Source organism: Sorex fumeus, unplaced genomic scaffold, assembly GCF_029834395.1.
Source record: "Sorex fumeus unplaced genomic scaffold, SorFum_2.1 ptg000061l, whole genome shotgun sequence".
NCBI classification, from domain to species: domain Eukaryota; kingdom Metazoa; phylum Chordata; class Mammalia; order Eulipotyphla; family Soricidae; genus Sorex; species Sorex fumeus.
Window position 1 is genome coordinate 33,362,999 of NW_026606118.1, and position 288,358 is coordinate 33,651,356.

Below are 288,358 nucleotides of genomic sequence, written 5' to 3' on the forward strand. Positions count from 1 at the left end.
TTTTAATTTAAAGTCAAGATCAATCAAAGATAATACATTATTGCTCTCCCTCCCTAAGCTTTATATTTTTAAATTATCTTGCTACTTCTAATTGTGGTTATTTGACTTTTATAGAGGATACTTTTTTGTTTCTGTATAGTCGAGTAAGAGGCCATGAATGCATTTAATTGTCATTTTTCTTTAAGAAGATATTTTTCACTTCTTTAAGTATTAGTAATAATATCCTGCATAGATTAATCTTGATTAAAGGTTTTATTTGTACTTTGTACATATCATGCCATTTCATTTTGACCTGTACAATTTCAGTTGATAAGTATTCTGGGAGTCTTATGGGAAGGTGGGTTCCATTATAATTGTGTCTTTCATTTTTCTCATTTTGCGTTTCAGAGTCTATCTGTGTCTTTAGCATTTGCCATTTTAGTTATCATGTATCTTGGTATATACTTATTTAAGTTTATTCCATTTAGAACCCATTGATGCTCTTGAATCTGGTTATATGTTTTCTTCCTAAATTTGAGGAAATTATCAGCTATTATTTCTTCAACTAGTAACGCTTCCTTTTTCTATTCCCTCTCTTTCAGGATCCCTCATGATACAAATAGCCAGTGATGAGGATCTGTGTTCAAGCAGACCTGGGCACTATTGGAGGTTCTTATCACAAGTACCAGGCAGTGCATGTGGCTCTAGGTTTCTATGGACTAACTTCTGGGAATCTGTGGGCATGAGGGACTTTAGCTGCTACGACACTGATCACTGATAATGAGTGGGCCTGGACAGTGATAGCCTCAATTCTCCTAGTCAAAGAGATTCTCATTTAATGAATAAATGAAGAAATGAAAATATAATTTACTTAACATTGCAGAAAACATTGACATCACTTTAACTTAGTGATCAAGATTTATGTCACTAGTATCATCTTGATATGATGTACTTCTTGAAATAATGTGATGAGAATGCATCTGTAGCACTGTAGCACTGTCATTCCATTAATCATCGATTTGCTCGAGTGGGTGCCAGTAGCATCTCCACTTGTTCCAGCCCTGAGGTTTTAGCATCGTAAACTTTATGCCCTCTCTCCAAAGATGTGGCACACCAGCTGGATGTCTTTGGGCATAATGGTGATGCATTTGGCGTGTATGGTGCAAAAGTTGGTACCCTCGAAGAGCCGCACCAGGTAGGCCTTGCATGCCTCCTTCAGCACCATGATCTCCGAGCTCTAGGAGCACAGGTCAACCTTGAAGTCCTGTGCAATCTCGCGCACCAGTCGCTGGAACAGCAGCTTGCAGATAAGCAGCTCAGTGGACTTCTGGTAGTGTCGGATCTTGCGCAGCACCAAGGTGTCAGGCCGGTAGTGGTGCGGCTCTTTCATGCCATCTGTGGCTGGCATGCTCTTGTGGGCTACCTTGGTGGCCAGCTGCTTGCTGGGCACCTTCCTGCCCATTGACTTGTGCACCGTTGGCTTAGTACAAGCCCTCTCATTCTTCCCAACTCAGCTAGAGACTCTTTCAGGGTTAGGGAAATGAGACCTATTTTTGCTACTGTTGTTGGCATATTTAGTACATCACAGGTAGCTTGCCAGGCTCTGCCATGCAGGTGAGATAACCCCGGTAGCTTGCCGAGAATGCATCATCTTTGTGATATTCTTTCCAAAAATTTATAACTGAGGCTAATCATCTGAAGACGTTACACAAACGGAACTCTAGATATATTCTGTAATATACCTGACCCATAGTCTTTTTTAAATAAATGTATTTGTTTGCCTTACAATATTTCAAGTGTTGAGCTTTGCAGCTCTATATGTGTATAATTCTCAAAATTTCAAACACCACAATTCTAGTGCCATCCTACCACCAAGATTCTCATTTATTCATTCTTCCCACATTACTTTCTCTTTTACCTTAGGTAACAACCACAGCTTTTACTGAGAGTAAATATTAGTTTTATTGGTATTTTCACTTTGTTTCTTTATCTCATGTTCCCCTTTTGAATAAAACCATCCAATAATTGTCTTTTACTCCCTTTTGCATTTCACTTGGTGTAATTACCTTGGAATCCATTCATTTTACTCCGAAGAATACAATTTCAGCTTTTAATTAGCAGACTAGTATTCCACTGTGTACATATACCACAATTTCTTTATCTTGTCATCTATCTAAGGGCATTTAGGTTGATCCATGTTATGGCTATAAAGAATTATTCTGCTATGAATATAAGCGTGCAAATACATTTCCCAATTATTGCTTTCATATCCAATGAGTAAATTCTTAGGAGAAGTGATGATGGATCAACTAGAATTTCCATTTTTTAATTTAAAACCAGATTTATATTTTTTACACAGTTACAAATGGGTTTGTGATGATTGCGCTTCAGTCATAAAATATTCCAACATCCATTCTTTCACCAGTGTACATTTCCCACCACCAATGTCCCCAGTTTCCCTTTCCCTAATTTTCCTCCTCCTCCTCCTCCTCCTCCTCATCCTCCTCCTCCTCCTCTTCCTCCTCTTTCTCCTCGTCCTCCTCCTCCTCCTTCTTCTTCTTTGTTGCCGTCATCATCATCATCTTCTTCTTCCTTTTCCTTCTCTCTCTCGTTCTGTGTCTTTCCTTTTGGGCCTTGTGCTTTGCAATACAGGTACTGAAAGGTTACCAGGTATATTCTTTTACCTACTTTCAACCCTTAGTTTCTGTCCAAAATGATCATTTTTAGCTATTATTGCCATATTGGTCCCTTCTCTAGCTTAACTGCCCTTCTTCCCTGCCCACACGCTCTAGTGACAAGTTTTCAATCATTGGCCTATCCTTCTGTCCCCCATTTTCCCTGGCCTTGAACACTAGTCTCAAACTATATTTTCTTATATTCCAAGAGTGAATGCAGTCATTCTATATCCATCCCTCTTCTTCTGATTCATTTCACTCAGTATGATACTTTCCATGCCCATCCATTTATAAGCAAAGTTCATGACTTCATTTTTCCTAATGGCTGCATAGTATTCCATTGTGTAGTGGTACCATAATTTTTTTAACCAGTCATCTGTTTTTGGGCACTTGGGTTGTTTCCAGATTCTTTTCTGGCTAATGTGAGTGATGCTGCAATGAACATAGAAATGCAGATGATGTTTCTGTTGTATGTTTTGGGGCCTCCAGCGTATATTCCCAGAAGTGGTATAGCTGGGTCAAATGGAAGTTCAATTTCATTTGAGAAATGTCCATATTGTTTTTCAAAAGGGATGGACAAATCGGCATTCCCACCAACAATGAGTGAGAGTCCCTTTCTCTCCACATCTGCACAGCATTAGTTGTTCTTATTATTTTTGATGTGTGCCAGTCTCTGTGGTGTGAAATGATATCTCATTGTTGTTTTGATCTGTTTCTTCTTGATGATTAATGATGTAGAGCATTTTTCCGTTTGCCTTTTGGCCATCTGAATTACTTCTTTGAGGAAGTTTCTGTTTATTTTTTCTCCCCATTTGTTGATGAGGTTTGATGTTTTTTCCCTTGTAAAGTTTTACCAGTGCCTTATATATCTTGGATATTAATCCCTAATCATATAGGTATTGGGAAAATATTCCATGGACTGACTTTGTAGCTTAGTCACCATTTTTAAGGAATCTCTTTAACATTTGCCTTTAAAATCTCTTGCACCAATTTATAGTTTCATCAAGTGTTCCAGTTTCTTCTTTTTCACATCTTCCCTAATGCTTGTTTTCAGTCTATTTTCACCAACATAAGGTTTATGATTTTGACTTTCATTTTTCTCATGAGTGATGCTGATAATGTTTTTATGTATCTGTGGGCCATTTGTATATTTTTCATGTGTCTGTGTGCCATTTGTATGTTCTTCTTTTGAGAACCCTTTTCAATACTCTTAAACAGTGCTAAGGTCATAACAAAAAAGGAAAAAGAGAAAGACAAAGAATTGCCACAGATTGGAAGAGACAGAAGAAATGTTTCACAAATACAATATGGTATCCTAGATTAGATAGTGGAACAGGTAATGGATATTAGTGGAAAACTGAAATTCAAATAGTAAATTTCTTTATTCCACAATGTTATTTTTTTCGTTTTGACAAAAGATAGCATTATGATTATAGATGATAACTTTGTAGAATTTGGGTGGATTGTATGTGTAAATTAGATAGAATCTTTGTAACTCTATAGTTCATAATTATTACAAAGGGGCCTTAAAATTAAGAGGAAGAAAGAAAATATTGAGTTAAAAAGAACTACAGGAGTAAATCGCAGAAATTGGAACTACCCTCGTATATGATTGGAAAGCTTTTAGGGGAGAGGTAGGAGCAAATAGAAATAAAATTCTTTAATTCAGCAGAGTGCAAGCAGGATCCAAAACACATATACCCTAGCATTTAAAGTGACCATACAAAAATATACTATCTTAACTGGAAAACTTTGAGAATGAAAGTAGGAACTTATCTGGGAAGACACTGATAAATAATGCATCAAGAGGTACTGTCGTGGGGAAAATACATACCATGAGTCTAAAAATATGCCACATTAAGGGACATGGACTTTATTTTGAGTGCAATTATGTTTTCAGTAATGCATATTCCTTTTTATCATTGTTACTCATTTATTTTTAAATATTTATTTATTTATATTGAATCACCATGAGCTATAGTTACAAAACTTTCATGTTTGAGTTTCAGTCACAGAATGATTGAACACCCATCCCTCCACCAGTGTACATTTTCCACCACCAATGTCCCCAGTATCCCTCCACCCCCCCATCTCACCCCTCCCCCTGTCTGTATGGCAGACAATTTTCCTTTTACTCTCTTTCTCTTCTTATGGGCATTATGATTTGCAATACAGATAATGAGAAGCCATTATCTTTAGTCCTTTAGCTACTTTCAGCACACATCTCTCATCCCAAGCGATACTGCCAACCATCATTGACTGAGTGATCCCTTCTCTATCCCAGCTGCCTTCCCCAGCTCATAAGGCAGGCTTCCAACTGTGGAGCAATCTTCCTGGCCCTTGTATAATGCGTATTCTTAAAGTACTTAAAACCATTAAAAATTTTCAAAAGTGGGCTGGAGCGATAGCACAGCGGGTAGGGCGTTCGCCTTACAAGCGGCCAAAATGGCCGACCCGAGTTCGATTCCTCCGCCCCTCTCGGAGAGCCCGGCAAGCTACCGAGAGTATTCTATATGCCAGACACAGTAACAACAAAGTCTCCAATGGAGACGTTACTGGGCCCGCTCGAGCAAATCGACGATCAACGGGAGGGCCTTTACCTTTACCTTTACAGTAAACAACTGATACATTTAACAAATAACTGATGATAGCGAGCAGAATACCTGGCATTACACTTGTTTCCTTATAAAACTACATCTCAGAGTCTTTAATTTACTAAAATGAACCCAATATCTTCAAGAACTTACATAAACATGTTTCACAGTCATTTTCTAATAAATATTCTCTGATTCCTTCCCTTAAACTATATAGTCTCAAAATCTTTCCCAATGAAGTACTTATATTTCGTTTTATATGTATTTATTTTTAAGATTATAATGGGATGCTTGAGACAACTGACAGTGCTCAGTGCTTGGGCTCTTTGCTTGGTTTTCAGGAAACCATGTGGGGCTAGGGATCAAATCTGGGCTTCCCACATGAGCAAGCATAAGCTCTCTCTCTCTCTCTCTCTCTTCATCCCAGCACTTTATTTTTAATGAATATCATCAGTAGAATGCAATAATCACAAGGATGGTATGTAATGATATTTTAAAATTTGTGCTTCAAACACTCAATGGCACATTTGAAAATATAAAGTTGAGTAGAACTAGAGATAGTGAGACTGATGAGGAGACTGTCTAAGCGACAGGGTTTCAGACAATGAGAGAGAGAGAGAGAGAGAGAGAGAGAGAGAGAGAGAGAGAGAGAAGAGGGAACAAATGATTAGCACTGATGAGGGAATATAAAAAAGGATTATACTAATCATCATTTAATAATGATCCATATAAGATTTCTATGGACTGTTGAATTTATTATGTCCATGTTTTAAATCAGAGCAAAATCTGTTCTGTCCTTCTGTACCTATCATTAAAGAAGGTTTTAAAGCTAAATAAGAACAAGCAAATGATTAAGCAGAGACACGGGGCCATGTTTAAATTATAAGACACAATAATAAAAAGTCTTATGATTAGATATTTGCTGAAGCCAACTTTTATTTTTATGGCACATTTTTTAAAACAGTTATGGGTTTCACATCGTATTATAAATCAAAACCAGACTTTTATAACAGCTTGTCTCTCTGATTCCTTGTCTTGTTATGTTTTCATTTGTTTGTCTTTCACTTCTCTAGCTAAACCACATGGTGGTCATTTAAAAATATTTTTAGTTCAAAGACTGTTACATGAAGAGGGAATTACCGCCTAGCCACCAGAATATCTATTCTAAACCCAGGAGAAACAGTAGTGGCGACTTCCCCATTCTGCATGGCAGTGCTTATTAGGTGATATTTATAGCCATCTAGACACAACAAATGATTGTGTGCAAATGATTCCCACTCAAGGGATTCTGATTGGTCATTAAAATTTATGTTTTAAGAAAACCCAAAAATACTAGATTAAAAATTCAAATTACAATTATTGAAATATGAGTCACACCTCCAAGTGTAAAGCACTTGAGAGGGGATGAGTAAAGTGGCTACTTGTTTAACCTGCAGAAATTTTGAGTTCTACTGGTACATGACACCTAGATGAATTTCACTAAGTAGCATGGAGATATAAAATTATGATTTATGAACTCTTGTCTATCAATAAGGTGAAGAAAAGATAATAATTTCTTATTTATTCTAATAAACTAATTTTTTCTGTGCTATCCTAACTATACTTTCCCTCCACCCGTTGGACTGCAAATGGGTGAAATCTGCTCTTAGGTTTTCAAAGATCTAAAAAAAATCAATTTATAAAGTGTTCTAAAACATGAAAATAGGAAAGAGACCAGAAGGAATCAGACAGCTGAGCCTTGGTTCTAGCTTAGTCAGGGAGTTATGGATCACTTTAGAGGCAAACTGACTTGAATTCTGCCACAGCATGTTGTGCTTTTAACTCACCCAAATCCCCTTGCTCTATCAAAGATCACACTAAAATACGCAATCTTTCCTTCCTGAAAATTCCCAGTCTCTTCTACAAAGGTGAGCTCTTCTCAAGACAGTGCTTTAAAGCAGAGGGAGCAGGGAAATGAAGAGTTGAATTAGAGGTGACCCAGGACAGTTTGGTGGTGATGGAGTGCAATAATCTTTTACTCCTTTTCACAGACCTCAATATTATGGTTAATCTAAATATTATTGTTGTAATTCTTATTATTACATTATTGTATCACTTACAATTGGGGTTGGAGCTATAGCACAGCGGATAGGGCGTTTGCCTTGCACGCGGTCAACCCGGGTTCTATTCCTCTGTCTGTCTCTGAGAGTCTGGCAAGCTACCGAGAGTATCCCACCTGCACAGCAAAGCCTGGCAAGCGACCTGTGACTATTCAATATCCCAAAAGCAGTAATAACAAGTCTCATAATGGAGACGTTACTGGTGCCTGCTCGAGCAAAAACAATGGGAGGACAGTGCTACAGTGCTCCTTATAATTATATTATTATATTGTATTTGCTCGAGTTTGTATTTGCTATCAAATGTAGCCTGCCCACACGGCAGAGTCTGGCAAACTCCCCGTGGCGTACCCAATGTGCCAAATACCAGGAACAATGATGGGTCTTATTCTCCTAAAGAGCCTTGAATATAATCTCAGGGCTAGGATGAAGGAGACGTTACTGGGGCCTGCTCGAGGCAATCGACGACTAACAGGATGATTTGTGATTGTGATTGTGATTATATTGTATTAATTTTAATATGCTTATGTTATATTATTGTATTGTATTATTTAATATTATGTAACATAAATATTATTATTGTGACCTAAATATTAACCTTAATATTATTACTACTTAAACAATTATGAAATATAAAATAATAAAAATTTAATGGTATAGAATATCAGTGGGATGGAGCGATAGCACAGTGGTAGGGTGTTTGCCTTGCACGCGGCCAACCTGGCCGACCCGAGTTCGATTCCTCCGTCCCTCTCAGAGAGCCCAGCAAGCTACAGAGAGTATCTCGCTCGCATGGCAAAGCCTGGCAAGCGCTCGTGACATATTCAATATGCCAAATACAGTAACAACAAGTCTCACAATGGATATGTTACTGGGTCCGCTAGAGCAAACTGATGAACAAGGGGATGATATTGCTAGTGCTAGAATATCAACATTTAAATTAATTAACTCTTATGGTCAGGTAGAGTATATTGAATAAATGTGACAGTTTTTCTTAAAATAGTGTTTCTTAAATTTTTTTCTTAAAAGTGTTTTGCATGACTTAAATGTATCTCCTAAATTCACTAGCCACTTCTTCATTCTTAAATTCAATACATACATTTCAGTTCTTAATTTACTTGAACTTTCTGTGACATGTAATATCATCAACAATTTTCTCTTTTTAAAATAATTTCCTGTATTTGTCATTTACCTTTGACATAATTCCTCTTTTTCTGATTATTCCTTTATCAGATTTTCTTTCTCTGATGTTTCCTAAGCAGAAGTATATAACAATTCATTCTTAGAGTTAGTGAGCTTATAACCTCAACTTGAATCCAAGCTTACTTCTAAAAATACCTGTGAGACACTGGACATTTCAAACTGGATATTACTTCCACAGTATTGTAATTAAGCATCCCCAAATCCAAATTTACTGGATGTTGGTGTTTATTTTCTTCTTTTCACCCATTCCTTCCTCAAAGTGCAATGGCTTTATTAGCCATCTTTAGTGTCAGATAGCTAGATCATGTCCAGCTCAGTTTCAAGTACCCTAAAAGTAGAAACCATCTCTTCGTTTTCTTTTTTTGTATCTAATGATTTCAAAATCTTTTCTAGTTATTTCTCTAAGCTGTCCTCACCTTTTCTGTAATGCGTTTGCCTTAGTGCATTTTCAGTATCTCTGATATTGGGGAGTTGCTAGTTTTTTTTTGCTAGTTGCTATAATTGCTAGTTATTATAATTTCAACAGCTTCCTAAATTATGTCTGTCTGTCCCTGTCTGTCTGTCTCTGTCTGTCTGTCTGTCTCTCTCTCTCTCTCTCACTCACTCTCTTTTTCCTCTAGTCTCAGTGTTACTTCCTTTTTAGTTTCCAGCTTTCTCTGAATGTTTTTATATCAAATATTTACAAGGACACTACATCTTTGCTTAAAAGTCTTTACAGGTGGGAAATGGGCACTGGTGGAGGGATAGGTATTTGATCATTGTATAATTGAAACCCAAGCACAAAAATTTGTAAGTCTACAACTGTACCTCATGATGTCTCACTAATAAAAATAAAAAAAGTAAAATAAAATAAAATTGAATTTTCACCAAAAAAAAAGTCTTTACAGGTTTAGCTCTGCTACAGTCATTTACCACAATATACTTTTTTTCCTATTAACTTCATTTGCCTTTCCTATCTCATATTCTTCCTGTCTACCTATAGTTTGCTTAGAATGTCTTTTTAGTCTTTTTAATATTGAGGTATCTTTAAATAGGCATGACTTAGAATTTGCCCTTGATTGTTTTTTTTTAATTGAATCACTGTGAGATACAGTTACAAACTTTCATGTTTGTGTTTCAACCATACAATGATCAAACACCCATCCCTCCACCAGTGCACATTCTCCACCACCAATATCCTCAGTATACCCCCACCTTTCCAACCCTCCCCCCTGCCTCCATGGCAGACAATTTTCCCCATACTCTCTTTCTACTCTTGGGCATTATGGTTTGCAATACAGATATTGTTATCACTTCTTCTTTGGAAGGGTCTCTGACTCCATCTTCAGGCATTTTTCTCTAGGTTCCAATGTGCTGTATACAAATCTACCATAGCTTCATTTACAGTGACCTGTGAAATATTTCACTCCTTGAATTTCTTGAAGAAAATACTATATCTTAGTCATATTGGTATCTGCAGTGACTGGCACAGTACTGGCACATGGAGTACTCTGCTGATTGACTGACAAAAAGTAGAAAGAGTTTGGGTCTCTGAATTAGGTGCTTGGCACTTGTGCTGCTTGTCCGTATGCTTTTGATAATTTGGGGGTTTATTTTCTTTAATCTGTGAAATGGGCAAATAGAAATAGAATTTTGTAAGGCTTTCTCCAACTTTATTATCCCATTATACTTTACAGAGGGACTGAACCAGTTTTGTTTGTTTCCTTTCAGGTCACTTGATCTTAGCCAAAAGGCCGAGAAGTGGGCTAGAGCAATAGCACAGCGGTACAGTGCCTTGCACGCAGCCAACTTGACGACCCAGGTTCGATTCCTCCGCCCCTTTTGGAGAGCCTGGGAAGCTACCGAGAGTACCTTGCCCGCCCGGCAGAAGCCTGGCAAAGCTTGCTACCTGTGACGTATTCTATATGCCTAACACAGTAACAACAAGTCTCACAATGGAGATGAGCAAATCCATGAACAATGGGAGGACAGTGCTACCATGCTTTCAGGTCACACCCTGTAATGCTCAGTGCTTACTCTGCGCTCTGGGATCACTCCTGGCAGTGCTCAGGGATGCTGAGGATTAATTCAGCTTCTGCTGTGCAAGGAAAATGCCTTACCTGCTCTACTATGGTTTCATCTCCCAAGAGACTGAATCAACTTATCTGACTGAAAATATAATATAAAAATCGAACCCCTGGAAAAACCGATTTGACATTTGAATCTGAATTTCCACTATATCTTGATAAAACAGATTAGTGAATGAAATTAGGTTTATATTCCTAAAAGTCTACAATAAGCTCTGGTTGAATCATACTGCCCCTTTCAATGTACCTCCTGCTGGTCAGCAAGACCAACACACCGCCCACCTGCCCCTTTTCAAAGAGGTAGAGTGTAAGATGCTGTTTATCACACTTGAGTAAACATGAGAAATTAAAAGCATGTCGTTTTCTCATTTATCTCTTAAAGTAGAAAGATTAAAAAGGGAGAGAGACCATTGCGTTTCTTCTCCATGGCTCATCTCACTCTCTTATGTACTATGCGTGTATGTACTATGCGTGTCTTATACATGTATGCAAAAATGCCAAACCACGTAGCATTTGCTCAAAATATTCTGTTTCTGCCCCCTCTACTCAAGTCTAAGAGCATTTGGACTTTTGATTTTGATATCATAATGAGCCTTTCAGAAAAATCAGTTTTGCCTTCACATAAGCAAGGTGCAAGCTAATCTTATCTTCTAATTAATTTGCTGAGGTATTTCGCCTGAAGCAATTGATGCTCTTCACTTAACAATTCCATTGTTTGAACTTTAGGATATTCTCTGCCCCCGCCCCCTTAAAAAAAATCTGCCTTTCAAGCACGCTTAGAATGACCGGCTTGTGCTATAAAAATTTACTCCCTAATGGAGCACACGAAGGTGACCCCACTCTCTGCTTTATTGTTCCTCCTAGGACTGCAGATTTGTGATCCCACGTTTTACTGGAGCGATGAATACATTCTATCACCGTTAAGCGTTAGGAAGCAAGAGACAGGCATGAGCTGATGGGGCGGGCTAAAGACACGCATCCGCAGAGTCCCGCCTCACTCGAGAAAAAAGACAGCTGCCCTTCACCTCCTCTTCTTGTTTCTTGCAGGCAGGCAAAGGAATTCACCATCTGCACCTTTAGCTTCCAAGAACAAGTTTGAATTTTGCTCATACGTCGTTCCAGCCCAACGCTCCGAGCCCCCGGCACTCCGCCGCTTTATTATAAGCTCAGGTCCAAGGGGAGGCGGGAGGACAGCGCCTGTCACTCATCTTCCTGGGCCAATAGACGTGCAGCAAGCCACGCCTCCTTTCCGCGGACCGAGTCGCGGGCATGCGCACTGAGCGACCCCACGCCACCGCCCATCAGCTGAGAGTCGTCGCTGGGGCTGTGCGGACGCTGGGAACCGCCGGCCCCGAGCGGACGAGCCGGAGGAGGAGCGCGCCCTGGAGGAGGTCAGGGTAAGAGGATCCTGGGAAGGGGGTTCCCTTGGCTGCGTGTCCCCCGAGCCACGGCGACCCCCGAGCCGCCCGCTCCTCCTTGTTTGGTCCGCATTGTCAGGTGGCCGCGGCTTTGCGGCAGGCGTTGGCTTGGCGGAGGGCGTCGGCTGCGGGACCGTGCGGGGCCGCCGCTGCTCTTGTCCCCCGCCGGGCCGGGCCGGGCCGGGCGCGGGGCGGTGCAGTGCGGTGGAGCCGGTCAGGCGCCCGACGCCCTGGGGACGCCCCGGGGCCTCCCTTCCTCCCCGGGTGCAGCCGGGCGGGCGGGGCCGCAGCCGGCCGGGGCCGGCCAGCAGGAATCCGGCTTCTGCCTGCAGCAGGTCGCGGAGTGAGCTCTTGGGTAACCGCACGGTTCCGACCCGGACACTCCTTGAAAGTGCTCGTCTCAAGAGCACGTTAGAGGACCTGGACCTCGGCGGTGACCGCGGTAAAGGCTGCGCAGACGTTCGCTCGTTGTAGTTGTTTTTTTTTTTTTTTCCGGTTCGGTCTGATGACTGACACACTCGCTTTGATCGCAGTGCGTGTCATTAGTTGGTCTTCATCAAGGCCTCTATGCTGTTTTAAGATGCAGTCACCAATCTTTGATGTTTGTTTCTTTTTTTTTTAGGGTCCTTTAAAAAATTTGGGCAAGACCCCGCCCTCCCCACCCCTGCACTCAACCCAGCATTGCTCTTTCCCATTCAAATGCTTTATTATTTGCTCTCTCTCTCTCTTTTTTTGAACACACACACACACACACACACACACATAATTTGTTTAATTCAGATCAGTGTCTTCTGATTATCGCCAGCAGTAGTTCCAGCTTGCTCAAAATCTGGAAGAAAAGGAAGTGGTTATGAAATGCTGTGCTGTGTAGTAATCTTGGGGGTGGGCATGAGTCTCACCAGCGCCTAACCCCCAGAGCTTTCCTTGTCCTGGTTGTGGACAAACTTCTGCTTTACAGACCACTTTGAGAAGTTTGTCTCAAGGCTTCCAAGTAGTTAAGAATTATGTTCTAGTTTGGAAGTTTGTGTCGAAGTTAGTATGATAATCATATTAATTTGTTAAAGTCTGCATCTTTTTTTTTCCAGCCCCCCTCCCCCCCCCCCCACACACACTACTGCTCCCAATAAGAAATTCAACCGTGATTTGAGTTAGGATTGCAAATGTGGGTGTTTGAAAACTAAATGACACAAAACACCTGTAAGGCAGCTGACTCAACTTTGTCTTGGCTCTACTTAATTTGAAAGTTGAGTGTGTGAAAGAGGGAAAAAAAATCCAAAAGTAAGTTTTGTCACCGGATAGTCACAAAGCTACGGTTTCATAGTATAGTAGTTAATTGGCTGGGGGGGGGGGGCTGAGCTAGAATGCAGATAATATAATTTATTTGAAGAATACTCAGGTCCACATTCACGCTCACATCCCCCTTTAAAGTACCCATGCACCTGCCACTATGGATTCCACAGAATGACAGTGTTCTAATATTTTATTACAGAGGTAGAAATAGGTAATAAGCAACATATTCAGTAGCTCATTTCAAGTAAGGCAGCAAGTTAAGAGAACCCTGCAGAGTGGCATACTTCTCATTAAAGATCCCAGTGGTCGCCGAAAATTTCCCTAGCATGTGATGGGAAGTTGGGGTAAAGAAACCAGTCACATGGAGATCATGGGATAACTTCCAGGGAAATGACATCCAGAAAAGTCCCAGAGGCAGCAATAAGCCTGGAAATTTAGAATCTGAAAAAAAAAAAAAAGCAGAATTTAGTTAACCTCAGACTGGTATGTGTTCCTAGGAAATAAATGCATGCATTATTTATTTTGCAAATATATATTAAACACTCCTTGGAGAAGAGAGCAGTTCACACACACAGTCTTCCCCTCGGGAAACTTACGTTTTGAGACATGACATGGAGAAAGTCTAGAGCTTTATGCTCTTTCTCACAATTTAGAAAATGAAACTATTTTTGCTTCTCTATCCATGCTATATTTATAGAGCAGACGATTTATGCTTATTGATTCTGCAGTGTGTCTAGTAGTAACCCAGGGTGGCATTGGACATTGAAGATTTCATTTTGATCCATCTTTTGTACTCTGAAGATTCACATTTTGAATATCGTACTTTGATCTTGTCTTTGAATATTATTCCATATATTCATTAAAAGGTTATTAGAATGCTTAGGTGAGCACTGTTCAATAGAACTTTCTGTTATGATGGAAATGTTCTAAGCTTCTGATCACATACATATGATTGAGCACTTGGAGGGTGGTGATTGCAACTGAGGAACTGAAATTTTCATCTAATTTCATTTTAATGTGCATAACCCATGAGGATAGTGACTCCATTGTCAGATACTACAGGTATAAGATAATAAGTTGTTATTTTGATTAGTACAACTAGGAATTCTGAACAGGCTTTCAAAAGTATTCACTGAGTATTGTAGCACTCTTTAGCTCTGGACTAGGTGCTGGTGGTTGATGAGGAAAGCAAACTTTGGAATAACATGGTTGACTTAGCCTGTATGCAAAGATAAACTTTTACGTTCTTTTATAGTTAGCTGCCTATAGTACATTTTTATAGTACAGCTAATCATTTTGTCTTTTTATCTTATTTCATCATAAAAGGCATTCATTGTTGCATTTTTTTCTTTCTGATTTTTATTGAGGTACTGTGATAAACTACTATTGTCACTGTCCTCCCATTGTTCATCAGTTTGCTTGAGGAGGCCCAGTAACATTGTGAGACTTGTTACTGTGTTTGGCATATCGAATACGTCACTGGTAGCTTGCCAGGCTTTGCTGTGTGGGTGAGATACTCTCGGTAGCTTGCTGGGCTCTCCGAAAGGGGCGGAAGAAAGAATTGAACTCGTGTCGGCCGTGTCAGCTGTGTGCAAGGCAAACACCCTACCTGCTGTGCTATTGTTCCAGCCCAACTACTAATAGTAGTTAAACTACTATTAACTATACATTTGATGGATTTATCATTGCCACAGCACACTAGCCACCAGAGTGGCTACTTCCTTCCACCCTTTTCCCCTCCCATCAAACTACTCCCTAGATATGCATAGCTAAATAAAGCTAAATTCCTGAAATCCCATGTTAGTATTGTAGCACTGTCCTCCCGTTGTTCATCGATTTGCTCGAGCAGGCCCAGTAACGTCTCCATTGTGAGACTTGTTGTTACTGTGTTTGGTATATCGAATATGTCACAGGTAGCTTGCCAGGCTTTTGCCGTGAGGGCGAGATACTCTCAGTAGCTTGCCAGGCTCTCTGAGAGGGGCGGAGGAATTGAAAATCCCACGTTATATTTTAGATATCACTATGGAGTAACAGAAAACTAACTTATTTAGTTCTGTGACCTTGACCCACTTAGATGAGTCTTTTACCAAGTCTGTTCCTCATCTAAAGATTGGATTTAGTGAAATGTCATATATTTCTATATGACATTCTGCAAAAAAGTGGTAAATCAGTTTTTCTAACTGAACGGTCATGATTTTGTTATACAGGGAAATGTATAACTTTTTTTTGTATAATTTTTTTTTCACATTTTTATATAACTTTTTAGTGTCTAAAATATGGACTTTAATTTTTATCTCTTTTGCTTATATTAAGCAAGTTCTAAGAACCAGTTGAGAAAAGAAATGTAAATGCGCAGAACCAGAGCTAGAGTACAGTGGATAATGCTCTTCCCTTGAACGTGGCTGACTCAGGCTCAATTCCTGGTACCATATATGTTCCTCCTACTCCCCTCAGGAGTGAACCCTGGGCACAGATCCAGGAGTCATCCCTGAGAATTAAGTGTGGCCTCAAAACAATAACAAAAAATATATAAATGTCCTAAACACACTGTGTGTGTGTGTGTGTGTATAGTGAGCTCTGAGTAAATATTAACCATTATTTATCTTGTTGAATTTTATCTCATTATTTGCAAATTGCTTTTCTTTATTTCTAACTGAGATGAGGTGATCACACTGTGCTCCTTCTCTAAGAAAAGTTCAGCGATTCCAACAGTAGCAGCTTTTTGGTTGAATGAAGCCCAGTTTTCTCACCAGTAAAACCTTTCTCAAATTCAGTTGTTTGAGTAAAGAAGTGAGAAAAATTTGGTGGGTTTTGCAGTTTTAATGTTTGCAGTAATGTGGTTGTTTCTTGAGTGAGGGAAGAAGAGGCCTTGAAAAACAGTAGGGTTCAATGCTGTTGGCCAGGCAAACAGAAGCAAAGATAAACCAATCAGACTATATCAAACTAAGCAGCTATGCACTGCAAAGGAAAGATTGACAAGAATAAAAAAGACTTCACAACTGGGACAGAATGTTTGCCCATCACTCATCTGATAAAGGGTTGATATCCAACATACATAAAGCACTGGTAGAACTTTATAAGAAAAAAAAATCGATGAACTCCATCAATAAATGTGGGGCAGAGAAGAGCAGAAACTTCCTCAAAGAATACATACACATCACTAAAAGGTATATAAAAACATGCTCAGTTTTAGTTATTAAAAAATAAAAAAATAAAAAAATAAAATAATGATTATCACCTTGGGCAGGAGTGATAGCACAGCGGTAGGGCGTTTGCCTTACCAGCGGCCAACATGGCCGACCCGAGTTCGAGTCCTCCGCCCCTCTCGGAGAGCCCGGCAAGCTACCGAGAGTATCTCGCCCGCACGGCAGAGCCTGGCAAGCTACCCGTGATGTATTCGATATGCCAAACACAATAACAACACGTCTCATGATAGAGACGTTACTGGGCCCGCTTGAGCAAATCTATGAATAACGGGAGGACCGTGACCGTGATTATCACCTTACACCAGTGAGACTGGCATACGTTACAAAGAACTCGAACAACCAGTGTTGTTGTGGATGTGGGAGAAGAGCAACCATCATTCATTTACTGCTGCTGGGTATGTTGACTGGATCAGTCTTTTTGTCAAACATTACAGACAGTTTTCAAAAAACGAGGAATTGAGTTTACATGTGACTCAGTATTTTCACTTCTTCGCATCTATCCCGAGTACTCAAGAACTATTCAGATAAATCATTTGCACTCCTGTGTTTGTTGCAGCATTATTCATAATAGCCAAAACTCGGAAACAACCCAGGTGTCCAAGAACAGATGACTGGATAAAGGAACTATAGTACATATACACAATGGAATACTCCTTGGCTTTAAGAAAAGATGAGATCATGCAATTTGCACCTATGTGAATGGATCTGCAGAGTATCATGCTGAGCGAAGTTAGAAGAAGAGGACAGACACCGAATGATGTACCATATGATACATGGAAACATATAACATAAAAGGAAATAACAAATGACCGAAGACAAGAAACTGAAAACTGGTCTTCAGTCGGAATCTTACCACAGAGGGCTTACACAGATGGTGGTGGGGAACACTGGAGTAGGGGACAGCGAGAGACAGAGGTCCAGTGTTAGAAGTGGCGACTCTGCTAGGGAGTATGGTGCTAGAGTACTTTATGTTTAAAACCCTATCAACCCTCCCCCCCTTTTTTTCTTTTTTTAAGGAAGAAAACAGTTAAAAGGTTCACAGTAGGTTGTCTGAGTTTTGAGAATGATTGAAACCGCTACAGTCCTTAATTCAAGACATGAATTCAAGGTGACAGGATCAATAATTATCACCTACAGTCTGGCAGTAGAAGGCATTGGGTAATAAAGTGGTTCTGATGCAGGTGCAGTTGCCATGATCCGTTTATGCTAGCCCTGAAAGATGTAAGGGCAGATCATACCTTTCTATGGGTAAATTGGAAAAACTTTTAGTCCCAGATGTGCATTATCTCATTTTAATCCTAGCAGTAATTCTAAGTGCTAAGTGTTTTTGCCTGTGGTAGAGATTTCCAGTTGTTCATCTGGAAGCTAAAAAGATAGTTGGCAGGTCCATTTAGCTTCAGAGATATGACAACCCTGAATAACTCATTGGATTTGTGTAGAGCCACAGAAATAGTCAAAGACTGAGCATATGTATTGCATATCAAGGGTTCCCAAGAACTGCTGGGAGCCCAGAACTGTGAGTAGCCTTTAGTATTAGCCTGCATGGCCCCCAAAACAAAAAGAACATAGTGTTAATGTAGAGTTAAGGGTATGACTTGAAACAGGTATGGTACAATCATATGTGAAGCTTATAGTGATATTATATGAATTGAAGAGGTTCCTCTAAGAGAAGACGTAAGTAAGAAAAAGAAGCAATTCCTTATTTGATGCTTATGGTGACTGGAAGCCAGGTTTTCTTGAGATAACATTGAAAGGACAAAAAGAATATCTTTGAAGTAGGAGAAAATTTCTTTCTGTGCAGTGGAATATTATTTGGAATAGTATAGCAAAAAAAATGACTATCGATACTCATTACACTATGAATAGAACTCAAAAATGCACTGAGAAGTCACAGAACAACACATATTGTATTATCCCATGCACATTAATTGTACGAAACTAGAAAACTAATAGACATGAAATAGAATAGTGATAGTCTATAGGTGGAGAGGTTTGCAAGACATGACTAATGACTGTCTGGGAATGGTGGTTTGTGGTATAATGAGATACTCTAAAATTGATCATGTCTGTCCAACTTTGTGAATATCTTCAAACACCATACGTTTGTACATTTTAGAAAGCTGAATATTATGGTATGTCACAGTAAAGCTTTTTTTTTTCCACTCCTGGCTCTTTCTCAGTGGTCACTCCTGGCAGACTTGGGGGACCATATGGGTGCCAGGAATCGGCCCTCGTCAGATGCATGCAACCTTATCCACTGTTACTATCTGCCTGGTCTCCCAGAAAAAAAACTCTTTTTTGCAGGAAAAATGTAGAATTTAGAGATCTATCTGGTGTTTTGTAGGATTCTTGGAATGGAATTGGTCTCATTGTCTCTAGAATTTCATTCTTGTTCAACATGGTCCCCCGTTCCTTCCATGGCTTCCAGTCTCAAATCCAAGACCACCTGGAAGGATGCTCATTCCTTCTACCCTGCTGTAGTGGTTATGCTGAGTTGAATTTGATCGGTATGGAAAGTATCTGTAAGCTCCCTGAAGTTTGGGGTGACTTGGTACTTGGCATTAGGCACCAGTTTCAAGGTTGGGAACCAATGCTGTTCTGCCTGTCTCAGCAGGTCAGCTGGGGTACTCCCAGCCTAGTTTGACCCTTAGAACAGAGTCCTACATACCATTATAACTTCCCTCTCAGAACCCTCCCGTGACTTCTTACAGTATCGTATTGAAACTAAACCTAGCATCAGGGTTTAAATAGGGAGCACTTCCTTATTTATTATGTTTCTGTTTGGACATTTGTGTGGAAGCACACTAGGGTAGCTTTGGAAAAAAGAATCCTACCACCGCCTCACAGGTGGGTTGCACTGCTTTTTCAGTTACCTAATGTTTATGAGCCGTAGCTCTTCTCTTTAAGATGAGGTTTATGCTGTCACCAACTTGAAAAGGAGAATTTGAAAATTAGATGGCACACGGGTAATGCTTTTCACTTTGCCGCTGCATAATATCTTCCCTCTCTTCCCTTTGCTCTGTTGTATGCTGCTTGGCCCTGCCTTGAGCCATCTGATTCAGGTTTCTCCAGGAACTTCCCTTCCCTTTATATCACCCCAGTGGTAAATGACACACTGCATTTATGCTGTCCTCATATCCTGGGCCTTTTCACACCAGGTTTCTCATCTTTAACCTTGTTTTTTATACCAGCCAAACCCAGGTATCCAATATTGTGTTTGTTCAGTCAATTTTAAGTAAATGTAGTTGTGGTATTTCCTTTTCCTAACTCTTTCTTTCTTTCTTTCTTTCTTTCTTTCTTTCTTTCTTTCCTTCTTTCTTTCTTTCTTTCTTTCTTTCTTTCTTTTTTTTTGCTTTTGTATTTATTTGGTTGCTTCACATTATGGACTTTTTGTTTTCTTAAGTGACACACTGACTTTGAGCAAATATGTTATCTTTGTTTGCTTGCTTGCAGTTTCCAACCATGGCTTCATGCTGACATATAAGGAACTCAGTCTCAGAGAGTTGGCTTACAAAGTTACTGCTTGTAACTTGTCAGTACTCACTGCATAGGAGTGAAAGAGAGGTATATTGTTAGTTGAAATTCTTTGTTATTCCCTGTAGTACTGAATGGAAGGGCATGTCTTTTCATTCTCCATGGTATGGACTGAAAAAAGAACTTCATTTTACCTACCCCTGAACACCCCACCCCCACCCCCAGCCCACACAAACGCCAATACCATAGTACTACTTAGTGCCTGTTGTAAGAGGCTGATTTCTGGGAAAAAAAGTTATTCCTGTTGTGTCAGGAAGTGGTAATGAGCATTTTATAGTGTTCCTTTATTTTGCTTGTCAACTCTTCTTTCTCAAATTTGATCTTCTTTCCCAGTAAAATTGAAGTCCTGGTAGTCTTATGATTCTGAGCTGAGAGTGTATTAAATTATATATAACACAAATTCTGGGAATATTCTGAAATCTGTGTTTGATTTAACAAATAAGTATTCTGTACTAGGAATTATTTTCAATATTGTGGAAAGAAAGGTAGACAGCTTGTGGGCCTTTCCGTATATTTTTTTACATTTACTCCAGGAGAAAGTGCATAAACAATTAAAATTATGTACAGAAAAGGGACTGAATAACTCATCCTCCAAGAGAACAACAATAAAAAAAAAGTTCAGAGAGAATGTGCAATATGAACATTTAATTAATGTGTTACTGCCCTGTCAAATACAATTTTTTTTTTTGCTAAACATGAGAGTTTTACTTGCTGTGCCCCTTAGCTAAACTTCAACTCTGTTATGCTAATCAAGTTAGTAATGTAATATCCCAGATTGATAATTTGGAAAGTGAAAACCAGTGTCTTTAAAAATAAATTATGTGGGGGCTGGAGTGATAGTACAGTGGGTAGGGTGTTTGCCTTGCACACTGTTGACCCGGGTTCCATTCCCAGCATCCTATATAGCACCCTGAGCACCGCCAGGAGTAATTTCTGAGTGCAGAGCCAGAATTAACCCCTGTGCGTTGCTGGGTGTGACCCAAAAAGCCAATAAATAAATAAATTATGTGATTATTTCTTTTTATTATTTAGGTGGCTGCTTTGAAAACAGCACAGTTCACCAGCATCTGATGAAATTATTGACAAAGCAAATCAGCCATGTCTTACACTCCAGGAATTGGTGGTGACCCTGCCCAGCTGGCCCAGCGGATCTCTTCCAACATCCAGAAGATCACACAATGTTGTGAGTTGAGTTATAAATTGATTTTGCTACTAGTTTTCTGTCCATAGTTGAATCTCAGTACAAGTTCATAAAAGACAAGAATTTATATTGAAGGGAGAAAAAGCATTTGTTAGGAAGAGATTTTAGGGCCCAGAAAGAAAGAAAAAGAGTAAGGCACTTGCCTTGCATGGGACTGACTCTATTTCCTGTCCTCCTTATCACATACAGTCCCATTGAGTCCGTTAGTACTGCTCAGGGTCACTCCTGAGCACAGAGCCAGAAATAGCTGCTGAGTACCACTTAATGTACCACTGAGTATCCCCAAACAAAACTAAAAGACAAAATAAAGTTTCAAACAGATTAGAATTCTTTAGAATTCTAGAATATAAAAATTACATATGAAGAGTTAACATGAGACCTTTTTTTTGGTAGGATATCTGACATGTAATCTGTATAATTTCATTCATTAATTAAACATTTCAAAATTATACACTTATATTTGCTTTGAGATATATATATATATATTTATTTTTATTAGTGAAACACCATGAGGTACAGTTGTAACTTATAAATTTTTGTGCTTGGGTTTCAGTTATACAGTGATCGAGTACCCATCCCTCCACCAGTGGCCATCATCCACTACCACGGGTCCCAGCATCCCTCCCATCTCCCCCACCCCCTTCATCCCACCCCACCTCAGTGGCAGAGCATTCCTTTTTGTTCTCTCTTGCCTTTTGGGTGCTGTGGTTTGCAAAAGAGGCATTGAGTGGCAATCATATTCGATCTATAGTCTACTTTCAGCATGCATCTCCCATCCTGGGAGGATCCTCCCAACACCCTTTATTTGGTGTTCTCTTCTCTATCTAAGCTGCCTTTTCCCCTAGCATGTGCGGCTGGTCTCCAAGCCATGGGGTGAACCTCCTGGAACTTATGAGATATTTGGTTTTAGATATTAATGGACTTCCTGATAAAATCTTACAGGTTTAGAATTGAAGATCACTAACAAACACAGAAGGACATTTGTTTATTAAAAATTAAACTTGACTGGATATTATTAGTTCAGTTTTGTAAGGGGAAAATACTTGGTACATTTATAAGAATCAGGACAATCCTGTTTATTCTTTTTGAAGAAGATATGGAGAATAACTCAGGATTTCCTGCAAATTACCCTTTGCTATTTCTGACAAAGACAAAAAGGATAGACTAAGCCAATGTGTATTTATTATGTATACAGAACATGTATATGTATAAGTGTGTGTATACAAATATACAGTATATTTATATATAAGAATGTAAAAAAATTACTGAAGTAGATTTTGAGCTCATGGGTTACTTTGTTATTCCTTTGTCATAACTAATCACATATTGGGTCACTCTTATTATCTTGCTGAACTATTGCAAGTATAATGTAATTTTATTTTTTAACCTGGTTTTGTTACAGCTATTTTCTTTACCAGAATATGTTAACATACTGCTGAAATAAAGAATGTTTTCAGATGACAAAACTGTGTTTTTGTATTTAATCATTAACTTTTTAACAGTTACTTCTCTTCCTTGAATGGTTTCAATGAGTTGTCGGTTTTGAAGGCAAAGAGAATAAGATTAAAGGTAACTCTAAAGTATTGATGTACATAAAATAGCTCTTTTGTGATTCAGGGTAATTTTTTTTTTAACTAATCTTATAGGAGCAAGGAAGTGAGTACTACAGAATTCCCTTGTTATCCACATTAGGAACTTTAGGAATAGGGCATTAGAATTGTTCCACTTTATTCCAGGACACCATCATTGGCTTCACCTATGGAGTCTGATTTCTGCTCGCTCTCTCTTCTCTCTCTCTCCTCTCTCTCTCTCTCTCTCTCTCTCCTCTTTAATTAAAATTACTTAGAAAAATAATCAGACTTGAATGGCTTCTCTTGGAGAGGAAGGTTATGAACATTTCACACTTTTGTTGGCAATGCAAACTTCAGCTTTTTTAAATAGTATAAAAAGATATGGGGAAATTTTTCTACCAAACCCTCTGTTGCATAAAGAAAAAAAATTAACACTGCATAGATCTGTCAGATTAAATGTTTACATACTATCCTGCACATACTCATAAGAAAATCATACAGGCAGCTCCTCTGTATTGATAAAGAGCTGCAGGCTGGAATTCGCTTGCTGCTAACAAGACTCATGCCAAGTGTGCAGGATCCTGTTGCCTGTTTGTGGGGGATAGTGGAGAATTCATGTGGGAATATGGGAACAAGACAAACAGGAGAGACAGAGATAGGAAGAAGAAAAAAGATGAGGTGCTGGAGAGATAGTGTAGTGAGTGGGTAGGGCACTTATCTTGTATATGGCCATGGCCAACCTGAGTTTGGTCCTCAGAACCCCATATAGTCCCCTGAACCCCACCAGGAGTAATTCCTAAGCACAACCAGCAGTAAGCCTTGAGCACCACTGGGTGTGGCCCAAAAACTAAAAAGAGAGAGAGAGAGAGAGAGAGAGAGCAGGGAGGGAAGGAGGGAGGGAGGGAGGGAGGGAGGGAGGGAGGGAGGGATGGTGGGAAGGAAGGAAGGAAGGGATGGTGGGAAGGAAGAATAAAGAAAGAGAAGGAGGAAAGGAGAGGAGAAGCCATGCAAAACTAGGAGGGTGAGGTGCTCCCTTACGGGGCAGCAGAGAGAGAGAGAGAGGAGAGTGTGTATGTGTGTGTGTGTGTGTGTGTGTGTGTGTGTGTGTGTGTGTGTGCGCTCACATGCTCGCAGTCTGTACATATAACTACACTCTGAGCAGTTTTCTTTTTTTTATGGCTCCCTTGTTGCTGGTTAGAAATGTGCTGCCTCAGGCTACTCATGTGACATTTATGGATTAAGATAATCAGTTCTTTTATGCAAGAGAGGTAACAAAGAGAAGAACAGGGCAATTAGGCTCTGTGGGGAAAGCTGAATGGTGTCAGAGATTCTGAGAAGATGAGGAAAGACTGGTGCATTGAGGTTCTCAAGTCAATAAACAACTTTTGGTATAACTGCATAAAATGAAGATTGTATGTGGACTTGAACTAAAGGAAGACAATTTAAAATTCTATGTGCCTTTTAGAAAGAGATCAGTTAATCTAGCCAGATGAGTGGTAAATATTGGGTTAGAGTTGTGTATTCATGGCAGTTTGTCATTGAAGATGATAAACCGGTTTCTGAAAACCAAGGCGTTGATTCATATGGGGCCCATCTTCTAGGCAGAGGTTTTTGAACCCTTCTTTCCTTTTCCTTCTCAGTCTGTCAAAATGGAAATTATCAGGAGGATAGTTTTTCGTATGTATTCACTTACAATTTTCTGAAGTTTACTTTGTCATATGAGTGTAGTATAGGAAATAGTCTCCGTTCAGTGTATTATACAGAAAAGATGTTGATTATGATACCTGTAAGGTTTCTGACAAATTGGGAGTCAGAAGTTATAAGTTATATATAAGTTATATATAAGTATATATAAGTTATATAAGTTATATATAAGTTATATATAAGTTATAAGTTATATATAAGTTATAAGTTATAAGTGAATTGTCAATTGTGGGGCATTATCACCTCTTCATGTGTTGTTCGAGGGTCAGTTGTACATGGCAGTTTGGGGCAGTCTTAGCGAAATCAGGATAGTGATGGGATAAACCACTCGGCCTTGTGAGGAATCCTTAGGAGACTTTTTTCAACCAGGAGAAGGTATAATTATAACTTTCATATATGTGAAGCACTGTGGTTTAAAACACAAGAAACAGAATAATCATGAAGGACTCCACAAATGAGCAGAAGCTGCATTGGTAGGCCTTCAGCTTGAAAAGAAGCAGGACTTGGAATAACCCAGGTTGTTCAGAGCTGGGGAGGTAGCACACAGGGCTGGAGTGGATTTCTTGCATAGGCTCGTCCTTGATTTTGATCCCTTGTACTACATTCCTCCTTCCCATGAGTCCCAGGGTGGACCTGATACCAGTCCCTAGTGACCACCAACATTACTGGATCCAGACAGCTGTGTATTACCATCTGAGCACCTACTATCTGGTGGGCACAATTATGCCATATATCAGTAGGGATGGCCCCTAAACAACAAGAAAGTTGGTTCTGGAGGAATTTGATTTTTGTCACTAAGTAACTATATACTTAAATCAAATATTTCTCACGCTGTTCGTTAAGAGTATAAACTCAGGAATAATGGGTAAAAATAATTATTTAAAAAGTTGATACTGTCTGTATCCATTTATTTAGTAATTGATTCAGTACTTACCACTTGCTTAGTGACTATTTCAGACTTGATGAATCCAGCAGTAAACATATTCCAAAAAGCCTGTTCAGCTGTAATTTACCATATAAGGCGGAGGGGGCGGGGAGAAGTGGTGATTCAGAATATTAAGCACAGAATTCGTATGAGGAGAATAAAATGAGAATATTGTGAGAGCACATGATGACGGAGTTGCTGTGTTAGTTTTCCCAGAGGAGAGGAAACTGCTCCTGGGAGACCCTGGGCTAAGGAGGTGGTAGAAGCCTCAAGTGAACTGGGAAGGCTTTCTGTTGAATCACTTAAAGTGGAATTTCCGGGGGGCTGCTGATTAAAGTTTTTTTTTTTCTTTCTAAAATAGGAGGCAATAAGCCAAATACATTTGGGAATCTCTGACTTGGATAATTCTCTGAGTAAGGACTAGCAGGGTGAGAAAATACTAGGAAAGAGTATATAAGTGGATGCTACATTAACTAAATATTGAATTCAATGAAAAGCTCCAACAGCAGACTTTAAGCTTGTTGAGAGTCAAATTGGCAGGAGATGAAATCAGGGAAGCCTAAGCAGATCTCCTGAACCTCAGAGATCTTTTGGACCATTGTGATTTCCTTCTAGACACTGGGAAATCAAGCGAACTTGCACCTTGGAAAGTCTGCTCTGACAGCAGTTTCGGAAATAGCCTTTGGGGAAGTGGAAGGGTGATGCCAGGGGTAGAATGAGGGAGGAATGAACTTGCAATAGGTAGAGCAGGGCACCATGATAGTTGTACTTTCGCGACAAAGTCATCTGAACTTGCTGATGAACATGGGTAATGTAAGAAGAAAAGACTGACTAAGAATTTTTTGCATTGACCAACCCAGGTAGACGGTAGGGGATATGTCTTCCCAGAAATGGGAAGAACTACAATTCCAAGATTTATCGAGAGTCTTGTTGTAAGCAAGTAAATTTTAATTTTTACATGTAAGTGAAGATAGCAAATATCTAGTTGAGATACATGAATTTGAAGCTCAGAGTACTTCTAGAGAAGAAATGATATTTCAACTATAGACCTAAAATAGTCACAAAAGATTGACCAAAGAGAAAAGAAAAGAAGGATAAATAATTAAACAAAAAACCTGTAAGTCACAGGGGTGAAAGGCAACATAAAAAATAAGAGGAGAGGGTAAGAAAATAAGAATATGAAATTTGTAGAAATAAAAAAGTGTTTCAGGAATAGGTAGGTATCTCAGAAAGATGAAAGTAGAGAATTGGATGTGGGAAATGGGTGACATTGAAACGAATCATATTCCTTGTTCTGAGTGTAGATGAACAAAGAGAGGGAGAAGGACCCATCCCTTCCATTTAAAGAGACTTCCCAGTTCTTATTCACCTGTGATTATGTTAGAGACCAGAAGCTATTTTTGGTTACGTGGCTATACCTATTATTAGAAAGACTAAAAATATCCTTTATCTGGGTTGCAGTATGCTCACTAAAATTAGACATTGATCCATTTTGATAGATAACTTTATAAGAATCAGTGTTTCTTAAGCAGCTAGCGAATTCTACCATGGAAGTTGAAAGAGTGTCAGGGAAAGATTTGACTTTATCCACTACAAAAGGGATAGTCTAAGGGAGAGTTTAATTGTGATTGAAGACGGAAAGGGGAATGGTCGACTAATGTCTAGTTTAGCTTTTATTCACTGTATAGACAGCAAGTATGGTAAGGACAGTACAGTTATTTATTTTTTGTCGGAGGGCCCCATGTGCTGGTCCTAAGGGATTACTCTGGACTCTGTACTAAGGGGTTTCTCTGGATGATACTCTGGGACAGCTTCTGGTGGTACTCGGGCCAGGCGGTGTTGGGGATTGAACTCAGGCCCTAAACATGCAAAGCATGTGCTTAGTTCGTTAAATTATTCCTCTGTTTTAACAGGTCTGTTTCAAATAAGAGGTAGAGGCATAAAATAGGGAATGAGAGGTTGTTGGGAGTTCATGGAAAAAGAGAAAATGTCTGCTTGTACTTTTGAGTACAAAAATACAAGGAGGGGGTGGTAGCCTCCTTGGGGCAAGAGAGAAGAGTTCTGTGCCAGGTTTAGCACTTATTTGATATTGAGGGTCTGAGTTTACTGAAATACACATTACCGTAATTTTTCAGTCTCAGGATTCACTGTCTAAATTATGTAGGTAGGAAAAGTTATGGTTATAAAAATCTCAGCTAGCACCCTGTGCAAGTTACTGCTCAGGGCTCTGTTGTAGTCAGGTGGAAGTGAAAGACAGAAGTGTAAAATTTCAGTTCACTTTTTCCCCATCTGGTAGCGCTAATAATACCTAATGTGACTGAATAAAATGGGGCTTCACACCACATTTTTTAGGTACTTTTTTTTTTATACTAAATTTGCGTCATTTGAATTTGAGTCAGTACAAATGAGCTCTTTGTATAGAAAACAATGTAGGGAAACAACGATTGAAAGTAAACAAGTCCATTGTAGATAGAATATGTATCTGATCAACTGCAGCAGAAGAGTACCCAAGAATTGCACTGGGAAAAATTGTTTTCATAATAGCCTTGAGATCAATGAAAACTTGTAAAACTATTTAGTTCTGTAGCTTAGTTCAGAAGTTTGCAACTGCTGGTCCACAGAACACGGCCTGACCTAGGCATGAGAAGGTTGAAAACCACTGACTTAATGTATACAAAAACAAAAAGAAGGAAATAGCTTCTTATTCTCTTAGGGGCCTGGGGGATATTTCTGGCTCTGTGCTGAGCAGTGATCTCTTGGGTTGCTCCAAAGACCGGGTCAGCTGTATTCCAGGCAAGCAACATAGCTCCTATACTACCTCTCTGGTCCCTTGTATTTAAAAATTATTAATAGTGGAATTAAGGTGGAATTTTATTAGAAATTTCTCTTTGAAGTATTTAAAATAGCTAAGAAGGTTTTTATATGCTCTGAGAGAAAGTTTTCATGGATTCTATAACAGAGGCAGTTAAGGAGTTATTCCTCCAGTGTCCCATCTTTGGTCAGTGACTGGTGCCAATGAGGCATCAAGATTTTCTCAGTACTGTTTTATAGGTAGTCATTCCTAGTAGACTTGAGTTGGTGCAGTTAAAATAATTTGGCTCAGTTCTCAAAGATCATTATGCATCATGGAAATGCTTATTAGTCTTGCTTCTCAAGTTTGGGATTGAGGTGTCCAAAAGTAGCATTTTATTAGCAGGAAATGAGATTTGAACCTATTGGTACATTCTTACCTGTTTGTATTTGCTTTGGGACATTGCTGCCTGTATAAGGGTAAGCAAGCCATTGAGGGTTGAAATGTCTGAGCCTTTTATATAAATTAAATCAGACTATAATATTTTACCAGGGCCGTTCATTGTTGTGCAGACACAAACAATATAGAGAAAAATTTTTATTCAGGAGACACAGAACACAAAAGAACTCATGTCTTTGAAAGAAGCAAAAAAAAAGGTATTGAAATATATTACAGTTGTTTCTTCTAACTTTATATACATATATATATATTTAGAGAGGAATACATAAATTATTAGTGTGCTCAGTACATTTATCTGTTTCAATATCATTCATGTCAAGAAATAGAACATCACAACCCCCGGTAGTCCTTCTGCTTATACCTTTCTAGGTTCTCCAATAATACCCAGTGTTCTGATACATAACTGTAGCACTGTAGCACTGTCCTCCCATTGTTCATCTATTTGCTTGAGCGGGCACCAGTAACGTCTCCATTATGAGAGTTTTCATTACTGGTTTTGGCATACCAAATATGCCATGGGGAGCTTGCCAGCTGATACATAACATCAGCTATTAATATTTTATTTTTATTTTTATTTTTTATTTTTTATTTTTTTGCTTTTTGGGTCACACCTGGCGATGCACAGGGGTTACTCCTGGCTCATACACTCAGGAATTATTCCTGGCGGTGCTCACGGGACCATATGGGATGCTGAGAATCGAACCCGGGTCGGCCACATGCGAGGCAAACGCCCTACCCGCTGTACTATCACTCCACCCCCAATACTCCTATTTTTAAATACTAATAAAATCAAGAAATATGTTTTATGTCAGATTTCTTTCTCTCCTATCTGTACAATTCAACCATGTTGTTGCTGTAGCTCTTGGTAATTTGCTTAATTAGTATAGGTATTTCATATTCAAACACATCATAATGTATTTTACTATGAATTAGTATCTGTAGCACTTTTTGTATTAGAAATAGCACTTCTCTGAACATTCTTGTACATTCTTTTGTTTGATGTAGGCTGGGTTGTTGGGCTATAGGGTATGAGACAAGCTGAACAGTTATGTAAAATAATTCAACGTGTGTTTTTACTCCCACCAGCCAGAGTTCATTTAGCTTTAAATTCTTGCCAACATGTAGAATTTAATCTATAAAATTTTACCCGTATTAACCATATTGTTATCTGTGATTTATATTGCAAGTCAAGTATAAAGTTAGAGTCAGGTTTTTCAAAATGAGTGAGGAAAATTAATGAAGCAGTAGAAAAACATAATGGTATGTGTGTGTGCACATTTCCTGAAATCAAATCAAAAGGCTGTGTGATCTTGAGTAAGCGAATCACTTTCAGGACACAGTTTTCTTATATAGATAGACTTGTGGGCTACATTATAATCTTTTCTAACTTTAATTGACTTTCATTTGAGCGAATTTTTAAAGACTTTTGAAAGCTCTTCTAATACATAGGACTATTCTCTTGGCTATTAAGGGGCCAGTTGCCTTAAATGGATCCATATCAGATGCTTTTACAACACTATGAAAGAAGTGTTTTATACTTTTTCTTATATGTGTTTTATACAAGACAAGCTAGATTATCCAAAGCTATAGCTATTTTGTCTGTATTAATGTGGAAAACTTGTACACATAAGGAACTCTGTTGTGACTAAGTTATGAATTGACTGAAATTGTTGAACAGAAATGCTAATAACTGACCTTGAAACATGTTGGATAAAACGTTCCCATCCATATAGTATTTTAATGATCATTCCTAATGAGAAGTCTGGCATTTGAGTATTATTTTTAAACAAGTAATCGGAAAGAGATAGTGATTATAATTTAACCTTTGAAAATTGAACAAAATAAATCCATTTATAACATCTAATATGCTCATCAGAATTTGTAAATGTATATGTTTCCTTCCAAAAATATGCTTCACATATCACCTGGAATCTTACATGATTTTCTGCAGTGCTGGGAAGGTAAAACCTTTTAGGTAAACAGAAAATGTATGAATTTCTGTTGAATCTTCATTATTTTACATCATTTGTCTTATATGGTTAAAGCTTTTAGTTCAACACATATTCCAAAGTTACTTAGAGTTGAAAAAAATTTTTTGAGTTGTAATTTGCTTCTCATATGCTTGTATTTCTTGTTTATTTAGAAAGAGTCTTAGGACTTGTAATAATGTAAAAGGTTTATATAGAAGTGGAAGAACTTTTTACTTTTCAGTAAAGTAAGGTTCTTTTAATTAGAGTGTAGTGACAGCATACTTGTTTTTGCATTAACACATGACTGCACAAAAGAGAAGCAAACATTAACTAATTTTTTTTACCAGGGCCAGCTTCTTTTTTGTCTAAAAGTTCCGATCCTGAAAGCTAATGAATTTACTGGAACTGTGTATTTATTCAGAAATTGTAGATATTTTGAGGTGAGGGATTTGTTGGTGGATATTGGTGGATGAGAATGCCATTTCTCAAGTTGACTACTTTTGCCTAAGGTGTTGCCCTAGAATAGAGATGGGTCTATAAATTAATGTCTTATTCAAGAATTTCAACAAAGAAGCACCAACATTTTTTTCTCTCCTATGAATTGTCCTGCTTGCTAATGTGAGTGCTAGTTATAAGTAAATGTGAATGCATTTTTTTTGGCGGGGGGGGGGGGCTGTTGTTTATGAATTAAGACCTTAAGATATGACTCAGGGAATTTTCATAGTTACAGCTCCTGTATTTCAACAATCAGTGTATATGCCTCTGCTTTATTTTTTTTTTAAATTTTTAATAGTGAGACATCATGAGGTACAGTTACAGACTTACACATTTTTGTGCTTGGGTTTCAATTATACAATGATCAAATACCCATTCCTTCACCAGTGCCCTTTTCCCACCACCACGGATCCCAGTATCCCTTCCACCTACCCCCATCCCCCCCATCCCACCCTGCCTCTGTGGCAGGGCATTCCCTTTTGTTCTCTCTCTCTTACTGGGTGTTGTGGTTTGCAAAAGAGGCAATGGGTGACTATCATGTTTAGTCTATAGTCTACTTTCAGCAAGCTTCTCCCATCCTGGGAGGATCCTCCCAACACCTTTATTTGGTGTTCCCTTCTCTATCTGAACTCCCTTTTCCCCTAGCATGTGTGGTTGTATGCCTCTGCTTTAAACATTAATTTCCTTACCCTTCGCTCCAACTCCAAACCCAATCTAGTATATTCCAATCTAATTCTACCTTCCAGATTTGTCCATTTTCTCCATCTCTCTTACCACCATTCAGGCACTAGTAGGCACTGTTTCTTTCTTCTTTGAAGGGCTACAGCCTCCCACTAGTTCTCTAATGCTTTCTTTCCTCTCTCTCTCCAATCTGTTCTTCACATGGTAACAAAGGTGAACTTTCAAAACTATAAATCAAACTGTGTCATCCTATAGCTCTGGTCTATAGTGATTTGCTGTGGCACTGTGATCTAATGGAAACCCCTAGCATGGCCCCTAACATCCTTCAGGATCTGAGTCTTGACCTGGCTTGTCATGCTCATCCCCTCCCCCCTCGCAGCTGTAATATTCTGGTCACATTGGCCCTCTTTCTGCTGCTTGGACAATACAGCTCATTCTTACCATGGGGTCTTTGCCTTTGCTCATCTGCTTCAGGCATCTTCGTGTTATTTGCTCTTTTGGTGTCCAGCTCTCCACCCACGAGCGACTTCCTGCCTGCAGTCAGTCTTTTTGGCATTCATCACTTTTGTGTCAATAATCCTTTCACTCACAGGCTAAACTGTACGATTATTGTCTATTCTGTTGTCTGTGTTCTCTACTGAAAATGATCTCCCCGGGAGGAAGAGCTTATACTAAGTCTTGGTCATAACTCTGTTTATACTATAAGAACAATGCCTAGTAATGAATTGGCCATAAATAAAATGCAAGCAAATGACCTTCACTAGGTTACTGAGCATATCTAAATTATGTTTACAGATTTTTAAAAGTGAAGGTGTTAGAAGTAGAAGCCACTGGATACTTGTTTTATTTGTCTTTCCTTTGATCAAATGGCAGCAGTTTCTTCTCTTTGGTAATAAGATGCTAACTTGTGGCTATATTTTGGACTTTCAGTTTTTATGTATTGTTTTTTTTAAGTACTGGCATTTTTCTTGACCTGATACATACACACATACATACACACATACACACACACATACATACTTGTATACATAATATGTATACAGAGGTCAGTAATCTCTTCTGAAGGGGATCACGTTATTATGCATAATTGTATTTCTTGAGGACTTTATAACATGAGGCTTGTAAAGATTTTTTATTTGAATAAACATAGAACTGAAAATTTCAGAAACCAGAATACTGTGATTTCAAGATGTGACCCCAGAAGGAAGGAAGATAGAAAGGTCTCAGATACCCTGGCTGCAAGGTGAAATTATTTTAATAAAGAGAAATAAGGCAATCTTGGAGGAAATGTACATGACCTTCCTGTGAACTTTGTTCTTCAGAGGAACAGTTTACTGAATGTGAATGATGGCAAGAGAGAGGAATGATAAAGATAAAGAAATCATTGTGGTAGTTTTGAAAATACGGGTTACCCTTTACCTTGAGGGGAGCTAGGATTGCTGCTGTAAATAGTTGAAGGATAGTCAGGTTGAAGAAGGTCTTCTTTCTTTGCTTTCTCTTTGTATGATGTTAAGTTCAGTAAACACCAGCAGAAGGAAATTATAGCAAGTATGAGTGGTCCTTCCTGTATGGTTTTGTGAACTGGTTGTTATCTTTTCATGGAGTTGTTTGAGCTTCGTTGAACTTACTTCACAAATATATTAGTTTATTCATTAATACTTTCCTTCATAGTGCAGTCGCATTAGCACTATGAATGTCCCTGTTCGGGACAGAATCGTATTCCCCAGTCATGTACACATGGAAGCCTTCACCCTTTGGTGTGACTATGTGGGCAGATCCTCAAATGCTGCTAGTTTCACTCGTGTTGTTTTATGTAATGATGAGTGGGGAATACTTCATGTGGCATTTGTATATGTCTGCATGGGTTTTCTCCCTCGGTCTTGGGTTCATTCCCATAGCCAAAGATGGATGCACAATTCAGTGATCTGTCAGAATTGTTTCTGTCATATATAGTGAGAGGGGTGTGGGATGGGTGCACGTGGAATACCGGGTGACCTGCCCACAGTTGGCTCCGGCTTTGTACCCTGAGCTCTGAGGAGAGGCTCCAGGCCTCCTGCCATCCTGAACTAGATACTAACACAATGTAATATAAATGAGTATACAGATGGCTATTTGACATTGAAAATGTTTTTAGGTTTTTATTCAGATGTTTTTGTGACCAAACATGCTCCAAACTTTAAGTCTTATTTCTGTCAATTGGCTGATGGTAAAATCGGTTTGGTATAGATTGTTTTTCCTAAATCACAGTTTTCATGAAACTTTAGGGAGCTCCTAGTGAGGGTGTAATATACTTTTTGTTGTTGTTGCTTGTTTTCCTTCTGATATACACCTGGCTTTGGGGATATATAAACTACTTCATAGTGTTAGCTCTCCTTTATTGGACTCTCTGTATATCCAGTATAAGTAAATATCGCTCAAAGTTCATGGGGTCATTTTCTCTCCATTTCACTGTTGAAGCAGTTACAGGTTGGAGAGTTTAAGATACATTTTCGGACCAGAATGTGTGTGGTCAGGCTTAGAGTCAAGCTGTCTGGCTTCCTGTATACTTGTGTTTTGTTATTAAAATCTTCTACTTCTTCCTCAGTACAATTTGGGTACAACTATATCAGAATTTTCAAATAACCTGTCCGAGGGTGGAGGTTTTTAGATGCTTTTTTCCCCCAACAATTGGCTATAATAAGTGACTTATTTGGGGCTGAGCAATAGGGAAATTTTATACTAAAAAGGGAGATATCTCTTCTATTCTCCGTTATTTGAAGACAGTTCATTGAACGCATTCTGTGTGAACCATTAGGGCAAGGTCGGACTGTCCCAGCAGCACGTCCACTCCCAGTGATCAGACAGTGTCTCCTTGTTCCCCAGTGAACTCTGACAGGTTGTAAGAATACATAGCCTACAATGCCAACTGCTGCCCAACCATTTCAGTGCAAATCATCTTTGTTCTGAAGTCTTTTTCTTAAGTTATCCACTAGATGGCAGCAGACCTGAGTCAAACAGAGTGGCTCTTCCTGCTTGAGAGGGAACTGTTTTGATTTGGAGGAAATAATAATGTACCCCCCCCCCTTTTTTTTTTGGATGTGTAGGAACTAGTGTTCTCTTCATGTTGTGAAAGATGTAGCACATCTTTGCAAGTGATATTGGTGCACAGATTCCAAAATTATAGGTAATGCAAGAAACAAAATGTTTGTTGTATTCTTGTTGAAAAACACCTTGGTGAGGAACAATTTTCTGCCGGAAAAGGTTTCTAGTCCTGGAAAGAATATTATCTATTAATGAAAAAATTGAATATGAATATCATATAAAGTTATACCACCTCAGGCTAGATAATGGAATGATACCTAACTTGAGAAAACTAGCTTGGGATGATTGTCAATTTTTCTAGGTGACCGTCCTTCTTGTCACATACCTAAAAACCTCTTTATTGTTTCCCACACTCTAAGTTTGAATGTTGTATAAACTTTTTTGCCACCCATTTTTAAACTTTAAAACCCCACGAACCACTTTTTTCTTTCTTATCTTCCAGAAGTAAAAGCATTAGGCAACAGTGGGGGGATAGACCACTTAACTTGTATGCAGCCAGCACGGATTCAAGCACTTGTACCTCATCTGATCCCCTGAGCCTGCCAGGAATGATTCCTGAGCACAGAGAGCCAGGAGTAAACCCTGAGAATTGCCAGCTGTGGCCCAAAAAATTCCCCTGCCTCCCTCTGCCCCAAATGGGAAGTAATGAAATAATAGCAAGGGAAAAAGAGACAGCAAGTATTCTACAAAACAATGTTTATCAGATACAACGATAAAATAACTGTTATTTCTCAATTGATGTGAGAAGAGCAGCTATTGAAAATACAGCACCACCATCAGTGAGCAGACACTATGTTCTATAGGAAAGTTGTACGAATTCAACTTAGAATACATTTTGGATATTCAGTGGAAAATTTTGCAGCCTGTCAAATATGGTTCCAGAGATAGATATCATTATGTTATGAGTACTTAGTACATTCAAGTAACATGCTGAGTTTGTGAAGATAAAGTTTTAGTAGTTTTTACTAAGGACAGAGATCACTCAGCTTTTTCTATAAAGGGTCAAACAGTAACTATTTTAATCATTGCAAACCACATATGATCTCTTGATTATCTTTTTCTTTGTTTTCCTTCTGCAAGAAACCACCCCAACCCCCACCTTCCTCCTTTGCCTCCCACCCCCCACACACACACACAAACACCACCACCACCACCACACAAACAGGTCATCGTTTCTGTTTCTGCTGGCTTTGTGATAAGAAGATGATGCTAGTCAACTATAAACCAGTGTCTCTGAAAACTTTCAGTAATGCCTAAAGAAAGGACCAGAGTTGATTCATTTCTCAGCACCAGTTTTAGCTGGGTCAAAGGGAAGGTGCTTATGGCACACCGTAGCTATAAACCCACAATTATTGCTTAAAACATCTAAACATCTCAGTAACAGAACTTTAAATTACTCTTCCAACTATCCCACATTTTAGGGAGGGTCTTCCAAAGGGTGCTTGGGAGGCAGTGGGGTCCTGGCCCAAGGAGGCAGTGTTGCTCTTTTCTCTCAGAGCCAGGGATTATCTGGACCACCCTGTGATGCTCAGGGCCTCCAGGACTGTGCCTGATGGTTTTAGGGGATGACCATGTGCTGCTGGGGATCTAACCAGGGTGGACATGCAAAAACGTGCACCTTAAACCCTGTACTCTCTCTGGCCCTGCCTTCCATTTTTTTCCCCCTCATAAAAGTTAGTCAGGTTTCCCTGCTGTACGTTAGTATTTAATCTAGTTATGAAGATTTTTTAAAAGGAAAGAACCCTCTGGATCTGAGATAAGTGGCTTCCTCTATCCTGTCCTGTAGAGACCTGTGTTACCTTTTTTTCCCTTATTGACATTAAAAAAATAAAAGCTTTCAGTTCTTACAAGGCTGTCCAAGAAAGTCTGTTGAGGTCAAGAAGGAAAATATATAAGTAATTGTGATTTTAAAACAGCAAGCAAAACCTCTTTACACAACAGAAGAAAAATCTACTGTAAAAAACCCAAAAACTATTTCTTTGAAACTGTTTAAATGGTTAACAGTTGCTCTATTCTGTATGATTCCTCTCTAGTTCTACAAAATATTTTTCAGTCTTCACTTTAAAGCACTGCTTATTACATCATCCTTAGTGAACAAAAGTGCTCCTGTATTTTGGAATGCAGTCATTCTCATGATCCTATAAATTAACCTCTCATTTTAAATAAAAAGAATGGGTGGGTTAGGTCATTTTTCTCTAGTTCTTGGAAGTACTTTATTTTGAAATGTTCTTTACTTAATTCTTTACATAGATTGGTAGTTCACTCCTACTTGGCATTTCATTTGTGCATGTATGTTCACAAAGTTGTAGGAACTTGTGTGTGCGCTCTTGTGTGTGTGTGTGTGTGTGTGTGTGTGTTTTAATTGCAGTTATTATTGTCTTCTAAATTATGGCTTTACCATAAATTTTAAACCTATACCTTTTCATTTCAAATATTTTCAACCTACAAAAAAGTAAGTGTATTGAAAATTATGTTATATGTACTTTATGTGAATTGACACTTTCATTTAATCTCTCCCTCTTTCCAAGTTTAAATTCAAGTTTCTCCAATTATTTCCACAGTATTTTTAAAAATTCTATTATTTTTTGATTCAGAGCCCAGTCAGAAATTCTACATGACTTTTTGTGGTTTTATTACTCTGGGTGTTCTAGTTCCTTAGTTAAAAAAATCTGGACCAGAGCTGAGTGTAAAATTTGCTTTACACTCAGCTGACCTGAATTGGATTCCCGGTACCCACGTGGTCCCCTGAGCTCGCCAGGAGTGATCCCTGAGTGCAGAGCAGGAGTAAGCCCTGAACACTGAAAGGTGTGGTTCAAAAACCAAGAAACAACAAGGAAAGAAAAATGAAAAGAATATCTCCAAAACCTTCATCTTCACTGTCCCCCTCCATGTAACAGTGACTTTTTTTTTTAAAAAAAGGACACTTGTTCACTTGTTTTATAGATTATGACATAATCTGAATTGTTCTGATTTCTTTCTCACAGATTCATATTAAACATTTTTGAAAGAAAAATTCTGGGTTATGAGGTGCCATTCTTACGGCATTATGTCAGCAGCTTTATAATATAATTTGTTCTTTGGAGGTGCTAAAGTTGATCACTTGTTTTAAACAATGAATTTTTCTGTGACAGATTAATTCATAAATCATACCTCTGTGTGTTAGTAACTTGAGTTTATATGATCATTCTTTGATTTTAGTTTCTTATAATCCTTATATAACAAAGTTATTACATATATTAATTCAAAAATGATTTTTCTCATTCTATTATCTTTATTAAATTATAACCTAGTCACTTTATGTTTCATCAAATTATTGTTTACAATGATTCATACAGTTTTTATGCCAGGAGAAATGAATGAAAGCCCACTTACCATTGTATTAACTGTTATGATGTGATAGGAAAGAAGATATTTTTTAATCATAGCTGCTAACTCATTTACTCATTAATATTAAATGCAGTTTTACTCATTTTACTCTCCATCTACTTTCCTTTTGAAAATGAATGTATTGACACTAGATTTAAATAATATTTTTCTTTTTCTTCAAGTTTTTTTAATCTCTTTTTATAAATGTTAGTTTTTTTTAACCTTGACATTTTTAACATTCATTTACTTATTATTATAGCTGTGGAAATACAGAGGGCTTTGAATCAACTTGGAACACCTCAAGATTCACCTGAACTAAGGCAACAGCTGTAAGTATTTCTTTTTAAAGGAAGGGAGGAAAGAGAGGGAGTAAGGCTATTATTATGTTTCTTTGATAATTTTATTTACTCGAGAAACAGTGGTAGTTTTTTTTTTCCTTCCTTTATTTGAATTACAGTTTCATGTAGATATTTTCTATCAGTGAAGGGAAGCGGCTTCTTAATTTATTTGAAAGATTGGCTTACTTTTTCAAGGTAGTATTTTTTTAGTTGCATTCTTATGTTTTCTAAACAGGGTTGTATTTTTAACGATTTTTAAAAAGTGGTACTTCTTTCTTTGTGGCGTGCTTCTCACTGCTAAAAATCCTTACAACATCCAAGTTCTATTTGGAATATCTCAAATGTCATGCATCCATCCTTAGATTTCTAAAAGCATTAAACTGTATTTTGAAGAAAAAGTTAAATGAAGTTATTAATAATGCATTTTAAGTAATGTTGATTAAAAAATAGTAGTATTTTGTGGTGTAACAGACTTTACAAAGTGTTTTTGCACATTTTATCACCTAAGCTTACAAAATTGGAGTGAGATAAATTGTGGATCAAAGGAACTAGTTCTGTATTTGCTTGGAAATCTGATGATTTGCCCAATATTGTTCCAAACCAGAACCTGAATTACATTCTGTGACATAAATCTTAAATAATACATATTATTTTAACAGGTCTTAAATTTGACCAATACATGTTTAAAATGAGTGCTTAATACATGTTTAAAATGAGTAAAACAATACATGTTTAAAATGAGTTAAAACGGGTCTTAAATTTGACCAATACATGTTTAAATGAGTTTAAAATATGTGAGAGGTACTAATCTTGTAGTTTGTAGATCATCACAATCCAAGCTTGTTTTTTAGTGTCACATTCTTTAACTAGGTATATTACTTTTTTTACATTCTAAGCTAACTAACAAGATAGTTATAGATACCAGTATAATTTATTCCTTTTTTTGTTTGTTTGTTTCCTTTGGAGATATTCTGTTACTCACTAGCAAATTTATCAGTAAAAGTGTACTGTAACTCATTACCTCTCCTCTCTTTTCTTAAAAAATATATAAGATAAAAATGTGTAAGTAGAGAGTAGGACAGACCCAGTGTAACCTCAACCTGAGAACTGGCAATTTATGACAACAGCCCCTCTTTATTTAACTTGTTTCTCAACTGGGTTATGAAAATTAAAGAGCTCTTCAAACTTGCAGACATTAAGCTTCCATATTCTGAAACTCGTTTTAAGTCATCTTCCTTTCTAAATCATTGCAATTTTTATTTCATGGGGATCAGTTACCCTGGTCTGAGTAAAGATTTTTCTATGTATATTTGCTTAATGTTTTTCAAAGGATGGAGTCTAAAACCGTAATTTTCACAAAGCCTATTGATTTTTATAGACGGTTATAAAAAAATATGGTTTTTAAAATAAATTTTTCAAAAGAATTGATTCAAGTGACAGAGCTATAACTTAAAGACATATTAGTTTGTGGACTATAATGTGTATTTTCTCAATTCAGGCAGCAGAAGCAGCAGTATACTAACCAACTCGCCAAAGAAACAGATAAGTACATTAAAGAGTTTGGATCTCTGCCCACCACCCCCAGTGAACAGGTACTGCGCTTTTATGTACATTGTTGATTGTATTGAGTATGAAAGGAATCAAATGCATTGTAGGGTCTTTGAAATCTTATGCTGGAGAGGAAATTAGGGGGAAAAGTTCTATTTGAGTTTTGTTCACAAAACACAAAGCTGCATTTAATTACCCAGGTAGTATCCTGTGGTTTAATAAGGTAAAAATTATTTCTGTGCAGTTTTCTCTGGCCCATAATTAAGTAAGTGCTCACAAAGTGCTCCCTGAGTAATTGTTTCCTGGCCTTACAGGATTGACTCAATGCAGTGTACAGTCATTCAAGGTGTGGCTTTCTGAGGAGTGCACATTTATATCTTTATTTAGTGCAAGTTACTACTTAGAAAGAGTTTATGATGTTACTTCCTTTAAAAAAATTTTTGGAACACAAAGAAATACTTCAAACTTGGAGTTCAGTTTTTAAGATGAAAATTTGACCTGAGAAAATCCAGCATTGTGGGCCTTTGGCCTTAAGGTAAATGCACACAGTATTTGAACATATTATCAAAATGTTACTGAGAATTACTCACCAAGGCCCTATATATAATTAGAGAGGAGTACATGAACATTTGAGAATTAAATAAGGAGCCAGGTAGAGGTGAAACTGCTTTTGCAAATTCCATTGCAATTCACAGCTTGATTCTAGTAGGTTTTCCTTCACTTTTTTTTTTTTTTTTTTTAGCGTCAAAGGAAAATACAGAAGGATCGTTTAGTGGCTGAATTCACAACATCACTGACAAACTTTCAGAAGGTCCAGCGACAAGCTGCTGAGAAAGAGAAAGATTTTGTTGCTCGAGTAAGAGCCAGCTCTAGAGTATCTGTAAGTATTTTTAAAAGCACTATGAAAATAAACACAATCTTAAAAGATCATTAGGGTTCCATAAAAGATGTCATTGGCATTTTTTAAAAAATTATTATTAGTGAAACGCCATGACGTATAGTTGTAGACTTACAAAGTTTTGTGCTTGGGTTTCGATTATACAATGATCAAATACCCATCCCTCCACCAGTGCCCGTATCTTTTAAACTTACTTCGACATGTATTTCCAAATGTTTCTGCTAAGTTTCCTTTTCCTTCCCTTGCTGCGGGTCCGAGTAGGGTGTAGTCAGGATTGCATCTGAATCTATAGTCTCAGCACTGACTCTGGGGGCTTCCTAAGTCTCAGACTATTTTTTTCCCCCTAGGTAGTTAAGATCACTTTCATGTGTGCAGGTTGGCCCAGTATTTTCAGTACCAAGTTTGTGTTTGTACTAGGCAAGAGTGTTAGGCAGTTGAGCCATCCTCTAGGTCCCACAGTTCAATATCTTTTTGTTTTGACTTCAGGCCGCATTCATAGGCTTCAGATGCTGCTTCCCAGCATGGTAGGAGAAGACTCCTATTAGTGCTTCGGAGGTCAGGCTCTGCTGGGTGGGTCAAACCCACGTTTCCCTCATGCAAAGCATGTCTCTGCCTGGGGAGCCATCTCTTGCCTCTCATTTTATAAGAAGGACAGTAGTTATGTATTATTGTTTGCTCTTCATGGATCAAAATAGTGTAATGTTACAGACAATACAAAAACAGGTAGTCAGAAAAGATTAAAGTCATACCCTATTCTAAGTAGTTCCATATTTATTTGAATTAAGGATTGCCATTTTGTATTTGAAGCTGATTTAAAGAGTGGGTACTTTACTCCCAAACCATATGAAGATGGTGGAAATGAAGAGAATAAATATGTCTCATAAATACTGAAAATGAATATACACCCAGAAAACATAAGCAAAAGTATTTTCTTTAAAATGGACTTTTTAGTGATTCCAGTTTTAAATTCCCTTAGAAATCATGTATTTCCTGTTTCTAATTGCAGTGATTCAAAAATTTTGTTACATTTTAATCAAATGACTTTACTAACCATTCTTTGACAATAAAGGGTGTCATTTTATTACCTAAAGCAGTTAGCCCAAACATTTGAATAAGCAAGTCTGCCTTTGTCCACATGCATACACATAAACCAGTTAAAAATTATTACAAGACAAAATGCATGTTGTGTGCTTTTTTCTTTGCCCTATAATAGTTCACTCTCTCGCTAATTTATTTAGGGTGGCTTTCCTGATGACAGTTCAAAAGAGCGGAATCTTGTATCCTGGGAAAGGTAAGAAATGTAAAGAATACTAATTGTAAAATTAATTTTTAAGCATACTTTGTGCATTATAGTTCATAGATCAAAAAGCTTTCAGTATAGGGTATTAATTATGGTGATCCTAAGTTTTTAATTTGAAAAAAATATTTATTATGAAGTATAAGATGCATCATTGTATCACTGTCATCCCGTTGTTCATCAATTACCTTGAGCAGGCACCAGTAACGTCTTCTTCGTCCTAGCCCGAGATTTTAGAAAGTACCACATTCGAGGTTCTTTCAGGGTCAGGAGAATCATTGTTACTGGTTTTTGGCATATTGAATATGCCACAGGGAGTTTGCCAGACTCTGCTGTGTGGACAGGATACTTTTGCTAGCCTGCCAGGTTCACCAGAGTAAGAAGTAGATAATAGATAACATTTGCGGCTGCGTGCTTCCGGGAGCTGGGTTTTATTTCAAGTCAGAATAAATATATATTTCATATATATAAATGCCTTACTATAATTTGGTTGATAAAGATTTTTTACTCATATGAGATTTAAGTCAACTAAGAATTAAATGCCCAGTTGCTCGTGTAGCTTAAAATAATAATGAGACAAAGTAATTTTATTGGTATGAAATGTGAATAAAATTTGATTAATATTTCTTTTATTGGGATTTGAGTAAGTGATTCTCTGAGGAGAAATTACATTCAGTCATTTTCCAATGAGGCGATGGTTTCATTAATACCATATTTTTTTTTCCCTATGTACTTTTTTTGTTAGCCAAACTCAATCTCAAGTGCAGGTGCAAGATGAAGAGATTACAGAAGATGACCTCCGTCTTATTCATGAGAGAGAGTCTTCTATTAGACAGCTTGAAGTAAGCTTTATTTCTTAGAGTTGGAGTATGGCTTTGTCCTTAGAGAATTTGTCCTTAAGATGTTTAGACAGTAAGGGATGAGGGATTAAGAAAAATAAATAAATAAATAAATAAGAAGGAAAAAAATGTTCTTTTCAGTGGCGTGTCTCTGATAAATTGGATTTTTAAGATTTTTCTCTTTAATACTCCACAGAATTAATGTTATGATGAAAGAATATACTGCTGCTTTCTTCTCTATCCTTTTTATTTAGATTTTGTTGTCATCTGACTGAGGCCATTGGTCTAGAGAAATACCTTAAAATCACTTCAGTGGTATGCAGTGCATAGCATACCCCCATAAGTAAGAAAACCCCTTAAAGACCTTAAGAGTATTTTTTTCTTCAGTATGTTTATCACATCAAAGAGGGTTTATTAAGCCTTTGTTTTTTTCTTGCCTATTCCCAGCAGATGGGCTAATGATAATGCTAAGTACAATTTATTGGGCTTCATGTTCACGATACTTTGTGATAAATTCTTTATATTAACTGCCTCATTTTAATTCATATAAAAGTGATATGAAGTGGCTAACTATGCTACTATATAGCAGTTTTACACAGAGGGAACTAAGGCACAGGATAACTATGTAAATTGTCCATTGCCAGCATAATAAACTACTTAAACTTTAACCTTTAGCCAAGTAAAATAATTATCAGCTACCATTGCATGTTCAAATGGATCTGTATGAAACTTTAAAGTTATACCTAATATGTCATTCTTTTGGACCGTAACTTTGTATTAGAATCATACAAGCAGAAAGACAATTTTATACCCTTGTGTGGAAATATGGCTTGTGATAGCAAAAGTATCAGATTGAATGACAAACTCATTAAAAGTTGACCTCTGTTATATAGATCTTCATTTCTGTCCTGCTTTTCCTGATACTTTTAACCTCACACCTCACACCTATAGCCTATTTCGGGAAACTTATCACTGTTAGATTGGGTCTGTATACTCAGGATTGCTTATAACAGATTTTTCTAGTGTTTTCAAAACTTAGATATTAAGTCTACAGGCATGCTCACCTTTATATGAATAATAATTGAGTTTGTTTTCCCCTTTTGTGAAATGGGGACTGGGTTTCTGATTATAACTATATGTTTTTTTTCCTCTTAGGCTGATATTATGGATATTAATGAAATATTTAAAGATTTGGGGATGATGATTCATGAGCAAGGAGATGTGATAGGTAAGTCCTTCTGAGTAGATATCATAAGTGCACTGTACCATTGGTAACTTCTCAATTTAAAGTAATTGCTTCTCTCTCCATCTCTCTTTTTTTTTGTTTTGGCGCTACATATAATCCAAAAAGCTCAATCTCTGCAATATCATCCTTGACCCTCTCTGAAACAGATCTCACTTTGGCTACTAATGGTTGAAATGACTATCTTCTTCTACTTCAAAAGTCCTAATTTTAATCAGGCCATCTGTTACTGAGACCATGAGGTGCCGTATAATATCGCTCTAGTTTATAATTTCCTGACCTCTGGTGTCAGTACTATTCCAACTTAATTTTTATCATGCCAGGAACTTTTTCATGTGTTATCTTGTCTTTAAATTAGAATAAGTAGCCATGTGCATGATCATTCAAGTTTCTTTTTATATGCTGCAAAATTCAGATGCTACAAATTCTTCCCAAAATGATTCTTAAAATATTAGTATTTAAAACTCCCTTTAAATGCAGTAGTTCTTCAGCTAAGAACTGAAAATCAAAAGTGTCTGTGATTTTTCTAATGATATGTTTAATATAGTTTACCTTTTAAGTTTGGTTTCTTTATACTGGTGGAGCGATAGCACAGTGGGTAGGGTGTTTGCCTTGCACACGACTGACCCAGGTTTGATTCCTCCGTCCCTCTCGGAGAGCCCGGCAAGCTATTGAGAGTATCCTGTCAACACAGCAGAGCCTAGCAAGCTCCCTGTGGTATATTCGATATGCCAAAAACAGTAACAACAAAGTTTCACAATGGAGACTGGTGCCCGCTTGAGCAAATCGATGAACGACAGGAGGACAGTGCTGCAGTACTTCTTTATACTAAAGTTCATACTAAAGTTTAGTGTAACTATTACTTGACCATTCATACTTTACTTTTGTAGTCCCAGTAGATAATAGGGTAAAAAGAAATGTTTTTAAAACCTATTGATTTATTCTTCCAACAAATCTTTTTTTGAGTGTCAACTATATCCAGGCACAAATGTAGAGACTGGGGATTCAGTTAAAACTAAACAACATACTAAATACTTTTCTTTATTGAATCTTTGATCTAATCTAATTAGGGAAGAGTGAATTCTTTATTTTTTCATTTTTGTTTCCAACTTTTTGTATTGATTGACATTCTCCAATTTTCACTAATGTTAGTGGTGGCTTCCAGTGCACATAATCACATAATTCCAACAACACACCCTGCACTAGTGCACCTCCCACCCTCCCCTAAGGACTCCCTTTAAATTTCCCACCCCACCCCACCCCCATCAGTTAAGTGGATTAGTTCACCTTGCTGGGAATCTTCAAATCCCGCACATCAGAGAGATCATTCCTATCTATCCCTTTGCTTCTGATTGGCTGCACTTGGAAAATTATTTATGAAGAAAGAAAAGTAACTAGTGATAAAGTACTATGAGGAAAATCAGACCTAAGTAGGAAAAGTGGTACTGTTGGGAATATCTTGCTGCTTTTGTGAAGGTAGGTGAAGCATTCATTACTGAGAGCGCCCATTTTGATGAAGACTTCACGAAAGTAAGGGAGCAAGTTTAAGAGCAGTCAGGCAGAAAGACGAGCCAGAATCCTAAGGCAGAAGCATTCCTGGTGGACAAAGTAAGCAGGAGGAAGAAGAGGAGGATGTTAGACGTCATGGTAGCATCATGATTGAACCTATGCCAGTGAAAGGACTTTCATTACCCTTAATGTGAAACCACAGGACGATTGGAATAGGGTATATCATTATCTCCCTTAGGTCTAATGAGGCTCACTGTGACTGCCAGATTGTAAAGGGCTAACACCAAAAGCAAAGAGATACTGAAAAGGATATCGAAGGAAGGCAATTATGTTGCCTTAACGATCAGAAAGAGAGCAGTGAAGTGGTGAGAAATGGTAAAATTCTGTATAATTTTTTAACATAAGAGCAAAAAAAAATTTAATATAAGAGCCAAAATGCTTATACCGGACCTGGGTGTGAGCAAGTTCGTTCAGGGATGGCTTTGTGATTTAACCCAACTTATGAGTATGACAGTGTTTTCTCTAGTTTTCTGAGATGAGGAAATCTGTAAATGGAGCAGGTTTAAACAGAGATAAATCGATATTTTCTGGATAAGCGTGAGGTGACAGTTGATACCCGGTTGAAAGTCTGATAGACATTAATAAAGAGAATGTAGAATTTGGGGGAGGTGTCTGGACTGGTATACACTGGATTTAAATCCAGTAGACAAATGCACACGGGTGATATTTAAAACTATGCACTAAGGTTAAATTACCTAGGAAACGCAAGAGTGGAGAAGAAAAAGGGATTCATGACTTAACTCTGGATCCTCTAAATATTTAAAGCAGAATTGTCAACCTCATCTATTCATTAAATGTCATCTACAGTAGCCTTTGTGAAACATGCATAATTGAATGTGACAAATCGTATGAACCACAAAGCGTAAGATATGTACAGTTTTCATAGACTATTTACCAAAATTACAAGGTAAAGGTAAAGGCCCTCCCGTTGATCGTCGATTTGCTCGAGCGGGCCCAGTAACGTCTCCATTGGAGACTTTGTTGTTACTGTGTCTGGCATATCGAATACTCTCGGTAGCTTGCCGGGCTCTCCGAGAGGGGCGGAGGAATCGAACTCGGGTCGGCCATGTTGGCCGCTTGTAAGGCAAACGCCCTACCCGCTGTGCTATCGCTCCAGCCCCGAAATTATGTTTACAATTTTTTCTAATTTTATTTTTTAAGTCATATGTATTAGTATTTATTTTCCTAAATTTTATTTCATTAAAGCACTATGATTTACAGAGTTATTCATAGTTGACTGCCAAGCTTAACAGTGATTAGAGCACAAGTGACATCTATGAGAGCTGCGTTAGTGATACGGTGTAAGTGAAAGCATAAGAGAGAAAGGAAGGAATGCATAAGAGGGAAAGGGAGGAAAACAGCTGGAGATAGATAGCCAGTGCAGAGCCCTCTCAAGGAGTCAAATGGGAAAGTGAAACAAAGAATGAGGGCAGAGCTGCCCATAGAGATGGACTATGCGAGAAAGTTTGGGGGCGGTTTTTACCATTGCCACTATAGAGGCTGGAGAGATTGTACAGCAGGTAGGGCTCTTGCCTTGCACCTAGTCGGCATGTGTTTGATTCTTGGCTCTTGCTTGGACCAGAGGCATTTCCTTCCTACAGTTGGAGGGAAGTCAGAGCAGAGATACTACTGGACATGATCGGTGAAAGAGATAAGGGAGAGATGGAATTATCTTTTGGTTGTTACTGTTGTGCCAGTGATCGAGAAATCAAGGTTATAGACTAAGTTTGAAAAAGAAGGGAGAATATATGTTATGTTTTTCAAGACCGAGGAAAATAAGATTAACTTGCTGGGCGATCATAAACTTAAAGTGAAATACTCAGCCTAGGATTTTTTGCGTCTGTGTTCAGCTGCATGAGTACATTGAAGGTTTCCTCGTGTATGCCTAAGGAGCGAGGCAAGCTGACAAAGGGCGAATGCAAGAAATGATGATAAATAACTGCTGCTTAAACTATGCTCGATAAGGAGTGAGTCAAAGGCATGAACTGTGAGAGGGACAGTGAGAAACTGATAGGATCGCGAAATTAGGGTTTTAGGTCAGGGGTTGGATATTCAAATAACCAGCTTTTGAGTTGGAGAAGTGGGGGGGGGGGCGGGGGCGGGTGCGGCGGGTGCTGCGCCAGACCACTCTCTGGCCCGCAGAAGGACCGACTAAATGAACACAAGACACAAGAGACAGAGTGCAGTTTAGAAACAGAGAGAAAAAGGGACAGGCTTTATTGAGGGATCACACAATCACAAATCACAAATCATCCTGTTATTCTTCGATTGCCTTGAGCAGGCCCCAGTAACCCTCTTTCATCCTAGCCCTGAGATTATATTCAAGGCTCTTTAGGAGAATGAGACCCATCATTATTACTGGTATTTGGCATATTGGGTACGCCACGGGGAGTTTGCCAGACTCTGCCATGTGGGCAGGCTACATTCGGTAGCCTGCCAGTTTGTCCAAAGTAGGAATGAGATAATAAGATGTCATAAGTTCCGGGAGCTGGTTTTTATAGTCTCTGAGTCTTGGGGGTTGATGGGATTACACGGCGCCAGGGGCCAGTTGGTGGGTGTGATTACACGGCGCCAGGGGGCCAGTTGAGGGATACAGGCTGTTTATATAGGGTCTGGTATAGCCCAGTCACAAGCAGAAGCAATATAACCATACATGGTAAGGTTAGCAACAAGAGTTTTACATAGCATTCAAGGTAAACATTTGTATATCAAAGGGTGTTATGGTAGATGTATCCTGAGCTTTACATTTGTATATCAAAGGGTCCTATGGCAGTAGATGCATCCTGGAGGTCACTATAGATAAGGCCAGATAAGATAACTGTCAGCCTGATGTTATGTGGCTATAGATCAGCATCCACTGACGTCAGGAAGCCATGGGAGACTGTCACCAATGTCTGTCCCAAGCAGTTCCTAACATGGGAACCACGGCCAGGGTCTGTGAGAGGGCTCTTGGCTTCCCACAGAGAAGCATTGAAAAAAAGTAGCAGTGAATTAAAGGCTAACTTAGTCAATGAAGGAGAAAAAAATGAACATGACATTTTTGATATGCTAAAAGTGAAGGTTGGGCAAAATTGATGACTAAGATGACCTTCAAAATAGAGTTTGCAGGTGCAAGGAAGATTCTTTGATCATGCAATTGACAATTGGCTCATCACTGAGCATAATAGGGTTGGAAGGAAATCTGCCATCACCTGCAGAAAAGGCCCATTTTCAGCACAGAAGTAAATTGATGGCCACATTGTAAACAGTGGTTTTTAGTATTTTCCCTGATAGCAACTGTCAGATGCTTGGTACTGACCTGTTCGTTAGTGCATACAAAACAGATTTCTATTTTACTGTCATTACCAGATAGACCAGAAATTGTATTGTAATGCAGAGGATCAAGTTTATTTTCTTTAAATCTGTAAGTTTTGTTTGGATCACCTGGGAAATAGTGTGGGAAAGAATCTTAGCCCACATAATTTTTTTTTAATTTTTCCCATTTACTATTATAGTGGGCTGGAGTGGTAGCACAGCAGTAGGGCATTTGCCTTGCATGTGGTCAACCTGGCAGACCCGAGTTCGATTCCTCCACCCCTCTCAGAGAGCCCAGCAGGCTTCTGAGAGTATCTTGCCTGCACAGCAAAGCCTGGCAAGCTACCCGTGACATATTCGATACGCCAAAACACAGTAACAACAAGTCTCACAATGGGGACTTGTTACTGGGCCCGCTCAAGCAAATCAGTGAACAACCGGAAGGACAGTGCTACAGTGCTACTATTAACGTTAACCTTTTGAATAGTGAATATGCTTAATCTTACCTTCAAGTGAGGTCTCATTATTTTTACAACTTTATTGCCAGAACACCAATACGTGTTTAATGGTTTTGTGTGTTTATGTTTTATTTTAAAGATAGCATAGAAGCCAATGTTGAAAATGCAGAGGTGCATGTCCAGCAAGCAAACCAGCAGCTGTCAAGAGCAGCAGACTATCAGGTAATGATATTCTGAGTGAATTGCGTTAGAACTTAGACTTTCGACTGTTGATAACAGTTGATGCATAGCTATGTATGATTGATCAGAAATATATCTATATAAAACTGGGCTTTGGCTATTTGTCCTCAGAGTCGAACCATTATTATGGCCCATAGAAATAGAAAGTTACGTGTGAAGAGTCCTGAACTAAGCAATAGATTACTCCAGATTTCTCTGTCGGCTGGCAGTCTCTGATATCACTCTGACATTCCCACCCAGATATCTCTGTGATAGTTTTCCCCTGTTTCTCGTTCTGTGTAGCCTTTCCTGCCTTTTTTTGTGCACCATGATACTCTGGACCAAAAAGGCCTTGTATCCTTGTTGTAAGGAGATCTCTTTAAGTCCTGAAGAAATTAGGATAATTTGGACTAACCTTAGCCATTAGTATTCTGTCAGTATTCATGAAAACCCTTCATTAGAAATGAACTGAGTGAGTCAGATCACTATGGAGCCCATATGTATGTTCAGGTGTAAAATACTATACAAGTATTTTGCACTTTAGAACCATAAATTATTAATATAATTTGACAAGTATTGTGTAACATTATTACAAATTATTAATATAAAACAATATTATTACAATATGTAAACCTTTTCTATTCAACAAAGTCCATGAGGAGTTCCTAAATATCATCAGAGCACTTTATTTTAGTTTTAAAACTTTGAAATTGTCTCTAATTACTTTTCATCCTCTTAACCTTCTGATAAAACATCTACCATAGACCACCATTTTTTCAATGGCTTCTCACTTTTATCTAAAATTAAGAAAGTTCTTAAAAATTTAGAAGAAATATTTAAAAGTGCTTTTAGTTTCAATGTCATTTTTACTAAGCAAATCACTTCATAGTGATATGTGGTAAACAGTGATGCTTCTTAGATTCCTGAGTGACAGTCAGTTGTATTTTGTAATATCATAATTCCACCACTGCACATTATGGATGATGATTTATGCAGCACATATACTGTAGTGGAACCATGATTATTCATACACACATTAACATTTGTATTTGTGGTCACCAAATGAGGTCTGGGAAAATACTGCTATGTCAGTATGAAACTTCAGAGAACTTTTGTTTACTATATAAGAAGTACTACTTTGAAAAATTAAATTAATGTGTAAAACGCTCTGATATATGTGTTATTCAAGGTAATGTCACAGAAGCATATAATTTTGTAAATCTTACAATACTTTTGGTTGACATAGTTAATTTATAATATGTATTTTTTTCACTTTGTAAGAAAGAGGATTCCTGCATGTTGCTGTGATATACTCAAGCCATTTAAGAAATAAATCTGCGCTGGGCCAGGGATGAAGATAGAACAGAAGTCTTAATCTTTATACATTAAATGATGATTATGATTATCATCTTTTGTTTGTTGAGATTTTAAATGCACTTTTTATTAGTATTGAAGAATTTTTAAAAACAAATATTTAGGAAAAATTGATGAGCATTTATACTTGCTGATATTTGTAGAAAACTTACTTTGAAAAGCAGTTTTTTAATAAAATGCAATATATGTGACTTAAACTGACCTTTGTTTTATTTATTTATTTTTTATTAAAGCATCATGGTTTTCGGTTATTTATGTCAGTTATTTAAGTCTGGCCAACCACCCAGAAAAATTACTATCAAAAGTTCATTATACCCCAGGTTACATAGTTCAATAAGAATATTTTCTGTAACACTAGCACCATATGCATTGAAGAGATTTTTGAGAAGCAATAATTAGAGCCAGAAGTTTGAGGGCAATAAACATCTATTAATTTTACTCTACCAATGAATCAAATTTTTTTAAGTTGCTATTGAGATGCTCCATTACATCTGTAAACATGTTTTTGTTTTTGCATCTGCAGCGCAAATCCAGGAAAACCCTGTGCATCATCATTTCTATCCTTGTCATTGGAGTTATAATCGTTGGTCTCATCGTATGGAGTTCATTGAAAAGCTAAAATTATGAAGGAATACACTATTGCACTACATTGTCTAAATTAAGTAGGAAGATTCCTGTAATCATTTTTTTAATTATTATTTTAAAGCTATTGTATAAAGAATGGTTTTCAGGTTTTGTTACTTTTATTTGGGGGTGGGATAGGGAAGTTCCTTTGGATTAAATCTATTTTCTAGTACTAAAAGTCTTCCTAAATATCACTGCTGGAATGGTTTCTGTTCTTTTTTATCTTTTATCTACCAGATTTTTTGCCACGTTGTATATGTCTTTCATTTATAATTTATTTATACTATTGACGTCGTTTTGGGAATGAGTCCATTTAAAGGTATGTCACTGAGCTCTTATCATCTAATCACAATGTAACATATATCCAAATTTTGTTACTTCAATTAAAAATTTCTAATTTGATTTGAGCCAGCAGAGGAAATATCCTTAATAACTTAAAGGAAATTAGTCTGTTTATGTGTAAGTGTGTGTTTTTCTAGCTCCCTCCAACCTAAGTATTCTATTTATCTCTTAAAGTTCTTTTTTCTCTTAAGACCCTTGCTTACACTGAATGAAGTCAGTGAATTCTTTTCTAGTATATTTCATACTCCTGATGTGTACATATTAAAGCATTTGGTGTAGACTGCCTAGTAAAACATTAAGGATAGTCTTTAACTAGACTAGATATGCCTGATATTTACTAGGGAGTGTGTAGTAACTATAAAAGTTGAAAAGTTATTTGGCAAGAGTCTGACCAATCGAATTCTATTGTTTCAGAGTCATAAAAATCCAACTTGTTAATTTTCTGTGTATTTGCACAGCTATTATAGGGCAATTCAAAAATCCCACTTGTTAATTCACTGTGTGTTTGCATAGCTACTATGGGGCAATTCCTGGGCAATTCATCACCTTTCTTTACATCCTACAGAAAAATGGTTACATACACACACACACACACACACACACACACACATATCCTTGGTCAAATTTGCTTTTTGGAAGTATTTTTCTCACAATTTTGTTTTTAAGCATCTAATACTTAAAATGTGGTATTTATCTTTCATACTACTTTGTACTGTCCTTCATCAGAAAAATGAACTGGATGTTTGCCAATTAATGCATTTGCCTTTTAAAATCAATACTTTAATGCACTAATGTGAATACTGTTAAGAGGATGAATTTGGTTGAAATGTATTTTATATTATTCTTATATAGCAGTTTGATAGTGAAGGCAGTGTTTTACATGGCAAATTATGAGATTTCAATAGAGAACAAAAAATATTCAGTCACTGAGAAAATTGTTCAGTATCAAAATAAAGATAATCTTACACATTCTGGATAGCTCTGTTCCATGAGAATTCAGCCTCCTTAGGACAGATGCCTGACACTTACCTCACACTTTTGCCGCTGTACTACCTGACATCTCAGCCAGGGGCTAACAGTCACATGGCAGCGATTTTACATCTATGTGGTTTTCTCAAATTTTTTTTTTTATTTTGACTGTCCTGAGACGTTTTGTCACTAACTGGTAGGAGCTGCTTTGCATGGCAGCAAATTTGTTTTTTCCACAACACAAGACTAGAAAAAAAAATTATGGCCTTAGAAACTTTGAACCAGAATCAGACTGCTTTAGTAATAAACAGGATGGATGGTGCAGGAAGGTGAGCTCATCCGGATACTACCTGATCTGAGGTCAGTACGTGTCCATAATGCCTGCTGGAATACCTTCCCTCCTTTTGAGTACACTGTTTGATTTTATAAGTGAGGGTCATGTGGCTATTAAAGTCTCAAGGACTTGCAGTGTATTCAATATTTTTCATGGTTATATTTGATAAAATAATTATCCTCATACAGGTAAACTTATTTACTTCTATTTATTTTCACAGTGCTTTTCCACTAACAACAAAAGCCCTTAATTTGGAGGGCATGATTTTAGCACTTTCAGTTACTGCCTAATAACATATTATTTAAATGGGGATACAAATAACTGATTTAAAGCAGGAACTTTAGTGCCTTGCATTCTTTTAAGGAAAAATAAAAATATATTTGGAGCACCAAAAGTAGTTGATTAGAAAGAAAATAAAATTAAACACGTGAAATAACTAGAATGTTTTAATTCTTAAAAGTTTCCTTTTAGGTTAGTTTAAGGTCATTTTTAAACATGGAGTTTATACTGCAAAATAAAATCAGAATTGTTTCTTGACTGTCTGCATACTCAGATCTGCTTGAGTCAAATTGCATCTCAAATGGAAAGTAGAGCTTAGAAAGTGATGCAATATTGTTCATGTAAGTGTCCTCCAAAGACATGCTTGAATCATAGAGCTTGAGTTAAACTACCCTCTTACGTTAAATGACAGTATAGCATGAAATACTCAACTATTGGCTTGGTCATTAAATAAGAAAATGCTTTGATTATAAACCATGGTAAATGATTAGAGAATGATCCAACTTGTTTTTAGTGGCCATACGACGAGCTTAAATAAATAGATGGTTATTGGCACAGATGACCCCAGGTTAAGAGAGCAAACTGTAAAAGCACAGCCCCCAGAGTCAGACCCTCAGAACATATGCCCAGCAGCAGACTGACAGTATTGCACCCGAAAGACGCCATCAGTGCTCCAGAGAGACATGTCACATTTTACACACACAAGTTTTTGAATGGGTTTTGAATGCCTAAATTTATAGACAAGTTTGTAATGAACAAAAACATGACTTGAAAGACTTCTTGTCCCACACAGTTGTCAGTAGTTTAACCAGGAACACAGATTTCTAGTTGTAATGTTTGTTTCTTCCTGTAGTAAAAAGAATGTCATAATAAAAGATGAAGCCTATAAAGAAAAATAATGTCCATTTAATGGCAAAGAGTAATGCGCAAAGACAACTTAGCATTTATTTTATTGAAAGACAAAATTGAATCTCTTGTACAAATGACCAGGTTACTACAATAAAAATAAAAATTCAGAACTGGATGAAGAAAGTTGTTTGTGTAAATTATGAATTATATGGCATTTTTGTTTTGGTTTGGTTTTTAGTTTGGGAGCCGCCCCACCAGTGCTCAGAGGTTATTCCTGACTCTGTGCTCAGAAATCATTCCTGATGGGCTTAGGGGATGAAATACAGGATATGGGGAATCACACCCAGGTTGGCCACAAGCAAGGCAAGCACCCTACCCTACTGCACATTCACTCGAGCTCCTTTTTGCCAATTTAAGTTTCATTTAAATTTCACAAAAAGCATTTTCATTTGTAGTGAATAAAGAGCTTCATTAGGCATTCTTTCTGATCTTGGGGGAACGTTGCAAATTTTTATGTTTGGGTTAAAAAGTGAAAACTCTACTGTCAATTTTAAAATTTCTTCACCGTAAGATGTGATGATTCTTGATTCTCTTGATCTCATCCCTTGTTCTCTGGTGTGCTGTTCATTTCTTTTCGGTCTTTCTTCCATTCGTTTTCATCATAGAACTCATTAATTTTTCTTCAGTTGTTACCACTCGCGATTGAGGACTTACATCGAGTTTTCTATTTCATCCACCATACTCTTCAGATTGTAGCTTCTCATATATGCTGTCATGCTTTCTTGTTCTTGTATCGTTCTTTCTTTGAGCGAAGTAAATATCCACATCACAGTGTCCCTAAGGTCTTTAGCTGAGAGATTGTAGAGTGGGTTGGTGCTGGGAGAGTCATCTCAGCTTGGTGGGATTTTATGTAGCTTCCCCTCTGTGCCTGCTGCCTCCACTAAGAGTCTCATCTGTTAGGATGCTCACCTGGGAATTGGCAGTGTTGAAGTTATGGCATGATGAAAAATGGCAGGCAGATGCTGACACCCGGGCTTCTCTGGGGGCAGGGCTGAGCTGGAAGGCTTTCAGTTGGGGTTTTCTCTCCTCGCTCTAGGCTGCCCTTGCTAGAATTCTGGTCCATTTGGAGCACTCCTTATTGTTAGATTTGAGATTCTTGATCTCTCAGCAAGGAAACACACTTAGCCAAATTTTCCCCAAGTCTTGAAAGTATTAAACTGTACCATTTTCTTGACAGGATGCCTAACATCTCTACTTAACAACCATTCACATACTTCCGACACCAATGAAAGTAAACACTTCCACCATATATTCAGGAATTTGTATTCTCAGAACAATGTTACCAGGGATGCAGTAAAGAAATAACCTAGTTGTAAATATTCGCGGTCATCTTTTTTCATTTCCAGCTGAAGCACCTAAGTTAAGAAAACATTAGGAAAATGTGTATTCTCTTAAGGATAAGCTAACATTTTCATCAGAGATTGATCAGGAAAACAGCCACTTGGTGGCGTCGTAAGCCGAAAGGGTTTTAAAGAGGAAAATTGGAAGCTTCCACCAGCCTTGGCTATGCCAATCAGAAAAGCTGCTCCTCAGTACTGCTGCTGAGTGGTACTCAGAAGCCTGTGACTTTGGGAATATGAAGAGGCGTTCCCATTGCCTCCATCCACAGATATGATTCCAGTGAGTCTCAAGTAACCATCGCCAGCTGTCTCAGCTGCTGATAGCTCTGAAGCAGGTGACCGACAAGAGATTTTGAAATTGCTGCAGAACCACAGTGTGGTCTTTTTCCCATGCTGCAAAAATGAACAAAGAAGGGCTGTTGCTTTCCTCTACCTTCCAAATCTCATGGAAATACTCTTCATTGGGTCACTCTGACATTGGATGAAGACTTGAGAGAAATGCTAGCACACCTAATTTCTAACTTCCCCGAAATGAAGAAGGTACTATATGGAAGCAGGATGTATGGCAATAGGACAACCTAGCACTACAGAGAAACACTGATAACACAGGGTTTAAATCACAGCCTCCCATTAGGGATTATTTGATGAAAGAAATTTTAAAGTACCACCTCTAAATGATAACCAATTCAAATTTCCAAACCAGAATTAAATCTGTATATTCTAAGACTCTAGGGCCTCCACCTCACAATTCTCTTCCTGCCACCACATCTGCACAAGAAATATTTACTGATTCAATTTGGTACTTGCTTTGTGCCAGACAGTTTTATAACTGGGCATTTGGAAGAATATATACAATATAGATATAAAGAGTATAAATACAAAGAATATAAATAATAAATATAAAAGAGAACTGGGATAACATGGCTCCTGTCTTTGGGAAGCATACATTTTGGCTTTCAGTTATTTATAAAAGCAATGTGTTAAAAGAAAATAGGAGGGAGTCTTCAAACAAAAAATAGGAATGAGGGTGGATTTGCCATGCCTCAGACCATCTTACAGCTGTATACAGTTAACTCCTGTTTTTCGTATTTGTCCAAATAATTTGATTTCTTTTTTTCTTAAGAGATTATTCAAAAATTGATAGTTTCTGGGGCTGGAGCAATAACACAGCGGGTAGGGCGTTTGCCTTGTACACGGTCGACCTGGGTTTGATTCCCAGCATCCCATATAGTCCCCTAAGCACCGCCAGGAGTAATTCCTGAGTTCAGAGCCAGTAGCAACCCCTGTGCATTGCCGGGTGTGACCCAAAAAAGCAAAAAAAAAAAAAAAGTTTTTTTCTAAGGAGTATCTAATTTAAAACCAATTTAAAAGTTATCTGTAATATCTCCTAAAGGAAGCTGCTTTTGGTGTTTAAATTCATAGGGCACTCTTACTCTCAGCACTGGTTATTTTCAGGACGTTCATTAAATTATTGCCCTAATGAAGAGCAGAACATCGGAAAGAGACAAAGCTAAGATTTGAAATCTATTTTCGGAATTTACTCAAAGCCATTGCAATAAGTATGTTCTTGGTAACTTTTTCCTTAATGTTTTTAATTTAACCCTCCCTATCCCCGTGCAAATCTTTTTCTTTTCTTTTATTTCTTTTTTTTTTTTTGCAGAGGGTTAATGGATAAAGCACACCCTCCTGGTGACTCATGTTAAGTCATTTTCTTAAGCTTCAAAGGCTGTATCAATACTTCAGTTTTAATTCTATGTTTTGGCATTCATTTGATTGACATGAAAAGCATGTAATATCTTATTTTCCCCCTAAGTCATCCTAATTTTAAATACAGGAATAGAACTGACATACTAAATAGTTTTTGTAGACTCTGTTGCTTCTGGCAGGTTCTTAAGAGGTTGGTCACTTAATTACTCAGCGTGGGATTCCTGTAGAGCTTGTGTAGTGATGGCATTTCTGCTTAAAATGTAAGTGGTGGAAGGCAAAACCAAATTTCCTGTGCTGTCCTTCCATCTATGACACCCCTACTTGTTCTAGAGAGAGTCTGCTAAAACTGAACAGAATCTTTAAATAAACTTGAAAGGGCATTAATTCCCACTTTGGCCAACCCAAAGTACAATTTTTTAAGTGTTTACTGTAAGTACTGCTCAATAGCAGTTGCTAACTCCAAAACCTAGGTAGCATGGGTAGGAAACTTTAAAATGCACTTATTTAGTCCCAGCAATGATTTCATGATACTTAAGTTTCAAATACCTTTTTTTTAAAGTTTATATTAACTAGATCAGATTAAAACCAGATTAGAATCATGAGAACTAAATTTTCATCTCTGAAAATTAGAGTTAGCCTGAGTGATATTCAAGCTTCCAGTAACTTGTACAGTTAGGGATTGGATTGCAAAAAGTTTTAAGGTCAGAGCTAATCTTTTTTGTCAATAATTATTCGAAAATTAAATTTAGTATATAACATATACTAAACTATAATTTAATATATGATATATCATTTTAATATATGATATATCATTTTAATATATGATATATCATTTTAATATATGATATATCATTTTATTATCTTTCTAATCCTAGATGATAATGTTAAAAGCATTTAAAAGCATTTTCAGGGACTCTGCTTGTCTTTGACCTGTTTCCAATGCCAAATTTCCAGTTTGAGTCTTCCTGAAGTCTAGTTAGCAAGATTTTCTCAATTATTATGTTTTTCTGGGGTATTTTTCAAAACATAGCACTGTCACCCCATTGTTCATCGATTTTGCTTGAGTGGGCGCCAGGAACGTCTCCATTGTGAGACTTGTTACTGTTTTTGACATATAGAATACGTCGCAGTTAGCTTGCCAGGCTCTGCCTTGGGCGCAGGATACTCTTGGTAGCTTGCCGAGCTCTCCGAAAAGGACGGAGGAATTGAACCCGGGTCAGCCACATGCAAGGCAAATTCCCTACCCACTGTGCTATCACTCCCAAGACATAGTAAGATAAATATTATTTAAATTAGTTCTCACAGATGCGAGAGTACATTATTCTAAATTAGATCTACACTGATACCTGTCTTTTGTTTATGATTTTTTGTTGTATTTTGGGAATATTTTATATTGTATTAAACTTTGCATTTAAATGAAAGAAAGAATCCAGAGTTCTGACATCCGTCGACGATCAAGAATCAGGGACGCTGTCTCATTTGCCAAGGTGTCGAAAATCAGATGGACTGGTCACGTAATGAGATTTAAAGACGACCGCTGGACTAGAGCTGTTACCGACTAGATTCCACGGGATGTCAAAAGACTGCGTGGCCGCCCACCTACCAGATGGTCAGACTTCTTCATGAAGATCATGAACGATCAGTTTGAGGCACTTCATGTTCCCGGAGCGAACAGATGCCATTGGGCTACACTAGCACGCGACAGAGACAAATGGAGACGTTACTGGTGCACGCTCGAGCAAATTGACGACTAATGGGAAGTTAAGTGATTAAGTGAAACTTTGCAAGTCTGGGATAAAACAACTAGCTAATTTTTTTTTCTTTTTGGGTCACACCCGGCGATGCACAGGGGTTACTCCTGGCTCTGCACTCATGAATCACTCCTGGCAGTGCTCAGGGAACCATATGGGATGCTGGGAATCGAACCCGAGTCAGCCGTGTGCAAGGCCATGTGCAATAGCATGCCCTGCCCTCTGTGCTATTGCTCCAGCCCCAGCTAATATTTTCTAATGACAAGAATATATTTCAAAACAAGAGTCTTTTCACTATTAAGTATAAAATATTTTAATGTCACTAAATTGTTTTGTTGTTTGGTTTTGGAGTTACATCCAGCAATGCTCTGGGCTTACTCCTGGTGGTATTCAGGAGACCATACATGGTGCCAGTAATGGAACTGAGGCTGATTGCATACAGGTCAGCACCTTTCCCACTGTACTAGCTCTTAATTTTTTTAAACTTTTATTTTGAAATAAGTAGTTTAGCTACCTTTGTATGAAACGGTAAAGAGATCTCTTTCCTGTACCTTTTACTTAGTTACTCTCCTCTTTGCTATCCATAACTGCATCTTGCAAAACTATAGCACAGCATCACAATCAGGATATCGGTATTGATATAATTGTTCCATTAAGAAATTTCCCAATACCTGACCAGAGCAATAGTACAGCAGAAAGGGTGCTTGCCTTGCATGTGGCCAACCAAGGTTCAGTACCTCGCATCCCATATGGTCCTTCAAGGGCTGTCAGGAGAAATTTCTGAGTGCAGAGCCAGGAATAACCCCTGAGCATCACTAAGGGTGACTCAAAGCAAAACAAGAAAAAGAGTATTTGTCAACACAATTCTATAACTTTTAATGTTACATAGTGTATAACCTTTTTGGGTTAGCTTTTTTTTTTTCATGCGACATAATTATCCGACAGTTTAACTATGATGTTATAAGTTTTAAGTATACCAATACTATTTTTAATGTTGCGTGGTTTTCCCAGGCATGTATGGTGAAATTGACGTATAAAAGCTCCAATAAATGAAGTCAGGAGACTAGAAGAGAGTGGCCTCGCATGGCAATCAGCAAAGTACAGGATTCAATTTACCTTGCATCTGGCAATGGGAAGTATTTCCTCACCCAGCTAAGGAAGAAGGAGGCAGTTTTTTCTATACTGAAGATGTCATGGAAAGCTGGTGCTGGAAGCAGAAAGGGACATGTCTGGCCATGAGACTACTTTCCAAATTGCTTTAGATTCGTTCCTGAAAAAATAATTGTTGGTTGAACTGTCACTGTCACTGTCCTCCCGTTGTTCATCAGTTTGCTCGAGCAGGCCCAGTAACATCTCCATTATGACACTTGTTACTGTGTTTGGCATATTATTTTTTAATTTGAGTTCAGTACATTCTGTGGGTGACCTGTATAGAAGTCTGAAGACCTCCCGCTAACAACTGAGCAACTGAAGTTGGTGGGAAAGTGGGGCTCGGTGCTCAGACTGGGTTAGCTGTCCCAGATCCTGGAGTCTTAGGGTAAATCAGGAAACATCTTGATCTGAGATGAACTGCTAAGCATTGATTTCTCCAGAGATATCATTTGGGAATTATTTCTATTTCATGACATGTTTTATCTGGGGACACCACTCTCAGTATGTGAATCGGTCCGTTGAGGAATCAGGCTATTCCACTGGAGCTGCATCAGTGTTTAGCAGTTTGTTGTTTTTAAATTTGGAAGCTCTCATAGAGCTGTATTGGCCTTCAGACAAATTCTTTGGAGATAAACTTCCCAACCGGAGTTATTGTCAATATTGAGCCTCTGGATTTACATTCAACCTGATTGTATACTGGGAAAGGGCTATTTCATTAGAATTGTGCGGTTTTTCTAAGTACTCTGTGGTTTTCAACTCAGTTTCCTTTTGGAGACCATTGAGAAGATCCTGTTTTGATAAAAGTGAAATGAGATCCTAGGTGACTGACTAAATGTGTAAGGAACATCCCTCCTTCTGAAGCTCCTACAGGCTTAGATTTTCAGGACTATGTGCTTTTCGTGCACATTTCTAACTGAGTAGACTGAAGCAATTAAATGTAGCATCTCAGTGACCTTTATGGGAAACTGTGACACTCACATTTTCTCTTCTTAAAGCAGAATTGAGTAGCCATTGCTTTGAAATAGATAAAACTGAATAAAATATATCACTTAGTATCTGGGAATCTCCAAAACTTGTCGACTATGAAATTGCCTACTTGTGAAGAAGTCTTTTAAGTTAAAAGAGACACACAAAATTTAAGGAAAAATAAGTTCCCTTCCAAGATTCTCCCTTAGTAACTCAGTATGGGAGATATCCATCCCATTTCCTCAGGAAAACTGCTTCTTTCCAAGTCTCCTCCAGATCCTTCCCCCTCCACACATAAAACTTTCCCATTCAAGTTTTATCCTTCTGAAGATGCAAACAAACCTCAGCTCTTTTATCTTCCTGCAATTTGATTTAGATCAAATTGTAAATCATAGTTAAAACTTCTGAAAGTAACTGAAGACACTTGTAGGTTTTGTTTTTTCATGGTCAATAAAAAAGTATTTATTTCATTTAAAAATACTTTTCAATAACATTTTCTTACACAGATGAAAATGCACACATAGAACTTATTTATAACAACAAACTTTAGTACTTGTAATACTTCTGAATTGGGGGAGAGAGGATCTATGAGGTAGACAGAAGGTAAAGGGAGAAGACAGTGCCTTGCGGTCTGGCCTCAGGCAACAAATGGCTGGAGGGCATGGAACCCAGAGAGAAGCCCAAGAAAGCATCTGTTTGTGTCCTCTAGTTTGAGGATGAGGTTCAGCTTCATTCATGGAAGGAGATCTTAGAGGCTTCTTTACGAAGAGCACTGGCATTCTCTGGTGTTTTCTCAGCATTCTTTGGGCTACCATGAAACTAGTGGCTCTAGACATCTCAGTGCTCATGGTTCTAGATATCTCACAGCTCATGGTTCTAGTTATCTCATAGCTAGTGGCTTTGAGCGGACAAATGATCAGTGAGTTGACAGCTTTCCAAAATCCATGCACAAACCAACAGTGATGGGTAAAAAGACAGATATAGAGAGGATCTTCTCCCCACCCATTCTGAGGATTCAGGTTTCTTCTCAGAGGGCAGAGAGAAACAACTGGATGCCTGCATTTCCTTTACATTAAATGGTTATTCCAGAGAAAGTGCAGGAACCTATCAACTCTTCCAAAGAAAAATATGACAAAATGAGCCAATGCATCTCTGCCTTCTTGTTGAAGATCCTTATGAACCATACTACAATTGATTGTGTCCCCAATGTTTCTTAGCTGCATGGCCAACTTGGGGATTATTTCTTTCTGATTATGGTTCTGCCCAATGCTATTATTCTTGGACTGAGAAAGTAGGTTGTGATCTGGTTTTCTTGCCATGGCCGAAAGTGACTGGTTGCTGACAAGTCTGGTCGTGTATGCTTTCTGAAAACTGTTTTACCCACAGTAGTCTGAAACAATTCATTACTTTGGAAGAGGGATTCAGAACTTCTTTAGGTTGATAAACAATGACGTCATGTTTTTTTCTTCTTTTTCCCTCTGCATCTGCCCTTGGCAGTGGAGTCTATGACAATCCACTGAGGGCCAAAGCAATAGTACAGTGGGTAGGCATTTGTCGACCTGGGTTCGATCCACGGCATGTCATATGGTACCCCCAAGCACTGCCATGAGTAATTCCCAAGTACAGAGTCAGAAGTTGACACTTGTAGATTTACTGAAGAATTTGACAAAGTTATGCAAAAATGATCAACCTAGCTTTTTTTTCTGATTTCTAAGAGTAAATTCAAATACTTCTTTGTTGAGGATCAAGCCAAAAACCAGATAAAACCAGATTAGAACATCCTGATGAAATATTTAGATAAACAAAACCCTAACTTCTGGCAGGAACCCTAGGAAAATGGCTGATAGTTCTCAAAATGATTTCACAAGCTTTTTCTGAACTTATTGATTGTAATAAAGTATAGCCTTGCACCTAAGAATTGGAAGGAACTGTTTCTGATTATAACTGCTTCAAATTGTTTAAATAATAATAGTTCCAGGAGTCAGGAATATAGTAGAGGGTTAAGGCTCATGATGTGTCTGTAGCAGACCACAGTTTGATATCAGAAGCACGTGGATCCACCTTTGTCAGCTGGTGCCAGACAATAGAACCCCAAGTACCAGAAGGGTGACCTGGGATTCCTGGTACTACAAGAGCCAAACAGCACTCAGCCTTCACATTGACCTGCTGGTCCAGTTGAGTGAGAATTGCCAAAAGAGCCTCCAGGGCCTCATGAGGATTGAGGAAACCAAATTTAAAAAGTTTAGGAGTCCATAGTGACAGTGTAGTGGGTAGGGTAGGTATTTGCCATGCCACCTGGGTTTGAACCCCCTGATAACCCCCACCCTAGCCTTCCAGGAATGATCCCTGAGCACAGAGCCAGGATTAAGTCCTGAGTATCACTGGGTATGGCCCCAAATCCAAAATAAATAAATAAATTATAAATAAATTCCAAGTCTACCTGCCAGTACAAAATCATCCAGACCAACCTGCATTTAACTCTGTGTTTCTTGGCTAAGATAACCAGAATAGCTGGGAAATTTTGTCCATTCTAGGTCTGCTTAATTCAAATAAATCAACTTGCTTTGACTCTAGAGGAGTCATTTAAAGAAAGATTAGAGTCCAGAACAATAGCACAGCAGGTAAGGTGTTTGCCTTACAAGCAGCTGAACTAATTCTATTCCCAACATCCCATATGGACCCCCAAGCCTGCCAGAAACTCAGAACTCAGAGCCAGGAGTAAGCCCTGCCTGAGCATCACCAGGCATGGCTGCAAAATAAACAGACCTTTTTCTAAAAAAGAAAGATTTCAAAGATCCTTAATCTTCAGCCTTGACAAACCAAGATTCACACATAGCCTAGTCTTCTCTCTCTTCTCTCCCTGCCTCTCTGTGTCTCTGTTTCTGTCTCCTCTCTCTCTCTCTCTCTCTCTCTCTCTCTCTCTCTCTCTCTCTCTGTTTGCCTAGTCTTTTTATTTTTTTCTGGTGGGGCCTCCCAGCAGTACTTAGCAGAGCCCTTCTGGCAATTCTTTGCCCACCAGGTGAACTATTCTATGTGAGAGCCCTTGGGGTCAATGCTAGAAATTACCCAGACCACCTGGTAGAGTTTGAGAACCACCAATGCTGCACCCAGTGGTGTGGTGGAATTGTGCAGTGATCTGGTTTCAGTTATACAGTGTTCCAATACCCATCCTCTCTCTGCCAGTGTATGCATTTCCTACCACAAATGCTTTAGTTTCCCTCCCACCAACCCCCTTTGCAGCCTGCCTCTATAGGAGGCACTTTCTCTCTCTCTCTCTCTCTCTCTCTCTCTCTCTCTCTCTCTCTCTCTCTCTCTCTCTCTCTCTCCCCTCTCTCTCTTTCTCTCTCCTATCTCCCTCTTCTTTCTCTTTCTCTCTGTCTCCTTTTGGGAATTATGGTTTGCAAATACAGATACTGAGAGGTTATCATGTTCACTCCTTTATATACTTTCAGCACACAGTTCTTATCCAGAGTGATCATTTCCAACTATCTTTGTCATAGTGTTTCCTTCTCTATTCCAAATTTCTTCTCCCCCAGTACTTGAAGCAGGCTTCCAACTATGGACCAATCCTCTTGACACTTGTTCCTACTGTTCCTGGGTAGTATTAGTCTAATATTATGATTTTTATATGTCCCACAAATGAATGCAATAATTCTATGTCTTCCCCTCTTTTTCTGACACAGTTCACTCAGCATGATACTCTCCAGGTCCATTCATTTATAAGCAAATTTCTACTACTTTGTGTAGTATTTCATTGTGCAGATGTACCATAGTTTCTTTAACCAGTCATCTCTTCTTGGGAGCTTGGGTTGTTTCCAGATTCTGGCTATTGTGAATAGTGTTGCAGTTAACATAGAAGTGCAGTTGGCATTTCTGCTGTGTGTTTTGGGGCCCCCTGGGGTATATTTCCAGAAGTGGTAATGCTGGGTATGGAAGTTCAGTTTTCTTTTTGAGGAATGCCCAGATTGTTTCCCTAAAAGGCTGGACCAGTCAGCATTTCCACTAACAATGGAGAGTCCCTTTCTCCCCACATCCATGCCAGCACTGGTTGCTCTTGTTCTTTTTGGTGTGTGCCAGTTTCTGTGGTGTAAGATGATATTTCATTATTGTTTTGATTTGCATCTCCCTGATTATTAGTGATGTAGAGCATTTTTCCATTTGTATTTCTTTTTCAAGGAAATTTCTGTTCATTTTTTCTCCCCATTTTTAATAGGGTTGGATGTTTCTTTTTTTTTTTGCTTTTTGGGTCACACCCGGCAATGCACAGGAGTTACTCCTGCAGTGCTCAGGGGACCATATGGGATGCTGGGAATCCAACCCGGGTCGGCCGCGTGCAAGGCAAACGCCCTAGCCGCTGTGCTATCTCTCCAGCCCCTCTTGTGAAGTTTCTACCAGTGCCTTATATATCTTGGATATTAACCCTTTATCAGGTGGGTATAAGGAAAATATTTTTTCCAATGTGTGGGCTGTTTTCTGTATCTTGGTCATTGTTTCTTTTCAGATGCAGAAGCTTCTGGTTAGTTTAAGGTAGTCCCATTTCTTTATCTTTGCTTCCACTTGCTTGGTCAGTGGTGTTTCATCTTTGAAGAAAGGCATGCATCTTAAACCCTGTTCTATCTCTCTGGCTCCAATAGCCTAGGTTTTGTTACTACTGTAAAAATCAGGACATTGCCTTAAAGTATTCCAAACTTTTGCAGCTTTCCTAAGTGACTCTTTAAAGACTTTAAATTCCAAGTTATAGGGCTTCCAGGAGAAAAGAAAGGAAAGGGGAGAGGCTTTTCCCAGTTCTCACTTATCAGCTCATGAGACAGCTCTCAGGATGAGAAAAACATCTGTCTTATTGAGATAGCCATACTTGAGACACTTAACCCCATGACTATATATTATAAACAACCTTCTATTCAAAGTACAAAGCAGTTCAAATAATGGTTTTATTAAACTCCAAAGAGTTCCTGTCTCTGAACCTATTCCTTTTTGTTTGGGCCCCCAGGGCATCAGTTTTTTCTTTGCCCCTTTGCCCACATAGATTTAATATGTTGATAGTTCTTTGGAGAGCTGACTGATCCCACAGTCAAAAATAGTTTCAGCTCAATGATCTCTTGATAAATATGCTAAGATACATTTTAATAATTGTAGAACCTTTGATCATTTACTTGCTGAGCATGGTGGTACCGTGTGATAGCAGTATCACCTGTTGCACATGGATAAATGCCTCAATAGATACTTAATTATGTGAAATTATGAATCAAGTGTGTATGTTAAAAGTTGCAGTGAATAACCCTTGGTCTTTTGATCTAATTAGCCAGCTGTGTTTGGGTTCAGTTTCTGAGTTGGTATCATGCAAACTGGATATGTAAAATTATTTAATTATGCTCTAAATAGTTATTATTAGGCTCACACTTGTTGTCAATAAAGCTTGTGTATCATCAAGGAGATAATACAGTCATCGGTAGGGCATTTGCCTTGCGCATGGGTTTGATCAATGACACTACATATGGTCTCCTAAGCCTGCCAGGAGTAATCTCTGAGCACAGAGCCAGGAGTAAGCCCTGATTACCACTAGGTATGATCCAAATACAAAAGCAAAAAAACTTGTGTAGGAACAAGAACATAATGGTGATAGAGAATTAGTGCTTCAAGAACATCTGCATGGTTTACAGTACCAACAAAATGTAGATTTAAGCAATGTCTGAACCGTTTTGTACCCACCTTGTTGCTTATATATTTGTGACTTCACTAGATTCCTAATCTGTGCATTTCTCTCCATGAGACACAATTCCAGAGAAGGGTCCTTCCTAATACCAAGGGACAAAAGGCCACTTAATGGGTTTGGGATAAATCTAGACCTTGTTCAACAATGCTTTCAGAGAAAGATGTGTTTTGAATTTATTTTGCATAATTTGTGAGACTTGGATTTACCTACTTTTTTTGCCATGAGATATCCAATTGTTCTTATAGAATATCTTTGGTTGAGCTTTTTAACCTCCTTTGAATTGTTTTTGCTTCTTTTTAAAAAAAAAAACAACAACATTGAATTAATGGAGAAACGGTCACACTGGTGATTGGATTGATGGTGGAATATTGAATGCCAGTAATGAAAGCATCATGAACAAATTTGTAAACCACAGTGTTTAAATAAAGGGAAAATATTGTTTAAAAAAACACTCTGACAAAGTCCACAAAGATAGTATAAGGGTTAGGTCATTTGCCTTAAATGTGGCTAACCAAGATTTTGTATAATTTCCCAATCACTGCCAGAGAACAGAGTCAGAAATAGTTTCTGAGCATGGCATAAAGTTGTCCCAAATCTGTCCTCCACCTAAACAAGAGAAGAAAATGTTATGGCCAAAAACTTATAACAATAAAAATGTAACAAACAAACAAACACTGTCCTCCCATTGTTCATGAATTTGCTCTAGCGGGACCAGTAATGTCTCCATTTTGAGACTTGGCATATTGAATAGGTCACAGGGAGCTTGCCAGGCTTCGCTGTGCATGCAAGATACTCTCAGTAGCTTGCCAGGCTCCCCAAGAAGGGTGGAGGAATCGAACCCGGCTTGGTTAAGTTGGCTGTGCATAAGGCAAACACCCTACCGCTGTGCTATCGCTCGAATCCAATAAAAACATAAAATCTTAAAAATTCTTTAAACACGAAGGAAATGAAAGATGAAGTGTTTGTTGAACGTTAGGAAATAGGTAGGAACATGGTAAGCAAAATTATGGTTAAGTACAGTGACTTTCCTTGAACCAGAGTCTGCTGAAGTGGCAGCGTGCAACGCAAATGACTTACTTCCTGTACTCTCTCAACAGTCCCAGTATTTTTAATGTAGATAGGCCTATGGGAATTTTTTTTTTTTTTTTTTTTTTTTGCTTTTTGGGTCACACCCAGTGATGCTCACTGCTCATAGGTTACTCCTGACTCTGCACTCAGGAATCACTCCTGGCGGTGCTCAAGGGACCATAATGGGATGCCGGGGATTGAACTCCTGGTCCGCTGTGCAAGGCAAGCGCCCTACCCACTGTACTATTGCTCTAATCCTTGTAAAATGGCTTTAAGGAAACAGTTCTTTTACTACAGCATGAGAAGTGCCCATACCACTTCCATCTAAATTTCATGATTTCTGGTGAAAAATCTGATTTTTGATTTCTGCTATTCAAAATGTTTTAAGCAGTTTAAAATGTCTTCTCTCTCTTTCCTTCTTTTTTCTCTCCCTCCTGCTCTCTCACTCTCTCTCTCTCTCACACACACACACAAACACACTTTCTAAACTATAGTTTTCTCTTTCTCTCTCTTGTTTCTAGTTTTTAAAAATTTGACTATTATGTATTTCATTCCCTTACCCCGAAAGAGCCCCCAATATGCCATCAGGCTACACTAGAACATGTCAGGGACGAATGAAGACGTTACTGGTGCCTGCTCGAGCAAATCAGTGAACAATGGAAGAACAGTGATACAGTGATATGTATCTTGGTGCAGAATTGTGTGTGTGTGTGTGTGTGTGTGTGTGTGTGTGTAGCTTCAGCTCTACATGGACTTGGGGAACCATATGACACAGGCAGACAAGCGCCCTGCTCTCAGTCCTATCTCTCCAGCCCCTTGATATAGATTTCTTTTATTTGTTCTGTTTGATATTTCCTCATCTTCTTGATTTTGTGTGTCATCTGCCAAATATACAAAGTTCCTAGATCTTCTTTCCTCAACTGCTCTCCAGACTTATATTTTTTTCTTCTAGAACCCTAAGTCAAAGGATAGATAACTCCTTATAGTACTTCAAGTCTAGAGGATTTGTTCTTTTTTAATTCTGTTTGCTTTGTAACTTTCAGGATGCCAATTGTTTTGTTTGGATGCTAATTATTTTCAGTTCTATATTTTCTAAACTGAACTGTACTGATCCCTAAAGTAACAAATAAATGTGGTAGAGAATAAAAACTATATTTTAAAAGGGTATAACTAGTGAAACTGAGAAAAATCAAAAGAGATAAAGGTATTAGAAATAAACATGCAGATCAAGAATTGAAAAGATTTAAAAATTGGAAGACACTATGAACAACTATGCCAATACATAAAAAGTAGATAAAGTGAGTAGTTCATATAAGATTAAAAGTTCAAATAACAAGACTTAACTAACAAGTAGATCATGTCTGCTCCTGGCAGTATAGTTAACTAGGTACACAGGATTTTTCTGCTAAAATACAGTTAGGGAGGCAGGAGATAGAGCAGCAGCTACTTGGGAACCTCCCCTTGTCAATAAATTTTAAATAAAGTAAAACTTGTTCTTGGATAAAATAAAACACATGTAATATTTAGTTAATTTTAAGACTGAAGATATCTATAAAGCAAGATGGTCAATTACAGGTAATTTCAAATAAAAGTGAATTAAACCCCAGTGGGTTCAGAAAGGAAAAATATATGCTTCTGAAACCAAAGTATGGATTGCAGGCAAAGTAAAGAATCAAAAGACTGCTATGAGAACAGAAAACTTTTTTTAAATTAAATTAAATTTTTTTTTCTGCTGGACCATATATTTTTTTCCAGTAGTATAACATTTATTTCATCATTTCAGTCAGATTATACAAATTTTTGTGCTTGGGTTTCAGTTATACAATGATCAAGTACCCATCCTTCCACCAGCTCCCATCCTCCACCACCACAGGTCCCAACATCCCTCTCATCCCCCATCCCCCCCATCCCACCCTGCCTATGTGGCAGAGCATTCCCTTTTTCTCTCCTCTCTGCTTTTGGGTTCTATGGTTTGCATGAGAGGCATTGAATGGCAATCATGTTTGGTCTATAGTCTACTTTCAGCATGTTTCTGCCATCCTGGGAGGATCCTCCCAACACCCTTTATTTGGTGCTCCCTTCTCTATCTGAGCTTCCTTTCCCCCTAGCACGTGTGGCTGGCCTCCAAGTCATGGAGCAAAATTGCTGGTACTAATCTCGGCCACTCCTGGGTGTTAGTCTCCCATTTTGTTACTTTATGTTCCCCAGATGAATGCAATCTTTCTGTGTCTACCCCTCTCTTTCTGACTCATTTCACTTAACATGATACTTTCCATATAGTACCACTTGTATGTAAATTTCATGACTTCACCTTTTCTAACAGCTACATTGTGTAAATGTACCAAAGTTTCTTTAACCAGTCATCTGTTCTCGGGCACTCAGGTTTTTTCCAGATTCTGGCTATTGTAAAGAGAACTGCAATGAACAAACAAGTGGAGATGTCTCTTCGACTATACTTTTTTGCCTCTCTGGAATATATTCCCAGGAGTGGTATTGCTGGGTCAAATGGAAGCTCAAATTCTAATTTTTTGAGAATCATCCATGCTGTTTTCCAAAAGGGTTGTACCAGCTGGCATTCCCACCAGCAGTGAAGGAGGGTCCCTTTCTCGCAACATCCGTGCCAGCATCAGTTGCTTTTGAGAACAGAAAACTTTAACATATGAAAGTTGTCTTACATGTAGTAGAATGAATTAATTAAATCCTGAAGCAAATAAGTCATTTCAAACTAGCATGTCAAAAAAGCAATTCTAAATAGAAAAACCAAGAAGCCCAATAGAATCAGTTTTCTCATTGTTTTAGCTCAAACATCATAAATGTAACTATTTGGAACAATAATATGAACAAAATAGATTTAATCAATACCTGAAAGATCATGAAATTTCAATTAGAGAAAGAACTTATATAAAGGAAAATTTCAGAATGTTTGTGACCTCTAACAAAATATTTTTTAAAATATGCAAAAATATTACCTATGGTTTTAATAAAATAATCATTTTGTTTAAACATCCCTGGTCATAGCATTGTCAATTTATTAAAAATAGTCAAGGTTAGTTGCTCAATCTTCAATAAATTCTAAAATGCTTTCCATTATAGATAGATGGGAATCAATCTTAATGTCTCTTCCTTATAAACAAGGAAGAAAGAATTGTGCCAGATTTAACAAAAAAAAAATCTTATAGGTATTTTGGGTCCAAATTAAGAGAGCTTTTGTTTACATCTTGAGATTAAAAAAAAATTGTATTCTATTTAATTTTTTTTTCTTTTTGGGTCACACTTGGCAATGCACAGAGGTTACTCCTGACTCTGCACTCAGGAGTTACTCCTGGCAGTGCTCAGGGAACCATATGGGATGCTGGGAATCGAACCCGGGTTGGCCGCATGCAAGGCAAATGCCCTACCCGCTGTGCTATCTCTCCAGCCCCTTTATTTTTTTATTTATTTTATTTTTTATTTTATTGTTCCTGTGGTGACTAGGGCTCCACACACTTGGATACTTACAGTCTCACACACTTTAGTTGCATTTAGTTACACACACCTGTTCGATGGCACAGTTTTGTTTGTTTGTTTTGCTTTGTTTTAGATCACACCTTGCAATGCTCAGGAGTTACTCCTGGCTCAGCACTCAGCAATTACTCCTGTTGGTGCTCAGAGATTATATAGACACCTGAGATTGAAATTTGGTTGATCGCATGGAAGTCAAATGACCTACATGCTGTTCTTTCACCCCGGTCCTGATAGCACAACTTTTTGTGCTAGTAGACTGCGATTGCTCTTGGCATAGAGAGTGGTGTTGGGATGAAATTCTTGGCCTCATATTTGTAAGACATAAATTTCTCCACTGGGATATCCTTGGGCAAGAAGTCATTTCTTCAGTGAAATAGAAAACAAACAAATAGAAAAACCCGCCACCAATCTATGGCACACCCCTGTAAAGGAGTGTGATCTCATTCCATCTCAGAATCTTAGCAGTGCTGAGGCTGATTGTTACTTACCCCTTTGTGGAAAGAACAAACATGGGCTTTGGTGGAATTGAATCCATCCTAACTGCATGGACAGTTAGGTACTTCTTTATATAAATCAGTATAAAAATATTTTTTTACCTCAGTAATTAAATCAGGATGGACAGTGTACAGTCTAAGCAATAAGTTCAAGATTTACCCTCCTTCCACCTGTAGCTCAATTTGGACAATTTGAATGTTATTTTCTGCATATGAAACCAGAAACTAAGGTAATATTTTAGTCCAATGAATAATGACATGAGGTTAGATAGAGTTATCCATTCATACAAAAAGAACTTGATAAATACATAATAAATATTGGGTGCCCAGAAAAAAAAGAGTAAAAGCTAATTCAGTAAATTCTAAATCTGAGGACAATGAAATTGTTAATTAGAAACTAAGATTATCTCTTAAAACAGCTTTGTGTCTAGGAAAACTTTTACCAATCAGGAATTTTAGTGCTAGGAAAAGAAAAAACACAAGACAATGAAAACTTTGCATGAAAGGTTTCTTTCATTTTTTTTTCTCAATTGACAGTTTTCACCCCAATCATCATGATTCTAAGCGGCTTCTAAATACAAGTGACTCTGTGTTCAGGGCTAGTAGTTGGCCTCAGGAAGATGAATGATCAGACCTACTCACCATATGATTATAAGGGTCAGGTAGTTTAAAAAGAAATTACAATCTGAATTGAACCAAGGATGAACAGTGTTGCTATTGAGCTACAAATCCCAGCTAATAAGCATAACCTTGTAAAGAGAGGTTAGTGTTTGGGAAACTGCATGTTCTTGCAGAAGGGCAAAGCTTTTGCAATATAAATAGTTTTAAGTGTACTAACTTTCATCTTTGATGCGTTACCCTCTGTGTTTAGAGTTTTGTGGGCTTGATTGTGAATATTAGAAACTTCAGCTACTAAAAAGATTGTGATCACAATCCTACATGTAATTAAAAAAATTTTTTTTAAAGATCCTAAAACTACATAAATATAATTACGTTTTCCCTAGATTTTCTTATTTTGAAGTGCTAAATAAAGTCAACACAGTTAAGCTTGTCTTAGTCATTTTTGGTTCATGAGTTTGGATGGTATCCCTGTTTAGCCTATTGTGTAGTAATTCAGCATTGCTCTTTTACGAGTATTGATTAATCCTCTGATTAATTTCTAAAACATAGATGTAGAGAAAAATATTAATTCAGAGATAAATATGTTTCAGCAAATAGTATGCATTGATTTGGGGTCCTCTAGATATATGTTTTTCTGAGTAAATCTAATTGAAGGAACAACTTTTAATCCCTATATATTCCACATTGACATAGTAGTAAGTTTTCCAGAAAAACTATGCAGGTTTTATTTTGGTATTCTACAAAGGTAACTGAACTAAAATATTGTGAGAAAAAAAGTAACACGTAGGTGTTTAAGGGTCAGTGAAATGATCCGGGCTTTTTGATGCCTTATTTTTCCAAGTGTTTTTAACATTGTTTCTCTGAGAACTAGAGTGAGATTTATTCCATAATTTTTCACTAAACAAAGAATGCTTAGAAATCTCCCATTTTGTGATTCCCAAAGCTATGTTTTATTTTAAAATTAGTGTGAGATAGCCTTTTAAGAAAATTATTGTACAAAGAGAAAATGAAAAGATCAACAACTCCTGCTAAATGCTTTCAATGTGACTTTTGTATATATGTAGACATGCTTTCATTCTAAAAATCTCCCCAAGTTCTGTGTAACAGAACAAAGAGAAATTGACTTTTTTCTCTTCTTTTGGATGAATCATTACCAGAAAAAATTAGTTGTATTGAGATCTTAAAGTAAGAGTAAATATTATTCCCAGTGAGAAAAACAACTATCTCAGTTAATTATCTTTGAACCTTTTCCAATCCTTTATTTAAATTTAAGTTCTTAAGACTTTTCATATTATCTAAAAGTAATTCTTGGCCTTTCTTGACCTAGTAATTCCTTTAAAACTATTGAAGGCTTTGGAAAAGCAGTTAACAGGGGAAGGAAAAATAGCAACAGACATATTTTAAGCAGGTAAAACTAAGTACAATTGTGTGTCATTTAACGAAGAAGAAATGTTTTAACAATTGTGTTGTTAGGCAATTTCTTCACAGTGTGTAAATCCTGAAGTACATAGATTGACCTAGATTGTCTAAAGTATATGTAGGAAACAGCATAGTGTATGGGGTCTGGATATATGCATAGCGTAATTGTAGTTATGTTTATTTAGGTTACAATAAACAACTAGAGGATTTCAGTTCTCAAAAGGAATGAGAACACTGTAATTGAAACAAAATACTTCTTAGTTTATATGAGAGTTACCCAAACTTTTTCCACTCAAGAAATATCTCAAACCTCTTATACCCAAGAAATGTTTTTGCAACTCCTGATATCTAGATGTATACGATAGGTATGCAAATCAAATATTTGCTGTTAATGAATCATAAAAAAATAGTTTTAAATGATCCCTATATTCAGTTGCACTAACTAATGGGGTTGCCACCTACAGTATAAGAAGCCAAAACTGTGGGCCTGGGAAATAGTACAACAGATAAGGTGTTTGCCTTGTAAGCAGCTGAGTTGGGGGTTTATCCCTGGTGTGCATATGGTCTCCCAGCACTGGCAGGAAGTGATCCCTGAGCACAGAGCCAAGAGTAAGCCCTGAACAAGCCCTGAGCACTGTGAGTTTGGACCAAAAAACTAAACCAAAAAATTTCCAAAAAAAATAAAAAATCCAAGGCTTGCATCATTGGTCTACTATGTTCTCAGGTTCATGCCTTTTTTAACCAGCAACAAGAATTAACTTTCCTTAAGACTCTAGTGGTATTGATTCAGTTCCATTGATGAAAAAACTAGAGAGACAGTTCTCACTTGCATTTCTTTCACTATTAATTGCTTTCAAAACTTTTTATTTAATTTCTCTGTCATCAAAATTGAAAAATAATTGCTAAGAGTTAAATAGGTGATAAAAACTGCAATGAAATCCTTTTTTTTTTTTAACTTTTATTAGTAAAACACCATGAGGTACAGTTGTAGACTTACAAATTTTTGTGCTTGGGTTTCAATTATACAATGATCAAATACCCATCCCTCCATCATTGCCCATTTCCTACCACCACGGGTCCCAGTATCCCTCCCACCCCCCCATACCCCCCATCCAACCCTGCCTCTGTGGCAGGGCATTCCCTTTTGTTCTCTCTCTCCTTTTGGGTGTTGTGGTTTCCAAAAGAGGCATTGAGTGGTCTATAGTCTACTTTCAGTATGCTTCTCCCATCCTGGAAGGATCCTCCCAACACCCTTTATTTGGTGCTCCCTTCTCTATCTGAGCTCCCTTTTTCCCTAGCATGTGTGACTGGCCTCCAAACCATGGAGCAAACCTCCTGGTACTAATCTCGGCCACTCTTGGGTGTTAGTCTCCTATTTTGTTACTTTATGTTCCCCAGATGAATGCAATCTTTCTATGTCTATCCCTCTCTTTCTGACTCATTTTGCTTAACATGATACTTGAAATCTTTAAGACTATTGGAGAGAGAGGAGGGGGAGAAGGAAAAAGGGAGAGAGAGAGAGAGAGAGAGAGAGAGAGAGAGAGAGAGATAAGAACTCAGCTCTCTTAAAAAGAAAAAATGTAAATGTGGGGGAGTTTTAAGCACTGAGATAACCTGAAGGACTTGTACTGGAGGGCACTGGTGGGAAGGTCTGCTAATCAGCGCTTATTAAAGTTTGGCTGCTATCTTCTCACAGAGAATAGGAGATAAGGATACTGACTTTCTTGATAACATTTCAAAGGGATGTTCCTCTGTTCCAGAGAAAAGCATTCTCAGACTGTAAAGATTTACATCTCAAAGGGACAGAAAAAGGAATTATAATCACAAGATTTTTTGAAAAATAAATGCTTTATGAAAAGAGGGGGCAGGGATTCAAGGTCAGGAAGAAACATCTAGGGGTCAGAGTGATAGTACAGAAAGTAGGATCTTGCACACAGCCAATCCAGGTTCAATTGCCCCCACACCTTTAAGCCCCAACAAGAGTGGTCCCTAAGTGTAGAGCCAGGAATAAGCTGTGATCACTGTTAGATGTGGCCCAAAAATTGAGAGAAGTAAGGAAGGAAAAAAGGAAGGAAGGAAGGAAGGAAGGAAGGAAGGAAGGAAGGAAGGAAGGAAGGAAGGGAGGGAGGGAGGGAGGGAGGGAGGGAGGGAGGGAGGGAGGGAGGGAGGGAGGCAGACTAATGGGAAAGAGCCGACAGATTTTAGATCCAGGACTTACAGGAGGAGACTTGTCACAGACACCCAAGGAAAGAACAGTAAAGAACCATATGCCAACCAAAGGCAAGTGTCAGTTCTGCCTATAGTTTCAAAGAGTGCCTCTTTGTAATCCCTAGGCAGGCTGCTCTAACAGTTTGCTTGGTACTAAGGAAACTTCACCCTTTTCCAAGAGACAGTGGTGGTGTGCAGCTACCCAACTCGGGAATTAAGTAGAATATAAACAGGAAGAACCTCAATAGGTGATTCATTTCAGATATCCACCCTCCTGCCTAGAGAGTGTTTCAGGCTTTCAATTTTTTTCCTTCTTTTATTTATTTATTTATTTATTTATTTATTTATTTTTGTCTTTTGGGCCATTCATGGCAGTGCTCAGTGCTTCTGGCTCTCAGCTCAGGTATATGGGGAACAATATGTTATGCCAGGGATCAAATCTGAATCACCCATATGCAAAGGCAGTCCCTTTCCCACTGTACCATTGTTCCAATTTATGTTTTAAATTTCTTAATGAACACAGAACTTGTTTGCCTTGCTCACAAGAACAATTTTACAAACTCTTTTCTGGAAATACAAATGAATTCCTAGGAGAGCTTCCTAGAAACATAAGCACCAGATGATCCAGAAAAATAGTAGGTGGTGATGATGATGATGATGATGATGATGAGTATAAGTTACTTAACACCTCTATAGTGATTCATTTTCCTACATGTCTGGGATGTAGAAACTTTTTTCTTCTAAAAAAGCTACAGTAATAGTTTTCTATTGTGGGTCTGGTTCCATAGGACTGGTACTGTCCACAGGCATAGATAAGGTTGGAAACACTGTACTCGCTATCTAGAAGATAATGCATGCTCTCCTTTATCATTACCCATAGAAACTGAGTTACAGTTTTCTTACAACTATGAATTTCTTGGGTTCCACAAAGGATTCAGCACGATCGACCATATCCATACGATAACCAAGCTTATTGAGGTTTCTCGGGAGTTCAAGATGCTGCTCTGACTAACGTTCATTGTTTTAAAGAAGGCCTTTGATTCTGTTGAGATGGAAGTGGTCATCAAAGCCCTAGCTGAACAGGGCGTTCAAACTCAATAGATCAGGATCCTCCGTGAGCTGTATTATGGATTCACTACCAGGATCTCACCATTCTACAAGGAAGTGATTATCCATGTCAAGAAAGGGGTTCAGCTGCGTGATACCATTTCACTGAAACTCTTCAGTGCCACCCTCGAGAACATCATGTGACGACTGGAATAGGAAGGAATGGGAGTGAAGATAGATGATTGGCAATTATACCACCTCCACTTCCCTGATGACATCATTCTCATAACACCAAACATTAGCCAAGTGGCTCCAGTGCTGGTGGACTTTGACCGTGAGTGTGGAAAGGTCGGATTACAGCTGAATCTCATGAAGACAATGTTTTAGAGAAATGGTCTCTTTCCTGACGTTCCATTTGCTCTCAAAGGAATGAACATCTCTGAATGCAATAGTTTCATGTACCTGGTCAAGAAGTCAACATAACAAATGACCTGGCACCTGAGTTGTGGAAGAGGAGAAGAGAGCAGCTTAGAATGCCTTCAAGAGCTTCGAAGAAATAGCTAAGAGGATGAAAAACCTCTGGCTCTGAGCACATCTCTTCGATTCCATTGTTCTTCCTGCATTAACATACACCTCAGAGACCTGGGCCCTACAAAAACAGGATGAGAACACTGTTCGGTTCTCCCAAAGAGGAATCGAAAAAGCTATGCTTGGAGTATCATGCTTCACTCAAGTGAGAGAAAGAATCCAGAGTTCCAACCTCCGTCGATGATCAAGAATCAGGGACGCTGTCTCATTTGCCAAGGCATCGAAGATCAGATGGGCTGGACACATAATGAGATTTGGAGACAGCCGCTGGACTAGAGCCATTACTGACTGGATTCCACGGGACTTCAAAGACCACGTGACTGTCCACCTATGAGATGGTCAGACTTCTTCGTCAAGACCCTGAACAATCAGTTTGAGAGTCTTCATGTTCCTGGAGTGAGAAGATGTCATTGGGCTACACTAGCATGCGACAGGGACAAATGGAGATGTTACTGCCACCCGCTCGAGCAAATGGATGAGTAACGGGATGTCAAATGATCAAGTGATGAATTTCTTACCATGCAAACAGTAATCAGGCAATACATGGCAGAGCTTTAGCTTGTTGATATCACTGGATATGAATTCTGATGGCTCTTGACACCATGCATGATCCAATTTGATTAAGTCTTTGCTGACTTAATGTTAAGCATTTGCTGACCCCAAATTCCTCTGAGCTGTCCTTGAGATGATGAGAGGTACATGTATTTAAATCCAGAATCACATGACTCACTGTAGAATAACATTGTCTTGTCCTTCTTGCATTGCCTCAGATAGTTTAGGTTTATTGGGTTGCTCCCATCCCAGTGCTCTCGTTCCTCTGTGTTTATTTGTAACTTCTTTCTTTGTGCTCTGTTTACTTGTAAATATTTTTTTCTCTTCTCCCTAAGTCCTTTGCATAGTTTATTCAGAGCAATGTCCTTTTTGTATGAACACAAGAAGACAGTATATGCTATGCTTTTGTAACGTGACTTTCGGTGATATTTTCCTCCTGGGCATCTGTTCTCTCGACCTAAGTCTCAGCTGCCCTTAATTCCTAGTGCCCCCAAAAGCAGGGTCCCAATGAGGGACAGGATAGAAACCAGGGCAAGCGGTAAGCTATGTGGCACCCTGGCATTGAGGTGGGCCTGGCCAAAGTGCCATAATGCTTAACTATAAGTTAAGAGCATGGTCATGGAAAAATGCTATCATGATCCAAAAAGTAATAACTAGATTTGGACCTTGCTAGTGTTAGGAAAGATTAATCTGGCCTGAGTGCTGTAGACTGAGTCTATGGCAAGATGTTCCCAGGAGAGCTGCTCTACAAACCTCAATGTATCTTTTACTGTGTCCATACAAAATTAACTAGTATTAAGATGTTGAAAGGGCTGGAGTGATAGCACAGCAGGTAGGGAATTTGCCTTGTACATGGCCTACCATGCCAACCTGAGTTCGATTCCTCCGCTCCGCTCCTCTCGGAGAGCTCAGCAAGCTACCGAGAGTATCTCGCCTGCATGGCAAAGCCTGGAAAGCTATAGGTGACTTATTCGATATGCCAAACACAGTAACAACAAGTCTCTCAATGTTACTGGGCCCACTTGAGCAAATAGATAAACAAAGGGAGGACAGTGACAATGACAGTGAAGATGTTGATTAGAGTTATTAGACTGTGGAAAGAAGAACACCTTAGGAGGTATTTTGCCCTTGCGCAGTCAGAAAGGGCTTTCGAATAACCCGTAGGTGGTGTTTCTGCCTTGAGCCTGGCAGTCAGAAAGGGCTTTCTTATGTTGATTTTGCTATCAGACTGGGTATAGCATGAGCTCAGAGGGCAAGGTGTAGAGGGGTGGGAGAGAGGCAGAATCCAGAGAGCTGGGATCGAGGAATGAGGGGCTAGGAAGGCAGAGTGCTGGAGTTGGAGAGATGAGAGTCTGAGAGAGACAAGAGTTGGAGAAAGAGATGAGAGAGAGAGAGAGAGAGAGAGAGAGAGAGAGAGAGAGAGAGAGAGAGAGAGAGAGCAGGGCAGCAAGACGGGCTGCAGAGAGACTAGAAGGGACCAGAGGGAGAAGGATGTAGAAGAAGAATACAGGAGCAGGCATGTGGAGAGAGAGAGCCCAGGCCTCTAGATGGAGCGCGGAAAGATGAGCGGGAGAGACAGAAGGAGACAGGAATGAGGGGCAGTGTGAGACTAGAAAGGGAGGCTCAGAGAGACTGGGGCAGGCGCATGGGGAGAATGGAATAAACGGCATCTGATCAGTCCAAAGGATTGGCCCTCATTTCCCCCACCGTCTGCCACATGGCCTGGGCCACTCGGGGTGGGCAAGCAGATGAATGTGGGCAGCTAGGAGAAGAGCTGTCAAGTCCTCCCCCTCGTTGCCCCCGGGAGTTTATACAACTCACCACTAGGGAGAAATCCCTGGAGTCAAAGACTAGGTCTGAAGGCCTGAAGTTATGTCTCAAGGCCAAGGACGATGAGGAAATATTTTGTGTATCTACTATTTCTCCTGCATGTAATGTAACAACTCTCAGGTTGATGAGGATCAGCAGGATTATACAGAATATCTGACACCCCCACTTTGCCTAACTAGATTTACTTCCTCCTATTTTTCTGGACAATGCACAGAACATTACAATGGATGCAAGTAAGAAGGTCAAAATAGCCTCATTGGCAACAATTAATCAATAAATTCACCTCTGGCCATAACTGGCATCTTTCTGAAGGATCTAGGTAACAGTCAAATGTATACTTAAAACTTACCTGTCACTGAACTATAGAGGGCAATTAACTACAAGTTCTCATTAGTATAACAATCCTTACCAAAGATCTTGTAAAAGATCAGAGTTCAGAGTTTGTATTTGATTGAGTCGAGATATGTTAATGGATAGCTTGAGTTGCATGAAAGAAAAGGTGAGTAGATGTGAAGATAGATAGTGGAGAAGAACATAGATGGTTCTTTGGGAAAAGGCTACAAATAGTAAAGAAACTATTTTGCAGTTAGATTCATTGTATTTGAGTACAATGGAAAATTAAAGTAAGAAGAAAAAGAAACAAAATAAATAGCCCTTAATGCTGTTTCTCTCCTATAAAAACTTCCCTTTTATGAACTGGGCACAAGAATAGATCTATGCTTTCCAACTAGCAGTGCGGGGAATAAACACTGGATTCAGCCTATGAAGATCTCAGAATATAGCAAACTGAGAACAAGGAAGGTACCTCAGGGTAGCATACACCAGATGCTAATAGTCAAGGGCACACTTTAGATTGCCAGCAACAGGTGGTAATCTAATCTCTGGGAACCTCAAGGGAGGCCTGGGGAGCTCTGGCAGCCAGAGAGAGAAAATGAATACTCTGGAGATCACATTCAAGTCCCTAACACTGCTCAGTTTCCTAGCTTGCCTTGGGGATGTATTTTTAGGTGCTGGAGAACAAAAGATACATGGCTTTTTTTTCAATTTAATGAATCACCATGGGGTACAGGTACAGATTTACCTTTCAGTCATACAATAATCCAGTACCCATTTTTTCACCAGTGCTCATTCTCCACCACCAATGATCCTGGTTTCCCTCCCCCCACTCCCCCACCCCCCGTGTGGCAGAGTATTCCCTTTTGCTCTCTCTTTCCTTATGGGTGTTATGGTTTGCAATAGAGGTATTGAATGGTCAGCATTCGGTCTGTAGTCTACTTTCAGCACGTATCTCCCATCCCGAGCGAGCCCTCCAAGCACCCCATACTTGGTGGTCCCTTTTCTATCTGAGCTGTCTCTTTTCCCCAGCATGTGAGGCCGATTTCCAAGATGTGGAACAATACTTCTGGTATTCATCTCTACTATTCTTGGATGTAATTCTCCCATTCTGTTAACTTTATAATCCACAAAGATACATGGATTTTTTGATAGCAGAGTATTTCCTGGTGAAAAGCCACAATGAACTGATTTCAATTGCATGTGACACACTTTTTCTGTTTCCTACAAAATTCTGAACACAATGGGGAAAGGGGCATAGATTTTATTACTTGATAAATTGAGACTAATATTTCCACCCATCTGTCAAATGTAAGGTTAAAAGTAACCAGGTATGAGATTCTAGTGTTGGTAGGATTTAGGGGACTGCCACATGATCTGAAAAATTTATTGGTATTATGATTTACCAATCTGTTAATAATATAGTTTTCAGGTGTCCAGTGTTCCAAATCCACACCCACCAGCAGGGTGCCAGTGTCCTTCCACCAATGTCTCAAGGTAATATGTTTTAAGTTTTGTGTTTAAAAATTTGGGGGCCACAGACCATGGTATACAGGAATTATTCCCAGCACTGTGCTTAGGAGTCTCTTCTGACGGTGTTGAGGGGTCTGCTGCATGCAAGGCAAGTACCTTAATCCCTAGACTGTCTCTCCAGCCCAGGGTGATGTTACGAATTATCTTCATACGTTTCACCTGAATTCTCCAGGAAAGTCATCTCTACAGAGAGTATGTCATTCTCTTGGTAGTAAGAAATTTTCTTTGTAAGGTACTGATTCTTCAATTGGTGGTCCCTAATAGTTCATGAGGAGGAGCTGTTGTCTATTCTCCATGTCTCCTGGAATATGTAGCTAGCCAATTACTTTGTGTCACTTATGGGAAGCCAGAAAAGGGAGTGACATAAGTTTATTTCTTATAAACAATATCATCAGCTAAAATACATCAAATTATATCCTTCCAGAACTTTTCTATAAATACTGAATATAAATGTCTGTACCTATATGTATGTAATTGCAATCTACCTAAATTTTCCAATATGTTAGGATCACCTTTTACATTAATATCCAAATAAGATAGTTTACATCCCCATCTTAAGTATTTGAAAATTTAGCATTTCTTCTAGCAGTTTCAGTGGTTTCTAAGGAGTATGATAATATAAAGTGGTTTGTTTACTCCTAGCTCTGGATCCTGTGGATCCAATGAACTCAATTATTTATTGATTAAGTTGTTACTTTTTTTTGCCTACTGACTACTTAATCATTCTGGTTTTCATCCATTTTGGATATTAGACATTTTAGACACCATCTCATCTCCTTATATTTCGAAGACATAGTTGTATGACATCAAATTTTACTGAAGGTTTAGGATGTTAGAGAGGATACATAACTTAACCCTCACTCATATTATTTTTCACTGAGCTTCTGCCTAGTTATAGTTCATGGTCCTCTGCCACTTACGGCAATTATTAATAATTATGATACATATCATCTTTAATGGCTAACGTTCATATTGTGCTAAGAACTTTTCAGGTGTTGCCATATTTAAGATTTAAGGCAATCTTGTGAAGTAGTTGTTATCAACATCATTATTTTATAGATTAGGAGATGAGGTTAAGAAAGGCTAATTTATCCATCATCACAGAACTCACTCAAGTATTAGTTTTAAAATAAAGATCTCTGACTCTGAAGTTTTACATTATCAGTCATTATACTCTTGTCCTCTTGCATTCATAATTATCATAAAGCGATACTTGTATTTTCCACAAATATTAGTCCCATTTAACTTAAAGGGAAGTTTATAGTCTTTTCTGTGTATTTATCTTCATCTTTCTCTTTCAAAAACCTTTATTTTGTTTTACAGTCTCCCCCAAAGCATGTTTTCTTCTTCAGCAGTCATTTTAGTTTTGCTTATTTGTGGGAGTATCTTTTTACACAGTGCTAAGTGTGCCAGGGTGGATTTAGGGTGACCCTGCCAAATGGACTTGCCCAACCCAGCCTTGATGGTTTAATGCTCTGGTTCAACCAGGTGGTGCTGCTGGAGTCTGGTGGTTCTGTGGTTATAAGGTCAGCCACAGCAATGCTGGCCTTGGGGACTCTATCTACGCTGTACTCAGCGGTGTTGAAAAGAAGAGCTTGCGGTGTTGGTGTCAAAACCTAGCTCCAGTTCATGCAAAGCAAGTACCCATGACTGCTGAGCTATTTTCTCAGTCCCTTGGTGCTCATTTTAGCCTTAACAATCTTGAATAAACACTATCTACCTTAAGTTACCGTTAAGATTAAACTTCACATTAAGATCAGTGCCATAAAATACTTTTCAACTCTGTGACTACTTTGAATCTCTCCATTTTTTTTTAATTTCAAAGCTTTCTCTTTCTATGAGAGCAACTTACTGGAAAACTCTAAGAATCACAGTCTATGCAAAGTATGAACAAGTCCTAGAGGACACACACAAAAATGTGTCTTTAGTAAAAGTTTTAAATATGATATACTGGGTATCTTAGATGCTATTACTATGTATGGGGGTGAGCTCGAAGCTGGATGACTGTAGACCCTGAAATTGGTGTGTTAAAGTTTTGTCATGGGGCACTGAATACACATTTGTCACAGAGTTTTAGTAAAATATAATTATTGAATATAAAGGATACATCTGCTACTGATCTGAAAAACTTGACATGTTTTGTTCCCCTATCTTTCCCCAGGGCATAAGAAACTTTTTTTGTGTGTGTGTGGGGGGGAAGGCACAACTGGTGCTCAGAGGCTATTTTCCAGCTCTGTGACAGGGAATCGCTCCCAGCTGTGATCAGGTTTACTGGAGATCAAACCAGAACCTCCTGCATGTGATACTGGATACTGGATATCACACTGTCCCTTCTGTGAGACAAGAGATCAAACCTAGGCCTCCTGCATGCAAAGCATGAGCTCATCCCAGTGAGCCATCTCTCCAGGCTCAAGAAGCACTTCTAAGTTCAAGTGAATTCATAAAATGAAATAACAAAATAAAAAATAAAGTGTGGGACCAAATGAAATTTTACTGACTTTCCTTCTTGCAATCTCAAATGCTTAAAGAATAAATATCTTCAGGTGGCAGGTAAGGCTCTCGCTTTGCGTGTCGCTGACCTGAATTTGATTGCTTGCACTCCACATGGTCCCCTGAGCACCTCCAGGAGTGATCCCTGAGTGCAGAAACAAGAGTAAACCTTATGTTCTGGGTGTGGCCCAACAATCCCTTCAAACACACACAAGAAAAAAAAAAAAGAATATCTTCAGAAATGTTGTGTCACATCACAGGTGTTTTAAACTGGGTTCTTAGTTTTATCAATTAATGTCTTATAAAGAAGATTTGTGATGCTTATTTTTTACTATAATGGGATAAAATGTTTTGTTGCATTTTTTGGAAACAATTGTGATAATCAGTAACCAGACTGAAGATACGAAGAAATATATTTCAGTATCAAGGCCAAGCAAAAACACATATGAATTGCTTCTCAACCTTTTGGCTAAGATCAAGTGTAGTATCTGTTCTTATCTATTTAAGATCTGATATGTCCTCTGTCAGGTTGGAGTGATAGCACAGCGTGTAGGGCGTTTGCCTTGCATGTGGCTGACCCCAGTTCGATTCCTCTGTTCCTTTCAGAGGGTCCGGCAAGCTACCGAGAGTATTCCACCCATATGGAAGAGCCTGAAAAGCTCCCTGAGACATATTCGATATGCCCAAAACAGCAACACGTCTTACAATGGAGTCATTACTGATGCCTGCTTGAGCAAATCGATGAACAATGGGAGGACGGTGCAGTGCTATTTCCTCTGTCTAAGGACTATATACTAAATGGACTTTTGGAGCAGGGAGTTGGAATAGGAGTTTGCTCCATCAACTATATGGAAAACACCCCCACATTTGATTCTTGATCAGTATCCCATCCTGTATCCTGGGACTTGAAGGATTTATCCCAGGAAATATGAAAAATTCCATATCACCACTTATGCCAGTTTCCATGTAATTGCAAAAGCCTAGGAGTTATATTTATGCCTGACATTGTGGGAATTTAAATTATAGAATGTCTATGTAATTGCATATTGTACGACATACAAATATATTAAAGAATTAAGAAATAATGTTGAAGACATAATGTAAGTAAAAAAAGAAGAGACAGGACACAAAATAGTAAGCTGTTGCTCAAAACTATGTTGTTATATATTGAAGAAGAAACAAGCCTTTTGAGAAAGTTGTTTTCTCACTTCTGATTTTCCTCCTAACTTGCTGTGCTACCTTGAGTAATGAGACATTGTCAGAGAGTGAAGAATGGTTAAAGCTATCATTAAATACCCATGGCATCAGCTTCACAAATTCTGGACTATGTGGACCCACATGCCTCCCAAAGGATATTGAAAATTAACTACACACAGAATAAGGTGAGAAAAACTTATATTTTTTGAGAAAAAAATTCAATTCCATTTCTTTGTTGTCAAAGGTAAAAAGCACTTCTCTGATTCCTTGAGCAAGATATTTCTAGTTTGGGGGGCACACCATCCGGCGATGCTCAGGACTTATTTCTGACTATGCACTCAGGAATTACCCTGTAGGTGCTCAGGGGACCATACAGATTCTGGGGACTGAACATGAGTGGACCGCTTACAAGGCAAGTGTCCTATCTACTGTACTACCTCTCCAGCTCAAACAAGGTTTTTTATTTTAATAAAGTTGGTATATTCTGAATTGGAAAAATCTCTGATTCTTGCTAGAGTGCAGATTCCTGATTCTGCATGAAACCTACTCAACCAGAGTACCTGTGACCTGGAAGTCTAAATTTTTGGAAACTTCCCAGTAAATTTCCCAAGAGTATAACATGCTGGAGCATTATCTTCTCTTTCTGCTGCTCCCCCCACACAACTCCTCTATTGCCTTGCTCTGGCTCTTAGTCTGTTTCCTAATTCTTCACACCAGCTTTGCTATATGAGGCTCATGATCATTAAGAATCCTATGATTTATGACTTTTGTATTTCTGTTTCTCCAAATGATAGGATTTTGTTGTTGTTCATTGAGAGGATTTTGGTATAGTCCTGCGGCTCTGTAGTGCAAGAATTAGATACCACCTCCTTTTTCTCTCTTATTCATTCTTAACCTAACATTATTGGAAAAACTATGAGGAATTAGAGGGGAACAGGAGCACTCAGCAGTGTCCTTCTTACTAAAATTTCATGATTACCTAAGTCATATTTCTCTCATAACATTCCATGTCACATTCTCCTCCCGTCTCTCCTTTTCAAGTATATAAATACAAAAACAAGAAGATAAATTAAATATTGAAGTCAACCTTAGTTTTTACTATAGTTTAACAAGATACTAGAATGGTTTATATGATCTCTGGAATGAATAAAAATTTCATTATTAAAGGTTAGAGTAACTACTTAATATCTGGATACTGAAGGACATATTTGATAGTGGGCATGTTCTAATAAACACTCCTCCCAATGCAAATGTTGGCTTGGTGTTTCTTGGGTATGTTACCCTCAGGACACAGTTCATTTGTCTTGGATTGTATGACATGTGCTCTCCCACCTACACATTTCATAATTTTTCAAGTGTGGACAAGTGCTGTCTTTTGACTTCCTCCTGTTTCTTGGTGCTCAACTATGCTTGAATCATCAGGGAACACATATGTCTATCACCTTTATCATCATCATTATTTTATAAATAATAAGTAAAACCTTTTGAAAGATTTTTATTAAAATGTTGTCCTAATTTGAAAGTTCAGATCCATAAATTTTTTGGTAGCAACTTCTAGGACCTGCTTTCCAAATTGACAAAACACCTCCATGTGCTTTGTAGGGAAGGGGATTGTTTTCTCTTAGATTAAGTAGAGGAAAACAATCACTCGCAGAATGAAAGTGGCTGTTGGTTCACAGGAAAGCTTTCTTGAGTAGAGTTAGAGTGACTTTTTTTTTGGTCTAAAACTTGTCTGATGATGTCAGTTCAATAGCTTGTGCATTGTATTGGCCCACCTTTATTTTAATCCCTTTCAGGTATGCTTTTTGGCTCTTATGGAGGTGCATGACTATGGGTGCTTTTGGTTATGCTTCTGAAATTCATTTTTAGTCTTAGTATTTGTGCCTCAGAAAACTTGTTTTAACTGGTTTGAAACTGTGAGAATATTTGTGCAGTATAATAGTTATTAAATAAGTTTAAAGAATCAAGCTCTTGCAAGATAAATGGGAAAACACTGATAAGGAGTTGAAGCATAGTTTAGTCAAACATATTCTTATTTTTCTCTAGAGAATAAATAAAAATATTGAATGGTATATTTATGTATTTACTCTTAGTTTTTAAAAGTGTAGCTCTCTCTCTTTTTCTCTGTCTCTCTCACTCGCTCTCTATCTCTCCCTATCCCTCTCTCTCTGTCTCTGTCTCTCTGTCCCTGTCTGTCTCTCTGTCTGTCTGTCTGTCTCTCTTCCCTGTGTGTGTGTGTGTGTGTGTGTGTGTGTGTGTGTGTGTGTTTGAGCTTACTTACTGTGCCCAGTTATTCCTGGTTCTGTGTGAATGAGCTTGCCAGTTCTCAGGTGATCATACACAATGCCAGGGATTGAAATAAGGGTCAGCCACATGGAACACAAGGAAAGGGAAGTGTGTTTTACTCCCTGTACTATCTCTCCAGTCCCTCCAAAATAAATGTTAATTACTTTTTAAAAAATGGTAGGCAAGGAAAAAAAGCTGAAAGAGCTTCAGTACATGCTTTGCATGCTGAAATCCCAGGTTTGATTCCCAGCACCAGATAATCTCCAGAATATCACCAGAAGCAACCCCTGAGTCCCAAATTGGGAGTAGCAGTGTTCTAAACTTTGTCTCCCCACTGCCACCACAAAAAATTGTTTTTAGCACAGTGGGTAGGGTGTTTGCCTTGCAAGCGGCCAACATGGCCGACCCGAGGGTTGCTAAGGAGTTAACCCTGGCTCTATGCTCATGAATCACTCTGGGAGGGACTTTTGAAAACCGTATCAGATTCCTGGGATTGAACCCAGATTCAAAGTAAGTGCCCTGCTCACTGCTCTCATTCTGGTCTCTCTCCCTAATACATCCCTCCACCATTTTATTTAAACAGCTGTGGTCAACAAAGTTGTTCATGATGACTTGTTACATACATTCAATATTGCAACACCACCACTGTCACTTTTCCTGCACCATTCTCTCCATTTTCCCAAGCACCCCTCAAGACCTCTCCTGTAGCAGGCACACAATAATTTACTTTATACTTCTTGTTACCGCTAACTGATTAATGAAATGATCAAAAAAATATTTCAGTAAAAGAAAACTTTGTGAAAATTTCTCTATCTCACCTTGAGGACATTAAGTCCTTGTTTGAGGGTTTACTAAGCTGTTGCTGCAAGTTAAACCTTTTGTTAGTAAAGATTAGTTGGCTTCTACATTATCTTGCCATCCAATTTGATGTGCTACTACTGGGATGTTAGTATTGTAGTGTTTGGAGATGTCAAATAACCACGTGCTCCAGAGAAACCAGAATATCTAACTGGGCAGTCAGGCCCAAGATATGATATCTGTTAGGACGTCAGTGTGGCTGCACAGCCTTTGATAGGGCAGGATCTTGGCCCATTCCTCCAACCCAAAGATTCCCCCTGCCTCCACTGTCAAGATATCAGTCTGGACCAAGTATCTGAGAAATTTTTGTGGCTAGGTGATCTCTTTCGAGATTTATTTATGAGTCTCTGGAACAAGGCTGGTAGATAAGCTTATATGATGGTGGCAGTGAGTCTCTTTATCACTTTTAATACAAATGCAACTTTTCTTTTTTTTAGTAGAGAATATATAAATAAACATATTACATTTATAGAAGTTAAACTGTCTCAGAAAGATAATTTTAATAAATTATGCAATAAGGAATAAAACTTAAGATCTTTGTATTCATTTAAGTTGTCTAATATTACTGTGTGTAGGAGTCTGGTCTTTAAAATTTAAGATCAAACAACATCTACATTATCCAAATTTAAAAATCAGGTAAAGTAATGAAGAAGATACTGATCCCAGATAAATGGATATATTTATCCTTCTTCTTTTAACTCAGAGATATTAAGAGTTGGTTATGATATGGAGTATTTGTTTTATCCAAATAATATTTAAGAAACAAATGATAATCTTGATTAAAGAAAATCCTGTGTATATAGATAAGAAGCTCAGTGAATTATGAGTGATTAAGAGCCAGATTTATTCTTTAGATATCAAGAGCAGTAGAAATGATTGGCATGGTCTGGCAAATTCCACCTTTAAATCTGGAGAACTTGGATGGTATACTTGATAACTAATGGGAGTCTTGAATACTTTAGGAAGATAACTGAATAAAAAAAATAAAAGGTTTTAATTAACATGATGTGGCTAAAATTTCATCAATTTCTTTACTAATTGTACAAATATTTATTAAATACTATTTGCCAGACACTATTCTTGGGACAAAGTTCTGAACTAACCACCACAAAGTTCTTTTTTGATAGTGTGGGTGATGAACGCGGCTGGCGCCACACCCATTGATGCTAAAGGCTTACTAACTCCTGGCTCTGTACTTGGAAATCACTCCTGACAGATTCTGGAGACCATATGTGGCTAAGGGATTAAAACCACGTTGACTGAGTGCAAGGTAAAAGCCATACCAGCTGTATTATCATCCCAGCCTCTAATCAGGAAAAAATCCTTGCCCTTCAATAATTTCTATTTGGAATGTAAAAGACTTAAAAATAAATGAAAATTATTAATATGTCGAATACGTCCTGAGAAAAAATGTGCAGAGAGGGAGAACATGGAATGTGAGATGTGCACTTGGAATGTTAGGTAACTTAGATTTACATTTCCTGTAGAATCCAAGAACTCTCAACTTGAAAAACTAGCAGAAAAGTCTCCTGTGTAGGTAGCTTTGAGGTTTCTTGGAGAAGCTATTATAAATCTTTCCTGAATAAATGCAATTTCAAATTATGTCTTCCATGATCCTATTTAGGATATTCCTAATAAATATGTGCATAAATAACAAAATTATACAGCATACAAGGAGACAAGGAAATAAGGAAACAGAAGCAAAACACTGAGTGATGTTTCAAAGAATTACTAAGCTCTGTGATTAAAACCCAAGACTTCAAATGGAATAATTATGAAAAATTGGGGCTGGAGAGATAGCACAGTGGGTAAGACAACTTGGGTTGAATTTCCAGCACCCGATATAGTCCTTGGATTCTATAAGGAAACATTCCTGAGTACTAAGCCAGAAGTAACAAGTAATCCCCTATGTATGACACTTCTCCAAAAGATAATTATGAAAATAAAGATGCAATGTGGTGCAGAATAGTTATTTGTATAAAGTACTATGAAAATAAAATACAGTGTGGTACATTTACAGTATACGCAATGACCTCAGTTTGAGCCCTGGTTCCTCATGGTCCCTTGAACACTGCTGGGAGTGACTCCTAAACAATACTAGGTGTGGGCCCAACATGGCTATTTTTAAAATATTAAAATAAAAAAAATAAAATAACTGATAATAATATATATAAATGATCAATAAAATCTGAAAACAAATGAAAACAGTAGAAATCCCAAATAAGGAATAAATAATAAAATCATGAATGTTGTAATTTCATTAGAGCGTCCTATTATAGCATATCAGAGCAAGGAGATAATCTTCTCTCTAGCAGGCAACCATACAGTTAGTCAAAAAAAATCTGATCTTTTCATTGTTGTTACTATTACTGTGTTTGGCATATCGAATAAGTCACGGGGAGCTTGCCAGGCTCTGCCGTGCGGGCGAGATACTCTTGGTAGCTTGCCGGGCTCTCCGAGAGGGGCGGAGGAATCGAACTTGGGTCGGCCATGTTGGCTGCGTGCAAGGCAAACGCCCTACCGCTGTGCTATCATTAGGCTTAGAAAAAAGCATTTAACAAAACCAACAACATTTATAATAAGAATATCTAATAAAACTAAAAATAGAACACTCCTCATTCAATTGATAAAAGGTAGATTTGAAAAAGCCTATAGACTGAATACTCATTAATATCAGGACAAGAACATTTCACTTCATTGCTTCTGCTTTATGTTGTATTAGAGGTCTTTGAAAGAAATAAAGTCATAATATTTGAATAAGAGAAAGCAACATTTTGTTTGTTTGAAGATGACAAGGCCCTAAATTCAGATATCTTATATTTTATTATAACTACTAAGCAAGTTTATTAAGGTTGGATAAAAGATGAATTTACACAAATCAGTATAATGTAAATTTTTTCTATTTACTACCGAGAGTATTACGCCCGCATGGCAAAACCTGGCAAGCTACACGTGATGTATTCGATATGCCAAAAACAGTAACAACAAGTCTCACAATGGAGACGTTACTGATGCCCGCTCAAGCAAATTGATGAACAACAGGATAGTGCTTCAGTGCTACTAGCAATGATAGAAAATAAAATTTAAAAGATAATTTAATAAATATATATTAAATATTGTTATACTTAAACTATGGTACATCTACACTATGGAGTACTATGCAGCTGTTAGGAAAACATGAAGTCATAAAATTGGCTTATAAATGGATGGACATGGAAAGTATCATGCTGAGTGAATTACTTCAGAAGGAGAGGGACAGACAGAATGATTGCACTCATTTGTAGTATATATATATGTATATATAGCATATATACATATATATGTATACATATATGTACATATATATGTATCGTATGTAGCACTGCACTGTAGCACAGTCCTTCTGTTGTTCATCAATTTGCTCAAGTGGACACCAGTAACATCTCCATTTTGAGACTTGTTACTGCTTTTGGCACATCGAATATGCCACGGGGAGCTAGCGAGGCTCTGCTGTGCAGGCAGGTTACTCTCAGTAGCTTTCCGGGCTCTCTGAGAGAGATGGAGGAATCGAACATAGGTCAGCTGAGTGCAAGGCAAATGCCCTTACCCACTGTGCTATTGCTCCATATGCATATGTAGTATCTATCTATCTATCTATCTATCTATCTATCTATCTATCTGTCTGTCTATCTATCTATCTATATCTGTATAGATATATACTGTAAATTGAGACTAATATGCTGAAGGACAGTAGAACACGGGCCAGCAGGATTGGTCTACAGTTGGAAGTCTGCTTTATGTGCTAGGAGAGAAGGCAATTGGGATAGAGAAGGGACAATTATGACAAAGACAGTTGGAAAGGATCAAACATGAGAACCGTATTGTAAACTATAATGCCCATAATGGCCAAAAAGAGGAAAGGGGAGAGAGAGAGAGAGAAAAAGAGAGAGAGAGAGGAGTGTCTGCCAACAAGACAGACTGATTGGTGAAGGACTGGAAGGAAACTGGGGGCATTGGTGGTGGGAAATGTACACTAGTGAGGGATGGGTGATGATGGAACATTGTATGACTGAAACCAATCATGAACATCTTTGTAACTCTGTATCTTCCCGTGATTCTATAAAGAGTAATTAAGTAATTAGGAGTCTATTCAACAACGAGATATAAGACACAGTTAAAATGATAAAACTTGGATATTAGAATTTATAGATTTGGAGAGAAATTTTATTTCTATGGATCAAAGTCTCAGTATTAAGATGAAAGTAAAGTAAGTAAAGTAAAGGCCCTCCCGTTGATCGTCGATTTGCTCGAGCGGGCCCAGTAACGTCTCCATTGGAGACTTTGTTGTTACTGTGTCTGGCATATCGAATACTCTCGGTAGCTTGCCGGGCTCTCCGAGAGGGGCGGAGGAATCGAACTCGGGTCGACCATGTTGGCCGCGTGTAAGGCGAACGCCCTACCCGCTGTGCTAGATGAAAATTCCCTCCAAATTATTCTTAGCCAAGGAATTTTATAAAACTGATGCTAAATAAATACAGAAATGCAAAAATGTGTGACAACTAAAATTTTAAGAGATGAAAATGTTGGAGAACTAAAATTGCTGATTTTAAAAAGCAGTATAAAATCATGATGACCTATATGTGTGTATATGTATTTTTGTTTTATAAAAAATTACTTAATGGCTTCATTATCTCTTAGAGTGTTTGTAGATAAAGAATTCAGTTGAGATCTACTTCCAAGATAGCTTCCTCACATAATTGGTAAGTTACTAATGGATTAAATTATGGAAAGCCATATTTTATTCCCATATGTTCACTCTAATGACTGTATATAGCATCAGCAAGATACATAATATTGGTATAATTATTGGCATATAAGATCAACAAAACACATTTGAAGTCCTAAAATAAAACTTTGCAACATTATATGATCAATTGATCCAAAGACAATTCCTTGAGGAAAAGATAGTTCTTTAAAAAGGGGGGGGGGGGTACTGAGGGAACCATTCAGCTGGGAGGAGGTAGCACTGAATGGAGACAAAGTGTTAGATATGAAACCCTATCTAGCAGACTGGTGGGTGGGAAGCAAATGGGGAGAGGGTGGAGAGTGCACTGGGGAACAGAAGTGGACACCCTTAAAGAGATGAGTGTTGAAACATTGTTTGCCAATCACGAATAACTTTGTAACGTCATGGTGACCACATAAAAGTAATTAAATAATTGAGTAACCACATGTAGAAAGTAGACTTTAGATACTTATTTTAGGGAACTGCAGTGATAATACAGTGGGTAGGGCATTTTCCTGGTACATGGCCAACCCGAGTTGGAGCCCTGTTGTCTTCGAGGGTCTACTGAGCAAGGCAAGGAGTGATCTTCGAGCAGGAGTAAATCCTGAGCAGCATAGGGTATACTGCTTTTCCTGCCCTCTTCCTCCCCTCTCCCTCCCCTGACCCCCTTGCACTCACCATACATACATACATACATACACACACACACACACACACACACACACACACACACACACTAAATAAATAAAAATTTTAAAAAACCCAAAACAAAGGGATAGCACTTGGTAATACTACACAGGAAATGTGTAGTTGGGACAGGACCAGAACACCATAATCTGGAGCAGGAATCAGGGGACAGGATGAATAACTTTGTTCTTTGCTTAAGAGAATAACGTAGACACTGGAGAGGGACCAAGAACCCGCTACCTAAACTGTAGAATAAACTAACTCTACAAGCATCTGAAATTTTGTATGCAAATCCTTCATACAGCACTCAGGAACTCAAGAGTTTAGGAGTAAATCCATGTTTGCAGTAAGAAATAGTTTTACTTCTTTCTAATTTAGATAGTTTACATGTAAGTTTTCTTACCTTATTGCTCATTCTAGGAATAACAGCAATAATTTGAATAGTGGTGGAGAAAGTGGGTGTCTATGCCTTGTTTCTCGTCTTAGAGCGAAAGCTTTAGTTTTTTACCATTGTTTTTTCCATTGAGTAAAGGTAAAGGCCCTCCCGTTGTTCATCGATTTGCTCGAGCGGGCCCAGTAACGTCTCCACTGGAGACTTTGTTGTTACTGTGTTTGGCATATCGAATACGTCACGGGGAGCTTGCCAGGCTCTGCCGTGCGGCCGAGATACTCTCGGTAGCTTGCCGGGCTCTCCGAGAGGGGCGGAGGAATCGAACTCGGGTAGGCCATGTTGGCTGCGTGCAAGGCAAATGCCCTACCGCTGTGCTAAAAACATGTAAATATTTTGTCCTTTATTATTATTTCACAATTGCTCTATTATTTCTTAACTCTCTGTTCATGATAGATTTTCATTGCATTTCATTTAGGATCATTTCCAATTCTTTAAGTAGCAAGTTTTCCTGTGTTGCTGTTTCTTTTAATTTATTTTTCTCTTCCCTACAACTTTTATATTGTTTTTGTTTCTTTCCCTTTGGGTGGGGGGGGCTACACCTGGCAATGCCCAGGAGTTACTCCTGGTTTGCACTCAGGAATTACTCCTGTTGGTGCTCTGGGGACCATATGAGATTCCAGAGATAGAACTCAGGTCCTCTGCTTGCAAGACAAGTGCCCTACCCACTATGCTATTAGTCTGGACCATATTCTCTCAACTTTTATTCTAGAATAGTAGAGACTATCCTCAAGACTGTATGATCCTTTGTGGTTTGGTTCATACATTGAAAACTGGGATGTTCAGTAGGGAGTTCAGGAACCTAGACAGAGTTGTTTATAATGGAATAGTCTCATCTACTATTACTCTGGGTCATATTCTCTACAACTTTTATTCTAGAATAGTAGAGACTATCTTCAAGAATTGTTTACAGTGGAATGGTTTCAACTACTTAAACAGTCAGTGGGTGAGTCCTGATTAATATCTTTAGAGCAAGTAGGTTTTCCACTTGGGCTGGAGCAATAGCACAGCGGGTAGGGCATTTGCCTAGTATGCGACCGACCTGGGATCGATTCCTCCATCCCTCTCGGAGAGCCCAGCAAGCTACCGAGAGTATGCCACCTGCACAGCAGAGCCTGGCAAGCTCCCTATGGCATATTTGATATGCCAAAAACAGTAACAAGTCTTACAATGGAGATGTTACTGGTGCCCACTCGAGCAAATCGATGAACAATGGGAGGACAGTGCTAGAGTGCTACAGTGCAGGTTTTCCACTAAGTAAGTTTTTATTTATTTATTTATTTATTTATTTAATTCACTGTCCTCCCGTTGTTCATCGATTTGCTCAAGCGGGCCCAGTAACATCTCCATTGTGAGATTCCTTGTTACTGTGTTTGGCATATTGAATACTCTCGGCAACTTGCCAGGTTCTTTGAGAGGGGCAGAGGAATCGAACCTGGCTTGGCCAGCCTGGCTGCATGCAAGGCAAACGCCCTACCGCTGTGCTATTACTCCAACCCCCTTTATTATTATTATTTTATTATTATTTTTTTTAAATGTAGGAGTACTGGTATTTGTTCAGCCATTGATTAGGCTGTTTGAATTGAGCATGAACTCCACATTACTTTTTTTTTTTGTATTGAATCACCGTGAGATAGAGTTACAAAGCTTTTGTGTTTGAAATTCAACTGTACAATGATCGAACACCCATCCCTCCACCAGTGCACACTTTTCACCACCATGTTCCCAAAAGACCCCCCATCCCAGTCCTCAACCTGCCTCCATGGCAGGCAATTTCCCCAATACTCTCTCTCTACTCTTGGACATTATGTTTTGCTCAAATTTTCCCACCACCATTTAAGCCTGCCTGCCAGGGGCAGATGGTAGATCATTTATTGTTGATTGCTCATTTTGAATATCTTGGGTGCTGCAGCTGTGCACTTCTGGAATCCTAGATTGTTAATGGTTGGGTTCCAGAGACATTTCTGTATCCATTTTGGGATTCAGTTGGGTGTCTCTGAACCAGGGCCGTTGGTGCATTAAGATGGCTCCCAGAGGCACATTGTGGGTTTGACAGCCAGGCTGAAAAGCAGGTGGGGAGCCAGGGAGAGACAGCCCGGCACCTCTGCCATATGCTGCATGGAGATTTAGTCCTGTAACCTGCATACCTGGACCTTGCCATGGAAGCTCTTGGTCACCGGGATTCCATCTGGAATAGGTGGGGAGACTGCACGTGCTACTTCTGGAGTCCCCTGGTGAAATTGACTCAGTATGGGGCCCGGAGAGATCTCTGGCTTTGTAGTGTCTTCCGGGATATGCTGCTGTGTCTCTGGCTTTTGATCTCTTGGGAGATTTATTTATGGGTCTCTGAAGAAAGGCCAGTAAGAGAGTTTACAGGGTGCCACTGGAGTTCGTTTGTGGGAGTGACTGCCAGTGCTTCCATGTGTATTGGGAAAGGGGGAGGAATAGCCCACCCCAACTCCGTAAAAGCCTGAAGATTTCAGTCACAAAACCTGCATACCTGAATTTTCAGCAAATTATATCTTGTTGAGGTCTGTCCTGAGACAGTGGAGTCAGACTAGGGGTACAGAGGCGATTTTGGATTGTGGAAGCAAGCGGTTGCTGGGGGCTCTGCTTGGGCAGGCAAAGGCCAACCTGCCCCCTTTCGATTTACCCTAGTCTGTTCAGTCATGTGCTGGTCTGAGACTGTGGCTTTTTGTCTCTTTTGAGATTTATCTATGGTTCTCTGAGATAAGACCAATAAATGAGCTTATATAGCTGAGGTGGAGGTGGTTTGTGGCCATGGCTCCCACATACCTAATTTCTGGTCGTTTAATTTCTTGATGAACTTGGTCCCAACTTGCTGAGGTCTAGCCAAAGGCACAGTATCAATTTTGGGGTGTCAGGAAGCCTAAAGACATCATCAGGCTGCTGATGTATTTGCCTGGCAAGTACAGGTTTACCTGTTGGTGGCATCATATTTCATGAGTAAATTTTTAATCTAGAGGGTTTAATTTAATTTCCAGGATTCCTGAAGCCAATGAGACATAATGACTGACATTCCATATTTTATACCTTTCTTTCTCTCTCTTTCTTTCTCTCTCTTTCTCTTTCTTTCTTTCTTTCTTTCTTTCTTTCTTTCTTTCTCTTTCTTTCTTTCTGTCTGTCTTCCTTCCATCCTTCCTTCCTTCCTTCCTTGCTCTCTTTCTTTCTTTCTTTCTTTCTTTCTTTCTTTCCTTCTTTCTTTCTTTTTTCTCTTCTTGGATGCATGAACTCAAAACGACCTGTTCCTTCTACTCCCTACAATTGCTCTGTCATCTTTCTGGAGAATAATCCTTCAGTTTTGGACTATAATCAAAGACAATCATTAATCTTAGTAGGAAGAGAAAGAGAGAGAGAGAGAGAGAGAAGATTGGCTAACAACTTCTAAAGTTTTCAAACATTTATCCAGTTTTCACTCTCTTCACCACCACATGACCTTCACTTGCAGGAGAATTTTGAATCCCCAGAGCTGTATCATTTGGAGATGTGACATAAATAGCCTTTCTCCAGGACTTTTTATATTGCTATTAAGATTTGCCTTTATCAAATTTCTTAAATTGATAACATTGGTCCATATACTTCATGGTTTTAATTTTTCTGCTCTTTCTCTCTTCCAGTATATATATTTTTTGTGAGTTTAGAACTCTGAAAAATTACATTATGGGTTTCAGAAAAGAGATAACAAATCAAGTTTTCAGTTAGCCGTTTTTATTCATAGGTATGAATCATAAGTATTATAAGATCATAAGTATAATTCATAAGTATTATTTTTATGTAGAAAATTTTCTCAATTTAAATTAATAGATTTATTTTGTGCTCAGATACTTTCAGGACAAGGCTGAGGTTGATGATTTGTAAGGGCAGTTACCTATTTAAAGAATGATACTGTATTGTCAGCATAGTCATATGAAATTTTCTCTATGAAAAATATAAATTACATTTATTCTGATTTCAAAGCAAATGTTATTCTTTTCTTGAGAAAGCCAAATATAAGACACTCAGTAGATTTTTTTCTTCCTACATATTTTGTTCCTATTTGAGAGTAGATGTTTAATCACGGTTTGGTTGATCAGAAATTACAGCGTTACAAAAAATTAAGCATTTACATTTGCCATTTCTAGAAGTAGTGTCTAGTTCCAAAGCCCATAGACTTGTGTTTTACCTTCCTTATGACTGAATACCTACCTCAGCACTCTCTCAGAATTATGTTTTGTTATTAAGTGATATGGCAGAGTGATACAGCTCACAGAAAACAAGTGTTTTGCAAGCGATGTCAGAAGCCTTTGGGTCGTCTGTAAGTCTGTGTGAGGTTTTATTCAACTGAATCAAACTCAGCTGCCCAACTAGTCACCACTCAAGAGACAAGGGAATGGACAGTCTGTCTCTGATTTTACCTGCTCAATAATCCCCAAGATTAACAGTTTGTAACTCTACTTGTAGATTCTACTACCAGCGCTGGTGAAATTCACACTCATGATCAGAGCTGCTGCTGTGGTTAGTCTGATGGAAAAAGAAGCTAAATTCAGCTAACTCGGGGAAGTCCACGCCATCAGACATTCTTTCCTTTAGCTGTTGCCATTATTTATCCTGTAAATCTTCATTTCTGTTAATCAGGACACACACACTGGAGCAATGAACTCTTTTATTGGAATCAGCTGACATCAGTAGGACACTTTTCTGGCTTTTAATTACAGGATTTAAAGATGGGGTTTTCTGATTTTGCGTCACTATGTCACTTTTGTACCCCCCCTCTCAAATTTTCGTCCCAATCTAATTTCAGAAGAAATTGTGGCTTTCATTAACAACTGTGAAACGGGACATAAAGGATCACTTCTGAAATCGTTACTTCCAAATAAGAATTAAATGCACAAAAATGAAGACATTTCAGTTTCTGGAAGCAGATTATGTTTGTTGTACAAGAACAGATGTAACAAAGTAAACAAAATACTGGATGGCTTGACTCACTTCTGATGATATTGCTCAGAAATTATTTTTTGAGTGAGTATCAGTTTTGTCTTTAGGTTTATTTTATTTAGCACGTAATAATATATAGCAGTTCCTAGTGTCAAGGTCTGAGACTTAAAGTGTAAATTCATTTAATACGAATAACCTTATGAAATAACTATTAATTTTGTTCAAGTTATATGTGATTTTAAAAATGGGGCACAAAGTGTCGTGCCGGGTTTGCATGAACTTGGTAAGATCAGTCAAAGCCAAATAAAAGAGACGAACAAGAAGGTTTATTCTCCTTTCCCAACACTGCTCAGTGGGGTTGGATTTTAATAAATGTCTCAAAGACTATGATCACATTTATGCGTTAAAACTACATTCCAGCATGTTGATTATGAGTGTACAAGATTAACTGCAATCTGTAGTAAACAAAGTATTGCCCCATCTTGACGACATGAGAGGAGAACAAGATATGGCTGCAGTCATATGATCAAAGGGGACAAAATGATCTTTTTGCACTGTCAAGGCACACTTCCCAACAACTTGTCAGGGAACCCATCCAAGTGGTTGCTGGCAGAGTCCAGGGGCTAGCTAGGAGTTAGTGTCAGCACATGGTACAGAGTGAGCACAGATATCTGCCCACAAAGCTCAGGGACAAGCTTGGGACCTTAGTTTGGTCCAGCTGTGTATAGTACTTGGCTGAAGTTTTCTTTACCAATTCAACATTATAAAAGATACTACAAAGTGGGGTGTATCAAAAGAAGTTAGTTTTTGACAGCTTGCATAGTGGGCAAAACTTAGGGCTGAGACTCAATGCAAGTGATTCCCTGATCCGAAGTCTTCCTTTTCTAAAAAATTGAATCCATATCTTGTTAGCTGATTTCTATTTGTTGAAATTAAAAAAGGATAAAGAAAGGAATGAAAAAAGAGGCAAGAAAGTGAAGGAGAGAGGGGAGGAGAGATGGAATAAGAGAAAAGGAACAATAATCAGTCACTTCCATCGCTAACATCACAAACTGTGCTTATTACATTAAACACAATGCAGACAGCTTATGTACCATTTGACAATCCTTCCCACGTAATTTATATATGGTGTAAAGTAATATGCGTCTTTATTTGAAAGCAATCAAACTGTATATTCAAATATGCATTTGTTTTAAATAAAACTGTCACTATCACTGTCCTCCCATTGTTCATCGATTTGCTCAAGCCGGTCCAGTAACATTGTGAGAGATACTCTAGGTAGCTTGCCGGCCTCTCTGAGACGCGCGGAGGGGTCAGCCTGGTCAGCCGAGTGCAAGGTAGATGCTTTACCCGTTGTGCTATCGCTCCAACCCGCTGAAGATCTTTCATAAATAGGTTATGTTTGTGGAGATATAAAGATACTATATCATTTCAAAACATGTGCAGAAACTTCTCAATAACTAGTTAAGGAATAATATGCATATCAGAAAACAGGTTTCCATTTTATTGTATTTCTAAGAGTTTTTATTCTGTACTTAAATGATTGAATTTTAACTTTTGCAAAAATGGCCTAAATAGAGAGCTTCGGGAAATAACTCAATTGGTGGAATATATACTTTGATTGATTGATACCCTGAATTCCGTACTTGGTGAATATGACTCTCCCATCTAGTACTGGGGGTATAGCTGCAGTGTCCTGGAGCATTGCCAGGTGGTCTGCAGTGAACATTGTACCAAAGATTCTAGCACTGAATCTTGAGGTCTATATGATAAGGCTTTGCATCACTCAAAGTGCCTCCAGCCCCGAACTAAGTGTGGCTTTACAAAATGGGTTGGCATTACTTTATGTGCCTGTTTGTTCCTAGGCAAATACAACTATGCCATAATTTATAGACTATCTTACATATGTGGTTATTCCTTGTGTTATGAATTGGAGATGTATTTTAACTGTGTATATGTGGTGTGGGACATAGTCTGGAAGTTGATTTCAGGAACAATGGGACCAAAGAATGAACGTGTTTGTATAAAGAGATTAGAGTAAGTATAAAACAAGGGGCAAAAAGAAAAAAGTGTTTATGAAACTAAGCTAATGATTCAAAATGTCATATACAAACATTCACTCGTTTGTCTGATTTTGGTCCTCACTAGACTGATTTTATAACTTTAAACATCTATGCTTTGGGATATCATATAACATAAAGCAACAGACCTCTTGGACACTATACTGGAGACCTGCTCATAAAGCACAGCTCTATTTGTTTTTTTCAGTGCTTAAGTACACTGTTTCTTTATGTTGGTTTAAATTTTGTGTCTTGGCTCTATTAAAAGTATCTTGATGCAACACTTTCATATAAATATTCTTTCCCCAAATTTTTGTTTTGATTAGTTATTGTCTATGTTCAGATAATTCTAACCACATGGAACAAAACATTTCAACACTTTATTTATTTAGGATAATAGAGAAGCCCTTATTTTGTCGAAGCTGAAATTAAGAAGTATAACTACGTCAAGAAAGGGTTTACATTAGAGCAAAATGTTTTCCATCCTCTGCCTCAAAATGGGGAAAATCTGTTTTTTTTTTTTCATTGTGGTTCTTGTAATTTTTTTTTTTTTTGGCCATGCCTAGTGGTGCTCAGAGTTACTCCTGGCTCTGCATTCAGAAATTACTCATGGTAGGCTCAAAGGGCTCTTATAGGATGCAGGGGATCAAACCTGGGTAAACAGTGTGCTAGACAAATGTCATACTTCCTGTTCTTTTACTCTGACCCTGGGTCAGGTTTCTGAACACTTATAGTTTGATTCTTCTTCAAGTGCTTCCTGGACTACTCAAACCACCACAATACAAGTTCCATTAATAGACATGTTTAAAAACATAAATTTTATTCATGAGGTATCTCCAGTGTCTAGAAATGTAGTCACACCATAGGTTCTCAAATATATTTAGGAATAAATAAATGAAATAAAATCAGGGAAATCAAACTAATTTAAAAGGTCACAAATTTCAACCCCTTGAACTATTTAAGGATTAATCCTAAATTAAGGGATGATCTTTATAGTACTGTTTAGATATGGCAGTTCCTTAAGAAGATCTTGCTTTACAATGTGTGTGGAGTTTGAAAAAAGAAATTTTGGCTTGTTTAGAAGTTTTAGTGAAAATTCAATACTGTAACATTTTTAATCACTGTTGAAAGTAGTTTTAAATGCTTTAGATAATAGACATAAACTACTTTACCAATAAGTAAAAAGGCTAAATAAAACAAACTTCTATTAGAATGCAGGTGGAATGCTTCTTTCTATTAAATATGTAAGTGTTTCTTACTTTAAAAAGATTATTTTAATAAAAACAATCACAGTGTTGAAGCCAGACTGATAGTACAGGGATTAAGGCACTTGCCTTGCATGCAGCCTCACTCTCCAGTGCCACAGTTGGACTCCCAAGATCTGCCAGGAACAATTCCTGACACAGAGCTTGGAGTAAGCCCTGAATATAGTCAGTTGTATATTCAAAGCAAAAACTAAATAAATAAATATCAAACATTTTTAAAACTTTATGATTTCAAAATTTTGCGCTTACTATATTTATCCCAAGGATGAGCATCTTTTTTTTTCTAATTGAAACTGCAGAGATAACTACTACAAATCTAGAATGAAATCTCATTTATATTGAAATTTTATTTTTAACCCTCCTATTCAAAGTGTATCTTTAAATTCTGTTCGTAAAGTAGTCTATTTGCACAACTTGTCTGTCTTCTCATCAACATCCATGTTAGTTGACAGAATTGTTCAATCTATGTTTCCGTTCTCTATAGGAATATTCCAAACGTTTAGTCTTCTTTGTATAGCAAGCTCTGCTATAGTATCCAACCCAGAGAAATCATAACAATTCATGACCATTATCAAAGGAGAATTACCTTGGAATAAACTGACCGAAGGTGGTGGATATAATACAGACTTAGCTTGTGTGATGATCTTGGCAGGGCTCTTGTTTTATACATTGTCACCCCTGTTCCTTTCATTTGTACACTTCTCCCACTCTCTTGACTCATTCAATCTGTTGGTTTTTCTAATTCATATACTTTCCAATTTTTACCTACCAAATAAGTTTTCAGAATTCACACTACAGTGAACAGGCAAATTTTAGTGAATTTATTTCAAATGAACGAGTTGAGTTACTTAATGTAATAACTCAGGATTGATAGCAAATGTTGCTTTAAAACATGATCCTATGAAGTCTGAGAGTTAGTACAGGGGCACGGTCTTGCCTTGCATGTGGCTGGTCCTAGCTCAATACTTATGTATGTTCTCCAAATTACGTATGTTCTCCAAATACCATCAGGGATCATGCTTAAACACAGAGCCAGAAATAGCTGCTGAATATTTCTGGGTGTAGCCCAAATCCTGGTCCCTCCCACAAAGACATGAATACCATCTGATTTGTAAGTTTTCTTAAATTTGTCATTTTTTCAGCCTCAAATAAACATTTCATTACAGTGCACCTGCTTTCAGAAGATTATCTTTTCATGGCATGCCTTACTATTTTCTTAAGAAATATGTTGATGTAGAAATTTCCCTAAGACTAATTAAGGTATTACTTTTAAAGTAGAATGGGGCAAAACATTGTCTTTTCTGGCAGATCACTTAGTTTTTTCTCTGCAGAAAGTAGGTCAGAGAGATTCCCAAAGGTCAGGTCAACTTCCTTCACTGGAATATTTATCTCCCTAAATATTTTTATATTTTGTGGTTAAGTCTACTACATAAGGGAAATATTTTCAAATCAAAATATTGTTTATGCTAGCCAAAAAAATCAACTTAATAGCAGGTATAGGAATACCGTTTATAATTTTTCTGGTTTATAAACCAAATTATGATTTATTTCACTTCTTTATTGTTAGATTTTTCAAGAGAACAACTGAAAAATAGGATCTCATTTTATTAGGACTTGGGGATGTGGCTCTCAGTGATAGAGTTCCAGCCTTGCAGGTGAGATCAGGAATTTAATCCCTGATGTCACCCTATGTTCCTGAAAGCCATCCCAGAATCACTATCTCTATGATTTCTGGCTCCATAACTAGTTTGTGACCTGTTATACACTGCATCTGGTTATGTGAACACCAATTTGTGTGTTTGACCCAAGGACATTGAAATAGCAACAAAGAGAAGGAAAGAGGAACATCTTAAAAAATTAAAAATATTTCTTTAACTAACTGCTGATTGCTTGTGGTCATGGCCTGAATGAGCTAAAAGCGTTTATTTTCTAATGTTCTGGTAAGTCATATAAAAAACTTACAATTTGAAATAAATGTGATAGTGGTAATGTTCACCCTAATGTTTTTGTTGATATAAATTTGAAACACTTGGCTCTATGTTCAGTGGGATCATCCTTGGCATGACTCTGGATACTATATTGGATGTCAAGGATCAAACTTATGTACAAGGCAATCACTTTGCCTAACTGTATTATTTATTTAACACCTGTTAAAAACTTTCTGAGGTTCCTGGATGTGGGTATCTGACTGCTTTTCTCATCTTAAAATTTTATTTTTGGCTATTATTTCTTCAAGTGAAAATTCTGCACATTTCTTTTCTTTTTCTGAAATCCCCATGCTGTTTCTCTTGATTCTGTCCCAGATAGTTCTACGTCCTCTTCAGTAATCACTATTTTTTCTTCATTTTTATGGGCTTAAAAAAAAGATTTACACTGTTCATTGATTAGATTTTTGGCTTTCCCAAACTGATGATGAGTTGTCTATTGTATTCTTACATTCAGTTAATACATTCCTGTGGATGTGTGGTCTCCATTTAGACTTTTCTCAACCGTTGTCATTCTTGAAGATCTCTTCTGATTTCTATTCTCATTTCAGTGAGCATAATTAAGATTGTTGATTTGCAGTCTCCTCAGATAGCTTGCATAACTTTTGTATCTGAAGTTGTTTCTAGGATGCTGTCCTTATACATAAGTGTGGGTGAGGTACTCCTTCTTCATTATGTTTGGTAATCCATGGTATTCGACTTAGGGCCCAAAGGCTTTTGCTCAAGTTTATCTGAGCAGTGATCAGGACTCAAAATGGTAAGTACTTTGGGGGTTCTTGTACAGCAAGTTTGAAAGGATGTGGACATTGATCAGAACATTAAGGTTGCCAGCACCCAGCAGCTCTCAGACTTCTGTGGCCATATAGACCATATAGGGTGGTAGTGAGAGAATTTGTGCCAGGATAAGTTTCAGAGAAATCTGGGGTATCAGTTCTCTCTGGCAAACAGTTTGTTCCCTGAGGCTGGCAAGAGCCTACAGCAGCCAGAGAGGGCCCCTGATTAATTTATTATACTATGGAAAGTTCACAGCTCTAACTTAAGCCAGCTTTCTTGAAGTTAAATATGTACTGGATGGGAATGAATATGTCTCTCAAGAAAATGCAATCCTGCGGCCTGAACAATAGGACAGCTGGAAGGGCATTGACCTCACATGTAGCCAACCTGAGTTTAATTCCCTGCTTTCCATATGGTCCCCTGGGCACTGTCAATAGTGATTCCTGAGCAAAAAGCCTGGAGTAAGTCCTGAGCACAGTTGGGTATGGCTCAACAAAATAAAAAAGGAGGGTAAAAGAGGAAATTTGGACACTGGTGGGGGAAAGTTGACACTAGTGACAGATTGGTGTTGGAACATTGTATGCCTTACAGCTCGACTATGAATAATTTTGTAAATCATGGTGCTCTAATAAAATAAAATTTAAAAATAAGCAAATAAATTTGAATGCAGAAAAAATTTCAGTCTTTTGTCTAATTGTCTAAGTAAAACAAAAGATACAGTTTGAAGAACAAATTACATTTATATGAGTGTAAGCAATTAATCTTCAATTTCTAAGCTAATCATTCCTTAATTTATTTAACTTATAATAAGTTAAAGTTATTAATTTAAGTCTTTTAAAGCAAAAATTACCCAAGAATTGAGTCTAGAGCTTAGATTTAGAAATAAAAAGAAATAAAACTGCGTAGTATAGGAAATGACAATAAATAAAGCTTTGAAGTTTTAACACTAGTTCCCAGTCTATATCATATTTTCCAGTTATTGCTGATTATACTCTTTTTCAATTATATTCAGAAGCTATTTTCATTATTATGACTAGTAACCATTATAGCTTTAATTAAGTTTTTATATTTAAATGTTAATATTTACTTTTTTTTCATAATAGTACAGATTTCACTAAGTTTTCACAGATCCACATGGGGAATTAAGTAATACTAAATTATCTCATAATTCTCAGTAGAATTTTTGTTTCATGTTTAATTAATGCTGTTCGCTTATTTCAATTAAGTGCTTTAATTTTTTTTAACTGATGGTTATAGTTTAAACAAATAGAAGCATAGTACTTAAATGCCAAATTTATTGAATAGCCAGAGGGTAATATCTGAAGGATAATGTTAAGGTATCACAATGCTTCTTTCTATGTTTTTCCCAACATGTTTACTTAAGACAGACCAATACCAGTGAAAAGTGAAGATGAGTCATGGGAAACAATAACTTAAGAAGAGGCAGTAGAATGAGATTGACATTGTTAATTGTATTGGACAACCTATTATTCTTTAAAAATTGGAACCTTGAGCAATTCACTTTTCTCTTGGATCTACTTTCCTCAGTTACAAGATGATAACATGATTGACTCCCAAGATTCCTTTAAAGTTCCAACACTCCTAGAAAAAAACTCAGGAAATTTAATCTTAAAATTTGTTCTTTCCTCCCTTAATGACTCATTGCTTCAGTTATTTCATCACAATATAAGTGAAAATTGTCAAAATATGAGAACATGTTTTTTTCATGTTAAAGGTCAATCTGACAATACCAGGATCTGTTGTTCTCACCAATCCCTAAACAACCTCCTAAGCATTGCCTCACAATAACACAGGCTAACTCCTAGTATAAATCCATTTCTTTTTTTAAAATCACATTATTGATATACAGAGTGATTATATTTAAAGGACTATGATTAGTAATCAAAAGTATTATTTTTTTCTTTCGCAGACATGCATGTATATGTTGAAACTGGTTAGTACATGGTTTATAGTTCAGATCAAAGTGTAATGTTTTTCTGTTTCTTTTTTTTGTGGGGGAGACCATGTCCAACTGTACTCAGATCTCATTTCTATCTTTGAACTCAGTTATCATTTCTGGTGGATGTTGAGGACCATACTGGGTGCTAGAGATCAAACTTCAGTTGGATACTTCCAAGGCAAGCACCTTACCCACTATATTATCTCTTTGCCCTTCTAAACTACAGGTTTTGGTTTGTTTATTCTTATTCTTATTCTACCGAATGTAGCCTTCCCACACGGCAGAGTCTGGCAAACTCCCTGTGGCGTACCCAATATGCCAAATACCAGTAACAATGATGGGTCTCATTCTCCTAAAGAGCCTTGAATATAATCTCAGGGCTAGGATGAAGGAGACGTTACTGGGGCCTGCTCGAGGCAATCGACGATTGTGATTCTTATTTTCATATGGGAGAGCCTAAGAGTGATGTTTTCCAGTGCCAATAGGTACTCAATACGTACTCAATAAGGTAAACCCAATAATTCAGTTAGACAACATCAGTTTCCTGATCATAAAAGTAAATTATTTTTATCTTCACCTTCATCCATGTCTTCATCATCATTAGTATCTTCCACTACTCAAAGAGGAGTATAAAGTTGGAATATCGAAGCACAACAAGAAAGTATCACTTCTGAAAGAATGTTCATTGGTCAAGACTTGGTGACTTGATGATTTAAAAATTATACATATATATTTTATTAAGATGAGGTAAGAATTACAAAAAGTATTCTGTTTAAAACAAAAGAAAGAAACTAAAGTTCTAATTTTTGCTTTTGTGCCACTGACTCATTAATTTCAACTTTCATCTGCTGTCCACACAAGAGTTTTAGTTAACAGACCACAGTGAGAAAAATGCTTCATGTCTGAGTGCTGGAGAACTTCTGAGTCCCTTTTATCAATATTTTCTTTGAACTCCTAAGAAGATAAAAACTTTATAAATATTTAGTGTTATCGTACCTTAGTGAAAGAAGACAGGAAAATTATGCTACTCGCACATTTTAAGTAAGAAATAACCAATTTCAAACAATTCTTGTTCATACTAAGTGACTTGTATTGGCTTGTTAGAGTCCCTTGGGCTTTAAGTTTTCTTTCCTGCCCCCCAACCATCCCCACAGTTGACAAATGTAGAAATATAAATAAAAGTTCTCAGCAGAAAGCGTTTAAAGTAAGGAAGCCCAGCATGGGTGCAGTCACACTGGCTGATAGCAAGCTGTGTAATAAAATGAATGAGGGTTCAAAATAAGCATTCCATTTAAAAGTCCTGATTGAAAAGTGTGAGGAAATGATTCATTTTCAGAATGAGTAATATGGTTGCATGCTCCAAAAATAAATAAGAAATGACTGAATCTCAGGACTTGTCCATTCTATTTGGGTTTTGGATATAGATGGAGAGAGAAAAACCCTCAAAACAGTGAAACTGGAAATGCTTAGAGTTATTCTGTCTAGTTCAAATAGAGTTATGTAAAATTAATTTTCTTTTTCGACTTTTGTACTCAAATTCTTGACCAATAGGCTGTTCCTGAAAAGTTTTAGTGAAAGTTTTCTTTTGAAGAAAGATAAGGGGGGGATGACATTTTATAAATGCACACAAGAATAATTTTTAGATGATTGAATTTCAGCTGATTTTTAAAAAAGTTTACTTTCTTATTTACACTTTTCTGCATTTCTGTGTATATGACTTATGCCTTTAAAGAGCAAATATCATTTTTACAATAAAAAATAAAAATGAAATCCTTTCCCACTTCTATATGATGTTCATAATATAAATCCACAGCTCACATTTGGAATATGCCTGAGATTACCTGAGATTTTAATTGCTCTAAACATTCTTCCTACTTTCCTTATAAGTTTAAGACAAGCAGATAGAATGATTTTAAACTGGAAAGTTGAGTTCTCTATGCAATTGAATTGGGAGGTGATTTTGATTGTAGAAACTCACATAAAGTATGATTAAGCTTATGAAGCATATTTGGATAAAATTTTCTCTTGTCTGTATTTTACTGGAACAATTCAAGCCAAAGCAGAGTTGATCCCAAATCTGAATTATTGCCAATATTGTCCTGTTAGCTGATACAATCTCAAGATAATTTTATTTAGTTTTAATAATTTTGAACACTTAGTGTGCTTTAGATGCAACACCAGCAGCAAACATTTAAAAGACAACTTCCTACTTAATGATCTTAATTAAATAACAACAACAAAAAGAGACTTTCTCTTTTCCAGTCTTCATACATGGTCTCTCCCCATTTTCTTCCCTCTCTCCCTTCTTTCCTTCCTACTTTTCTCTTATTATTTCTTATTTATTTGTTGCTATTGTTACTCCCAGAGGTGCTTCATAATTATTCACTGCTTGGTGCTTGGGAAGTTCCCTCAGCAGTGTTCAGGGTAACCTACAATGCGGGGGGTCAAATCCAGGACCCCTCCCCCCCCCCCCCCCCCCCCCCGCCACATGCAACGCATGTGCTTAATCCTTTGAGCCATCTACCTGACCCTTCTTTTTAACTTTACCTTGATAGCAATGCCAGACAAGACATTCATTCCTATTTAATGCTAGCTTGGGGAGTGGCTCCACTACCCCAGTCTAGCTTTATTCAGATAATTCTTTCTTTTTTTAATTTTATTGAATCACCATTGGCTGGAGCGATAGCATAGTGGGTAAGGCGTTTGCCTTGCAATCGGCAATATGGCCGACCCGAGTTCAATTCCTCCGCCCCTCTCGGAGAGCCCGGCAAGCTACCGAGAGTGTCTCGCCCGCACGACAAAGCCTGGCAAGCTCCCCGTGACGTATTCAATATGCCAAACACAGTAACAACAAGTCTCATGAGGGAGATGTTACTGGGCCCACTTGAGCAAATCGATGAATAATGGGAGGACCGTGACCGTGATCATTGAATCACCATGAGAAAGTTACAGCCTTTCATGTTTGGGTTACAATCACACAATGATCAAACACCCATCCCTCCACCAGTGCACATTCCCCACCACCAATGTCCCCAGTATACCCACCTTTCCCTGCCCTCCCCCTGCCTCCATGGCAGACTTTACTTCCAGGAGAATGTGGAAATACATCGATGCACTTTTCCTACAAAAATTTATTAGTATCTATTACATGCTGATCACTATTCTTAATAATGTGGTTAAAAACAAGGAACTAAGAGCAACTCCTACAAAGGCTACTGGGGGAAAGCTAGTGAAGAAAGTGATGCTAAAATTTTGAGTGCCATTATGAGGTTAGGAGGGAATATTCTGTGGGCAATGCTATGGAGAGATAGGTGTTATGTGATTGCAGTAGGGGAAAAAAGGCAGAACATATTCCAAAGAACAAAGGGAGAGTAATGGAAGACATGGCAGAGTGAATATCTCAAAGGGCGCATGATGTAAACTAGCAGGACATTCTTAAGATTCTAGGAGTAGTTTGTTTGTGTCGGAGAGAGCAACGGTAAAAGAAGTTGGGGGTGACAGAAAATCGTGACAAATCAGTAAATATGGGTCAGATTCTAGTTGTGAATTGTGGATTCGTATTTTTAAAAAGACTATGAAATGGCATGTATTTGAGGTTCTGGATTCCTCTTTGCTAAGACTCTAAGTAGCATTGTTCTCTCATTGTTCATTGATTTGCCCGAGCGGGCACCATTAACGTCTCCATTGTGACACTTATTACTGTTTTTCGCATATCTAATATGCCACAGGGAGCTTGCCGGGCTCTGCCGTGCTGGCAGAATACTCTTGGTAGCATGCCAGGCTCTCCAAGAGAAACAGAGGAATCAAACCCGGGTTGGCTATGTTCAAGGCAAACACTTTACTCGCTGTGCTATCGCTCCAGCCCAAGACTCCAAGTTGGGTGAGAAATGTCAGAAAGTCTTTGAACATTCTGGAGTAACTTAATCCTGAAATCCCTGTCCAGTGTGATGAAAGTGGTTCGCCTGTTTCTACTCTTATCGATCTCCAAGTAAACTCTTTGGTTCTTTTCTCACGCCTGGACTTCTTTTCATGGCTAGAATAGCAGTTGAGCAAGTCGTTGATGCTTGTGGAAACTGTCTTTTAAGATTGCTGTCCTTGTTAGCGCTACCCTGATATCTGCTCAGGGGGTCCTGTGCTCACTGATGGATCCTGTTCTCCATCAGTTTTCTGAAGGTTTTACGGGATCTTTTATTACTTGTTTCTTCCCAGGATTTAACAGGATGGTGCCTGCGAGGACCACGAATGGCTCACGCTTGAACGTGGTTTAATTATCACAAATTGCAACACCAGCACCAACAGCCTTCTCTGGTGCTGGTGTGTTGTTGATCTAGATGATTCTTTTCTTGGACTGATTCCTTCTCTGGCATGTCTGAACTCCCTGGTAAGCAGATCCTTGAAGGCTGCTTCAGATATGGTGGCAGGCCCAGATCCTAGGGATAACTATTTTAATGATACTTGAAAAAGTTGTGGGAAAGGACATAAGAAGAGAAAATAGAAAGAAGCAAGAAGGCTGAACCACCATGAAAAGAGAATAACAAGTATAGGTGGCTATTGGGTCGCTTTAAAATCAAGAATATGTATTGCAAGCCATAATACCCCAAAGTAGCGAAAGATTATGAGGAATCATGTCTGCCATGGAGGCAGGGGGAGGGTGGGAAAGGGGGGTATACAGGGGATATTGGTGGTGGGGAATGTGCACTGGTGGAGGGATGGGTGTTTGATCATTTTGTGATTGTAACCCAAACATGAATGCTTGCAACTATCTCATGGTTATTCAATAAAATTTTTAAAAATTAAAAAAAAATCAAGAATAATTAGTACATTTTTGCACTATTTTTCTAAACTAATTTTTCCCCATGTACAGTCTCTCTTATTTGTTTTTTCTAGTTTGCATTATTTATATTTTTGCAAGCTTCCTTAGAATTTTTTTGAACCGTGGCAGAATATTACAGATGAGAAAATAAGAAAGTAATTCACCGTGGCCACACTCCGTAATGAGCATTCTGTAAACAGGAAAGATTCATGGGTCAAAGAGAGAAGCCAAATACTTCTTTTGATAAACACGCCTGTGCCCAGAATGTGAAACAGCAGGAAAAGAGGATTTCAAATTAAAATCTAACTCTCAAATGACCCCTGAGTCTTGACCTGTTCCGCCGATGGCAAAGTAGTTTGGCAGGATTTGTCCGCTCAGCAGCAAAGCGAACCCAAACCAACCAGGCAGAAGGCACGCACCAGGGGGCCAGTTCCAGACTTCAGAAGATTTCCCAGACTGGGGACCCCCGCCATCTCCGCGGGGCGGGGAAGGGGAGCAAAAGGCGCTGGAGGAGATGAACTGTGTCTCTCTAGGTCACTCCGCAGAGTTAGGAAGGTCTCTGGGTATCGTGGCTGCAGAAAACCAAACCTCGAGTGATTGATGTAAAAACAGTTATCCCGGTCGGAACTTCCTCGCTATGACCTGCCCCTCACCTCGGGATGGTCCCTTTGCGCTTCAGTTCCTCCCCTCCCCTGCTGAGCTACGCTTGCCATTCCTGTGCAGTTTCTCATTCCTTCACCCGGAGTCCGTCCCCCTGAACATCCCCTAGGGGCCCCCAAGTGCCCTACAAGTTTGCAGCTCCTCTGAGCTCGCCGCACTCTTGTTCCTTTCGCTTCTGCGGGCTCCTTCTCCTTCCGAGACTCCGCCGGGGAACCCCAGCAGCCCGCTCGGAGGCCCCCCTGAGCCCGGGACCCCGGGAACTCGGGGAGAGGGTGCGGGTAGCAGGTGGCGGGGCGCGCCGGGCGGGCCCCGGCGGGCGGGCGGGGCGGGCAGCGGGCGGGCGGGCGCGGGGCGGTCCCAGACCTCCCGCTCGCCTCCTCCCCGCGCGGTCAGTCGGAGCCCAGGTGGCAGCGGGGCGGCCCGGAGCGCCCGAGGATGCTCGGCTGGGCGCTGGTCCTGCTCTGGGGGCTGCTCCCCGCGGGGGGCTCGGCGGACGCCCTGCCGCACCGCAGCGCGCTCGACGCCGACGGCCGCTACTGGCTGAGCTGGGGCCCGCGCGGCAGCCGCCTCGCCTTCCGTCTCGAGGTGCGCACGACCGGCTACGTGGGCTTGGGCTTCTCGCCCACCGGGGGCATGGCCGCGGCTGACATCGTGCTGGGCGGGGTGGCCCACGGGCAGCCCTACCTGCAGGTAAGCGTGCCCCCCATCTCTCGCGCAACCCCCCTAATCCCCCCAATCCCCAGCCTCCGCGGGCGCACAGCCCGGTCCCCGCGTCCTCGCGCAAGGGCTGAACAGTCCCGCTCCCCTTCCCTTGGCCATCAGTTTCTGCACCCCTGAGCCCAAAGCGCCCAAAGCTGGGCTCCCCGAGTCCTCTTCACCCCAGAGTCCCAAAGAAGTGGAGCTCCGGGGGACCCTCCTCCTCTTTTCCCGCGCAGGTTGGGAGACTTTATTGTGCCTCAGTCCCTGTTTACAGGACCTGTCTGTTTACCCCCAATCCCACCTCTCTAACACACACACACACACACACACACACACACACACACACACACACACACACACCTGGCACCGACCTGTCGTCTCCCTTCATCCCTTAATGATACAAGAGAGGGGATGTGGCTTTGCCTGCGATCAGGGTTGGAAGGTCACAAAGCTCTTGGCTCTTACTGCGCTTAGTGTCAGACATCTCAGAATTTGACCCTTCATGGGTTTTTTGAGACACCCGTGTGAGGCCGGAGTGTCAGCAGCCCCATCTCCAAGAGAGGAACGAAAAGTTCCCCAAATCTGATTAGGAGTCACATTTAGATTTCCACAGAGCCTACAGTCCCCAGGCAAAGTCCCTCTTAAGTGTGAAAGTTGTTACCTACTTGATTCAAGAACAGGTATTTTGACAGCTGCTGCTTAGCCATACAGATGTGGCCTGTTTATAGAGATCTTTGTGAGAAAAGAAGTAATTGGGAACTGACCAGGATGGTTTGGTGGTTAAGTTTTCTGGACATTGATGCTTGTTTGACCTTGACCAGTATGGAAACCTTCCCTGTGACATAAGATCATGGTGAATGTATATTCTTTGTGACTTAACCCAAGTTCTTCCAAGTGAAAGATTCATTCAGATGAAAACTATTAGTATTGGCCTGATGCTATGGCTCTGATGATTCCAAAACTTTGAACCCGGTGAGTTCAAATTGCCTTTCTCAGTAATTTCATTCTTCACTTCTAAGTTGGAGTTCCATAAAGCTCTGACTGAGGTGCTATCAGATTTGGACCCACATTCTGGCACTGTGCTATGAATTTTGGCTATAAATAAAGAAAATCACAGCAATAAAAACTTCAAAACCACTCCAGTGTCGTTCCCCTCCCCCATAAATTAATTCTTTCCTCCCCAAATATGTGCTCTGAAAACTCCAATAAAATGAAGTTTTATGAGGATGATTTTACTCTGTTGAAATCACTGATGTATAAATTTTCTTCTGCTGTAGCATCTTAAATGTCAGATTTGTAAACCAAAAATATGGCCCCAAATCAGGCCTAACTAGCTGAATAATTTAATTCTCCTTTGATATGAAGTTGATAGTGCCTTATTTGTGTACCTATTTGGTCTAATTTTTGCTTATTTGTTTTAGGGTGGGGAAGACAATATGTTTCTTAGCTATCCTTGCGTTATTTCGTTGAAGGGGGAAGGAATTAACATACTGTGGGACATCATATAATAGGACATAGTTATAAAATGACTTTATAGTGTTTTTTTACAGAAGAGTCACATTTCTAGAGAGCCCTGGCAATTTTATAGGAAATAAAACATCAGTAATAGAATCCTGTTTCAGCTGTCAGAGTGACCCACCACAGACAGACTGTTAAAACTACAATGTTTTCATGCTGCTGGTAATTCTTCATAAAGATTGCATGAAAGTATATTAAGTGGCTTTAAAATAGTTTTTAAACAATTGAACTTTTCCTGAAGTAATTCATGAATACACACCGTTATGATATAAACCTTTGAAATGGATACTTTCCTAGCATACCTAAGCAGGAGGTAGGCATTTATTCTCTAGTTTGTTTCCTAAGAAAATGAGATGTATTTTCACATAGAAAGATTAATTTTTTCCATAGTTAACTGACACTCCATTTCCTTAAATATTCCATTCTTTTTTGAACATACAAAACACAAAATTATGGTGACAGTTAAGTGGGAAGACTACTTAAAAAAACCTCTTTAATAAGAGGAAGACTAAACATGAAAAATATAAAAGAAGTATCAGTAACAACTAGGTCATCCAGTTTAGGGGATTATGTTTGCCAACACTTAAAATTGTCTCACTAGAAACAATTTGAGATTTTTTATACTGTGATATAGATACCTTAAATAACTACCAAAATCTAAATAGAATTCTTAATCCTAGTGCATGTTATTCTGTCCATAGATTGAATTTCTGGCAATTTTACTTAGCATCAAAGGTCACATGAAACAAACAAAAAAATCATTCGCATTCGGGTCCTCCAAGGCCTCGCAGTAGCTTCTGATAATTGAAAATGGCAGCAGTCATCCCAGACACCCATCCTGATGACTTTTATTTCAAGTGATTTATTTTATCCCTTCTTAATTTTGAAAAGTTATACTTTAAGTCATATTTTGTCCTTAAATTATTTTAACTTTCTCACCTACCTACCTTAAACTTTTTTCCAGTGGGATGTTATCCCCTGGTTAACTATATAAGAATATATTATAAGCAACCATGTAGAGAATTATTGACTAAACAAATATAAATCTGGATGCCTGAAAATGGCCAGGTACCAAATGCTCAAGAATAATGAGGTTTAACTAGAGCAGGCCGGAATAATGCTTCAGAAAGTAGAGGATACTACAAAAACCAGAATTCTCATGAACAAATTATTGTGAAATTAGAATGCAAATCAGATAATACCAGATCTTTTACTTATTTTTTTTTGTTGAGGGAAGACTGAAACTTAGATTTGTGCGTGTTAAAATTTCTGACTCACATTTATATAAAGCACTCTGAAGAACATACAATAAATCATATGAATGCATACAAAGTTGAGATATACTCATGAACAACTTAATCTGGGAACAAAGGGAAGGGTAAGGTTAATAAAGAATCAACCCACATTATGAAAATCCAAGACAGTCAGAGAGGTAACTCTCATTTCTTTTCAGGTGAGATTTATTTTATGTCAAGAAATGTGCCTGGAGTCAGTGGGTAACTTGCCTATTCTGTTACCTATTGTTGTGTAACAATTTTACCTATTACCTGTAGTTGTGTAACAAACCACCTTAAAGCATGTAAGATGAACACAATCCAACACTCCCTTTGTTCACAAACATGCAATATGAGAAGCCTTAGAGGAGAGTTAGCTCTATTCTACTTGGTATCAACTCAGAGCTGGGTGGATGGAATCATCTGAAGGCTTTCTGTCTCACTTGTGTGGAGCTGGTGTTGGTTATTGGCCGGGACCTCAGCTGGTTCAGAGGTGACACTGGAGTCTCACTAGGCAGTTGCTTTCTTCTTGAGAACTGGGTGCTTGAGTCTCAAGAGTAAATATTCTCAGAAGTCAGTTGGAATAATTGGCAACCTTTATAATAGCAGTACACAGTAACAAGTCTCATGATGGAGACGTTACTGGGCCCGCTCAAGCAAATTGATGAACAACAGGAGGACTGTGGTTTTCTTATAATAGCATTTGAATCATATAGTGTGTCTCCTTTCGTAACCACAGTCCTACTGTATTCAACAGAGCCTCAACACATATCATATGGAAAATACATTTTACCATGCCCATGCTTGCTGGCTTGCCGTCCGTTTCCTACTACCTACCAATTTTGAGCACCTGTTTTCATGTATTCACTCTCTCCACATAGTTGAGATTGGGAAACAAACGAAATCACACACAAATCGTCCTGTTATTCGTCGATTGCCTTGAGCAGGCCCCAGTAACGTCTCCTTCATCCTAGCCCTGAGATTATATTCAAGGCTCTTTAGGAGAATGAGACCCATCATTGTTACTGGTATTTGGCATATTGGGTATGCCACGGGGAGTTTGCCAGACTCTGCCGTGTGGGCAGGCTACATTCGGTAACCTGCCAGTTTGTCCAAAGTAGGAATGAGAGAATAAGATGTCATAATAAGATGTTCGCGGCCGTGCGGTTCCGGGAGCTGGTTTTTATAGTCTCTGAGTCTTGGCCACTGATGGGATTACACGGCGCCAGGGGGCCAGTTGGTGGCTGTGACCCCCGCCTACTGGAATTTGGAGGATCTGGGTGGAGGATGCTTGGCCCAAATCCGAGTAGGCTTGGAGATCTCGGCCCCGGAACCCGCGTGAGTTTGTCCCTCTGCCAGTACCTTCATGTGTGCGGAGAGTGGTCTCAGCATGGTGGTGGCTGGTCCTGGAGGTCTTTGGATGCTGGAGCCCTGGTCGGGGCGGGGAGGAAAGCTCAACCCGCTCCCCTCTAAGGGGCCCTGGCGAGGACAGCCAGGCATGGGGACAGGAGATTGGGAAACATTTTCACTTATTCATTTCCCCTCACTTTACACACGTATATATGCATATGCATGCACACACATTCACAGAACAAACCCACACACAATACACACTCCCTATTCTGAAATTTCTCCACTCTCCAAATTTCCATACTCTTTCCACTCCTTCACCATAGGAGGAGTTCTGAATTTCTGTGACCCATACTATTCAATGGTTGCCAATCATTAATTTAGGGTTACCTGGTTAGGACTAATAATAATAATCACTGTCACTGTCCTCCCGTTGATCATCAATTTGCTCGAGCGGGCCCAGTAACATTGTGAGACTTGTTACTGTGTTTGGCATATCGAATACATCACGGGTAGCTTGCCAGGCTTTGCTGTGCTGGCGAGATACTCTTGGTAGCTTGCCGGGCTCTCTGAGAGGGGTGGAGAAATTGAACTCGGGTCGGCAGTGTCGGCCTGCAGGCCTGCATGCAAGGCAAATGCCCTACCTGCTGTGCTATTGCTCCAGCCCAATAATAATAATAATAATACCTACTAGTACTACCTCCAGAGGGCAGTGTGTCATTTGCTTATAGACACATGTGAAAAATGAGATGTTGAGTCTTATTACCTCAAGAATAGACTTAGTCTTGTTTCTATTATTTTTGCTTGTTTATTTGCTATACCTATTGGTTCTCTGAAGCCTTTCTCAGTTGTGTTTGGGAAACCATGTAGTGTCAAACAAAGCCCAGTGATGTGCGTGCAAAGCATTCCCTCCAGTCCATGAGTGCATAGAGCTATCTCCTCAGTCCCAACTTAAACACAATTTAGACTATTCCCAGAGATGAAAAATTCAGGAATTTTCTGCTCATCCTGCTCATTTTGTACCTCTCTGTCTTGTCTGGAGATTGCAAATGACTTATAATCTGGTGTGATCAAAATGGGAAAGAAAAGAGTTGGGGAAGTGAAATCCATTGTCCTATAAAAAAATCTATGGGATGAATTGTTGCAGAATGGTTTACACCTGGGTAAATGTTACTCTGGGATGCTGTTGCCACCGTTTTTCTATAATATCTTTCACAGAAGTGCCAAGACTTGGATGGGAAGATGCCTTTCCTCTTGTCTTAATTTTTGAAAACTCCTCTATTTTGTCCCAGTGAATTAACTCAACTCTCACTTTCCTGATGGATTCGTGTCCTTTCCTTGTACTTTGCCCCTTTTTGACACAGAGCAATCCCACCCCCACCAGGCCACTTAGCAACTGTGAGTCCCTATTTGAGGCAAGTAATCCGGGTTGATGAATGCCTAGTTTGTGTGAGTTAAAGAAGAGAGCACCATTGTCGGATGTGCCTGTTGAATTTGCACAAAAATTGATTCACTCTTCCTTTGGGGGCATAAATCGCCAGTGAATGGAGGCTGAAACATATGTCATCATTTGTTACAGCCTTGCTTGTTGGCTCTCTCAAAAACTGAAGCCTTTCTGTGATGAAAAGTAAGTCTTTAGCAGCAGGGTAATTGCTGCTGAGCTGCTCGCTGAGGAAGTGCTTGGAACTGATTTGAAATCACAGAAAACAGCGAGTATTCTTTGTGGTTAACGATGTGCTTCTTTAAAGTGCACCCCAGCTAAGGGCAACAAAGAAATGTTTGGAAAGCAAATTGAAAAGCTGTAAGGGAAAGATGAAGAGAGTGTGCAACTCTGACACAGCTTATCTGGGGCTTTATTAAGATATATTTATAAAACTTTAGATTATATCTTCTTAATTTCCAGCTGAGGAAGGGATCTCCCCCAGGTTCATGCTTTGTGCATTAGTAAATAAAGACACATGTGCCAGTGCAATGTATGAACACACGATGAAACCCTTCAGCTGTGTGGTTCTCTCTGGCAGGGTAGTTGATTTCACAATGCCACCCTGAGGAAGTGGGCAGACCCTAGTACCAAGGGAACAATGCACCTGAATTTACAAACAGTTCAAGCCTTCAGGCAACCAACGGTACATTTCTGGGTGCATGCAAGGCACAGCAAGAGTCCATTTCAAAGAAAGTGAATGTTGGTTTATTGATTCATCATTCGTAATAAAGCTCTATTAAAATTAAGTTGTTGGCAAAAGAGATGAGTGATTGTGCCACATCATGTTTTTGGAAAAACTTGATTCGTGTGTTAAAAAGAAACCATAAAACCTGTGCACACGAATGTTTCACAATACTGTTTACGATAACTTTTATTTTATTTTATTTTAATTTTTATTAGTGAAACACCATGAAGTACAGTTGTAGACTTACAAGTTTTTGTGCTTGGGTTTCAGTTATACAATGATCAAGTACCCTTCTCTCCATTTATGATAACTTTTTAAAAAGTAACTAGCACAGAACTTTCGAACAGAAAGTTATTTTCCCAAAAAACTTCCTTTCAATTTATATCTTTCCAACTTGTCAAATTCTAGAATAAAATGCTGCTCATAAAGGCTCCCTATAGTCCCCAAACCAAACCAAGGATTTTGCAAAAATAATTTCACAGAGCTTATTTTCACTCACTTATATTTGGAATTATATAAGTTCTATACAGATGATACAAATGATGCTTAGATCAAATTTAAGTTGCTGTTGATATTTCTTATTGATCTAATGTAGCCAAAATTTTTGGTAAACTCTTTAAACAAATTTTACTTTTATGTGTTAAATGTTGGCATTTTGTGCTTTTACTTGGTGCTCTTAGAATCTAAGTGGGAGATTGCTCAAGGGAAATTGGGTGCTAGAGCCCCAGATTGGAGCACTGCTACTGACAGCCTGAATAATGAATAGGCCTCTCACCTCCAACACCATGAAATGGGACCCAAAACAAATTAAAAATATAAAGAGCTCAGAGTTCACTTGATTACCCTCAAATTTCCTAGTCTGCCCACTCTTCAATTTGTTTATTGGAGAAAATAAAGGGGCGAAAGCTGATTCGTAGCTTTTATTAATCACTTTTTTAGAAGCCATCTAAACAGCAGCCTACAATTACTTCCTCTTGTGTTTCTGCAAGATAAGAGGTAGCTTACCTAAAAATATGGGCTAATATTTTCTTCCTGAATAGTGGAAGAACATATATAAAATAATACAATTTTAGATTGATTTATAATACTTTAAAAATTGATATTTACTAAAATGCATTCTAAATAAATAAAATAATCTCTTATAACTTTTGTTCTCCTATCCATGTTTAGGTAGACATTTTTATGTTATATTTAATTTATGGAATCCTTAACATACATCATCTATTGCAACAAGTTCTTAAGGTGTGTTGTCTCATGTAATGATCACTATAGTCGAATGAGGACTACTAGGCAGGTGTGGTACCAAGTCACACAGCATGGGAATCCTTTGTGACTTTAACATCACTGTTCTACTCCTCTTCTAATAGAGAATATTACAATATTTCTTCCTTTCTTCAACCATTATTTATTGAGTGTTTATTGACCAGTATTCCATGTGGAGGAAAGAGTATCAAATGCAATGAGAACAATTTTATTGGTAACTGATAAAATTAGTTGACATTTTGGTCAGGGAAGATACAAAAAAGTGTCAGAAGTTCTGTGTGCAGAGGTAGTACATGTGCCTTGCATCTGCCAAATCCTGAGTTCGATGCCGGCCTGTATCACCTGGTCAGGTGAAGCCCTGCTAGGGATGAGTCCTATAAAAATAACAAAGTTGGTTGATGTGATAAGGGGCAACTGGGTGCCTATATCAGATTAGGATATCATAATCAAAACATGAAGGAAAGCAAGCATTCTAACCTTTAAAGGTTGTCTTTTGAGACTAACCATAGTGTTTATAATTTAAAATATTATATAGTATGAAGAAGATTATCTGGCATGGGCATCAAAGAGTTCAGTAGACCTGGGATATAGGAAACTGCCTACCTGGAGGAAATATAATTAATGTTTTTTCAGATGTGTCTGAGCCACATGAGCTCCCTTTTCTATTTCTAAGGCATTGTTATACAGATGTTTAGTAAGCTCAACTAGAGTTTTTCAAGCTTTGATCTAGAGACTTGGTGATTTTATGGAAGGTTCTTTCTTAATACTAGGTGTGAGTTTTTTTTTTCCTGTTATTCTCAGTGTTCTCTCACATCTTAAGTAATAGTAACAAAACCACATGTATTTGAGGGCTTTACTTCATTTTTCAGTTAGTTTTTAAGCTACAACTTTAATATTCCTTCCAACTAAAGTCTTACACTGAAACGCTCACACAGTGGGAAATTCATGATGTATGAAACCATGTAGAAGTTAGGACATCCTCATACTTTGGACATGGGAACCATTTGGGTGAAGTAAACATGGAATAACATTACAGTCCAATGATGAGCAGGTAGAGAGCACAGAACCGAAAACTATGCCAAAAGCCCTTATATTTCTCTTCCTGTTGCAATCACTTGGGGGAAATCTTTTAAAAATTCAAAACTGGACAAATTCTTCCTTACTCCATTCCAGTTAAATTACAATCTCTAGGGTGTGGACATGGAGATTTGTATATATTTTTTAAGTTTCATGGTTAAACTTATGTACAGAGAAGTTTGACTTCGTGTGGTTAGACTCTTTGATAGGAATCATGTGACTTTATGGTCAATCTACAGAAGTTTGGAAAATTCCAGAAAGAGCATGGAGTTTCCCCAGCCATTCAGAGTGACCATTTGAAGCTTGAAGCAAGAGCTAGTGTATGCTTGAATGTTTAAGATTGTTTGGTAAAAATAAAAAATAAAGTGGGTTTTCCTGGAATGGAAATGTTTCTGAGATGAGTTTAAAGAAGTCGTTGATAGCTATAAATATTTTTGTGAATTTACATGCAGAAATCAGAGCAGCAGTTGAACTGAATTAGAAGTATAGTTTAAAAATGCTGCACCAGAAATCTCTCTCCTACTCAGCCCTAGATACCTTTTATCGTTTGGTAAAATATAGATAAATCTCTCTCCTACTAGCCCTAGATGACTTTTATCACTTGGTAAAATCTAGATAAATCTCTCTCCTACTAGCCTTAGATACCTTTTACCATTTGGTACAAGTTGCAGAATTTCTGAGCAAGAAGCATATTTACTCATGGAAAAGCTTAACATTTTCAAGTTACATCAGGTCATAAGGACTGAAAAAAATTAGCAAATGAACTTTCAGATATTCTGAAAATTTTCATCCTTTATTTAAAACAAGAAAAGTTTTCTACCCTATTTTTTATTATAAATAACTATAATAAAATGTACTCATATTTTTTCATTAGATCATTTCTACTTGATAAAATAATCCTTTTTACCCCTTACTCCCTCCATTCTCTAAGGTTATGCATAAGTAGTGAAATGCCCTGAAGATTTCCTTGCAGAAGGAGAAGAAAAAATATTAATGTGTTGTGGTTAATTAGTATTTTATTAGGCTATAGGCAGTCCATTTGCAAGTTAATGACTGAGTGTTGCCGCATTTCCTAGGGTACCTGCCTGTGCTTGGCAGGTCCTCAAGAAATATCTACTAAATAACTGCTGAGCAGTTAAGAACAGGAGATCTTAGACTAGGTATGAATCCCAGCTCTGCGTACTGTTTACTCGTTATGTGGCCCTTGGCAAACTCTTTCACTTTCAGCCAATGTTTCTTTTAATATATAGGTATGTACTGTCAAGTCATAAAATTGTTCTAGGTCTATAGCTCCTGGACCGCACAGCAGTCTTTTGATTATAAAAGAAAAGTTACACACACAAACACACACACAGATATACACAGACACACACAGATACACACACATAAATATGTGTCTATATATATACATATATACATATATATGAAAAATAAGGGAAGAGAAAATAATGTCTTTTTTAAAAAAATAAATTTATTTATTGAATCACTGTGAGAGCAGTTACACACACCTTCTCCCTACCTGTGTGGCAGATGATTTCCACACCGCTCTCCCTCTACTTTGATTACATTCAATATTTCGACACCAGATCCAACATTATTAATTGGGATTTTACCCCAATACTCAGATCTGCTGAAAAGGCAACGGTCATGGTCACAGTTCTCCCGTTGTTCATCGATTTACTCAAGCGGGCCCAGTAACGTCTCCATCGTGAGACTTGGTTGTTACTGTGTTTGGCATATCGAATACGTCACGGGGAGCTTGCCAGGCTCTGCCGTGCGGGCGAGATACTCTCGGTAGCTTGCCGGGCTCTCCGAGAGGGGCGGAGGAATCGAACTCGGGTCGGCCATGTTGGCTGCGTGCAGGGCAAACGCCCTACCCGATGTGCTATTGCTCCAACCCGGAAAAGGCAACATTAGACAATTTGTTTTCTATTACGGTTATGAATAGCATATGATGTCCGTGGCCACGCAATTTCAATTTTGGAATTCTGAAATCTTAATAATTAAATCTGGAGGGATTTGTTTCTGAGTCTCTGGGATCATGGCTTAAGTAGCTTGTTGAGTAGCCAGAGGGCCCATTTGTGGGCGGTGACTCAGAGTCTTGTTGGGGCAGGGGAGGAAAGGGCTGGCTCCACCCCCTTCACAGGGGTGCCCACAGGCAGTGCCACAGGCCCCTACCTGGCTGCCCAATGGCCTCTGGAGGATGGCGCACCCTGAGCCGCCAGGGGGAACAGGTGGAGAAAATAATGTCTTTTGACTTCTCTTTTTATACTCAGAAGACCACTGTGTGGTCCAGGAGCTATAGATCGGATCGGTGGCTTGACAGTTTGATGAAGTTCAGTTGCGGAGCTGTAGTGTTTGTGTGTCAGAGATTGTCAGGTATAGCTATGGGTGGCTGTGCCTTCAGGAAGAAATAGGGAATCAATCCACCCCATTCTGAGAAGGCCCCAAAGTTCTCAACCCCATATCTAGACTTGGAGATCCAGTATACATGTTCTTAGCCTCTGATCTTCCCAGCCTAATTGAATATTGAAGCATTACAAACTTCCCCTTATTCTCCCACAGCATGCTTCTTTTCCTGCCTTTCCAATCTCAGTAAATATTACCTTTAGTAGCTCCAGTCAAAAATCAGAAATCTCTCTCTGAGAGAGAAAGGAGAAAAGTGCCTGCCATAGACACAAGTGGGGTGGGGGAGGGGCATGGATGTTGGAACATTACATGACTGAACCCAATCATGAACAAAGTTGTAACTGTGTGTCTCACTGGGATTCAATTAAAAAATATTAAAAAAGAGAGTTGGGAAAAAATTAAATATTTGGAAAATAATTTGAAAAATACTTTGGAAATAATTTGGAAATACACTGAAAAAATAATTAGGAATTATTCTTTTTTCTTCTCATCTCTTCACACCCATATAAAACCTTTCTTTAAGTTCTATTGACTACTTTCCTCCAAACTAAATCTAAAACCTGTCCACTTTCCTTCAATTTTATTGCCTCTCATCAAATTTGGACTTCTAAGATTACTGAAATATCTTCTGATCACTGCTCTTTCCTGTTTCTCTTCTTTTCTGCATAGTAGCTTGATCTCTCTCTCACTCTCTCTCATTCTTGCTCTCACTCTTGCTTTCTTTCTCAGAAACACATATCTTCATGTCAAGCAGAATGTCATTTATTACTTAATAATCAAATGACTTTTGTATAAGCATAGTGTAAAATACAGTAACCTATAAGGAACCACCATGTTATGGGCTTTCTCTGAGTCAGTTGAAATCATTTCTCCTCATGCCCCCTCATTTCCTTGGGCACTAATGTTCAGCTTCTTTGACTGCTATTTATTTCATCAGATTAAATAAACTTAGTCCCACTGGGTACTTTGCAATAGCTGCTGCCTCTTCTGAATTTCTGAATCCAGCACATCTTTAATGAATTGCTCCTAACTATAGTTTATTTCTCAGAAAGTATTATTAAAATTAAAACTGTGTTGGAGCGATAGCACAGCGGGTAGGGCATTGCCTTGCTCAGAGCTGACTCGGGTTTGATTCCTCTGCCCCTCTTGGAGAGTCCGGGAAGCTACCGAGAGTATCTCATCCGCACAGCAAAGCCTGGCAAGCTACCTGTGATGTACTTGATATGACAAAAATAGTAACAACAAGTCTCACAATTTGTTGTGAGATGTTACTGATGCCTGCTTGAGCAAATTGATGAACAATGGGAGGACAGTGTTACCACCTACAGTGCTATTATTAAAATAAACGATGATTTTTTTTCTTAAAATGTTTTTTGTTGGGGCTGGAGCAATAGCACAGCGGGTAGGGTGTTTGCCTTGCACGCAGCCGACCTGGGTTTGATTCCCAGCATCCCATATGGTCTCCCGAGCACCGCCAGGAGTGATTCCTGAGTGCATGAACCAGGAGTAACTCCTGTGCATTGCCGGGTGTGACCCAAAAAAAGCAAAAAAAAAATTTTTTTTTGTTGAATATCTGTGAGATAGACCATTACAAAGCTGTTCATAATTGGGTTCCAGTCGTACAATGATCCAACACCCAACACTTTACCAGTGTACATTTCCTATCACTAGTGTCCTCCGTTTCCCTCCCACCCCATCCCCAACCCGTCCCCAGCCTGCCTCTATAGCAGGTACTTTTCTTCTTTCTCTCTCACCTTTTGTGCATTTTGGTTTGCATACAGATAGTATGGGGGCATCGTGTTTGTTCAGGACATTCAGTATTTTTGTTGGGAAGGTAAGGCTGGAGTAGCTTTTTTATCTAGGTGGCAGCTTTTGGGTCTGGACATGATTGCTGAGAATGGTAACATTTCTTTTCACTTAACCTGAAGATTTCTTTTTAAATCTTTCCATAATATTTATTTTATAAATATTTATTTTATATTTTATTTTATAATATTTATTTTATATTTTTATATCTTTATAAACATTATTATCTGAACAAATCTGATTATATTTTTTATGAAAAAAATGCCTGCTCTCTTTACATTGAACAACATGCCACTATATTTGACACTTTGTCAACTCTGTGTTCAGTCATGTGCTCTTGGTCCTACAAGAGTGACTGAAGAACAGTATCACTGTCACTGTATCACTGTTATCCCGTTGTTAGTCAATTTACTCAAGTTGGGCACCAGTAATGTCTCTATTCCTCTCAACCCTGAGATTTTAGCAGTCTCTTCTTATTCGTCTTTTCCCAACAATTGGAGGCTCTTTCAGGGTCAGGGGAATGAGACCTGTTGTCTTTACTGGTTTTGGCATATTGAATATGCCACGGGAAGCTTGCCAGGCCCTGCCCATGTGAGCAGGATACTCTTGGTATCTTGCCGGGCTCTCCGAGAAGCATATATTTATATATTTCTCTCTATGATTTGTTCCCTACTGTCTGAACCCCATCATTCATGATGTGATAATTATGGAAAATGGGTAGGAAGTGTCTTATGATATCTTAAGTTTCGCAGCCACATGGTCTGGAAAACGGCCTGGAGCATGGTGGCAGTTGGGTAGTGGAGGTCAGTTGCCAGGGCTGGGTCCCTTGTGGTGGGCAGGGTTCTTACCCGCCCCACTTTGGGGCGCCCCAAGTGAAAACAGCCTGGCGCGAAGTCCAGTGGCCTGGTTGTGGGGGTCTCATTTTATACTCCCATCTGGGAAGAGCAGCCATGAGTTCTGGAGGGTGGCCGATGAGGAGATTATCTGGTGCCGGCAGGAGGTGGCTTATGGTTATGATCCATGAGTCACTGAAGACTGGGAGAAGCAGGCAGAGAATCTCTGTTTCGGGTCCTGTTGAGTCCGGGGTACAAGGTCACAACGTTCTGCATTTTCTGGGTTCCATGGAACTTTATTCGTGTGTGAGGTTTGGCCTGTGCATCCGGAAAGTGGCCTGGAGCATGGCAGTGGTTGGGTAGTGGAGGTCGGCTGCTGGGACTGGGTCCCTTGGGGTGGGGAGGGCTCTCACCCGCCCCAATCTGGGGTGCCCCAAGTGAAAATAGCCTGTTGTGGAGTCCGTGAAACAGCAGTCAGTGAAATACAGTTTGGATGATTGGAAGAAAGGAAGGATTGGAAAGAATGAAGGGTAAAAGAAATGAAGAATGAAGGGAAGACAACAGAAGGAGGAAGGGAACAGCCATACAAGGGAAGAAGGAAAGAAAAGGAGAGAAATGAAAGAGAAGAAGCATAAGAAAAGGAAGAGCCAGCAGGGAAGGAGGAAAGAAAAAAGCGGGAAGGAGGGGAAGTAGGGTTAAATGAAAGGAAGTAAGAGGAAGGAAGGAATGAAAGAGGGAAAGAAGGAAGGGGAGACGAGGAAGGAAGGAAGGAAAGGAAGAGAGAAAGGAAGGGAGAATGAAAGAAAAGAAGGAGGGAGGATGGAGGAAGTTTCTTAAAATGATTTCCTTGTATTAACTACTCATGAACAGTTAAGAAAGGCATCGTTTTAAAAATTAAGATGATGTAAGACAAAAGTAAAAATACTCTTTCAACGGTTAGATCTAAATTTTTTTTTTGTTTGTTTCTTTGGGCCACACCTAGTGCTTCTTCCTGGCTCTGCATCAGGGATCTCTCCTGGTGGGCTTGGGGGACTGTATGTATGCCTAGGATTGAACTCAGGTCAGCTACTTGCCAGTAGCTGATCACTTTGTCCCCTAAGATCTAAAATTACTGTTTCTAATGGAATTTATTGTCAGATAATTGTTTTAATTTTGTACTTTATCTCTGGTAATTCTATAATTATGGCAATGCATTAGATTATTTTATATGACAATTACATTGAGATGATTGTGAAAGAAAACTGAGATTATGGGATCAGAGAGATAGTACACGTGGTAAAGTGCTCACCTTGCATGCAGTGATTCTTGTTTGATCCCCAGCACTGCATATGGTCCCTTGAGCACCACCAGGAGTGATCCCTGAGCACAGAGCCAGAAATGATTCCTGAGTATCACTAGTTTGGCCCCCAAATAGAACAAAAAAAAATAAAATTGAGGTTGTATATTTTTAGAAGATCAGACACACTGGAAAGGTGGACCTCTCATTGCAACATAGGCTACAGGGTTCATGTTTTTCCATTCTATTCACAATTTATTATAAAACAAAAAGTTTCAGTGCTAGCTGAAGTAATTTCTAGAAGGCTTTTTCTATTTTGACATTCTGCTTAGATATCTAAGAATTAGTGAAGAAATACTTATTAAAATGATGCCATATTGAATCTGGAGATTATGTTCATATGGCTTGTTTATACATATATATGTATTTATTTTTGTAGGGTTTAAGACTCTTTAACACTTTAACCATCAATATTATTAAACCATCATAACACTTATTATAGAAATTGGTGTTACAACAGAAATGTTTGAAGTGGCAAGGCTTTTGAGATTTAGAAAAAGAAGAAAAATTACAAGCACCTGTTGAAGAAAATGATGACAGATGGTAACGTTTTTCTCAAGGTTCCCCCTGCAGCTGTGCTTACATTAGATTCTCTAGGCTGAAATGAGTCTATTCATATCTTTTATTACACCCATAAGAGTTTTTCACTTCATTCAGTGTAATGCAGCACCAGTCAAAGCTCTTTTCTGTTGCAAAGATTTTATTCGAGATGAGGGGGAGAGGGAGCTGACAATGAGAGACAATTTAACATCTGTGTAATCATGTTTTTAGCATGGGGGGTGGTGGTTCTTAGCAATCTTGCAGATTAGCAAAGCTAGCTTTCTGGGGTATGTTATCTTAGTTTGAAAGTGGCAGCTAGTACTCTCTGCTTATCACGCTAAATGAAAATGCCAATTTATGCTGATGTTGATTTACTTGACTGTTGCTACACAGCATTTTGAATACTCAGCGATAGATTTAATTTTTTTCCCAAACATAAAGTATTGAAAAGAAAAAGAATCCTTTGAGAAATGTGAGTACATGTTTCAGGAGTGATATTTTTATGAACTAATGGTTGATGAACTTTATTGCTGGGACCTAATTGTCAACTCAGATTTTCATGGACAACAGATAATAGCTTATCTTTTAGAAAGTAAAAGCAGGCTAAAAACATGATTAACATAGAACCCTGAATTAAATGAAAAAAGCAATACCTTAGTTACGAATGACATGAAACTGATCTTAATACAGGTATTTGAGTTAAGATGGGATTGAAATCCACATAAAGCTATTGTGAGAGGTAGCATTACTACACATTCACTTTATAACACATTAAGCTGAGTAAGTATTAAAAAAATGGCTTCTGCCTTCAGCATATATACATAATTTATATTTATATATTTTTCTTATTTTGGGGGAGGGGGCATGGCAGTGCTCAGGGCTTACTCCTGACTTTGCATTCAGGAATCACTCCTGGTGGTGCTCAGGGGACCATATGGGATGCAGGGGTAGAATCCTGGTCAACCCTGTGCAGGGTAAATTCCATACCCACTGGTCTGCCTGGCCCCTACTTTTGTTACTTAATTGAACTACAGTGATATACACAGTTACAAAGTTGTTTATGCTTGGGCTTCCATTATACAGTGTTCCAACACTTGTCCCTTCACTAGTGGACATTTAATACCACCAAAATCCCCAGTTTCCATCTCCTCACCACCTTATCTTCTTTCTCTTTCTGTATCTCTCTCTGTCTCTATCTCTGTCTCTGTCTCTCAGTGTCTCTCTCTACTGCTGAGCATTAAGGTTTTCAATACAGGTACTGAGAGGTTTTCATGTATATCCCTTTACCTACTTTCATCATTCAATTCTTGTCCAGAGTGATCATTTCCAACTACCATTGTCATAGTGGTCTCTTCTCTATTCGAACTGCCCCCACCTCCAAATTGTGGCAAGCCTCCAACCGTGAACATCCTCCTGTTCCCTGTTTCTACTATCCTTGGGGTATTAGCGCCATGCTATGTTTTTTTTTAATATATATATATATATATACACTAAGGTTCAGTTCCCTGTATCCATATGGTCCCCCAAGCACTGCCAGGACTAATTCCTGAATACAGAGCCATAAATAACCACTGAACATCTCTGGATGTGGCCAAAAACAAACATAAAATTTCTGGAATATCAAGATCTAGATAAAGATGACTGAGAGAGATGCCTTCAGAACAGATGTTCAATGAGCTGCATTTGACTCCATTTACTACATGGAATGAGAATAGGAAGTGAAGGTGCCATTCTAATTCTAAAGATGAACATTTTCTAGTAAAAATGCTCTGGAAAGTTTCCTAAAATCATTTATAAGTACACAATGGTATGGTTTTAGTAAATATAAAGTTCTGAGCAATATTTATTATTCAATTAGTTGGTGTTTTCTTGCCAATTTTATTCCCTAATGCTTTTCCTAGAGAATGATATATAGTACATTGACTTCTGCTTTTTTGTCAATTGAATAATAATAATTACATTGCCAGGAATTCTTTAAACTTATCAAGCATACTTTTTTTTTTTTGCTTTTTGGGTCACACCCGGTGATGCTCAGGGGTTATTCCTGGCTCATGCACTCAGGAATTACTCCTGGCAATGCTCAGGGGACCATATGGGATGCTGGGAATCAAACCTGGGTCGGCCATGTTGACTGTGTGCAAGGCAAATGCCCTACTCGCTGAAGTAGGGTATTTTTTTAATATGTGTAAAAATATGTATGTGAAAAGTATGTGTGAATAGTGGGTGATAATTCTTTTGTTTTCAAAATTATCTGCTCATTTAGATTTAGTGAAAAAGAAAGTGCTAATAACACACTTTTAGAATCTTTACTACCGAGATCTTATTTTACACTATATTTTCTTTAAAATAGGTGATCAATGACCTCATAATCAAAAAGGATTTCAAAGAGTTTTTGTATGCATATTTTTTTTTCTCACTGCTAATGTCAGTTTTGTAAGATTCATGTCCATTTAAGGGTTGAAAGGTCATAACAGTGTTCCCAGATTTCAATGCCAGATGTATCTACATGGCAGATCATGCAGATCCAAACCCATATTAGCATCTGGTAAAACACATTCCACACCAGATCTTAACCATATGTAAATATAATTGAGAGCAAGTGGTAAAGTTATATTTTGTGTTCTCTTTTGTTCCATTTACAATGTAAATAATGATTTACAACTCGATTAACAAGACTAGGTGTCTTTTTAGTCAAGTACAACATGGTTGAGAAGATAAAACTGTATGCTTAGGATATATTGCCTACTAAATTGGAATGCAAATAGGTGTATAAGAATACAGAGAGAGAATGACCATTTCCAGCTGTAATGATCAAAGAAAATTTCATTAAGACAAAATGGGAGAAAAGGAAATATTTCAGTGGATGGAGAATGTGGAGAGACTATCTCAATGTGAGCAAGAGAATAGGGTGTATGAAGATAAAGAATGTGAACACAAGCAAAGAACTTAAGAAAGGCAGAGTTTTGGATAGAATTATGAATAATAAAAACCATGTAATAAAATTAATTTGAAAAACCAGTGAAATTTGACTAAATTTTAGAGAAACTTCAATCTAGATTACAGAATTTAGTACTATATGTTTGAACCAAATGTAATGACACATTGAAAATGATTGCAGGGGGCCAGAGCAATAGTAAAGAGAGTAGGGCATTTGCCTGGCATGTGGCTAACCCAAGTTCCGTCCCTGGCATTCCATATGATCCCCTGAGCACTGCCAGGAGTGATTTCTGAGTGCAGAGCCAAGAGTAACCCTTGGTTACTCTCCGGGTGTGACCCAAAAAGCCAAGAAAAAAAATGATTTCAGGGAAGAACCTGACAGAAATATGCATATGTTAGCATTAGAATTGAGACAGACATTGCAATGGCGTTATAGTAATAGGTAGTTCCCACAAGGTCCCATCCATACTCCAAGTGATAAACTGATTGTAGCAGGGATATCTCTGGAAATTAGAGGCCCTCCCGTTGATCATCGATTTGCTCGAGCGGGCCCAGTAACGTCTCCATTGGAGACTTTGTTGTTACTGTGTCTGGCATATCGAATACTCTTGGTAGCTTGCCGGGCTCTCCGAGAGGGATGGAGGAATCGAACTCGGGTCGGCCATGTTGGCTGCGTGCAAGGCAAACGCCCTACCGCTGTGCTATCGCTCGGTTTTGAATTTTTGTGGCTGGAATAATGGCAGTAGGGCTAAAAAAAATCAGGAAAACTTGTCTTATAGGTAGAGGGTGAATGCAATTTTGGATATACTACAATGAAATGCCAAAAAAATTCTAAGTGAAAGTAACCAATAAACGTTTAGATGGCTTAAAAAGATGATGATTGGAAACTCTTGGAATAGATGTGATTTCAAGGGATGATATTTTTTGCTGGAGTGATAGCACAGCGATAGGGAGTTTGCCTTGCATGCGGCCAGCCCGGCTGAGCTGGGTGAGATTCCTCCACCCCTCTGGGAGAGCCCTGCAAGCTACCAAGACTATCTTGCCTGCACAGCAAAGCCTGGCAAGCTACCCATGACGTATTTGATATGCCAAACACAGTAACAACAAGTCTCAGATGAAGACGTTACTGGGCCTGCTGGAGCAAATCCATGAACAATGGGAGGTCAGTGCTACAGTGCTACAGTGCCCTTGCCACAAGGAGCTTAGGTTTATCAGGTTACACCTATCACTGTGCTCCTGAGTCACTCCCATTCGATATTTTTTGCAGTCTGGCAAGGAAAGACTTTGATGTCCTTAATTAGTAAATATCAATTAAAGTCAAACCATCAGAGATGGACAGATAATCTGGACAGATTTGTGTGTGTGTGTGTGTGTGTGTGTGTGTGTGTGTGTGTGTGTTGTGTGACTGTACTTAGGGTTTACTTCTGGCTTTTTGTTCAGGGATTACTTCAGGGCTTACTCCTGGCACTGTGTCCAGGGATCAATTCTGGTAGGCTCGGGTGACCATATGGTGTACCAGAGATCAAACCTGGGTCAGCCATGTGAGAGTTTGAACTTGGGCTCTGGCACGTGAAATATATATTCAACTCTTGAGCTCTTTCCTTGGCACCCAATCTTTTCACATTGTATGATTTATTTTAACAGAGTTTTTTCATTCAAGTTTCTTTTCAACTCATCCCATTTATTCTTTGTTCTCTTTATTCCCTCTTAGATTAGTTTTTATGATCCTATAAGTGGATATTAGTATAGAACAAAATAAAACATGAGCTCTAGAATATAACTAAAATACTGCCAATAAGGTGAGTCTTGTTAGAAGTTGAGGTGGGAAAATGTTGGCATTTTGCATAGAGATGGTTTAAAATTGTCTTGTTTGTATTCTAGGAATTATCAAGAGATGAGTGTGGATTTTCAGGCATTAGTGAGGGCCTAAAAGATGTAAACATGCTCCTAATAATAATCTGGGTAGCTAAGATATACTGTGTTCATATCCAAAGATATTTCATAATAGCCCCCAAATTTGAAACAGTGAGAAAAATTATAATGTAGTTAAAGTGGTAATTCAGCTATTTCACCCTTCTATTTTAGTTTTTACTAATCCATCTATCTTTCCTCTTAACAGAATGAGGGTATAAATTTCATTTAGATAGTCACAATTTTACAGGAGTTTACAACTTTGATACAGTTGGCAGCTTCTTCTAACATTGAACCTGTGGCTGTTTACATAAGAGAGGTGGTTTAAGAGACTGGAGTTGTGCTTTGCAATGCAGGAGGCCCAGTAATAGCCCTGGTACTGCACGCTTCCTTGAGCACAGAGCTGGGATCAGCCATTCTGCTGATCACCTTTGGTTGTGACCTCAAAACAAAAGCAAACAAGCAAAAGACACTTTAGAGTTGAGTTCAAGAGGATTTTCAGACAGATCTGAATGAAGCCTCTGTCATTTTTTCACTTAAGTTTTCTGAAAAGAATGGTGGAATGGCTAAGAGGACTTGGTTGGTGAGTGGAAATAAACAGTGGAAAATTGGCAAGTTAGCTGAATATTCTGTGGGACTAACGGTTTTTGAAACATATTTACAAGAGTAGGATAATTATTCTACTCTTTGAACTGGTTGCATTTTATATAGTTTTCTTTTTGTTTGAAAAACACTCTGATTTCTTGAATCATGTCCTAAAATGTGAGCTCAGGATAAAGGATAAAGGCACAGTTTATCTAAGTCTAAAAGCTGGTTGAAAACATATATGATCAAAACTGGGAAAATTCCATGCATCAGAGGAATATTTTGTCTGAATTTATTCCACATTTTTAATTGTTTACAAGATAAATTTCTGATAATTCCCAAATTCAGTATTAGAAATAATAAAATTTAAGGTAAAAATTTTGATGTACAAGTATCCTATAGACAAAAAGTATAAATAAGCCCATACCTTTCCACTAGGTGTTACTACTGTGTACAGTAAAAAAAGCTATCACCTGGAGGCAGACAGTATGTAACTGAATATGGGCTTTACTACACAACATGTATTATTATGATAAAATTTGTGCTTTAGTGTCTTCACTTCTACATAGTAAAATTGTTTTATTTTGACATTCTTACTGGACTTTTTACCCAATATCTACTCAACACATTTAACTATTACTGAACCAAAAAAATGTTAGGCTCAATGCCTCACCAATAATTTTGGATTTGAACAATATCAGATCTTGTAATATTACTATCCAATTCACAAACTTCATAACTAACATAAAAAGGCACTCAAAGAAAAATGTTATTCATTGAATTGGAACATTTTTGGACAGCTTAATGATGTTTTCTTATACTTTGTATTTTCTTTGACAAGCATAGCAATAATTTCTTCAAATGTAATTTTATTTATTTATTTTTGTGTTCTTTTTAATTATCCAATTGAATTTTTAAAATTTGAATTCTTTACCATGAGATACAAAGTTGTTCATGATTGGGTCTCAGTCATACAACATTCCAAAACCTGTCCCTTTACCAGTGTATATGTCCCACTACTAATGTCTCCAGTTTTTTTTCTTCCCTTTTTTCTTTTTTAAATAAATTGAAACACCATGGTTTACAAAGTTGTTCATAATACAGTTGTTATGGGCTTTTGATGTTCGAACACCAATCCCACCACCAAAGTGACCTTCATTTCACCACTGTTCCCATATACCAATATTCCACATTGAGTGCCCCATGCAGGCACACAATAATTTATTTTATATTGCTTGTTGCAACTAAATTCCTAAAGAAATTATAAAAAAAACTCCAGTAAAAGAAAATATGATAAAATTGTTATATTTCACAATGGAGTTATCAATCCTTGTTTAAGGATTTACTAAGCACATTAGTGAAGTGGTGCAGTTGAGCCATTGGTGTGGCTGCAGTGATGTGACAGCTAGGACTTCTATAGGGCAGGGGCTCAGCTGGCTCTCATCTCTAAAGCTCCTCTGAGTTCTCTGGGGTGGGATGGAGGATGGAGACACAGCATGTCCATGAATTTTAGCTCCTTGGCTTGTATTTCCTCTAACATTTAGTCATAATCGGTTGAGCAGGGTTATGTGAGTGAGTCAGCATGCTGTGTCTGTGGAAGTGAAATGTAGTTTTTTTTTTATTGAGTCACTGTGAAATATAGTTAAACAGCTTTCATGATTGAGTTTCAGTCATACAATGATTGAACATAAATGTAATTTTAATGTTAAAAATTTCTATCAGTTAGATAAACCACTCGCAACACTCACAAAGAAACAGAGAGAGAGAACCCTAATAAACCGAATCAGAAATGAGAAGGGGGATATCACAACAGAAACCAAAGAAATCCAAAAGATCATCAGAGACTACTTTGAAAGTCTGTATGCCACGAAACAAGAGAACCTAGAAGAAATGGACAAATTCCTGGACTCCTGTAATCTCCCAAAGCTGAATCAAGAAGACCTGGAGTATCTGAATAGACCTATTAACATCAACGAAATAGAAACTGCAATCAAAAGCCTTCCCAAAAACAAAAGCCCGAGCCCAGATGGATTCAATAGTGAATTTTTCCAAACATTTAAAGAGGACCTGCTGCCAGTCCTTCTCAAGCTCTTTCAGGAAATTGAAAAAACGGAAACTCTCCCAAACAGTTTCTATGAAGCCCATATCTCTCTAATACCAAAAGGAAACAAAGATACCTACCACGAGAAAAGAAAACTACAGGCCAATATCCCTGATGAACACGGATATGAAGATTCTCAACAAAATACTAGCAAATAGAATTCAACTACTCATCAAAAAGATCATACACCACGACCAAGTAGGATTCATCCCGGGGATGCAAGGCTGGTTTAACACTAGGAAATCAATCAACATAATCCACCATATCAACAAAAGAAAAGATAAAAATCATATGATCATATCAATAGATGCAGAGAAAGCATTTGAGCAAGATCCAGCACCCATTTATGATGAAAACTCTAGCCAAAATGGGGATAGAGGGGACTTTTCTCAATATAGTTAAAGCCATCTACCACACGCCTACAGCAAGCATCGTCCTCAATGGCGAAAAACTGAGAGCCTTCCCTCTAAGATCAGGGACGAGACAAGGATGTCCACTCCCTCCACCGCTGTTCAATATAGTACTGGAAGTACTTGCAATAGCGATTAGGCAAGAAAAGGATATTAGGGGCATCCAGGTAGGAAAGGAAGAAATCAAGCTCTCACTATTCGCAGATGATATGATACTATACTTAGAAAACCCTAAAACCTCTATCAAGAAACTTCTAGAAACAATAGGCTTGTATAGTAAAGTGGCAGGCTATAAAATCAATACCCAAAAGTCCATGGCTTTCCTATATGCAAATAGTGAAAGAGAAGAAAAAGACATGAAGAAAACAATCCCATTCACAACTGTGCCCCAGAAAATTAAGTACCTAGTAATCACCTTAACTAAGGAAGTAAAGGACCTATACAAAGAAAACTACAAAACTCTACTTCAGGAAATAAAAGAGGATACGAGAAAATGGAAAAATATTCCCTGTTCATGGATCGGGAGAATTAACATTGTCAAAATGGCAATACTTCCCAAAGCACTGTATAAATTCAACGCAATTCCTATTAGGATACCCATGACATTCTTCAAAGAATTGGAGCAAACACTCCTGAAATTTATATGGAACAATAAGCCCCCACGAAGAGCTAAAGCAATTCTTGGGAAAAAGAAAATGGGAGGAATCAACCTCCCTAACTTCAAACTCTACTACAAGGCAGTAATAATTAAAACAGCATGGTACTGGAACAAAGGCAGAGCTGTAGACCAATGGAACGGGGTTGAATATACTGACGTCCCCCCCCCCAAGCATACGAACATCTAATCTTCTATAAGGGGGCAAGAAAAGTGAAGTGAAGCAGGGAAAGCCTCTTTAACAAATTATGCTGGCAAAACTGGATGGCTACATGCAAAAAAAATGGACTCAGATCTCTGCCTAACTCCATGTACAAAAGTAAGATCTAACTGGATTAAAGACCTCAACATCAGACCGGAATCTATAAGATACATTGAGGAAAATGTTGGCAAAACCCTTCATGACATAGAAGCTAATAGTGTCTTCAAAGATGTCACACCGCTGGCCAAGCAAGTGAAAACAGAGATAGACAAATGGGACTATCTTAAACTAAGAAGCTTCTGCACCTCAAAAGAAACAGTGACCAAAATACAATCTACAGAATGGGAAAGGATATTCGCCAACTACACATCTGATAAGGGGTTAATTTCAAGGATATACAAAATACTGGTTCAACTCCACAAAAAGAAAACATTCAACCCCATCAAAAAATGGGGAGATGAAATGAATAGAAACTTTGACAAAGAGGAAATCCAAATGGCTAAAAGACACATGAGAAAATGTTCCACATCATTAATCATCAGGGAGATGCAGATCAAAACCACAATGAGGTATCACCTCACACCACAGAGACTGGCCCATATCCACAAGAACAAAAGCAACCGGTGCTGGTGCGGACTGTTGGTGGAAATGCTGACTGGTTCAGCCCTTTTGGAAAACAGTATGGATGATTCTCAAAAAATTAGAAATTGAGCTCCCATTTGACCCAGCAATACCACTCCTGGGAATATATCCCAGAGAGGCAAAAAAGTATAGCCGAAGTGACATCTGCAATTGTCTGCTTATTGCAGCACTCTTTACAATAGCCAGAATCTGGAAAAAACCTGAGTGCCAGAGAACAGATGATTGGTTAAAGAAACTTTGGTACATTTACACAATGGAGTACTGTGAAGCTGTTAGAAAAGACAAAGTCATGAAATTTACATACAAGTGGTACTACATGGTAAGTATCATGTTAAGCGAAATGACTCAGAAAGAAAGGGATAGACATAGGAAGTTTGCATTCATCTGGGGAACGTAAAGTAACAAAATAGGAAACTAACACCCAAGTATGGCAGAGATTAGTACCAGGAATTTTATTCAATGACCCAGAGGACAACCACACATGTTAGGGGAAAAGGGAGCTCAGAAAGAGTAGGGAACACCAAATAAAGGGTGTTGGGAGGATCCGCCCATTGATGTGAGAGCATGCTGAAAGTAGACTATCGACCAAACATGATTGCCACTCAATGCTTCTTTTGCAAACCACAGCACTCAAAAGGAAAGAGAGGGAAATGCCCTGCCACAGAGGCAGGGTGGGATGAGGCCGGGGAGTGGAAGGGATACTGGGATCCGCGGTGGTGGGAAATGCACACTGGTGGAGGGATGGGTGTTTGATCATTGTATAATTGAAACCCAAGCACAAAAATGTGTAAGTCTGCAACTGTACCTCATGATGTCTCACTATTAAAAAAAATTAATTAATAATAAAAATTTCTATCAGAATGTTTATCACTTCTTGGACTTTTGGCGTAGATCAAGTGTAGAATGTTTTAGCCAGTACATTCTAATCAACTCATGTTAATTAAAAAAAAATCATTATCTACCCAAAAGTCAGGATAATTTAAGCAGATTTTGTGTTTCTGTAAGTGATGAAAGATTAACATCTCGAGTTTCATAACACCAAATGATAAAAGGCACAGGAAGCATTTTGGGAAGGAAAACAACTATATAATAAAAACTGGGAAAAAATGAGCATTGGCCATGCTGTGATAAGTGTGTTACTTCAATATACAACTTTACTTATCTTTCAAAATCAATAAAATAGGTATTATACCCTTTTTACTAATATTAGAACTAAACCTTACAAAATTTGATTTACTATCCTGAAATCTGGGGCTGGAGCAATAGCACAGTGGTAGGGCGTTTGCCTTGCATACAGCTGGCCCTGCTGAGCTGAGTTCGATTCCTTCGACCTTCTTAGAGAGACCGGCAAGCTACCGAGAGTATCTCGCCTGCACGGCAAAGCCTGGCAAGATACTCATGGCATATTTGACATGCCAAACACAGTAACAAGTCTCTCGATGGAGACGTTACTGGGCCTGCTTGAGCAAATAGATGAACAACGGGAGGACAGTGCTACAGTGCTAAATCCTGAAATCTATTTAGGGGTTGAGTTGGGGGCCAGATCCTATTTTAGTCAATTTTAAAGCCTTTGCTATGCTACAGCTTATGTCTGCATCCCAAGGATCACCAAGTGTAACCCATTGAATAAGTATGTAGCACTGTAGCACTGTCCTCCCAGTGTTCATCAATTTGCTTGAGCGGGCACCAGTAATGCCTCCATTGTGAGACTTGTTATTACTGGTTTTGGCATTTCAAATATGCCACAGGGAGCTTGCCAGGCCCTGCTGTGTGGGCGGGATACTCTCAGTAGCTTGCAGGGCTCTCTGAGAGGGATGGAGGAACTGAACCCAGGTCAGTTGCGTGCAAGGCAAACACCCTACTTGCAGTATAAAAATTATAACTGATTCACAGAAACAAAACTTCTTTAGCTTTTTATTTATTTTTTATTAAATTTTTTTTAATAGTGAGACATCATGAAGTACAGTTGCAGACTTACACATTTTTGTGCTTGGATTTCACTTATACAATGCTCAAATACCCATCCCTCCACCGGTGCCCATTTCCCACCACCACAGATCCCAGTATCCCTTCCACCCCCCTTCCCCCCATTCCACCCTGCCTCTGTGGCAGGGCATTCCTTTTTGTTCTCTCTCTCTTATTGGGTGTTTTGGTTTGCAAAAGAGGCAATGGGTGACAATCATGTTTAGTCTATAGTCTACTTTCCGCATGCTTCTCCCATCCTGGGAGGATCCTCCCAACACCTTCATTTGGTGTTCCCTTCTTTATCTGAGCTCCCTTTTCCCCTAGTATGTGTGGTTGGCCTCCAAGCCATGGAGTAAAATTCCTGGTACTAATCTCGGCCATTCTTGGGTGTTAGTCTCCTATTTTGTTACTTTATGTTCCCCAGATGAATGCAAACTTCCTATGTCTATCCCTTTCTTTCTGAGTCATTTCGCTTAATATGATACTATCCATGTAGTACCACTTGTATGTAAATTTCGTGACTTCATCTTTTCTAACATCTACATAGTACTCCATTGTGTAAATGTACCAAAGTTTCTTTAACCAATCATCTGTTCTTGGGCACTCAGGTTTTTTCCAGATTCTGGCTATTGTAAAGAGTGCTGCAATAAACAGAAAATTGCAGATGTCACTTCGGCTATACTTTTTTGCCTCTCTGGGAAATATTCCCAGGGGTGGTATTGCTGGGTCAAATGGGAGCTCAATTTCTAATTTTTTGAGAATCGTCCATACTGTTTTCCAAAAGGGCTGAACCAGTTGGCATTTCCACCAATAGTGAAGGAGTGTCCCTTTCTCACCACATCTGCGCCAGCACCGGTTGCTTTTGTTCTTGTGGACATGGGCCAGTCTCTGTGGTGTGAAGTGATATCTCATTGTGGTTTTGATCTGTATCTCCCTGATGATTAATTATGTGGAGCATTTTCTCATGTGCCTTTTAGCCATTCGAATTTCTTCTTTGTGAAAGTTTCTATTCACTTCATCTCCCCATTTTTTGATGGGGTTGAATGTTTTCTTTTTGTGGAGTTGAACCAGTACTTTGTATATCCTTGAAATTAACCCCTTATCAGATGTGTAGTTGGCGAATATCCTTTCCCATTCTGTAGACTGTCTTTGTATTTTTTGTCACTGTTTCTTTAGCTTTTTAATATCTCATAATCCAACTACTTTAATATATTTCCGTATTTACTATTGCACTTTATTTTATAAGCATGTGTCTTTAAAGCTCATACCAAAACAACTGTTATCAATGACTCTATTTTGCTTTGGGGAATGGTGAAGGTGACCAGTGTAATATGTGGAAACAGTGCTTACCTTGGAACAGTGCTGGCCTTGGAGTAGGTCTGGTCTCTCCATGAACTACTTCGTTTTGGGTTCAGTAACTTTACAGCATTGAAGTTTCTCTTTCCCCTTTGCATTTGCATAATGAAGGAAAGATCAAAATCCTCATTGATCTGAAGTGTTTATTCTCTCCATCTTTACCTATTCTGTGATATTATAAAGTACTGCCATTTTCTGAAGGACCAGAAGTTTAAAATGAAATACTAGTTTCTAGGAAACTATGTCCCTAACATGTTCTTATAAATTCCCATTCCTCACCCCTTCCCACTTCCCAAGTTTTAAAAGGTCCTATAAGTCGTATAAGTACTTGGAGTAGTTGAAAAAAATTTTTTAGAAATTTTACTTTGAGGCACCATAATTTACAACATACTGTTTATGATAGGGTTTCATGTATACAACATTTCAACATCATATTCTCCACCAGAGTGATCGCTTCCGCTTCTCTTCATTTTCCCAAGGTGCCTTTCTATCTCTTCTTCCTATCCCTTGCTCGACCTACCCCCTACATTTGGTAAACTCCATCTTTGGTAAACTTTGTTTTGTAGGGATGTTCTCAGATTCTGTTTCCTTTGTCCATTGTTATTCTCACTAGTATTGAGGTTGTCTGATTCTCTCTCTCTCTCTCTCTTTTTGATATTTTCTACAGGATTATTTTACAAATGAAAATAGGGAATTGAAAAAAGACGCTCAACAAGATTACCACCTAGAATATGCCATGGAAAACAACACACATACAATAATTGAATTTACCAGAGAACTACATACATGTGACATAAATGATAGGAGTATAACGGTAAGGAATCTTGGTGAATGTGTGTATAAGTTATGCATGTACAGTTGTAAAATACTTTATAAAGTGAAATGAACAAATATCCCTTTGTTGCCCTTTAACAACAAAATCACATAGTTATTTTTGGAATGCTTTCAGTTGTCCTTGAGAGTCAAGAGATAGTCTAAGACTGTAGATTTCATTAAAGGCAATTTTTGTGTGAATCTTAAGTTTGAAAGGCTTTTAGCATTTCTATAATGTTTGAAAACAGACAGTAATAAGATAGGAAGGAATGGTTTCTCATGATTCTAAATATTAGGATATAATTCATCTGATCTACAATTGATTTTTCTTTGTTAATTTCTGAACTCAAGATGACTTGTGGGCAAGTTAAAGCTGACCACTAACATGTTATACAGAATATTTTGGTGGTTCCGGGAATCAAATATGTAACATTTCTTACCAAGCACTATGAAGATTAATATCTTAATGATTTTTAAGATAAAAATTTAGAGAGCATTTCATTCATGGGATACTTTGAAAATTCCTGTGAATTTTTTTCTGTCAATTTTATTTGTGATCAATAAAAATACCTTTTTTTGTTTGGTAAGTTAGAGCTTTTAAAAAAGGGAATTTAAAAATCTGAAGCATTTTTGATTAACAGTCAACATAAAATATAAAAAAAGAAAAAAAACACATGCCAAGGCATGGATCACTTTATGTAACATATAGTGCAATTATATTTTAATTGGAATAATAATTATAGTCATTTGACTTATTAAGAAACACTATAACATTTAAAATAAATACCTTTTGCTTTATTATTTATTTTCAAAGTTCTTATTATAAAGATCTGACAAAAACATCTTTATCTGTGGGAGTTAAAATTTTTCTTTCACACCACCAAATTCTTCCCCTTGCTCCACCATCCTTTTGGCAATCTGTCTTGGTTACTCAATGAAAACCATTTCACCTGACAGTACTTTCCCTAGTTGGGATACCCCAGGCCCTCGGAAATCCCCAGGATTCATAAAATGACTATATATAGATTCTCAGATAATAAACAAATCCAGATCAAAAGTTCCTCTGTATTTGTGTTTTCTGTAGATCCTTACCTGTGACTGGAATAGTGCCTGGGAAAAATTTTACTGCAAAAGTAAAAAGTCTTGACATGCAAAGTAATTTACATTTCAACTCTATTTAATTTCCCTAAAATTAAATAATGAAGCAGATTTTAATTTTCCAATATACCTGTGATTTAACATGAATATTTGCTTGTTAATCACTAGTTGCTATTTGGAGTTTTAATGTGGCAAGGATGTTCTGATATTATGTGCATGACAGGTTAACTACTAAGTCAAATCTCCTTCACTTAATTTTGGAATACAAAGTCTCATCTGTTGAGAGGAAGAAACCCAACAGTGTGAATATTTTATGACTTAGTCAACTTTATGCTGTTAATATTAGAGACTATTTTGAGCATGCCACATTATTATTCTCTTTTCTTCACTTCTGTATCCTATTTTAAATAGAGTTATTTAAACTCAACTCAGTGGTAAGGGAAGTGCTCTCATGAGAGATAATGATGCCCATGTCTGCTCACCAGGAGAGTACTGTCAAAGTGATCTGGGCCTACCACCAGGAGGATGTGGGAGAAGCTGGTCCTAAGTATCATGATTCCAATCGTGGCACCAAGAGTCTTCGGTTACTGAATCCTAAGAAAGCCAACATGTTCTCTACAGCCACATCATACTTTGACCTGATAAATCAGGACGTAAGTCTTTCACTTTGTTATGATTATCGGAGTGAGCTTATACTTGCATGATTATGTTTAATGTCACACTAATGCAAGAGAATGTGACTTTGTGTTCTTCCCCTTTTTATTAAGACAGGTCCCTGTTCCAAACAAAGGTACAACATATTGGTGCCAAATGTTTAAGATTCCTGTGTTCCAGGAAAAGCATCATGTAATAAAGGTATGTGTTTTACAGACTAAACTTCATTTGTATAAATGGAGAAAAATTATTGTTCTTACAACTAAGAAGATAAAAAAGAATTATGTTCGATTATATAAAAACTATTTAGAGAACTAAGAACTGGCTTACCTCACCTTACACTCTATTAATAGTCACTGATTTAGAGAGAAAGCATGGATTATACTAGTATTTTTTTTCTCTAATGTTGCATTTAAGGGGGAAGTCTTGGAATGCATCTGAAAACCTTTAGTTATTTCTTAGATAACTCTTCTATGGTTGGAATTCTAATATAAAACAGTAATTTATGTAATAAATTGTATTCTAGAAGATTATATTCTCTACCAACATTGCTTGAGAATATACTATTCATTGAAAACAATACATGTAAAAGTATCATTACAGTGTTTTTTGGTTTTTTATTTTTTTGTGATGGGGAACCCATGCCCAGTTGTGCTCTAAGGTTACTACTACTACTGGCTATGAACTCAGGAATCACTCCTCATGGGCTTGGAGACTATATGAGATGCTGGGAATCGAACCCAGGTTAGCCCTGGGCGAAGCTAGTGCCCCACTTTGTCTGTACTATCACTATGGCCACCCTCCAGTGTTTAATAGAAATACAAGAAAATTGTAACTATATGCTAAAATACTAGATTTTTAAAATGAATAGTTGTATTTTTAAATTTTATAGTCTGGAAATTACAAAAGTAATACATTAAATAAATTTGCCTATGCTCTGTAATTCCTTCCCATCCTTATTTGCTGCCTCCCCCTACCCCCTGAAATCTCTCAAATTTTTAGCTTTTAAGAAGTGAATAAGCTAATAACTGTAAAAGCTAGCAGATCCTCAGTTCTATGTTAGGAATTCTTTGGCACTTCCAGAAACTGAAGGTATCTCTACTCTCAAAGATTCTGTAGAGATATTGGAAAAGACAAGACAAATGCCCAAGAGACAATAGGATTTGATTAGGTAGTAAGTACAAATTGCTGTAAGCATTTAGCACACAAGACATTGCTAACTTTGTGTCAGAGTATGTAATGAAGCATTGTGGCTATGAGAAAGAATAAATGTCTAGATTCTAGAACTAATAGGGAAATATATGGGTTCAACTGCGGAGTGACTAGCTGTATGATCTCAGGTAAATTTGTCTGGGAAATCTGTAAGCTCTGATTTTCTCAATTGTGAAAGGTGATGATTAACAACATTTCCCCTACTAGCTTGTGTGTATTTTCTCAGAGATCATAACAAGAAGCATATTCTGTATAGTGACTTAAATTTGTTAAATTCTCATATGCTTATTCGGTGACACAGGTAAGCCTTATGTTTCCAGAATGATTCTTTACTATGTAGGCAAGAGAGGCAGGTTTATTTAATGTTTATTTAATTAATAGGTGATCTTAAATATTCATGGAATAATTTTTGCAGCAAGCATTATCAATAATCGGATAGTAAATGAGTCATTTGCTCTCTACATGTTATTTAGCATTTTTGCATATGAGAAGAAAATGCAAAATCTAGTCTTTCCTATAACTTAATGCAATTCCTAAGTCATTCTTTTAATCAAGGAAATCTCAGAAAATAGATTTTTGTATTTATATATACAGTGTTCCATATGCACATAAGTTTCAGTAAATTAAATTGAAATCTACATTAAGAAACAAATATAAAGCTATAAACTCAGGAACATGAAATAAATGTTTCACAAAATAACTCCTTGATTGACTTTTTAGCTAATGACAACTGATTGGATGTAAAGTTCTTGAGCATTATATTAATGCATTTTTATTCTTTTCATAGTGCTAACACTTAAGCTAAGCAGAACAAAAACTATTACCTATACTTAAAGGGAGGCAGCATGTGTTTTGACTCTGTCAGACATTTACTTTGCAAATCCAAGAATTTTTAGCTGACTTTGCTATCACAGTCATATCATAGGAATTTTCAGATATGTGGACATCCACGAGTATGCTTAGATTTAGCCTCATTGGGGATCGCATTGCTCATTTCACTGGCTATTACAAAACATCTCAGTGACTTGAAAGACTGGAGATTCATTTTCTGTGTTTGGAGGTCTAGTAAAAGATGAGTGTTCTGTATACTCTGAGCAAGAAGAGATTTCAGGTGAGGCAGCATGTCAAAGAAGTAATCATACAATTTTTTAAAATTTAAGAACAGTGGGTTCATAGCAATAATCTTTTAATAAATACAGAATATCTCTTATAGAACAGAGTCCTGAGCTGTTTATTCAACTCTTGAAATAGCTTTCCAATAAATCATCCTTTACTCATAAAGAACTTAAATAGGATAACATAAAAATAGTCTTCTCTGGGGAAAATTTAGACATTGATAATATTGCTCAACATTTAATAGTAAAGTAAAGGCCCTCCTGTTGATCATCGATTTGCTCGAGCGGGCCCAGTAATGTCTCCATTGGAGACTTTGTTGTTACTGTGTCTGGCATATCGAATAGTCTCGGTAGCTTGCCGGGCTCTCCGAACATTTAATAGTTCTAATAAATGTAAAACTGATGATAAAAACATCAGTAATTCAGTCAATATATTTTATTGGGATGACTAAAATTTAAAATATTAATTATAATCTAATTGTAATTTTAATTACTCCATTACTAAGGCTAATATTTAAAATTATGAAACAATAAGGCAGTAATTTCTAAAATTATAAATTAGGGGAGTTAAATAATTTCCTCTATGAGAAAGATAAGATTTTGATAAAAATTATTAATAACTGTTTCCAGTTTACTTGATTCCAGTTTATTGATAGCATTTTTGTTCTTGAAAAAATTTTCTAATTCCATGACAAGATATTTGTATTGTTAGATGATAATACATTGCACTTGCAGTTGAATGAGAAGGATGTAGAAAGTAAAATATTTGGTAATTTATATTAAAATTTTACTTCTTAAAGTTTTCTTATTTAAAAATAACCTTACTGAAACTTTACCAAATATACAACTTTACTCTACATTTAAATTTTAATTTGTACTCTTTAGTCAATTGAAATACCATTTTCATAGTACATATGTCATATCATTATTGTCAATATTATTGATTGGATAGACTGTTAGAAAGTGGGTTATCACACTTTTTGTTTTTTTTGTTTTGTGGTACTAAGGAAATTTTTCTTACATCTAAACTAAACTAGTTCATCCATTTACAAGTTACATTTCTACTATATTTGAAAGAGTTGATGGTTTTTATACTACAGAGAAAAATTTTAAACATCCAGGCCCAAAACTCCTTTTTTTCACCATAAATAATTAATGTCCCAACACAAAAGTAGTAAACTGGATATAGTAATTGGATTCTCTGTTTCTATGGGAAAGGTTTTAATTCTTTTCTCAAATTGCCAACCCTTTAGTTATATAGCCTTAGAAAAATCATCAATTACCCCAGCTCCATTTTGTCTTTTGGATAAAATGAAACCTTCCTTATGGAATTATCTAAATTTAAAAAAGATTAGCACTTGACACAGTATCTGACACATAAAATTAAGAATAGCAACCGTTCTTATCAGACTTTTTGTATTCAGCATTGTTCACTAAATGACTTCACATTGAAAGCTAGAAAAGATTAAAGTATCTTTCTAAAAGGTTAACCGTTCTGAGTTTTAAAGGAGGATAACTTTTACTAATTTTATTACTGCAGACAAGCAATTTATAGGCATGTGTCTCTTACTGATCTGATACATACTGAAAAATGTATTATTAGACAATTTTATTGAGAACAGTCACAAAGTATATTTATACAAACCTCAATGGTGTAGCTCACCACACAGACTATAGTAATCACCAATATGTAAGCGTTGAGTGAAAGACCCATTTTGAAGAAGGCTGATTTAGATGCTCAGTGTTACAAAGTTTTTTCCTACTTTCTCTTAGGTTTTACCTACTTCACAGAAACTTTAGGGATTGTCTAGCTACATGGGTGATCTTTATTACTACTTCAGAGCCCAAAGTGATGAATTCACTTTGAAAGCCTGTTTTTTGTGAATGTGCTTATTGCTGACTTTGTTGCTAGTTAGCTTTCTGATATTAAAGTAAAGAACTTGCTGATCCTCGGTATTTTTGTCTGTAAGAGAAAGGTATTAGGTAGCTGCTTCAACTGACATTTTACTTCTAATAAAATTAATATTTGTGAATTTCTAAAAAACTAAAAGTAAAATCTACTGAGTTTGGATGCTCTGATGTTCTTGATATGAAGACTTCTGACTGTTTCCTAATATGCTAAGATGGAAGTGGTGGGACCCCACTGTCTTACTTGAAGTTAAAAGCATCCCCCAACCTTCACCTTGATCTTGGCCTCTTAAGCACTTACGCTTAGGCTTAGGTTTCTATTTAAACAATAGTACTTTTCTAAGTTGGTAGTATTTACCTTGGGGGAATAATAGTACTTATCTAAGTAGTATTTGTCTTTGTCAAATGAGATAATATCTACTTTTTTTCTTATAGTTACCAACTGTATTCCCAATTTACAGTAGTTTTCAGGTACCTCTTAATCTTGGGAAAATATGGATAAAATTTGTTAAAATAGTGAAATAGCTTAGAAGAAATCACGATCACAATCATCGTGTTGTTCGTCGATTTCCTCGAGCAGGCACCAGTAGCGTCTCCTTCCTAGCCCTGAGATTTTAAAAGAGCCATTTAAATGCTCTTTCAGGATTAGGAGAATGAGACCCATGATCATTTCTGATATTTGGCATATTGAATACGACACGGGAAGTTTGCCAGACTCTGCCGTGCGGGCAGGATATTTTTGGTAGCCTGCCAGGTTCTCCAAAGGAAAATAAGATAATAAGATATCGCTCGGCCGCAGCTGGTGGGTGTGACGCCTACCTACTGGAAGATGGAGGGTCTAGGTGGAGAAGGCCCAGTCCCAATTCGATTAGGCTTCGAGACCTCAGCCCCGGGGCCCGCATGCCTGGGTTCCTCTACCAGTTCTTTCATGCATGAGACCTGTCCGGACGTGTGGAGAGTGGTCCCAGCATGGCCGTGGTTGTCTCCGGAGGTCCTCAGCTGCTGGGGCTCTGCTCGGGGCGAGGGGGGGGGAGGAGAGAAACTCAACCCACCCCCTCCAAGGGGCCCCGGTGAGGACAGAAGAAATACCTTTTAGAAATAAATTAAGGGTGCCAGAGTCAGCACCGATTACAAGGTGGTACAAAGCACAGAATGTCTGTGGACACGGCTGTTCTATTCTATCTCTGTGTTTTATTGTTCAGTGACCTTGGGTAAACAAAATTCTTGAGAGTTTGCAATTTCACTTTCTAAGTAGGAATAAAAATTCCAGTGAAGATGAAATGCATATATGTGAAAACACCTGTTGCCTAATAGGATCATACTTGCTAATTTTTTTCTCTTGATGGGGATTATAGAGATGGATGGCTAAAACTCCATCTAATATTTTCTCATGGTACAAAGTCAGGGCTGCATTGAAACCACAGTAGGCAGTAATTTTCTATTTTATTTTGAAGAAAAGGTTCCCTAGGAATTAGATTTCATAACTTGCTTCCATTATTCTAAACCAAATGAAACTTAAGCTAATTTCCTCCTGCTCTTGCCTAAGTCAGGATAAAAACCAGCTGGTGATATCCTTTGGGAAATATTCTTTTGCATTCTTAGGTCAACCATTAGACTTCCATTCTAGCGTAAATAATACCATTTTCAACAGACATAAAAAGATATTTATTTGTCTTTTTTTGTTCTATCACCCAACACTACCCCCAATGTAGGCCACCTTTTTGAAGTTGTTTAAAAGGGTCAGTGAATAAAATTGAGAATAAAATTGAGAAGTATTAGTATACTTATTGATTGTGCCATTTTAAAGTGATTAATAGTACTTTCACTTAAAAAGTACTAAGATTTTATGCTAATTCTAGATGCTTAGTTCACAAATAATAGGATATGAATGACTCTTACATTTTAGAGAGCTGTATCAGTAAAATACCTATGTTTTCCTAATTTAAATGTTATTTTGTTAGACCACCACGGACTTCCATGAGGTGAGCTGAATTATCACCACTTTCCTGATGAACACCCTGAGACATGGCATGCATAAGTAAATTGCTTAACATCCAGATTCTCTGAAGTCATGCCAAGATTAAACTTAGACTATCCTAGTGAAACAATGAGCCTTTCTCTACATAATTCTTCTAGCTCAGGATTTAGGAGTTTTCTAGATGATACATGCTACAACAAAAAATAATTTGTGTGAATGATGTCGAATAGCTCATATCCAGCCTCAGGCTCTTAAGAATCCTATAGTTTCAGAGTATAGACTCACAGCTACCTGAATAAATCCCACCAGAACCTTCTAGAATTCAGAGATCTTGAAAACAGGCTTAGACATAATCACATCACATTTGAATAGAGAGAGGTCTGCTATTTTCACCCTGGGGCATGGGACTAAGCATTAACAGGTTATGATGCAGACAGACAACATTTCCTTAGTGATCCAAGAAGCTTTTAAATAGTGTGAGGTTAAGGTGATTAGGCAAATGCTATGCATATGGCCATAACAAAGGCATTAATATAAATTCTCAGGGATAAAGGAATTAGTGAGAAAGGAATTGGAAGTAATTTCAGTAGAAAGAAGGTAAATGGCAAGTCTTATGTATGTATGTATGTATGTAAAAGGTAAGGTAAAGGCCCTCCCGTTGTTCATCGATTTGCTTGAGCGGGCCCAGTAACGTCTCCATTGGAGACTTTGTTGTTACTGTGTTTGGCATATCGAATACGTCACGGGGAGCTTGCCAGGCTCTGCCGTGCGGGTGAGATACTCTCGGTAGCTTGCTGGTCTCTCCGAGAGGGGTGGAGGAATTGAACTCGGGCTGGCCATGTTGGCTGCGTGCAAGGCAAATGCCCTACCACTGTGCTATGTATGTATGTATGTATGTATGTATGTATGTATGTATGTATGTATATAAATATATGTGTGTGTGTGTATTGTAACATAAAGGTCATTGGAGTCTTCTACTTGAACTGAATTACATCCTCTTTGGAATAGGTGAAAATAATAGTAATGACTGCTTTGTTTCCATTCACTGTAGTGACTTACAAAAAGAAGATTGTGAGATGGAATACTAGCATTTTTATTTGGAAGTTGAATTTATGACTGAATGCTTGGGGTGCTGAGCTGTGTTATTACAGGGAGAACTAGAAGTGTTGGTATTAAGAATGGCTGGAGAACTCCACTAGGAATACAGCATCTAATTCAGAATTGGACTACTGCTCAGATGAAAATGAAAAAGCACCACAGTACTTTTCAGGGACTAAATTCATGTCATTAGCATAATTCAGAGATTATAACTCTGTATAGCTGTGATATTGTTATGAGTGATACTTAACCCTCTAAATGAACTTAAATTTTATTTTGATGTCTGTTTTCAGAGTAAAAAGTATATACTTACCAAAACATAAGAAGATTAATTTTTTTCTTCTAATATAATAACAAGTGATATAACAGCAAAACTTTTTATGGTTTTTATAAATAAAACTTTTTAGAAGTTAGGAGGAAATTACATATGTAATAGAGGTTCACTTTTTTGATTATTATCATACTTTTTGAATCACACCTGTTGATATTCAGGGCTTATTCCTGGCTCTGAGTTCAGGGATCACTCCCAAGGGTGCTTGGGGGAAAGTACAGGGTGGTGGTGATCTAACCTAGGTTGGCCACATTCTGGACAAGCACCATACACACTACTATCTCTTTACCCTTAGTAGCTCATTTTATTTAGTTTTTATTATTGTGAGACCTTGTCTGGAAATGCTCAGTTCAGACCAAACCACTGAATGCTTGTTGTTGAGGGTCTTACATTGCCTGGGATCAAACCCAGAACTCACATGCAAGGAATGAACTCTCCTGTGAGTCATATTTCTGACACAAAACACACTTTCAATAGATTTATACTATTCAAGTTTATATAACTTTAATCAAATTAAATATATAGTTTTATATTTGTGAAAGGATGATTGGGCCACATCTAGCATTGCTCAGAAGCTGTTATTTGTTCTGTGCTCAGACTGTCACTCCTGACAGTCTAAACCCATGCAGTACTGGGATTGAATAGGAGTTGGCTGCATGTCAGTCAAGTAGATAAATCCCTATACTATTCCTCCAGCACTTTGTATTTGTTTTTCATTTTGGTTTTTGGGCCACACCCAACAGTGCTTTGGGTTTACTTCTGGCTCTGCTCTCAAGGACCACTCCTCATTCCTGATGGGGTACAGGGGATTGTACACAGAGCCAGGGATCAAACTGAGTTAATCTGCATGGAAGGCAAGCTCTCTACCTGGTATATTATACCTCTAGCCTCTCTAGTTAAATTCCTTAAATTATCAAATATTAAGTATAAAATATCACCAGACTCCTTGAGAGGTTGTGGGGTGGGTGAGAGCCCTCCCCACCCTAAGGGACCCAGCCCCGGCAGCCAACCTCCAACTATTCAACCACCGTCATGCTCCAGTCCCCTTTCCGGATCCTCAGGCCAAGCCTCAGACATTAATAAAGTCCCATGGAACCCAGATAATGCAGAACTTCATGACCTTGGCCTCTAGACTCAATGGGACCCTGGAACAGACATCCTCTGCCTGCTTCCCCCAGTCTCCAGTGACTCGGGGGTCACACCCATAAGCCACACCCTGCCAGCACCAGATAATCCCCTTATTGGCCACTTTCCAGAACTCAGGATGCTTCTCCCAGATGGGAGTATAAAATGAGGCTCCCAGAACCGTGCCACTGGACTCCGCACCAGGCTGTGGGGTGAGTGAGAGCCCTCCCCTCCCCAAGGGACCCAACCTCAGCAGCCGACCTCCACTACCCTACCACCGCCATGCCCCAGGCTGCTTTCGGAGACATTATAAGACACTTCCTACCCATTTTACACAATTACTACACCATATCTGATGGGCTTCAGACAGTAGGCAACAAATTATAGAAAAATATATAAACATATGCCTCTGGGAGAGTCTGGCAAGCTACCAAGAATATCCTGCCTGCATGGGCAGAGCCTGGCAAGCTCCCCGTGGCATATTTGAAATGCCAAATATAGTAATGACAACAGGTCTCATTCTGTGACCCTGAAAGAGCCTCCAGTCATTGGTAAAAGATGAGTAAGAAGAGGCTGCTAAAATCTCAGAGCTGGGAGGAATAGAGGCATTACTGGCACCTGCTTGAGTAATTCACGGATCAACGGGATGGCAGTGACAGTGACAGTGATCAAATATTAGAGCTTTACAGTAGGTAAGGCACCTGCCTTGCATGAGGCAGTACTAGAATCAATCCCATGCACCCTGTATGGTCTCCTGTTCTCCACCAGGAGTCATTCCAGATCACAGAACCAGGCATAACTTCTGAGCACTGTCAGGTATGCCCTTAACCCAGAATATATCAAATGTTGGGGCCAGAGAGCGAGTACATCAGGTTATGTACTTGCCTTGCATGTAGCTGACCTGAGTTCAATCACTGGCATTTTATATATTCTGCCAAGTATCACCAGGAGTAATCCCTGAGCATAGACCCAGGGGTAAGCCTTAAGCACAACTGGGTATGGCTTAAATTCTCAATCCCCCCAAAATATAAACATTTGTGTATTTAAGAAATTATACATCAAAACTTTATATCATACATAAATGTTTACGTCTATAAATAAAACATGCTTATATGTACATATATATGTAATATCATTATATAAGTAATATATTTCTTGAAGAAAAATATACTCACAAAAGTGCTGAGGTGATGTTTCAGGGGTCAGAATATTTGCCTTGCATGTGTAAGGCCCTGTGTTTAACTTCTAGTACTGCATGCCATAGATGTGCTTCTGGTGGTCCCAGCACTGCTGGGCCTAAGCAGCATTGCACTACCAGGCCCTAGCATAGAGTCATCTTTCCCTGTTGGCTGGGTGTCACCACCTGGGGTGGACTTCAGGTTTCCTGAACATTCTTAGAAAAAAATCTCCTCCATAATATAGAGTGTGTGTATATATACATCCATGTATATATATATGTGGGTATACATATGTGTGTGTATATATGTATATACACTCTGACCTACTGCAGAGCCTGGCGAGCTACCTGTGATGTATTTTATATGCCAAAAACAGTAACAATAATAGGCCTCATTCCCCTGACCCTGAAAGAGCCTCCAGTAAGGCAGCATTGGGAAAGACGAGTAAGGAGAGGCTGCTAAAATATCAGGGCTGGGATGAATGGATACGTTACTGACGTCCGCTCGAGTAAATCAATGAACAATGGGACAACAGAGATACAGTGATACACACTGACCTATATTATGTGTGTGTATATATACATGTTGTATAGATATTTGTATATATGTGTATATATGTGAATGAATCCATAGATACACACATGCATGTACATATATATGTGTACATACATTTATATCCATATATGTATGTACCTGTAATATATATTCATTTACGTATAAAACATTGTAATTAAGTTCTCCTTCACTGGGTCATTGTAAAAATCCCTCTCGGCGGAGCTGTGTAAACTCCTTCGCTCAGGGATTACACATTAAAGAATGTCTGCGAGCTCTCTGTGAGGCTCTCTCTCGCCGCTCACATTCGGTGCTCTCAAGCCGCTTCCCCACCCAGACCGGCTGTTGCCTTGGATGGATGAAGGAAGAACGGGGGTCAAGCTGGTTACTGATTTAGTTGCCTTTTATTCAGTCTCGTCTCTCCCAGCTCTCTTCAACCCTCTCTCTAACCCGCTCTACAACTCTCTCCGTGACTCCTCTCCAGTCTCCCAGCCACTCATACTCTCTCCCCTCAGCCTTCTCTGTAAGTCGCAGCCTTCTCCTCTAACTTGTGTCTCTTCTTCTCTCTGTCTCTGTCTCTGTCTCTTCCTCAATCTTCCCAGAACTCTCTCTCTAGCTCAATCTACTCCTCCCCTCCTTTCTCTCTCTCTGATTCTCTCTCCCATCTAACTCCTCCAATCTACTTTTCCTCTACCCACAATTCTTTCTTCCTGCCGTAACCGTCTCCTCTATCTCTGTCCCTCTCTCACTCACTCTTATCTCCTTGTCCTTCTGTCACCATCTCTCCTTCAATCTTCTCCCCTTCTCTCCCCCAGCCAATCCTTTCCTTATCTCTCACCACATCTCCCCTACCATGCCTCCCATGAGAAGCGTCACCAACATGTTTTTCCAGTATTCCTGACCACTTGCAGCCCACAGGGGCAAAGCATCCCTTAAAGTGTGTTTCTCCTCTCCTTAGACCTGCAACTTAATTAGACAGCACTGTAGCACTGTCCTTCCATTTTTCATCTGTTTGCTTGAGCCAGCACTAGTAACGTCTCACAACAAATTGTGAGAACTTATTACCGGTTTTGGCATATTGAATACGCCACGGGAGCGTGCCAGGCTTTGCCACATGGGCGAGATACTCTCGGTAGCTTTCCGGGCTCTCCGAGGGAGCAGAGGAATCAAACTCTGATCGGCTGCATGCAAGGCAAACACCCTACCCGCTGTGCTATCGCTCCCGCCCACAACTTAATTCACAACTTTAATTCTACTTCCTAGTATTTACCATTCTGTACGGACACAGTAATAGACACTTTTACACTTGTAGGGTGACTCTTCTGGGGGCATCTCACCAAGGACTCAGACAACAGTGCTCAGGCCAGATCAATCATTGCTAACCACAGCAGGGTCCAAATCTAGTTATTACTTTTTGGATTATGGCAGAATTTGCCCATGACCATGCTCTTAACTTATAATTAAGTATTATGGCACTTTGGCCCAGCCCATTTTGATGCCAGGGTAGCTAGCTCACCACTTGCCCTGGGTCCATCCAGCCCCTCGTTGGGACCCTGCTTTTGAGAATCTAGGAAGGACATCTGAAGCTTAAGTTGAGAAAGAAGATGTCCAGGAAGTAATATTATCTGGAGTCAATCAACTCCCAAGCCACAGGCTTGCCTTTCTGTCTTCCTGTATCCATACAAAAAGCAATCGCTCTGAAATAACTAACCATGCAAAGAACAGTAAGGAGAAGAGAAAGACAATATTTATAAGTCAGAGTCTGATCAGGAGACAAAGGTGATTGACAGGTTGAGGGAGCAACCAACAAACCCAGTGGCCAGGGAGGAAGGGCAAACCAATGTTACCCTACAGGTCATGGTCATGGTCATGTTTTATTTTTGATTTATACCCTGATATTTAACTGAATCCAAGTGAATATAATTTTTAAGAGATGAGCTCAGGCCTTGTATTATTGGTTGTTGTTGCTGACATTTGGAAAAGATTCCCAAGTGATCCCGATACAAACTTCACAGTTGAGAATTAATATTTTATATCATTAAAATTTCTCAGGAGATAGCATTTATATTGCATTTTATGTTACCTTATAAAATGCTCTTCAAATTAAGTAGAATGAACATTATATTCTATAGTAATACAGTATTTTATTCAACAAATATAAAAATTGATTTTATATCCAAGATATCAAAATTCACTCTTTATTATCAACATGGAAATATTTAAACAGCTTATGGCATAGAGATAATTTATTTCTTGATGCATTGCATAATTCTTTGTGGAAGTGGAGAGACAAAAACTCCAGCTGTTTCCTGGAAGCACAGCTGAGTTAGAAATTTTGAATATGAACTAATTTGGACCTAACATGTACTTTTTTCTATCAAACGAAAATGTGTGTCCTAGTGCAATATATACACTAAGTTAAATCTATAAAATAATGTTTATAATGAAATAGATCCATCTTATCTTGTAAACTATATACTGAAGGTCTTCTAGATGACTTTGAACGCAGATTCTATTAGCAGTGAAGAGAGTCTTTTCATCACCAAAATGTTACTGGATAGTTCTAGGTGGGATTTTAAATATTAAGTAAAGACAAGGCTATAAATGCTACTCTAGTCTCTCAGCATTTAGCTTGACCTGAGGAATTCTCGACAATACAGGCACTTGGTGGTGTGTTTCAGAAACAACATGTATACTGAATATAATATATATCAATGAGAAGCATTCCTTTTATCTATCTTCTAAATCTCAAAATCCCAATAAGAGCCAAAAAGAGAGAATAATGAAGAACTGAGCAAGTTTCATGACATATGAGAAGAAGAGCTTGAAAGAAAAAAAGTCCAAGCAAATAGATTTTAGTCATGAGGATGTAGACATGAACTGAAGATGGGTAACCGGCTATTCCTTTATATGCTTACATATCTACACGAAGTTAGATATGACCCAGCATTTACTGAGAGTACTATACATCTTGAGATTCATCAATCCTCATAAAAAAAGAAGACCTCCACATTGGGTGACATTACTGTCTTTATACACAATAAAACTGAAGCCAGAAAAGCTAAGTAGTTTATCAATTGCCAATAATTTTCCTATTTTGTACAATTTTTCTTTAACTGTATGTTTAAAAAGAATATATACGAGTGCTTTTGCTGTTTTACCTCAGAACATGCAATTTTTGTTCTAAAATCCAAATCCATTTACTAAAACATTAGGCTCTTGCTCCAGTGTTAAACTGCTTAAAGTATTATACATGGGTGCGTGTGGAAGCTCCATCTGGTCTCACATGTGGCAAAGAATACTTGACGTTACCACCAACATCTGCCATGCTAGAGCCAACCAGCAGCTGCTGCCTAAGCTTTAAATCCATAGTCTAGTTATGTCAGATTAGAATGCAGAATCCCTGTGGTTCCTTGTTGTCACGGTAACAGCATTTTTTTTTTGATCAGAGAATGCATCAACCATAGGAAGGCCCCTAGCATGAAATATTGAAAGGGTTTGCTCACTGGCCTTTTGGACCTAACCAGGGTCAATGATTTTATCTTGAATGAAACCATTGTGTAGCTTTATCCCCAGACACTAATTTACGCATTTCACTTAATGCTACGACTCTGGCAAGTTGTGTCATAGTCTCCAAAATAGAAATGAATGCTACCTCTTAATTGCACAAATATGTATTAGTCATTAGTTCTTTAGAGAAAAGTTGCAGGCAGATCCTCAGAAGGGTGTGGGGGCCTGTCAGTGCATGGTGAAAGGGAAGTGGGGTGCTCCCTGGAGCTCCAGTGACTGTTGAGTCTGTTGGGCATCTAATCTCTTTGTCAAAGTCAGTTGAGTTAATAGTTTAAATGTGTGAAATGTCTAAGAACTTCCTTATAGAAAAGACTTTTCATTTAAATCACAACCTATTAAAGCTCTCAAGAGATCTTCTATCACCCCAAATTTGAAAAATAACTCACTCTTTAAGGCCAAATTTTGTATGTTTCTCCTCATCATTATACTTTCCCGTAGGTTTTCAAAAAACCTTTCTTAGTGAAATTACTAATTTTAATCATAGTAGCTTTATAATTTTATGAATTCAAGAGAAGAAATTATTATTTTTTGATGGAAACTGAACTTACTAGAACAATGGATAACATAGCCTTTGAATATGCCCTTTTGTTTTTCTCTGAACTTACATGATATATATGTGTGCATAATACATATATTTCCACTCTTTCTGCTTTCAAATATTTGCTCTACTCTTTTACCTTTTATATTACTCTGTAAACTTACACAAAACTTCTCTGTATCTAAGTTTCCATTTTGACCAAATGAAGATATTACCTATGTACAAGATTATACTAGCGGTAAATACACTGTTAACACAGGGAGGAATGTGAGAGAAATATAATTGTGGGAGCCCTAAAAGAGGGATAAATTCTGAGAGGTGGGCAGAGAAAATGTTGAAACCCAAAGAAAGAATTATGTTTTTATTTCCCCCATTAGATAAAAATAATTACAGTAAATAAAATATGCATAGAAAAAAATACACTGTTAAATGCCTTATTATATTTGAAAATGTTTATAAGTCTCCTGAAGCAAATAAAACATACTGTCATTTTGTAGTAACTTTTTATTGTTTTGTTGTGGAGCCACACCCTACAATTCTCAAGGCTTACTCCTGACTTTGAGCTCAGGGATCAATCCTATGGTACTGGGGGAACTATATGAGGATTGAACCTGGATTGACCACTTGTAAGGCAAGTCCCCAACCAGCTGTATTACCTGTCACTCTCTTCCCAGTTTTATTATCCATCTTATAATTTTTGGGTTTTTTTGCCCCACACCTGGCTGCATGCAGAGTTTATTCCATGTTCCGAGCTCAAGGATCAACCCCGTTGGTTCTGGGAGAGACAGTATGGGGTGCTAGGGATCTAAACGGGGTGGGCAGCTGTAAGGTGTAAGCACTCTGCATATTGCTATCTTTTTACCATCGTAGTAATTATTATCCATTTAAACTTTAAATTTAAACTTTCTTCTCACTTTTGTCAACATTTTATTTCATGGGAAGTATAGTGTAGTATAAATAACAATGAACCTTTTAATCCTATCAGTTAATTTAAACTAAAATGCAAGTTTAAGTCATAAATTCCAAAAAGCTATTATTTATCTGTATTTTTCTTTCAGTATTAAATAGAAATCATTTCAAGCTAAAAAATATACTCAAGAATTTTTCCCTTTGTATGCTGTCATTTTTTTAAAATCTTATTTTATTTTATTTTGGGCCAATACTAGTAGTTTCTCTCAGCTCCATACTCTGTCATCTTTTACAGTTTATAATGAAAGAATACTTTGGGCTTTTGAAAAAGCTCTAAATTATGTAGACATAATTATCCAATAATTTAGAGCACTTAATGAAACTCACTTTGATTTCTTTGACTTTCCTGAGACTTTAAAAAGAGGGGTAAAATGAAATATATTTGTTATAACCAATTGCACTTTTTATTGTGTATTAGATCCTTTATAATTTGGAGTTTAGTCTTTATAAAATTCTCACTGTTTCTGCCTTTATTTCTGAAGTTACTTTTGAGATAAAGCTTAGTTCTTTAGAGAATCAGCCTATCAATGTATCTTATTTGTAATGTAGGCAAACTTCCATTGCAAATGTTTGTAAAGATCCACAATTGAATTAGACTTAAGAGAACAACTGGTGTCTTAATCACAAACAGAAAATGTCATTACTATGAGTAACATTTTCCACTCATATAGTAAATAAAATTTTCCAACAGATTGTTGATTCAGTCACGTTATTTCAAAATTTATTTGTTCCAAGCACAAAAAAATATTTTATGGCTTAATTTATTTATTCTTTAGCTTCAGTTAATAGTCATATGAAATTCATATGTGAGATGTTGTGCTCCTAGAATAATCTGAATTTCAATAATCTGAAAATAAACAAGTCCCTCATGGCTTGGGAATTTTTGTTTTGTTTGTTTTGGGGGCGATATGTGGTAGTGCTTAGAGTCTACTTTGATTAGGGTTTAGGTTTCATTCCCAGTGGTGTTGGGGGATCATGAGGTGCCAGGGATCCAATGTGGGCCTTGGGACTACAGATCTTGTGCTCTTGCTGCCTGAGAAGTCTCCCCAGACCAATGTGTCATGGTTGGGAAGATGGAATAGCATGTCAGGCGGATAGTTTCTCAAGGGAGCATTCAGCTTTCTTCCATTTCACCTGCCATCTGTATCTATGCTGATCTGACAGCTTTGAATGTTGCATATAATAAAGTTCTTTGATGGTCTTATTTTGTTATTTTGACATTGATGCTTGGAATTTTAAAAAAGTATTTTCTAATAAGTACTTGTTTGAGTTTCAATAATAATGTATCACAGTACAAAAAAGGGAGAACGTTTGCAAAAAACACTAGTAACAGTGTCCAGCTTTCCTCAAGTTTTCTCCTGAGATAACCAATGGATTTGTTTCCTTCCATAACTTTGTGCTCAAGAAAACATGTATAAAGTTTTATATAATTGTATGGAATTAATCTCCCTTCTTTTCTAAACAAAATTAGGATTAGTGGCCTACTGGTTCTTACTACAGGCGGTTCTCTTTACACTGACTGCCTACAAAGAGGCACAGTAACCCCACCTCATGTATACCTCAGCCTGGTATGCATTGTGAATAGGAGGACATGGAAAAGATATAAAGATTACAGGTCACAATATACTAAGAATTTGCTTTAATGGTATATTTAAAAATACCTTATCATATATAGACCATGAATTTCTAGTATAAAATGCACTAGACAGTCAAGGTTATTTCATGCATTTTTCCTATGAACACTTGAACAATTTTTTTCAGTAAGTATTATTATATCTGTATGTTTACATAGAGTGGTTTCATTTTATCTGTGACTTTCGTATTATAGTTTAGGAAGTATGGTTACAGTAAAGTAAAAAGTTTGTAGTATTGATGTGGAGTTATTGCCCACCATCAGCCCCAAAGAGCCCATGATTCTTCACTCACTATCCTTATGATACATCTGGTCCAATTTTCATTTTCCCCACTCCTTTCCCTACTGTTTTATTAATACCTTTTGTAATTCAAGGCCAAATATTTGTCATTATTTGACCCTGTCTATTCCCTTATTTTGTTTCTCTCTGTCCCACAGATATTTTGGTAATTATTCTTTTTCCTTCTGATTTATTTCATTTAACAATATACTATAGATTTCTGAATGAATTGAGTAAACCTTAGATGTAGTAAAAGTACAGTCCATTAGAGAACAAAAGGTAAACCTCAGCTTGGAAAGTAGTCATGAATATTAGAGAAAGAAGGTAAACATTTTGCAGAAGTTGAAGTACTTGGCAAGTCATTTAATTTTAGGGCTTAGGACTCTAAAGAAGTGATGGGGGCAGGGGGATGATTCTTTTGGAAACTAGTATTATGATTCTATTCATTAGATTTTTTTAGGTTTCTTTTCTGTTTTTTTTTTTTTTGACTGCCAAGATCGAAAATTTGCCAGAGTCCTGAAACTGAAAATTTGTTTTTGACTATATAGTTGTGTTTATTTTATTTTGAGGGTTTTGGCCACGGCCTGCTCTGCTTTCTCTGTGTTCTGTGCTTAGGTGGTTCTTGGTGGAATGGGGATGGCATTTCTGAATGTTCACAAGACAAACATATTATCCACTATATTACCTCTCTGTCCCAAGTATTGTTAATGTAATTTAATGACTAAAGATCTTAAACTATTTAAATTCTAATCAAAATTTTTGACTAAAATAATTATTTTAGGTTTACTTAAAGGATATGGTTGACCTATTTAGAAAAGAGCAGTTTAAACCTGTTAAGACTAATGACTTCGCTATCCTTAAGACACCTTCGTGTATGAGTTTGGCAGTGCAGGTCATTGTAAAAGACAAAGAATGATCATAGACATGTGCTGTATTAAGAGGCCAAAGTGGTATGAAAAAGAAAAAAATGATAAAATGTTAACTCATTCTGAGATATTTTCATATGAATGATATTCTTTATTTTCTTAGACATAAAGTTTCAATTTAATTAAGAAGCAGATAAATAACCCCAAAGATTAATAGGATATTTGTTTTGTTCTTCAAAAACTTGCACCTATATGGCATGAGCTATTTATTCCATTAACTTAAAGGTAATAGAAGGAAAGAGTTTTTTGAGAAGGCGAGTTAAACGTGACCCTAGAGTTAAGATATCCATAAGGTATCCATAGAAGACCGCCAAGAGGGCTCAAAGAGACAGAAAATACATTGCATCTGGAAGCACTGCTAAGTTTGGCTCCAAAAATAAAAACAAAAAGCTAAACCTCTGACTACAGGCTGACATGTACTTTAGTTCATTGTTTTTCCTTTTTCATGTCCTATAAACGAGGACTTCCTTTTTGTAGAGGCCTCATGTTTGAACACAGAGAATGAAAGAGAAGTGAAGAGAGAACAGATTTATAATAGAGGTCTACTGGTATTCATTTATTTGATAAACTTTTTTTTGTAGTATAGAAGACTATTTTCCTAAATTCTAGTAATTACTAACTACAAATTCTCAGATGTTCCAAGCTTAGTACCTTTCATGTTTTATTTAATCATCTTTTTTTTGACCAGAAAGCAAAACTCCCTTTAAATAAATTCACTGGATCTCTGAAATAGTACTGTAGTATTAAAGTACAAAATTATTTTAAGTTATATTCTAGTTCTTTTTCTGATCAGAGTTGCCTCTTCAGACCTCTCTTGTAACTAATAAGGCAGGGAGTATTAGACAGGGATTAATAAGAAAGGAGTCAGAGAAGGGGACTTAAACCAGTCTGCCCTAGATACAAATTCAAACCCTTCTTGCTACTTGGCAGCAGTGTGAATTTGCTCAACTTACTTAATTGCACCTCAGTATCTTTATATATAAAATAAAGACAGAATTCTCTATCTCAGAATGTATGCAGATGAAATGAAATATTAATTGTGACATATAAGTTTGGTTCGGAGAGCCTGGCAAGCTACCGAGAGTATCTTGCCCCCACGGCAGAGCCTAGCAAGCTCCTCGTGGTGATGTATTCAATATGCCAAACACAGTAACAACAGGTCTCACGATGGAGATGTTACTGGGCCCGCTCGAGCAAATTGATGAACAGTGGGAGGACCATGACCGTGATGAAGTTTGGTATGCAAAAATACTTATAAATTCATATTATTCATATCACAACACCTAAGTTTTCTATGGAACTCATCTTTTACTCTTGGCCATAGAACTTAAACTTCCTGGCAGTTTGGCTGTACTTATTCTTGAATCTTTAACTCATGGCACAGTTTCCTGACATTGGTGTGTGATGAGTTTTCTTTGGATGAATGAGTCTAGCGTAGGTTCAATTCAGTATGGTGATTTGACAGAGTTCGGAAAAATCTATCTTATCCCTCAAACAAATAAACTTTGAATCTCTGTCAGTGTGGATTATGTACCTTCACTGAAAACTTCTACTGTGCTGCTCAGATGCTTCATAGAAGGGGCCAATATCAGTGAAATAAGTTTTAATTTGGAGATTCGTATTTATTACCAAATTTATGCAAACATTATTTTCTTCTTAGAGAAAAACACTAAATATTATTTTCTCCTCTCATTGTAGTGTTAGAAAACTTAATGCTTTAAATTTAATTCAAATTTATAGAGCAGTGAATACTTGACTTCCAAATAAAGTGAACTATAAATCTTGCCGGAGGCAATTTTGTTAATTTTTATTACCTACAGTTAAATCTAATCTTTAAACTTTGAAGGAATAAAAGAAATACATTCACTAATAATTTCCCTACTTCTAGGAGAAAATGAAGAAAAGGTGGTCTATTCATTGAATTTCTCTGGGATGCACAATACTTAAATTATGATGAATAAGTTCCAAAATGACATAGTTTATTTAAAATAAACAAAACCATTATATGTAAACCAAGGTCCTGTAAGTTTCAGAATATTAAAGCAAACTTTTTTTTTTTTTGCTTTTTGGGTCACACCCAGCGATTCATAGGGGTAACTCCTAGCTCTGCACTCAGGAATTACTCCTGGCGGTGCTCGGGACCATATGGGATGCTGGGAATTGAACCTGGGTTGGCAGTGTGCAAGGCAAATGCCCTACCCGCTGTGCTATCTGTCCAGCCCCATAAAGCAAACTTTTTTAATAAAGAACTTAACTGGAACTCTAGAATTGTATCAATGGTGTGGTTTTTATCTACATTAAAATAAATAAAGAATTAAATTAGGAAAGGAATTTAACTGGTTATTTTTATATGTAAGCTGAATTGGGATAAATGAACTCAATTATTTTTTCTTTTCCCTAATTTGGGACTGTGGCATTTTATCATGAAGATCATCTGTTAGTAATTGAGTTCTGTCCTTTCATAGATGGAATTATTAGGCCTTTTAAACCATAAAAAAAAGTCACACACAACAATAATAACAAAAAGCCAGCTAGAAACTGCTACTTCAAAGGATACCAAAAAAGAAAAATAATGACCCAGAGAAACAAGATGTTTGATGCAGAACCAAGGGGAGGCCTCTGGTCCCTGACCAGATACTCTCAGCAGGAACTGTGCCTGTTCAGAGTTGAAGCCACAAGCAGTGACGTCTGCCCTTGAGCTGTGAACTCATCAGAGAAGATTTGGAGAGGAAAACTCTTAGTTATTCTAACAGCCTAAACTCTGAGAGGATATAATTTGGGTTTTCTGAACGACACCTTAAATTTATCTTAGCCATTTATTAGTCTAAATAACAAAATGTAGAATAAAAATTAGGAGAAAAATAAATTATGTTGCATTAATTCAGGATTAGGGAAATAAATGTTTTTGAGCTTAAAGAGTGCATATTACATATTTAAGGATACTACATTGTATACTATATAAGGAATATATATATAAATATTACATATTTAATGATACTACATTTTATACTATATAAGGATACTTATATACTATAGAAGGATACTACATTGTGGTATTCAAGGACGTATCATAGAATGATTATGAAAAGGAAATAATGAAAATATTGGATGAATTCTTTGTATATACCAGGCATTTTGTGGGGGTTTCTAAATTCCCATGTAGTTCTTACCATCAGAAGGCAGGAGTTACGGACTCACATGGCATTGGTTCTCAGGGGGTGTTAAGCTGTAAAGTGAGGAACCCAGCAATTTGGGGCAGGGAAAGGAGCCATGCTCAGCTGTTCTTGGGGATTACTCCTGGCTTTGTGTTCAACGATCTCTCCTAGCAGTACTTAGAGAGTAATATGTGGTGGCTTGGATTGAACTGGGGTTGGCCATGTGTAAAAAAAGTGCTTTAAGCCTGTACTATGTCTTGGCCGAGGAAATCATAAATTAAAAATGTATTTAAAAATATTTGGTCCCAGTAAAAAAAAATTAAACACAGAAGCCAATCAATTTAAGAGAAAAAGCCCTTACTTCTTTCACAAAAGTGCTGCTTCCATAAGGCATCATTAATATTTTTTTCTGTTGTTCTGAAATTTCCTATACTTCACTGTCAGTGTCACTGTCCTCCCACTGTTCATCAGTTTGCTCGAGCGGGCCCAGTAATGTCTCCATTGTGAAACTACTTGTTACTGTGTTTGGCATATTGAATACATCACAGGGATCTTGCCAGGCTTTGCTGTGCAGGCAAGATACTCTCAGTAGCTTACCGGGCTCTCAGAGAGGGGTGCAGGAATCGAACCAGGGTTGACCAGGTCAGCTGCGTGCAAGGCAAGCGCCCTACTGCTGTACTATCACTCTAGCCCTTCCTATACTTATGCAATTATATTCATTTATAACAATCTCTGTTTAGATTCTTATTTTTTATTTATATGATAGGTTTCTTATTTTTAGATTTCTGTGAGGGCTATATGATTCAATACTTGCTTTTACATATTAGCAGTTTATTTTTAAGAAAATACTTTAGTGTGAATAATTTCTTTCTTCTTCATCTATAACTCTGTGGTAGCCCATTTTCAAAATTCAGTATATGTTGATTAGGAACATTACCGCATTTTCAGTTTTATGCCATTACAACCTTTTTCTTTTTCTATTCCTTCCTTCCTTCCTTCCTTCCTTCCTTCCTTCCTTCCTTCCTTCCTTTCTTTCTTTCTTTTTTTTTGCATTTTGGGTCACACCCAGAGATGCACAGGAGTTACTCCTGGCTCATTCACTCAGGAATTAGTGCTGGCGGTGCTTGGGGGACCATATGGGATGCTGGGAATTGAACCCAGGTTGGCTGCGGGCAAGGCAAATGCCCTACCCGCCGTGCTATCGCTCCAGACGCCCCCCATTACAAACTTGTTCTCTGAGTCTCCTTGACCTGCCATAACAAAATACCATAGACTGGGTGGCTTATACAATAAAAATTTATTTCTTGCTGTTCTAGAATCTGGCAAGTTCAAGTTCAAGACCAACAAAGTAAATTTCCTTTTGAAACTTCTCACTTGACTCACAGATGGCTGAGATTTCAACATAGGAATTTTGTAGAGAAACAACATTTGTTCCACAGCATTTTCCAACATTACCTAATAATAATAAAGAAATAGATGGAAAAATATGCAATTTTCATTTCCATTTATTTAATTATGAAAGACTTTAAGAGCTGCTTTTCTTTAGTTTTTAATCTCTTTGTTATGAACTTTTTTGTTCATTTGCATTGTCTCTTCATCTCTTTTGGGGTTTTAGTCTGTTTTACTAAAGCTTTTTGTTTACTTTTGTTATGGGGTCACACCTGGCTGTATTCAGGGCTTATTCTTGGCTCACAAATCATTCTTGGAGGGCTCCAGAGGCCAGGGATATAACCTCTCAGCAGTGTGCAAGGCAAGCACCTTACCCAGTGTTCTAAGTAAACTAGTTCTATGCTTGACATAAATGTTGTGAATGTTTTCAATACTATTTTTGGTTTTCTTTAATTTGATGCTTTATTTCCTTTACCCTTATTTTTGTTGTCATGGTAATGTCTGGAGGTCACACAGTTGGTTGTGGAGTTCACACACTTTGTGTTACCATGAGACACACACTTTATAGTGATGTCAGGGATCAACATCACAAATCAACATCACAAATGGCAGCCAGCCTGGATTATACCCAGGCAGTGACAGCGTTAGGATTTATGGCCTTGTTCCCACCTAGGGCCTCTCCTTCTGTGCTCTCCCTGGGTGCCCCCATTCTTGCTTTTTAAATTTAATTGTTAATTATCTTGTTTAGCTAATTGTTACTTCCAGTTTATTCCTCATTAATCTTAAGATTACACTTCCCCAGCATAGGAGGTAGAGACGTCATTTTAAAAAATTGAATTCCCATGTATTTTGCATAGTTCTGTTCTGTCATTCTCCGATATGGAATAATGTTTCTATAATGTGTTCCACATTTATGCAAAGTGCCCTTCATAAAGTATGTTAGTCTGGTATGTTCTTCTATCCTAAGGAGGATTAACAGAAATTTTGCTATACTCATGTCTTTGATGTATGTACTGCTGCATTGAAGAACATGTGTTGGAAAACTCTGAGCCATTTTTCTGCAATATGAAGCTTTATGTCTCTATAACATAGATACCTACATTGTATAAAATGTATGTTCAAGTCTGTGAATAGCCAAAATTTGAAATTCAGGGTCAATTAAAATTTTAATTTATTGTTTAAAAACTGATCATACTTAAAAGATGTAAGTAGTAGCATGTCAAAAATGTTAAGATCTAGTCTTGATGTTGTATTTCTTAGTCTTTGATAATAAAGACTTTGAAGGAGTCTGTTCCGTGTAGTAAATTGTCAGAAAATAATGAAGCTATGAACTGCTATGCCAGTTAAGGAGAAAAATTATTTATGAAATTATTTTATTCAATAGAAAAACGCAAGTGCTAACTTGTACAGAACTTAATATAGTTTTCAACTGTTTAGTTCAAATTATTAAGTGAAGATACTAGTCTATAAATAAGAATTACTAGTCTATAAATACGAAAACTCAGTTTCAGTAAGGTTAAGTGCTTGCCTCAGGTCATACAACCACTAAGTGCCAGACTTTGGATTCTAAACCAAGTCTTTAGATTCAAACTACAACATGGTACTGCTTCCCCCATGAAATTCGTAGAAACAAGGCAGACGTGAGCCAAAAAACATAAAGGGGGCATCCATGGGAAACAAAACCTAGTACTTCAAGAACATGTTGAATTTTGTAAAACAAAGTTGAATAAACGGAAAAACTGTGAATGTATCATGGTGGTAAAAAGAAATGTGATGAAAGAGGGGAGGATATTCTCTCTAGGAATTTATGCATATGGAGTGTGTAGAAACATGTGGGCAGTAACAGAGAGCCCTGGATATCAGATAAAGAAGTCTGAATGTGATCAGATATAGGATACATTATATGCAGCCAGAGAGTATTATTGATCAGATTAGTGAGTTAGTGATTTGTCAATTTTGTCTGAATGAGATTTGAAGTATCATCTGATTTGCAATTTCTTAAATATGAAGTAAGATAAACAGGTGGGATTGATCTAATTCAGATAGGATGGATAAGAGTAAGGACTGATATGATTTGAAAGTAACTGGAATAATTTGACAAGGATGAAGTAGGATGAGTTTTACTTTGAATTATTCTCAGTATTTAGTATTCTTAAAAATGTGACTTTCATATAATTATGAAATTTATAAGATTTTATTATTATTATAATATAGTATTATCACATCATTATTAAAATGCAACTTTCAAAAATTATTTCATATTGATTATGAAATTTAATTCATCTGTTTACTACTTTGGGAACTCTTTTTTTTATCCATAAGTCTGAATTAATAAAAATGAGTCTAGGTTTGAATAGCTATCTCAATTTTCATTGTCTCCATAGGGGAGAAAAACAAAGGATGACCAAAAGAGAAACTTATTGTGCATAATTACTATCAGCATCAAACCAATTTTATTTCAACCGAGTGTTACTTGAGGTTACTTTAAGTAACTCTTTAGTCTACAAGTTTATGATTCAAGAGATGTAGCTTTACTGTATTCTTTGTCCTTAATATGTGTTGCCTTTCTCCTTAGGTTGCTTTCTCTTACAATAAAAAAATAGCACTTCAAATGTCTGAATATTCTTTCACGTCCAAAGAAATAGAGAAGGCATCTCTTTTATTAACTATCATATTAAAATCCTGATATTCACTAACTACATAATTTCATATCAAGGATGGGATCAGATTCATGGACTTGGGGCACTCGAGAGAAGTGAGAGTCACAGTTAGACAAATGGTGTAGTAAGAAATTCAGGATCCTGTTAGTAGGTCTTCAGGGAAAACCAATGCTGAAGGTGACCAACAATGATTATTCATAATTAGTGCCACTGCTTCTTTGAGTTCATTGAACTTTCTAACAATGATATTACCAAAGTCATTGTCTGAGGATTTAGTGAGCTGCTTGGTGCTGGTTGAGCCTTTTGTGTCATTGTTTGCAATCATTGAGCTTGGTGGGCTTCAAACATATTACCCACTAAAGTTATCCTGCTAGTTATCCTACTGTTAGTAGTGTGAAATTTGGAGGTGTATAGGCAGCAGCATGAACTTCAGGAGCAGTGGAACTAGACCTGTTTTATGGCAGAGGAAGTCAGATATGGTGACTGCTAAGCATAGTCAATGGAGAGGAATCCCCCTACCCCTGTTCTGAAAAGGCCTCACAGTTTTCATCCCAGGATCTATTAACCTGGAAGGGTGCGATGGATTGAGATTCCAATAAAAAACAATCACTTTCACCTTACCTTCTCTACAATAATATAAAGATTGTCAGACCATATATAATGCCTATTTAATTTTGGGAACCTACTAGAACACGTAGTAATTTCTTCAGGGAATAAGTGAATGAATGAAGTAAAAACATCTCTTGAGAGGAAAAAATTTTCATATAAAAATTTAATGGAAAGTTTATTCAAAATTTACATAGACTCACATAGAAAATATCAATGTATAGATTTCTTTCTGAGAAAGAAGAGGTACTATTCAGAAAAAGATCTCTATATAGAAAATAGAACTCATTTTCATACATATACATTAGAAAATAAAAATCCTAAATAGGCATGACATACACAAATAATCTGTGTTTCAAACAATGAATGTTTTGCAAGGTAAAATATATGGTCATGGCATTTGGTCTCAAGCCATCACACACTTCTAGGTAGATAAAAGATAGAATAGTTGGCTATAGGAACATTTTATTGAATATTTATTATAGACAAGCCTTAACACGAAAATTTAAAGTATGAGTACTTATGAAAAATACTATTCACTATAGCAGGAATCTGGAAACAATCTGAGTGCCTGAGAATAGATGACTAGATAAACTATGGTACATCTGCACAATGGAATCCTATGCAAGTGTTAGGAAAAATGAAGTAATGAAATTTGCCTATGAATGGATGAACATGAAGAATATCATGCTGAATGAAATGAGTCAAAAGGAGTAGGACTAGGACAGATATAGAATAGCTGTCCTGGCAGTACTTGGGAGACAATATGGAGTGCCCAGAATTGATTTTTGGCCAGCCACCCACAAGGCAAATGCCCTGCCCACTGTATCACCTCTCTGGCTCTCTGCAGCACAATATTAAAAGTATATTTAAGATCTTTGAATCCCATATATGTAATAATGCTCCCATTCTTTGAGCATATACACTTATCTGTTGCTTTATTTGTGCTATTATTTCATTCTCAAGTTATTTTAAAGTAGGTCATTGTCACTTATTTACTGACAAAAACCTAAGATAGGTTTGGCATCAGGAAACAAGAGATAGGAAGGGATAGAGCAATATTCAAGCCCAGAAAACATGCTCTTTCATGATTTTTACTGGTCTTAGTTAAGTTCCCAGAGATAGTCTCTTGAGATCAGTACAAATAATTGACAAAGGGAAAAACACTGGTGATGGCAAAAAGTTGGGCATTACATTAAGTGAATAGAACAGTGCTTTGAGGGATGAGGACAAGAAGGGATAGGAGAGGCAAAGAATCTTTCTCTTAAGAGTACAGGAAGGAGGTGATGGAGAGGCACAGAATCCTTGTCCTAAAATGACACATGAGCATATCAATAGGAACTTATATTAATCTATCTATCTTGCTTGGGCACAGCAGAGAGGGCATTTGCCTTGCACGCAGCTGACCCGTGTTGAATTCCTTCGCCCCTCTTGGAGAGCCTGGCAAGCTACTGAGAGTATCTCGCCTGCACAGCAAGGCCTGGCAAGCTACCCATGACATATTCAATATGCCAAAAACAGTAACAACAAGTCTCACAATTTTTTGTGAGATGTTACTGGTGCCCACTCGAGCAAATTGATGAACAACGGGAGGACGGTACTACAGTGCTATCTTGCTTAGTTTTGGGTTGAAATGTTCTCACAGGCAGTATCATTGTTATAAGTTACCCTTAGGTTAACCTTTGTCAGAAAGGTGGACAAGCCTCGGGTGGGTATATAAAGCAGGGTGGCAAGAACAAGAACAGGCAAGAAAGTGATGGGGATTTACAAACTCTCCAACTCATTAAAGATTCCACCCATCACCTATCCTTTTGTTTTAATTTTTAATTTATTGAATTACAAGTTGTTGTTGGATAAGAGCTTTGTTCCACTCATGTTTCAACAAGTAGCATCTTAAATGGGTAGACTTGGAAGAATAAGTATAGGAAAATTGCTCATAAGCGCTCTAATAACATCCTGTTTTTCTCTCTCTGAACTTAGTATACTTAGACATGACAAGAAGGGAACCTTCCCCACACATTATCCCCCAAATTAAAACAAGATACATGCATTTCTAACTACAAATAATGAGACTTGTTTAACCTCAATCATATAAGAGGAAGAATGCATTTATTTTGACAAATTCATGTTACGAATTCAGAGACAAACAAGACCTACACATACATGCACAAATTTTCAAGTGGATAATGGAAGAACATATTAGCAATCTAGAGATGCCATCATAAGTATTAATAAGTGGAGTATCTTGCACTAGCTGAAATTCATTCTCTCACAGCGCTGGAATCCAGAAATTCAAAGTATCTAAGTGTCATAGTTCCTTTGAAGAATTTAGGAGAGAACTTTCCTTGAATCTTTCATATTGGGTGTTTTCTGGCTGTCTTTGGCTTGTGATAGCTTGTCAGTCACTACTTCTGTCTTTGCATGATTTGTGTATGTTAGAGTCTGAATATACCTCCTCTTTTTATTTATGAAATACAATAGTCATTGGATAGAGGATCCATGTTAAGCTAGCACAGTCTCTTCTGAACTGATTACATTTTGCAAAGGTCTGCAAACACTCGATTTCTAAATATTTACATTTTGATGTTCCAGATCTGCAGGAGAGATGACTCTTTACAAAGCAATACAAGGGACTTAAGCAAAAATATTTCTTAGAACTATTGTTACTGTTTAGGTAATTGGTTCTTAAGATTTTTAAATCATGAGGATTTTGAAATATGACAATATTCAGCTGTTTTCATAATGAGTCTTTTCAACTGAAGCTGTCTTCAGAGGAGGTACTAGTGATACATTTGTCTGTACTTGGGTATTTGAGTTGTTTCCATATCTTGGCTATTGTAGTAGATGAGCAGTGAACATAGATGTGATCATTAATACATTTGTGATTTTGTTCTATGTTTTGTAACTTTGTGATTTGGTATATGCCAAGAAGTGGTGTCACTGTATCTTAGGGGAATTCTAGTCATATTTTTGAGAGATCTCCTTATTGCTTTCCATAGAGGTCGAACCAGATGTCATAGTCACCAACAGAATTGAAGGTTCCTTTCTCATTGCAATGCTGCCAACACATATGTTTCCAAGCATTTTCATATATGCCATTTTTACTAGTGTGTGATATCTCATTGTTATTTTGATTTGCATTTCCCTAACATAAGTAATTAATAATAACAAATACTTCTCATATGCCTATTGGCCGTTAGAATGTCTTCTTTGGGAAAATATCTATTTTCTCTCCCATTTCTGGATGGGATTGAGTTTTTGTTGTTCAGATTTAGGAGTTCTTTATAAGTCTTGGGTATTATCTTTTTTTCATATGCAGTGTGTGATAGTTTCTTCCATTAGGTTTTTTTTGGGGGGGAGTTGATTTTCTTTTGCTGTGAAGAAGCTTTTTTTCCCTTTAGTATCTTGATTTTTTATTCAGGTGATTGAAAAAAGATTCGATAATTCTTTTTAGTTTATAAAAGATGTATTTACTTTCAATTTAGGCATAGACTTTTGGATTTTAATAGACTTAAAGCAAAGTAATCATGCATACATTTTTCTGTACATCAGTTATATATCAGGAATAGGGATATTAGAATTTCTGTCATACAAGGTAGGTGTGTCTTATTTGGAGTGATCTCCTAGTTTATTATTCATCAGTATTTAAGGGGTACTCTAAAATTATTATTTTCCAGGTCCTTAAAATATATCTATTGTATTCTATAATAACTTGTGTTTCTGGAAATACCTGTTCAGATCTAAACTGAACAGATTGAGAGTAAAAGAAAAATGTTTTAGAATCTAGGAATACAATAACCTAGATCACAAAGAAGTCTGTGATCAAAGGTATTAAAGCCAAAATCTGTTAATTGCATCTATACTTTGAAAATTATTTTGAAAAATATTAAATAATAGTCTTTTCCTCTTTTAATTTTCATTAAGATACCATTGATTTACAAAGTTGTTCATAATAGAGTTAAATCAGGCATATGTTCCAACACCTACCCCACCAGCAGGGTCTCCCTCACCAATGTCCCCAGGCTTCCTCCCATCCCCAAGTCTACTCCTTTGGTATGCATATAACACATTTATTTCTCATTACTATCTCTCCTTGAAGGGAGCATAAAATGAGGCCCCCATAAGCATGCCACTGGACCCTTCAACAGGCTGTTTTCATCTTGGGGTGCCCTGGAGGGGAGTGTATGAGAGCCCTCCCCTCCCCAAGGGACCCAGTCCTGGCAGCCATAAAATGAGGCCCCCATAACCATGCCACCAGACTCTGTGCCAGGCTATTTTTACCTCAGGGCGCTTTCGAGGGGAATGGGTGAGAGCCCTCCCCACCCCAAGGGACCCAGTCCCGGCAGCCGACCTCCACTACCCAACTGCGGGCATGCTCCAGGCCGCTTTCCACATGTTCGGGCCGAGCCTCACATATGAGGAACATATTCCTGGACCGCACAGTGCAAAAGCGGCCATGTGACACATCAAAAGACACTCCCTATCCAGTGTATATATATGTAAATATATATATATATAGAGAGAGTATATATATGTAGAGAGAATATATATATATATATATATATATAGAGAGAGAGAGAGAGAGAGAAAGAGGCATATATATATGCCTCTTGGAGAGCCCAGCTAGCTACCGAGAGTATCCTGCCTGCATGGCAGAGCCTGGCAAACTCCCCATGGTGTATTCAATATGCCAAAAACAGTAACAATAACAGGCCTCATTCCCCTGAACTTCAAAGTGTCTCCCATACTGATGAAGTGTTGGGAAAGACGAGTAAGGAGAGGTTGCTAAAATCTCAGGGCTGGGACAAATGGAGACGTTACCGGTGCCTGCTTGAGTAAATCAATGAATAACAGGATAACAGTGATACAGTGATACAGTGTGATACAACGATCTCTGCCAAAATTTAAAGAAATGGAATCATGTCTGTGCACTTTAGAAGCTGTTGAGCAGGCCTGTGTATGTGGAATAGGTTGGTTGTGGAGGCTGCTAAAATCTGTCCAAACCAGGGGCTGTGGAATGTGGGAGATAGGTCTGCCTTCACTTTGGGATCAGTTATTGCTGGGAGGCAGAGAAGCAGACAGAAGGTCCCATAGAAATTTTAATTTGATGCTGTTCTATTTTTTTCCCTTTCCTTTTGTTTTTATTGTCTTTACCTCTCTGGTTATCTTATTGAAGAAACTTCTGAGGTTCATTTCTTGGAAAGTTCTTCATATATTTTCTTCAATGTTCTTTACTAATTCTGGTCTAATCTCCAGGTATTTAATCTGTCTGGAATTTACTTTTGTGTATGGCATGAGGTACAGTTCCAATTTAATTTTTTACATGTTGCTCTCCAGTTTTTTTCAGCACCATTTGTTGAAGAGAATTTCTATGTTCCTCCTCATGTACAAAACTACTTTGTCATGCATTAACTACCCATAAATCTGAGGGGTTACCTCTGGATTCTTAAATCTGTTCCATTCTGTGAGTCTGTCTTTATCTAGTACTGTGCAGTTGTGATTGGTACAGCTTTGTAGTACAATTCAAAGTTCTGAAATGTGATACCTCTCACTATCTTTTTATTTGCTGACAATTTCTTTGACTCTCCTGGGAGTTTTGTGGTTCCACAAAATTTTAGTAGAGTTTGTCCCAAGTGTCCAGGGAATGTCAATGGAATTTTAATAGGTATGGCATTGAATCTGCATAACGCTTTGGGTAAGAAAGTTATTTGACAATGTTGAGTATTCCAATACATGAACATCAAATATCTTTCCATGTTATTGTATCCTCTTCTGTTTCTTTTAGCTGTGATTTATAGTTTTCACTAATAAGTATTTAATTTCCTTGTTAACTTGATTCCTAGGTATGTGACATTTCTGATTGCCACTTTGAATGGGAATTTTCTTTTTAACTTCTCTTTTTTTCTAGATCATTATTTACACATGGAAATTACTCAGACTTTTGAGTAATAATTTTGTAACCCAGTACCATATTGTTTACTGTTTTTAGCAGTTGTGTGTGTGTGTGTGTGTGAGATATTGGAATATTTAGGGTTCTCAATGTATATTATTATGTCTTGAAATAGTTATTGTTTGATTTGAAATTTGGATTCCCTTGATATCTTTTCCTTACTGCTGTGACAAAGACAAAACTGTGTTGAATAAGAAGTTCACTTTCTTGCCTTATGTCTGATCTCAAGGAAAGTGTTTTCAGTTTTTCAACGCTGAATTCGATGTTGGCTATGAGTTTGTTATAGATGGCTATTACTATGTTGAGATATGTTCCTTCTATCCTGATTTTTTAATAGAGCTTTTTTTATCATGAGTGATGTGGAATCTTCTCAAAAGTATTCTCTGAATAATTTGATATAGTCAGGTGATGTTTAGAATTCCTTTTGTTTATATGCTGTATTATTGCATTAATTTATTTGCATAAATCATTATTACAACCCTACAAGGAACCTCACTCAATCTTGATGTAAAATCCTTTTGACACATTTATGGATTCTTTTCCCTATAATTTTGTTGAATATCATTGTGCAAGTGTTCATCAGGGATGTTGGTCTATAGTTTTATTTTTTAGTAATGTCTCTTTTTGGTTTTGATATTAAACTATGAAGGAGAATACCTGTTTTATTGAGATTTTGGAAGAATTTAAGAAATATGAACACTAAGATCGTCTTTGAAGTTTTATAGAAATTGCTAGTGAGCCTAGCTGGAACTGAGCTTTTGTTTTCAGGGTGATTTTAAATTATTGTTTCAATTTACTTGAGATTCCTTTGGTCATATTTTCAGTATCCTCTTGGTATAATATTGGGAGTTTTTTTTATTCTAAGAAATAATTCATTTCTTTTAGGTTCTCAATCTTGGTGGCATGAAATTGTCCATAGTAACTTCTTCTAATCTTTTGCATTTCTCAGGCATTTATTATAATATCTCCCCTATCATAAGGCATTTTCTTAAGATGAACAAAAAACTCAAAGAGCCCTGTAACTGGTGATAATAACACTGTAGTTCCACTGGGCTTAGTAAACAAAGGGTCTACATTTTCTATGGATTTAAGAGTCTCTGGGATATTAGGATGTGTTTACCTTATTTAGAATTTATTAGGCAAGGTAAGTGCTGAAAGAGAAAACAAGTTCTAAAGTATCTGTTATAGTGAATAGTAAGGAAAATAAAAATGAATGAAATCAGATAGATAATTAAAGTCCTATGATTCTTGGAGTAATTACTTTTTTCATTTATTATTATCATTGTTTTCTCATTATCATTGTCATTACCTCCAGGAAAAATTATTCTTGAACCAAACACCTTTACATAATTGACAAGAATATTCTCTTCGAGAAATGGAGGATCATTCATGCAATTTTCATGCTATTGGAAAGTTGTAGATAGTTTTATTTATTGTATACTTCCTCTCATTTTTTTTAGGTTGAACCAGTGATACAGAAAGGCCATGAGAGTCTGGTCCATCACATCCTGCTTTATCAGTGCAGCAGCAACTTTAATGACAGCGTCCTGGACTATGGCCATGAGTGCTACCACCCTAACATGCCTGATGCTTTCCTAACCTGTGAGACTGTTATCTTTGCCTGGGCCATCGGTGGAGAGGTAGGCCTGATATTACTGATATTATGAATTCCACAATTAATTGACTGTGTTTTTTTTACAATAATAATAATACAGTGGAAATACACTAGTTATACTACAAAACTCTATTCTCTGTTTTTAATGTGGAAGCAACATAGGAAATACTTTGTTCTTAAACAATTTGATTTTTAGCAATTAGAGATTAGTAGAGTTTGTATGCTGCTAAATTTTACTTTGAACATGATTTTTTTTAGGTAAATGTCAAATATCAAACCATGCCTGTGAGAATGGCACATATCCAAAAGTCCAGAAATAATCAAAATTAGTGGGTTTGTTGTGAGAATGGAACCCTCATCCACTATTGGTGGAAATGTCATCTGGTTTAGCCTTTTTGAAAAGCAAAAGTCTATCCCAAAAATCAGAATAGAACTATCATACAATCCAGAGATATGAATTCTTAGCATCTGTCCCCTCAAAACACAAAAACATTAATTCAAAATGTCACATGTGCACCTATATTCATGCTACACTTAGTACAAGAGGCAAAATATAGAAACAACCTAAACACACAACTAAGATGAATGGATCAAGAGGTTGTGGTATGATGATACAGTGCAGCTCTAACAAAGAACAAAATCATGCAATTTTCAGCAACATGGATGGAACTAGAGGATATTATGCTGAGTAAAGTTAGTTAGAAAGAAAAGAATAGATACAGAATTATCTCTTTCATATATGGCACTTAAAGATATACAGCATGGTAGCAACAAAAGCCCAAAGGTAACATAATGGGAGAACCAGTCCACACAACTGAGTTCAGGGGGTGGTTCTTGGGGATGGTTGGTAGTGAAGGGAATTTAGGGTCTTGGGAGAGGGAGGTGGTATACTGTTGATATGTGTGGTATTCGAATTAATGCATGAGAAACATTTACCAATAGCATTAATAAACCACATATTATCAATCAAAAGTTTTAAAAGGAAAATAGGTCTTAATGGAATCAGTTAGCCAAAATATAAAATAAAGTTATATATTGAGAGCAAAAAATAAACTTCCTCAGAATATTGTCTCATAGAATTTTATTTATTTAGGGTTTTTCCTATCCACCTCATGTTGGATTATCTCTTGGCACTCCATTAGACCCTCACTTTGTTCTCCTGGAAGTCCATTACGACAATCCAACAAATATAGAAGGTGAGTTTGTTCTTCATATAGTCTATCTATGATTTTATTTGGAGGGGGAGTTTGGGTCATACAGGTCATACCTGGATGTACATGGGGGATACCCCCAGGTCTGTGCTTGGAAGACCATGTGCTGGGAATCGAACTGAACATGAGGGAGAGTGCCTTAACCTATCATCTCTCTCTGGTCACTCCTGTAATTAGTTGTTGACATTATACAACTCCTGTTTTTATAGAGTTAAAATAAAGTACTATCCAATCTTAAAACTAAGTAACAAAACTTTTATCCTAATAAGAAACCTTTGAGTGACTGTGTAAAGTACTTAGAGTAGAAGAGGTGGTTAATTATAGTTATACTGGGCAGCAGGAATTATCCAGCACTTGAAGCGGGCAAATGGGTATATGTGGTCACTAATCCTGAAACAAACCTTTGCAAAATATTTACAGAGTAACCAATAAATAAGTGTTTTTCCCCTTTCTGATATAAATTAGTCCAAAATACATTGGACTTTTGAAATGTTTTCTGACCTCACGTGAAAAAGCAGAATTAATCACAACAGCACATAAAAAGCAGTTTTCTATGTTGGTATATATACTAAATATATGTGTTAAATATACTATATTTAAATAACACATATAAATATATGTATTAAATATACTATAAATATACTAAATATAATATCCTAAAAATTATTCAGGCTATGATATGATATAATGTTATGTTAAAATGAAGTATAAATACCTACATTTGATTATTGAATTTGTTTAAATAATATTTCAAAACCAATATATTGAAATATTCCATATGGAATTATAAACAGAAATAACTTATTTTACATCAATATATATACTTCTGAAAATATTGAGAAAGAACTATATGCTAAGTCTGTTGTTGATGATATAATATTACCAAGAAACAGACAAAAAATTGTAGTGTAGGAAGAAGTAACAATACAATCACAAAAATTCACAATACATCATTATGATATAGGTAGTAATGCAATCAATATCATAATACTTAGTACTCATTATATGCTAATTTATCTGAGGATCAATTTGGGAGCCACAAGTAGCTAAGTCTTCCTACAAAGGCTCTCAGTTTATTGCATTTAGAGGAATGGATTTGTTAAGTTCTCAGAACTCAAATTTTACTCCTTATAACTAGGTCATAGCAAGGAGTATGTCTTATTCATCTCCCCACAATCACAATGCCTAATGCAGTTCTCTTCACATAATAAAATCTTTATGCTGGTTGATTAAATCGCCTGTAAGTGATTCTTTAAAGAACTCTCAACACTGTCCTCCCTGTTGTTCATCAGTTAGCTCGAGTGGGCCTTATAATAACATCTGCATTTTGAGACTTGTTGTTACTGTGTTTGGCATATCAAATACATAATGGGTAGCTTGCCAGGCTTTGCCGTGCAGGTGAGATACTCTGGGTAGCTTGCCAGGCTCTCCGAGAGGGGCGGAGGAATTGAACTCTGGTCGGCCAGGTTGGCTGCGTGCAAGGCAAATGCCCTACCTACTGTTCTATTGCTCCAGCCCATTAAGAAAGATAAGACGGTAAAATAACATATAAACTATACATATAATGAGTCACATACATATAAAAACATAAAAACTACCCGTATAGAAAGTCAATAATTAGTAGTTTCTTAGCAGCATTGGTTTCTAGACGGAGGGAGTCTTGCCTCTATGAAATGGTAATGAACCTGACTTCCAAAACATATGAAACAAAACCATCTTATGTTTTTGTTTTATAACAAATGGGTTTAAACTTTTCATTCTGTCTTTATGTTAGAAAATTATGCAATATATCAGCTGGATGACTTAATCATTTCACAGTAGGCTGAGTGAGTCAAAAATGGTTGCTGATAAAATCGCATCTGGTCTTTTCATTCTTGCCTGTAAAGTTGAATGTTGTCCTTATTTAATCTTTTCTCCTCTTCTTTCCCCTTGTGAGATTTAAGGAAAATTAATAAATCCTCTCAGTTGAATATGGAGAGCTTTAAAAAATAAATAGCTCTAATTCACTTTTAATTATGTATTCCTATTCTAGGTTTAATAGATAATTCTGGACTGAGGTTATTTCATACAACAAATATAAGGAATTACGATGCTGGGGTGATTGAAGCCGGCCTTTGGGTTAGCCTCTTTCATACCATTCCTCCCGGAATGCCTGAGTTTTTTTCGGAGGGTCACTGCACCCTGGAATGCCTGGATGAGGTATGCTGCATCTAAATCAAGGGGCTGCAATTTAGAGATTAAACTATACTTTCAGAACACTATTTTCTAAAATATCCCATGATTTAAAAAAAAAATCATGATTTATTTCTGTCAAACTTCAAAAATCATGATGTATGTTTTTAGCAACAACTTGAATGCTCTTTTTAAATCTTGAGGACCATCAGAATAGAATTCTAAAGACAAGTTTCTTCCTTTTCCTGCCTTTATTTTTCAGATTGGATGCTATAATTTTTACAGTTTCTACTTTTGTCAGGGCTGGAGCGATAGCACAGCGGGTAGGGCGTTCGACTTACAAGCGGCCAACATGGCCGACCCGAGTTCGATTCCTCCGCCCCTCTCGGAGAGCCCGGCAAGCTACCGAGAGTATTCGATATGCCAGACACAGTAACAACAAAGTCTCCAATGGAGACGTTTCTGGGCCCGCTCGAGCAAATCGACAATCAACGGGAGGGCCTTTACTTTTGTCTAGTGCTTCTTCCTGTATATTTTATCTTTTATTCACTTTTTTAACTTTTTATTGGTTATTAAAAGTTCTTTTTGCCTTTATTATTGGCTTCCTTTAATCTGAAAAGCTCTGTAATTACTTTCTGTTATTCCAGAAAGCAAGAATAACATACAAGATTATGTATTTAAAAAAGAAAAAAATCAAACATAAGTTTTTATAGTTTTTTCCTCTTATGAGAGTTTTTCCAAATATTCTTTATGCTTTTATGCTGTGAACTGTATAGTAGTTGGTGAAGTGGAAAGATTTTGCTTTTTCTTTCTTATTCAGATCATGAATCGAATTGCTGCAATTATTTATTAATTGTAGGACCATGGGAAATTAATTTATTTCCATTTATGCGCATTGATTTTTTTAACTGAAAAAGTATTATAATGTCCTCATCTTAGAATTTTGATTAAGGGTACTATCAGGTACTATCATACTAGAATCTCTTTATAGGACATTTGAGTTTCTCTTTAAAAGAAGATCAAGGTGAGGGAGAGAAGGGAAAATAAAAGAAGAAAATGAAAGGTAACATTTAGTCATTGTGTAGTAGGTCCTCAGTAAGCATTAATTTCTTCTCTCCAGGCAAATGTGGCTTGACAAGGATAACACTGTTAAGAAATAAGAAAAAATTCAAATTCAAAATGTTTGGCAGCTCATGCATTCACTTAAATTGCTTAAGCTTTTCTTCTCAGTTGTCCCTCCAAGGCTGTTTTGACATGAACTGTCTGAACATGTATTTGTTGGAGCTAATTGAGTTTTCCTCTGTGTCCCCGTAGGCACTGGAAGCTGAAAAGCCAAGTGGAATCCATGTGTTTGCTGTTCTTCTCCATGCTCACCTGGCTGGCAGAGGAATCAAGCTGCGTCACTTTCGCAAAGGAGAGGAAATGAAATTACTTGCTTATGATGATGATTTTGACTTCAATTTTCAGGAGTTTCAGTATCTACAAGAAGAAAAAACTATCCTACCAGTATGAATGCTTTGTTCTTTCTTTCACCAAATTTTATAGAAGCGCAAAGACATCTCTGCCGAGATTTAACAAGTTTTCTACTAGCTAAGTGAACTGCTGATCATATCCATATTTGTAACACCATCCGCCTTGGGTGTTCCACAGCCCAGATGGAATGTGTTTGATCTATTTTCCAAAATCCAAACTCATTTTTCTTGTTATCCCTAGGGGGAAACTCAAGATATTGATTTTAAAAGCAAATAAAAAATTGGGCTCAGAGCACTAAACATAACTTGTTTTCTTACTCAACTAACCACTTAACAGTGCTTTGGTTTGCCCTGATAATGATAAAATCAGCGCTTTCCTTATGTCATAGAAGCTTTTTTTGGAAGTTTGGTTTCTATGACAATGAATATAATGATAATACATTCACTTGACAAAGCATACTAAGTATATACTATGCCGTTTAATACTTGAGATTATGGTGGAAAGATATAGATATAAGATAAAGATATATATATATATTTTATGCCTTATAATCATAGAGGCTTAAAACAGACAATGCCTATTTTACTAATTAATTTTATTGTATGACTATCAAGTTCAATAGTAACATAATTCCCTATATCCTTACTCCATCATAAATGGCAGATTCTTATATTATTTTAGAACTTCTACAGCAATGTTTTTTTCTTTGAACAAAAATAATGTGATTATCCTGAGTATAGAAAGTTTAGGTTTGAGAAGCAATAATCTTATCTATATTTTTAAAGGCCACACTCATTTCATGGTACAGTTTGAGGATTTTCCAACTAATTACGCTCTCTCAGCACTGTCCAACTGGTGTGCAAAATGAATAAGTTCTAGGTGTGTTTAAGTGTGTTGAGATACTGATACCTATTTCCTCTAACATGGTAGTAACATGGTAGCACTGTAGCACTGTCCTCCCACTGTTCATCCATTTGCTTGAGCGGGCCCAGTAACATCTCTGTTGTGAGACTTGTTGTTACTGTGTTTGGCATATCAAATACCCCACGGGTAGCTTGCCAGGCTTTACCGTGCAGGCAAGATACTCTCGGTAGCTTGCAGGGCTCTCTGGGAGGGGTGGAGGAATCAAACTCAGGTCGGCCAAGTTGGCCGCGTGCAGGGCAAACGTCCTACCACTGTGCTATCACTCCAGCCCAAGTAACATGGTAGGGAGATCAAATTCAGGGATCAGAAGCCAGAGATAGCCACCGCCTCTAGTTAATGAATATAGCACTTGCCATTTCACAGTAATAGGGATCCATAAAAATATTATTTTCTATGTGTGTTGAATTTTTCAAAAGCGTAGACAATTCTAGGATAGTAAGTTGCTATTAATCACACTTCTTTTATAATTTAGTAAAATAATCATTTATAAACAGGTCTTTAAATGAAATAATAGAAACAAAGGTAACATAGAAGCTAGTATCTATTGCTGATATTTATGAAGTGTCTATCTTACTGTAAAGACTAGAAGTATATTGTGTCATTTAATTTCCTCACATCTGTGCACAATAAGTGCTATCTTTATTACTTTTGTTTTTATATGAACAATTGTGTCCAGATGATTCATTTCCTTACCTAAGGTCATACAGCTAGCACATGTTGAGTCTGGCCTGAACCCAGCACCTTTAGTTTGTTTGATTGCTTATTATATTAATAATTTTTGAATTTGATCTATTTACTAGTTCAAAAGTCTTCTCCTGAATAAAATTAACGAATGTGATCATTCATATAGGGAATTAAGTGTTAACTTACAAGAGCATTGAACAAATAACACAACATAGTACCCCAAATTGAATACTTTTCCTTTTATTTCAGGGAGATAATCTGATAACTGAATGTCGTTACAACACTAAAGATAGAGCCCGGATGACATGGGTAAGAAAAATGTTGTTATTATTGATATTCATTTGTGGATAGTGAGGAATAATTTTCGATTTTAGGAGTAAACAACTAAAAATATATCCACCAGCAGCTAAATACCTAAATGTCTCAAGTGTGAAAACTCATAAAAGTAAAAATCAGAGCTATCCTATGATTTGTTAGATAACTCTTTAGTCTTTTAGTTTAGTTTGTTGTTTTCCAGGAAGTGCAACATCTAGCAGTGTTTAGGACCCAGCTCTGTGTTCAGGGCTTGCTTGGGTGTTTAGGGTCAATGTAATGCTGCCAGTCAAACGTGGGCCTTCCCGTGCCACGCATGCGCTCAGCCCATTGAGCTCTCTCTCCAATTCCATTCTTTTAGGATTTCTTCACCAAATATTATTAGTAAAAGACCTATTAGTCATCACTAATGACTGCCTACTCGAGTCTGGCTGGAGATGAAGCAAGACTTCAAAAGGGACAGTGAATTTCATGACCTCAGGGCTTCTGACCCAAGAAAAATGTAATTCCTACAGGTTTCCTGAAGAGTTTTGTCAAATATTCAAGTAACAGTTTACCTATGCTGCACTGTCTTTTCCAGGGAAAAGAAGGAGAAGGCACAGCTCTAACCAAGCCATTTTAAGGGTATATCATAATCGTAATATTAATACTAAAATTTCCTAACAGATCTACAGAAATCAACAACATGGACCAGATAGAAATAGGTTTGACAATGTATTGACAACTACAATTCTGCACTATATAAAAATTAGTGTTATGATTCATTTGAGTTTAATGTAAGGAATTTAAAATTGTTTTATATTAGCAAATACATAAGAAATTGTTAATCAGAGCATTAAAAAAGATTCCTACAATTACTAAGTTATGAGGAAAACAAGAACAGTTAGCAGACTAGGAAATTGGAAAGAATAGCCTGAACCAGAACAGAAGTAACTGTGAAAAACCTATGGGAAATAGCAAATTAAGTGAAGCTCTAAAAAAATTTTCTTAATGTCAGGTAATATAAAACGGATGATAACCATGACTGTTCCTATTCAGTGTTGTCCTGGAAAAGAAACATGGACAAAAAGATAAAGAAAAAGAGCAAAGATGAAAAACATTATTCTCAACTGTTATAAATTTTTCATCAAAAATGCTCAAAGTTTATATCTAAAATTAAATTTATATTCATTCACAAAACATTATTTTAACATTGAAAATTATTGGTTTCATAAAAATAAAATCTAGCACTATATGTGCTATAGTTGTGGAAAATTATACAATTATATTTGTAAGACCTCAAAAATATATTAAATTAAGATTCCATATTTATTCATAGTAAGGACCAGTAAAATAAAGATAATCCTTTTATCCAAATTGATTTATAAACTTGATATAACGCCAGTAAAATATTTGGTGTTGTTTTTTATTTGGGAATTGTGGTTTCTTGAGTAAGAAGTTTTTACCATGACTGCAAACATTTTTTTCTTTGAAACATTTTAAAAATATTAGTTGTAACTTCTACGTGTACCAGGTTGATTTTAAAAACTGCAAAGAAAACCAAAAGATTAAGAATAGACAAGACATTACTTAGAAGAATAAACTAGAAGACTTTTGAATATAAAGGTGTTTTTTACAACTATGCCAACTACTGCAGATGCATTGCTTTTCAGAGTTAGAACAGTGGTACAGAATAGAGATCCCAAAAGCAGATCTTGAAATCCTTTCTAGGAAAACTTAATTTATTATAGACATGTCATTCGGATAGAAAGGACAGAATAGATTTTCATCTGGGTACCCAGATGACATAGACAAAATTTCTTAATCTTGAACAAAGCATAACAGCCAATTCTAGTTAGACTAAATATTTGAATGTGAAGAGCAAAATATAAAAACCTTAAGAGAAAAATATATAAGTGTATTTTTATGACAGTGGTGTGTAAGAATTTCTTTAAGGAAAAATAAAAGTCACAAAATATACATTGAAAGATCAATGAATTTGTCTTTCTTAAATCTTTTTGTAGTCAAAGCCCTAATACATGAAGAGACACATTTTAAATGGTAAATTGTCATTTGCAATATGTAGATTACCAAAGCATTAGTATATAGAGGCCAGCAATGTGGCTCCAATGGTAGGACATATGTTTAGCAAGTGCAAAGTCCTTTGCACACACATGATCTCCATCATACTTTAGAATGTGGCCCTTGTGACCCCTGAGCACCAAACTGTCAGTACCATCCTGCCAGGCAGAACTTTGCCAGAAATGGCCCACACCTTTTCCCAGCACTGCTGAGTATGACACAAAAATTTTTAAAAAAATTATTAGATAAATTTTAGGTTTTTTTTTTTTTTTTGCCTTTTGGGTCACACCTGGCGATGCACAGTTACTCCTGGCTCATGACTCAGGAATTACTTCTGGCGGTGCTCAGGGACCATATGGGATGCTGGGAACCGAACCTGGGTCGGCCGCGTGCAAGGCAAACGCCCTACCCACTCTGTACTATCACTCCAGCCCCTAAATTTAGTTTTTTTAAAAAAGCAAACACAAATTTATTTCACAGGAACAAAAGACCAAATAAGTAATTAACATTTAAAAGATTGCTCAATTTCATTTGAAACCAGGGTCAGGAAAGTGTAAACTGGATATGGTATTTTAAACTCACTACTTTGTCAATATTTAAAATTATGATTCCAATGTACTATCTTAGAACCCTCATATGCTGCTAGTAGGGATTTGAATTAAAAATACCAATATGGGGAAACATGTCATTTTCTAATAAAACTGTGCATTCGGTTAAGTTCTACCCATTTCCATGTCTATGTTGTTTTAACCTCGAGGTTACTTTCACAGGAATTGTTTCATGAGATAAATATATAAAATATTCATACTAATGTGTAAAAACAGAAGAATAAATTTGGGAACATCTCAACTAATTATCAAAGAAGAATCCATAAGTGCGTTATAACATACATAATTGCATTTCGGCTTCCCCGCCTTGATTCAATTCTTGGCATGGCATGATTCCCAGAAAGTCCCTCACACAGAGCTTGGAGTAGTCCCCAGGCATAATTGGGTGTGGTCCATCCAAAAAAATAAATAGTAAATAGTTACGAAAATGAATGAATGCACTAACATGTATTATTGAGAATAACATAATGCTTATTGAAAAGTGCAAGTGTATAGTATGACATTTTCTAGACAAATTAAAAAAGAAGTTAAACAATTTGTTCTTTAAGGATGTATATCTGCTAAGAGGCTGGAGCGATAGCCCAGTGAGTAGGACGTTTGCCTTGCACTCGGTCGACTTGGATTCGATTCCCAGCATCCCATATGGTCCTCTTAGCACCACCAGGAGTAGTTCCTGAATGCAGAGCCAGGAGTAACCCCTGTGCATCTCAGGATGTGACCCCAAAAGCAAAACGAAACAAATTTTTTTTTGAAAAGAAGAATATATCTGCTAGAGAGATCAGACAGCATGTAGGATGTTGTGGTGACCAGGTTTGATGCCCAGCACCACATATGCTCCCTTGAGTCCCTGCAGTAGTGATCCTTTGAGCACAGAACCAGGATTCAGCCCTGAACATGGCCAGACATGCCCTCCACCTCTAAAAAAATATATGTCAGTGAACAGATGGTAAAGTGGAATGAATAATAATAAAATAGGAATATAAGAAGGTAATTATCAACTCTGGTTAAGGTGAGGAAGAGAACATTTCCCATAATAATCACATTAATGGAAATGTGCATATGGTTTTTAAAAAAAGAACATGGAAAATAAGCACAGAGAGAATTTTCAGTGAATTGTGTTGGCTTTAATTTTTTACATGCCTTATATGTTATACAGTTTGGATAGCTTTTACTCAAGATACAATAAATTACTATCTGAATATATGTGTTGACTTTGTCTACATATCTTCACTCAAGACCTGCATATCTGAAACTTAACTATTAAAAGTATCAGATAATCAGAGCTCATGGATGTCCCTCTTTGAGCATTGCCCTTTGTAGCAGAGAATACCTCACTTGAAGTTTTGCTTCCTCCAGGACCAAGCAGCGACCAAGGAGAGAATCCAAGAGTCCAGCTCCCTTCCTACAATTTGGTATAATTTTGAATGGCCATCCTTGTCCCCTCATTTTTATATCAACTTCTCCCATTTCCTATCCCTGCCTTGCTCATAAAGTGCAAGACATTACATTTTTGGCAATGAGTGAACCATCATATATTGGCCATTACATCATATGATTAATCATTACATGAGTAATATAGTACATTTTCCACATTCACTTTTTTCAGACAGATGATTTTCTGGATACAGAATTCTTGCTTTATTTGTACTTTTGATCATTCAGTATGTAATTCCAGTACCTTTTTGTTACTTCCATCATTTATGATGAAATTTCAATTGAGTCTAGTGTCTTACCTGTATGTGATGTGTTATTTTTTTCTCTTACTGCTCTTAAGAAGCATAATTTTTAATGAGATTATTTAGGTTATTTTAAAAATTAACTTTTAAAAAGTTAGAAATAATTCTTAAAAATTTTAACTATCTAAAAACAAAATTGTTATTTAAGTTTTTTAGTTTTAATATACGTTAAACTTCAACATTAGAAACACTATCAGATATGGGTAGGTTTTATTTTGTGTCAGAAACAGTGGAACATATTCTTCCCTTAAATGAATTATCTCTATTTTCAGGGAGGACTAAGTACCAGGAATGAAATGTGTCTTTCGTACCTTCTTTATTACCCAAGAATTAACCTTACTCGATGTGCCAGTATTCCAGACATTATGGAACAACTTCAGTTTATTGGTGTTAAGGAGATCTACAGGCCAGTCACGTAAGTAGTAAGCATATTTTCACAGGAAGAGTATGTTATGTTTTAGGGAAGGATGAGATTTTTGTGTTGGATTGATTACCATATTAGTGAATTCCTTTGTGTGTGTGTGTGCTACTGTAATGCATTACCTTCAGGCAGGAAAATCAGGTGAGTATCTTGGTTGTTATGTACATTAACATAACATCTGTTAACCAACTCCCAGTTTTAGTGATTAGCATCTAAGTACCTCAAGAATTCAATGCACAGTTGTCCCATGGGCAATATTTACTGCAGTCAGATGGGAAAAAGAAAAAGACCCACTGGGCAAAATCCAGCAAACCAGGTACATGTTCAAGGTGTATATCTCAGTGGAGTTGTACTGAATGTGCTTGATTCAACTCGCATCAAATTACGGCAGCATGTCTGGAGGACTGAGAATTTAGGAAGCTCATGAGAAATGAAGTACCCAGAATTACCTTTAGAGGTTTGTCACAAAGCTGAAATCAACCTAAGTACTAGCAAATCTTCAGATTCCCCAAAAGAAATTAAGCAGTTAACATGCAATATTGTTTGTGTGTGTGTGTGTGGGGGGGGGGTAGGGCTGGGGGGGCTGGGGACTTCAAGGCAACCCCCAATGATACTTGGCCAACCAGCCTGGATGATTACGGTGATATGGTAACGCTCAGTCGGTGTGTGTGTGGTGGTGGTGGGGGGCGGGTGCCCACTAGGGCAACACTTCTGGGACTCGGGCTTCCAGACCTAAGCCATCTAGTGCCAACCTTCTAACTCAGGTACTGGCACATGCCAGCTCTGTGCTTCTGACTGCTGAACTGCCTCCCTGGCACCAACAATACAGTTTTCCAAAGCTTACAGTTTTAATTGTCTGTGCTTCATGGATCATTCTTATCACTCAAAGAAAAATTTGTATCAGTATAGGAGATTGTGTATTTCCAGAATTCCCTAATGCCAGCTAAAGGTCACTCTTCCAAACCAGCCTGCTCAGTGGACTCTTTTTTGCATAATTAGAGATTATAGAAACTAAGTATAAAACACTACACAGGGTAAATATCTTCCTCACAACTGTGATTTTTTCTAGAGTGGGGGCAAGGTGGTAAATAATAATATGATTGTAAATGACTGAACTAGGGTTTCTATTCTGGTTTCTGAGAAAGATCTTTATATGTATAGCTAGACATACAATTGTATGTACCTTTTTATTCAAAATAAATGGATTCATAATGTAAAGCTGCTAAAGTCAAAAGGGCAGATAAGTCACTTGGAAGCACAAGAACATAGTCTTGAGTATTCAATTTTAATATTATGTTATTATTTTTTGGGGGGTGTCACACCCAGCGATGCACAGGGGTTACTCCTGGTTTATGTGTCAGGAATTATTCCTGGCGGTGCTCAGGGGACCATATGGGATGCTGGGAATCGAACCCGGGTCAGCCGCGTGCAAGGCAAATGCCCTACCCACTGTGTTATCTCTTCAGCCCAGTATTATGCTATTCTTTCCTGTGGTGTAAGTAGTCTATTTTTCCTTAAGAATTTTTTTAATTCATTGACCAGAAACTTTTCCAAATCATTTGAGAAATGATGGAAAAAACAGATATTGAAAGCAATGTGTTTTATGCTTTGTTTGGGGCTTTGGTTTTTGTACCACACCTGACTGTGCTCAGGAATGATTCTTTCCTTTGAGCTCAGAAATCATTCCCGATGGGGCTTGGGACCATATAAGCTGCCTGGGCTCCAAACCTGATTGTGTGCAAGCCAAGCATCCTATCATTGTGTTGTCTTTTTGACCACTGAAACTAGTGTGTTTGACAAGCTGAATGAAATGTCTAATTATTTCCTTTTTTGTTTAATTTGTCTTAAGCTTCTAGAATGTTCAGTTCTCTGTCTTAACAAGTTCTGCTGGAGTCTACACTGCTGTGACCTCCCCCCACCCCCCTGCAGGAAATATTGCAGCTAGACTTTTCATCACTTAGACAGGGAGAATTGCTTCATTGAACAAGGCCAGTTTTGAGATGTCATTGCCCACGTAAAAAACATTTAATGACATGGTGAAATTTATTTATTCTTCAAAAATATGAGTTAAAAAGGAGCTTCTGTTATAAAGCAAGTGGTGAGACTTTAAATTAACTTTCAAGTCTAGTTCAGCATTGCAGTGACCTAAATGGTATAGAAGGCCAAGCCAACAAAGTACTGGCTTAAAGATCAGAAAGAAAAATGATTTATATGTTTCTTTTTTCTATTTTGCTCTACAATAAATTGTTAATTTGGTTTCAGGATGCAACACTAAAAAGTAGCATTTTATGATACCAAATCTTCCAGTCTGTGCTTTCAATACTTTGATGAGTTAAGTGCTCTCTTTTCTTTTAACATTGTGGAGTCGTGGTAGCAGTAGAGGACAAGCTGTAGAAAACTAGAGATCATTCTATCCCATCTTATGATTTGTCTTTTGGATGATGCAGGCCTTCTCTGCTTCTCAATCTAATAAGACTTAAGGAAAGATGAAAGCTACAGACATTAAAGAATAGATGATAAGTTTAGATGAACTCTTTATTATCTGTTGTAACACCTATCATCCCTGTCTATGTAGTTTTAGCAAGATGTATATGATGGAAACATCCTGTGTTGTGGTTTAATTTATAAAATAAATGTTTTTTTGGCGCTGGGAAGATCCTCCCAGGATGGGAGATGCATGCTGAAAGTAGACTGTAGACTGAACATGATTACCACTCAATGCCTCTTTTGAAAACCACAGCACCCAAAAGGAAAAAGAGAACAAAAGGGAGTGCCCTGCCACAGAGGCAGGGTGGGATGGGGGGATGAGGGGGTGGGAGGAAATAGATCCCCTACCACTGCAGGTAGGGCTCTTGCCTTACACATGGCTGATCCAGGATGTATCCCCAGCACCTCATAATGTCCCCTGTGGTCCCCATATGGGGTCGCTGGGCACAGAGTCAGGGTCATTAATTTATATAAGCTCCTTTTCAATTACCTGTCAAAATTTTCCTCATTGTTTAATTATGTTTCTTCTTAGTATCAGTTACAAACATTCTTTATGTTTTTTGATTTTTAAATACTTTAGATCTATGTCAGAAGATGTCAAATATGTATTTGCAAATAACTTTACCAATTTGTGATTTAATTTTCATCTTTTAGATTGTCTCCCCCACAACTCCATTTTATCATTTTTTTTTCTCTTGCCCATTTACTCTCCTGTGTAAGAAATCTTTGCCTATGAGTGATAATTTTCTTCTATATTTTTCCTACATGTTTTCAGCTTCAGTTTTTACTGTAGCACTATAGCACTGTCCTCCCATTGTTCATTGATTTGCTTGAGCGGGCATCAGTAACATCTCATTGTGAGACTTGTTACTGTTTTTTGGCATATCGAATATGCCACAGGGAGCTTTCCAGGCTCTTCTGTGTGGGCAGGATACTCTTGGTAGCTTGCTGGGCTCTCTGAAAGAGATGGAGAAATCAAACCCAGGTTGACCGTGTGCAAGGCAAACGCCCTACCCACTATGCTATCACTCCAGGTTTTACATTTATGTTAATCCATTTTAAATGTAATTTTTATATGTAATATGAGGTAAATGCTGAGTCTCATTATCAATATATTAAGTTGTTTCAGGTGCTTTTGGTGAAAAAATACCCGTTTGCTTTTTAATATTTGTCTTGACTTTGTTTGAGGTCACACCTGGTGATTCTCAGGGATCATTCTTGACTCTATGTTAAGACTTACTCGTATCAGTGCTTAAGGGGCCATATGTAGTGGGCTGGAGCAATAGCACAGTGGTTAGGGCATTTGCCTTGCATGCGACCGACACGGTCGACTCGAGTTCGATTGTTCCGCCCCTCTCGGAGAGCCTGGCAAGCTACCCGTATCATATTCGATATGCCAAACACAGTAACAACAAGTCTCACAATGTTACTGGGCCCGCTCGAGCAAATCAATGAACAACGGGAGATCAGTGATCAGTGATGTGGTGCCAGGGACCAAACCAGGACTGGCCGCATACAAGGCATGTGCTTTATGCCTGTCATGTCTCTCCCACTCTCCAACTGAATTGCTCTAGAATGTTTGCCAGAAATCATTTGACCATACTTTAACTATTTCTGGAGTCTTGTTTAATGTTTCACTGCTATTCACTGTTACTATAATTTCATACCATTTAAATAGTTTTATCATTATGTCTATCATTATGTCTTAAAATGTTTGCAGTTACCCAGACTTTGTCTTTTTTTCTTTCTCAAAATGGTTTTGGATAATCTTAGGCTTATTCCTCTGTTGTATTAATTTTTTAAAATCCTTCAATTAAAATACAAAAGAGCATTTACTTATCAATGTTAAGTTATATCTGTCACTGTCACTGTCCTCCTGTTGTTCATCGATTTGCTCGAGCGGGCCCAGTAACGTGTCCATTGGAGACTTTTATTGTTACTGTGTTTGGCATATCGAATACGTCACGGGGAGCTTGCCAAGCTCTGCCGTGCAGGCGAGATATAGAATTGTGAATTATTATATCAGCTACACTAATACATAAATAATACCCTTTATAAATATATGCATCTGGGTTGACATTTACATCAGTGCACAGATATATGGAAACAGTTGTGTTAACCTCTGCTACAATCTTTTTTTTTTTTAATTGAATCACTGTGAGATAGCTACAAGCTTTCATGTTTTGGTTACAATCACACATTGATCAAACATCCTTCCCTCCACCAGTGCACATTTCCACCACCAATATCCTCGGTACACCTCCCCTTTCCCACCCTCCCCCTGCCTCCATGACAGACAATATTCCCCATACTCGCTCTCTACTTTTGGGCATTATGGTTTGCAATATAGACACTGAGAGGTTATTATGTTTGGTCCTTTATCTACTTTCTGCACAAAAACATTGGTTAGATGCCACAAAGTAGGTGGCAGTGCCTTAACTATATGTGTGTTGCAGGCCGAAGCCTCTTCCATCCTTGTCAAGGGGAATGCTAACCTTCTATCCTTTCATACAATACCCCCTACTACAATTTTAATATTCCTAAATAATCCCAGCACCATTGATAGTAGAAGCACTTAATATTTTAAGGTTATTTCTTTCTGGTTTAAAACTTAGTTTGGGAACCTGGAGAAGAGATAGGCCAATAAGGTGCTTGCATTGCATGTGACCAAACTGGACTTGAATTCCCTGAGCTCTGCCAGGAGTGACCCCTGAGCATAGAGCTAGGAGAAAGTCCTGAGCAGAACTGGGTGTGCTCCCCCCACAACCCACTCCCAAACCACTTAATTTTTAAAAGAAGAAATGCAGAGGATTTCAGTCTTCTCTTTCTCCAGAGATAATCTGGAAAACTACTGAGATGACAAGTAGTTTGTTGTTGTATTATTACAGAGCATGGGTCTGAACGAAGGAAAGAAAAGAAGGCAGAAGTGTCAGCTAGCAGGTCTGTCTCAAGAGGGTTTTTGGTGTCCACGTGCCCAGCTCAGCCAGCCTTGGGCTTGCTGCCTCAAATCTATGAACCAGTGGACGACATCTTCTACATAATTTCCCCATGTTTTTATAGTAATGTTACAAATGAACTTATACCTATTTTGTCAGTTTACTGTGAAATGCCGATGAATAATAATTTATTGACATATCCTAGCGGCAAAGCTTTGTTTGTTTGTTTGTTTTTAAAGAGTTCTTCTAGGCAGTGTTTTGCTGTATTCACTTTGCACTGTAGAAAGTTCAATTCGCCCCAGAGCGAGAGTCCAGCGACACCTCGTGGTGTTTTATGTGGTTGCAGGCTGATGAGTTCCACCTACATTTCTTTTTTTTTCCTAGTTTTTATTAGTGAAACACCATGAGGTACAGTTGTAGACTTACAAATTTTTGTGCTTGGATTTCAATTATACAATGATCAAATACCCATCCCTCCACCAGTGCCCATTTTCCACCACCACGGGTCCCAGTATCCCTCCCGTCCCCCATTCCCCCATTCCCCCCTGTTTTGCAAACCACAACACCCAAAAGGAGAGAGAGAACAAAAGGGAATGCCCTTCCACCTAGATTTTTGATTTATAACTTTTCTGCATTAGCACAGCGGTAGGGTGTTTGCCTTGTGCGCAGCCAGCCCGGCCGAGCTGGGTTTGATTCCTCTGCCTTTCTCAGAGAGTCCTGCAAGCTACTGAGAATATCTTGCCCATATGCCCAACACAGTAACAACAAGTCTCAAAATGGAGACGTTACTGGGCCCACTCGAGCAAATTGATGAACAACGGGAAGACAGTGTTTGGACAGTTTATCCACCTTTTAGTTTTGATGGATCGATTTTACATTTAGCATTTTATTTTAAATTATTTTACATCTTGGGTTCAGTGGGTAAGGTTCTTGCCTTGCACGTGGCCTTCTGGGCGTGGATCACCTGTGCCTCATAGGTCACCATGGTCTCTGACAGGAGTGAACCCTGAGCACCACCCAAAAACAAAATCATCAATAAAATAAAATAGTTTATATCTAAGAAATTAACTTTAGTTTTCATTGTATTATAAGGACATTACCTATAAAGCATAAGATGCCCTTTTGAATTGTTTTGTTTTATATTTATTTTGGATATCTGTACAAGCCTTCATGACACGGTAGCACTAAAGCACTGTCCTCCATTGTTCATTGATTTGCTCGAGCGGGCCCAGTAAGTCTGCCTCGTGAGACTTGTTGTTACTGTGTTTGGCATATCGAATACGTCACCGGGAGCTTGCCAGGCTTTGCCATGTGGGCAAGAAACTCTTGGTAGCTGGCCGGGCTCTCCGAGAGGGGCGGAGGAATCGAACTCCGGTCGGCCTCGTGGGAGTTCATGGCAAACGCTCTACCCTCTGTGCTACTGCTCCAGCCTTCCTGACAGTTTTACTATGATTGAAATAACTTCAGTTTATAATTTTAGCTCATGTGTAACAATTCACATCTAACAATTATAACTCACATCTGTGTATGATATATAATGATCCTTATCAAAATTCTGGTTCTTGCTCTCTCCCTTCACTTATGGATCTTCCTCCCTGTTTTTCTGTCTCATTCTCTTCTCTCTCTGGTGATCACCATACTGTTTTTCTAATCTCAGAGCTCATTTTATTTCTATTGAATCACCCTGAGATGCAGTTACAAAGCTTCATGGTTGAGTTTCAGTCATGCAATGAGCGAACACCCATCCCTCCAGCAGTTGCACATTTTCCACCACCAATGTCCCCAGTGTACCCTCCTGCCATTCCCACCCCACCCCTCCCCCTGCCTCTATGGGAGGCACTTTCCTTCATACTCTCTACTTTTGTCAGAGTTCATTTGTGTCAGTTCATGTTTTTTTCTTTACTTTTGTACAAAGAGTACTTACTGCATCTTCTACACTATTTTGTGACCTTCAGCAAAAGTCATTTCTCACTAACATGTATTTAAAGACAGCATTTGCTATAGCTGAGTAAATTGGGTGTATAAAAGAGAATAGTGATTTAAGTAAATGATGAAACTGTGAAGATTAGGAGTGGGAATTTCTAAGCAGGAGGTTAAATTAGCTAGTAATAACTGAAAATCACCACAACATCTTCGTGTGTTTTCATGGGAGCCAAATATCGACTGGCTACCCTTGATAACATACCAGAAGGTCCTTGGACCTTCAAGATGCTTCTGAATTTTTCTCTAGTTTTTGACCTGTTATGTGTGATTTTTTTGAGCAGCAAGTGGAAACAGCAAATGTCTTTACCCTGTTTATTTTTCAGTAAAAAGAAACAGAACAGTGGTTCATTTTTAGATCATTTCTATTTTTGTCACCTAGGCAAACCAAAACAGAGCAGGCAGCAGAGGTCAGATTTTAAACAGTGTAAAATTTAAATTGCCATCTCTGTTGCAGTACCATGCATGAAGATGCTTTATTGTTTATTTTGCCAGAGCCATTACAATTCTTCATAACTGAATACTTATAATACTTATCCGTTCTATTAACTAGAACCAAAATAGATTGAGTGAGGAATTTTAAGCTCTGGAGTCAAAACTGTTTGTCTAAGAGGAATACTCCAGTTACTGAAACAGGGGTTTGTATTTTAGAGACTTTTTATGTGCTATGCACTATAACTTGTCACTGCTAGAGAGTTCATGAATGCTTTGCAGTAGACAACCTATGTACACAAACAAACAAGGTTGTTGAAAAGGTATAAACACATGGTATGCTTTATTTTTTCTGAAAACTTGTTATTCCTCTTAAACTCAGGACCTGGCCTTTTATTATAAAAAGCCCCAAGCAATATAGAAACCTGACTTTCATGGATGCAATGAATAAATTCAAATGGACTAGAAAAGAAGGTGTCGCCTTCAATAAACTTGTCCTCAACCTGCCTGTGAACGTGAGATGCTCCAAGACTGACAATGCAGAGTGGTCGGTAAGTCCTACTGCATCAGAGGCTTCTGTGAAACCCTAAGGGAGCTACTGCCTGACTCCGTGACAAAGCTGGGAAGGGGACACATATTTGTAAATCAAGAATCTGCTTGATTTTTTTTTGCTCTGTTTTGTTTTGTTTTGTTGTTGTTGCTACTTTCGGGGGGTCACACCCAGCAATGCACAGGGGTTACTCCTGGCTCATGCACTCAGGAATTACTCCTGGCGGTGCTCAGAGGACCATATGGGATGCTGGGAATTGAACCTGGGTTGGCCGCATGCAAGGCAAACGCCCTGCCTGCTGTGCTATCGCTCCAGCCCCCATCTGCTTGTTTTTGGATGGGTCTCATAATGCATTCAATGATGGTTAGAGTTGACTGATAATTTTGAAATCCACTTCTTTTTGAAGACTAAATTTGCTTTAGAAATAGAATTGAGTGAAGCAGGAGCAAATTAGAAGTTCCTGTTTTGTGGAGCACTTCCTCTCAAAGGAGTATTATCTGTCATTATCTCGTAACTACGAAGACCCTGGGAATGAGGAGATGGTCGGTGTGTAAGTCTAGGGCAACAGATGCTCGAGACATGGCCACCCACACAGGCCAGATAATCTTAGTCATATGACAAAATTTATTAGGAGAAGCAAATCAAGACCAAAGTATGGTTAGATAGAAGCTGAGAGAATGTGCTTACATGCACTAATGAGCAGGTGATGGGGGAAAGCGGGGTAAGCGGGGTAATATTATGACTAGGAAGAAGTTGCTGGAGCACTGTTCTCGGTGCTTTAAGGCCAAGGCAAGGTGGAAATATTGCTGACACCCCAAGATGTGTGTTTTCACATCTCAAGCCATGGGCCTAAGCAAATCACTGTATCACTGTCATCCTGTTGATCATTGATTGCCTCGAGCAGGCCCCAGTAACGTCTCCTTCATTCTAACCCTGAGATTTTAAAAAGTGCCAAATTCGAGGCTCTTTCAGGGTCAGGAGAATGAGACCCATCATTGTTACTGGTTTTTGCCATATTAATTACGCCACGGGGAGTTTGCCAGACTCTGCGTGTGAGGAGGATATTTTTGATAGCCTGCCAGGTTCTCCATAGTAAGACCCAGAAAATAAGATGTTGCGTGCTTCCGGGAGCAGGGTTTTATAGTCTCTGGATCTTGGCCATTGATGGGATTATACGGCGCCAGGGGTAGTTGGTGGGTCTAACGCCTGGAAGATGGGGAATCTGGGTGGAGGAGGCCCCAGTCCCAATCCGAGCAAGTTTAGAGAAGCAAATCAAGACCAATTAATCTACGAAATTCTTAGAAATGCCAGAAATTTACAGAGAAGATGGGAGTGGGTCCAGCCACCTCTAGGGGTCAAGGGGTCCTGCCAGGGAGGACTCCAACAATTGTTCCCCTTTCCACCTCCCTCTGAAACCGACTCCCCCCCCCTCAAGTGACATTGGACTCATCCAGCAGCTACACCCTATCTTCGGATCCTTAACCTCAAGACCACCACGCTGCCCAGGAACCAGACCCTCATTCACTGTATCTGCTCTTTCCCTCCAGATTCAAGGAATGACAGCATCCCCTCCAGACATAGAAAGGCCCTACAAAGCAGCACCTCCAGTGTGTGAAGTACCTTACTCCTCCTCCTCCTCCTCCTCCTCTTCCTCCTCCTCCTTGGCGACGCGCAGGCGCGGCTTCCTCCTGATGCACCTGTGCCTCATGTTGTTCAGCGTGTGGCCCTGGTCCTAGCTTGGGCCGCTGTTCGACCACCGACCACCGTCCACGCCTCTCACTTCATGTGCAAATTACAGACACTGTGGCTTCGATGGCTGAGTCTGGGGAGCATGGAGACCCTCCTGTCGGCATCCCGTTCCTCCCCTGACCCCCCCGGCTCTAGGGACGACGTCATTCCCTTTCTCTTCGTGTCCTCAGAAATCTCTGATTTCAGCTGTGAGTTATCAAAAGCAACACCAATCTGGCTGGGTTTTTTTTTGTTTTTTTTTTTTGTTTTGTTTTGTTTTTTTTTTTTGCTTTTTGAGTCACACCCAGTGATACTCAGAGGTCCCTCCTGGCGGTGCTCAGGGGGCCATATGGGATACCGGGAATTGAACCTGGGTTGGCTGTGTGCAAGGAAAACGCCCTACCCACTGTGCTATCACTCCAGCCCCATGGCTGTCTTTTTTTTTAAACGTTAGAAAAAATCAGGGTGAGAAGAAAATAAAGGGGTAGTTTATTTCCTTCCACATCCCAATTTAATGAAACAGTCAGTGTTGCTTTTTCATGCTTTAATTTGGAGGGTCTGTACTCCTTTGAAAGAATAAATTTCTGTTCAAAATATAAAGGGGGCATACTCCAGGTCCTCACAGATATTACAGTGGTTATATAGCACCTGCCTCTTTTGGGGATTTATCCAGAGTCCCCTTCCCACAGTCTTTTCTGAGAATGCCACAATCAGCTTCTTTACCTACCCAGATTTATTGGCATTGTTAATTCATGCCAAATCTATTCCAAAGGTGATGTTTTATTCTTTTGTCCTTGTTCTGCCCTTGCCCAGGTGTATTTTTGGCTTGGGCTGTATCATCCTTTCTCAGAAAAGAAAGAAAAGACATGTGAATTCTGGTCCAGAAGTGAGATGGACAGAGGAGAAGGCAGGTGGGGGCAGCCAGCCCTGTGCAGGGAGGGCGGGGTCCAAGCTGAGCAGTGTGGCCCACCAAGGAGGTATGAGCTGTGAGGTGCTCCAGCATCACACTGACCCTCTCCAGTCTCACACACACTGCAAACTGACTGCATCTGTCACAATTGCTCTTGTAGGTATATTTTTGTCTGTTAATAAGCCAACTTTCCCTAATAAAATGGTCATCAATTGGAAAGACTTGTTGCTTTTTTCTTTCTCTTTGTGTAGATCAGCTAAATCTCTTGTGTCCTTCCCTCATTTGTTTCTTTCTTGTTTTTTTTTTTTTCTTCTTTGGGTCACAGCCAGTGATGCTCCGAGCTTATTCCTATCTTTGCACTCAAGATTTACTCCTGGCAGTGCTTGGGGGACCATATGGGATGCTGGGGATTGAACCCAGGTCGGCTGTGTGCAAGGCAAATGCCCTGCCCCTATATTATCACTCAGTCCCCTTCCCTCATTTCTTAAGCGCAATCTGTTTGGATCATATATAAATAAACTCAATAAAGTTAATTGTGTGTGTGTGTATGTGTGTGTGTGGTATCTCATATACTCCTTGGAAGAAGCAAGGGACAATACAGATGTTTTGTATTATCACTTGCAATACAAGAGACAATAAATTTTCAAGCCCCTTCTCCCTGACAAATATCGTCTTTGGCATGAACTCTGTCATCTTTTTAACTAAACACTGTACTTTGGAGTGTTTCTGTCCTGATTCTCACAATTTTTCCATTTCATAAAATGTTTGTGATAGTAAGTTTTATAATGAACTTTACACCTTTTTATTTTGTAAGTGCTATATAAATATCACTATTCATATATTTGTGTAAGAAATGTAATTATTCCAAGCACTCGCTATTTGAAATCTTATATTTATTTTTAGGTCAGAATTTCTCAATCTGATTTATCAAAGTAAAATAATCTTCAGAAAGTTGATTCATAATTTGTTTTCCTTTTTTTGCTGAGGAAGGCAATCATATATAAGAAATATATATATAAGAAAAAATATATAAGAAAAAATGTAAGCAATTATGTGAGAGGAAAAGGATACAATTTCTGAAGACTACATGTTTTTATCCTAGAAATCTTTTTTTATTTTATTTTATTTTATTTTATTTTTTGCTTTTTGGGTCACATCCAGTGATGCACAGGGATTACTCCTGACTCATGCAATCAGGAATTACTCCTGGTGGTGCTTGGGGACCATATGGGATGCTGGGAATCGAACCCGGGTTGACCACTTACAAGGAAAATGCCCTACCCGCTGTGCTATCTCCAGCCCTCCCAAGGAATCTTTTTGTGATGTTACAGAGAATATATCTGACCTTCACCTGTAGTTCTCAAGAATACTTATAATTTTAGAGAATTGGCTTTTTTTCTCTGAAATAGGTTATTTTGCCAACCTATCTGAAGGATTCTGATTATATTAGCTGGTAGTTTGTTTACACTGAGCTTCCTGAAGAAGCCAGGGGCTCTTTTCTGCTGCCTGGGAGGAAGTGAGTCACATGCATCTTAGGAATTCAGAGGAAGTGTTTACCCCTGGGGACTTGTAGAGTCTCCATATGTGATAGTGACTCCTTTGATATTTGGGGAAGGGGGGAGGTGGGAAAACCCATGTTCATCAAGGCCAGTGTGGTGGAGGTATCTAAGGATGCTTTTGTTAGTCTGGGTGATACAGTCTACAGAAACAGACATATAAAAAACTTTGAGCTTTCTCTTCATGACTAGAGAAGCCAGTGGTAAGTGGCAGGCAGGAGGGAATTTGAAAGTAATATATAAATTTGTACTATATAATTTACTCAGCCAGATTCTTATGATTGAACAAACAGGATGTTCCCAGTTGTTTAATTGTGGGCTAGGAAGATAGGACAGTGGGGAGGAAACTTGCCTTGCATGTGGCTAACCTGGGTTTGAGATCCACTGCTACATATGGTCCCCCAGTTCTGCCAGGCGTTGATTCCTGAGTGCAGAGCCAGGGTAAAGCCCTGAGTACCACTAGGTGTGGCCCCCCCCTCCATACAAAAACAAACAAAAAAGTATCCCAAGTTGTTCTGTATGATAAATATTGCTGGCATTGGGTCTTGTAATTAAAATGTTTTTATCTTTATTAGTATTCACCTCCAAGTAGAATTACAGAATTAATAAGTATATATTTCTAAGATTTTAAAAGTAATATTACATATTATGGAGAAATATGGTGCTTCATTCCATATGGATTCAACTTATAGTTTAATTTATTCTCAAGTGATTCAGAACAGAATTCTATCATTGTTTCTAAAGAGAATAAATAAAATATTGTAAGTGACAACAAGAGAAGGTTATGGGTTAAGAATAGAAGCTTTTAGGGTCTGGAGAGACCTTATATGGGTTTAGGCACTTGCCTTATGCAGAGCTAACCCCATTTTCTTCCTCAGCACCAGGTATGGTCCCTAACTACTGTCTGTCATAACCCTGCACACAGAGCCAGGATCTGTTGGTCGTAGCTTATGCCCGCTCCCTCCAAATTAAAAAATAAATTTCATACTAAACTTGCAACTTTTAAGTTTTAAAATCATTTAGGATAAAAGGTTATAAAAACAATGAGGAATACAGATTGTGTAAAATGTTGCATACAAACTTTCTTCTGTAGATATGATTAATGATTTTGGCATGGTGAAGGGAATTGGATTGGAGTTATTTCACAGATTCTCTGGCACAAGAAACGAGTAACTGACAGTTGGCTAGTTCTAACTACAAATGAGTAACTTGGGGTTCAAAATTAACGAAGAACTTGGAAAATCCAGAGAGTGATGAACAATCTCAAAAACAAAAAAAAAAAAAGGGAAGACATCTTAGAGTGTGGAGTAAGGTATAATTCATTTTGTGCTTTTCTCATGGTCATAAACCAAATATATAGTAGTGAGTATTCTCTGGAGAAATATTAGATAAATTATTCTATAATAGGACATACCTGGAAAAATTGATTCTCCCAAATCATTCTGGCTGGAGCGATAGCACAGCGGGTAGGGCGTTCGCCTTACACGTGGCCAACATGGCCGACCCGAGTTCGATTCCTCCGCCCCTCTCGGAGAGCCCGGCAAGCTACCGAGAGTATTCGATATGCCAGACACAGTAACAACAAAGTCTCCAATGGAGACGTTACTGGGCCCGCTCGAGCAATATAATAGTATTGTTAACCAATTCAAGAGGTGACCATATATTCAAGGAAAGAGCGTCTCTGCTGGCCGCTAGAGGGCGGCATTGTTTCTGATGTAAATCGTGCCGCGCTGGAGCAGAACTAGGACACGCGGAGCTCAGCGTTCGCTGGACTCCACATCTCAATTATCCTCCTTTCCTGCTAAGTTTATTGATTCTCATTTTGTATTCAAATACCTGACGGTTAATACTTCTTTTCTAGAAACTAGCTCTAAGATAAGTCGTATTTGTCTTAACCTTTCCCTGCCCTGTGGTTATACTAAGCCCATTTTTTTAAATGTTCTAATTTTAATTTTACTATGGCTTCTGCTTTAATTTCATCTTCCATTTTACGATAATTTATGTACTTCACTTGATGCTTTCTTATCTCCTTTTGTTGATGTTAGATTAATTTCCACATTTAATTCCCTATTACTGCTTTAATTTTTTTTTCTTTTTGGGTCACACCCAGCGATGCACAGGGGTTACTCCTGGCGCTGCACTCAGGAGCTACTCCTGGTGATGGTCAGGGGACCATATGGGATGCTGGGAATCAAACCCGGGTCGGCCGTGTGCAAGGCAAACACCCTACCCGCTGTGCTATCTCTCCAGCCCCATGCTTTCCAATCTTTATCATTCCTTTTCAATCATTTTATTATTCAGTCCAATAGTTGTCAATTTAAAGAAATTATACTTCTTTATTCAGGTATTAACTTGAATCACTTGAGTGGCATTGGGAGCAGTGCTGAGGACATGCTTTGTATATAGGTACAGTGGAAGAACTTTCCTTCCTTCACCCTACAATTTCGGTGATGGACCCGCTATTGTGACTATTGCAAGACAGATGAAGGAAAGCTTGAAGTTAATCTTACTAGACGCACTGCAAGCACCCAGCACTCCACTGTCCTCCTGATTCGCAAGAGGGGTGTTGCTTTACACAGACTATTTAATCCTCTGCTCTTTAAAACTCCGCTGGCTTTAATTTGCAGAAGCAGAAATTTTGGAATAAACGATGACAATCCCATTCCCTAGGCAGGAGGAACAGGGCAGTAAACTTGGAAACTAATTCTGAGGTTGGACAGTGTTCTTTTTGTCACTTTGACAGAAAGTCAATTAACTAGAGGCAATTGATTTTCTTGCCTTCTTTTAAAATATTCAATGGATATCAACAACTAGTGCAAGATTTCCTGTGCTTTTCTTTTGTTTAATTAAGATGCATTTGATGCATTTGCGCTCTGTAGAAAGCCAGTGTATAGCTTTTAAACAATCTTTCATCAGTCATTATTGAGCCAATCTGCTGCAGAGGAGGAAAACATTAGTGTACAAGGAAACTGAAGCCCAAATCCACTGATTGTAGCTATGAATTTAAAAATCTCTTTCAGGGCTGGAACGACAACACAGTGGGTAGGGCGTTTGTCTTGCATGCGACCAACCCAAGTTCGATTCCCAGCACTTCATATGGTCCCCTGAGCACTGCCAGGAGTAATTCCTGAGTGAAGAGCCAGGAGTAACCCCTGTGATCTAAAAAAGAAAAAAATCTCTTTCCCACCATCCCCACCAGCAAACAGGGCAGGGGGTCCTGGAGGCCTCTCAGCACATGGGAGAGGTAGGGGGGCGGGGTATGGCCCTAGTGGTCCCCTCCCAAGGGATGACCCTGGAGATTCCCTATGTGACAAGCCCAGAGCGAAATCCTCTCTCCTTAGAATCATCCAAACAGTTCAGTTAGCCAAGAAGAGCCAGAAGTGGCCGTGGGCCTCCTGAGCACTGATTGAGAACTCCCCTTCCTTCCAAAAGTATTAGAAGGCTCACTTTTTTTTTAGGTACATATACATATACATATACATATACAGAGAGTCTCCTGCCCTTGTGCGGTCCTCACTGGGGCCCCTTGGAGGGGGGGCGGGTTGAGTTTCCCTCTCCGCCCTGAGCAGAGCCCTGGCAGCTGAAGACCTCCGGGACCCAGCCACAGCCATGCTGAGACTGCTCTCCACACACTAGGATGGGCCTCACGCATGAAGGAACCGGCAGAGGAATCCAGGTGTGTGGGATCCAGGGCTGAGATCTCCACACCTGCTCAGTTTGGGACTGGGCTTCCTCCACCCAGATCCCCCAGATTCCAGTAGCTAGACAGTTACACCCACCAACTGCTGTGTAACCCCATCAATGGCCAAGATCCAGCACTATAAAGCCAAGCACATGGGAGTACGCGGCCACAAATGGGGACAAATAGACCTCTTATTGTCTAATTCTCACTCTCAGAGAACCCAGCAGGTTACTTAGAGTCTCCTGCCCACATATATGCCTGACTGGGAACAACTGTAAGGGTTATTAAAGACTGCCCCAAAAGCCTCCATCCCTCTCGGAGAACCCGGCGAGCTACTGAGAGTATCCCGCCCACACAGCAGAGCCTGGCAAGCTACTTGTGGTGTACTCGATATGCCAGAAGTAGTAACAATGACGGTCCGCATTGCCCTGACCCTGAAAGAGCCCCCAATATGCCATCGGGCTACATTAGCGCATGACAGGGATAAATGGAGACGTTACTGGTGTCCGCTCAAGCAAATCAATGAACAACGGGGTGATAGCGATAGTGATACTCAATAAAATGCTACTCAGCTATGAACAAAATGAAATCATTACCTGTTTTTGTGATAACATGGATAGAACTTTAGATAATTATGTCTATTGAAATTAGTTAGAAAGTCAAAAAGAATTCATTACCAAATAGTTTCATTCATATGTGGGTGTACATAACTATAGAAAACATACTGGAAAAACTAAGGAAACTCTTAGGCTTTGAAAAATATCATGGCAACAAGAGATAAAATGAAGTGGGTAGGAGGTCTGGGTAGAGAGGGCCATTTTGACAGCCCTGAAGCTTTCTGGGCATAAACATTTCTAGAGTTGTGGAGATGACTTTAATAGTATTGTAAATCAGCAGCAAATCAATAAACTTTGATTTAAAAATAAACATATGATGGGATAACTGTTGCCCTAATTTGTGAGAAAAAAAATGAAAAAATACAAATATGATAAAATTCTGAAGTGCTAACATACATTTCTGTCCCTCCTTTTCCTCTCCCAAATAAGGGGATGTGAAATACTAGTGAAATGTGATTATTTTTTGCAGTTTATACTGTTACAATATCAATTTAATATGTTTTAATGATATATTAAGATTTTATAGGATGGTATCACTGGAGGAAGTTGGATGGATGTTCAATAATGCAGTGTAATGTTTCCAACTTTAAAACTCTGAAATTATGGGAGCTGGAGCCATAGTACAGTGGGTAGGGCATTTACCTTGCATGTAGTAAACCCGGGTTCGATTCCAAGCACTCCATGTGGTCTTCTGAGCACCGCCAGGAGTAATTGCAATTTTTGCAGCTGAGTGCAAAGCCAGGAGTAACCCCTGTGCATCGCCAGGTGTGACCCAAAAGCCAAAAAAAAAAAGACTCTCAAATTATTAGAGTACAAAAAATGTTAATAGAAAGAAATAAACAAATCACTATGTGGTCATTGAAAAAAATAATGGAAGTACTGAACTTACTACACTTCTGATGTGTCCCTCAGTGGAAAAGTGCAGTGTAATAGGTGAAAGTTTAATTATAGGATGGGAGTTAGAAAGGAACAGTGCAGACTTTTCTCCAGCTTGCAGCCAACAGCAGTTACTGGAGAGGACAGAAGATTCAGTGGCCTTCCTGCCCTTCCAACTGTTCATGGTGCCTTATTGATGATGTCTCTGGGGGAGCTCAGAGAATTACATGGGTCTCTGGGGCGTCACAGCTGTGGACTCTTAATGAAAACTTATTTCAAAGAAATTCCATATTTTTTCAGCTTCTGGTCCATAATCCTTTATCATTCAAAGACCATTTATACATAATTATCACTTTAGAGATTCTGTGAATGACACAACTGAGTTAGGGGTGAAAAGAGGGGAATTGGGGTCCTTGGAGGAGGAAGGGGGTACACCAGTGATGAGTAAGGTTCTGGAATTCATGTTCATGGGAACCTATCATTAACATTATAAATCATAGGACCTCATCAATTAAAATTTTAAAAAGCAAAGAAAAAAGTCACAAAGATTCTGTGAGTGGGGCAGAGACATAGTACAGGGATTAGGTGCATAGCCTGCCTGTTGCCAGGCCCAGGTCTATCATCAGTGCCACGTGGAGTCCACAAAGCAACACCAGGAATGTCCCTGAGCACAAGTAAATCCTGAGCACTGATGGATGTGGACCCTAGACCCTCAAAATACACAAACTAAAAATAAATGAATTCATACTCATATCCATACTCCAAGAGTTCCATACCATGTTTGATGGGGTTCAAAGTAGGAGACAACCAATCTTAGAGGGAAATATATTTTTGCATATATATACATATATATATTTATACCTGGAAATGACTTGATAAACTGTTTTACAGTGCAAAGTCAACAGCATCAGTATCACTGATGGAAGACTAGGTGACGCTATGAAAGTCACTGTGAAAGTCACAGGAGATGAGCTCGTTGCCGATGTATTTCAGGACATGCTTTTAAACTCAGTAACATCTTGGACACTGATGCATTTTCATCAGACATGGTGGTTTTTACCCATTTAAATTTCTGATGAATCATTTTTTATGTTTTCTTTGTATCTAATTAATATGTTCACAATTTCTCCCACGCTTTCTTTAACATATGGAATGGTTCTAAGAACTGTTAAAATGTTCTTGTTTTCTAATTCCATCACCTTGACATTTCTAACCAGATTCAATGTTTATATTTGTAAAAATCATTATGTAGTGGGAGGGAACTCAGGGAATTTTGTTGGAGAGAAGTTGTAATAGTAATGGGATTGGTATTAGAACATTGTATACCCAAAACCCAAATCATGAACAACTTTGTAAATCATGCTGCCTTAATAAAAATATCATAATTAAAAATCTATTATAGGGGCTGGAGCAATAGCACAGTGGGTAGGGCATTTGCCTTGCATGCAGGTGACCCGGGTTTGATTCCTAGCATCCCATATGGTCCCCTGAGCACCACCAGAAGTAATTCCTGAGTGCATGAACCAGGAGTAACCCCTGTGCATCTCTGGGTGTGACGCAAAAAAAAATCCATTATAGGCTATATTTTCCTGCTTCTTTGCAGAACTCTTTTGGAGAGAATAATTGCTGATTGAATATCAGACACTTTAAAATTTACCTTGATTCTTGGATGGAGCAATAGTACAGCAGGTAGGCACATGCTTTGCATGTGGCTCACCCAGGGTCAATCCCCAGAATCCCATATGGTCCCCTGAGCACACTAGGATTGATCTCTGAGTGCAGAGCCAGGAGGAAGCCCAAACCAATATTTATGTATATATACACAGGTATACATATTATATACATAAGTATGTATAAGTACATATGTATACCTGTGTATATATACATACATATACTTATACACATATATCAATATATATCCATATATATACACATAAATATATCTTGATTCAGAGTCAGTCAGTGATAGAGAACTTGTCTTAGACGTTTGAGGCCCTTGGAACTGGGTTTGATCCCTGGTATTACAAAAGAATAGCAAAAATAATGTTAAAATAAGTAAAATCTACCTTATTAATTTCTAAATATTTTGTGCTCCTATAAATAATTTTGAACTTTGGTGTGTTTTACATTTCATGAAAACAGTTTAATGTCAAGATCTTTCTCTTAAGCTTTGTTGATGGGAATAGGGCAGCATTAAGCTAGGGTTAAAGGTTTCCCATTACTAAAGAAAGAGATTTTTTTTTTTTTGCTTTTTGGGTCACACCTGGCGATGCAAAGGGGTTACTCCTGGCTCTGCACTCATGAATTACTCCTGGCGGTGCTCGGGGGACCATATGGGATGCTGGGAATCGAACCCAGGTCAGCCGTGTGCAAGGCAAACACCCTACCCACTGTGCTATCGCTCCAGCCCCAAGAAAGAGATTTTTAAAAAATATTTTATATGATGCTTTCTGTTAATAGATTCCTCTGCTCCTCTCAGAGAGTCCAGCAAGCTACTGAGAGTACCTTGCCTGCAAGGCAAAGCCTGGCAAGCTCCCTGTGACGTATTCAATATGCCAAACACAGTAACAAGTCTCACAATGTTACTGGGCCTGCTTAAGCAAATCGATGAACAATGGGAGGACAGTGACAGTGACAGTGATGATGCTTTCTGAATTATGATTTTTCCACTCTGGCCTTTGGGAACAGACATTGCCATTGCTTTAGCCTGTGTGACCTGCAAGCACTATGCCTTTAGTTGTTTTCAGTTTGTTTTTTTTTCCCCAGGGATTCGGCAGTTGCTAATTAGTAGTCAACTGAACACTCCATGGAATGGCCTGCTGGTTGTGGGGTTCTTGCTCTGTGTAGCTCTCTTCTTCATGTTTTTCAAGTGAACTCTCCTCCTCAGATTTCCTGTAATTCTGACTCTGTTTTCTCAACTTGTGTTGTCCACTGGGGTCCTCTAATTCCTTAAGGCAGCAACCTTGATAAATGCTCATGAAATTAACAAACTTGTATATGTGTATACATGTGTATATGTACATATATATATATATATATATATATATATACTTCCCATCACTAAAGAAAGATATTTTTAAAAAATATTTTATATGATAAACCAAATCTCATTGGGCTGGAGCAATATAGCACAGCGGGTAGGGCGCTTGTCTTGCACACAGCCAACCTGGCTGACCCGGGTTCGATTCCTCTGCCCCTCTTGGAGAGCCTGCAAGCTCCCGAGAGTATCTCGCCCAAACGGCAAAGCCTGGCAAGCTACCCATGATGTATTCGATATGCCAAACAAGTCTCACATTGTTACTGGGCCCGCTTGAGCAAATCTCATTTATATGATCAACCAAATCTCATTTTGGTTGACTTGGTTTTTGACTGAATTCTTACTTTTTCTTCTTTCAAATTTTTTTGGGTGGGGACCACATCTAGCTGTACTCAGGGCTTATTCCTGGCGCTGTGCTTAGGGGTCACTCCTGATAGGCTCAGGGGACCCTACGAGGTGCAAAGGAGGAAACCAGGATTGGCTGCGTACAAGGCTGTTATCTACCCACTGAATTATTACTTCGACTACTCTTAATTTTTCATAGTTTAATGAAAAGTTTTATTTATCTAGTCCACTGGGGTTCCTTAGGTGTGGGACAGGGATATGAAGTTTCCACCTAATTCACAGGGCACAATTTTAAAGGGAACACTAAGACCATGGAAGAACACACAGCCAAAGCAGAGCAGAGAAGTGAAAACCAGTTTGGCCCAAGCCACCGGAATATGCAAGCAGAAGTATAAGTTGCATGTGAACTTCCTCCAGGGATCTTTCCTCATTCTCCCACCCCAAGCATCTGGGTTAGCTGCATCTGTTACCTGAGAACGTCATGTGCTCCCTTTCTCAAATAATTTATCACTTTATATTCCACGCATGTTTTTCTATGTCATCTGGCCACACAATTCCTTGAAGTTGAGAATTATATCTTTGTTGCAAATTGCCATTTCACTTCTTCTTCACATCCTACCAAGTACCGAGAAAATGCTCAGCAAAACTTTGTTCAATTTTTAAAATTTTATTGAATCACTGTGAGATATTACAAGCTTTCATGTTTGGGTTACAACCACACAATGATCGAACACCCATCCCTCCACCAGTGAACATTCTCCACCACCAATATCCCCAGTATACCCTCACTTTTCCTACCCTCCCACTGCCTCCATGGCAGACAATATTCCCCATACTCTCTCTTTACATTTGGGCATTATGGTTTGCAATGCAGATAATGAGAGGTTATATGTTTGGTCCTTTATCTACTTTCAGCACACATCTCCTATCCCGACCTATTCCTCCAACCCTCATTTTCTTAGTGATCCTTTCTCTATTCCAGCTGCCTTCTCCCCTCCGCTCATGAGGCAGGCTTCCAGATACGGAGCAATCTTTCTGGCCCTTGTATCTACTGTCCTTGGGTGTCCGTCTCACGTTATGTTATTTTATTCTCCACACTTTGTGCAATTTTTAAAATAAATGCATTTTTCCCTACACTATTAGGGCCAAAGATTGATTATTTTTGAATACAATTGTATTCAATTTCTCCGTTGCCTTTGTCACAGAAATCATTGCTTCCATTCTCTTTTATACCTTTTCAATTTGGGTTTTATTTTATTCTCTCCTTTTTTTTTCAATTTTTGTTTTTTTCTCCCTTAAACCTTTCCCACTCTTTTTGGGAAGCACATTTAATGACTATGGTGAACATGTAATAAAGTAAGAGTAATATTGGTTAGTTATATGAAATGTAGGAATGTAGGATCTCTCACCGAATTAGAGAACAGGCGGAGCCAGCCCGGCCGAGCCAGGTTCGATTCCTCCATCCCTCTCAGAGAACCTGGCAAGCTACCGAGAGTATCTTGCCCACACGGCAAAGCATGGCAAGCTACTGGTGATGTATTCGATATGTCAAACACAGTAACAACAAGTCTCATGATGGAGATGTTGCTGGGCCCACTAGGGCAAATCGATGAATAACGGGAGGACCGTGACCGTGACCTTCAGGTAAAACTTTTTGCTATTTTGACTAAATTATGAGAAGACTCTGGGGGTAAAAGTTTTTTTTTTTTATGATGTTGCTGCTTCCAGGTTTTATTTATTTAAAATTGTATTTTGGATTTGGGGCCATATCTGACTGTGCTCAGGGCTGACTCCTGGCTCTGTGCTCAGGAATCACTCCTGGAGTTACTTGGGGGACCATAGAGTTGCTAGAGATTGAATCCAAGTGACCCACATGCAAGTTACTTACCCACTGTACCAGCAAAATAAACATCTTAGATGCCTGCTGAAAGTAATCTGTGGACCGAACATGATTGCCACCCAATGTCTCTTCTGCAGACCACAGCACCCAAAAGGGAGTGCCCTGACACAGAGGCAGGGTGGGATGGGGGTTGGGGGGCTGGGAGGGATACTGGGATTGGTGGGGGTGGAGAATGGGCACCGGTGGTGGGATGGGTACTCGATCATTGCATAACTGAAACCCAAGCACAACAACTTGTAAATCTACAACTATACCTCATGGTGTTTCACTAATAAAAAAAAATTTAAAAAAAAGACAAAGAAAAATGCAGAAACATAACAAATTATAAGCATCTTACCCACTGTACCAGCAAGATAAGTTCTTTGCCCACTGTACCAGCAAGATAAGCCCCTTGCCCATTGTACTAGCACAACAAGTTCCTGACCTGCAGTGCTGGTCATTCAGCCCTTACTCCCCAGCTTAAATATATTGGTGCTCCAGGGTCCTTTCCTCTATTCATGGAATCCATGGATATTTGAATTATGGTAATTCCTAGTCTAAAACAAAGGAACTTGGAGATACTATCTAAGTTTATATATATATATGTGTCAAATAAATATTACGTTATATATTCTTAATTATATAATAATGTATAATATACTAGCATACATATTTGGTGAAAATTTATTATCTCCCAAATAAAATTCATCTTGCTTCAAAGTGTCTGTTCTTATCTCAGTCATTTAAACAACCATTTCTCATTCACTTAACTTGATATTTCAGTTCATCTGTTTTAAATATTACTCATTTATTTTCTACTCCTCACATTTTTTTATTCCTGTTCTCATAGAAACATTTAAAATCTTTTTGCCACCCTTAATGTTAATTTAAATCACGTTCCCTTGTGTGTCATCTTGATCCGTGATTCCAAAAGCTGGATGTGTGTCAGAATCCCCTGGGATTTTTGTTAAAAGACCCCAAACCCATTCCCCACACCATACACAACTGAAATATTATCTCAGGGGATTAACCTAAAGACTCACATTGGTTACCTGAAACAATGCGTTAACTTTTATAAACACCACTATTCTTTTGTGGGGAGTCAGGGCTGGGGACTACACATGGTAATGCTTCAGGCTTACTCCTGGTCCTGAGCTCAGGACTCGCTCCTGCAGTGCTTGAGGGAGCCTATGAGGCATCAGGGCTGGAATCCAGGTCAGCTGGGTGTGAAGCAAGTACCCTTTCCTCTGTACTAGCACCGAGTCTCTAAAAAGGAATTGCTGTCCATACTTTGGAGAGAGTTTTAGCCTATCACAGAAACTAGAGGCAACATGAAATAAAGCTTTAACTTATCACCAGAAACTAGAGACATTGAGAAGCGTAGCATAATCTACATTAAAAGAACTTTTGCTGGGGGACGGTAGAAAATAACCTTTAGCTTGAAAACAGCTTTTTCTTTCACAGTGTTAACATTTTTTGAAACAAAATCACATTTTCTAAAACCAGAAAATTTTCTTAAAAATAAGTTACATATTTATTAATTAAAATGCTACTTATAATAAGTATCCCCCCACCATAGCCCCTACCCACCCATCCACCCTAACCCCACCCCGGACAAATGGCAGTGCTGATGGTCAGGACAAATTTAAAAGAAATTGCAAACTTTTGTGCTAGCCGCAACACAACGAGAGGTGAAGAGGCGCCACCTTGTGGTTTAGATGAAAATGACTTTCCGTTCTGATAAACTAGTAATTCCCATTACATTATTTTTTCCCCTTTGAAATGATCGAACTAGAATGGGTCCTCTCTTTTACCTATGTACAAATTCAAAGCACACGTGCAGACGTTCCATTTTCAACTCTGGAATCTTCTGCGGTAAATAGGGACGGAAGACAGTTGCGCTTGAGATTCTTTGGGGGTCTGAATTGGGAGCATAGTGCCCTCTTGTGATACATCGCTCATTTTGCACAGAGAGTGAGAAATTTCTCTGGAGGAACACAAGGATAACCGTATTTAAATATTATCAAACGATTGAGTGAGCATTTGAGGATCTGCATAGAAAGGGATCTTTGGTTTTGGTTTTTGGATCACATCCCGCGATGCTCATAGCTTACTGGTAGCTCAGCGCGTAGTGTCACTCCAGGCGGGGGTTCGGGGACTCCGCTTGGTGCCCAGGTCTCCTACATGCCTCACACGTTGTACTTTGCATGAGCACCCTGCTGAGAAATCCTGAATGCAATCCTACTTGAATTATCTATTTTCTACTACCTATGAACAACAAGAAAGTTCACTCTAACTTTCCAATGATATTTATTCTAAAGTATTGGTTTTGAAAAGAACTGTTTCCCTAACATTCTTGTCTTATGTACATTGTAGAATCAATAGAAAATAATGACACTGCAAAATGTTTTCAGCATTCACAAATTGAAATAATTAAAAAAATAATAAAGCTGTCTATAACCCTACTCATTGTCAAAGTCCATATGTGAGAAAGGCAGCTAAATTTAAATTTTTTATCATAGGGTCTTGGATGTCCAGTGGGTGTGCAGTATAATGAAAACAAATTTATTTTAATATATTTTTATTTAATGTAAATCGTTACATCATAATATCTATCTACAAGAATTCAGATATGATACATCTTAAAATGATATTTAGTTTAGATAATGAAAAAACTGTGTAAATCAATTGTTTACATTTAAAATGCATTTGAAAAGAGTTCATTATACTAAACTTGTATTTTGTGTTTAAGGACTGCTGTAGGTTACTGTGGATAAAAATAACAAAGATAAAACCCTCGCTTTTGAAGAGAACTCTGAGGAATGTAGCTCATAAGTACTTAGAATCTAATTTTTTTAAATTAGTCTCATAATTTAAAAGTATATTTCTTACAATATAAAGTATGTATTAATTAGCTTTATATCAATAGAAGTTTGACTTTTTCTGGTGATTTTTTTTAGTTTTCTCTATTTTCTAAAATAAATAGAGTGTAAATGAAATTTTAACTTAATATAAAAATATATATTATTGCTTTCATATGAGGGCACTATTAGGTTCCTAGAGTAATAGAAACAGGAAATGTAGGTCTGTAGATAGAGATATGCTTCAATACAAAGGAATGGATATATATATCAATGTTGTATAAGACATGTGATACATAATCTTATTTATTTATTAATTATAGAAATTGTTTCTCACAATAATGGAGGTCAAAGAAGCATAAATTTAACTGTGGAAATCAGTCTGTTCCAAATGTCTTAGAATTAGGAACTGACATAAATCCCTTAATAAATTCGAAGGGCCAAGAACCAGGAAAGTAGGTGTCCACTGGCAAGAGAAGATAAAATGATTTAGCTCTAGAAGAGGAGAAAGGAATTTGTCCTTGTCTGTCTTTTGTTCTATTTCTAGAGACCTCAAAAGTTTGGGGATGCCTTGGATGCACCAATGCGTATGCTAATTTCTTCCCTAGATGCTCCAGTCACTGCCAGAGATGATGCTTTTCTGGCCATCTGGGAACTCCACAGCCCAGTACCAGTCATAATAACATGTAAAGTGAGTTTCACGAGGCATACTGCTGCCTTAACAAGGAAGATATCTGACAGAACAAGATATGCAGGTCATGATGCTTCCTTTTCCATATTGTAGCTACAATTTTAAAATATGTAAGCAATATTCACTTACAACCTAGGGATCATAACTAAACATTTTGTCACTTTCTGAAGGACCTAGAAATTAAGCAGATTAGTTCTGGAAAGAAGATTCTGTAGAAAAAAATGACCCTAGCATCTTGCTTCCTTAACATGGGGTCTTTGGAATTCAATTTAAAAAGTCCAACATAATAGTTTCAATCCAGGAAGAATAAGACATGTCTTTTGTTACATTTCTTCTTTCCCACAGGAGAAACGGTGTCTTGTTTCTATTTCGTTTTGAACACAAAACTACAAAACTACTTATCTCAGATCTTGTTTCGAAAGGTTCTGAAAAGATGTAGATTGCCCGTTATCCCACTTTGATGTGTTTCAGTATTTGATGTTTGACTACACTATTTTTTAAAAAAAATATTTTTGTTTGTTTTTGTTTTGTTTGGGGGGCAACATCCAACTGTGCTCAAGGATTACTCATGGTTCTGCACTCAGGAATAACTCCCCCAAGACGGGATTGGGGGACTATACTGGGGTCCCAATTCCAACCTAGGTCTGCCGTGTGCAAAGCAAGCACTCTACCCACTGTGCTATCTTGTTGGGGAACAGTTTTTCCCCAACGTGCCCAGACATGTTATGCATCAGCCTGGGAAGACATGGGGCAAAGAATGATGGGCACTCGGAGAAACCACTCTGGGACAAGCGGATGGCTGTTCACTTTATTGCCAAATACACACATATTTTAAAGAGGGTCTTGTCTTTTTTTAAAAACTTTTGTTCTTGGGTTTCAGTTGTACAATGATCGAGTACCCATCCCTCCACCAGTGCCCATTCTCCACCTCCAGTGATCCCAGTAGCCCTCCCACCCCCCCCACCTCATCCCCCCCCCACCCCGCCTTTGTGGCAGGACATTCCCTTTTGCTAGCGGTAGGGCGTTCGCCTTACAAGCGGCCAACATGGCCGACCCGAGTTCGATTCCTCCGCCCCTCTCGGAGAGCCCGGCAAGCTACCGAGAGTATTCGATATGCCAGACACAGTAACAACAAAGTCTCCAATGGAGACGTTACTGGGCCCCCTCGAGCAAATCGACGATCAACAGGAGGGCCTTTACCTTTACCTTTATCTCTTTCCTTTAGGGTGTTGTGGTTTGCAATAGAGGTATGGAGTGGTCATCGTGGTCGGTCCATAGTCTACTTTCAGCACGTATCTCGCATCCCGAGCGAATCCTCCAAACATCCTTGACTTGGTATTTCTTTCTCTATCTGAGCTGCCTTCCCCCCCAGCATGTACTGCCGGCTTCCAAGCCATGGAGCAGATAAAGGGTCTTGTCTTAAGAGGATGGTCCAATAACATAAGGTTTAGCATTACTGACCTGTCACCTTTCCAACTCTGCTTTCCCTTGGCCCAATCCCAATTAGGGCTAGATGCTGCAGTTAGGAATGACTCACTAAGCGTAGGTGACAATTCTTTGAGACTCAAAGCTGGATACCTGTTGCATGTCAAATGTGCCCAGACACTCCCCACTGGGCCGCTATTCAGGGACAGGTCTTATCTGCTATGCAGGAACAGATCTTATCTGCTCTGGTGCCTGTTGCCATGCTCCACACTATCTCTCCAGTCCTCAAGGACACTGTTTTGTTTTGTTTGGAGTCACACACACAGCCATGCTTAGGGCTCTGAGGGCTTACTACTAGCTTTTAGCTCAGGGATAATTCCGGTGGGCTCGGCGGACCATATGGGGTGCGGGGTACTGAGTCAGGGAAGGTCATATGCAAAGCAACACCCGCACCTGCTGTACTATTGCCCTCAATGCCACTTTTCTATATGCTCAGTACAATGAGCAGATCCAGAGTCCCATGACTGTGGTAGGATTGGAGGAAGGCAGGGGCAAGTGATAGAAGGGCTTTGGGATTCTCAATGTGTCCTTGACAATGTCTGAGGGGAATCAAATTGGGGTTCCTGGAAAGGCCTTGGAAATATAACCTTGAGCGCCCTCCATCAGTCGGCTGCCAGCCTCAGCCCGCAGTGGGCATGTGTGAGCAGTCCAGAGGTTTGAACTGGTCTCAGAATACCAATCTCCTTCACTGCTCTCCTCCAAGACGGTTTGTTCAAAAGAGTCTATACCAAATAGGAAGCATTACCCGGAGCAGACGCAGTGGCAGGAGGTTTTATTTCTGCCTGAGGTTTTCCTGGACTTGGGCTGCAAAGGCCAGACGGGGCCGAGAGTGCTGAATCCACAGAGAGGCTTTCTATGTGTAGTTCATGTCTGGAATTAATAAAGGGAAAGTCTCTGTTCACTGAAATTTCCACGATTTGGTCATTGCTAGAGAGTTCTGAATGTAACACACAACAATTATAAATCCTCCAGAATGCCAAAGATAACTTGATCCAGTGATAGCAAGAAAAACAGTGCACTGAAGGGGAAAAGCGAACACTGCTGACGGTGCGGTGTCTCCCCAGCCAGTACTTGAGGAACTTCTAGTTAATTTTAGCACATTTTCCTGGTAGGAAACCCAGCGTGTCGGGGGGTACCTCTCCAACCCACACTGGAATGCAGCTGCCGAGATGAGGGGACTCCTGATCGTGTTTAGTCTGGCTGGCTGATCAAGAGAAGGAACAGAATGTGCTGCTTCTACAGCTGCGGGACTCACTTGTGGTACCAGCTGCTCCAGGATCAGGGGCTTGTCCAAAACTATTAATATTCTGGAAAGTTCTCTGACTCATAAAATTGGAGAGGTCAAAACTCTCCACCCCCTAACCCCCCGCCCCCCATTACAGAACTGTAGAAAGGCAGTAGCTAATCATGTCACGGTCATGTTCACTAAATTGGCAATAATGACCCCCAGAGGGATGGTGATGGATAATGCTCTGAATGATAAGACATTGGAAGGAATGAAGTTGACTTCCCCTTCTCCCCCCCGAAACAAAGCATCCAAGAGACAGATTTCCTTAGCTGCCTGTAGCTCTATACTTGGCAGGCAACACTTTTACCTATATTCTGCAGGAAGAAGTATATTCCTTCACATTGGACATCTAGTGGGCATTGTTGGAAGCCCCCAAACTGACATAAACTGTGCAAAAGTGGAAACCTCACATTACACTAACCTGATGAAGGGAAAAAAATCTTTCCTTTCTTAACATTTGGCAATTACAGCAATATATTTGAGTTTCAAGGACTATAAGGCTTTGAAAATACATTTGAAGCAGATTTCCAAGGACAACTCTGAATAGAGAAGCGCAAAATTGAAGACTTACTAAAATTTATTTCCATTTGATACATGAAAAAGGAAAATATAATACTAATCAAATGATTTAAAGGGTGTTAGAGCAGAAATTTTATTCAAAATCATTTACAGCCACATTTCCCCTCCCTGGGGTGTGCCAGGAAATTAGGATTACGGCCAGTGGTGTTCAGATCTCACTCCTGACTCTGTACTCAGGGATCTTTCCCAGGGGTACTTCTCACATTTGAAGTGTTGGAAATTGAACTGGGGTCAGCTCTAACAAGGCAAACTACCTTGACTTTTATACTATCTCTGGCCATGCACACACTTTATTTGGATACCCAGTGGCGAAAGATTTGTTCAAAATGAGAAGACATTAGCATTATCACTATTTCTGATAGTTTTAGGTTCATTTTTAAACAACTCCCTCACTTTCGTGAGCCAATTACTTATCCTCAGCAGGTGACAAAATATTATATTCAAACTCGAATTAACAAACTTTAGGGTAGCAAGTGAGCTAAATGGGCTGAACATATGCTTTGCATGCTAGAGTCCTGGGTTCATTCTTCAGCACCACATGGGGTCTCCCAGAATTGAGCTGAGAGTCAACCTTGTGTGTATTACTGGTGTAGCCTCCAACCCAAGCAAACAAAGCCACCCCACTGGTTTACAGAGCAACTTAAATTCCATTTCTGATAGACATTCTCTACATGTACTAAAAAGTATCTTAAAACAACAAATACCTAGATATAAAATTGATACACTATGATTTTTAAGTGTATATGCCCAACTTTTTTAACCTGCGAAGAATGTTTCCCAAAAAAGGATATAACTTTCTTTCTTAACCTCCTTTTCCCTTTATTAAAAAAAAAAAAAGCAGGAGCACAACGAAATAAGCAAAAGGTGGGTTGCCTGGTATTCAGTGGCAAAAGACTTTGTAGATTTGTGACAAGAACTCTGAGAAGTGACAAAGGATATATACTACTCTAGAAACCACAGTTTCTCTCAGTTATTTCTTTTATTGCCTGGCAATATTTGTTGTGATCTTCTGAAAGACCATGGGGAAGAGATATCAGAGTCTTGATGGTGACTGTGTTATTGTACCATGTGCTTAGAAGATGCATGAGATTCTGCCCCTAAAATCTATAGTCGGATGAATTAATTCTATCTCTGATAAAACCCAAGTAAACAAAAATGCGACATGTAAGAACGCTTCAGGTAGGCACCTGGACTTACTCAGTACCTCTTGATAATCATAGGGGACTGGTTCCAAGTCGTGAGCAAGTCTGATAACTCACCATATCAAAATTCACGAATGTTCAGATCCCTTAGTATGAAATTCTGTAATATTTGCATATATGATACTAATAACCTTCCTTAAAATTTATATCATCTCAGGATTACTTATAATTCTTAATATATAAACAGATTTCAATAATTTATAAAAGTTTGCGCTGTGTTGTTTAGGCAATAGTGTCAAGGGAAAAGTCTGTGCATGTCCAAACCAATCACTGTAGGCCTATCTACTCAATAATTATTTTTCATGTGCAGTTCATTAAAGCAGGAACAGATTCTCTCCCACCCCTGCCCCCATGCCAAGTGAGGTCAGGACTGGCAAAGAGATGGAGAAGGGAAGAGGAAGGAAGGAAGGAAGACGGTGGTTAAGATCACCTGTGTTGACCCACACTGAGCTAATAAATAGGGCCTCTGAGATGCCTTTTGACTTTGGTGAGTTGCCTGCCAGGTGTGTGTGGATACAGGGAAAACTCAGGAACACAGGAAAAAGAAAAGCCAAAATTTACTCTACGTATCTCTGTGTTAAAACTACTGACGCAGTTCACACTGGGTATCCAGCTCTGGAGAGACCAATGAGTGGAGAGACGACCTGGGAGGCTAGTTATCTCAAGGCAAGAAGGGGTATTTTTCACATCCTGTGAAAACTGAGAATAGTGTGCTTTCTTTTTTGGAAATAAAATTACGGAAAGTGCGGAAGGTTTGGGTAAGCAGTTTGAAAATAAAAATTGTTCTCCTTGTGATTGTATGCCTTTTCCTCTCCAGCCATCCTGTACTGGAGAGAAACAACTCAGCTAAAAATCATTTCCTTTTGTTCCAAAGCCTATTCGCAATGATGAATTCTTAAAGGTCATCAGATGGTTTGCCAGCACATTTTGTACAAGGATTCCAGTTTTCCTTCTTGACGTTAGTCAGATACGCATGTAGCACCTGAGGAATAAGGAGGAGGCCAGGGAGAATCAAATTCTCTTTTGGCACAATCAACTTGGAAACTCTTATATGTCTGAGTTCCTTATTTGGTCTAGACATGCCCTATTCCACAAACAAATACTTTGTAATATTTTTTATACCACAGTCTTAAAATTTTACACTTTGGTGGAGCTCACCTACCCTGAAAATTTTTCCTTTTTTTTCCATTTCCGTTCTCAAACTCTTTTCTGGATATCCTTCAATGTGTCACTGTCTGGGACCTGTCTAGATGTACGCATCTTTTAATGAGATTGTTTATAGTCTCATGAAGATTTTAAAACAATTAGTAGCAATATAACTGGATGAATTTTGTGTCATGAATCCTAGAGGAATAGCCCACAAATCATTAGAAGTTCACACTGATTGCTACTATAATATAATTAATTTTGTTGTCTACCTATACATTTGTCTGTCTGATCAATAATCTTTTGACACTCTTAAACATTTTTGACCTTTTATTTTATTTTAATTTTTTTCATGAAGACATTGAAGCATTTTATTTATTTTTTTAATTTTTTTTTATTAGTGAAACACCATGAGGTACAGTTGTAGACTTACAAGTTGTTGTGCTTGGGTTTTCAGTTATGCAATGATCGAGTACCCATCCCACCACCGGTGCCCATTCTCCACCACCACCAATCCCAGTATCCCTCCCACCCCCCGTCCCCTATCCCACCCTGCCTCTGTGTCAGGGCACTCCCTTTTGTTCTACCTCTCCTTTTGGGTGCTGTGGTCTGCAGAAGAGACATTGGGTGGCAATCATGTTCAGTCCATAGATTACTTTCAGCAGGCATCTCCCATCCTGGGCAGATCTTCCCAGCACCCTTTATTTGGTGCTCCCTTTTCTATCTGAGCTGCCTTTACCCCTAGAGTGTGTGGCTGGACTTTAAGCCATGGAGTGAACAACCTGGTATTTGTCACAGCTGTTCTTGGGTGTTAGTCTCTTATTTTGTTACTTTATGTTACCCAGATGAATGCAATCTTTCTTTGTCTGTCCCTCTCTTTCTGACTCATTTCGCTTAGCATAATATTTTCCATGTAGTACCACTTGTATGTAAATTTCATGACTTCATTTTTTCTAACTGCTACATAGTACTCCATTGTGTAGATGTACCAAAGTTTCTTTTAAAAGAGTTTACTTCTCTTTTTAGGCGAGTTTCACTGGTTATTTATTCCAATCAATACATCTACTTACTGAATGTTTATAGAGTGCCAGTAAAAACCTGATAGGATTTTGGGCTACAAAAATGCATAGCTGCTGTAGGACTTGGGGACTACAATGATGAATAGTTGTGTAAAATTTTGTGGGCTACAATGATGAATAAAAAATCCCTGTGATTTAAAACAGCTCACAGTTTTAATAATTAAACAACTTTCACAAATATACTACAATTCAGTGGTAAATTATAGACGTCATCACATATGAAATGTTGTAAGAATACAGAGTAGAGATTTCTTTTCTCTGGTCAACTTCCTGGGGAATAGAAAAATAGGTAAAATCACAAAGAGAGAGTGATATTTAAGCTAATGTTTGATATGATTAAGAATTCACTAAGTGGTTCTGTGTTTATTTCAGATATATCTAAGTTTATGTGAACATTTTCCAGGTCCAGATACAAAACTTCAAAATGAGGCATTTTTTCATTATTTTCTTAGTTTTCACTTGCCATTGTTATTCTTATGATGTTTTCAGGCTGTTGCTTTCCAAAGCAAAATTTCTCTTCCAGGCCATTCTACTCCTCTGCTTGTCTGTACCATCAGTATACGCAACCCTCCAAGTTAATTTTTCACTTTCCACTCTTTCTGTACTTAAGGAATCCATTACTACGTACAGCTATACAAAACCACCCATTCTACTCATCGTATAACAGAAACTTTGAGATCTCAGCTCTCCTCATAGTCAATTGCCCAAGTGGAAGAAAACAGGACGGATATTTTTTTTTTCCTGTGTGAAGTATTCAAGCACACTCAATACAGTAGCAGAGAAAATCACCCCAGATGGTTTCCATATTTAAGTACTCTCACTTCTGTGAATTAAATTTGGCACTTGGGGCCCGAGTGATAGCACAGTGGGTAAGGTGCTTGCCTTGCATGCAGCCAATCCAGGTTTGATCCTTGGCATCCCTTATACTTCCCAGGAGTAATTCCTAGTGTAGAGACTGGAGTAAGCCCTGAGCATCACCAGGTGTGGCCCCCTTAAAAACAAAACAAAAAATAAACTTAGTGTCTGACCTTATATTTTTGTAGGTATTTTATACTAGTATAAAATCTATGTTCAAATTTATTATTAAATCATTATTTCAAATATTTAATTCTGTCACAAATGATAGATTTCAGGGATAAAATTTCTCTCTACAATAAATTATAAATGAAATTATTTCATACTTTACCTAGTCACCAGGTATCAGTAAGATATGATTCTACAGCAAGCTTCCCCAATTTTCTTGAATAGAAAAGCTGAATAAAGAGTAATGAGGTCTTTGAACTAATATTTCCTGTAATATAAAGACAATTCTTGACTATATCAATGACAATAATTCCTACTACGAAACAAGAAAATTAGCAGCAGAGGTACAGGCGGCTTAACAGGAATAAGATCTTTGTTACTTTATCATTAGTCAAATTATATACTTACAACAACTAATTTTTCCTTTGCCTTTGTTCATTAGAGTGTGAACAGTACAGAATTAAAAACAACCCAATTGTTTTTAAGTTCTGAGAAGCAGTGTGCCAATTAAATTTTTAGGGAGTCTGTATTTTTATAAGTCTTCTTAAATTTTCCCTTTGAGGGTGGAGAAAATACTGCTTTCTGAGAAAAAGGTATGTTCTTGGAACAGCTGCAAAAAGTTAAAAATAGTAGAAATTGAATATAAGAATGCCTGAAGGTAAGAGAGCCAAACTGTAGATTTGAGTTACTATATTTGACTTTTAATGTCTCCAAAAAGGGAAGAAAACAAAGTTCTAATAAGTTACATTAAAAACCCAGTTGATGTTATTTGAAAAGCAGCTGTCTTTTATGGTGCAAAATTTGCTTTTCTTAAAATAACTCATTCCAGTTCATTTATTTTTCTGAGAACTCTATCAATTCAATTGGCTTAAGATCCTAGATATTATTGGTTGTATAACTAAATTTAGTTCTGTGATCATAAAGATCAAAACACTCTGGATGAAGTTTCTTGACAATTTTTAAGAATTCCAAGTATTCTGTTAATAAATGTTATTCTCTTCATAAGGCACCTCAATTTTCAAATGAAAGTCAGAATTTCCAATTGAAAAAGGCTAATGACCTATCTAATCCATCTTATGACATTTTGAAATTTGGTTGGCTATTAAAAGGAGAATAACATTTTAATATGTCGGGGAAAAAAACAACATTAGTGTAACATATATAGAAATGATGAATCAGGGATCTTTTTAAAAACTATTTTTATTTAAACCTATATATTTACTGCCACTTAAGCAGCATTACAAGAATGTCTTAGCTCTAAATTATCTGTTTATCTTTAAATCCCCTGGAAGGCTTATTAACCCTTTGATGTCGGATGTGCAAATATTTTTTCGCAATTAGTAAGGGGTTGTCTTTGTATTTTAGGATTCATTTTTTTTTTAGAGCACAGAAACATTTTAGTTTGCTAGAGTACCATTTGTTTATTTCTGCTTCTGTTTGCCAATATGTTCTTTCCTCTGTGTATTTTATAGAAGCAATCTTGCTATTCAGTTCCTTGATCCATTTTGAACCTTGGTAGATGGCATGAAATAGCAGTATAATTTAAGGGTTATTTTTTTTTGTGTGTGTGTGTGTGTGGTTTTTTTTTTTTGATATGGATAATCAGTTTTTCACCGAGATTTGTTGAAGATGCTCTCCTTGCTCTGAGCTGCAGCGATAGCACAGCAGGTAGGATGTTTGGCTCACATACAGCCGACCCCGGTTCGATTCCTCCACTCCTCTCGGAGAGCCCGGCCAGCTACTGAGATATCCTGCCGGTGCAGCAAAGCCTGGCAAGCTCCCCGTGACGTATTCGATATGACAAAAACAGTAACAACAAGTCTTACAATGGAGACGTTACTGGTACCCACTCGAGCAAATCAATGAACAATGGGATTACAGTGCTACCGTGCAGTGCAGTGCTCTTCTTGCTAAACTTTATACATCTACTCTTTTTGCCATAAATTAATTGTTTATACATTTTAAGGTCTAATTGTGAACTCTCAATTTTTTTTCCTTTTTTTGCATCACACTGAGCAATGCTCAGGATTGCTGGCTCTGTGCTCAGGAATTACTTCAGGAGGTGCTTGGGGAACCATTAGGGATGCTGAAAATCGAACCCATGTTGGCCACGTGCAAGGCAAACACCCTACCCCACTGTGCTATCATTCCAGCCCCAGGACTCTGAATTTTATTCCATTAATCTGAGCCACTCTGTTACAGTACCATGCGTTTTTGATATATAAAACATTTTTTAAATTTAAACAACAAAAAGACAAGGAATTACATAAATAATGGGAATAGGAGTTAAACATCCATTTCCTGGAAGAAGACATAAAAATGTTCAATATGCATTTTAAAAAGTTTATCATCAGCTATTATAAAGGAAAAATGTATGTCAAAAGGACACCAAGATATCATCATCTCACACCAGAGGGAATGATCTATGTCAGAATTCTGGAAACAGTAAGTACTAGTGGGGATGTGGTGAATGTGTAACTCTCTTCACTGCTACAGGACTGTTGCATAATTCAGCACCTTTATAAAATGATTTGGTTCCTAGGGCATATGTAGTGGGAGAATATTTCGCGGCTGCGTTAGCGGCCGCGGCTCCGGAAAGTATCATGCTAAGCAAAATGAATCGGAAAGAGAGGGATAGACATAGAAAGATTGCATTCATCTGGGGAATATAAAATAACAAAATATGAGATTAATATCCAAGAATAGCTGAGATCAGCACCAGGAGGATTACTCCATAACTTAGAGGCCAGCCGGGCATTCTAGGGGAAAGGGCAGCTCAGATAGAGAAGGGAGCACCAAATAAAGGATGTTTGGAGGATCCTCCCAGGAGGGGAGATGCATGTTGAAAGTAGACTATGGACTGAACGTGTTTGCCACTCAAAGCCTCTTTTGCAGACCACAACAGCCAAAAGGAGAGAGAGAACACAAGGGATTGCCCTGCCACAGAGGCAGGGTGGGATGGGAGGGAAGGGGGTGGGAGGGATATTATCCATGGTGGTGGAAAATGGGCACTGGTGGAGGGATGGGTATTTGATCATTGTATAATCGAAACCCAAGCACAAAAAATTGTAAATCTACAACTGTACCTCATGGTGTTTCACTAATAATAATAATAAAAAAGAAATAAAATGATTTGGAGATTTCTCCAAACATTATGAGTAGAACTTTCATATAATTCAGCAATTCCTCTCCTAGGAATATTTCCCCAAATATAAAAACATTATCCAGAAGAGGCATATGCGTATTCATACCTATGTTCATTGCAGCAATGTTTACAGTAGCCAAATTCTGAAAACAATTCAAGTGTCTGACAGCAGTTAGGTGGATAAAGAAACTGCAGTGTATATATATACACAGTGGAATATTACTCCGCTACAAAAAAGATAAAATTTTGCGGTTGCTACAACTTTGGTATAATTGGAATGCATCATGTTAAGAGAAGTGAGTCAGGATATAAAAGATAAGCACCATATTATCTCACTGACATGCAGAGAAAAAAAAAAGAAAGGGACTAGATAATTACTAATGAAAAAAATCCTGAGACAGGATTGAAAAATAAATAAATAAATAAATAAAACACCCCCTAGATACTGGTGTGGATGTGGAGGGAAAGGAACTCTTCTCCATTGCTAATGGGAAGGTAGACTAGTTACACTTCTTGGGAAAACAATATGGACACTTCTCAAAAACTAATATTTGAGCTTTCATATGACACAGTGGGCTGGAGCGATAGCACAGCGGGTAGGGCGTTTGCCTTGCATGCAGCCAACATGGCCGACCCGAGTTCGATTCCTCCGCCCCTCTCAGAGAGCCCGGCAAGCTACCGAGAGTATCTCGTCCTCACGGCAGAGCCTGGCAAGCTCCCCGTGCCGTATTCGATATGCCAGACACAGTAACAACAAAGTCTCCAATGGAGACGTTACTGGGCCCTCTAGAGCAAATCGATGATCAACGGGAGGGCCTTTACTTTACTTTTATATGACACAGCTATTCTTATACTTGTATCCTGCCTCCAAGGGCCCTAAAACTCTATCGGAAAAGACATCTGCACTCCTATGTACATTGCAGCAGTATTCTTAATAGCCAAAAATCTAGAAACAAGTCATGTGTGTAAGAACAAATGACTGAATAAAGAAAGTACGGTCTGTGTACACAATGAAACACAACTTGGGACTGGAGCCATAGCACAGCATTTGCCTTGCACTTGGCTGACCCAAGTTCGATTCCCAGCATTCCATATGGTCCCGTGAGCACCGCCAGGAGTAATTCCTGAGTGCATGAGCCAGGAGTAGCCCCAGGGCATCGCTGGGTGTGACCCCCCAAAAAACAAACAAACAAACAAACAAACAAAAAAAAGAAATACGACTTAAGAAAAGATAAAATAGATAAAATCGTGCAATTTGGTACCATGCGAGAGTTAGTCAGGAGAGTGACAGACACAGAATGATCTCTCTTCTATGTGAGATATAAAGAAACAAAGTGTCATGATTTATAAACCTGCCTATGATAAAATTTCAGGTCTCTGCCTTCCAATCAACACGCTAGTTTTAGTGGGCTAAGAGATGGAAGATTTTTTAATCTTTGCTTGAATCATGAATTTCCTCTTACACATAAGTTTTTGGGAAACCAATTGCCAGAGTTAAATTAAAATTATAGAGAAAAGGTCATTTTCATTTGCTCCTTGTTTCCTCTTCCTTCTCCTCTTCTTTTCATCTTCCTCCTCCACCCTCTCCCCCCTCTTCCACTTCCTCCCCCCTTTTCTCCTCCCCTCTTCTTTCTCCCTCTTCCTCCTCCCCCTTCATCCTCCTCCCTGTTCCTCTACCTACCCCCTCTTCCCCTCTTCCTCTTCCATCTCTCTTTCTACTCCTTCTCTCTTTCTCCTCCTCCTCCTTCCTTCCTCCTCCTTCTCCTCCTTCTCCCCTCTTCCACTTCCTTCTTCTTTTTCCTCATCCTCCCCCCTCCTTCATATTTTCTTATCCTCCTCCTCCTCCTTATTCTTTTATTATGCTTGGCGGAGGGATGGTAGGCTGGGTCATACTTAACAGTGCTGGCTCTGTGCTCAGGGATCACTTCTAACAGTATTCAAGGAATCTTATGTGGTTCCAGGGATTGAGCTAGGGTCCTATAAGTATAAGGCAAGCACCTTGCCTTCTGTTATTTCCCTAGATCCACAAAATCCCTTCCTCCCTCCCTCCCTCCCTCCCTCTTTCCCTCCCTCCCTCCCTTCCTCTCTCCCTCCCTCCCTCTCTCCCTCCCTCCCTGTCTTCCTTCCTTCCTTCCTTCCTTCCTTCCTTCCTTCCTTCCTTCCTTCCTTCCCTCCCTTTCTTCCTTCCTTCCTTCTTTCTTTTTTTCTATCCAATTCTGCTCAGGGCCTTCTCCTGGCTTCTATACTCAGGCGTCACTTGCTCCTGGCTGTATTTGGGGACAACTTGTAATGGTATCAAACCTGAGTTGAGTGCATGCAAGACAAGCTCCCAACCTGTCATTCTCTCTCAAAATGATCTTGTGAGAGAATATATTTACTGGATAATTTTTACAAAAACAGAATTCATTAAAAAAGATAAAAGGAGAATTTTAGCTTCTAAAATTTGACTCATACTAGAACAATTGATTAAAAGAAATAAGATATTTTTAAACATCATAAATTTATGGTTTATTATAAAACAAATTTACAAGTAACTTTAAAATTACTGAGATTCAGGCACAAGTTTCAAATAAAATGTATGTTTATAAAAATAACCAAAAGTAAAAAGATTTTTAGAAATTAACAGACTTTGTAAATAATAAATTTAAAGTATGCACATATAGATTGGTAGTTATATAAGTGTAATATCTTAATGCCATTTACCAAATTTATTGAAAGTAAAATAAATTCTCTACAGTTCTTCCAACTGCCTTCTCCCCATTTGTCTCTTCACAAAGATATCCTCAATAAGCCCTGAAAAAATACATTAACCTTTCCCATGATTTATATCCTAGACTTTATTACATTATTCCATTTTTATCTTCATATAGTAAACATATTCATCAGAAAAATAAATGTATTCATTGATTTCAATATATTAAAAAAATCAATATATTCATTGATTTATTTCCCAAATATTCCTGCAAATTTGTGTACCTGGACTAAAAACACTTTATATCATATTTTTCATGATGGTTTGAAGAATGCCATATGACATGTAATAAGTTATTCCATAGCATCATATGATATGTCAATAAATTTACTAGTTTTTGTATGTTCACTTTCATAAACATTTATTATACAAAAACCTGCATATAGTTATTTAAGGGAAAATAAAGGAAAAAAACACTTACTCCTAATTTTAAAACTTTAATTGTTTAAAGGTAAAGGCCCTCCCGTTGATCATCGATTTGCTCGAGCGGGCCCAGTAACGTCTCCATTGGAGACTTTGTTGTTATGTGTCTGGCATATTGAATACTCTCGGTAGCTTGCCAAGCTCTCCGAGAGGGGTGGAGGAATCGAACTCGGGTTGGCCATGTTGGCCGCTTGTAAGGCGAATGCCCTACCCGCTGTGCTATCGCTCCACCCTTTAATTGTTTAAATTATTTAAAATGCTTTAGCATTTTCCTTGCACGTGGCCAATCTGGCTGACCCAGGTTTGATTTCTCATCCCCTCTCAGAATGCCCGGCAAACTACCGAGAGTATCTCACCCGCACAGCAAAGTCTGGCAAGCTACCCATAACATATTTGATATGCCAAACACAGTAACAAGTGTCACAATGGAGATATTACTGGGCTTGCTTGAGCAAATCGATGAATAACGGGAGGACAGTGACAGTGACAGTGAACATTGCCAATCAGTTGAACAAGTCTAGTTTAATCGCATTCCTGCTTTCAATCCACGGTATTGGCATCATGTAATGCTCATCGTAGGTCAGGTTTGTAGAGTACTCTATCTGTGCTGGTGATGAAATATGACAGCACTTTCAATGTGGTACTTGGCAGCAATTCTTAGAACTGATATTCACATTTTACACACTGGTGACAGAACTCCTGAGCCCGTGTTCGATGATTGTTTTTAGGATAGAAGGAGGTATCACACACAATAGTGCTCCAGGTCTATTCCTGGTTGTGCTTGGGGAGACCAAGCAGTGCCAGGGATAGAACCTGAGCTTCCTGCATGCAGAGGATGGACTCAGTCCATTGAGTTATCTCCCTGGCCCTGAGGCCACATTCTGAAGAAGCAATTTGTGCTATCCCAGCTTTTGTTATCTAAATGTCTCGACATTCCATATTACATAAACATAAGTAGCTCCATCATGCAATGTGTTAATGATAATTTCTCTCTTGGTTAAGCCCAGGTCTTAACTTGTATACCTAGACCACAGAAATGTATAGGAATTCAAATCTAATAGTCATAGGCAACTTTCTTTGTTGATTTATTCCAGATACTGTATTTTTATAGCTTGTTAAAATGGAACCATTTCACATCCCCAAAATGCCAGGAATTGTTTCCTGCTGTGCCAAAGGTCACTTCTAAAAGCCTCAGCAAGCCCTTATTTGACATTATAGTTGTCCCAACTTGTCTGCCTTTGATGTGGGTAGCAGAATGATGTGACACATGACTCACTATAGATGGAGAAGCAAGTCAGATTCTGAACCATTCTGCTCTTCCTGTCACTCCCTTATCAAGTGCAGATAGAACCGTTTATCTGCTTGTTTGTTTTTTAAAGAGTTATTGTCCTAGTTGGGATGAGAGAACCATTCATTATCAAAGAAGTTATCGTTATCTCAATATTATAATAATCAATTATTCATTTTCCTCCATTTACATAAGTAGGATCTCCTTGAAGTTCTTGACTGAGAAAGATAAGAAAAAAAGAAAAGCAAACTGGTTTTGCCGTGACTGATATAAGTTAAGATAGATGTCTCATTCTCAGCCTGTACCAGAAGTTCTTTGTGTAGACTAAAAGATCATGTCTGCAGTTGCTATTAACCTAAGAGTGATAGATGTCCAGAAATTACTGAATCGATATTTATTTGAACGATCTGCTGAAATCTTCTCATGTTATTGCTAGAATCCCCAATGAAGTCTGTACATTGCATAGAATGTACATCTTTGTGCAATATAACTATGTACAGCACAGAACAGTGCATTCGAGCAAGTCTAGATTTAGAAGTACACCATTACAGTCACTATCCTGTTTGGATTATTGGTATGATTTCAGAATGCCCTGAGTCTGTTTCATTGCAGGAAGGTCCTCTGCCCTTAAAAACAGAGAGTTTTTGAGCTTCTCCCTACTATTATCTTTGTGTGACTATGGCTGTATCTCGTTCTCAGGTCATGAATGAGAGTTTGGAAGATTCCTAAAACCAGAAATCTTTCTTTTCTATTTTCCTTGAGTAAACATTGATACTTACTTGATAATTACTTAATAGCTAATAATAAATGCCTAATAATTTCTGAGAATGATGCCTCACTCTATATACTGTATTCAATAATTAATATTTAATTGATAAATCAGTGGGACAGAGCAATAGCATAGCAGGTAGGGCGTTTGCCTTGCACATGGCTGACCCAGGTTCAATCCCTCCGTCCCTCTCAGACAGCCCAGCAAGCTACTGAGAGTATCCCGCTGGCACGGCAAAGCCTGGCAAGTTACCCATGACGTATTTGATACGCCGAAAAACAGTAACAAGTCTCACAGTGAAGACGTTACTGGTTCCTGCTCGAGCAAATCAATGAACAAAGAGAGGACAGTGCAGTGATAAATCAATAATATTAGAGGTGAATATTTTAATTATGGCAAATAACATATAAATGAATATGTTAATATTATTAAATATTAAATCTATATATGAGCACACATAATAAATAATGTGTACGTATTTATAAAACAAAATAAATACAAATAATTAAAAATAAAAATGAATATTTTAATTAACTAGTTGGTAAAATAAATATTTGGTAATTAAAAGTTATTAATTATATATGATGGACACCTACCATGAGTATGTGAGATGGTGCTCCATGTTCAATCAAAAATTAGTTTACACATTTTGCTTTATTTTGATAATGCTTATAAAGTTTGTTAATATTATTTTGACCATACCTGGAGGTGCTCAGGGAATGTTCTTGGCTCAGGAATTACTCCTGAAAAATCTTATAGTTCTTACACTGTGCTGGGGATTGAACCAGGGATGACTGTGTGCAAGGCAGGTGCCTACATGTGCTAGTAAATCAAAAAGGTATTAATATTATTCATTAATTAATATTTACCTCATCAGTTAAATTTTAAATAATTTGATAATTATTTAACAGTAAATTTTATTGCAGTTTGTTAGCATAAATATATTAACTACTAATTATGTACACATATTTATAAATTTGATGTTTTCTTACTTAGTAATTATTTTATAATCTATGTATTTTTATCCTATATATTTACCTAATATGTTTGTTCAATTATCAGATCAATTATCAGATCAACCAGAGACTGAGTCCCAGACTTATAGAACATGAGTTTGGGGAATTTGTTCATAATTCCTTCTATCTTGAACTCAAATCAAATGTATAGCATTGCCTTCAAAGTCAATTAGTCTCTTATATAAAGACTTCAATTTTCAATCAGGACACAGCACATATTTTCCAAGTTACCAACCAAAGAGAAATCTGGTCTATAGTGTTTTATAAGGGAAGAGAATAAAAGCAGGTTATGATTGTTGTAGACTATTTAAGAAGGTCTCTTTTTAATAAAGAAATCAGAAATGCAACCAGTTTCTTTGTGCCTCTTGGTGAGATCTGAGAAAAAACGTTATGAAACTCTAAGCAGAGTGCAGCATACCCAATGTATTATTCTGTCTCTACATTCCTTAGCACTAAAATTTATAGAATTATGGTCTTATATGTTGAATATTTTGCTTGCTTAGTAGTTTCAATGAAATTATTTTCTTTAATTCAAAAGGTAACATTATAAAGCTTCATGGTAATCCCAATACAAAAATAAGAATGTAAAAATACAAATGGGGGTAAGTCCTTAAGAACAATTTTATGAAATGCAAAACAGTGTGTAATATTATTAAACAGTATGTGACAAAAATTTACTTCTTTTAAATAGCTATATTTTTTTAGTCAAGGAAGAGCTATGTAAGGCTTTACCAATACCTCTAATTTTTTGAAAAGTCCTTTTAAAAATGGTTTTTAGACATTGCCACAAGGTGGTGTGAAGAGTCTAATCTAGCTTGTTTGTCCAGTAGCTAGCGGAGGCTGAGGGAGGTTGGAAGAGGAACGTCTACCTCATAGCAGTCCAAGCAAAGTGAAGGACGAGGCCGATGTCAGAAAACTGAGTAACTCTGAATATCCTCTTCTACTAGGTTCAGAGACTAAACTCCTCCTCCTCACAATGACTATACTTCTCCCTTCCTCAAATAACATAAATCTCTGTTTTTTCTAAATTTCCTTCAGAGACAGTTTTGTCTTTTGACAACTTCTCAACCTATAATCCTATAGTGCCTAACTTTTTATTTTTAACCATATCACATTTAGAGTTAATAATTCAAGAACGGGGGCCAGAGTAATAGCACAGTGAGTCATGTGCTATTTCTGTGCATGTGGCTGATCAGGGTTCTCTCCCTGAGATCCCATATAATTTCCCTGATCACTTCCCAGGAGTGATCCCTGTGTGCAGAACACAGGAGAAAAACCTTGAGCACCCCCCCCAGATGTGACCCCCCCCCAAACAAGAAACACAAAAGAATTTATGAATTTGGGGAGTTCACATAAACTCCCCACACTTGGTAATCCATAACCAATAAACCAGATGGGATAGTTATCCCTAGGAAGGCTTATACAATTAACCCACATTCACTTGTGAGGGAATTTAAGGAGTCTAAAAAGGGTTGGTTATATCAAATAGACGTTCTACAGGCTTCAGCTTGAAACAGTTGGAAGAGCACCCTTAACAGTGTTCCAACATTTTCCATCTGGACTGTCAGTGCGTGTTGACAGAGCAAGAGCAACACTGGAGGAAATCAACCTGGAAAATCCCCTGCAGGGTATTAATTTTCTTTTTCTCAGAGAAAGGTCTGGGCATGAAAGGAAAATCTTGCAGCTATTACAGAGAGTCACATTCTTTGGGGTGGTTGGCTTTTTCTACCGATTTGCAAAACTGAAATGTTGAGATGCAAAAATAAAAAAAAAACATGTAAAACCTTTCCTGATAAACATTTCTCACTCCTAGTGTAATTTTTCCTCTATAAGATTAAAATGAATTAAGAATATACTTCAAAAATTAACTTATATATTACTTCAGTCTAGAAACTACCTGATATATAAATGTATATCTGTGCTCAGTGCAAAACTAGTGTTTTCTTGTCTGAGTGCTGGCCCTTTGAGTCATAGTGATCAGCACTAGAGTCCTTACAGTGAGAGAGAGCCTTATTCTATTACTTCACATGAGGGTTACAAAACAAAATCTCCCATAAGAAAAATAGACCATTACAGTGGTGAAGAGTCTTCGGTGATGGCAAAGTTGTAGTAACTTTGTACATGAAAACCATAAATATTATGGTTTGTAGAAATGTCACTTAGGTTACAATAAATATTTGATACAGTTTTAAAAGAAAGAATAAAGAAAGTTGGATTAGAGACTAGTGGTATGACTCAATGATAAAATACAGGTCTTGCACACAGGATATCAGGAGTGATCTCCAGTCTGGTAAAAAGAAAGAAAGAAAAATCAAACTTTCCCTGGTGTTTTAAAGAAATGTTGATTATATTTGGAAAAAGTTAATGCTAAAGGTGGGATTACAGAGAGACATTTGAACATCTTAATTTAATGCCAATGATTCACAATTTCAAGTCTGTAATAGAAATGCTAATAAGAGATATTATTCACTGAGTACTTAGGATTACAGACTCTATATTAAATCTACACAATGGCTCTATAAATTAGAAACACCATTGCTTCCTGTTATACATAAGACAACCATGGTACAGAAGCCTCAATCACTTCTTTACAGTCAGCATCTCCTAAGTGGTAGAGCAACAGATTACAGCCCAATATCTAAATAACTAAAACATAATGAAATTTCTGTTTGTAAAGCTACAAATAATCATAATAATACAGGTGTAAAATAATTATTTCCTTTAGTATACAATTTTAGGGGAATGGTAACTTTATGTATTTGTAATACCACAGAAAACCAAAAATAAAAGGTAAAGTGCTTCCATATATGTGGAAAGCAGATTATGGTATTAGTGGATGAAGCCCCATGGGATGTAGATGTAACACAAGTCTTCATGTAGGTTTCTCACTCTACATCAATATGCTTGTGAATCCAACTAGAAATCACAGTTAAAACCTAATCTCAGCAATCTGCCACAAACTAGCTAGTCCTTCTTTCAGTGAGTTCACTTTCTACATGTCAGAAAATTTATGAATTCCTGTTGCTTCAATCACCCAGCGCTCTGTAGTATAGCTAGAGCATTCTAACATAGCAACCTTGGTTTTCACATTCAAATACATCACTTCAACCTTCTTTTTCCACCTCTGTCTTCCTGGGATAGATATTCTTTTTTTTTCCTTTTGGTAGTTTAATTATTTAAAAAAATTTTTTGATGTATCATTGTGAGATACAGTTACAGACTTACAAACTTTGGTGATTACGTTTCAGTCATACATTCAAAGATGAGTACCCATTCCTCCACCACTGCCCATTCTCCTCCACAAATGTTCCCTATATCCCTCCTGCCACTGCCACCCCAAGGCACAGATATTCTTGAAATCACGCTGAGTTTTACCATGATAAAAGAACTGGCCCTAGATAATGTGATTGGATAGCTCCACAAGATGTATCAACAATAAAATACTGCAATCACATAAAGATAGAACTTTTAAAACAAATATAATACATTTGATGACAAAAATATAAAACTTAGGGAATATAGGTTCACATTTAAGTGTATTAGCCTCACCTGTAATCAAAGTTCTAGCATAGCCACACTATCAAAATGATATTGCTATAGAAATCCTTTCCCCCTCTATCCTTCCCTCTCACCCCTCTCATTTCCACTCTCATAGCTATAACACTTTTAACAAAACCTAAGAGTTATTTTTGTTTTGTTCTGCCAGTTTATTTGCTTTGACCAGTCATATTTTACATAATGACAAAACTATCTGGTAATTTCCTCTCACTATCTAACTTAGCACAGTCATCACAAGTTCCATCAGTAATGTCCAAAAATGATTTCACATTTTACAATAGCTGAATAACTATGTATATACACTTAATGGAATATATACATTTCCTATATATATATAGGAGAACATATACATATATATACTATAGCTTCTTTATCTAGTCATCTGTCAATAGATATTTAGTTTGACTACATATTTTGGATACTGTGCATAACATTAATATGAATACAAGGTGCAATCATAATCTTTAGTGTTCTTATATCCTTCAGATAAATAACTTAGAGTGGTATAACTGGATTTTGTATTTCCGATTTCAGTATTTTCAGATATTGTTAGTGTGGAGACCACACCCAGTAGAGTGCAGGGCAATAGGTCCATCCCTGGAAGTTTTCTGTCACCACCTGGGCCATACTAGGTGACATTAAATGTGGTGCTAGAGATCAGATTCAGACATTTGAAAAGACATGTCTTTCCCAGTAGTGCCACACCGCTGGGATCACCATGTGTAGTTTTTAAGGCATCTCCATGCCGTTTTAAAATTTTCTATTAATTTGAGCACCATTGGGTGTGCCTCAAAAATCAAAACCAAAAAATTACAAGTTTGAGAATACATTTTTCTTAACATTTTCTTGAGAAGTGTTGGACTGATCCCCCCCCCCCCTTTTACTTTTAATTAATTTATTTTTCTTGAGAGGTTTCTGTAGTGTAGTGGCTATCACGTTCACCTAACATGCGAAAGGTCCCCAGTTCAAAACCAGGCGGAAACATGGTGCACTGTTCCTCTCAGAGAGCCCAACAAGCTACCAAGAGTATCCTGCCTGCAAGGCAGAGCCTGGCAAGCTCCCTGTGGCATATTCGATATGCCAAAAACAGTAACAAGTCTCACAATGGAGATGTTACTGGTGCCTGCTTGAGCAAATCGATGAACAATGGGAGAGCAGTGCTACAGATTTGATGTTATTTAAGGCACTGTGATCTACAATACTATTAATGATAGGGTTTCATGCAGATAGTGTTTCAGCACCCCACGGATCTCCATGCTGCCGAAGCATAAAGGCCTCTCTAGTTTACATTCCCACCAATGCAGTACAGAGTTCCTTTTTTCTCTTGTCAAAACTTGCTACTTCAGGTCTTTTTGCTATAGAATAGTCTCACAGGTGTGAGATGGTATCTCATAGCTCTTGTGGTTTTGATTTGCATTTCTGTATTATTAAGTAATGCTGAAAGCTTATTTTAAAATTTTCCCATAGATCATCTGTACATCTTTGTTGTAACAGTGCCTGTTTGGGTCTTTTGTCCATTTTTTTATTGGGTTATTTGTTTATGCTGCCATTTTTATAGTTTGGTGAGTTCATTATCTATTTTGGATATTGATGCCTTGATATATATATATATATATATATATATATTTTCTCAAATTGTAGGGTAACTTTTGTGGTAGCTGCTTCATTTGATGTAGACACATCGTTTTATATTTGTTTTTCCCCCCTGTACATTGGAGTTCAGTCTCTAAATCCATCTTAGAGGTTAAAGTCCAGGAATTTGTCATCTATATACTCTTCTATGTATTTCATGAGTTTGGTTTATAAATCTATTTAAAAATAGTTTTTGCATATTATTTGAAACATTTATTTGTCTAATTCATTTATATATGGCTGTCCAATTTTTCCAAAACTTTGGTTGAAGAGGATTTTTCTTTTTTCATAATATGGTCTTGGCTTTATTGACACAAATTAATTGTTCTTATACATGAGTTTAACTCTGGGTTCTATATTATATTTTATTGACCTATGCATCTGTTTTTATTCGAATACCCAACCTACTAATTTGATTAACATTATACTGTGATATAATTTGATGCCCAAAATTATGTTACTAGCTTTCTTTTTTTTTTAAATCTTAGAATTGAATAGTTTTGGTCTTTTGTATCTCCATATTAATTTTATAATTGTTTTTATATTTTATATTTTATAATTGTTTTATATCAGTGAAAAATTTCATTGGTAGTTTGATAGGGACTACATTGAATTTTTAAATTATTTTTGACAATGTGGAAATTTTAATAATATTAATTCTTCCAGTCCATGATCTCAAGATGCCTCTTTCTTTATTCCATTTTGCTACTATTTATTTTAACAATGTCTTATAGCTTTCAATGTATGTAAGTCTTTCACATTTTTTTTGTTCAGTCTACTCCCAGTTATTTTTATCACTATGGGGCAGGAGTGATAACACAGTGGGTAAGGTGCTTACCTTGCATAAAGCTTACTCACATCTGCCAAGAGTGATCCCTGAGATCAAAGCCAGTAGTAAGCACTGGGCAACACCAGGTACAGTCCCAAAACAAAACCAAAATTGGAGATGGGAAATTTGATTTTTTCCCTTTGAATTCATTATTTGCATATAAAAAGTAATAGATTTTTTGAATATTGATATTGTGCCCTGCCATTTTATTATATGCATTTATAATTTCCTTAGTAAGTTGTTTTTGAGTCTAAGGTTTCTCTGTGAATTATTATGTTATATTCAAATAATAATTTCATTTCTTTCCCAATTTAAATTCTTTTACCAAATACTTCTTTTAACAAAACACTTTCTGAACCAATAGAAAGAGCTTAGAACTTTTATCTGTTATATGTTTAAAAAGTAAAATGATATTTATTAAGCACATGTGATTGTTCAGAACAGTTTTGGGAACTCTGGTTTATAACTAAGCACACAATATAGTATGCGTTTGTTACTTGCTATTTTAAATTCTAGATAGAAGCTAGGAATGATAATATACCAAATTATGCTTACAGATCAGTTGACATTTTATTTCTTATTTATGTTTTAAAAAACTGTGCATGATGTTCTAAATTATAAAAAGAGACATAAATTATTTCCAACAACCAAATTCACTGGAGTGTTTTTGTTCCTTATTGGCTGATCCATATCATTTAAAAGAGGTTGTAATTTCTGTCCAAGAGCTGAATGGTGTTTTTTGTTGTTGTGCTTTATCAAAAAAGTCTGATTGTTAAAGAGCGGGAGTGGGTATTATAGTTGCTATAATAGGTTGATTTATATATCCTGAAGTCTCATGTCGAAATCTTAATTCCCAGTAACTTAGAATGTTGTCTTTCTTGAAATTGGAAGTTTGCAGAAGAAATCAAGATAAAATGAGATCATCAGAGTGAATTTTAATCCAGTAAGACAGGTGCTTATTGCAAAAGGAAATTTGAGAACAGGAACACACACAAAGAGAACTTCATCTGTATCAAGGCATAAATAGGGAAGTAGGGGTGATATGTCTACAAGCCAAGGAATGCAAAGTTTCCCTCAGCTCATCAGAAGAGGGCAGAGTCGTGGATCAGCTTCTGTCTCATTGTTCCCAGAGAATCAGGTGTCTCTTTATTTTGAATTAGTCACTGGAATTGTTAAACAATAAATTTATATTCTTTAAATTTTTTATCTTGTAGTATTTTGTTATAACAACTTTTGCAATGAATACAATGCTTAACTTTCTTTTTTTTTTAAAAGAATTTAACAAAATCTTGGCATGCCTCCACGTGACTGCTCCAAATCAGCTATTTAAATATTTGAATCTGCTTTTCTATCAATTTTCTTTAAATTTGCCATCTCATTATATGACAAAACTTAAGACATTGAATATTTGAATTTAAATCAATAGATGGTGTACAAAGTCACTGATTGTTCACTTTGTAATGCCTGAAATCACTTTACAATGTTGTAATGCTTACAGTAATAGAAACCTTATAGAGTACGGAGGCTATGGCAACTGCAAAACATTGACATATATAAATAGATGATATCTTTTTATAAAAAAAACCAACAGCAAGACAAAAGCTAATTAGGCTGTTAAAATTCAGAGGAACCTTATCTGTAGATTAATAGAGTGACATCACTATTTTCTTTACAAAATAACTTGCTGTTCCATTAAGCAGTGAAAACCATTAAATGACTTTAAAAAGCGAAAACAATGGATGAGTGATTTGTTTATTTGGTATTGGAGGATTATGTTCATCTAAGATTAAACTATTAAATGTACATAATAGTTTTTTAAATCTTGCTTGTAGAAACTTCTCGAGTCATTCCATTTAATTTCTAAGCATAATTTGACCTATTGAATATCATCCAAGATTTAGGGGATGGAGAGCAAAAGTCTTTTAAATACATAAATTTAAGTTTATTTCTGGTTTATTTGACAATAAAACTGAGGCTAAGAGAAGGATAGACATGCAGATTAATAAAATACGCCCTAGATGCAAGAAACTAAAGAAACTTACGGTTTATTAGAGAGATGAATAATTGGAGCTAAAGATTTATTTAGCATTCTGTTGTTATCATCATTTTTCTTATCCTCTCTGATTCCCCATAGAAGACCCAAGGACAAGTGTCATATCACAATATTCAAACTAAATCATGTTTCAAATTTGGAAACAGTTTTGAATTTCATGAATAAAGGACTATTCTGGTTAAGGAGATTTAACAATAAAATATAGAGAACTCTAATATTTTTGTGAATTTTGAGTGAACAATTGCCCTGTTATGTTTACCTTGTGATACTGGAAGTTTTTTTAATGTTCTTTATTATTTCAGTTTTGAAAATATGAGGCAAGACTATATTCTCTACTCCTTCCAAAGTTCTTCACCTACTATTTTTTTCCACAAATCTGGAATCAGTTTCCTTTCTTTCTTTTCCTTGTTTGTTGCTAGTTATGACATAGCTTTCCATGATTATCATATATAGCTACAAGTCTTCCAACTAAACCCTGGGTGCCCACTGCTCCAGGTCATCTTTTTAAGAATGTAGAGTGGAGAGGCTTGGAAGAGAGAGGTAGTATTCCCTCTGAAACAAAATTATTTTTTAAAAGAATTTTGTTTTGTGATGTTGTGTGTGGAATATAGGACACTGAACAAGTGCAAGCACTCTAACACTGAGCTACATTCCTCACAAAATTCTGACTTTCTTACAGTTTTGGAAGATGAAGAGGGTGTCCCTCCTATAGAACAGGGGAAACATGGCTAATCCTTATGATAATATTGGGTTCCCATATCTCAGGGAATATTCCATATTGTTTTCCTTGAATGCAACCTACTGTGCGTACATCTGTTATATGGCCATTCTTTGTGTTCCTTTATGTACATGGAGGCCCAGGGGACTAATACAAATAAAGAAAACTATCAGGCTATTTTTTGTCCTATGAATAATAAATGCTTTGGTCCTATGAATAATAAATGTTTTCTCTGACCCAAGAGACTTGTTTCTACAATTAGCATTTGTGAAACTATGAGAGACTAAGTTATTAGCTTTGTAAGTAGAATAAAATCTCTGACCTTTCCCCTCAATTCTTGACACTCTCTTTCAAAACTGGGCACAGAACTTACAGTGCATTTTATCTTCACTGATTTAAGAGTTCTCTTTATTTGAAACCTAAATGCTTCAGATACTTGCCTCTTTGAAAACAGTCTCCTCTCTCCCTCCTAGTCAGTATTTGGTGTTCTTGTCAGTATGACTTAAGTGATAATTCTCTAAATAGTGTATTTTATTGACTTTCCTCAAAAAGATTATGATGTCAGAACATTTAAAAGTTCCCTAGTGCATTCGCTTGAGCAAATCGATGAACAAGAGGACAGTGCTATAGTGCTACATTGCATCATCAAAAATGTTATGAACCACTCCTCTAATTATTCCACCTTAATTATTAGATCACTAAAGTACATATTATACCCCAATCTTAATTCACTGTGGCATCTGCAAAAATATAATAATCTTTGATATTCATGTCTCTGCTCATACTAGTGTAAGAAATACACACACTGAAGGGTGTGTGTGCGTGGGCTCTCCAGGCGGCTCTCTCTCACTGATGCCCTGGAGTTTGGTGCCCTCAAGCAGCTGTGTCTGGACTGGATTGGGATGGCTGTTGGTGATGGGCAAGTGAAGGAAGAACAAGGGCCAAGCCATTGATGATCTGTTGCCATTTATTCAGTCTCTCCCATCTCATACACTCTGCCTTCCTAGCCCCTCAATCCAGAGTGTCCAGCTTTCTGGATTCTTCCTCTTCTCCACTAGTCTCTCCACCCCTACTCGTCTCTCTCCCCCTTGCCCTCTGGGCCCATGCTACACCCGGTCTGGTAGCAAAATCAACACAAGAAAGCTTTTCCTCAGGGCCTACCAGGTTCAAAGGAAACACCACCTAGGAGGTATTTCAAAGCCCTTCCTAACTGCCCAAGGGCAAAATACCTCTTAAGGTGTTTTTCTCCTTTCCTCAGTTCAAAAACTCAATCAACATCTTAATACTAGATATTTTTGTATGGAAACAGTAAGAGATAACATTGAGGCTTGTAGGGCAGCCCTCCTGGGAACATTTTGCCACAGACTCAGACTACAGCGATCAGGCCAGATTAATCTTTCCTAACCCTAGCATGGTCTGAATCTAGTTATTACTTTTTGGATCATGACAACATTTGTCCGTGACCAAGCTCTTAACTTACAATTAAGAATTATGGCACTTTGGCCAGGCCCATCTCGATGCAGGGTAGCACATAGCTCCTGGCTTGCCCTGGTTCCGTCCAGTCCCTCATCGGGGACCCTGCCTTTGGGGGCACTAGGAAGGGCAGCTGAGGCTTAGGTGAGAAAACAGATGCCCAGGAGGAAAATATCACTGAAAGTCAAGTTACAAAAGCATAGCATATACTGTCTTCTTGTGTCCACACAAAAAGGACATTGCTCTGACTAAACTATGCAGAGAATTTAGGGAGAAGAGAAAAACAATATTTACAAGTCAACAGAGCACAAAGAAAGACATTACAGATAAACATGGAGGAATGGGAGTACTGTGATGGTAGCAACTAATAAACCTAAGCTACCTGAGGCTATGCAGGAAGGACAGAACAATGTTATCCTACTACTAGAATATCCCATCTCCATATACCATCTTCCTACCAGCCCCCACCAAAACCTATTAATCATATCTATTAGTCAAGAGTCAACCAAAATTCTCTTCATACATTTTCCTGATATTCCTTTTCCCAATATAAGACATATATGTAATATATAATTATATATTTACAGCTCTTCTCCTATGTTTCCTTAAGCATATCATACAAACAAAATTTATGAATTGTATTATAATTCTTATTTAGTTATCTGCATTATCTGCCAAAGAAAAGTGTCCCTCTCATTCTGGCTTATATCTTCTGTATACCAAAGAGATCCCAAGAAAGTACAGGTTCATCTTTCTTGATTCATCATTGAATATATATATATATATATATATATATATTATATATGGCTGGAGCGATAGCACAGCGGTAGGGCGTTTGCCTTGCACGCAACCAACATGGCCGACCCGAGTTCGATTCCTCCGCCCCTCTCGGAGAGCCCGGCAAGCTACCGAGAGTATCTTGCCCGCACGGCAGAGCCTGGCAAGCTCCCCGTGATGTATTCGATATGCCAAACACAGTAACAACAGAGTCTCCAATGGAGACGTTACTGGGCCCGCTCGAGCAAATCGAAGAACAACGGGAGGGCCTTTACCTTTACCTTTACCATATAATATATATATATATATATATATATATATATATATATATATATATATAGTGCAGTCTCCTGTCCCCGTGCCTGACTGTCCTTGCCAGGGCTCCTTGGAGGGGAGCAGGTTGAGCTTTCCTCCCCGCCCCGACCAGGGCTCCGGCAGCCGAAGACCTCCAGGACCAGCCACCACCATGCTGAGACCACTCTCCGCACACCTGAAGGTACCGGCAGAGGAACAAAGGCAAGCGGGTCCCGGGGCTGAGATCTCCTAGCCTAAGCCTACTCGGATCGGGGCTGAGCATCCTCCATCCAGATCCTCCGAATTCCAGTAGGCGGGGGTCACACCCACCAACTGGCCCCCTGGCGCCATGTAATCCCATCAACGGCCAAGACTCAGAGACTATAAAAACCAGCTCCCGGAACCGTGTGGCCGCACGACATCTTATTATGACATCTTATTATCTCATTCCTACTTTGGACAAACTGGCAGGCTACCGAATGTAAACTGCCCACATGGCAGAGTCTGGCAAACTCCCTGTGGCGTACCCAATATGCCAAATACCAGTAACAATGATGGGTCTTATTCTCCTAAAGAGCCTTGAATATAGCACTTTCTTAAAAATCTCAGGGCTAGGATGAAGGAGACGTTACTGGGGCCTGCTCGAGGCAATTGACGAATAACAGGATGATCGTGATTTGTGATATATTTAGGGACTGGTTCTTTATTTCAAAAAGACACATCAATTTTCAGTATCAAAACGGTTGCATTATTGGATTATCAGCCCAATTGGCCCCCACAGAGGCAACACCAAAGAAGAGGGCATTTTAAGCCACGAAGCTGCAGGGTGGATGCACACTGAACAGATCTCACAGAACCTCACTAAAAAGGGGGAAATTGGGTAAGAAGGAAAGAATGTTTTCAAAGGCCACACTGCAGATCCAGACCAGGTGGTCACTGTGCCCCAACCCTAGAGAAGCAAAGATTTCAAAATAATATAAAAAGGTTTGTATATGTAAGTTATTCAAGATTTCTCCAGCACTAACCGATACAAAGCACAGTGAGATGGCACTTTTAGAGACAGCAGCTTCAGACCCAGAAAAGGGCTATGGGATGAGTTTCATATGGCTAATCAGTGGCAATAACATTTTGTTTTTCATTCAAGAATTCAGGAGAGCAAGTAAGTGGTCACTTCAACCTAAAAGGGTACATGATTCATTCTTCTCAGAAGGCAGAGAGAGACAGAACAAGGATTTGGACCTGGGTTCTCATTATCTTAATTGAGTCACTTCTTTTTCTTTTTGTTTTGGGGGTTACACCTGGCTGTGCTCAGGACTTACTCCTGGCTTTGTGCTCAGGGATCCTCCTGGCAGTGCTCAGGAGACCATTTGGGGGAGCGGGATCAGCAAGGTTGCAAGGCAAGTGCTTTACCTGCTGTACTATACCTCTATGATTCCTTGAGTCACTTCACTGATTTAAAAATAAGAAAAAAGAAAAAAAGAAAGAAAAGAAAGTTACCCAGAGATACCTTAAAGCTGGAAACCTCAACAGCACTTTTTCTTTTTCTTTTTTAAAATTTTTTATAATGTTGTTTATTGAATCACCTTGAGACCAGCTACAAAGCTTTCAGGTTTAAGTCTTGGTCATACAAAGAAATACCTGTACCTTCACCAGTGCCCATTCTCCACCAACAAAAACCCCAATATACCCCCATCCCACACCCTCCCCCTACCTGTGGGGCAGATAATTTCCACATTACTCTCTCTCTACTTTGATTACATTCAAATATTTTGACACCAGACCAACCATTATTATTTGGGATTTTACTCCAACACTCAGATCTGCTGAAAAGGCAACACTAGACAATTTGTTTTCTATTGCTGGTTATGGCACAGCGGTAGGGCGTTCGCCTTACACGCGGCCAACATGGCCGACCAGAGTTCGATTCCTCCGCCCCTCTCGGAGAGCCCGGCAAGCTACTGAGAGTATTCGATATGCCAAACACAGTAACATATGATATCATGTGGTTTCGGTAGTAGCCGCACAATTTTGAAATTCTGAAATTTTAACAATTTGGAGGGATTTCTACCAAAATCTGCTGGGTTCCAAGATATGTTCCCGAGTCTCTGGAATCATGGCCTTTAAACAGCTTGATCAGGAGCCAGAGAGGCCATTCGTGCACGGCGTCTCAAGGTCTCATTGGGATGGGGAGGAAAGGGCCGGCTCCATCCCCATCCCATGAGGCCCTGTGTGTCTGCCACTGTGGGCCCAAACCTGACTGTCCAGTGGCCTCTGGAAGATGGTGGCCACTGAGCCGCCAAGGGGGAGCAGGTGGAGGGACAGCACCCTTTGCCCCCTGGGGTGGCTAGGCGACAGTAACCTACTGTGGGCCCGGACGCATTTCTACCAAAAGCCTTTGGGTTTCAAGATTCGTTTCTGAGTCTCTGGGATCATGGCCGTTAAGCAGCTTGATCAGAAGCCAGAGAGGTCATTCATGGGCAACGACTCGGGGTCGTGTTGGGTTGGGTGGGAAAGGGTCAGCTCCAGCCCCATCCAGTGAGGCCCCACATGTCTCATCACTGCAGGCCCAAACCTGACTGTCCAGTGGCTTCTGGAGGATGGCAGCCACTGGACCGCCAGGGGGAACAGGCCAACTCACAAAACCTATTCCCACCTGGGATGGCCCAGCACTGGTAACCTACAGCAGGAACCAGATGCATTTCTACCAAAAGCCATTGGGTTTCAAGATTCATTTCTGAGTCTCTAGGACCATGGCCATTAAGCAGTTCGATCAGGAACCAGAGAGGCCATGCCTCCAATTATATAGATGAGCCGGAGGTAGTTTGTGGGTGTGTCTCCCACATACCTATCTTTTGGCTGTTTACTTTCTTGGTAAACTTTGCCCCAAGTCTTTGGGGTCTGGCCAAAGGCACAGCAGCAATTTTGGAGTATCTGAAAGTCTGAAGGTACCATCAGGCTGCTAATGCACTCGCCTCAGAGGTACAGATTGACCTGCTGGTGGCACCATACCTCTGAACAGCACTTTTTCTTTTGGTTAACTCCTCCTTGTACCCCCTTTCCTTCAGTCTGGCTAGTCCTTGTACACAGCACTGAGGTATCCCACAAGTGGCACCTTTTTTCTATGTTGTATATCTCTATAAGGCAGGCCCAGTCCTTTCCCCTCTCTACAGAGAGGGCAAAATGCAATCAGCTGGAAAGTTCCCCTTCCTAAAGAGAGAAAGGATTAGACTGCTGTTCAAAACTGTGGAATGACTTGGAATGTCTTACAAAAGCTTGCTACAAAAAAAGGGTAATTACAAAATGTGTACATGACAAAAAATGCATGTGTACATGCTTTAAAAGACACTTTGCATTGTGCTCACATTCTCTTAGATGTTGTTCCCAAAGGTCGCTCTGCCTCTAGCCCAAAGGGAATCTCTGGGGTAGAGGAGGAGACAGTTTGGCTGAAAACACAGCGAGGGTAGGGGTGGGGGAGATGGGGGGAGGGACAGTGAGGTAGAAAGCAGCTTTCCAGTTAAAGATCAGCCCTCGGTGAAAGGTCAGCTTCCGGTGGGCTGGCCTCAGGCAGAGTCAGGGTTGAAGGAGGAGCAGCGGCAGGGTGAGGACTGTACATCTCATTCAGGTCCAGCAGAGTCTGGTCCAGCATCCTTTGTGTACAGAGGTGCTCCTCTTTGGTGCATTTCAGTTTATCTTCCAAATCATCAATTGTCTTTTCCAACTTGGCTACCGATCTCTCAGCAAACTCAGCACGGATCTCTGCCTCCTTGATTTTATCAGTAAGAATCTTTATCTCTTCTTCATATTTATCTTCTTTTTGAGAATACTTTTCCTCAGCAGCACTCAGACACTTCAGGTTCTCGTCCATCAGTCTGATCTGCTCATCCCTCTCTCAGCAACGGGACTTGGCCAGCTCAGCCTGTTCCTCTGTTCATTCCAAGTCGCCCTCAATAATCACTAATTTACGAGCCACCTCTTCTTTTTTCAGGGTCTGTCTCTTCTGCAATATGCTTAGCTTCTTTGAGTTGAATTTCTTGAAGTTCCATTTATTCTTCATCTTTTAAAGTTCGGTTTTCAATGACCTTCATCCCTCTATCACTCTCATCATCTGCTTTCTCAGCTTCCTCCAGCTTTTGCAGGGCAGTCGTCAGGCGCTCCCGAGCACAGTCCAGCTCCTCTTCAACCAGCTGAATCCTCTGGTTCAAAGATCCCACCTGGCCTTGGCTGGTTCCCGGGCCCGCCTTTCTCCCTCCACTTCTCATTGCAGGTGCTCAGCCTTCTCCTCCGCGTCGTCGGCCTGCTGCTGCAGGACCTGGATCTTGTGCTTCACCGCCTCGATGGTGGTGATCTCGGCTATGGTCCCCCCGCCCTGCCTTGCTGCCTCCTCAGCCACCTTTGCCTGCTCTCTGTTGGATATATATTATTGATGAGTAAACAGAATTCAGACTTTTTTTTTTTGAGAGAGATATTCCAACCTAAGTTGTTTTTTTCAGAGTATATCTTCAACCTGAATTTTTATTTATTAAAAAAGCATAGGTCCTGAGGATAGAGAGATAGGACAGTAGGTAGAGTGCTTGGCTTGCTTATGGCATACCCCAGCACCCCATATGGTCCCCCCAAGTGATCTCTTAGTAGAGAGCCAGGATTAAGTCCTGTGCACCACCAGATATGACCACAAAACAAAACAAAAAATAATTATAAGGGTCATAAGCAGCTGTGCTGGAAGGCACTTTCAGCAATCTCTATCATCTTTGAACCACATCCTCAGCCCTACCCTGATTTTAATTTTTTTATTTTTTAAATTTGTTTTAATTGAATCACTGTGAGATATAGCTACAAAGTTGTTGATGATTGTCTTTCAGTCATACAGTGTTCCAATACCCTCTCCGTTAACCACATGCCTACCTTGCTTTTTAATATGAGAATTCTTGTTGTAGTTATTCTGGGTATATAGAGAATGTAGATTAATCATCAAAACCTGTTGTTTATGATAATTAACGACACCTCATCTATAAAGGGTTATGAAATGTCATCAATGAATTGACCATTCAATAAATTCTTGGCCTCTATTGACACAGCTGGCATGGGTCTATGTTATTAACTTTATGCTAGTAAGTTCAAAAACCACAAAAACAACGATTGCAACAACTCTACATGAATGAATCCAAGTTTAATAGTAAAAACAGAATCTTCCTGAGTTACATTGTGGGAAACCTGAGAGTTGTATCTGAGAATTTGATTATTAAAGCCCAAATTCTTCTTTCTCTTCAGAGGGATATCACCTATCAAAGTGGGGGTGGGGGGGGAAGATGCCCTGTGGCTGTTTCCTAGTAGATTTGGACTTATCACTGTTTTTCTTTGTTCCTCCAGACAGTTGAGCTTACATTTCCAGTAAAGGAAACGAAAAGGAAGTAAGTGGCTATCTTATTTGCAATGGGACTGCCAAACAAGGAAAGGCAGGAATAAGAAATCGGAGAAAGTTATGGTTTTAGAGCTCAGGGGAACAATTCACGCCCTCTTTTCCCCTTTATCCTGTATATATTTTCATAGCCTCTGAGTCTGAGTTCACTGGAACTCCTAGGAATGCCAGCCAAGTGGAAGATATGACTGGATAAAGAACTCTGAAAACCGAAATGCCCCGAGTTCACTGTTTGAATCCAGGGAACAACTACATTCCCTTTCGAGGGCTTGAATGCCTCAGATATCAGGCCACAAGCATGCATTGCAAGGTACCCTTGAAACTTGGGCACCAGAGGGAACCTGTGCTTAGCCAGTGTCACCTCATCAAAGTGAGAAGGAAATAATCTGGCATTCTTCACTCAAAGGAGGAATATTCAACCAAGATTTCTAACTTGAACTAAAAGCCTGTTCTCTGGAGCAAAGGTGGACCTGGGGACAGATACTTTCCTCATGAGACAGCTTTGAAGTCATCCCTTAGTAAACATGTTTCCTCCCCAAGCTGTGCACACACACTGAGTTGCCACCTACGGCTACCTCTGCCACCCAGAAGAAACCCCCAGGGGACATGACTTTCCCTCACACTGAGGATGAAGAAGAGGATGGGGGGGATGCCCATGACCTCCTGTGCTGGCCCTCAAGACAGCTGTGTTGGTTTCCCACTGCAGTAGAGGACTGCTATTGGAAGAGTCAGTGGTGAACTTAAACTGGCATATTTCTAAGGTCTTCTTTTAATTTTTTAAGAAAATATTTATGACAGGAAGTTGGGTTAGACATTCCTGAAGCTAGCAAGAGCTTATGAACACACAGTCCTCTCCTCCCTGGACATGTAAATGCAGTTAGCTTATTGAATGAAGACCCAGATACCTCATTCCTTTACATTTAACCCCCAGCCATTGGAGGAATGCAAACATTGATCAGAAGCCAAGCCTCTGGTAAAGGAGTACCATATGTGGGCCACACAAGGAAATTCCTTCTTGCCACTAGAATATTTTCTAGAGTGAGCTATGAATAGAAAGTTTGTGCGTGGTTATGAATATGGATAAAATACATCACTCATGGCCAGGGAATGGCAAGCAAAATTAAAAACACATATTTGGAATCTCATAATATTTTCAAAAATATATTTAAAAGAAAATAAACACAGGTTGTGTGTGTTCATTTACTGCTTGAAGTACCTTTGGGGAAAAGAGACATCAACAACTTTTCTTTCCAAACCATTTACTTTCCCTTATGCCTCTTTAGCACAGACCTGGACCCTCTGGAAAGGAACAGGGGTCTCATAAAGTGCATAGCAAGTTGTTTTACTGGCAAGCATCATATCCCCTTCCTGTAGAAGACAAGGAGTTGAGTCTTTGAGAATGTCCAGAGTACTATGTGGCTTGAGGAGATGTCTTCAGTTCATTCCTATTATTTGTTTACTCATCCTTCAATCTCGGAAGGACGCTGCTGGATTCTAAGTTTTATGCTTTCATTTTTTTTTCTTGTTAGGTTATTTATGAACACCAACTGTACCTGTGTTACTAAGCGTTCATTTGAAAACTGAAAATTCGCCAGTTCATATAACACCAAGAGGTCTGGTCTCTCTAAAATTAAGAAAGAGAAAAGTTTTATTCAATCCACTTTGATTGATACATGCTATTATAGTGAGTTGTTCTTCTATTTGAGGGAAATTTGTCTCCTGAAGGTATTCTTAAATATCAAAAAAACCATTAATGTACATACCAACTACACATGCCCTCCCAGAGTTGAAGAGTCTCCTTAATTTCCTCTTCTCTTCTTTATTCTTCCTTCCAATGAATTTTTTTTATTCAACTTGAGATCTTGTAATCCATTATGAAATAGTAAATGAATTTGATATTTTAAGCGCGATTCTCTGGTGGATTTGGGTGAAATGTTTTTAGTTAATATGGATACCTACAACTTCCATTCCTTTTCTACTTGCAGTCTCATTTTAATAAGCTCCCTCACTTGGAGTAGTTAACTGGGCCAATGAGATTCACAGGGAACACAGTATAAGTTGATGGATTGATTGACATTGGGACCATAGGAACAGCATCTCTAGTCTCTAAGTTCTACCAGAGACATCAAGTTATATGAAAAACTGTCCACAGAGTGATGTATTGTGTCACCTTTTTATTTTTTAGGAATTTTAAATAAGCTCACCAATTGTTATTGTCTGAATATGTTATTGTATGAATATATATGAGATCATAATGCGGAGTATGGATGAATAGCCATGGATGAAAAGACTGAATATGAGGTTCGTGTGAGATCCAACTATAATCTGTTTCCTGTTTTTCACTTTCATAATATAAAAATGCATTCAATCATTGGAGATTACTTTTTTCTGTAAGCAAAATAACATTAATAAGAGCAATAGTGATCTTTCTTTGAATGAAGCCTTAGTCCAAGGCAGGCATGGACCTTCTTCATGCCAACATCTGGCTCTGTTACAACACAGTGTTGTAAGATGACTTAAGAGTTCTTATAAAAACTAAGTGAAAATAGTACAGAAACTTTCTAATTTTAACAAATACTTCTTTGTTGGAAAAAATTTGAATAAATTGGTTTATAACTAATGGGACAGTTAATCTACACATTACCTTCTTGTCCTTCTCTAATTGTAACCTCACATACTATAATACCAATAAGTAATCTCAAATTTACCTTGCATATCTATTAGATGTTCCACATGAGGTAGCCTCCAAGGGGCATAAATATAACCTTTGAATTTATTTGTTTGGTCTTTAACTTAATGTGTTCCTATGACTACTAAATGTTATTATTAAGTGGGAATCTTGTGATAGTAATTTTGATAAGGTTTAAACTTTTGGCATATTAAGTTAATTGTAGTATATCATACATTCTTTTGTTTTTATTTTCTTCACCAGATAGAAAGTAAAACTCATGCAAAGAGACTTGTTTTTAGTGTAATATCCTAATGACCAGAAAGGCGTCTCTTTTCTTTTGATTTATTAAGGTTTTATTGGCATTCAAAGAACTTCACATCCTTAAAGTGTACAATTTGAGAGTTTGAATATATAAAAACAACATGGTGTGATTACCACAATCAAGGTGTTAGAAGTTTACAAGACTGCCTTAATTTTTTTTGTGTTTCTTTGAGGGTTTTGTGTGTGTGTGTGTGTGTGAATGTGTTTACATTTTTAATGGTAAAAATACTTCATATGAGATCTATCCTCTCAACAAATTTTTATTTTGTTTTTTGTTTTGTTTGGGGGCCATACCTGGTATGCTCAGGGTTTACTCCTGACTCTGAGCTCAGGGATCACTCCTGCTGGGTTCAAGGGACCATATGGGATGCAGGGGATGGAACCCAAGTTGGCTTCATGCAAGGCAAATGCCCTACCCACTGTACTAATGCTCCAAGCCCTTCCCGTTAACAAAATTTTAAGTATTTACTATAGGCACATTGTTCACTATAGACACAATGCTGTAATACAGATATTTAGAACGACTCATCCAATATAAATGAAACTTTATACTGATTGAACAACATCTCTCCATTCTGCCTCCTATCCCAACCCTGTTGTCTTTAATGTAGTAGACAGTTAACAAATATTTGTGGAATGAATGAATGCTTAAAGATTTCTAAAAACCCCACAAAGGAAGCAATTTCCTCTTCCAGTCCCAAACTTTAGTGTTTGGTCTACTGTAGACAAAGTGCTTTTCTCTATTCTGTGCCAGACCCACTTTTTCTTGACATTAGTCTGTGACTGCTGTTACCCCAGACATTAATGAATGGTTGACCTACTTGATGCAATATTATTTTTTTTGATAATGTGGTATTTTTGGAAGCTACATACTTGATAATATTTCTTATCCCTGACACTGATGTGGTAACTAAAAAGTACACCCCAAATATATGTTCTTGTTGCTAAGTAATTTGCCAATGTTTAAAGAGTCAGCAGAGGAGGATGTTTTGATAGGGTTTAGGAACAGAGAAAAGAGACAGCAAAATAAATTGTCAATTTTCCTCTTTCAAATTTGCTTTATTAAAAATAAATGTATCATATATATACATATATACATACTTATATGTATATACAATCACTCACATGTGCCCAGTATATATAAATAGTTAGGAAAGAAAATTGGCATTTACCTCAGTTTTGGAAGGTTAACATTTCCATAAAACTCTTAGGAAAATTAGTTATGGGATAAATATCTTCCAAATTGCTTCAAGGTTCCTTGAAAAGTTATCTCTATAGGGAAAATGGCTTAACTACTGAATTTAGGTCAACCTTCTTAACTTTTGTTTTTATAAGAGAAAGTAAAACCTAGTCAAATCTTCTGATTTTCAAGATTTTAGTTCTCTGCTTTACTGTTGTTTTTACCTAAGGGACTATTTCTTGAAAACCATTCAAATTTCCCAAATTTATTAGATTTTGCTTATTTTTCAGCAAACCCCCAAATAAATAAAAGAATGGATATATTTAGGGTTGTTAGACTCATTGATTGTCTTTGTTTCCTTGCATTGTTGGCAAGTGCATTTAGAAAAGAAGCTGCATTGTTTAAAAATGGAAAAGGGAATTCATAAGGAAGTGAGAATCATTTTAATTACTTTTTTACAGCTGACACACAGATGTGATGCAAACACAAATATCCTGTAGCCTGAATTTTACCGCCTTTGTGGCTGTGAAAATTTATGGTTGTCTTTTAAACAGCTCACTAGTGCCATTAGACATCAAAAGGCATCAATATCAACCATGACAAGTTTCCATTAAGTGTTATTTTTATATGTGTGAAAAATAAAATATTCATCAAAGAAAGCCAAAACACACAATTGGCTATGGACACCATAGAAGAAACAAAGTTAAATGACATTCTCATTTCAGAAAGTGCAACTTTTAGAATGAACACACACACACACACACACACACACACACACACACACACACACTGCTTACAGATGATTATTTTTTTAAATGCACTACCACCTTTATTATTTTTATTTATTTATTTATTTAGCTTTTTGGGTCACACCTGGCAATGTTCAAGGGTTACTCCTGGCTCTGCACTCAAAAATCACTCCTGGTGGTGTTCGGGGAACCATATGGGATGCTGGGAATCAAACCTGGGTTGGCCGTGTGCAAGGCAAACACCCTACCCGCTATGCTATCACTCCAGCCCCTTACAGATTGTTTTTTTAAAAAGACCCTCTCAGGTCAACTTATTGATAAACGTACAATTAACAAATTAGTTACATATACAATTTTTGGCAGGGCTGCACCCAGTTCTGCTCTAGGACTACTTGTGGCACTATTCAGAAGATCATAATTAGTGCTAGAGACTGGATTCAGGTTGGTCATATTCAAGGCAAGCAATTTTCCCAGCTCATCATATACTTTTATTTATGTAAATCCTTTCAGTTTAACTCTGTCCTATTTTTTAATGTATCAGAAAATCAAACTATCATTAAGAAGTAAAAAGTTATAAGGAAATGTGTCCTTTTATAAATTTAAAAGAATTTAAAAATAGAAAAATAATCTTGCAGAACAATAAATAAATTACAGCTTCACAGTAGCAAAAGCAATGTAATGCACTCAAAAATCACTTTGTTGTGATTTTTTGTGGCTTCACAAAAAATTCTTTGTTAAAGACTACTAAGGACCAGCACTGGACAAACAAGTATAATCAAATAGAAAACACTTGTTTAAAGATGGTAATATAAGAAATATGTTCATACAGAATAATCAATTCAGAGATGTGTTTTTAGCCAAGAGGAAGTTAAGCACAAACAGGACAAAAATTGACCTTGAAGAAAATGACCAAAATTATACCCAATTCAAACAAGTAAATGCTTCACAACGCAATTGGGGTTCTTTATGTTCAATATCTTTTGAAAATATTTACAAATTAAAAAGTCAGTGGTTTGAATAAATCTAGCCTTGAATAACTAGTTTTCCAACCATGAAAAAGATATTTTTTGCATTTATTTTCAAGGAAAATTTGAAGTATCAATATCATTACAGGGATTGCTTTTATCATCTTACTCTCAAGTAATAGACAAGTGTGAAGAAACAACAAAAATAGCAGTAAAATAAAATACACAATAGAAGATTCAGATGCAAAAAGCCAAGGATTTATATAAATCAATCCAAAATGTAACTGTTGTGAGTCACTAACCTCTAATCATAATTGGTATGGGCCTATTTCTTTATAAATTTTTTAAATTGGCATGTTATAAAATTAAGCATAGGATCGAAAGTAAAAGATAAAGACTGATAAGAATGGCAGCTGGAGGATAGTTTGCTATGATTACTTAATCACTTAACTTCCCGTTAGTCGTTGATTTGCTCGAGCGGGCACCAGTAGCATCTCCATTTGTCCCTGTCGCGTGCTAGTGTAGTCCAATGGCATCTGTTCGCTCCGGGAACATGAAGACCCTTAAACTGATCGTTCAAGATCTTGACGAAGAAGTCTGACCATCTGGTAGGTGGGCGGCCACGCGGTCTTTTGACATCCTGTGGAATCCAGTCGGTAACAGCTCTAGTCCAGCCGTTGTCTTCAAATCTCATTACGTGACCAGCCCATCTGATTTTCGACACCTTGGCAAATGAGACAGTGTCCCTGATTCTTGATCATCGATGGATGTCAGAAATCCGGATTCTTTCTCTCATTTGAGTGAAACGTGATATTCCAAGCATAGCTCTTTCTATTCTTCTTTGGGAGACCTGAATAGCGTTCTCATCCTGTTTGCATAGGGCCCAGGTCTCTGAGGCATATGTTAATGCAGGAAGAACAGTGGAATCAAAGAGATGTGCCCGGAGCCAGAGGTTCTTCGTCCTTTTAGCTATTTCTTCGACGTTCTTGAAGGTGTTCCAAGCCACTCTCTTCCTCCTGCGCAGCTCGGGTGCCAGGTCATTTGTCATGTTGACTTCTCGACCTAGGTACACATAGCTGTTGCATTCGGAGATGGTCGTTCCGTTGAGAGCAAATGGGGCGTCAGGAACGAGGCTGTTTCTCATAAACATTGTCTTCATAATATTCAGCTGTAGTCCTACCTTTCCACACTCACGGTCAAAGTCGGCCAGCATTTGTGCCGCTTGGCTGATGTTTGGTGTTATTAAAACAATGTCATCAGCAAAGCGGAGGTGGTGTAGTTGCCGACCATCTATCTTCACTCCCATTCCTTCCCATTCCAGTCATCACATGATGTTCTCGAGGGTGGCACTGAAGAGTTTCGGTGAAATGGTATCACCCTGCCGCACTCCTCTCTTGACATCAACGATCACTTCTTTGTAGAATGGTGAGATCCTGGTAGTGAATCCGCAATACAGATCACAGAGGATCCTGATGTATTGGGCTTGAATGCCCTGATTGGCTAGGGCTTCAATGACCGCTTCCATCTCAACAGAATCAAAGGCCTTCTTTAAATCAATGAACGTTAAACAGAGCGGCATCTTGAACTCCCGAGAAACCTCAATGAGCTTGGTTATCGTGTGGATATGGTCGATGGTGCTGAACCCTTTGCTCGCATGGTTGTCCTTCATCTAGTGTTCTGCCAATCCTATTTAGGATGACTCGAGTGAACAACTTGTAGACGACAGACAATAGGCAGATCGGGCGATAGTTGCCAATGTCATGGATGTCTCCCTTCTTGAACAGTAGTATGGTCCTGCTGGTTTTCCATTGGGACGGAACCTTGCATTCAGACAGGTAGGAAGTGAAGAGCCGAGCCAGTGTATTGATGAGTACTGACGGCAGGTTCTTCAGGTGTTCAGGTCTGACCTTGTCTGGGCTGGGTGCTGTTTGTTTCTTTACCGACGAAATGGTGTGTAGGATTTCGGAAGGGAGAACGTTGGGAATGACATATCCATCCTGTGGAATTTGGTATGTCGGCAAGTGGACATGGCTATCGAAGAGATTTGAGTAGAAGTCATGGATAATCTTCTCCATTGCCGTTCTGGAGGATGTGATGGATCCATCAGGACGTCGGAGGGCAGTCATCTTGGTCTTGTAGTTGGCGAAGGACAGGTGGGCGTTACCAATACTTTTCCCAGCTTCTGCCGCATCTACCAGTACTTCTGCTCTTCTCTCTTTGACGTCTTCCTTGATCGCATCTCTGCACTGCTTTGCGAGCTCAGACGTTAGCTTGCAGTTGCCTGAGGCATGCGCCAAACCACGCTGGTGAATTAGCTCAAGAGTTTTCGAAGATAGGCAATTTTTTCTGGCTATCTCTCTCTTGGCGTTCCTCGCACATTCATGGAGGTGCTCAACCAGTCGATCATATTCCTCATCAATGTTGTCAACAATGGCATCTTCCCATGTTGCCGCAATAGTACCAAAGAGTTCCCAGTTGGTGGTCATTCTGGGAGTTCTCTTTTTGAACTTTGCAGTCCTTTCTCCCCGCTCTGTGAAGTAGAATTTTGCACGAAGGAGACGATGGTCCGATCCCGTTCGAAATTTTGGGACAACAGCGACATCAGTCAGGCAAAACCGTCGATTGAATATGATGTGGTCTATTTCGTTGTGGAATCGTCCACCGGGAGACTCCCATGTCCATCGTTTAGATTCTGCCTTCTGGGACTGTGAGTTACCATGAATGGTCTTGGTCGACATGATGAACTCAGACAGTCTCTCACCCTGTTCGTTCCATTCTAGGCCATGGGTCCCGATGTGAAGCTCTTCAGCTGATCTTCTCGGTCCTATCTTGGCATTAAAATCACCCACAATGATCTTGTAGAAGGTGTGGTCTTCCTTATAGAACTTCTCTAGCTCCATGTAGAACTTCTCGATTTCTCTTTCATCATAATGAGATGTTGGTGCGTAGACAACGAAGATAGAAACTGCAGGCAGTGAGCCACATCTATTCAAATGTAAACGTCCAATTCTGGTTGTTAGCATTCGAATGAATCAATGCTCTTGGCCAAGTTTGTGTTGACAAGGACACCGACGCCTCTGACACCTCTTTTCTCACATGTTCCGAGGAAAAATTCTTCTCCAGTGTCGAAAATGGCATGGTGAGATTCGTGCCTTCTTGTATCGGTCAGACCAATGATGTCGTACTTGATCATTTGCGCTTGTACCATCAGGTCCTCGATGGATGCATCCGATGCTAGCGTACATGCATTGAAGGTACAGACGATCATTTTTGTCTTCCTTCGTTGTGGCAGCCTAGGTCGGCCTTGAGATTTTGTCGGCCTCTCCTTTCTCATCCTTCTCAGTGCTGCCATGTCGGTGAAGCCTTCAGGGTCAGGTGAATGAGACCAGTTGTAGTTACTGGTTTTGGCATATCGAATACACAGCAGATAGCTTGCCAGGCTCTTCCGTGCGGGCGGAATACTCTCGGTAGCTTGCCAGTCTTTCCGAGAGGGATAGAGGCTTTTGGGGCGACCTCTAATCACCCTTGTACATGTTACCATATTTGAACCCTCTCAAATATGGTACGACAATTCCGGAAGATGGGTATTTAGTGTCTTATGATGTGTCCCTTGGCCACAAAGAGGCCACGCGGGTCCGGAAAGCGTCCTGGAGTGTGGCGACTGCTGGGTAGTGGAAGTAGTGTCGATAGTGGAAGTCTGCCAGTGGGGTATTTATCTGGGTAGGGTGGGTCTCCTGTGCGCAATTCAATCCCTGGGTGGTTGATGGAAGCAGACAGGGCAGGGTAGGGTGGGGCTCCTGATTAGAATCCCTTTGTCACCTGTGGTTGGTGGGAGCAAGCAGAGAAGCTCTGTCCCTGGGTCCACCGAGCCTGGAGTCCAAGGTCTCAGAGAGTTCCGCTTATCTTGTTCTGTGGGTCTTCAGTCGTGCATGGGTCTTGGCCGGAGCTGCCACGTGGGTCCGGAAAGCATCCTGGAGTGTGGCGACGGCTGGGTAGTGGAAGTAGTGTCGATGGTAGTGGACGTAGTTTGCTATGATATACTATGAAATTTAAACTTTGTCTTATGAATAAAACAAAAGACTAGACAAAAACAAGATGGAAAGAAAAGCCTTGGACTCTGACCACAGAAGTGTGGTTTCTGGAGATGAAGAAAAAAGAAAGGGGTGAGGGGTCAATGGATGGTGGAGGAAAGGCATTGGGACTTCACTGGTGTTTATGGTGTGATAACATCCATTTTGAAGAGATGTGAAATTATACCCTTAAACATAGTATCTTGGAACCAGAGTGATAGCACAGTGGGTAGGTTGTTTGCCTTGCACAAGGCCAACCCAGGTTCATCTCTGGCACCCTATATCATACCCCTGGGCACTGCCAGGAGTGATTCCCTGAGCACAGAGCCAGGAGTAAGCTTTGAGCATAGCTGAATGTGTCCCGACCCTCTCTCCAAAATCAAACAAACAAACAAAGAAAAAAAGAACAACCACGAAAAACCCCAACCACACCAAATTTAAAAAATAGTGTCTTCTTTCAGCCCGGTGATTCAATAAAATTAAAAATAAATTAAAAATAAATAAATAAATTAATTAATAAATAATAGTGTCTTTTAAACCAATTTCTAAAAAGCAGAAAACTTCAATCTTAGAACAGTAGTGATTCCTTGAGGCTAAGATATGTTTTTCAAAGAATCTGAGAAGAGAAGAAGGAGAATAATCACCCTTCCTTGAGTCCAAAACCAAAATATTATATATTACCTCAGAGAAATCTTGAGAGCTAGAATACTGTCATATCTTTCTCCTCAATCCATATAAAACTCTTAAAATGTAATTAAGTTCATTGTTACTTAAATCTGGGCTGGAGCAATAGCACAGCAGTAGGGCGTTTGCCTTGTGTGCAGCCAGCCCCGCTGATCCGAGTTCGATTCCTCCGCCCCTCTTGGAGAGCCCGGCAAGCTTCCGAGAATATCTCACCTGCATGGCAAAGCCCGGCAAGTTACCCATGACGTATTTGATATGCCAAACACAGTAACAACAAAGTCTCACAATGGAGACGTAATTGGGCTTGCTAGAGAAAATTGATGAACAACAGAAGGGCAGTGACAGCAGTGACAGTTACTTAAATCTGGGACAATAGGTGAAGTACAATCAATGCAACATGTGAAAATGATGCTGTGCAACTATTTCTCTTAGGTCACGAAAGGAAATGGATTCTGCCAGACTTTTTCTTTTAGGACCTTTGGCCTGGGAGCCCCGTCTCTGTTCATGAAAAGTGAAGAGATCATTTTTTTGCTTGAGAGCGTTAGTGACAACTAACAGTGGACTCCAACAGAAAAATATCAGAACTGTAAGTGGAGGATTCAAATAGTTCTTCTAACACATTTTAGTTTTAAAAAGGAGACTGCCAGCACCCCTGAGATACTGTGTCAAAGTTTCCTTTACAACTCTTGACCTATACAAACTGAGAAGTAATAAATGATTATTGGTTTAGTCATACGCTTGGGTTTTATAAGTTTACTCTTCCATGTACTTCAATTATAGATTATATAGATGCACACACTTTTGATCCCTATCAACTCACGTTTTAAGATAAATTAGAATCCTTCTGAAACAAGAAATAACCACATACTTGGGAAAATATATTTTTCTTTACAGCTAATTCTATTACAAAAGAAGATTATTGTGTGGTTAAGTCAATAAACATTGGAAAAATGTGTATGCATGTGTGTATATATATTCTCAAAGTACAGTTATATGCTATTATGTGTCTATATGTGAACATATATTTATAGAACATATATTTATATTTGTCTCATTCCCCTAACCCTGAAAGAGCCTCCAGTCTTTGGGAAAGATGATTAAAGAGAGGCTGCTACTGGGGCCCACTCAAGTAAATTAATGAACAATGGGATGACAGTGATGATGGCAGTGATATTTATATTTATAGGCCTTATAGCAACAAATCATAGAGGGAAATATATATTTATCTCGGAGAGCCCAGCAAGCTACTGAGAGTATCCTGCCCCGCACAGCAGAACCTGGCAAGCGATCCGTGATATATTCGATATGCCAAAAACAGTAACAACAGTGGGTCTCATTTCCCTGACCCTGAAAGAGCCTCCAATACATTGAAAAAGATGAGTAAGAAGAGGCTGCTAAAATCTCAGGACTGGGACAAATGGAGACGTTACTGGCACCCGCTCAAGTAAATCAATGAACAACAAGATGACAGTGATACAGTGACAGTGATGTGAACATATACAGTAAAAATGTATATGTATGTACATATATATCTCTGGCTTCTGTCAGATGTATACATATTTCATTCCATAAAAAAATGATGAATCCAATCTATCTTTGAATAAACTTCTAATGAGAGGTACCTGAAACAAGCTTGAAAATAAGTTAGTCTGGGTGGTGATAGTATTTATTTGTGTGTATGACTATGGATCAATCTAAATTTATTAGTGTAAGTTAGTCTAAATTTAACAATTTCCCTACACTTACAGGGCAGAGTTTGGTTTTTAATTTTGAAAGTAGCCAAACCTAGCCACTAAGCATTTCGCAAAATCTAACTAAACTTAACGCTAGCCCTCCTGCTAAATCCTAGCCAAAACTCTAAAAAAATCTTACCCAAAGCTAGACCTAAACTTACCAGATAGCCTAGATTTAACCATCCTCCTATACCTAACTTTCATGTTCTTACTTGAATATAAGCAAACCTAAAGCTAAAACTAACATGAACCCGAACATAACCCTAATACTAAACCTAGTTGTAACACATACCCTAACCCTATTGCAATCTTACCCTAGTGTAATCCTACTGCTACAACCAGCAGAAATGGAACATTCATCCATATCTATGATTGATTTTTCACTTTAAATATTTCCAATCCAAGACCCTAACCCCATCAAAAATCCAAACACTAACTTTACCCCTAATGATAACCCTAACCCTATGCCTATATAAACATTACCTTAGCCTAGGCCTAAATCTACAAATTAGCCTCAGTTTAACTATTGTTCAAAGCATAGAATTGATATTTAACTCTGAACATTGCCAAATTTCACCCTTACGTTAACTTTTCTGCTCATCCTTGCCCTAATCCTGTACTAACATGACCCAAATCTAGACCTAAAATTACTAGTTAGCCTAAGTTTAACCACTTCCCTATAGCTTTCATTTTCAAGATTGAATATAACCAAATCTAAGTAAGTCCTAAACATAATATGAGCATTAATGCTAATCCTAAACCTAACTGTAACCATATAACAACCTTACTTTGTATAGTGACACAAATTAATCTAAATGAAATTTTCCCTATGACTAACATGATTTTTAATTTTAAACATACCCAAACTGAGATTCTAATCCTATTAAAATTCTAACCCTAACTGTATTCCTAACGTTAACCCTAAACCTAGCCTTATACTCATGTTACTTGCCAATAAGCTAAGTTTAATGTTCACACCAATCATTACATATTTCTAAGTTTGAATTAACACCAATACTTTTCTAAATTTTTTTTATTTTGGGGTCACACCGGCAATGCTCAGGGGTTACTCCTGGCTCCACACTCAGGAATTACCCCTGGCGGTGCTCAGGGGACCATATAGGATGCTGGGAATCGAACCTGGGTTGGCCATGTGCAAGGGAAACGCCCTACCTGCTGTGCTATCACTCCAGCCCCACCAATACTTTTCAAACCTACCCCAGCCTTTCTAATTGCCCTAACCCTAATCCTTTCATCTCCTTATCAGAATGATGCCTATGCCTAATACTTAATCTAAATGAACCATCATCCTTTACCTACTTTTATTTTCAAGGTTGAACAAAACCAAACCTAAACTCTAAACCAAAAGTAAGCTTTAATCCTAATCCTAAATCTAAACCAAACTGCATCCTTAACCTTAACTCTATATTCACCTTACCCTAGCCTAGATATAATCTACAAAGTAGTCAAAATTGAACTCTATTCCCATACCTAATACTTAGTTTTCACTTTAAACATACAAAAACTGAGACACTGACCTTAACCCTAACTCTAGTGGCATCTTTAACCCTAGCCCTGTATTAACATTTCCCTGGCTTGGGTCTGAATCTACCATTAATCCTAGATTTATCAATTGATCTAAACATAAGATTGATTTTTAACTCTGAACTGAGTCAAACCTTTATTCTAATCCTTTCACAAATGTAACTCAAACCTAGATCTTGGCTCTTGCTAGCCCTAACCCTATACTAACCTTACCTGAAGCTAGGCCTTAACCTTTCAGTTAGGCTAAATTTAACCATTTCCCTATAAGAAACTTTCATTTTCAAGGTTGGTCACAACAAAATGTAATTCTAAACCTCATGTGAACCCTAACCTATAACTAACTTCAACCCTAATCTGTAGTAACCTTTCCTTAGCCTAGGCATAATTCTAAACCTTTCCTTAGCCTAGGACTAATCCTATACAATAAAAAACCTAAATAAATAAATCTAACATTGATTTTTGACTTTGAGAATAGTCAAAAAGAACCCACAGAATTGTAATTTAGTTATAGGTTGATGAAGAAGATTTTTTTAAATGAATTTTTTCAGAAAATGTATAATTCTGTGCTAGTAAATTTTATAGTTACATGAATAGAGTTACATAAAATAGGCAAATTTTTTTTTCCCTCCCGTTGATCGTCGATTTGCTCAAGCGGGCCCAGTAACGTCTCCATTGGAGACTTTTTAGAGATATAAAATTTAGTGAGAATAAAAATGATGTAGGCAAGTAGACAGGGAAGGGCACCCATGGCAATGGAATTCCTAGGATGTAATAAAATCAATAAGACCAAGTCTGTAAACACAGGAACCGAAGCCTGATATGACCCTCACTGGGTGCCAGTAACAGACCCAGAAACGGCTGGATCCCCCTCCAAGAGATGCTCCAGCAGGAACCAAAAGGCAAAGAAAGGGATTTCAAAGAGGACAATCTACCACTCCCAACTCTACCCCTTTGGCAACCACCCTAGCAACAGACTCTTACCTAGCTGGAAATATCCCTATGGGAGCAGGTTGGAGAGATCCTATAAAAGCCATCTGGAACAAAGGAAGGATGCGCATATGCTGTCCAAGTCCATGTGCTGCTTGTGTCCACTCAGCACATGTGGCACCCGGGCACATATGTCACTGGCATCTCTCAAGATGTGTACTTTCATATTTAATGCTGAGGTGTGTGTAGGGGCTCTCTCCGCTCTTGGAGAAGTCCACATTTTCTCTTGAGTATGTTACTTTCTCTCTCTCACTTTCTCTCCATCCTTCCCCTTCCTAAAAACCTCTGAATAAAATCTGCTTTTACTTCACTGTTTGTCTAAACCTGAAATTTCTTTCTGTGAGTAAGAGAAGAACCTATAAACCCTGGGTCAGGCTTAGGACTGACTCTCCTTTCCTGCAAAGGGCAAATCCTCTCTCCCTCTCGAGTCCTAGTCTCCTCACGAGTCCCCAAGTTGGCAGAGGCAGATAGTGAGAAAGTAACAGTCTCTCTACTCTTCACCTCACATAAGCCACTGGTGGGGAACTGACTTCATAAACAATTAAGAAAATTTAAGGGGAAATCTAAATAGTCTATAAAAGCACAAAGTGTGTGTTTTTAAAAGGCCATATTGGCTTTATATTAGAAAATATTACATTGTTGATACTGCTTAAGTGTTATGCAGCATTAATTATAAAAGATTTAATAATATATATACTAATGCAAAAAATCTGGCAAGACATATAAGTTCACTATAAATGAGATCTACTTCATTATTGTTAAATGTGTAAAATTCATTAACAAACTAGGAGTAACCATACCTTTCTTAATCTAGTAGAAGCACCATGAGCGAGTGTTATACTCGGTGCTAAGTTCTGGGAAGTTTGTTCTGTCCTTTAGAAACTAAACTCTTGCCAGTCCCTAAAGCTCTATCTTGTTCCTTCAAATCTGAATGATAATCTAGCTTGATAGGGTATTAGTGAAATGAGAGTTTTTTGGCGTGTGTGTGTGTGTGTGTGTGTGTGTGTGTGTGTGTGTGTGTTTACTATATCCTTCCATTCTCTTCTGGCTTGCAGAGTCTTATTTGATATGTTAAAAATCTCATGGGCTTTTCTTTTTACATTAGTTCTTTTTTTCATCTTGCTCCTTTCATTATTTTGTTTCAGTCTTTGGTTTTTGTTATTCTGAGCACAGAACTTCTTGAAATTTTTCTAGCAGAGTGTTTTTGCTACACCCTTCAGGCGTCTTGTATTTGGTTGCCTATATTCCTCAACTGTATTCCACCTTGGGTACCTGGGATTGAACCTAGTAAGCCACATGTAAGGCAAGTTCATGACCCAACATAATATCATACCCACATACTATGCCTCCTATTGTGAGTGATGTTTGTCACAGAAAATAAGATTCTAAAGTTTAAATCACAGTTTTTAATTAAAAAATGTATAACTTGAAAAGTTTTTAATTTAAAAAGTTTTAAAAGAACATTCTAAAGTTCCTTGAGATCACTCTAATTTTATATCTGAATAGTATCCCACTATAGGGATATTAATACTTAACTTACCCGTTCGTAGTTTTCTATTATATGAATATATAAATAATCATTAGTTGATAGACACTGAGATGATACTAGTTTGAGGCTATTATTATTTCATATATTTTAATAACATGAAACTATTATGTTTCAAGTATGCATCATTGTAAATAAATGTCTCTATAAATTATGTTAGGTTATGCTGACATTTCAAACTCTGCTGAGCTAGTTCACAATAGTATAAGCATAAATAGCCTCTGTTATGACTTTAGTTTTGACTGATTAAAGATTACATGAACATAAAATATGTATGCAAAAGCATTCCTTTTTTAATTGTCTATCTCCTACAGGGTTCCAGTGGCAAGGGAGGGTCTAAGAATTTGGGGAGGGTGATGACAGAGGTGGATAAAAAAAATACATTCTCACACTCCTCCAGGTCAGACTCAATAAGTCTGCTTTTATGTGAGAGGCGGAATGGAATCTGATGGTGTCTGTTTTGGCAGTCAATGCTATGGAGATGCACCTATCCAGAGGATGGCAGCCATTTTTCAAACTCAATGCTAACTTGTGTCTCCATAACACTTAAGGAAGCAGCAATTGCAAGACTCACAGGCCTGTTACCAACCAGCAAACAGACAACTTACTGTTTTCTGATATCCAGTCCCTAAATCACCTTTCACTCACTGAAGACCCACAGTCATAAAATAAGAAAATACTGAGGACACTTTTTCTCCAGTGACATAGGTTAGCAAAGAGATGAGTATGTCCTTATTCGTTGTTATCATCAACTTGGACAATAGCCGATACAGCAACTGACAATTCAGGAACTAGAAAATTTCATTAGATTCTTTGCAAAGTTCCAAATACTAATTATCACTGTTACTGACTTTGAAAAAAATCATTGTTATGAGACCTTTAAACAAAGAGTTCTTCAAAATTAATTCATGCTTTGTTGGTAATAAGTCTTGCGATTTAAAATTTTTCACAAGTCCTATGTTTAAATCTTCACATTCTCAGAATATAAAGCATGACAAAAGGGACATGAAACAAAGTTGCACCACGCTATAGTAAAGTGTTTAAAACATTTTATACAGAAAGCACAGCTGCTTATAAATCATAAGCAATATAGTTCAGGAATAATGCATTCGACTGAAATAATGCACTGAACGTGCTGTTTTAAAAGAGTCATACCTCTTTTTTTTTAATGGGCACACACATGTGCAACCTTTATTGATGATCTGGGGACACAGAGTAAGTAGTTTTTCCTAGTTCATTTGACTAGTAATAAGAGTAAGAGAGGAGCTTAGATTTTGCAACCCCTAATAGTTTCTTCCATCCATTCATATTGCTTCTCCCAAATACAGTAATATATAGTATGTACTTTGCAGTTCCCTTTTTTATTAGTGGTCTGATTGACAGACAACATATTAGTCTCAGTGTACAGTATTTAATATTTTTATATTTGTGCATTTAACATTTAAATTCAATATTATAGCTCATAAAATGACCATCACATAAACCTAGTTAACATTTTTTTTCTGAATTAATTTTTTTTTTATTAGTGAAGCACCATGAGGTACAGTTGTAGATTTACAAATCTTTGTGCTTGGGTTTCGGTCATACAATGATCAAATACCCATCCCTGCACCAGTGCCCATTTTCCACCACCCTGGATAATATCCCCCCCCCCCACCCTGCCTCTGTGGCAGGGCATTCCCTTGTGTTCTCTCTCTCCTTTTGGGTGTTGTGGACTGCAAAAGAGGCATTGAGTGGCAAACATGTTCAGTCCATAGTCCACTTTCAACATGCATTTCCCCTCCTGGGAGGATCCTCCAAACACCCTTTATTTGGTGCTCCCTTCTCTATCTGAACTGCCCTTTCCCCTAGAATACCCGGCTGGCCTCTAAGCTATGGAGTAATCCTCCTGGTGTTGATCTCAGCTATTCTTGGGTATTAATCTCATATTTTGTTGCTTTATATCCCCCAGATATATGCAATCTTTCTATGTCTATCCCTCTCTTTCTGAGAGTCATACCTCTTTTTTCTTTCTTCTTTAATAGCATGCTTTTCTTTCACTCTTATGAAGGCTGGAGTGATTATGAAGTAAGTGCCTCCCTTTCCTCCCCCTACCCTAACATATACCGGTGTCTTATGTGAAGCAGAGAGGAGAGAGACAGCCACTTTCTCCTGAAATACCTCTACCCAGCCTGGGACCAGCTGGGAAGGCTAGGACTAATAAAGTCTGCACTGAGCCCATTCTCAGCATGGACTACAAGTCCCACCAGCCCCGCTAGGTAGCCATCAAGCCACACCTGACATCCACTTGTCCTTCTCAGCTCTGGAGTTAATCCCCTGGTTAAACCTGATTTCTCGGGGAGCCATAGACTCAGGCTAAGGAGAGGAATTTCTCTTTGCAGGAAAGAAAGCCAATCCTAGGTCTTACCCAGGGCTTCAAGATCCTTGTCTTTCTCACAGTAAAAGAATTCCAGAAACAGATGAGCAGTGAACTAAAAATAGATTTTTATTTGGAGGCTCTTTGAGGAAGGGAAGGTGGGAGAAAGAGTAACACACTCAAGAGAGAATGCAGGCTTCTCCAAAGACAGAGAGAGCCCCAGTACACACCTCAAGAGGGAGATGCAAGCACCACATGTGCTCGGGCACCATATGTGCTCGGCCATGTGGACACAAGCAGCACCCTGACTTTGGCATGCACATGTGTTTCCTTCGTTCAAGTTGTCAAGTTGTCTTTTATAGGATTTTTCCTAAGTTGCCTCACATGGGGCTTCTATCTAGATAAAAGTCCATTCCCAAGGGCCTGCCAAGGGGGTAGAATTGGGATTGGTTGATGATCTTCTTTGAAATTCCTTTCCTGACCTTTGTTCCTCCTGGAGCTTCTCTCAGAGGGGTCTCTGGGTCTCTGTTGCCAGGTACAGGTGTTATCTGGCCTTAGTTCCTGTGTTTACAAGGTAGGCTTTTTGTAATCTTTGGGCTATTGGTTTTATTACTTCCTAGAAATTCCCTTTTCGTGGCTGCCTTTTCCTATCTACCTGCCTACATCAGTAGTATCAGCAGAGAGAACATTGCCTTGCACAGGCCAATCGTATGATGCCCCAAGCCCACCAGGATTGATCCCTGAGCACAGAGCCAGAAAAATCCCTGAACAGTGCTAGGTGCAGCCAAAACTAACTGCTACTACTACTACTAATAATAATAATTTTTGTCTTACATTTCTATTAGATTTTGAATGCACACTGAATGTGCTATTTGTTTGTGTTTTAATTATATCATGTATGAAGATTTATGAAGTTTTTTGGACAAGACCATCATTTTTGCACTCTCTTCAAACTTCTGTTGTTTCACACTGGTAGGCAGGCATGGAGTTTTGAGCATTTCTTTTCAAACTATTCACAGCCAGCTATACAGTTCATACATTGTTTTCATAATAAGGTACATTGTTTTCTTAATAAGGAACATAAATAAAATAATAGCAGCTATTCCTTTTGTTAGCATACCAAGTCACACACCATTTGGTTTTATGTATACTAATCTACTAATTTACTTATCAATAGAATAGGCATTAGGCTAATCTGCACTTTAATAAGATATACACATTAAGTAATTTTCTTATCACAAAGAGAATTCTACTTTTTGTGTAAGATATATATATATTTTTTTCTTTTCTCCTCTCACATTTTATTTAGCAGACACCTACCAGTTACACGCAATTTGTAGCAAAATGCAGAATTTCATCTTTTATAACTGAATAATAGTCCAGTGTGTGCATCTACTATAACTTATTTCCCCTCATCTGTCACTGGGTCCATTTCCCCCCTCCAGATCATAGTCTTTTTATTTTATTTTATTTTTTTTTCTTTTTTTTTTTCCCCCTTTATTTTATTTTATTTTTTTTAAAGTTGTAGATTTACAATTTTTTGTGCTTTGGTTTCAATTATACAATGATCAGATACCCATCCCTCCACCAGTGCCCATTTTCCACCACCATGGATAATATCCCTCCCACCCCCATCCCCCCATCCCCCCGTCTCTGTGGCAGGGCAATCCCCTGTGTTCTCTCTCTCCTTTTGGGTGTTGTGGTCTGCAAAAGAGGCATTGAGTGGCAAACATGTTCAGTCCATAGTCTACTTTCGACATGCATCTCCCCTCCTGGGAGGATCCTCCAAACATCCTTTATTTGGTGCTCCCTTCTCTATCTGAACTGCCCTTTCCTCTAGGATACCCGGCTGGCCTCTAAGTTATGGAGTAATCCTCCTGGTGCTGATCTCAGCTATTCTTGGGTATTAATCTCATACTTTGTTACTTTATATCCCCCAGATGAATGCAATCTTTCTATGTCTATCCCTCTCTTTCTGACTCATTTCGCTTAGCATGATACTTTCCATATTGTACCACTTGTATGTAAATTTCATGACTTCATCTTTTCTAAGAGCTACATAGTACTCCATTGTGTAGATGTACCAAAGTTTCTTTAACCAGTCATCTGTTCTTGGGCATTCAGGTTTGTGTAAGATATATTAATACTTGACCAAAGAAAGAATAAATAATTATACATCCTTGTGGTCTTACATTGCTTTTGTATCAAAATACATAAACTCATAGCTATTTATTATTATAGTAATGTGGACTAAATTTCCTGACCAATGTATTTATAAAAGTATATATACTTCTGAATAATATATACGTACAAGTAATGTAGTAATAAAGAAAATGATAATTAGATGGCCAACATTGAGTAGAACAGAAACCAGGGGGATAATTTAAATTGCCTACGGGTATCTAGGCAAATGTTTTTTAGTTTACTTGATAAAAATAAATATAATTTACTGAAACCAGATCTAATTCTCTCATCTCTCTAGTACAAAAGTATATACATATCTATTAAATTGCATGCAATATGTTTTACACACACACACACATATATATGTTATGTGTATTATAGAGCATGGTGTTTATAGTTAACAATACTGTATATACTCCTAAAATATGTTAGATTGTATATTAAATAATTTTATTACAATAATAATTAAAATTCCAGTAAATAATTTTATTTCCTATGGGAGAAAAAAACTTGATTATTTCATGAAAATTTATTTCTGATTATGTATGGGATTTGGTACACGATGTATTTTTTATTATGAATCACACACCAAAAAACTGGAAAAATATTGATCTCTGAGGTTCACTCCATTAAACTCTATTAAATTAATTTGTTTAGTCTGATGGAAATAAAACTCTATTCTTAGTAAAAGGGAAAAGACCATCATGCAAAATACCGAATGGCCCAGCAGTTTTCATTCTAGTATTGTTGATTTAAATTTGCCAGTAATTTAGTTATTAAAAAACTGGAAGAGACTATATGTAAGAACTATATTAGGTGATTTAACTTTACACAAGCCAGAGGTTTCATAAGATTGGCTCTAGGTCTGTGAGTTGATTGTGTAAAAAATCAAGTAGTACTTTGTGCCAAATGTACTCCTTCCAATACGAAAGCATTCATACGTAAATGACATTACATAGTTGATTTGATAGTTGTAGCAAGGCAGTATTGTTAAATTAAGAATGCAAGCATAAATTTGGTGAATAAAATGCATTTAAGAAAATAAATAAGGATAAATCAATTCTCCTTTTTCTACATCTTTGTCTGCTCAGGAATGTGTTCATATAACTTAATGGCACAGCTTTTAAAAAAAATTAGCTTCAACTGATTTGTGTTAACCATATCAAGCAGATGAAGGGGATTCTTAATGAAGTGGTTTGAACCAATTGCATAAACATTCCTGGTAACTAATGAAAACAGTCCAAGAGTATAGGGACCTGATTCTTTCACCTTTCCCAGCTCCAGGGAATTAAAGTCTCACATAACATGGGTTTCGTTCAGTGTTTTCCACTCCAACAGAAGTTTTCTTTGTACTATTCCTGCAACTTGCATACCAATGGGGCTAAAGGAATGACTCTTTTAAAAATCGGTTCTGTTTTTTTCCCAGATTTTTCAAATATATTAACTTTGGTTGCAGCTCATCTTTCCCACAGAAAAAAAATGGGGGTGGGGAGTACTTGTTTTCATCTGGCCTAGGCTAAGATGTTTTCCTTTAGTACAGAGAGAAGCTGAGAGGGCATGTGTCTGGGTCACAAAGACAGATCTCAGCTGTGTTTTTCAATGTGCAGGTAGGTGGTCCTAGCTTTCTTGGCAGAATACAGGAGTCGTGTAATAAAACGACTACAGGGATAAAGTACGTTTGTCAATCTGGCATGAAAGAGAGTAGTTCCTCCTCTCTAAGTATAACAAGGTTGTTTTCTTCACTGCTGCCAGCCTCCAGAAAACCCCAAACCCTATAGAGTGAGAAAACTTAAATGAGTCCCTCCTTGAAAAAAATTCTTCAAGACATGTTCAGACCACATCAGTGATGTATGAACCACATCTGAGTTGTAGAAATATCATGTAAATAATACAGGAACCACTTTAGTGAACCATAACTACGGTGCATGGGCTGTTGAGAGTATCATATTCCAGCCACATAAAGTATGTGTAAAACACTAGAAGCACACATGTAACTGATAAGTAATAGAATGCTATCAATTGTCCCAGTCATAGAAATAAAGTCAAGACAATCTCTTATTGTATTAAATGCATACGCTACAATTTTTATTCAGAGATTTTACATAAATTACATATTTAGATGTGTCCATTCAAGCAAATTGTTGCCTATGAATTACTTATGACTCCCTGAAGAAATTTTAAAACCTTAAAATAATCATATTCATCAGCATATTGCCATAAAACAACCAGCTTATTAGTATATTTCGATGACAATAGATACTTTTCATTGTATTTTCTTCGGGACTCCATTCCAGGCTGTGGGGCAGTTGAGAGCCCTCCCCATCCCAAGGGATCCAGCCCTGGCAGCCGACCTCTACTGCCCAACCACTGCCATGCTCCAGGCCCCATTCTGACACATTATGGGACACTTCCTGCCCATTTTCCATGATTATCACACCATATTTGATGGGGCTCAGACAGTAGGCAACAAATCATAGAGAGAAATATAAAAATATATGCCTCTTGGAGAGCCTGGCATGCTACTGAGAGTATCCCGCCTGCACGAGCAGAGCCTGGCAAGCTCCCTGTGTCATCTTCGATATTTCAAATACAGTAACGAGAATGGGTGTCATTCCCCTGACCCTGAAAAAGCCTCAAATCATTGGGAAAAGACGAGTAAGAAGAGGCTGCTAAAATCTCAGGGCTGGGAGGAATAGAGATGTTACTGGCGCCCGCTAGAGTAAATTGAAGATCATGGGATGACAGCGATAGAGTGATACAGTATTTACTTCAGGTCGATTCCCCATGTCATATTTTAATACATAAGAAAAGGAAGTGAACAAACCAAATGCGGAATTCTCAGTTGCTCAAGTGGCACACATATAAATGAAAGATCATTAAAATATGTAAAAGAATTCAGTCAAATTGAGATGTAAATATATAAAAAATTGTTACTCTATGAAGTCTTAAAGGAAAGACAAAGGAAAAGATGATAAAAATGGTAATTTAAGTAACATATTAAAAGGCATGTTTATGTTTCATATAGTTGATTCTAAAGCCTCATTACTAGAGGCATTTAGACAGAGTAGAAGTTTCTAGATTATGAACTCCCAGAATATAATATATTTTGGATTCAATTCAAGAGTACTCATAGTTCAAATTCACTATCCTTGTTGGACATTATTACCATCATCTGCCTCTTCACAGTCATATCAGTCATATGTTCACTTCCACAGCAGATTGAGATTTTATTTTATTTATTTATTTTTAAAATTTTTATTAGTGAAGCCAGAATTTGGAAAAAACCTGAGTGCCCGAGAACAGATGACTGGTTAAAGAAACTTTGGTACATTTACACAATGGAGTACTATGTAGCTGTTAGAAAAGACGAAGTCATGAAATTTACATACAAGTGGTACTACATGGAAAGTATCATGTTAAGCGAAATGACTCAGAAAAAAAAGGGATAGACATAGAAAGATTGCATTCATCTGGGGAACATAAAGTAACAAAATAAGAAACTAACACCCAAGAATGGCAGAGATTAGTACCAGGAATTTTACTCAATGACCTGGAGGCCAACCACACATGTTAGGGGAAAAGGGAACTCAGAAAAAGAAGGGAACACCAAATAAAGGGTGTTGGGAGGATCCTCCCAGAATGGGAGAAGCAAGCTGAAAGTAGACTATCGACCAAACATGAGTGCCACTCAATGCCTCTTTTGCAAACCACAGCACCCAAAAGGAGAGAGAGGGAAATGCCCTGCCACAGAGGCAGGGTGGGATGGGGGCTGGGGGGTGGGAGGGATACTGGGATCCGTGGTGGTGGGAAATGTGCACTGGTGGAGGGATGGGAGTTTGATCATTGTATAATTGAAACCTAAGCACAAAAATGTGTAAGTCTGCAACTGTACCTCATGATGTCTCACTATTAAAAAAAAAAAAACAAAAAAATTAGTTCTGTTATTCCAGGATGTATTGCCATAAAAATTCTGAAATAACAAAGAAAAAAATAAAAAAATAAACCATGAATAATTCATATTAAAAAGGCTAACTTTTTATATCAAAAAATAAAATAAAATAAAAATTTTATTAGTGAAACACTATGAGGTACAGTTGTAGAGTTACAAATTTTTGTGCTTAGGTTTCAATTATACAATGATAGAGTACCCATCCCTTCACCAGTGCCCATTCTCCACCACCAATGATCCCAGTATCTGTGCAACCCCCCACCCCCCCACCCCCATCCCAACCTGCCTCTGTGGCAGGGCATTCCCTTTTGTTCTCTCTCTCCTTTTGGGTGTTGTGGTTTGCAAAGCAGGCATTGAGTGGCAATCATGTTTGGTCTATACTCTACTTTCAGTATGCATCTCCCATCCTGGGAGTATCCTCTCAACATCATTTATTTGGTACTCCCTTTTCTATCTGAGCTGCCTTTTCCCCTAGCATGTGCGGCTGGCCTCCAAGACGTGGAGTGAACCTCCTGGTACTTATCTTGGCTATTCTTCGGTGTTAGTCTCCTATTTTGTTACTTTATATTCCCCAGATGAAGGCAATATTTCTATTTCTGTCCCTTATTTTCTGACTTATTTCACTTAGCATGATACTTTCCATGTAGTACCACTTGTATGTAAATTTCATGACCATCTTTTCTAACAGCTGCATAGTACTCCATTGTGTAGATGTACCAGTTTCTTTAACCAGTCATCTGTTTTCAGGCACTCGGGTTTTTTCCAGATTTTGGCTATTGTGAACAATGCGGCAAAGAACATAGAAGTGCAGATGTCATTTTGAATATACTTTTTTGCCTCTCTGGGATATATTCCCAGGAGTGGTATTGCTGGGTCAAATGGGAGCTCAATTTATAATTTTTGGAGAATTGTCTATATTGTTTTCCAAAAGAACTGAACCAGTCGGCATTCCCAAGAGCGGTGAAGCAGGGTCCCTTTCTGGTCACATCCTCGCCAACACTGGTTGCTTTTGTTCTTTTGGATGTGGGCCAGTGTCTGTGGTGTGAGATGATATCACATTGTTGTTTTGATCTGCACCTCCCTGATGATTAATGACGTAGAGCGTTTTCTCATGTGCCTTTTTGCCATTGGGATTTCTTCTTTGAGAAAATTTCTGTTCATTTCATTGTCCCATTTTTTGATGGGGTTGGATGTTTTCTTCTTGTGGAGTTCAACCAGTACTTTATATATCCTTGATATCAACCCTTGTCATATGGGTATTGGGAGAATATCCTTTCCCATTCTGTGAATGGTCTTTGTATTTTGGTCACTGTTTCTTTTGAGGTGCAGAAGTTTCTTAGTTTAAGATAGTCCCATTTGTCTATCTCTGTTTTCACTTGCTTGGCCAGTGGCATGCCATCTTTGAAGATACCATTAGCTTCAATGTTGTGGAGGGTTTTGCCAACCTTGTCTTCAATGTACCTTATGGTTTCCAGTCTGATGTTGAGGTCTTTAATCCATTTTGATCTTACTTTTGTACATGGTGTAAGGCAGAGATCTGAGCCCATTTTTTTGTCATGTAGCTGTCTAGTTTTGCCAGTAAAATTTGTTAAAGAGGCTTTCCTTGCCCCACTTCACATTTCTTGATCCCTTATCAAAGATTAGATGATCATATGTTTGGTGGGAGATGTCAGTATATTCAACCCTGTTCCATTGGTCTGCAATTCTTCCTTTGTTCCAGTACCATGCTATTTTAATTATTACTGCTTTGTAGTAGAGTTTGAGGTTAGGTAGGTTGATTTCTCCCATTTTCCTTTTCCCAAGAATTGCTTTAGCTATTTGTGGGGGCTTATTGTTCCATATGAATTTCAGGAGTATTTGTTCCATTTTTTTTGAAGAATGTCATGGGTATCCTTATAGGGATTGCATTGAATTCGTACAATGCTTGGGGAGTATTGCCATTTTGACAATGCTAATTCTCCTGATACATGAGCAGCGGATATCTTTCCATTTTCTCGTATCCTCTTTTATTTCCTGAAGTAGCATTTTGTAGTTTTCTTTGTACAGGTCCTTTACTTCCTTAGTTAAGCTATTTCCTCGGTACTTGATTTTCTGGAGCACAAATGTGAATGGGATTGCTTTTTTCATGTCTTTTTCTTCTCTCTCACTATTTGTGTATAGGAAACCCATGGACTTTCAGGTATTGATTTATAGCCTGCAACTTTACTATACAAGTCTATTGTTTCTAGGAGTTTCTTGGTAGAGGTGTTAGGGTTCGCTAAGTACAGTATCATATCATCTGCGAATAGTGAGAGCTTATTTCTTTCTTTCCTACCTGAATGCCCTTAATATCTTTTTTTTGCTTAACCGCTATTGCAAGTACTTCCAGTACTATACTGAACAGCAGTGGAGAGAGTGGGCATCCTTGTCTCATCCCTGATCTTAGAGGGAAGGCTCTCAGTTTTTTCCCCATTGAGGATGATGCTTGCCGTAGGCTTCTGGTAGATAGCTTTAACTATATTGAGAAAAGTCCCTTCTATCCCCATTTTCATGAGGGTTTTCATCATAAAGGGGTGCTGGATCTTGTCAAATGCTTTCTCTGCAACTATTGATATGATCATATGGTTTTTATGTTTTCTTTTGTTGATATGATGGATTATGTTGATTGATTTTTGAATGTTAAACCATCCTTGCATCCCCGGGATGAATACAACTTGGTCTTGGTGTATGATCTTTTCGAAGAGTTGTTGAATTCTATTTGCTAGTATTTTGTTGAGAATCTTCGCATCAGTGTTCATCAGGGATATCAGCCTGTAGTTTTCTATTCTTGTGGTATCTTTGTTTCCTTTTGGTATTAGAGAGATGTGGACTTCATTGAAACTGTTTGGGAGAGTTTCTGTTTATTCAATTTCCTGGAAAAGTTTGAGAAGAACTGGCAATAGGTCCTCTGTAAATGTTCAAAAAAATTAGCTAGTGAATCCATCCGGAGCTGAGCTTTTGTTTTTGGGAAGACTTTTGATTACAATTTCAATTTCCTTGATGTTAATAGGACTATTCAGGTACTCTAGATCTTCTTGATTCAGTCTTGGGAGATTATAGGAATCTAGGAATTTATCCGTTTCTTCTAGGTTCTCCTGTTTCTTGGCATACCGACTTTCAAAGTAGTCTCTGATGATCTTTTGAATTTCTTTGTTTTCTCTTGTGGTATGTCCCTTCTCATTTCTGATTGGGTTTATTAGGCTTCTCTCTCTCTCTCTCTCTCTCTCTTTGTGAATCTTGCTAATAGTTTATCTACCTTGTTTATTTTCTTAAAGAACCAGCTCTTGGTTTCATTGATCTTTCTGATATGATTGAGATTTTAATCATTTTGTAATTAAACTTTACCATAGTGAGTATTTAAATTTAGACGCCACATGAGTAACTTAAATATTGTTTATATCTATACTATAATTATACTAATCTTCTTTCTCTTTCCTTCCTTTATTTAGATGGGGGGATTGAATCAAGGATCTCACACTTGCTTAAACTAGTTTCTTAAATGACAATTTAGTCCTACATTATTGTTTCAATTTCCTTGGTGTTTGGGTCACACCTGGAGATGCACAGGGGTTACTCCTGGCTCATGCACTCAGGAATTATTCCTGGTGGTGCTCAGGGGACCATATGGGATGCTGGGAATCGAACCCAAGTCGGCCGCATGCAAGGAAAACGCCCTACCCACTGTGCTATTGCTCCAGCCCCCCATTAGTCCTACATTTAATGGTAGCAATTGATTAATTTGATAAATAGTAGGCTTCAAGTACATTCTCTGGACACATTACTAACTTTCCTTCTCTTCCAAAGTCACAGAATACAGTCTTTCCCCAATCAGCCTTTTCACAATTGTAGGTTCTTTATCCACAGTAAATCATATATGAGAAGCCATACAGTGCCATCACCCATTGTGGGAACAATATTGTAATTCTAGTTCTTAAAGATATTGTGTTCTATAAAGGAGCATTTCATTGATTATCAATAATCTGATGAGTAGGAGATGCTGCACCAGAAACAGAGGTAAAATAATGCCTACATCGTTTATAACTGAAGAGTTTTAAATAAATGTTAAAAATGAAAGCATTAAATGAATGCCAGAAAAAAAAGTCTTACTATTTGGAGATGTTTTTCTCTACCCACACATACAATGTTATTTAATTTTTTACAGGTTAGTATTCTGTCCACTGTATTTTTGAAAGTTTTCATTGATAAGTTTCTCATAAGTGGATACCATGATATGAGATATCTATCAATAGGAAGTTTATCCTGCTATGGTACTTATGTTTCTAACCAGACATTTTTGAGGTCTTGATGTAGTTCAACTATTTCTGTGTGAACCACATTTATGAGAGTAATTCCGTTTATTTTTATTTATGGGAGGAACCTGTTAAGGATTTTTTTACCACAAATCAGACACTTTTTGTGATTATTATTTGTTCTTTGTAGAATGCTGGTGGAGTTTTTTTGATGTGTTGGAAGTCCAACAGAGCTGAGAATTTAAAGGTCATGGAAGAGAATTTAAAGGTTCAGGGAAGAGAAAACAGTCTCTAGCTTGGCAGTTAAAAATAAAAAATCAGTAATTATAGGTTTGGATCTCATAAGTCACTACTCTTTAGTCAGATATTTCAATTACTTTAATTCTATTGATTCGCAATTTTGATTAAAATGAATTGTTAAAATATCAATAGTGGTTGTTTAATTCTTTTGCAATAAAATAGTCATTTTGTTGATTATTCCTTTTTAATTTTCACTTTTAATTTTCCTTTTTAGGGGAATTTCTGGTAACAAGAATTAATCTATAATTGTGTGAAAAAGTTAAAGATAAATGTAAAACATCCTGTCTATGTTCATTGGTTATTTGACATATGGATAAAAATATATAGACAAGAAGATAGAAAACATGATTGATAGCTCTTTCTCAGAAATTACTAGAATAGTATTACATACATTGTATTACTCATGAAATTTAATTACAAAGGTGAAAATAGCAGAGATGTAAATAAAAAATTAAAAAAATGTTTTTCATCATGATTTTCTCTGACTTGCTTAACCTCTTCTTGTCATCATATCCATCTCAACAGAGAACTCAAATGTCATGTTTATTTTTCTGTGTACCTTGTTTTTTTGTTTTCTACCAAAATGTTCTCTTTGCCTCTGGAAAAAGGCAATAGCTAACATCTCTTTAAGAGTCCTTCCTTCATGCATACCTTCCATAACAACTCTTATCAACTCTGATATCTAACTTTACTACTATGAGTCATAATACTCCATAATTAAGAATAGAATTGTTTTAAGACTTCAGAACATTTGAAGTGATTTTTCAATTAGTACCATGGTTGATTCACAATAAACTAGAACACTTCTAAGAGGCATTTAGAACCATTGATGCAATAAAAAAAATGCAAGTGTAACATACTAATAAATGAAAAGCTATCTCATCTGGGAGCTCCTTGATCTTTTCCTCTGCTGCTGTCATTCTACTTCTTAGAGCTTCTACTGGGTATTTTTTATATCACTACCATACTCTTCATTTCTGCGTGTAGGTTTTTTTTTTATTTCTGCACTCATTCTTTCTTGAGCTTTGCTGACTATCTCTGTCGTCATTTCTTTGAGCTCACCAAACATCAACATGCTAGTGTCTCTAAAGTCATCCAGTATTTACTGAGTTGGTTGCATCTGATTGAACATTCTGTTTTTGCTCATTACTTCTATGTTGTTACTGTGTCTGGCATATCGAATACTCTCGGTAGCTTGCCGGGCTCTCCGAGAGGGGCGAAGGAATCGAACTCGGGTCGGCCATGTTGGCTGCGTGTAAGGCGAACGCCCTACCCGCTGTGCTATTAGGTGTGCTGTGCTCCTGCTCTGCTGAGGGTTAGTACTAGTAGTTAGCCCCCTTGGGACTCTCTGAGGAACAAGATAGACAACTGTTATTTCCCTTTCCTGCCTGTCTTAACCCAGTGATAGAATGTATAACTCTCAAAAGTATAAACTTTAATGAGGAGCTGTTACACTGCCACATATGTGACCACATATCAGGAGCTGTGGAGTTGGGTTCATTGAAATAGCATAAGTCAGGCGTGGAGGCTCCTAGACTTAGCTGGAAGGGAGAGGTATATATTGGCCTACCTGCCATTTGAAAATCTTGGGAGTTGTCAGCCAGGAGATCAATCTACCTGAAAACACACTGTGGCAGGAAACAGAAGTTCAGGAGCTGTGGATCAATTAAAATGATGGAGGTTGAAAGCAGGTAAAAGAATATACATGATAACCCTTCAGCATCTTTATCACCTAGTGGTGATAAAGTAAACCATAGTGCCTAAAATGAAAGAGAGAGAGAGAGAGAGAGAGAGCGAGAGAAAGAGAGAGAGAGAGAGAAGAGGAGCCTGCCATAGAAGCAGGCTGGGATTTGTGGGGGAATGGTTTGACATAGTGGGAAGGAAACTGGGGACACTGGTGCTGGGAAATTACACTGTAGCATTGTATGACTGCAATACAATCATTAAAACTTTTGTAGTGCTCTATCTCATGGTAATTCAATTAAAAAAGAGATCATTGAAAACTTCAAAATTAAAAAAGTTAAAATGCTGGAGGTTGGGCACGGAGTCCCTAAATGAAAGGACAAAAACGTGAAGACAAAACTAGAAAGATCCTAGCAACAAAAAAGAAAAGTAAATCTCTGAATTAAGTAAAATTATAGTTTAGAAAAGAACCATACATCATGTCCATCTGACAAAAAATTATGAGACATGCAAAGAAAAGAGGCATGGAAACAAAATCGAAGAATGAATCACCCAATATAGAAAGAAGCACAGGTATCATAGACAAAGGAATTACCTTTAAAGCATATCACTGTATCACTGTCATACTGTTGTTTGTCGATTTACTAGAGCAGGTGCCAGCCTTGAGATTTTGTCCCAAACCTGAGATTTTAGCAGCTTCTCCTTACTCGTCTTCCCCAATGACTGGAGGCTCTTTAGGGGTCAGGGGAATGAGACCTGTTATAGTTACTGTTTTGGGCATATCGAATACACCACGGGGAGCTTGCCAGGCTATGCCTGTGCAGGTGGGATACTCTCGGTAGCTTGCTGGGCTCTGTGATTTGCTGCCTACTGTTTGAAATCCATCAAACATGGTGTGATAATTATGGAAAATGGGGAGGAAGTGTCTTATGACCACAAAGCGGCCCTGCGATCCAGAAAGCAGCCTGGAGCCTGGCAGCAGTTGTGTAGTGGAGGTGGGCTGCCGGGGCTGGGACCCTTGGGGTGGGGAGGGCTCTCACCCGCCCCCTCTGGGTAGTCTCAAGTGAAAATAGCCTGGCGCAGAGTCTGGTGGCATGGTTATGGGAGCTTCATTTTATGCTCCCTTCAGGAAGAAGCAGCCCAGTTATTGAGGGCGGTTGATGAGGAGATTATCTGGCACGGGCAGGGAGTGGCTTATGGGTGTGACCCCTGGGTCATGGAAACTGGGGGAAGCAGACAGAGGATCTCTGCTCCCCGATCCCATTGGGCCCAGAGTCCAAGGTCAGAGTCCAAAGTTTCTCATTTCCTGGCTTCTGTGGGACTTCACTCATGCATGAGGCTTGGCCCGAGCATCCGGAGAGCGACCTGGAGCCTGGCGGCAGTTGGGTAGTAGAGGTCTACTGCTGGGGATCCTCTGCCTGCTTCCCCCAGTCTCCAGGGACCCAGAAGTCATACCCATAAGACACACCCTGCGGTGCCAGATAATATCCTCATTGGCCACCCTCCAGAACTCATGGCTGCTTCTCCCAGAAGGGAGCATAAAATGAGACAGCTGACCTCCACTTTAAAACATAACTATAATAAATATCAAAGGGCTTTGTGAAAGACATACATAACATACACAAATATTGAAATATTTAAACAGAAAGATAGAAAACAGGGCCAGGAAGATAGTATAGAAGAGAAGGTGTTTTTTTGCCTTGCTGGAACAAAACCCATGTTTTATCCATGTTACTGCATATTGCTCTCTGAGCCCCACCAGGAGTAAAATAATCCCTGAATACAGAGCCAGGAGTGAGCCCTTGGCATCACCAGAAGTGGTCTAACAATGAAATAGAGGAAGAGTAGAGAAAGGAAAGGGAAATAAAACTCTAGGAGTAAACTAGTGGAAAACATTAAGTTGAAGGATTTTAATGACTTAACAGACTTGTTATAGCTCTAAAAGGGTCAATGAATTTAAACTTGTAGATGGGTTAATAAAATCTATCCATATTGAAGCAAAAAGAAAAAATAATAAAAAAGAAGCAAGCAAGAATAAATGAAAATCTGATTAGTAACTGAGATGTATAGTATTAAAGAGATTTAAACTAAGTAAAGCCAGATTAAGGAAACCAAAACCAGATCTTGCATAGTAAAACTGTTCAATGCTAATGAAAAAATAATACTTCAAGGAAGTATCAACATAAATTACAAATAAATGTTCATTAGAAATACTAAAGGACAGAAATCACAATTAAAGCCTCAAAAATGAAAGGAAAAAGACAGTGTTATCTGAAAACAAAAAATTTCAGGGCGTGGAGATTTGTTTTCAACTGACCTTCTAACTGAATGCTATTTCTTCCAATGGAGGGGAAAGTGAAAATTTGTGGAAACCTTTATGGACAGGAATAAGGAAAGAATGTAAGAAATGAAATACTCAAAAACAGGAATTAGAAACTGATCTCCATCTAAACCATGGCTTTGAGACATCTTGAACTCCCACTGTACAAGCAATAGAAAGAGTATGCAAAACATTGAAGGTCAAATTGTGAAATGTGAGCTTGCACGGAAAGAAATAGCTGCAGAATTCCGAAAAAGCCAGTGGAACACACTCCCTGTAACAAGCAATATAATTTTAAAATTAAATTTTCTATTTTCAACTATGGTAACAAGTTGCACAGGCAGCTAAAATACTTTCTATGAGCCTCATTTGAAACCATGTGTTAAGCAGGTGGGGGAGATAAGATTAGCTAAAATTCACATAACAAATTACACTGTATGATCATTTGCAGTATTGTAACTCATGGTGTTCTCAATAACATTTCAAAGCAAGCAAAAGAGTCTACATCGATTATTTTCAATTTGCTTTCCATAATCACTGCCTCAGAGAGTGATCTGCCTGTCACCTGATGTCCATTTATATTTCTTTATAAATTAAATATAATATCTAAAGAGGTTCTTTGAGAACAAACCCAATAATGATAACCCCATTCAAAACCTACCAGTGACTTAAATAAATAAATTTTAACACAAAATTTTACAAAAGTCGCCTTTGGTCCGGCCGCCCATCAGAGTTGCTTCCTTGTCCCCCATCCCCCAGGTTGGTCTTTGCGCCTCCCCTCTGACCTGGGACTGGAACCCCACCGTGCAAGTGTCTGCAGGCGCCCCCCCCCCCCCCCCCCGACGCTGGGAGGAAAAGGGGATCTTCGTCTCTCTGCCTGTCCCTTTGGTCCGTCCGCCCAGCAGCTCAGGAACTTCATAGACTCAAAACCAAACCTAAAACAAGGAATAAAGGGGCTACTATAAGACAAGACAAACCCTACAACCACAACACACCTGCACAGAAACATGACACAAAACCCCATAACCATACTCTCTCTCAATGTCAACGGTCTCAATTCACCATTGAAGAGACACAGAGTGGTAAAATGGATACAGAGACAGAACCCAACATTTTGCTGCCTACAAGAAACTCATCTCAACACTCAGAGCAAACACAGACTCAAAGTCAAAGGATGGAAAACAATCCTGCAAGCAAACAGCTCCTGTAAAAAAGCTGGGGTGGCCATACTAGTATCTGACAACATTAATTTCACCCTGAAAAAGTCTAGAAGGGACAGTGAAGGCCATTTTCTATTCATCAAGGGATACGTACAACAGGAAGAAATCACACTCTTAAATGTATATGCACCTAATGAGGGAACAGCCAAATATTTAAAACAACTGCTAACAGACTTTAAGGAGGACATTGCAAGCAGCACAATAGTACTTGGAGACTTCAACATTGCCCTATCACCTCTGGACAGATCAACAAGAACAAAACCCAGCAAGGAATCATTGGTTTTGAAAGAAGAAATAGAAGAGAGAGGGCTTATAGACTTATACAGGGCTTTACACCCCAAAAAGGAAGAATACACATTCTTCTCCAGTGCACACGGAACATTTTCCAAAATAGACCATGTGCTAGGACACAAAACACACCTCAACAAAATAAGGAAGATAGAAATAGTATCAGCCATCTTTTCAGACCATGATGCACTGAGGATAGAAGTGAATCACACACAGACACGGAGAACCAAATCAAACACCTGGAAATTAAACAACTCAATGCTGAACAAAGAATGGGTCAGGAACAAAGTCAAGGATGAAATCAAAAGATACCTGGAAACAAATGAGAATGAAGACACGAGCTACCAGAACCTATGGGATGCAGCGAAAGCTGTATTAAGGGGAAAATTTATAGCTCTGCAAGCATATCTTAGGTCTGTGGAAATGGTGCACATAAACAACTTGACCTCACAGCTCAAGTTCTTAGAGAAGTATCAACAGAAAGAACCTAAATCAGGCAGAAGGAAAGAGATCATAAAGCTTAGAGCAGAAATCAATGACATGGAAACCAAAGAAACAATTCGAAAGATCAATGAAACCAAAAGCTGGTTCTTCGAGAGAATAAACAAGATAGATAAACCACTCACAACACTCACAAAGAAACAGAGAGAGAGAACCCTAATAAACCGAATCAGAAATGAGAAGGGGGATATCACAACAGAAACCAAAGAAATCCAAAAGATCATCAGAGACTACGTTGAAAGTCTGTATGCCACGAAACAAGAGAACCTAGAAGAAATGGATAAATTCCTGGACTCCTATAATCTCCCAAAGCTGAATCAAGAAGACCTGGAGTATCTGAATAGACCTATTAACATCAACGAAATAGAAACTGCAATCAAAAGCCTTCCCAAAAACAAAAGCCCGGGCCCAGATGGATTCACTAGCGAATTTTTCCAAACATTTAAAGAGGACCTGCTGCCAGTCCTTCTCAAGCTCTTTCAGGAAATTGAAAAAACGGAAACTCTCCCAAACAGTTTCTATGAAGTCCATATCTCTCAAATACCAAAAGGAAACAAAGATACCACGAGAAAGAAAACTACAGGCTGATATCCCTGATGAACACAGATGCAAAGATTCTCAACAAAATACTAGCAAATAGAATTCAACTACTCATCAAAAAGATCATACACCATGACCAAGTAGGATTCATCCCGGGGACGCAAGGCTGGTTTAACACTAGGAAATCAATCAACATAATCCACCACATCAACAAAAGAAAAGATAAAAATCATATGATCATATCAATAGATGCAGAGAAAGCATTTGACAAGATCCAGCACCCATTTATGATGAAAACCCTAGCCAAAATGGGGATAGAGGGGACTTTTCTCAATATAGTTAAAGCCATCTACCACAAGCCTACAGCAAGCATCGTCCTCAATGGCGAAAAACTGAGAGCCTTCCCTCTAAGATCAGGGACGAGACAAGGATGCCCACTCTCTCCACTGCTGTTCAATATAGTGTTGGAAGTACTTGCAATAGCGATTAGGCAAGAAAAGGATATTAGGGGCATCCAGGTAGGAAAGGAAGAAATCAAGCTCTCACTATTCGCAGATGATATGATACTATACTTAGAAAACCCTAAAACCTCTATCAAGAAACTTCTAGAAACAATAGGTTTGTATAGTAAAGTGGCAGATTATAAAATCAATGCCCAAAAGTCCATGGCTTTCCTATATGCAAATAGTAAAAGAGAAGAAAAAGACATGAAGAAAACAATCCCATTCACAATTGTGCCCCAGAAAATCAAGTACCTAGGAATCACCTTAACTAAGGAAGTAAAGGACCTGTACAAAGAAAACTACAAAACTCTACTTCAGGAAATAAAAGAGGATACGAAGAAATGGAAAAATATCCCCTGCTCATGGGTCGGGAGACTTAACATTGTCAAAATGGCAATACTTCCCAAAGCACTGTAAAAATTCAATGCAATCCCTATTAGGAT

General features: G+C 38.3%; 4 protein-coding genes, 1 non-coding gene and 3 pseudogenes across 7 annotated transcripts; 4 read left to right on the forward strand and 4 right to left on the reverse strand.

Moving 5' to 3' along the window:
• Positions 1 to 1,216: 1,216 nt before the first annotated feature.
• LOC130034549 (histone H3.3C-like) lies at positions 1,217 to 1,441 on the reverse strand. The gene has a single exon (XM_056126158.1). The coding sequence runs from the start codon at positions 1,439 to 1,441 to the stop codon at positions 1,217 to 1,219; it is 225 nt and encodes a 74-aa protein (XP_055982133.1).
• A 10,460-nt stretch (positions 1,442 to 11,901) lies between these two features.
• On the forward strand, positions 11,902 to 55,003 carry STX7 (syntaxin 7). 3 transcript variants are annotated; one of them, XM_056126225.1, is made up of 11 exons: positions 11,902 to 12,010; positions 21,094 to 21,244; positions 38,565 to 38,634; positions 40,142 to 40,235; positions 40,934 to 41,071; positions 42,328 to 42,380; positions 43,132 to 43,228; positions 44,381 to 44,453; positions 49,929 to 50,011; positions 51,906 to 52,044; positions 54,445 to 55,003. In XM_056126225.1, the coding sequence occupies exons 2-10, from the start codon at positions 21,160 to 21,162 to the stop codon at positions 51,999 to 52,001; spliced, it is 789 nt and encodes a 262-aa protein (XP_055982200.1). In that variant the 5' UTR covers positions 11,902 to 12,010; positions 21,094 to 21,159; the 3' UTR covers positions 52,002 to 52,044; positions 54,445 to 55,003. The 3 variants fall into 3 exon arrangements, with proteins under 3 accessions (XP_055982200.1, XP_055982198.1, XP_055982199.1); XM_056126223.1 differs by having other exon boundaries at positions 51,906 to 55,003; XM_056126224.1 differs by having other exon boundaries at positions 11,904 to 12,004; positions 51,906 to 55,003.
• Positions 55,004 to 62,822: 7,819 nt separating this feature from the next.
• Positions 62,823 to 113,661, reverse strand: LOC130034751 (peroxisomal testis-specific protein 1-like). Its single transcript, XM_056126364.1, is given in 3 exon segments — positions 62,823 to 63,129; positions 63,131 to 63,258; positions 113,608 to 113,661. Coding segments are annotated over 3 exon segments (489 nt in total).
• Positions 85,605 to 85,738, forward strand: LOC130034883 (uncharacterized; annotated as a pseudogene).
• A 554-nt stretch (positions 113,662 to 114,215) lies between the features above and the next one.
• On the forward strand, positions 114,216 to 200,961 carry MOXD1 (monooxygenase DBH like 1). The gene is made up of 12 exons (XM_056126365.1): positions 114,216 to 114,538; positions 143,553 to 143,699; positions 145,282 to 145,449; positions 145,568 to 145,651; positions 179,084 to 179,263; positions 180,332 to 180,434; positions 182,482 to 182,648; positions 183,936 to 184,127; positions 185,952 to 186,011; positions 190,692 to 190,834; positions 199,058 to 199,226; positions 200,773 to 200,961. The coding sequence occupies exons 1-12, from the start codon at positions 114,284 to 114,286 to the stop codon at positions 200,959 to 200,961; spliced, it is 1,857 nt and encodes a 618-aa protein (XP_055982340.1). The 5' UTR covers positions 114,216 to 114,283.
• On the forward strand, positions 162,503 to 162,619 carry LOC130034856 (uncharacterized; annotated as a pseudogene).
• On the reverse strand, positions 195,722 to 195,844 carry LOC130034866 (U6atac minor spliceosomal RNA). Its single transcript, XR_008794183.1, has one exon. It is a non-coding gene; the product is annotated as a U6atac minor spliceosomal RNA (small nuclear RNA).
• A 48,458-nt stretch (positions 200,962 to 249,419) lies between the features above and the next one.
• Positions 249,420 to 250,297, reverse strand: LOC130034529 (tropomyosin alpha-3 chain-like; annotated as a pseudogene).
• Between the last annotated feature and the right edge of the window lie 38,061 nt (positions 250,298 to 288,358).

What these genes read in the sequence shown, in the direction of transcription:
- LOC130034549 (XM_056126158.1), bottom strand. Translation starts at nt 1,441, where the DNA reads ATGGGCAGGAAGGTGCCCAGCAAGCAGCTGGCCACCAAGGTAGCCCAC.
- STX7 (XM_056126223.1), top strand. Translation starts at nt 21,160, where the DNA reads ATGTCTTACACTCCAGGAATTGGTGGTGACCCTGCCCAGCTGGCCCAG. An exon ending in CCACCACCCCCAGTGAACAG is followed by an intron (nt 40,236 to 40,933) that starts GTACTGCGCTTT and finishes TTTTTTTTTTAG; the next exon opens with CGTCAAAGGAAAATACAGAA. An exon ending in CTTCTATTAGACAGCTTGAA is followed by an intron (nt 43,229 to 44,380) that starts GTAAGCTTTATT and finishes TTTTCCTCTTAG; the next exon opens with GCTGATATTATGGATATTAA.
- MOXD1 (XM_056126365.1), top strand. Translation starts at nt 114,284, where the DNA reads ATGCTCGGCTGGGCGCTGGTCCTGCTCTGGGGGCTGCTCCCCGCGGGG. An exon ending in TTGACCTGATAAATCAGGAC is followed by an intron (nt 145,450 to 145,567) that starts GTAAGTCTTTCA and finishes TTATTAAGACAG; the next exon opens with GTCCCTGTTCCAAACAAAGG. An exon ending in AAAAGCATCATGTAATAAAG is followed by an intron (nt 145,652 to 179,083) that starts GTATGTGTTTTA and finishes CATTTTTTTTAG; the next exon opens with GTTGAACCAGTGATACAGAA.